This window comes from Artemia franciscana, chromosome 13 (genome assembly GCF_032884065.1).
Source record: "Artemia franciscana chromosome 13, ASM3288406v1, whole genome shotgun sequence".
In the NCBI taxonomy this organism is placed as follows: Eukaryota; Metazoa; Arthropoda; class Branchiopoda; order Anostraca; family Artemiidae; genus Artemia; species Artemia franciscana.
The window spans coordinates 35139012-35397138 of record NC_088875.1 but is presented as its reverse complement, the minus strand read 5'-3'; the positions used below and the strand labels follow the sequence as shown (position 1 = coordinate 35397138).

At 35.5% G+C, this 258127-nt stretch overlaps 6 protein-coding genes across 13 annotated transcripts in view; 3 read left to right on the top strand and 3 right to left on the bottom strand.

Annotated features, from left to right (window-relative positions):
• Positions 1–24150: 24150 nt before the first annotated feature.
• LOC136034859 (calpain-A-like) lies at positions 24151–96977 on the bottom strand. Of its 2 annotated transcripts, none has more exons than XM_065716331.1 (8): positions 94130–94169; positions 75507–75714; positions 71760–71944; positions 64959–65093; positions 33645–33813; positions 31134–31315; positions 27587–27677; positions 24151–24422 (listed from the first exon to the last, which is right to left on the bottom strand). In XM_065716331.1, exons 1-8 carry the CDS (start codon positions 94144–94146, stop codon positions 24201–24203), a joined length of 1209 nt encoding a protein of 402 aa, XP_065572403.1. In that variant the 5' UTR covers positions 94147–94169; the 3' UTR covers positions 24151–24200. The 2 variants fall into 2 exon arrangements, with proteins under 2 accessions (XP_065572403.1, XP_065572404.1); XM_065716332.1 differs by lacking the exon at positions 94130–94169 and adding an exon at positions 96759–96977 and having other exon boundaries at positions 24156–24422.
• A 233-nt stretch (positions 96978–97210) lies between these two features.
• On the top strand, positions 97211–151841 carry LOC136034858 (general transcription factor IIH subunit 4-like). Its single transcript, XM_065716329.1, has 10 exons — positions 97211–97288; positions 104781–104820; positions 112706–112826; positions 119228–119332; positions 124616–124747; positions 132957–133148; positions 139463–139640; positions 143782–143865; positions 149158–149342; positions 151412–151841. Exons 3-10 carry the CDS (start codon positions 112708–112710, stop codon positions 151794–151796), a joined length of 1380 nt encoding a protein of 459 aa, XP_065572401.1. The 5' UTR covers positions 97211–97288; positions 104781–104820; positions 112706–112707; the 3' UTR covers positions 151797–151841.
• Positions 151842–168195: 16354 nt separating this feature from the next.
• Positions 168196–168840, bottom strand: LOC136034307 (uncharacterized). Its single transcript, XM_065715443.1, has one exon. The coding sequence runs from the start codon at positions 168838–168840 to the stop codon at positions 168196–168198; it is 645 nt and encodes a 214-aa protein (XP_065571515.1).
• A 19799-nt stretch (positions 168841–188639) lies between these two features.
• LOC136035104 (uncharacterized) lies at positions 188640–191292 on the bottom strand. The gene is made up of 2 exons (XM_065716685.1): positions 191164–191292; positions 188640–189407 (listed from the first exon to the last, which is right to left on the bottom strand). Exon 2 carries the CDS (start codon positions 189274–189276, stop codon positions 188716–188718), a length of 561 nt encoding a protein of 186 aa, XP_065572757.1. The 5' UTR covers positions 189277–189407; positions 191164–191292; the 3' UTR covers positions 188640–188715.
• Positions 191293–194753: 3461 nt separating this feature from the next.
• On the top strand, positions 194754–228258 carry LOC136034856 (purine nucleoside phosphorylase-like). 4 transcript variants are annotated; one of them, XM_065716325.1, is made up of 6 exons: positions 194754–194878; positions 205994–206202; positions 208453–208631; positions 215509–215684; positions 219086–219276; positions 223859–228258. In XM_065716325.1, the coding sequence occupies exons 1-6, from the start codon at positions 194856–194858 to the stop codon at positions 224143–224145; spliced, it is 1065 nt and encodes a 354-aa protein (XP_065572397.1). In that variant the 5' UTR covers positions 194754–194855; the 3' UTR covers positions 224146–228258. The 4 variants fall into 4 exon arrangements, with proteins under 4 accessions (XP_065572397.1, XP_065572398.1, XP_065572399.1 ...); XM_065716326.1 differs by lacking the exon at positions 194754–194878 and adding an exon at positions 199303–199427; XM_065716327.1 differs by lacking the exon at positions 194754–194878 and adding an exon at positions 200369–200514.
• Positions 228259–234145: 5887 nt separating this feature from the next.
• LOC136034855 (purine nucleoside phosphorylase-like) overlaps positions 234146–258127 on the top strand; it is a 72500-nt gene continuing 48518 nt past the window's right edge. Inside the window, exons 1-2 of one of the 4 annotated variants that reach the window (XM_065716323.1) lie at positions 234146–234197; positions 249709–249792. In XM_065716323.1, the coding sequence (XP_065572395.1) occupies positions 234184–234197; positions 249709–249792 (98 nt within the window). In that variant the 5' untranslated portion in view covers positions 234146–234183. Of the gene's footprint in view, positions 234198–237480; positions 237673–249708; positions 249793–253848; positions 253878–253913; positions 254072–258127 lie in introns of those variants that run through there. The other 3 variants (XM_065716321.1, XM_065716324.1, XM_065716322.1) reach the window with 3 other exon arrangements.

Sequence of the window (258127 nt, the reverse complement as noted above, 5' to 3'; positions counted from 1 at the left end):
GGTAACAAAGATACTCTTTTTATATATTAATTCCAATTTTTGTATTAAATATATTTCACTAATGCATTTAATATTTCTCCTGTCTTGTAACTTTTTTATATCTATTATATCCACCTTTGCTACAAAACATAATTGTACCTTTAACTTGACTTTGCTCAATGATATTACGTATCCTCCAAACATCTTGTCCCATTCCAGGGTTAGCTGACAATTCATTGTTATTTTTACTGCTACGTTAGATACATTAAATTTTTTTTCGCCATTGCTAAGGCCTTCAATATCCAATAATCTAAAGGCTTCCACCGCTATGGAAAATACCAAGAATAATATCCTCAATGTTAACACACAGAACTCTTTTTTCAATACTGAGCTGAGTGAAACATATAATCTTAAAATTCACATGTTGTTGGCCTTCCAAATCAGATTTTGCTGGATTATAAGGATCTACTGGAACCATAACAAGTCACGCGAGATTACGTCATCCTCACTTACAACAGGGGCTTCCCTACTTGACTGGTGAACTTTAATGATTTCTTAAAGATTTAATTATCAAAAAACTATTACTTAACGCTTAACTTTACATGATAGTTATAAAATCTTGAAGGTTCCTCACTGACAGGGCCATGAAGATTTTTCCCTCCACGTTCCAAGGTTTCTTAAACAATCAAAATACAAACATTCCCTATTAAGTAATAAATACCTGCATCATAATGAAAATCAATAATACCCTTTGGCTTCAGAAATCGCCGTTAAACTTCTTCGTAATCTTAAACTATTATGGAGGAAAAGAGTACCGGCTATGGATGTTGTTAAACCCGTATTGGCCTAACTAGTTATACAAACTATTAGGATTGCGGTCTGTATTCTCAACATAATTGTTTGGATTTATTATTACTGTTGATTTTTTCCAAACTGCACACTAGCGTTTTGATTTCTCCTTTGTACTTTTAATTTGCCAACTAATTTTAACTTGTCAATGTTAACAATTCAACACAAAAATACTTTGTAGTTTTGCTTATTTTAGCTTTTATTACCTTCGGCTTTCAAATGATTCATCTGAGACTTCTGTTATAATGAATCATATAGTTTTATTATACATTCAATTTACAAATATATTTTGAATCTCCCTGTATTTCTGTATATTGACAGACAGTTGGAATATTCTTTATAAGACTCCGTCTGTGGCCCGAGACGCATTGACGTTTTTACCAAGTTCTTGTTTTACCGAGCGTTTTTTCTTTCTTTTACATAGGTTTTGCTGGTTCGAGTGTTTATTTGCCGTTGCTATCCAAGAGCGTACACACTAGGCGGTAACCATTCTGTCGTCGGAATATTTTACCCTCGCATCTTCTTCAACTGGTGCAATTTCCGTGGTAAGTTTTTTCGAAGCAGTTGCCTGATCGGCAGGTGCTAGTTTCAAACTAATCATTCTGTATTTGATCAGTGAACAAAGCCTTTTTAAAAATTGAAATAATGGAAAAATTACAAATTTGCCCCTTTCACATTGAAAAATAATATGTATGCCCAGCCCCCCCCCCCCCCCCGCTATATAGGTAGGAGTTTATTACACGTAAAGACATTTTAGGGGTAGTTGAACTAGAAAATATTCTGAAAACCAGTAGGTTGAACGTTTCTTAATGTAAACAAATCCGAACTTTGTTAAAATAGCGTCTAGTTCAGGGCACATAAATTAGATTAATATTCTTTTTTTATGTATGAAAAATAGGCTTTAATTTTACTAGGGTTTAAGGCAGGGGTAAATTTGAGCTGAACCCCTGACACTTCAAACTTGCTTGATTTCTTGGCACTTCCCAATCAAACTATCTATCTTCGTTTAACAATCGCCCTCTCTTCCCAAAGTTTTTTTTTTTTTTTACTTCCAATTTATTTATTTTTTAAGATGTAATCTCCAAACACACTCTCTCGTCAACAATCGTCAGCGGTAAAAAACGCTGAGACGCCGAGTCTGTACGCTTCGATTTAGTTCCATAGGCTACAGTCTCGGCGTAGGCCTTAGATTGAACGACCAGTCATTTTGCTTTTCGCTTATTATAGTAACAATGGAAGGCTGCATTGCTTCCGTCAAAGTTTGTTTTACCGAACGTTTTTTTTTTTCAACGCCCAATATATGCCTCACAATACTAAAGAAACGCTCGGTTAAAAAACGCCAAGTGTCTCAGGCCTTTGGTACACAGGCATTTACTCTTTGAGATCTAAAACCGGGGTAGCAGTTTGCTGGATTTGTAAAAGATAGTCGGTGTAACATATTGTTAATTCCAATATATAAAAATGGGAAATCAAAACATTTTAATTTGTTTCTGAAAGATGGTATTTTTGCGAAATTTTCTCTCAGTTAAAGCATAAGAGTGTCAATTCACAAAAACTCATAGGGGGACGAAAGAAGTGTATTTTTTAAAATCCAGAGTGGCATTTTATTGTTTATTTGATTTTCTCCAATAAAATGCCCCCCAAAACCAAATTTTTCAAAAGGAGTGCCAAAAATTTATGTTTTTTAATTTAGTGCCCCTCCTTCAATTGATGCCTCTATTTGGGCAGCCATGAAAACTTCCAGCAAACAAGCATTTTTGTGCCAATTGGTATCTACCAAGTGACATATAGTGATCGCAAATTCTGTTGTCGGGTATATCAGGAACAAAACCAGATTAAATTAGAAATTGTCATTTCCCTGATTTGTCCATCTGGGGTGAGGGGGGGGGACGGTTAAATCGGAAAAAAAAATTAGAAAAAATGAGGCATTTTAAACTTACGAACGGGTGATCGGATCTTAATAAAATTTAACCTTTGGAAGGATATCATGTCTCAGAGCTCTTATTTTAAATTCCAGCTGGATCCGGTGATATTGCAGGGATTTTGAGGGGGAAACCGGAAATCTTGGAAAACACTTAGAGTGAAGGGATTGGGATGAAACTTGGTGTTAAAAATAATCACAAGTCCTATTTAGAAAAAATGAGGTATATTTAACTTACGAATGAGTGATCGGATCTTAATGAAATTTGATTTTTGGAAGGATATCGTGTTTCAGAGCTCTTATTTTAAATCCCGACTGGATCTGGTGACATTGCGGGGAGTTGGGGGTGGACCTAAAATCTTGGAAAACGCTTAGAGTGGAGGGATCGGGATGAAACTTGGTAGTAAAAATAAGCACAAATCCTAGATACATGATTGATGTAACCGAAACGGATCCGCTCTCTTTGGGGGAGTTGAGGGGGGGGGAGGTTAATTCTAAAAATTAGAAAAACTGAGTTATTTTTAACTTACGAAGGAGTGATAGGATCTTAATGAAATTTGATGTTTGGAAGGGTTATCGTGTTTCAGAGCTCTCATTTTAAATCCCGACTGGATCTGGTGACACAGCGGGGTGTTGGAGACTTAAAATCTTGGAAAACGCATAGAGTGGAGGGATCGTGATGAAACTTGGTGGTATAAATACCCACAAGTCCTAGATATCTGATTGACATAACCGGAACAGATCCACTCTCTTTGAGGGAGTTGGGAGGGGGAAGGTTAATTCTAAAAAAATTAGAAAAAATGAGGTATTTTTAACTTACGAAGGAGTGATCGGATATTACTGAAAGTTCATATTTAGAAGGACCTCATAACTCAAATCTCTTACACTAAATCTCGACCAGATCCATTGTCATTCGGTGGAAATCTTGGAAAACGCTTAAAGCGGAGAGATCAGGATGAAACTGGGTGGGGAGAATAAGCGCAAGTCCAAGACATGTGACGGAAATAACCGGACCAGATATGCTCTCTTCGGTAGAGTTGGGGGGGATTAATTCGGAAAATTAGAAAAAATGGGGTATTAGGAACTTACGAACGAGTGATCAGATCTTAATGAAATCTGATCTTTAGAAGGATCTTGTGCCTTAGAACTCTCATTGTAAATCCCAACCAGATCTGGTGACATTGGGGGAAGCTGGAGGGGAAAACTGGAAATCTTTTTAGGGGAGCTTGGGGTTGTTAATTTGGAACAATTGGAAAAATTGAGGCATTTTAACTTATGAACAGGTGACCGGATCTTAAAGAAAAATTGGATATTTAGAAGGAACTCATGTCTCAGAGCTTTTATTTCAAATCCTCACCAGATCTTATGACATTTGAGGGAGTTGGAGGGGGAAACCGGAAATCTTGGATAACGCTTAGAATCTGAGGGATTGGGATGAAACTTGGTGTTAAAAATAATCACAAGTTCTAGATACGTGATTGACATAACCGGAACGAATCCGGTCTCTTTGGAGTAGTTGGGAGGGGATTAATTCTAGAAAGTTAGAAAAAATAAGGTGCTTTTAACTTACGAAAGAGTGATCGGATCTGAATGAAATTTGATGTTTGGAAGGATATCGTGTTTCAGAGCTCTCATTTTAAATCCTGACTGGATCTGGTGACATTGCGGGGAGTTGGGGGTGGACCTAAAATCTTGGAAAACTCTTAGAGTGGAGGGATCGGGATGAAACATGGTGGTAAAAATAAGCACAAGTCCTAGATACGTGATTGATATAACCAGAACGAATTCGCTCTCTTTGGGGGAGTTGAGGAGGGGGGGGGGGCTAGTTAAAAAAATTGGAAAAAATTAGGTATTTTTAACTTACGAAGGAGTGATCAAATCTTAATGAAATTTGATGTCTGGAAGGATATCCTGTTTCAGAGCTTTTATTTTAAATCCCGACTGGATCTGGTGACATTGCTGGGAGTTTGGGGCTAAAATCTTAGAAAATGCTTACAGTGGATCGGGATGAATCATGGTGTGAAAAATGAGCACAAGTCCTAGATACGTGATTGACGTAACCGGAACGGATCTGCTCTCTTTGAAGGAGCTGGGGGGAAGGTTAATTCTAAGAATTAGAAAAAATGAGGCATTTTTAAATTACGAAGGAGTGATCGGATCTTAATAAAATTTCATATTTAGAAGGACCTCGTAACTCAGATCTCTTGTTTTAAATCTCAACCAGATCCAGCGTCATTGGGGGGGGGGATCTTGGAAAACGCTTAAAGCGGAGAGATCAGGATGAAACTTGGTGGGAAGAATAAGCACAAGTCCAAGACATGTGACGGAAATAACCGATCCAGATCCGCTCTCTTTGGTAGAGTTGGGGGGGGGAATAATGCGGGAAATTAGAAAAAATGAGGTTTTAGTAACTTACGGACGGGTGGTCAGATCATAATGAAATTTGATAGAAGGATCTTGTGCCTTAGAACTCTCATTTTAAATCCCGACCAGATCTGGTGACACTGGGGGGAACTGGAGGGGAAACCGGAAATCTTGGAAAACACTTAGAGTGGAGAGATCGGGATGAAACCTAATGGGAAGTATAAGCACAAGCTATAGATATTTGATTGACATAACTGGAACGGATCCTTATTCTTTAGGGGAGCTGGGAGTTGTTAATTTGGAACAATTAGAAAAATTGAGGTATTTTAACTTAAGGACAGGTGACCGGATCTTAATGAAATTTGATATTTAGAAGGAACTTATGTCTCAGACCTCTTATGTCAAACCCCGATCTGATCTGTTGACATTGCAGTGAGTTGGAGGGGGAAACCGGAAATCTTGGAAAACGCTTATAAATGTCGTAGATACGTGATTGAAGTAACCAGACTGGATCTGCTATCTTTGGGGGAGCTAGGGGGTGGGTTCAGTGCTTTGGTGCTTCTGAAGGTAACATGACTTTATACTCTTACTAGAAGGAACATTTTTGGAAATGTAACAATAGCTTTATCAAAAGCTATATATCTGGACATTAGGGGGTGGGGGTGGGTGCATTACATTTTAATCATATATTTGGTAATTGTTCATTATTCAATTGATTCAATTCAGAACCTAATTCCACTTATTGAGTGTGTTCTGAATAATACACAAGTACCAAAAAAAAATCTGTAGTATTTAATCGAATTACAATCCAAATTATTTTAAAAATTATAGGCTATTTCCTAGCTGTATTTTACGACGCTTTTTCTTTCTTCGGATCTTTTCCGCTGTACCTATACAACTATTTATTCGTGGACTAAGTTGCTTCAAATAACGGGTATTAAATTGAAACAAAAGAGTGACGTATAACGAAATACATGGCAAGTATGTAATTTGGGCTATATGATTCCGAATTAGGGAGGTTGAGGGAAAAGTAAAGTGAAGCGATTTAGGAACGATAGACAATTAGTTATGCCATTCCTAAAAGCACTTCATTTTAACCCCCCCCCCCCTCTAATATAAAAAAAAATTAGCCCAATTAAACATTATCCATGTAATTTGCCATAAATCACTCTTTTGTTTCAATTTATATCGGTAAACGACAAAAAAAATACATTTTAAATAGTGGTTTAAAAAAAAGATCCATTTCTTCTTTAAACGAGAAAAAATCAAGAATTTGTTGAATAGTTTATAGTCTAGCACATGGTATAAAAAATGGCTCTTGACCATAATTCAAATTGAAATTAACCTTAATTTAAGTACAAAAATTACCAAAAATAAAAATAAATAGATACCAACAGATTTTGCCACAAAAATAGCTTTGCATATAACATATATGATTATAATTTCAGTGTGGCCAATACTTATGCATGATATTTTGGTTTATAAACATCATAACATGATTATTATAGATATGATTAATATTATTCATTTGCTTAACCTTGGATTATTTTCACTAGTATGTTGTCATAGCTTATGGATTAAAAGCGCAAATTATTGATCACTTATTTATCAATTTTACGTGCAAATTATCGATACATACGTGAAACCTATTATATAATGTACTTTTAGTCCGGCCTAGATTGATGTTCAAAATTGCATACCTGTCTATTGCAATACAAGTCATCGTAAGGGTTGAAACATAAGCTGATGTGACTTGTACATGCGGGACAAGCTGACACATAAAGACGCCAAAAGGCCAGTTGTCTGATAACAGTCTGATCAAGTTAAATGGTATATTTAAGACAGTCATAAGTAAATCACTAATTGCCAAATTGGTAATAAATAAATTGGTAACAGTTTGTAACTTTTTGTGACGAAATATGACATAGCACACTAAAGTATTCCCAAAAATTGACACTATAACTATAATTGAGTATGCTAACATTACACCTTTATATTTTTTGTAGTAATTGTCGTCACCAATTGAGGTGCTATTAATAGTAAAATTTACTAATTTTGTCATAAAGTCCCAATACGTTTCCTCGTTTTCATCAAAATAATCATCGTTATTTATGTTCATTTCATTCACAGATGACTGTAGTATTTACTTAACAGTATTTCAAACGTAACTACAGTGCGTTTTATCTTGACTCCCGAGAAAGTATTAGCATATTTTTGACATGAAAACTTTTCTTGAGACCACCCCTTTTTGGAAAACCTGAAAAGGGATTGGTTAAAGATTTCTTTCTGGTAAATTTAGCATTAAAATTGAAGAGCCTGAGACAAATAGCTTTTTTCAGGAAGCAACTTCAGCAACTCAGTGGGCTAACGATAGTTGTTTAAAAACAATGCCCTTTTTACGGGATTTTCAAATCCAAACATCATGGATACCAATAAACAACTGCAGATTATCTATAGCATGATTGATTTTTAACATATTAGTTAGTTCTTTCGTTATTATTACCAACTTCTTTTATTATCAAAATTTTTGTTTAAAATTTCTATAGTTTGAATTTTTGCTTCATTAAAAATATTTTAACGAAATTCTAAATTCTTACATGGTACTTGTGTACCCCTATATCTCAAGAAGGGAAGTTAGGGTAATCCTAATAAAATATACTTTAGTATGAAAAAAATATACGCTTTGGAAAAAAATTGGGCTACATATTTCAGCATTATGGAGGTAGGGGTAAAGTATAGCCGGGCTGCATACATAATGTGTTAGCAGCAATGGCTCTGATATTATGAAGTCAATCAATCAATCAATTAAGTTAAATTAGTTTTTGACTTCAAACTGTCCAAATATTTTACCCCCACCTCCCTAATGTGCAAATACATAGCCGAAATTACACATTTCCCAGGTATTCTGTCGATTCTCTTTTTCTTTTCTTGCACCAGTTAAAGTAACTAGCGAAAGAAACCGATTTACAGTACGTCAATGCATTAGCAGCCTGATATTGCAGGGGGTATATCATACAAGTACCTCTATCATTACTAAATTATTAATGATTTTTTAAATCGTTTGTAATCGTTCGCCAAAAAAAAAAGAAATCAAGCTGAAATCAACGCTGTTTTCTATGCAAATCAGCGCCAAAAAAGCTGCATGTGTCCGGCCCTTGAAGGAATATCAATCTTAAAACCAAAGAATATTGGAAGCCAAGGTTACCGCTACTTTGTTTTTCTGGATGGGGATTTCAGCCCTGAGCTTGGGATCTTGGGAAATACCTTTAATAGTTTCTCTATTTTGGGGTTTTAAAATCATACATTACATAAGATTTTTGTCCCTGGAAAAGTACAGGTTTGCAGCAAGTCTTCGGCTGTAGTCTGCACCAAAAGGACAAGAAACTTGACAAATGAAAAAAAAATCGCAGAAAAACAACGATATTAACAGAAGAATACAGAAGAAAAGACGAATACTGTGTAAATATTTCTGTTGAGAAATCCGCTCGACCGTCCTTGAAGCTATGAATAAGAAATGCAGGTAAAAGTTTACAAGACACTAGAAAAATAAAAAACCTAAAATAAAAGTGGTCCTTGCCATCTCTTGAAAAAGGAATCATGCGGTGTATAGTTGGTTTATTCTTATTTTTTTCTTTGGTATTACTTTTATCTCATTATCAAATAGTTCGTGGTAAAGAACTGCATTAAGGAGCGACCCGGCTCAATAGTAATCGAAACTCTAAAAAACGGAATTTTCATAACAATAGCTACATCAAAAAGATTGAACTTTAATGCTGATTTTAAATATATAAGTTTCATCAAGTCTAGACTTACCCATTAAAAGTTACGAGCCTGAGAAAATTTGCGTTATTTTAGAAAATAGGGGGAAACAACCCTTACAAGTCATAGAATCTTAACGAAAATCGTACCATCAGACTAAGCATATCAGAGCACCCTACATTAAAAGTTCACGGATGCGATCACGGATCACGTGATCCGTGATGAAGACAGATCACGGATGCGTGTTTATTTGGTTTTTTTTCTGTTTTGTTTTTTTTCCCAGGGGTGATAGCATCAACCCAGTGGTTCTAGAATGTCGCGAGAGGGTTCATTATAACAAAAATTAAGAGTTCTAGTGCCCTTTTGAAGTAACCAAAAATATTGGGGGGCATTTAGGCCCCCTCCCACGCTCATTTTTTTCCAAAGTCACCGGATCAAAGTTCTGAGATAGCCATTTTATTCAACATATTCAAAAAACGCAATAACTATTTCTTTGGTGATGACTTACTCCCCCACAGTCTCCGTGGGAGGTGCTGCAAGATACAAACTTTTACCAGTGTTTACATATTGTAATGGTTATTGGGAAGTGTACAGACGCTTTCCGGTTTTTTTCGGTTGAGGAGAGGGGGGAGGGTATGGATTTATGCAGGGGAACTTTCCTTGAGAAATTTGTCATGGAAGAAAATTTTCATGAAGGGGGCACAGAATTTTTTAGCATTTAAAAAAAAAACAATGAAAAAACAAATATGAAAAAGTTTCTTCAACTGAAAGTAAGGAGCAGCATTAAAACTAAAAAAGGAACAGAAATTATTACGCACATGAGGGGTTGGCCTCCTCCTAATACCTTGCTCTTTACCCAACCTCAAAGCCCTACCCTTTACGCTAAAGTTTGACTCTTTGTCACAGTTCAACTTTTTAAAACAATAAAAAGCTTTAGCGTGAAGAGCAGGACGTTGAGGTGGGGACGTCCCCTATCATATACGGAATAATTTGGCTTTTTCTCTAAAATATACTTTTTAAAACAGTAAAAACCTTTAGTGTAAAGGGCGGGGCGTTGAGGAGGGGACAGCCCCTTTCAAATACGGAGTAATTTCTTTTTGTTTTGAGTTTTAATTTCCCTCCTTACTTTCAGTTAAATAACTTGTTTCTTTATTTAATTCTATTAATAACTATATTTCCTGTGAAACATATGACTTAACGACAGCCTACAGCTATAGACCCAACTCTCACTTGAATAACGAGATACCTGTGGTATTAAATTTATTAGCTTCTGATCTATATCCAATGGACGAGCAAGAATTACTAATTCGCTACTCTTCATTTAAAAAATCATCTAAACTTGCCTTAAAAATTGGAAAATTGTCTTTTTCCACGCGTTTCTGTAACCTTTTCAAGTTTTTTTTTTTTTTTTTTTTTTTTTTTTTTTAACCATAAGCTATGATTTCCAACGTGGAGTACAGGCATGTTGGATCATAGGCTGGACGTATACCCTTTGGCTCTATGGTTTTAATGTTTCAACGCACGACGACAATAAGCAAAAAAAAAAAAAAAAAAAAACGTTCTTCATGTGAATGGGAATCAACATTCATATGCATTTAAAGGCTAAAAAGGGAGCATGATAGGATTGCAATGACGTCATACATTGTATAAAAGGCGCTGTCCTAAAAGAGATAACATGACCCTATAAAAGATAACAAGAGACGACCCCTGAAAAGATAACAAGCTAGTTGCCTTTTAAGGTTCCTTTAGGTAGATTCACACACAATTTTGAATAGCTAAATGTAAATATTACGAGGGGGTATCAAGATTTTAGAGCTGCCTAAGCATGGCATGCCCCGAAATTGGTTGGGAAAAATTAATCTAAAATAAAGTGGAGAACAAGTTTTAAAAATTTGACCAAATAGATGGATAGTGCTGAATCTCAGCTACCAAATGGTTGCTTATTGTCGTCGTGCGTTGAACCATTAAAACCATAGAACTGCAAAAAAAGAGAAAAAACTCAGAAAGTTACACAGGGAATACATTGGCGTAGGTAGTGGGACAAAGGGGCAGCTTTATTACTTGTATTTTTTCTTTAATTATATTGCAATAGTGATAGGGGTGAAGGTGAGGTGAAAACGTATCTTCGGGCACTGATAACCCTAGCTACACATCTGAGGGAACTTAGAATAAATTACACTTTTTCCTGTTGATTGTTCCACAAAGTCGGGGGAGGGGGAGAGTGGTTTTCACAAAGTGGTTTTAACACACTGTTGCGAGTTAAGGTTCCCAGAGTTTTACATTGGTATGTGCTTGCCAGCCATTTGTATTCTTTATAAATCACGCAGTTAGTTTGTTATTTTGCTATTTAGAAGTACTTCTAAATAATATAAGTTCCTATGTTACTCAGAGTATTAAAAGACCAAGAAAGTTCATGATTCAGAAAGTAACTGATACTAAGAGCAAATTGTAAGATAGTGGTGTCTCGGGAAAAATTAATTACAGCCCATCCCTCCCGACTCAAATATAAGCAAAAAAGCCGAATCAAAGTGAAAATTTTGATCAAAGTTTGTAAACCCCCTGTTGTTATTCCATCAGAGCCACAGCACCCGGAGCAGCTGCCTTGGTTGTTCCCTTCTTTCAATAGATCTGCTGACACTTCCTAAACCAGATTGCTGCCTAACAAACAGTAACAATTTTATAATGGCAGTTTAAATTGAGTTAAATCGGTTATATTAGTCAATTAATTAGTTATATATATTAATTCTCCTTTTCTACGTGGAAGACACAAAGCTCTATCGTGTCATATCGTCATGTGAAGACATTCACCACCTGCAGGCGGATCTCCAACGAATCGATGACTGGATGAAGAAGTGGATCATGGAAATCAATACCCAGAAAAGTCATATCCTCACTCTGGGTCCACAAAACTTTTCGTCCTCATACTCTCTTGGTTCTGCTGCACTCACTCTTAGTAAAGAAGAAAGAGACCTAGGCATCTTAGTGGATTCTGAACTGAACTTCAGTAGCCACTATGAAGCTGTCGTCAAGAAGGCCTCCAAAGTTGCTGGTATGATCAGAAGAAACTTCTCGTGCGAGGACAACAAAATGCTTGCTACGCTCTATACGTCCCTTGTCCGCCCGATGAGTATGGACATTGTTCTATAAGACCATATTACAACAAGGACATAGATACTCTCAAAAATGTTCAGAGGAGGATAACTCAATTCTCTCCCTGGTTACGCTTCCTTCCCTACGAAGAGCGGCTTAGAAAGCTTGAAATCCCAACCCTCGCCTATAGATTCCATCGTGGTGATCTTATTGAAATGTATAAGCTCTGCAATGGAGCCTATGATAACGTACCAGCCCAGAAAATCGTGCAGATCAATAAAAATCATCTCCGAGGACATCAGTACAAAGTGAGTACGGAACGCTTTTACAAGGACATGGGCCGATGGACTTGCGGCAACCGAGTGGTTCAGCATTGGAACAACTTACCAGAAAGAGTAATCTGCTCCACAAACCTACTGACATTCAAGAAGGAAGTTGATGAATATTATTCAAGTGACGTTTTCTCCTTGTGCAAATTTAGAAGAAATGCAAATTAAGGTTTTTGTTTTGTAGAGGCTTAACGGCCTACCATCAAATTTGCGAATATATTTATTTATTTATTTAACTTCCAAAAGGGTGATAAGATCTTAAGGAAATTTGATGTTTAGAAGGATATCGTTTCTTAGAGCTCTTATTTTAAACCCCGACCGGACCTGGTGACATCGGGTGGAGTTGAAGGGGGAAACCTAAAATACTTGGAGTGGAGGGATCGGGATGAAACTTGGTGGGAAAAATAGGCACAAGTTAATTCTGAAAAATTAGAAAAATGAGGTATTTTTATCTTACGAAGGAGTGATTGGATCTTAATGAAATTTGATATTTAGTAGGACCTTGTAACTAAGATCTCTTATTTTAAATACCGACCCGATCCAGTGTCATTGGGGGGGAGGGGGGCTGGAAATCTCGGAAAAAGGCTTAGAGTGGAGAGATCAGGATGAAAATTGGTGGGAAGAATAGGTTGAAAAGCAAAATATTCACTTCTTTTTACTTTCAAAAATTTGTTTTATATTTCATATAAATGCAGATTTTGTATAAGATTCGGATGGGGTTTATGTGATTAAAAATTCTAAACTATAATGCATTGCTTAAGAGTCAAAAGTGACTCAAGGGAAAACAGTCTCCCCCCATGCCCATCATTTCTCAAAACAAACATCCAATCAAAATTTAGAGAGATATGCATTTTATCTAGTATTTTTTTAGTAGTAGTATTAATTTATTAACCAAAGGAAATAACACAGACAAAATCAATCGGTAGCACACCAAAAGTGTGCTTGCGAGGGTGTGTTACTAACAAAAAAGAACAAAAAATAGACGAGAAAAAAAACAAAAAACAATGAGCAGAAAGGTGAAACCGTGTAGCGAGAAAAAACATACATAAATAATTCCTACACAGTCAAACAACATAATATCATGATCCCGAAGCAAAAAAATAAAAACAAAAAAAAACAAAAACAATAAACAATTATTTCCAATATTAAATCAATCAATCTCAATCTATTTCGAAGGTATACCTACCAAGCAACCCCACACGCAGCACGGTTTTAAATTGATTCATGGGCAATTCTTTGGTACTTGGAACAAGCTTATAACACAGCTTAGCCCCTCTATAAATAACTGAGAAAGCAGTCCTACTTGAAACTAGGCGAGGAATCTCAATATCTCCACTTGTTCAAGTTCTGTGACCATGAATATTAGATCTATCCCGAAAAATTCCTGTAAAATATTCTAGAACGCTCCCATAATGGTACTTATACATAAAAACCAGTGTATAAAAATCGCACAATCCGGCTGCAGGCATTATATTTATCACACTGTACATTGACCTGACCGAATCCCGGTTCCCTATTCCACAAAGTGATCTAATGGCATTATTCTGCAGCACGTGGATTGGGCAAAGTATTGAGGGGAATGTCCTAAGCCATACAGACGAGCAATACAAAATATATGGATGAATCAGAGAAAAACATAATAGCCGTATAACATTTGAAAGAAATAAATGTTTTAATTTACGGAAAATCCCTAAATTCCGCGATAATATTCTATTTATAGCTTTTACATGGCACTTAAGGTCAATCTCCGAGGTTTGAAGCCAATGCTATTTTCCTATAGCAGTGAAATACGTATTAACAGCAGACACGAGCAGATTCTTTCATGAACAAATTACTGTGGCTTCATTGAAAGCTTTAACATGAATAGGCCGAGCAAATTTGTATTTTTATTCTTTAGAACTTCATAAAAAATAAATTAGTGGGGACACCTCTAATTTTTAAAAGTAGTAATAAAATTACTTTTAGAAGATGTAGAGAGTGTAAAGTAGCCTCTCGATTTGCCACAAGATTTCAAAACTTTTGGCCGTGAATTTTTTTTTTATTATCATCAGTTTCCTTTAAAATTTGCCATTAAGATATTCTTCCTTTACTATTTAAAAGAGTTGTACTAATCATACAGCCTTGATTTTTGTGTCAATTTGTAGATCTTATACTGATTAACAATCCAATAGATTCTTAAGTTTGTAGTTATAAGAGATGATTTTTAGCAATAATTCTTAATATTCAAGATTTTCTCCTTTCTTATTGGCTTAAGCACTCCTTAAGGGGTTTGCCAGAATATCATTAAGAATGTTGACATCTCCTTAGCATTACGACCAGATTTAAAAGGAAGTTGAAAACATGTATAATTGGCAACAACACCTTGAGGCAATATCATTTTTAACACCTCATACGAATGGGAATTTGTTAGGTTACAAAGCTGTTACAAAGCAGATAACATTATTGGCCTAAGTAAAGAAACATAGTAAAGAAACTAGTAAAGAAACAGTAAAGAAACGTAAAAGAAAATAGAAAACATAAAAGAAAGTAAAGAAACTAAGTAAAGAAACACCGATTGTAGGCCTATAAAATGTATGAGTATTATTTTTAAAAAGAACATTATTCTTAAAAACACATCATTTTAAACATTATTGGCCTTTAAAAGTAAAGAAACACCGATTGTAGACCTATAAAATGTATGAACATGATTTTTAAAAAGAATATTATTCTTAAAAACACATCATTTTAAACATTATTGGCCTTTAAAAGTAAAGAAAGACCGATTGTAGACCTATAAAATGTATGAACGTTATTTTTAAAAAGAACATTATTCTTAAAAAGAAGATTATTCTTAAAAACACATCATTTTAAACATTATTGACCTTTAAAAGTAAAGAAAGACCGATTGTAGACCTATAAAATGTATGAACGTTATTTTTAAAAAGAACATTATTCTTAAAAAGAAGATTATTCTTAAAAACACATCATTTTAAACGTTATTGGCCTTTAAAAGTAAAGAAAGACCGATTGTACACCTATAAAATGTATGAACGTTATTTTTAAAAAGAACAATATTCTTAAAGACACATTATTTTAAACATTATTGGCCTTTAAAAATAAAGAAACAGTGATTGTAGGCCTTTAAAATGTATGAACATTATTTTTAAAAAGAAAATTATTCTTAAAAAGAACATTATTCTTAAAAACACATTATTTTAAACATTATTGGCCTTTAAAGGTAAAGAAATAGCGATTGTAGGCCTATGAAATGTATGAACATTATTTTTAAAAAATAACGTTATTCTTTAAAACACATTATTTTAAACATTATTGACTCTTAAAAGTAAAGAAACGCCGATTGTAGGCCTATAAAATATACGAACATTATTTTTTTTATCTAAATTTGTAGGATATTCGTCCATTTTAGTTCCACGGGATCTCATTTTATTCCCAAAAGTGCCGTATCTTAGAATATTTTGGTTTTTCCCCAACATCTCATATAGTTGTCGATTTATAGGCTCGTTCATAAATGACTGATTACCCCGGTTTGGAACCGCGGTATTCATATACTTTGCTTTACGGAGTAATACATATACTCCTGATGAGCCCTTGTGTTGGGTTGTTGCTTCTGAATTATTTGTCTTTATTGTTTTTTCTATTGTTTGGTAAATGACGACTTATACTTATTGACGACATGACTGCCTGTCCATGGATTATTCTATATGGTTGATTGTGTATGGCAATGCTGTTTGACCTATGTGATTGTATGGATGAGTAGGGTTAAGGCCTCATTCAAGTGCTGGTCTATATTAATCACTAATTTAGGAAAACAGTCTTCCTTTTCTCCTTCTATCTCCTTTTTTTTTTTTTTTTTTTTTTTTTTTTTTTTTTTTTTTTTTTTTTTTTTTTTTTTGTGTTTGTGCTGTTGCATTGGTGACATGATACTATTAAATTAATGTCATTTAAAGTCATATGTTCCTGAAGGTACATAATAAACATTGAGCAATCTTGCCTTGGGGTCATAAATACAGGTAAGGGAGGAAGGAAACCCCTTAGGGGTATTTAATAAATTTTTGAATCTACTTATATTTATATACTATTCGTCAAAAACAAGAGCTAAGAGCTCATATGGCACTTGTGACGAGCTCAAGAGGAGCCAAGAGCTCATGTGATATGAGCTCTAGCAAAATTCTAAGAATCAATAGCTTGCTTTAAGGGGAAAATCAAAGGCTTAATGCCGGTCGGGATTTAAAACAAGAGCTCTGAGACACGAGGTCCTTCTAAATATCAAAATTCGTTAAGATCCGATCGCCCACTTGTAAGTTAAAAATACCTCAATTTTTCAAATTTTTCCTCTCCCTTCAGCCCCCAAGATGGTCAAATCGGGGAAAAACAACTGTAAAGAGTCAATTAGTGCAGCTCCCTGACATGCCTACCAATTGTCATCGTCCTAGCACGTCAGGAAGCACTAAAATCACCAAAGCACTGAACCACACCACCTAAGTCCCCCAAAGAAAGCGGATCCAGTCCGATTACGTTAATTACGTATCTACGGCGTTTATAAGCGTTTTCCAAGATTTCCGGTTTCCCCCTCCAACTTCCCCCCCCTAATGTCAACAGATGTGGTCGGGATTTGAAAGAAGAGCTTTGAGATATGAGTTTTTTCTAATTATCAGATTTTATTAAGATCCGGTCACCCATTTTTAAGTTAAAAACACTTCAATTTTTCTAATTTTTCCAAATTAACAACTTCCAGCTCCCCCAAAGAGAACTGATCCATACCAATAATGTCAATCTGGTATCTAAAGCTTGTGCTCATTCTTCCATAAAGTTTCATCCCGATCTCTCCACTCTAAGCGTTTTCCAAGATTTCCGGTTTCCAAGGTTTCTGTTTTTCCCTCCAACCCTCTATATCCTTGGATCCAATTCGAATTGAAAATGGATTATCTGAGACATAAGATTCTTCTATATATTAAGTTTCATTAAGATCCGATCACCCATTTGTAAGATACCTCGATTTTCACGTTTTCAAAGAATTCCTGTTTCCCCCTCCAGCTCCCTTCAATGTCATCGGATCTGGTCGGAATTTTAAATAAGAGTTTTAAAGCACAAGATCCTTCTAGATATCAAATTTCATTAAGATCTGAACACCCGTTCGCAAGTTACCAATACTTAATTTTTTATAATTTTACCGAATTACCCCCCCCCCCCCCAACTCCACCAAAGAGAACAGATCGAGCCGGTTATGTCAGTCACCTATCTTGGACGCGTGCTTATTCTTTCCACCAAGTTTCATCCTGATCTCTCCGCTTTAAGCGTTTTCCAATATTCCCCCCCCCCCCTAATGACACTGGACCTGGTAGGGATTTATAATGGGAGATCTGGGTTTCGAGGTCCTTCTAAATATGAAATTTCATTAAGGTACGATCGCTCTTTCATAAGTTAAAACACCTAATTTTGTGTATTTTTTTAGAATTAACCCTCCCCCCCCAACTCCCCTAAAGAGAGCAGATCCATTCTGGCTATGTCAATCCCGTTTCTAGGACTTGTACTTATTTTTACCATCAAGTTTCATCACGACCCCTATACTCTAAGCATTTTCCAAGATTTTAGGTCTCCCCCAAATTCCTCTTCACCGGATCCGGTAGGGATTTAAAATAAGAGCTCTGAGACATGATATCCTTGAAAATATCAAATTTCAATAAGGTACAATCTCTCCTTCGTAAGTTGAAAATACCTTATTTTTTAATTTTTCAGAATTAACCCTCCTCCTCCCAACTCTCCCGAAGAGAGCAGATCCGTTCCAGTTACGTCAATATCATATCTAGGACTTACGATTGTTTTTACCACCAAGTTTCATTCCGATCCCCCCACTCTAAGCGTTTTCCATAATTTGTGGTTGCTCCTTCTAGTTTCCCCCCAATATCACCGGGTCCGGTTTTAATTTAAAATAAGAGCTATGAGACACGATATCGTTCCAAACATCAAATTTCATTGATATCTGATGACTCTTTCCTAAGTTAAAAATACCTCATTTTTTTCTAATTTGTCAGAATTAACCCTTCCCCCCAACTCCCCCAAAGAGAGTGGATCCGTCCAGTTACGTCAATCACGTATCTACGATATTTTCTTATTCTACCCACCAAGTTTCATCCCAATATCTTCACTCTAATCATTTTCCAAGATTTTCGGTTTCCCCTCCGCCTCTGGCTAATGTCACCGGATCTTGTCAGGGTTTGTAACAAGAGTGCTGAAGCACAAGATTCTTCTAAATATAAAGTTTCATTAAGATCTGATCACCCGTCCATAAATTACAAATAAATCATTTTTCTAATTTTTCCGAGTTATCCCCCCCCCCAACTCTCCCAAAGAGTGCGGATCTGGTCCAGTTACGTCGGTCACGTATCTTGGATGTGTGCTTATTCTTCCCACCAAATTTCATCCTGACCTCTTCACTCTGAGCGTTTTCCAAGATTTCTGGTCCCCCCCCAACTCCCCCCAATGAAACTGGATTAAGCCAGATCTAAAATAAAAGATTTGAGTTGCAAGATCCTTCTAAATATGAGATTTCATTAAGATTCGATCACTCCTTCGTAACTTAAAAATACCTCATTTTTTCGAATTAACCGTCCCTCCACTCCCCCCTACAGACGGTCGAGTCGGATAAATGACTATTTCTAATTTAACCTGGTCTGGTACAGATTTTTCTCATTTTTCACAATTAACCCTCCTCCCTACTTCTCCAAAGAGAGCAGACCCGTTCCGAATATGTCAATCACGTATCTAGGATTTGTGCTCATTTTTCCACCAAGTTTCAAACCGGTCTTTTTTTCTGAATTAACCGTCTCCCTACTCCCCACAGATGATCGAATTGGGGAAACGACTATTTCTAATTTAATCTAGTCTGGTTCCTGATACGCCTGCCAAATTTCATCATCCTAGCTTATATAGAAGTGCCTAAACTAGCAAAACAGGGAAAGGCAGACAGACAGACTGACAGAATTTACGATCACTATATGTCACTTTGTAAATACAAAGTGCCACAAAAACTTGCTAATACCACAGAAATTTACGAAACTTTTTCTAAGACCTTTTAAGCCCTGAAAGCAAGAGATAAATTAGGGTCTAACTCGGTGTCTTCAAGTATCGCCCTGATTTACGAACAATTAGCTACAACTGAAGCCCAGCTGGAGAAAATAAAAAGTCATCTGCTGGAAAATATAACCAATCAAACAGTTCGTGGTAACGAACTGTAGTAAGGAGCGACCCGGCTCAATAGTAACCGAAACTCTAAAAAATGGAATTTTGATACCAATAGTTACATCAAAAGAATCACATTTTAATGCTGATTTTAAATATATAAGTTTCATCAAGACCAGTTATACCTATCGAAAGTTAAGAGCCTGAGAAAATTTGCCTCATTTTAGAAAATAGGGGGAAACACCCCCTAAAAGTCATACAATCTTAACACCATCAGATTCAGCGTATCAGAGAACCATAGTGTAGAAGTTTCAAGCTCCTATCTACAAAAATGTGAAATTTCGCATTTTTTGCCAGAAGACAGATCACGGATGCGTGTTTATTTGTTTGTTTTTTGTTTGTTTGTTTTTCCTTTTTTTTTCCAGGGGTGATCGTATCGACTGAGTGGTCCTAGAATGTCGCGAGAAGGCTAATTCTTATGGAAATTAAAAGTTCTACTGCCCTTTTTAAGTGACCAAAAAATTGGAGGGCACCTACTCCCCCTCCCACACATTTTCTTCCCAAAAGTCACCGGATCAAAATTCTGCGATAGCCATTTTATTCACCATTGTCGAAAAACCTAATAACTATGTCTTTAGGGACGTCTCACTCCCCTGCAGTCCCCATGGAAGGGGCTGCAAGTTACAAACTTTGATTTGTGTTTACATATAGTAATGGTTACTGGGAAGTGTACAGACGTTTTCAGGGGGATTTTTTTTTGGTTTAGGGGGGAGATTTGAGGGGGGAGGGTTACATGGGAGGATATTTCCATGGAGAAACCTCTCATGGGGGAAGAGAATTTCAATTAAGGTGGCGCAGGATTTTCTAGCATTATTTGAAAAAACAATGAAAAAATAAATATGAAAAGTTTGTTTCTACTGAAAGTAAGGAGCAGCATTAAAACTTAAAACGAACAAAAATTGTTACGCATATCAGGGGTTTACCTTCTCGTTATACCTCACTCTTTACGCTAAAGTATTTTTAGTAATTTCAACTATTTATTCTACGGTCTTTGTGATTCAGAGGCCATTCTTAAGGAATTGGGACAAAATCTAAGCTTTAATGTTAAGAGCGAGGTATCGACGAAGGTTGAACCCCCTCATATACGCAATAAAAACATACGGATATAGAAGTTCGTAAGTTAATTCGTAAGTTACGTATATTTTTTACCAATGAAAACGTTTGTAAAAAATTAAAAGTTCTAGTTGCTTTTTTAAGTGATCAAAAACTTGGAGGGCAACTAGGCCTCCTTCCTCGCTCCTTTTTTCTCAAAATATTCCGATTAATTGCAATTAATTCATATGCAAATTTCGCTTTAATTATTATGTGCGGAGAGCCAAGATCAAAACATGCATTAATTCAAAAATGTCCAGAAATTAAATAAAAAAAACAGGCTTTTTTAAATGAAAGTAAGGAGCAACATTAAAACTTAAAATGAACAGAAATTACTCCGTATATGAATTTTTTAATTTATATTTATTTTATATATTAACTGATAGTATATTCATTATTATTATTATTTTATTTAATTAATTTTATTGAATTATCTTTATTTTTTTATTTATCTATATTTTATTAACTAATTGACTAATAATTTAATAATTACTTTCATTTATTAACTGTGCCTCTAATTTGTTTTAGTAATAATAAAGTTTGAAAAATTGTAAACCATTAGGTTGTTTATTTTAAGTTTTGCACCCCTAAAATTTCTGCACCCAGGGAAAGTACCCCTTTTGACCCCCCCCCCCCTAAGGCTGCCTCTAGCTAAAGGCCCACAAATGTTGTCAAAAGTAAAAAAAAGAATATTTGTTTACTTTTCCCTCTTTTCGTTAATATAAACTAAAAAAAGTGTCATCGTAAGTAATATGCATCTTGACATTGGGAAAAAACAATACGGCTAATGTAAAATCAATAAATTGAGTGAATTTCAAATATGCAACTGAAAATATGAGACTGAAGAGAAGCGATTTATTTGACTTTTGCACGACAAATATCTTTTTCTGCAAAGGGCGTGCGTCTTTTTTTCATTGGCTCCTGGGAAAAAAATAAAATCGCCAACTCTTAGCACATTATTAACTAATTCTTAGGTAATTAAACATACAATATTTAAATATTTCTAATAATAATTTTATATTTAATTTAATATATGAAGCAGAAAATACGAAGTGAAGAAGATACAAAAGTGCACAGAATTACCTTTAGGCACTTTAGCAAAGCTTTTATTGAAATTAAAAAAAGTATAAGTTCGAAATAAAACCAAAAAATTAAAATACTTATTATATTTCGAATGTGTCGAAATATATTTCGAAATATAATATTTCGAAATGTTTCGAATAATATTTCGTGCTTATTTACTATAATAGCTTGAGGCTAAAAATAACAATGGCTATATTAAAAAAACGCCAGAAAAACAGAAGTATTATTCAATCCTAGATAAGTTTTGACCAAGGAACTTTATGTTCACATACTTAATCTATAAGTAAACAATAGAAACAAGACCTTCACCATCCCCCAAGACATATTTACAGGACTACTTTATAAGTTCAATCTACCCTTAATTTAATTTCCATTTTTGGGGCTCTTTGGTCACCAGATTGTGAGCTTTTATCTCCAGTCAGAAAGAGAAGATGTCACATACTGATGCATGAAAAGTTGCCTTTTTATCTCCTTTGGGAACAAGTTCTTCGGCGAGTCTTTCTACTGAGCCATCGACGGCGGTCTTCGCCTTAGATGGCTTCGGCTGCATTCCATTCGTTGATTATGTGTTAGCCCTATAAGTTTTTGCAGTTTTGTTCGGTCGAGGATGATGTGTTTAAGCCTGAAGCTTTGGAGAAGCTAAGTATCGGAGATTCTATTTCAGTAATCTAGCTACTAAAAGATAATATTTCTTGTTCGTTTTTTCTCAGTATCAATTGGCTTTAGCAGGTTACTTGGGTTCTTGTCCGAAGCCTCTTGTTACAGTCCATAAATAAAGGATATTTGCCGTCCAAATAAAATTCCAAACTCCTTTATTTCGATTCAATATAGTTATTTCTGTGAGTCAACTAACAACAACGACTATAGCATAATCTTTCAAAAATATAAGTAAGTATTACTAGGTGACGCTGGTAGTAAATTCTTAAAATTCATAGTTACTAATAGGTGTGATCAGTTCGCATTCCAGGCCTGGGATCACGTACTATCTACGTTAAAATAAGTAATTTTCTCAATGACAAATCTCTTTCTAAGTGACTCCCTACCAGAACTATCGCAAATTACAACTGGCATTCGTTCCATGACTTTATCAATGGTTCTTCTCAAACAAAAAATGTCCTGGGCTAACAAAGAGAATCATAGTATTTTCTTATATAGATAATAAGTACTAAGACGGATGGAAGTGATGAGCTTTTCTAAGACTTGTCATTCAAAAAGACTGACAACCGAACTTTCTTTAGTCCCTTACTACCGACAAAGAAAACAATAAAAAACTTGAAATACTGAACGAAGGTTTAAGATGGAATCAGCACATTGACTATCTGACTAAAAAGGTGTCTCACTTTTAAATTCTTTTCCAACCTAAACTGATTTGATATACCAACTGACGTTTTAAAGTCTGTATGCTGCAGTATGTTAAACCTTCTCTTGAATACGCATGCTCAGCTTGGCATCTGGCACTGACGAAGGACCAATCAGGCAGACTGGAGATGGTACAAAAAAACGTGTGAAAATTATACTTAGACATAGGTACTCAGCATACAAACATGGATTGAAACAGCTCAACTTGAATTCCCTTGATAGTTATAGACGTGAAATGGCATACCGATCTGGACTAAAATTTTCGAAATATCCAACTCACTGTGCTTTATTAATTGACCTTAAGAACCGTTCTACTAAGGGATAACAATGAAGTCCAACAAATCGAAAAGAATTACTCACAGTTACATATGTACCTAAATTCTAGTACCGAGAGAAAGCTTAAATCGTTCGTGCCTTATTTACACGGTATTTTTATGATAGCGCTTTAGGAAGTACTGGATATACGTAGTTTATGCCATAGATTGCATGTAAGTGTTAAATTATCGATTTCAGTGTATACACGACGTATCTATGCTGGTGTTAAAGCATGTCATCTTATATCTTCCATGTCATCCATCAGTAAAGTAAAAGATATCAGTGCAAGATGGAATATCAGTAACATAAAAATAATATTTGTTTTTTAATATAAGCTAGATTTTAATTATTATTGTCCAATTAAGATTAAGACTTTTGAAATTTAGCAATTTAAAGATTTTGACTTATAATAGGGAATTTTCAATACAGCCATAATTATTTCGTTTTAATGTATAGTTGGTTTTGTTCTGTAGAGATAAACATCTCTGAACATATTACAATATTCATGAGATAATAGTTGACAAAAAAACTTTATCCATTTTTAGCTATTCATCAATGTTCTTATTCATTTGTTAATAAATAGCGAAGTTATTTATAACGAACGTTTTGTTAAATAACGAATTTTTTTTTTATATTTACCTACATGACCATTTTAATCCAACCTACCTAATTCATTTGAATAAATGGGTAATCACATTAAGTAGAGGGACATAGATTATAAGCCATATATATAGGGAAATAAAGAGTCCAGCACTAAAGTGAACAAAGTCCTTTCTGTTCATTGTTAAAGCACCGAAGTCAGCATAAGGTTGAAGCTTGATTCACTCTATTATCGAAATTTCATCTGTCCATAAAAGGGAAATTAAAATAACCATCTTACGCAAATTGTTGCGGCAACCACCAGCAGTTGCTCCGCGAACCCAAGCTCCTTCAAAGCTGTTTAGCTCCCACTTTTTCTTGCACTCCTCATCTTCCACTACCTCGTCGTATATTTCGGGACTTAAGTGGACTATCTCCATCCGGGAGAAATATTTTTTGTAGTCCTGAAAAAAAAATTAGAATAGCCTATATATTTTATCAAGTGCCTTTAAACTGTCATGTTTACATCAACCGTCATTCCATTCTAATTGTTCATGTACCGTGAGCCGAATTTGAGCCTGTGTTAGCTCAGAAATAATAAAAAACCGTTTTTTTTAAGTGAAAGTAAGGAGCGATATTAAAGCTTAAAACCAACAGAAATTGCTCCGTACATTATACAAAATGAAACAGGATTTACTGACTAGGCATTTTTGTTGGTAAAACAACCTGAGCTTGTGAAAAAGCCTAGACAGTCATATCCAAGACACAAGCACAGACATTCCGTTTTTTGTTAGTCCATCTGTTTTAGCTTATAATTGGGTTCACTTGCATAGCATTCGAGGCAGACAGGAGGGTTTTGATAGCTTTAGACGTTTATTCCCCTCGTAATTTCAGTCAACTTGTTGTTCAACTAACATTAAATTAACTTTGTTATTAGTGCAAATGTCTAAGTTTTATAAATTGAATCAATTGCCTTGCCTGACACTCATTGCAGAATGGCCCCGTCCCATTTTGACTCTAAGACTCGATTTTGACTCCCTTGACTCCATTTTGACACTCCTCTGATTCTAGGCAAATTAATGGCCTCATGTTTCAATTCTAAATTCTTGGTTCAACCTGCTAAAGACCATAGGTTAGGTGTCCCTTGTTTACCTCTCATTCCAGGCAATCTAATAGTCCTATGTCAGTGTTAAATTCTTGGTCAACCTGCCTGACACTAGACAGGCGTTACTTGATAAAAAAAAAGAATAACAAACAAATACTGATCCAATAAGATAGGCACACCTACTCCCACCATTTGCCCGTGCCAAATTAACCAAACACTTGGAAAAACATAGATTCTATCACTATCTTAGTTTATGACTACCTACTTTTGTTCTACTGCCCTAGGAATGAAGCATGGACGGATAGTAGATAGACAAATGAACTAAAATCATTTTTATACAATCCTAGTACAGAGGGGAATTAATGCCAGGTTTACTTCTCACTCAACTGGACTATGTGTCTTGGCTTTTTCTACGATTAGCCATGATTTGATGACCACAACTATTTCCATTTTAATTCAAGAAATTGAAAATTAAACAGGATTCGTACGTAAATTTGAACATGTATTTCATACATTTTCCGTTTCTTTTTTCTCTGCTCCGATAAAGTACGAAATACACCGTGATGTACTTATCGGTTAGTTGAGGATAGCAGCAGCTCTCCACTCCCACTCAGCCCCCCAATATCTGGTGTTTATGAACACCTCCTATACCACCTACCCATTGTGTGGAAACTTTTGCTCGTCTTAATTTTTAGTCACTTTTTACTACCATATGTAAAAAAGGCTGGTCTGAAAAAAATTTCAGGCAAAGGCGGTAGAGTGAAAATGGCTTTTCATTCGCCTGGTTTAGCTTTTCGTGAAAAAAGCCACTTCAAATGCTCTTCATTTGCCCTTTGTAAAAAGCCTCAATTGACACCAAAGCCATCGGAAAAAGTAAAAAAGCCCAGAAAACTCCTTTTACAAAGCTATAATGATGACACAGCTTGGAAGAGTGAGAATGGAGTGAATCTTGGAGTGAAATAAAAAAAAAAGACTGTGGATTGTCAGTTTAATTGACATATATTGATATACAAGTTTTGATAATTTTTTTATTTACGAAAGTAAAAAAAGTGAAAACTTTTCAAACTGATTCAACTTTTCGTGAAAAAAGCCACTTCAAATGCTCTTCATTTGCCCTTTCTAAAAAGCCTCAATTGACACCAAAGCCATCGGGAAAAGTAAAAAACCCAGATAACCCCTTTTACGAAGCTATAATGACACAGCTTGGAAGAGTGAAAATGAAGTGAATCTTGGAGTGAAATCAAAAAAAAAAAAAAAAAGACTGTGGATTGTCAGTTTAATTGACATAAACTGATATTTATTCCTTACAAGTTTTGATAATTTTTTATTTTAGAAAGTAAGAAAAGTGAAAACTCTTCAAACTGATTCAACTTTTTGTGAAAAAAGCCACTTCAAATGCTCTTCATTTGCCCTTTCTAAAAAGTCCCAATTGACACCGAAGCTGTCAGAAAAAGTAAAAAAGCCCAGAAAACTCCTCATGCAAAGCTATATGATGACAAAGTTTCATTCAATGACAGATTGAACATTATAGGAAATCAAAAATTAAGAAGGATTCGAATATAAATTTCTGAATCTAGTACATTCTCCGTTTCTTTTTTTTTCTGCTCCAATAAAGTACGAAACACATCATGCTGGACTTAGCGGTCAGCGAAGGATAGCAGCAGCTCCCCAACCCCCTCTCAGCCCCAATATCAGGTACTTATGACCACTTCCAATGCCACCACACCCAATAAGAGAAAATTATTACTCGTTTTAATTTTAGTCACTTTTTACTTCATCAGTAAAAAGAACTTGTCACCCAGATGTCTGTCTGCATAAAGGTTTCAATCAAGGGAAAATGTATTTGTAACATTTTTCAGATTTCAAGCAGCGGGATTGTGCATTTTTATGGTTAAAGTTAATACAAGTATAAATAATAAAACTGGAGTTCTTTGGAGTAAGAAAAAAATGATGTAGATGGAAATTTCATTTAATATATAAAAAAATTCATCAAAAGCAAGGCTTTTCTGGATTTTTTAAAATATATAAACAATAAATGGCAAACCTACAACTATAAAATTCTTTATATAATAAATACACACATTAATATAGGCTAGATGCTAATATAGGGGCAAGAGTTTTTAGGAGTCTTGGGCTAAATGGCATAGTTGTGAACTAATTAGTAACAAATATGTAATAAATTGGTATACAAATTATTAGTATACAATAATCATTAGTATAATTAGTAACAAATTAGTAACAAATATGGTGACTTGCCCCTTATAAGCACGCCCCTTTATTCAATGCATCCTTAGGTCACTGTTTATAAAACAATGTGCTCACATTATAATGTGATATGTAGGTATTATACGCGACACCATGTAATTACAGGATAATGTATAATAATGTGCACACATTATAAAAATAATGTGCACAGACTAGCACAAATGCACTATCCCTGAAAACCCTTTGAAGGGTTTTTGAAGGTTTGAGTCTAGAAAGTTCCAAGTCTTTTGTCATTTCTTCCTGGCGATTTGCACATACCTTAAAGCTCATGAAAAACTCCCCGTCAGTGTTGAAGGTCAGGCCGATGCTTTCTTTTTCTTCGTCTGGTATATATTGCCATTCTGGTGATCTACGGACATTCAAATAATAAGGAAAAGATAATTGACAACTAAATGATATTAACTGTCTCTCTTTTTAGCACAACTTTGAAGTGAAAAAATAACACATCAGATAGTAGGCGTATATATAACAAAAGAGGGGCCTGAGTGATTATCCTGGAATAACTAATAAAGGAAAAACTTTTCTTGAGGCTAGGTATCCCTTGTTTCCCCATTCTTTTTATTTTAAAAACAGAGAGGGGAGGAAATGTAAGATTAAATAAAAAAGATTGCAATTTTTCCGACGTAAAAGGAAGCCAATAATACTGACTTTTAAAAACATATTTGGTTCCTGTAAGTTATCCCAATAGAAAGAACAAAAATTAAATTCAAGCTAATTGGCTCAAGTATGTGAAATTTTAAGCCAATAAAAACAACGAAACAAAGGTTGTGTTAACTAATTTCTACAAATAAGTTAATCTGTAATAAGTTAATCTGTAATAAAAATAGTTAATCTGTAAAAGCCTGAAGTTTCAAAATTTTATGAAAAACAAATATTTCAACATTGTCAACATTGTCAACAGTGTCAGAAAGTTGAGCTTTCTGACACTGACTCAAATCGTATATGCCTTATCAAATTTGGAATTGACTATTAACAAAATTTTATAAAAGAATGATTTGCAAGGACTCATCTTTTTCATTAATTTCATCTTTTACTTTATTTCTAGCTTATTTCTATTCCATTATTTATTTCTATTTTTATTAGTATATTTTTCTTCTATAGTTTGTTCTTAGTCTAACAGATTATTTTAGTCGTAAGAGTAATACATTAAGACTCAATAAAGAAACTCATAAAGAAAATTACCCCCCCCCCACACTGTTAAACAAAATGACAAAAATAACAAAATTCATAATTTGTTGTCTACTAAATATAATTCATTTTTTTTTTTTGATCTTAAGAAATGAAAGTAAAACAAGACAATTTATTCCACAGTGAAGCTATAGGCCCATTTTTGATGAGCCATCGATGGTTTGGGCTATATAAATGAGCTAAGTTTTACATTTCAATTCCTTTGTGGGTTTGAAAATGTTTACAATATATAAAAGCGAACCATTCTTTTTTTTTTTTTTTTTTTTTTTTTACAAAAGACGTAATTTTTTCTTAGTAATCTGTAAGTAATTGATGTATTCAGTACGAGTTGCTTCTTTTTTCTTTTTTTTTACAGAAAGAAGGTTTTCCTTATAAAAAAAAAAGAAAAAAAAAGGAAAATATACCAAGTTTGGATTCTATAGGCCAAGCAGACAAATTGTCAAGTGCTCACATCAAAATTATGAATTTTCATCAGCACGTTTTTTTCTTAAATTTTGATTATTTTTAGTAGTTTTTTCATATATTTTCCTTGAGGGGGGGTTAAGCAGGCGGGAACGTAGGCAAAGTAAAAAAAAAGAAAGGTAGACTAAGTTCAAAGATTTTCCAAATTTCTAGCAAATAAATTCTGCATTATTTATCCCATGGAGATACGTGGAAAGAAAGATTGATTTTCAGCTTGAGATTAACAAATTGTCGTAGTCCCTACAAAATAAAGAAAAAAGATGAAAAAGAGTAACAATTTCTGATGAGAGTACATGGCAAAACAACACAAAATTCACGCAAAAATAAGCAACCAAGAATAGAATACCGATATCGACATTGCAGGACATTGACTTTCCATTTACGTGATATCGACGATCTTTACCGTGATTTACCGTAAAAAATATCTATCGATCTTTACCGTAAAATCGATATATCTATAAAAAATCGATCGATATATCTATCGATCTTTACCGTAAAAAATATGAACAAAGTAAAGTCCAAAAGAACTCAAATGAATGCAACTAAAATTCGTTTCAAACTCGAGAAAAAAAGAGAAAACATGTTATTTTAGTAGCCGAAATTCATTAAGCAGTCTATATAAACAAGTGACTCATTATAAGACAATTCTTCTGACTTGACAGCCTTGGCCAAGATATTAATAGCTCGTACTATTAAATTTTTAGAATAAAAATAGATAAAGTATAATCCAAGACAAAGTAGATAAAAAAATTATAATTTAACTAGTTAAAATACTGATTCATTTTTTTTAAAGTGTAATTAAATAAAATGCAAATTAAAATTAGATGAAAATAATAAAATACAATAAGAAAAAATAATTAGACAAATATATCTAATAGATAATTAGAAATAGATCTTAGTGTTCGTTAAAATCCAGAAATAATGAACCATTATTTTTCCTTTAAAAGTTCAGCTATTTCTGTCTATTACGGACAATTTCAAACTTTGATGCGACCCCATGAAGGAGTTAGTCTATTGTTCTTGCATTACCAAGAAACATTGACTTCGAATTTGTCAACAAAATCATCATGAATTATCTTTGACATAAAACCTACTTAACAATTTAATTCAAACTGAAAATAAAGCCTCTCATTGGACTCACTTTGCATCATTTAAAGACCCTACAATTCTTTATTTTTCTAATTTATAGAAAAAAAAAACGAAAGCAAAAATATCCTAAAGCGAATAGCATATTAAGTGCCTTACGTTTCTAATGTACAAAAATCCTGTGCTATTATATGTTTTCAGTAAAAGCTAAGTTTTTATAATCCTACAAACTAAAGAGAATGCCAGCAGAGCCATTCCTAGGGTTGGTGGTGCCCGGAGCAAATCTAATTACAGCGCCTCTCTTCGGACCCAAATATAAGCGAAAAAAGACGAATCAAAGAGAAAAAAGTTGATCATAATAGGCAGCCCACAGACGCCACCCCCCCCGCACACATGGCATGTTTGGCATATTCCCTTATTGTCCCCTTCCCATTTGAACAGCTCTGAATATTATCGCTCTTTGCTTCCACCAGAAGGACTTTTTTCTTCTTTTTCTTTTGCAAACTAGGCATGGATTATTGTAGTTAATGAAGATTTATATCATTTTTAACGGAAACTTGACTTTATACATACTAGGATAGTGCTTAAATACATTGCAGTTTAACTAGTGTTAATAGTAACGTCTGCTCACTCTTTAATTATTATAGCAACTAGCAAAAGACAACATATACAAAAAAAACTGTAAATTTACCCTTTTGTGAAGATCTGATAAAAAGTACTCTTCCTTCCGTCAAACACAAACCAAAAGTCCCTTCAGTCCTTCGAAAAAAAATTCCCTGGAAGTTTCAACTAATTTCCCCCACCTTGCAACAAAACAGTTTACACCCTTGTAAGGATTAGAAAACAGCAGAATCGTGATTGCAAAAATATCCTACGGTGATGATGGCTTCAGCAAACCATTGTTTAACCACACGCTATTGGCTAGGTGTACAGATACTTACCAATTATGAAAAAATAACAATACAATATAATCAAATATAAAAACACTACAAATATGTATTGAACACCTTTTTGAGCGACAACCTGAAAAAAGGGTTAAAAGGGTATAAAGGGTTAAAAGGAGACTCACTTGTCACTCCAAGCTCCATTCCACTCAGCCTCGTTGCCCCATGGATTTCTTATTCGTACCATGGGGATCTTACCACTCACACGAGGAGTTTGAATACTGATTAGCCTGACGTCAGTAATACTGTAGGCGTGACCTTTGATCAATCCAACTGCTGTTTCTGCTTCGACAACGTTTGGGTCTGGCTACAATTTCAAAATATTGTTTTTTTTTGTTACGGCTTGTTTCAAGTGAAATCACCACATAAGGAAAAAAAAAACCTTCCTAAGGCCTAAAGAGCCAAATAGACGGTCCTCACAGAGTAAGCAATTGAATTCCCGATTATTAGACTCTCTTACTCCCCTCCCCTCCCAAAAAACATCAAATTTCTAACAACTATTTCTACTAAGCTTCAAACTTCACACACAGGGAAGATAAATGACGACCGGGACACAGGGACACAACTACAACGGGGACTCCGGGGGGGGGGGGACAAAATATACTGAAATATTTGTGTAATCACTAGTTTTTTACATTTTAAGCAATTTAATAAAATTTAAAAAGAGCCTCAATTTTTTGAGCTAGTGTAACGGTAATAACGGTCATGTAACGGACACTACATTCATATATATATATATAGATATATAAAATCCTAAAGGAATCCCAAATATAATAAATTCTAAAGAATCTCCAAACCCATCGCTACACATCAAGAAATACTTCTTCTTATTTTTAAAAGAAGTTCCACTCTCTGCCATCCAGGTGCTTTCAGAAAGACTATTCGAAACCACAACACGCACATGCCTAAATAGAACTAGACCTAGCAGTATGTCGCAAAACAAAGTATACAAAAACACGAGTACGAGAATATAAAAATAATACAGAAAAAAACACGAAAATACCTAACAAAAAACAGCCACTTTCTGCCCAAACAACTAAATATTGCTCCAAATGGGACCCATCAACCGTCAGATAGAAATGGATTGTATTTTACTTTAGATTTATCAGACTATAAAAATACATTCCCGCATCTTTGGGAGCATATAATGTAGCACTTGCGACCTTCTTTCTTCACGATCCTAACAAAATTTTCAATTTAGCAATCTTTTTAGTTTTCAGTAAGGCAGAAACGGAACTCCAAATTAGGGGAAATGAGGTGAGTTAATATCACGTTAAGTCAGGCTAATTTCTTTTTCCTTCAAATTTGAATGTTCGTGTTCATAATAATTTCTGTTCGTCTTGCGTTTAATTTGTTTATTCAAAGCAATCTCTGCTTATTTTAGAATTAACATCTTACATTAGCTAATTTGTGTCCGTTTTAAGCATCCAGTTCGTTCTTATTTTTTTATAACCAATCTCTGTTTTTCAAAATTCAAAATTAGATAATACAGAGCAACAGAATTATGAAAACAGATTACTGAAGTCTGTCACCATTTTTCAATTTAACCAACGTCAAACTTAAAGCTAGGCTTTTCTTAGTGCTAAATTAGATTTACCTCCATTTACCAGAATTTACCTTAAAGCTAAACCAAAGCTAAATTTACCAGCCATTAGTCTTATTACTTAATTTTGTCTGATCGATTCTGTTGAAACGGGTTTCATGATTACATTAATTTACCACGAATGTAAATCTACCATTACTTACGAACATTTACCTTAAAGCTAAATTTACCAGTCACTAGTCTTATTCTTTAATTTTTTTGTGTCCGCTTTAGTTCCCCTCTTGACGGTTTTCATAGCTACATTAATTTACGTCAATTTTGCCTAAATTACCGTCAATTTAAATTTACCTTAATTTACCAAGATTTACCTTAGAGCTAAATTAAGCTAAATTTACCAGCCACTAGTCTCATTATTTAATTTTATGTGTCCGCTTAGGTTCCCCTCCTTGCAGATTTCCTAGTTACATTAATTTACCTCTACTTTACCTAATTTACCATGAACTTAAAATTACCTTAACTTAGAAAATTTATCTTAAAGCTAAATTTTCCAGCCACTAGTATCATTATTTAATTTTGTGTGTCCGTTTAGGTTCTCCTGCTTACGAATTTCCTAGTTACATTCGTTTACCTTAATTTTCCCTAGTTTACCAGAAACTTAGAATTACCTAAACGTACGAAAATTTACCTTAGAGCTAAATTAAACCTAAATTTACCAGTCCCTAGTTTCATTTTTTTTTAATTTGGTGTGTCTGTTTTAGCTCTCGTCCTAGCAAATTTTATAGTATATAAAATCTAAGATTTTATAGTACATTTTAAAGTATATTTTATATTATAGTTACAATTGCAAAATCTTTCTTCTTTTTTCTTTTTGTTGCCCAAAATATTCCAGAAGAAATTTGTCCCATATCGAATTATATTCTACCAATAGAAGTGCAATATAGACCTATTGTCATTTGTTTCAAGCCATTCTCAGGGTATCTCCAGAAAACTTTCATTGCGAGTAACCTTAAGGAGGAAAAATCTGTAAAAAAAAAATAATAATAATATAATAAATATAAATATAAAATAATAATAATAATATAAGCAGGCTTACCTCAATGGCACAACTCATAAGAGATGATCTTTCAAAAGATTTGACCATTATTTTGAAAAGGCTCATATCCGCATTGTTTAGTTCATACATTTCTGCCACTCCCCCAGTAAAGTCCTCCATGGCTTCGGAGGTGGTGCCACCTTTAAGGGCTTCATAGCTACCATGTAATCTAAATAAGAAAATAATTGGTTACATTTTGATTGATAAACCAGTTTTAGTGTTTATTCTTGCGTAAATTAATTTGTGACTTGTGAGTCTCATATGAAGAAGATTTCATCCACAATGGATTTTAAATTAAAAAAAAAAGTTCAAAAAAAAATCAAGAACGATATTGGAAACTGTTTTAAGATAAACAAAAAATTAAATTTTTGAAAAAAAATTACTTGTTGTGATGAAATGTCAAGACCACTTGGATAGAACTTTACCGGTTAACAAAGGAGCAAGGCCAGGTGTCATTACCTCACCTTGTTATTTCAATAATTACGTTCTCGAAAAGTGTTCCCATTATAAAACTCACTTGTGAACATTCTCATTTTCGATCATATAACCGGGTGATATGTTTTTATGGACTTGGTCAAATTGGTCTTTCAGATATTCAAAATTAGTTTGACTAAATATCAAATAAACTAAATGTTTTAAAAGGCATTGTGAATCAGATCCACTCCAAAATGCACTTAAAAATATTCTCTATTTTTAAGTACATAACTACACAACTAAAAATTTTCACGATTTTTGAAATTAAAACCAGTAGGCTAAGTTAAAACAAGCGAGACTGGCTGAAAATCGAACCATTAAAGAAAAATAAAAAAATACGATGAAAAATAAATTACTTATTGTGATGAAATGTCAAGGCCAATGGATAAAACTTTACCATATAAGAAAGGAGCAAGGCAAGGTATTTTTGCCTCACCTTTTTATTTTAGTAATTACGTCCTTGAAAAGTGTTTCCATTATAAAATTCAAATTTGTCTTTCAACTATTCAAAACTTTTTTTTACTAGATATCAAATAAACTAATATTTTAGAAGCAATGTGAATCAGGTCCACTCCAAAATGGACTTAAAAATATTCTCTATTTTTAAGTACATAACTACACAACTAAAAATTTTCACGATTTTTGAAATTAAAACCAGTAGACTAAGTTAAAACAAGCGAGACTGGCTGAAAACCGAACCATTAAATAAATGAATAAACTACTTATGAAAAATAGATTACTTATTGTGATGAAATATCAAGGCCAATGGATATAAATCTACCATATAAGAAAGGAGCAAGGCAAGGTATTTTTGCCTCACCTTGTTATTTCAGCAATTACGTCCTTGAAAAGTGTTTCCATTATAAAATTCAAATTTGTCTTTCAACTATTCAAAACTTTTTTGACTAGATATCAAATAAACTAAATGTTTTAGAAGGCAATGTGAATCAGGTCCACTCCAAAATGCACTTAAAAATATTCTCTATTTTTAAGTAAATAACTACACAACTTAAAATTTTCACGATTTTTGAAATTAAAACCTGTAGACTAAGTTAAAACAAGCGAGACTGGCTAAAAACCGAACCATTAAAGTTTGTGCAGTAAAATTCAAACAAGGAAATCTTTTTCTCTATGTATGCTTTTATGGACTTGTTTAAATTGGCTCTTCAATGATTCAATTTTTTGACTAGAAATCAAACAGAAAATCTCTTCTAGAATACAATTTAGATCAGGACCATTTCAAAATGCACTGGAACACATTCTTCACTTTTAAGTACAAAACTAGATAGCGAAAAAGTATAGACAATTTGTCTTGACATTCTGAGAATTAGAAAATATTACTTGCTAGTTTAATTATGCTTTAAAATTTAAACCAAAGAATATTTTCATTTTTGTAATCGTTTCCATTGGTTGTCTTGTGGATTTGGTCGCATTGGAGGTTAAATGATTCATTTCTTTAAAACATTTTTATATTTGAAATGTGCATCAAAATGTCATATTTAACGAGAAAGAAACATTCGACGATATTCAATAAGATAGAAAATTTCGAAAGGAGTACATTCTAAAAGCAAAACTAGATCTACGTTGCATGGGCAACGTGAGGTATTGCGGCAACCTTTGTTTGGCTTCGCCGAGTTAAGTGTTACGAGAGCAACACTTTGGTTTTGTTTCCTCGCTTCGATTAAACGCTGAACTTGTTAATCTGAAAGATTCTTAAAATAAATACTAGGTACACCAACTCGCAAAAGTTGCAAACCCCTCATTGCAACTAGCAAAAGTTTCGAAAGCCTCATCGGTGAAGAACAGTTGATTATTACTTACAAGTCCCCTGCATGTCTTACCACTGGAACCAAATTGGTCTTACCATCAAGATATACCGGAAACAAAAAATGGGTACACTAACTAGCAAAAGTTGCGAACCCCTTATTGCCGAAGATGATTATGATCTAACACTCTTTTTTACAACTCTACGTTTTAGAACAATAAAAAAATAGCGTAAAGAGCAATGTGTTGAGGAGGGGATAACCTCTTTAATATACGGAATAATTTATATTCGTTTTAAGTTTTAATGTCGCTCCTTATTTGCAGTTTAAAAAAAAACTTGTTTTTTTAATTTAATTTTGGTAAAAACTTGATGATAAACTTATGATCTTGGTTCTAAAATACACTACTGTCAATAAATTGTTATTTCAAATGCTTGTTATTTCCTATGATCTTGGTTGTAAAATACACAGCTGTCAATAAATTCTTGTTTCAAATGACATCAGCTGTTATAATTGATTACACAAATCACTATTTGAATAAATCCTAGAGTCATGTACCTCGTGATAGTACAGTGGATACGTTTCTGCCGTTCGATTGAGAGCGTTCAGGTTCGTTCCCTGCTGTCGCGAGGAAATCCTATCACTTTCAGTTTATTGATAAATTTTTGGTTTTATTTTTGCAACAAATTTTCTTAAACTTAGAAAAAGCCATTTAAAGTAACAATCATAAAATATTGTTAGGAACGTACTCGTGCAAGAATTGAGTGATTTCTTCTTTGAAAATTTCTAAAATTGCAGCCAAACATTCCCCCCGCCATACGATAAGAATAGATAACTTCGAAGACCACACTGCCTTTCCATGACGAAAGTAAAAAAGTTCAAAATAGGGATGAAACCTTTTTATTAGGTATAAATTTTGTTTATTTTTATTCATGTCTTTTAGTTTTACTGCTGATGATGAACACTGTATATGTGTTCAAAATATCCAGTTAACAAATTTTATATCTATTCACTGTCAATAAAAAGGTTTCATCCCTATTTTGAACCTTTTTACATACGATAAGAAATAACCGAAAACCTCACAAGTGACCGTAACTAAAAGAAACAGTCTTATTAACAACGAACATATCAAAGAATCAAATATTGATGATTATTTAGAATATACATATCTCATCAAGTTTAATGTGACCCATCAAAAACTACCCGCCTGAGAAAAATTTCCATGATTTTCGAAAGGGGGTGATGTACTGTCCGTCTGTATATAAGGCTTTGTATATGACGTCATTATAAGTATATAAGGGGGCAATTCAAAGAGAAATTTCAGTATAAATCCTACAATGGCAGAAGAAACAGCCGAGGAAGCGGCACAAAGAGTTAATGCCAAAAGGCTTGCGGCTAAAAGAGAAAGTAAGAAAAGAAAGCGTGCCGAGGAACCACAAGAACAACGCGAAAACAGGCTTGCGTCTTAAAGAGAAATAGAACAGTTCGTGGTAACGAACCGTAGTAAGGCTCAATAGTAACCAAAACTCTAAACAATGGAATTTTGGTACCAATAGCTACATCAAAAGAATCGAATTTTAATGCTGATTTTAAATATATAAGTTTCATCAAGTTTAGTCTAACCCATCAAAAGTTAAGAGCCTGAGAAAATTTGCGTTAATTTAGAAAATAGAGGGAAACACCCCCTAAAAGTCGTAGCATCTTAACGAAAATCACACCGTCAGATTCAGCGTATCAGAGCGCTCTACTTTAGAGGTTTCAAGTTCCTATCTACGAAAATGTGAAATTTTGTATTTTTTGCCAGAAGGCAGATCACGGATGCGTGTTAATTTGTTTGTTTTTTTTTTTTTTTTCCAAAGGTGATCGTATCGATCCAGTTGTCCTATAATGTTGCGAGAGGGCTCATTCTAACGGAAATGAAAAGTTCTAGTGCCCTTTTTGAGCGACCAAAATAATTGGAGGGCACTTAGGCCCCTTCCCACGCTAGTTATTTTCCCAAAGTCAACGGATAAAAATTCTGAGATAGTCATGTTATTCAGCGTAGTCGAAAAACCTTATAACTATGTCTTTGGGGACGACTTACTCCCCCACAGTCCCCGTGGGAGGGGCTACAAGTTACAAACTTTGACCAGTGCTTACATAAAGTAATGGTTATTGGGAAGTGTACAGGCGTTTTCAGGAGGATTTTTTGGTTGGGGGCAGGGGTTGAGAAGAGGGGGATATGCTGGGGGAACTTTCCATCGAGGAATTTGTCATGGGGGAAGAAAATTTCCATGAAGGGAACGCAGGATTTACTAGCATTACTTAAATAAAACAATGAAAAAATAAATATATAAAACGTTTTTTTTTCAGCTGGAAGTAAGGAGCAGCATTAAAACTTAAAAAGAACAGAAATTATTACCCATATGAGGGGCTCATCTCCTCATAATACCTTGCTCTTTACGCTAAAGTATTTTTAGTAATTTCAACTATTTATTCTACGGCTTTTGTGATTCAGGGGTCATTCTCAATGAATTGGGACACAATTTAAGCTTTAGTGTAAAGAGCGAGGTACTGACAAGGGGGCGAACCCATTCATATATGTAATAAAAACATGAGAATAAAAAAGTTCTTTACGTAAGCTAATTTATAAGTTACGTATATCTTTTACTAATAAAAAGATTCGTAAAAAATTAAAAGTTCTAGTTGCCTTTTTAATTAACCGAAAATCGGAGGGCAACTAGGCTTCCTCTCCCGCTCTCTTTTTCTCAAAATCATTCGATCAAAATTATGAGAAAGCCTTGTAGCCAAAAAAATAAATATGCAAATTTCGTTTTAATTATTCCTCTGCGGAGAGTCAAAATCAAAACATGCATTGATTCAAAAACGTTCAGAAATTAAATTTAAAAAAACGAGCTTTTTTAAGTGAAAGTAAGGAGCGACATTAAAACTTAAAACAAACAGAAATTACTTCGTATATGAAAGGGGCTACTTCCTCATCAACGCCCCGCTCTTTACGCTAAAGTTTTTTACTGTTTTAAGAAGAGTTGAGAGAAATAGTCAAACTTTAGCGTAAAGAGCGGGGCGTTGATGAGGAAGCAGCCCCTTCAATGTACGAAGTAATTTCTGTTCGTTTTAAGTTTTAATGTCGCTCCTTACTGTCAGTTAAAAAAACTTTTTTTTAAAATTTAATTACCAAAAAAATCGTACCGAGGCATAACAAGAACAACGTGAAAACAGGCTCGCGGTTATAATACCAAAAGAAAGCGTGCCGAGGAATCACAAGAACAACTTGAAAACAGACTTGCAGCTCAAAGAGATAATGCCAAAAGAAAGCGTGCCGAGGAATCACAAGAACAACATGAAAACAGACTTGCGGCTCAAAGAGATAATGCCAAAAGAAAACGTGCCGAGGAATCACAAAAGCAACGTCAAAATCATCACCTGGCATTCAGGTACAGCCCAGTCAATGATTGTAGCTTGAGTAGATGTGTTCAAATCGGGACTATGTCTAAAATTTGTCCCTATTGCAAGGCCTTAAAATTTAATGGAGAAACAATGGGAATGTGTTGCGTGCCAAAAGAAAGCGTGACGAGGAATCCCAAGAACAACGTGAAAATAGACTTGCGGCTCAAAGAGATAATGCCAAAAGAAAGCGTGCCGAAGAATCACAAGAGCAACGTCAAAATTATCGCCTGGCATTCAGGTACAGCCCAGTCGAAGATTATAGCTTGAGTAGATGTGTTAAATCGGGACTATGTCTAAAATTTGTCCCTATTGCAAGTCCTTGAAATTTAATGGAAAAACAATGGGAATGTGTTGCGCCTCAGGAAAAGTTAAACTTCCTCAACTGGCTGCACCACCAGAGCCACTGAAGACTTTATAACGTTACAGAATGGGACACCGGGACACAGATGACCACCGGGACACCGGGACATAAGGAATATAAATGATGACCGGGACACTCAAAGAGAAATTACAGACTGGGACACCGGGACACAAATGGCGACCAGGACAAAAGGAATATAAATCACGACCGGGACACAACTACAACGGGGACGCCGGAAGGGCACAGAGGGGATATATAAAACACGATGGGGCACAGGGAATATTCGATTAGCAATCACCATCAACAAAGCTCAAGGGCAATCATTAGAAAAATACCGTATAGATCTGAATACAGATTGTTTTTTCATGGACAATTATATGTTGCATGTTCAGGAGTCGGTAAACCTGACAATCTATTTATATGTAGAGACAATGGGACAGCGAAGAATGTGGTATATTCGCAAGTTTTAAGTAGTTAAAAACATATATATATCTACCTATATTCACAGGTGGGACACAGTGACACAACTACAATGGCGCGTAGCGACTTGCGGGCGCGGAGGGGTCGGGGGCACGAAGCACCCCAACCAACTAGTTGTTGGTGTGGCGCGAAGCGCCACACCAGCAGCTATTATATATATATAAGAAAGCTTTCATTTTAATACATGAAAATAAAAAGAAAAAAAGAAAAACTAAAAAAAAGAAAAAACTAAGAAAGCAAAAAAAATAAAAAATAAAATAACTAATAAAAAGAAAAAACTAAAAAAATAAAAAAATAAAAAAAAAACAAAAAAAAAGAAAAAACTAAAAAAGAGAAGAACTCAAAAAGCAAAACTAAAAAAGAAAATAACTAAAAATGAAAACAAAAAAATACATATAAAAAACTAAAAAAAAAACTAAAAAAGAAAAAAACTAAAAAAAAGAAAAACTAAAAAACTATCTACCTATCTATATAAATAAAAATGTACTGTCTGTCTGTCCGTTCCGCTATCTTCTATAAAAAAAGGGAAAAAACTTAAAAATAAAGAAGAAAAAGAAAGTTTTTTTTAGAAAACTAAAAATAGAAGAAAAAACTACAAAAACTAAAAAGATTAAAATTAAAAAACTAGAGAATAAAAAAAACAAAAAAAAGAAAAAAAACGAAAAAAAAAGAAAAACGAAAAAACTAAAAAAGAAAAAAATTGAAAAAAGAAAAGAATAAATGGGTTTCCACCACATGTGCTACAACAAAAAATAAGCGTAACAACAATCATATCGCGAAATATTAACACATCAAAGCTTTGCAACGGCGCACGAATTGCCGTAAAAAAAAAACGAAAAACCTAACGGAGGCAACAATCTAGACAGGGCCTTCCGAGGGTGACTAAACAACTAAAAATTTTCACGTTTTTTGAAATTAAAACCAGTAGGCTAAGTTAAAACAAGCGAGACTGGCTGAAAGCCGAACCATTTAAGAAAAAAAAGACTTATGAAAAATAAATTAAAAGTTAAAATGAAATGTTAAGGCCAAAGGATAGAACTTTACCATACAAGAAAGGAGCAAGGCAAGGTATTTTTGCCTCACCTTTTTATTTTAGTAATTACGTCCTTGAAAAGTGTTCCCATTATAAACTTCATGGACTTGGTCAAATTAGGACTTGGTCAAACTCAGTAGACTAAGTTAAAACAAGCGAAACTGGCTAAGAACCGAACCATTAAAGTTTGTGCAGTAAAATTCAAACAAGGAAATCTTTTTCTCTATGTATGCTTTTATGGACTTGTTTAAATTGGCTCTTCAATGATTCAATTTTTTTGACTAGAAATCAAACAGAAAATCTCTTCTAGAATACAATTTAGATGGTCAAACTCAGTAGACTAAGTTAAAACAAGCGAAACTGGCTAAGAACCGAACCATTAAAGTTTGTGCAGTAAAATTCAAACAAGGAAATCTTTTTCTCTATGTATGCTTTTATGGACTTGTTTAAATTGATTCTTCAATGATTCAATTTTTTTGACTAGAAATCAAACAGAAAATCTCTTCTAGAATACAATTTAGATCAGGACCATTTCAAAATGCCCTGGAACACATTCTTCACTTTTAAGTACAAAACTAGGCATCGAAAAAGTATAGACAATTTGTCTTGACATTCTGAGAATTAGAAAATATTACTTGCTAGTTTAGTTATGCTTTAAAATTAAAACCAAAGAATATTTTCATTTTTGTAATCGTTTCCATTGGTTGTCTTGTGGATTTGGTCGCATTGGAGGTTAAATGATTCATTTCTTTAAAACATTTTTATATTTGAAATGTGCATCAAAATGTCATATTTAACGAGAAAGAAACATTCGACGATATTCAATAAGATAGAAAATTTCAAAAGGAGTACATTCTAAAAGCAAAACTAGATCTACGTTGCATGGGCAACGTGAGGTATTGCGGCAACCTTTGTTTGGCTTCGCCGAGTTAAGTGTTACGAGAGCAACACTTTGGTTTTGTTTCCTCGCTTTGATTAAACGCTGAACTTGTTAATCTGAAAGATTCTTAAAATAAATACTAGGTACACCAACTCGCAAAAGTTGCAAACCCCTCATTGCAACTAGCAAAAGTTTCGAAAGCCTCATCGGTGAAGAACAGTTGATTATTACTTACAAGTCCCCTGCATGTCTTACCACTGGAACCAAATTGGTCTTACCATCAAGATATACCGGAAACAAAAAATGGGTACACTAACTAGCAAAAGTTGCGAACCCCTTATTGCCGAAGATGATTATGATCTAACACTCTTTTTTACAACTCTACGTTTTAGAACAATAAAAAAAAATAGCGTAAAGAGCAATGTGTTGAGGAGGGGATAACCTCTTTAATATACGGAATAATTTATGTTCGTTTTAAGTTTTAATGTCGCTCCTTATTTGCAGTTTAAAAAAAACTTGTTTTTTTAATTTAATTTTGGTAAAAACTTGATGATTAACTTATGATCTTGGTTCTAAAATACACTACTGTCAATAAATTGTTATTTCAAATGCTTGTTATTTCCTATGATCTTGGTTGTAAAATACACAGCTGTCAATAAATTCTTGTTTCAAATGACATCAGCTGTTATAATTGATTACACAAATCACTATTTGAATAAATCCTAGACTCATGTACCTCGTGATAGTACAGTGGATACGTTTCTGCCGTTCGATTGAGAGCGTTCAGGTTCGTTCCCTGCTGTCGCGAGGAATTCCTATCAGCTTCAGTTTATTGATAAATTTTTGGTATTATTTTTGCAACAAATTTTATTAAACTTAGAAAAAGCCATTTAAAGTAACAATCATAAAATATTGTTAGGAACGTACTCGTGCAAGAATTGAGTGATTTCTTCTTTGAAAATTTCTAAAATTGCAGCCAAACATTCCCCCCCCCCCCATACGATAAGAATAGATAACTTCGAAGACCACACTGCCTTTCCATGACGAAAGTAAAAAAGTTCAAAATAGGGATGAAACCTTTTTATTAGGTATAAATTTTGTTTATTTGTATTCATGTCTTTTAGTTTTACTGCTGATGATGAACACTGTATATGTGTTCAAAATATCCAGTTAACAAATTTTATATCTATTCACTGTCAATAAAAAGGTTTCATCCCTATTTTGAACCTTTTTACATACGATAAGAAATAACCGAAAACCTCACAAGTGACCGTAACTAAAAGAAACAGTCTTATTAACTTCGAATATATCAAAGAATCAAATATTGATGATTATTTAGAATATACATATCTCATCAAGTTTAATGTGACCCATCAAAAACTACCCGCCTGAGAAAAATTTCCATGATTTTCGAAAGGGGGTGATGTACTGTCCGTCTGTATATAAGGCTTTGTATATGACGTCATTATAAGAATATAAGGGGGCAATTCAAAGAGAAATTTCAGTATAAATCCTACAATGGCAGAAGAAACAGCCGAGGAAGCGGCACAAAGAGTTAATGCCAAAAGGCTTGCGGCTAAAAGAGAAAGTAAGAAAAGAAAGCGTGCCGAGGAACCACAAGAACAACGCGAAAACAGGCTTGCGTCTTAAAGAGAAATAGAACAGTTCGTGGTAACGAACCGTAGTAAGGCTCAATAGTAACCAAAACTCTAAACAATGGAATTTTGGTACCAATAGCTACATCAAAAGAATCGAATTTTAATGCTGATTTTAAATATATAAGTTTCATCAAGTTTAGTCTAACCCATCAAAAGTTACGAGCCTGAGAAAATTTGTGTTAATTTAGAAAATAGAGGGAAACACCCCCTAAAAGTCGTAGCATCTTAACGAAAATCACACCATCAGATTCAGCGTATCAGAGCGCTCTACTTTAGAGGTTTCAAGTTCCTATCTACGAAAATGTGAAATTTTGTATTTTTTGCCAGAAGGCAGATCACGGATGCGTGTTAATTTGTTTGTTTTTTTTTTCCAAAGGTGATCGTATCGATCCAGTTGTCCTATAATGTTGCGAGAGGGCTCATTCTAACGAAAATGAAAAGTTCTAGTGCCCTTTTTGAGCGACCAAAATAATTGGAGGGCACTTAGGCCCCTTCCCACGCTAGTTATTTTCCCAAAGTCAACGGATCAAAATTCTGAGATAGTCATTTTATTCAGCGTAGTCGAAAAACCTAATAACTATGTCTTTGGGGACGACTTACTCCCCCACAGTCCCCGTGGGAGGGGCTACAAGTTACAAACTTTGACCAGTGCTTACATAAAGTAATGGTTAAAACTTAAAACTTAAAACGAACAGAAATTATTACCCATATGAGGGGCTCACCTCCTCATAATACCTTGCTCTTCACGCTAAAGTATTTTTGGTAATTTCAACTATTTATTCTACGGCTTTTGTGATTCAGGGGTCATTCTCAATGAATTGGGACACAATTTAAGCTTTAGTGTAAAGAGCGAGGTACTGACAAGGGGGCGAACCCATTCATATATGTAATAAAAACATGAGAATAAAAAAGTTCTTTACGTAAGCTAATTTATAAGTTACGTATATCTTTTACTAATAAAAAGATTCGTAAAAAATTAAAAGTTCTAGTTGCCTTTTTAATTAACCGAAAATCGGGGGGCAACTAGGCTTCCTCTCCCGCTCTTTTTTTTTCTCAAAATCATTCGATCAAAATTATGAGAAAGCCCTGTAGCCAAAAAAATAAATATGCAAATTTCGTTTTAATTATTCCTCTGCGGAGAACCAAAATCAAAACATGCATTGATTCAAAATTGTTCAAAAATTAAATTTAAAAAAACGAGCTTTTTTAAGTGAAAGTAAGGAGCGACATTAAAACTTAAAACGAACAGAAATTACTTCGTATATGAAAGGGGCTACTTCCTCATCAACGCCCCGCTCTTTACGCTAAAGTTTTTTACTGTTTTAAGAAGAGTTGAGAGAAATAGTCAAACTTTAGCGTAAAGAGCGGGGTGTTGATGAGGAAGCAGCCCCTTTAATGTACGAAGTAATTTCTGTTCGTTTTAAGTTTTAATGTCGCTCCTTACTGTCAGTTAAAAAAACTTTTTTTTAAAATTTAATTACCAAAAAAATCGTACCGAGGCATCACAAGAACAACGTGAAAACAGGCTCGCGGTTATAATACCAAAAGAAAGCGTGCCGAGGAATCACAAGAACAACTTGAAAACAGACTTGAGGCTCAAAGAGAAATTACCGAAAAAAAACATCATGACGAGGAATCACAAGAACAACGTGAAAACAGGCTTGCAGCTCAAAGAGATAATGCCAAAAGAAAGCGTGCCGAGGAATCACAAGAAAAACATGAAAACAGGCTTGCGGCTCAAAGAGATAATGCCAAAAGAAAGTGTGCCGAGGAATCACAAAAGTAACGTCAAAATCATCACCTGGCATTCAGGTACAGCCCAGTCAATGATTGTAGCTTGAGTAGATGTGTTCAAATCGGGACTATGTCTAAAATTTGTCCCTATTGCAAGGCCTTAAAATTTAATGGAGAAACAATGGGAATGTGTTGCGTGCCAAAAGAAAGCGTGACGAGGAATCCCAAGAACAACGTGAAAATAGACTTGCGGCTCAAAGAGATAATGCCAAAAGAAAGCGTGCCGAAGAATCACAAGAGCAACGTCAAAATTATCGCCTGGCATTCAGGTACAGCCCAGTCGAAGATTATAGCTTGAGTAGATGTGTTAAATCGGGACTATGTCTAAAATTTGTCCCTATTGCAAGTCCTTGAAATTTAATGGAAAAACAATGGGAATGTGTTGCGCCTCAGGAAAAGTTAAACTTCCTCAACTGGCTGCACCACCAGAGCCACTGAAGACTTTATAACGTTACAGACTGGGACACCGGGACACAGATGACCACCGGAACACCGGGACATAAGGAATATAAATGATGACCGGGACACTCAAAGAGAAATTACAGACTGGGACACCGGGACACAAATGGCGACCGGGACAAAAGGAATATAAATCACGACCGGGACACAACTACAACGGGGACGCCGGAAGGGCACAGAGGGGATATATAAATGACGACGGGGACACAGGGAATATTCGATTAGCAATCGCCATCAACAAAGCTCAAGGGCAATCATTAGAAAATTGCGGTATAGATCTGAATACAGATTGTTTTCCCATGGACAATTATATGTTGCATGTTCAAGAGTCGGTATACCTGACAATCTATTTATATGTAGAGACAATGGGACAGCGAAGAATGTGGTATATTCGCAAGTTTTAAGTAGTTAAAAACATATATATATCTACCTATATTCACAGGTGGGACACAGTGACACAACTACAATGGCGCGTAGCGACTTGCGGGCTAAAAACTTGATGATAAACTTATGATCTTGGTTCTAAAATACACTACTGTCAATAAATTGTTATTTCAAATGCTTGTTATTTCCTATGATCTTGGTTGTAAAATACACAGCTGTCAATAAATTCTTGTTTCAAATGACATCAGCTGTAAATTTTTGGTTTTATTTTTGCAACAAATTTTCTTAAACTTAGAAAAAGCCATTTAAAGTAACAATCATAAAATATTGTTAGGAACGTACTCGTGCAAGAATTGGGTGATTTCTTCTTTGAAAATTTCTAAAATTGCAGCAAAACATTCCCCCCCCCCATACGATAAGAAGAGATAACTTCGAAGACCACACTACCTTTCCATGACGAAAGTAAAAAAGTTCAAAATAGGGATGAAACCTTTTTATTAGGTATAAATTTTGTTTATTTTTATTCATGTCTTTTAGTTTTACTGCTGATGATGAATACTGTATATGTGTTCAAAATATTCAGTTAAAAATTTTTATATCTATTCACTGTCAATAAAAAGGTTTCATCCCTATTTTGAACTGTTTTACATACGATAAGAAATAACCGAAAACCTCACAAGTGACCGTAACTAAAAAAAACAGTCTTATTAACAACGAACATATCAAAGAATCAAATATTGATGATTATTTAGAACTAGCTGTTGGGGTGGCGCTTCGCGCCACCCCAACACCTAGTTGGTGGGGCGCTTCGCGCCCCCCCCGCGCGCGTAAGTCGTTACGCGCCATATTAGTTACGCGCCATTGTAGTTGTGTCCCTGTGTCCCACCTGTGAATATAGATAGATTTATATATGTGTTTCAAACTACGTAAAAATTGCGAATATACAACATTCTTGGCTTTCCCATTGTCTGTGCATATACAAAGCCGTATGTACAAATAATGACGTCATATGCAAACGCTCTTTCTACAAACAAACAAAAGTGCATACACACAACTCGTTTTTATATAGATGGATAGATAGATAGATACAATACAAATTAACTGCGTAAAACTTGCGAATATACAACATTCTTCGCTGTCCAATTGTCGCTGCATATAAATAGATTGTCAGGTTTACCGACCCTCGAACATGCAACGTACAATTGTCCATGGAAAAACAATCAGTATTAAGATCTATACCACATTTTTCTAATGATTGACCTTGAGCTTTGTTAATGGTGATTGCAAATGCTAATCGAATTGGGAATTGCAATCTTTTAAATTGAAAAGGCAGATCCGTTGAAATCATGGGAATGCGAGGAATAAGAACAGCCTCACCCTCAAAAGGCCCTGTCAAGATTGTGGCCTCTATTAGGTTTTCCATTGTTTTTTTTTACGGCAAGTCGCGTGCCATTGCAAAGCTTTGGTGGGTTGATATTTCTTAAAAGTATTATTGGTACGCCTATTTTCAGTTGTAGCACGCGTGGTGGAAACCCTGAAGGATCTATGGAATTTAAAAATTCAGATGGATAATTAACCGCTTCATTTGGTTCCAAAACTGTGTCGACTGACTTGTAAAGGACTGCCTGGTCTCGAATCTTGGTCAAAACAATATTGTTGATTTCGTGGACGTCTATATTTTTGGGTGCGAGAGTCGCTCTTTCACTTAGCCATTTATTATTTTTATAATTTTTTAGAATATTCAAAAATACTTTTTCAATCAGTTCATTTTTGGACGTCACTAAATTACAGAAATCAGCAGGTAGTTGTATACGTCCTGAAATTGAGTCTACTGGGAGCTTTCCGTTTCCAATTGCCAGCAATTGATCTGAAAATGTTTGACCAGAGTCATCGTTTTGCAATCGGACACGCATATTTGTAGTTAATTTTAATATTTTTACGTGTGCCCATAAATTAGAATTTTTCAGGCTAGCATTCATTTCGTCTACAGGAGTTAAACTACGTAAAAATTGCGAATATACAACATTCTTGGCTTTCTCATTGTCTGTGCATATACAAAGCCGTATGTACTAATAATGACGTCATATACAAACGCTCTTTTTACAAACAAACAAACATGCATACACACAACTCGTTTTTATATAGATAGATAGATAGATACAATACAAATTAACTGCGTAAAACTTGCGAATATACAACATTCTTCGCTGTCCAATTGTCGCTGCATTTATATGCAGATTATATAGATTGTCAGGTTTACCGACCCTCGAACATGCAACGTACAATTGTCCATGGGAAAAACAATCAGTATTAAGATCTATACCACATTTTTCTAATGATTGACCTTGAGCTTTGTTAATGGTGATTGCAAATGCTAATCGAATTGGGAATTGCAATCTTTTAAATTGAAAAGGCAGATCCGTTGGAATCATGGGAATGCGAGGAATAAGAACAGCCTCACCCTCAAAAGGCCCTGTCAAGATTGTGGCCTCTATTAGGTTTTTTATTGTTTTTTTTTTACGGCAAGTCGCGTACCATTGCAAAGCTTTGGTGGGTTGATATTTCTTAAAAGTATTATTGGTACGCCTATTTTTAGTTGTAGCACGTGTGGTGGAAACCCTGAAAGATCTATGGAATTTAAAAATTCAGATGGATAATTAACCGCTTCATTTGGTTCCAAAACTGTGTCGACTGACTTGTAAAGGACTGCCTGGTCTCGAATCTTGGTCAAAACAATATTGTTGATTTCGTGGACGTCTATATTTTTGGGTGCGAGAATCGCTCTTTCACTTGGCCATTTATTATTTTTATAATTTTTTAGAATATTCGGAAATACTTTTTCAATCAATTCATTTTTGGACGTCACTAAATTACAGAAATCAGCAGGTAGCTGTATACGTCCTGAAATTGAGTCTACTGGGAGCTTTCCGTTTCCAATTGCCAGCAATTGATCTGAAAATGTTTGACCAGAGTCATCGTTTTGCAATCGGACACGCATATTTGTAGTTAATTTTAATATTTTTACGTGTGCCCATAAATTAGAATTTTTCAGGCAAGCATTCATTTCGTCTGCAGGAGTTGATCTAGGTATTATAGGTAATGTTTGCCTGAAATCTCCCGCAAGCAATATTAATGTGCTGCCAAAGGGTTTCGACTTCCCTCTCAAATCTTTCAAGCATTGATCCAGAGCCTCGAGCGATTTTTTGTGTGCCATTGTGCACTCATCCCAAATAATAAGTTTGCATTGCTGCAATACTTTACCCATCCCAGATGATTTGGAAATATTGCACGTGGGAGTTTCTGTAGAATGCAAATTCAGAGGCAATTTCAAAGCGGAATGAGCAGTTCTTCCACAAGGCAGCAATGTTGCGGCTATTCCGGACGACGCAATTGCCAACGCTATATCATTTTTTGATCGAATTGATGTCAGAATCAGTTTTATCACAAACGTTTTACCAGTACCTCCTGGCGCATCCAAAAAGAAAATTTCTCCAACGTTGCTATCGACACAATGCATTATCGTATCATAAATGTCTTTTTGTTCCGACGTTAACTTGGAAATGTTATTTTGGACATACGACAATAGATCACTTTTACTGTAACTTTGTTCACGATCCAATTCTACACATGTCGAAACAGCAGCGATACGGTTAGGTGAAGGCATTCCCAAATCCTGAAGAGGTTTGTTTGCCATACGTACGCACAAATCTTCTATAATAACTAAAGTGTAGTTATAAATTTCTGATGTAAAATCAAAAGTCATATCTGACGTCTCTAACTGTTTTCGATGGAGTATATCTTTGGACATTTTTGACTTATATTTTTCCAATAGCTCTGTAGGAGCTGATGGAGAGCAAGTTGTTAAAATGATACCAAACAATGCACGAATTTGACTTGGGGTTGACGTTTCGCACGCGTCACTGATGCAGTTATCCCAGTGTTGGTCATTCTCCAATAAATTCAGAGCTTGGCATGCTCTACGGTAAGTGTCTTCAATGGCGTAATGTCATGCCTGTGAACCGCCGATTGTCCTTGAAGTAAAAGCTGCTGTATCTCGTCCCAAGATTGATTACATGTAAATGTAATAAATAAATCTGGACGACCATAGAGACGAACATACGCAATAGCATCTTGAGCATATTCATGCATATGACGGGGACTGCCAGCATATGACGAAGGTAAAATTGTTAATCTTCCAACGTTTGTGGTATTACCGTCATTTATAACTGCATCTCGCAAATGAATGTATTGTTCAGAGCGGAGCTTGGTCTGATTCAGGCGGATATATAGCAAACGTTCTGATTCAATTTTAGCATACATATCAACGACAAATTGGTGAAACAATTCACGGCATTTTAAAATATAATTTTCTTCATCCTGCCGAATCATTAGTCTATAGGAATAATAATGCATTGCACTGCATTTCTTATTCATTTCTTTGTTAGTGGCTGGATTCATCAATTTAATATTAAACTGATAGCCGTCGGCTCCATCCCAAAAAATGATAGGATATTGTAGGGTATCGTAGCATCGATGAGTTTCAGAAATTCTTAACAACTGAGCGTTTCCCTTATGAAGAATAATATCTCGAGGTAAAAACTGATCACCGACCATAACGATTGCCACTTCGTCGATAGTTGGAGCATTGTATCTACGCACATGTTGGCCAGGAGGCGTTTTGTCAGCGGAAATAACAATTTTATGCGTATCAGTAGGCATCAAATCGATGGCTGTTTTGAACAGACGCACTAAATTATTATTTTCGTGGAAAAGATGTTGCAATTGGGAAACGATTGTCCTTTCAACGTTGGGAGAAATTTCGCAACGTGCATTCAATTCAGAATTTCTATCACTGATGAAATACAATTGTAAAAATTTATGATTCTCGCCTGAGAATGGTAGAAGGGACCCTGTTCTATGATGAATTTGCCCTTTTACTTTGAAAGTAGACATAAATTGATCTGGATTTTCGATTTGGGCTCCAAACGACGTCATTTGGAAACATGAGTTGTATTTTCTGATTTTTGACAAAAAACGCTTAGATTCTGATGTAGTTCCACTAAGGAAAGTCTTCAATGGCTCTGGTGGTGCAGCCAATAGAGGATGTTTAACTTTTCCTGAGGCGCAACACATTCCCATTGTTTCACCATTGAATTTCAAGGCCTTGCAATAGGGACAAATTTTAGACATTGTCCCGATTTGAACACATCTACTCAAGCTATAATCATCGACTGGGCTGTACCTGAATGCCAGGCGATAACTTTCAGGTTGCTCTGATTCCTCGGCACGCTTTCTTTTCTTACTTTCTCTATCAGCAGCAAGCCTGATTTCTTGCTGTTCTTGTGATTCCTCGGCACGCTTTCTTTTCTTACTTTCTCTATCAGCAGCAAGCCTGATTTCTTGCTGTTCTTGTGATTCCTCGGCACACTTTCTTTTTTCACTTTCTCTTTTAGCAGCAAGTCTGCTTTCGCGTTGCTCTGGTAGTTCCTCGGCACGCTTTCTGTTCTTTCTATCTCTATCAGCCTCAAGCCTGTTTCCTTGCTGTTCTTTTGATTCCTCGGCACGGTTTCTGTTCTTTCTTTCTCTATCAGCCTCAAGCCTGTTTCCTTGCTGTTCTTTTGATTCCTCGGCACGCTTTCTTTTCTGACTTTCTCTATCAGCAGCAAGTTTTTTGGCATAGACTCTTTGAGCATCTTCATCGGCTTTTGCCATTGTAAGTTCATCAGTCATTTTAAACTTAAACATTAATAGATTTCTTCGTGAACATATATGTCTTAAATATCTTTAATGACGTCACCGTCATAGCAAAAATGACGACAACTAACTTCATGACGTCAGTCGACACAGAAACATGACGTCACCTTACAGACAGACACACAGACAGACAACTTATTTTTATATATATAGATAGATATACATATCTCATCAAGTTTAATGTGACCCATCAAAAACTACCCGCCTGAGAAAAATTTCCCTGATTTTCGAAAGGGGGTGATGTACTGTCCATCTGTATATAAGGCTTTGTATATGACGTCATTATAAGTATATAAGGGGGTAATTCAAAGAGAAATTTCAGTATAAATCCTATTATGGCAGAAGAAACAGCCGAGGAAGCTGCTCAAAGAGTTAATTCAAAGAGAAATTTTAGTATAAATCCTACAATAGCAGAAGAAACAGCCGAGGAAGCGGCTCAAAGAGTTAATGCCAAAAGGCTTGCGGCTAAAAGAGAAAGTAAGAAAAGAAAGCGTGTCGAGGAATCACAAAAAGACCGTGAAAACAGGCTTGCGTCTCAAAAAGAAATTACCAAAAAAAACGTACCGAGGCATCACAAGAACAGCGTGAAAACAGGCTCGCGGTTCAAAGTGATAATACCAAAAGAAAGCTTGCCGTGGAATCACAAGAACAACGTGAAAACAGGCTTGAGGCTCAAAGAGAAATTACCGAATAAAATCATATCGAGGCATCACAAGAACAACGTGAAAACAGGCTTGCGGCTCAAAGAGATAATCCCAAAAGAAAGCGTGCCGAGCAACGTCAAAATTATCGCCTGGCATTCAGGTACAGCCCAGTCGAAGATTATAGCTTGAGTAGATGTGTTAAAATCGGGACTATGTCTAAAATTTGTCCTATTGCAAGGCCTTGAAATTATATATATAAAATATATATATTTTTTTTTTTTTTATGTGTTTGTGCTGTTGCATTGGTGATTTCTCTTTTCATGATATATATATATATATATATATATATATATATATATATATATATATATATATATATATATATATATATATATATATATAAGAAAGCTTTCATTTTAACACATGGAAATAAAAAGAAAAAAGAAAAAACTAATAAAAAGAAAAAAACTAAGAAAGGAAAAAAAAACTAAAAAAGAAACAACAAGAGCTAAGAGCTCATATGACACTTGTGACGAGGCGAGAAGAGCTAAGAGCCAAGAGATCATATAGTATGAGCTCTAACAAAATTCTATGAATCAATAAATTGATTTAAAAAGGAAAATAAGAGGCTTAATGCCGGTCAGGATTTAAAATAAGAGCTCTGAGTCATGATGTCCTTCTAAATATCAAAATTCATTAAGGTCCGATCACCCACTCGTAAGTTATAAATACCTAATTTTTTCTAATTTTTCCTCTCCCTTTAGCCCCCCAGATGGTCGAATCTGGGAAAACGACTTTATCAAGTCAAATTGTGCAGCTCCCTGACACCCCTATCAATTTTCATCGTCCTAGCACGTCCAGAGGCACCAAACTCGCCAAATCACTGAACCCCTCCCCCAAATCCCCCAAAGAGAGCGAATCCAGTACGATTCTGTGAATCACGTATCAAGGACATTTGTTTATTCTATCCACCAAGCTTCATCCCGATTCCTACACTCCAAGTGTTTTTCCAAGATTTCCCCCTCCAACTCCCCCCAATGTCAAACGATCTGGTCATGATTTGAAATAAGAGCTCTGAGACATGAATTCTTTCTAAAAATCAAATTTCATTAAGATCCGATCATCTATTCGTAAGATAAAAATACCCCAATTTTCACGTTTTCCAAGAATTCCGGTTTCCCCCTCCAACTCCCCCCAACGTCACAGGATCTGGTTGGAATTTAAAATAAGAACTTTCAAGCACAAGATCCTTCTAAATATCAAATTTCATTAAGATCTGGTCACCCTTTCGTAAGTTACAAATACCTCAATTTTCAAAATTACCCACCCCTCCTCCAATTCCGCCAAAGAGAGCAGATCCGGTCCGGTTATGTTAGTCACGTATCTTAGACAGGTTTTTATTCTTCCCATCCAGTTTCATCCTGATCTCACCGCTTTAAGTATTTTCTAAGATTTCCGGTCCCCCCCCAACTGCCCCCCCCCCAATTACGCTTGATCCTGTTGAGATTTAAAATAAGATATCTGAGTTACGAGGTGCTTCTAAATATGAAGTTTCATGAAGATCCGATCACTCCTTCGTAAGTTAAAAATACGTCATTTTTTCTTTTTTTTCAGAATTAACCCCCCCCCCCCAATAGATCAGATCCGTTCCAATTATGTAAATCACGTATGTAAGGCTTCTGCTGATTTTTCCCACCAAGTTTCATCCCGATCCCTCCAATCTAAGCGTTTTCCATGATTTTAGGTTCCCCCACCCCAAACTTCCCCCAACGTCACCAGATCCAGTCAGGATTTAAAATAACAGCTTTGAGACACGATATCCTTCTAAATATCAAATTTCATTGAGATCCGACAACCAGTTCGTAAGTTAAAAATACCTCATTTTTTCTAATTTTTCAGAATTAACCCCTCCCCCAACTACCCCAAAGAGAGCGGATCCGTTCCGGTTATGTCAATCATGTATCTAGGACTCGTGATTATTTTTTCCACCAAGTTTCATCCCGATCCCTCCACTCTAAGTGTTTTTCAAGTTTTAGGTTTCCCCTCCCAACTCCCCCCCTCCAATGTCACCAGATCTGGTCGGGTTTAAAATAAGAGCTCTGAGCCACGATATCCTTCTAAATATCAATTTTCATTGAGATCCGATCACCTGTTCGTAAGTTAAAAATACCTCATTTTTTCTAATTTTTCAGAAATACCCCACCCCCAACTATCCCAAAGAGAGCAGATCCGTTCCGTTTATGTCAATTATGTATCTAGCACTTGTGTTTTTGTTTTTCCCACCAAGTTTCATCCCGATCCCTTCACTCTAAGTGTTTTCCAAGTTTTAGGTTTCCCCCTCCCAACTCCCACCCCCAATGTCACCAGATCCGGTCGGGATTTAAAATAAGAGCTCTAAGACACGATATCCTTCTAAACATCAAATTTCATTGAAATCCGATCACCCGTTCGTAAGTTAAAAATACCTCATTTTTTCTAATTTTTCAGAATCTAAGTGTTTTCCAAGATTTTAGGTTTCCCCCCTCCAACTCCCAACAATGTCATCAGATCCGGTTGAGATTTAAAATAAGAGCTCTGAGACACAATATCATTCCAAACATCAAATTTCATTAAGATCCCATCACCCATTCATAAGTTAAAAATACTTCATTTTTTCTATTTTTTCCGAATTAACCGGCCCTCCACTCCCCCCCAGATGGTCAAATTGGGAAAATGACTATTTCTAATTTAAGCTGGTCCCGTTCCTGATACGCCTGCCAAATTTCATCGTCCTAGCTTACCTGGAAGTGCCTAAAGTAGCAAAACCGGAACCGACAGACTGACAGACCGACAGAATTGGCGATTGCTATATGTCACTTGGTTAATACCAAGTGCCATAAAAATAGCCAGTCTCTGTGATTTATCGTGGCAAATGCCTCTTGAATGCTAGCCAACTGTAACTCAAATTGTCTTTTTCGTAGTTAGAACCTTATGTTTACCTACCGACAATTTGCACAGTTCCTTTATGACTATAGCATAAAGTACCACTGACAAAAAACTAAAAAAAAGAAAAAACTAAGAAAGAAAAAAAAAACTAAAAAAGAAACAAAAATAACCAGTCTCTGTGATTTATCGTGGCAAATGCATCTTGAATGCTAGCCAACTGTAACTCAAATTGTCTTTTTCGTAGTTAGAACCTTATGTTTACCTACCGACAATTTGCACAGTTCCTTTATGACTATAGCATAAAGTACCACTGACAAAAAACTAAAAAAAAGAAAAAACTAAGAAAGAAAAAAAAACTAAAAAAGAAACAAAAATAACCAGTCTCTGTGATTTATCGTGGCAAATGCATCTTGAATGCAAGCCAACTGTAACTCAAATTGTCTTTTTCGTAGTTAGAACCATATGTTTACCTACCGACAATTTGCACAGTTCCTTTATGACTATAGCATAAAGTACCACTGACAAAAAACTAAAAAAAAGAAAAAACTAAGAAAGAAAAAAAAACTAAAAAAGAAACAAAAATAACCAGTCTCTGTGATTTATCGTGGCAAATGCATCTTGAACGCTAGCCAACTGTAACTCAAATTGTCTTTTTTTCGTAGTTAGAACCATATGTTTACCTACCGACAATTTGCACAGTTCCTTTATGACTATAGCACAAAGTACCACTGACAAAAAACAACTCAGAAAATTTCTTCTACTTAATTCTGTGTCAACTCGTCACGTCAGAAACCCAACTAAGTCTACCACAGTTTTTTTTCGATTCTTCCCTTGCCAAATACAGTTTTTTGTTTGGCACCTGCTGAATTTCCAAAAAAAACTCAATTTTTGGAAACCTATTGCCTTTCAACCGTGAAACGTCATATAACTATATTAATTTTTATTTAGTTGCAGGCCTAGACAGCGGGATTGAACCAAATTGTTTTACAAATTATTGTTTGGTATAAAGTTTCACTTCAGACTTGAAATCTTGTGGTTAGGGGTTTGAGTCCAGGTATCGCTGGTTATTTGGTATGGAACTGGGGGTCAATGGTGTGACTCTGTAACATGGCTTATGACATGTAACATGTCAAAAAAACCAGTTAACAGTAATAAATTGAAAATAATTATATCAGGAAACAGTGCTCATACGTCTAACTGCATTCGTTATTTGGAATTTCAAGGATCTTGAATATATATATATATATATATATATATATATATATATATATATATTTAACTACGTAAAACTTGCGAATATACAATATTCTTCGCTGTCCCATTGTCTGTGCATATAAACAGATTGTCAGGTTTACCGACTCTTGAACATGCAACATATAATTGTCCATGGGAAAAACAATCTGTATTCATATCTATACCACATTTTTCTAATGATTGCCCTTGAGCTTTGTTGATGGTGATTGCTAATCGAACATTCCCTCTGTCCCCGTCGTCATTTATATATCCCCCCTGTGCCCCCCGGCGTCCTCGTTGTAGTTGTTTCCCTGTGTCTCGGTCGTCATTTATATTCCCTGTGTCCCAGTCGTGGGGGGCACAGGGGGATATATAAATGATGACGGCGACACAGGGAATGGTCGATTAGCAATCACCATCAACAAAGCTCAAGGGCAATCATTAGAATCATGAGGTATAGATCTGACTACGGATTGTTTTCCCATAGACCACTATATGTTGCATGTTCAAGAGTCGGTAAGCCTGACAATCTATTTATATGCACAGACAATGGGACAGCAAAGAATGTTGTATATTCGCAAGTTTTACGTAGTTAAAAACATATATATATATATATATATATATATATATATATATATATATATATATATATATATATATATATATATATATATATATATATATATATATATCTATATATATAAAAATAAGTTGTCTGTCTGTGGATGTGTGGATGGGTCAGGTGACGTCACCTGAAAAAACTGGATCAGGTGACGTCAAAACTGAAAAAACTAAAAAAAGGCAAAAACTACAAAAAAAACTAAAAACTAATAAAAAAAATAAAAAAGCTAAAAAACTAAAAAAACTATAAAGGTAAAAACCAATAAAAAACTAAAAAAAAAACTGAAAAAACTAAAAAAAGGCAAAAACTACAAAAAAAACTAAAAACTAATAAAAAAAGTAAAAAAGCTAAAAAACTAAAAAAACTAAAAAAACTAAAAAAAGGTAAAAAACTAAAAAAAATAAAAAATAAAAAAAAAATAAAAAAAAGGAAAAAACTGAAAAATAAGCTAAAATAAAGGTAAAAACCAATAAAAAACTAAAAAGAAAAAAAGGAAAAAACTAATAAATGACGACACTCAAAGAGAAAGCGACCAGGACAAAAGGAATGTTCGATTAGCAATCAACAAAGCACCGGGACACAGGGAGTATAAATGACGACCAGGACATAAGTAAAAAAAAAAAACTATCTATATATATAAAAATAAGTTGTCAAACTAAAAAAAGGCAAAAACTACAAAAAAAACTAAAAACTAATAAAAAAGCTAAAAAACTAAAAAAACTAAAAAAAAGGCAAAAACTACAAAAAAAAACTAAAAACTAATAAAAAAATAAAAAAGCTAAAAAACTAAAAAAACTAAAAAAACTAAAAAAAGGTAAAAAACTAAAAAAACTAAAAACTAAAAAAAACTAAAAAAAAGGAAAAAACTGAAAAATAAGCTAAAATAAAGGTAAAAACCAATAAAAAACTAAAAAAAAAACTGAAAAAACTAAAAAAAGGCAAAAACTACAAAAAAACTAAAAACTAATAAAAAAAGTAAAAAAGCTAAAAAACTAAAAAAACTAAAAAAACTAAAAAAACTAAAAAAAGGTAAAAAACTAAAAAAAATAAAAAATAAAAAAAAACTAAAAAAAAAGGAAAAAACTGAAAAATAAGCTAACATAAAGGTAAAAACCAATAAAAAACTAAAAAGAAAAAAAGGAAAAAACTAAAAAAAATTTTCATCTAAAAAACTAAAAAAAACTAAAAAAAACTAAAAAAGGTAAAAACTAAAAGAACTAAAAAAGAAAAAAATAAATGACGACACTCAAAGAGAAAGCGACCAGGACAAAAGGAATGTTCGATTAGCAATCAACAAAGCACCGGGACATAGGGAGTATAAATGACGACCAGGACATAAGTAAAAAAAAAATTAACAAAACTAAAAAGAAGGTAAAAACTACAAAAAAACTAAAAAGAAAAAAAAACTAAAAACTAATAAAAAAACTAAAAAATATAAAAATCTAAATAAACTAAAAAAGAAAAAAAAAAGGAAAAAAATAAAGGAGAAAAACAAAACTAAAAAACGAATGTATATACAGACCGGTACACCGGGATACAAATGACGACCGGGACACAGGGAATATAAATGACGACCGGGACACAGGGACACAACTACAACGGGGACACCGGGGGAAACAGGGGGATATAAATGACGACCGGGACAAAAAAACTAAAAAGAAAAAAAAAACTAAAAACTAATAAAAAAACTAAAAAATCTAAAAATCTAAATAAGCTAAAAAAGAAAAAAAAAGGAAAAAAATAAAGGAGAAAAACAAAACTAAAAAACGAATGTATATACAGACCGGGACACCGGGATACAAATGACGACCGGGACACAAGGAATATAAATGACGACCGGGACACAGGGACACAACTACAACGGGGACACCGGAGGAAACAGGGGGATGTAAATGACGACCGGGACACCGGGACAGGGAATGGTCGATTAGCAATCACCATCAACAAAGCTCAAGGGCAATCATTAGAATCATGAGGTATAGATCTGAATACAGATTGTTTTCCCATGGACCATTATATGTTGCATGTTCAAGAGTCGGTAAACCTGACAATCTATTTATATGCAAAGACAATGGGACAGCAAAGAATGTTGTATATTCGCAAGTTTTACGTAGTTGGGGGGGGGCGCGAAGCGCCCCCACCAACTAGGTGTTGGGGTGGCGCGAAGCGCCACCCCAACAGCTAGTATATATATATATATATATATATATATATCTATCTATATTCACAGGTGGGACATAGGGACACAACTATAATGGCGCGTAACTAATATGGCGCGTAACGACTTACGCGCGCGGGGGGGCTTGGGGGGGCGAAGAGCCCCCACCAACTAGGTGTTGGGGTGGCGCGAAGCGCCACCCCAACAGCTAGTAAGTATATAATATACATTATATTAGGACTTGGTTTCCTAGAGAACTGAAAACTGTCGTTTTTTATAACATGTCAAGGCAGGGGCGCTTAGAAAATTACAACAAGTGAACTTAGCAGGCATAGGCGATGGGAGGGGGGTCTATCCCGTGATTACTCCTAAAAATCTAGACCTTTTACAAATATGCCTGTAATTCTGAATTTTAAGTAGTTCGTCTATAACTTTAGTATATAGAGCAGAAGGCAATATTTCCCTCATATTTAGAATAAACTTGGATATAGAATTAAAAATAAAAATCGAATAAATGCAATTTTTGTTAATGAAAACAATAGATGACACTAAAACTTAAAACGAGCAGAAATTATCCTGTATAAGACCTCCCCTTCCCAGCCTCCCTCTACCACCATTGTTGATGCTAAAGTTTGACCTTATCCTCCTGAAAAAATAACAAGAACGGATACTCTAACGCAAGGGCATTTGGAATTAGGTGAATATTTTTTTCTCACAATACCTCAAAAATGGAAGGGCAACAATGGCACGTTTGTATTAAACAATAATATCTTAAGTTATACTTTTTGAAATGCTATCAGTAAATAAAATGTGTTTCTTTGGGGGAGGGAAGAGTTCTCCCATATACAGGAAAATTTTTATGTTTGTTTTATGATTTGCGCATTTAAATTGCAAGCATATGCATATATTGCATTTATGATTTACGTATATACTCCATACTGTATACACATGGAGGGGAGGTGGAAAATTGAATTCGTTATCAATTAAGTTTTACATAAAGAATATCACTGGAATTTTTTTAGGGAGAGCATAGACCCAAGTCATTTTGCATGCTTGTCAATGGGCCCTTATTGTTGAATCAGAACATTATGAAAATCACCAAGAAAAGTTACATTTTATTTAAAAATTTTAACTGTACACTGTGAATTCCATTTAGAGTGATCATTCCCATCCATGAAAGAGTTAAAAAATTAAAATTATTTAAAATTAATATAAATTATTTAAAGTTAAAAAAAAAAACATCGTCAGTTTAGCGTCAAAGTGTCTTATCATATTACTGGGTATTTTCTAGGAGGCATTTTCAACAAAGAAGCCGGTTTATCTTTTCCGGATAAAATTTGGCAACAAATTTTGCAATATTTTTCCTCAGAGAAATGAGTTGTACCTACAGCTATTTTACTATGATTTACAGATTTCTAAATTTTTTTTCCTCAAGCACTGATAGCTATTCAAAATTTATTAGAACAGATTTTATCGGCGAGATTTGCACAAAGCCAATTTGACAACATTCTTTCTCTTTTTTTCCTCATATGATTTGTAAATAAGATTTTTGCGATTTTTTCGCCAAAAAAAGATTTTTCATGGTCCTTTCGGTTTGAATTTGAGATTTTAAAAATTGTTTACGTGAAGATAATGAGGACTGTTAAAATTTATTTGAATATATATTATCTGAAAGGTTCCTACAGCATGGGGGTAAAGGACGCTCAATTGCAGTACTGAATGTTGTAATAAATACTTTGAGCCAATTGGACCAAAACTTGGTTCATTTGACCCTGTCTGTCAGGAGGAGACCAATACAGGGGAACAGAGGTAAAAGTTGAGTTAGCAGATCCCTTTTTTTTTACATTGCTTATAGCACATCTTACCCTCTCTAGCAGGAGAATGTCAAAAGGAGAGCGAAGGGGTTAGGGCTGTTGGAAGGAGGTGGGAGAGGGGATCAGAATTTGATTTCACTTAATTATATGATATTTGTCGAATCCCACTTTCTAAGGCTATAATGAGAGAAAGGTTGAGATGGCTAGGGCACGGCCTGCGGATGAAGGATGACATATTGCCAAAGATTGTCCTTTTCGGCCAACCGTCTAGGGTTAAACATCCGCGGTTGGGGTGGGAGGATGTCATCAAGAAAGATTTAAGGGAAACAGGAACTTCCTGGGAGGGTGTAACGAGAGATATTTTGAATTGATTGGGACGGAGGAGGAGCGTGCGTAGCTATGTTGTCCTCAGGCAGCTTTCGTGATGCGGTAAGCTTTTAGTAGTAGTAGTAGTAGTACTTATATGTGATTTGGCATGTGATTATCCTTAGCTGTCTCGAGATTTTTTTGTGTGCAGGGAAAGGCCAAGACAGGGGTGAGGTTTTGCTGAAGGGAGACAAATAACAGCATTCTTGCTTTTGAATACTAATTTATTTGGAACTGAAATATCTACACAAAAGGTTCTGAGATTTTTCTGACTTTAGATTTTTTATTTTTTTTTTAGCTATTACCAATGTAGCAAGAAACGGATGGACCAATTGGGTTGAAACTATATGCATGCGACTATATGACCCTCTCGAACAGAGGAAGATCAAAACATACCTATGAGATCACCGAAGTAATATAACTCAGATCGTATCAAGTGCATACACCCCATGTGACCCTATCTGGAAGAAGAACGACAAGATTAAGGGAAAATTCAAGAGAAGATGGGGTGGTCGGTGGTAGAGGGATATTACAAAATAAAAAAAAAATCGAATTGGTACAAAATGCCAATAATAAACCATTGAAAAGATTCCCGGACAACGCCGGGTAGTTTCAGCAAATTTGCAATTAATTTTTGTAATTCTTTTCTCCGGAAATTAAGTTTATTTTATAGTTTTATTATGTATTTGAGGTCTTTGATTTTACTTTTCTGGGCGAGGGGAGGGGGACTTAGAAGCACATATGGCTAATCAAAATACATTTGAACAAGTTTTATCACAAAGGTTCCAACTATACGTCATCAAAATGAGTCCCAAGGCTTCAGCTAGGGTGTATTATGCACTTTCTAAGGCATGCTTGATATAAATAAAAGCCCATTAATTACTTCCCTATATAATTTGGCAAAAGGCCACTTAATGTGTAGCCCTAATCCAAGATTTGTTGGCATAATCCCGTTTAAATTAATATCTCGCAACAAATTGTGTTTATACAGTACTGTTGGAGAAAGTCTAAAAAAAGAGGGCGTACTTCTGCCAATTTCTTGGACAAAGAAAATATACTGAATGTCAGTCCATCCGTAAGATATAATTGGACAAGGTTTAACAAGAAAAAATACGCCAAGGATTAAAGAAACCATTTCCATTCGAAAGTAAGATAAACTTGAAAGTTTCTAAACCATTTAGAGAAAATCTGCCATAAGTACTATCAGAGAAACTACAGGTAGAGAAGCATTACCTGGAATGTTGTTTTTACCAGGATTTGAATTGGAGTATTTCTTATTTTATTACTTTAATACATTTTTTAAAGTTACTTATTGCTTCTCATTTGGGTAGAGGTATCTCCCCTTGTGGTGCCCACACTAACTTTCTTTCCAAACACAAATTTTTTCCAAAATAAACAATAGGTCAGTCCTTGTTACCGACATTTGATCATTTTCAGATAAAGCAACAAAAATTAAAGGCTCGATGACATTTTAATGGGGAAGCATTAATATTAGCACGGATACACAATTTAAAAAAAAGAAAACATCGTGCCCTGTCAAATAACAACAAAAATGAAAATAGAAACATTAGTGTATTCAAAAATTCAAACTAAATGGGGCCTACCTTTTGATAGCCAAGATTCAAGAATTTATATAATTGAACTTAAAGAAAATAAAGAATCTAGGAAAATTCTGTTGAGGAAAAATATTTAAAATCTAATGGTAAGCCATATTAGTGCCTTTATTTTTAATTTTCTAATGAAGACAAACAAAAATCGAAATCACGGCTTTTTTTTTAATGAGTATATCAGAAAAAGTATTTTTCTGATTCTATGAGGCCATAGATGGATAGCCAAAAGCACACTCTGATAATCCGTCATCCTTTTTCCGTAACACGTGGTCTAGGCGTTTTAACCTTCCGTCATCTTAGCCCCCGAAAAGAGATAGAACCACCTCTTTGTAGAGCTTATTGTGCGATATAGGGTGAGTTAAACGAGTATCCAAGGCTATCCTTAGGCAATTCTCTTAGAAATTATATACCAAATCTTCTTCTGTCTTTTAAAGCAATAAAGTTTCAGAACCAATCAGAACCAAGCAACCAATTCAGAACCAAGCAACCAATTCAGAACCAAGCAACCACGTTTCAGAACCAATCAGAGCCAAACAACCAATTCAGAACCAAGCAACCACGTTTCAGAACCAATCAGAGCCAAACAACCAATTAAGAACCAAGCAACCAAGTTTCAGAACCAATCAGAGCCAAATAACCAATTCAGAACCAAGCAACCAAGTTTCAGAATTGACCACCGTCATAACTATAGCTTCCAATATTCTTATCTAGGCTCACAGACTTATCTTCTTATTCTTCCAAGCTTTTTTCAACTACGGAAAAATATTCTGGACATTGGCTATTCTACCTTTTACATCTTCATTGCACCATGTTTTCACATCTGCACCATCTTTACTAATGATACTACCCAGGTAAGTGAATCTAATATTAACTCTTCGTCCTCATTTATTTCTGATCTGAGCTACTTAGTCTTCTCAGCATAAATTTTCAAAAACATTCTCTTGAGCCTTGAAGTCTCGGAACCTCCAAAAATTTATTCTTGTCAATAGCATTTTTATCTGGGATATACAAATCGTTTTCACAATCTATGAATAAAGAATCCATCAAAACGATAAAATCCATCAAAACGATCCATATAAAGGGGAATAGAACACAACCCTGGTTAACTCCTGATTTAATACAAAACAAGCTGCTAACCTCATATCCTACCTTAACCACAGCAGTGTTGTTCTCGTACATACCACTAATCACTTTCATGTTTCTGTCTGGTATACCGTACAAGGAAAAGACCTTTGCTTAAGCTCTTCTATCAACAGGATCGAACGTTTGCTCATAATCTATAAAACTGAGGACCAAAGGTGTTTGATAACTCAGGCACTTCTCAGATATTAACCTAAGATAGTAAAAACCCCTAAAAGTAGGAAAATAAGAAATTTTCCCATTTAAATACTCCTTAAAAAGCTTCTGGAACCACTTACCCCCTCCCCCTCCATGGGATAGAACTAAAGTACATACTTGGCATAAGCTTTCTCCAACAATGCACTCCAAAATTCATTTTTCTCTTGGGATTGAAGGTAGACTAACTTGCCGTTATAAGTTGGTAATTTGTCATCTATGACAACATCCACCCATTGGCCATACTGCCAAAACCTGAAATAGATCATGTAAACTTTGAGAGCTGTTTAATTTATTTACAATAATCATCAGAAAGAACACAGTTCCTCTATTCACATGCCTGGTCTAGACTAAGAAAGTGGCCTATTCACCCAATGAAAAAGTTTCTTTCATTTGTCAAAAAGTTAAATGTCAATAGGGTGAATGGGGTGAAAATTTAGATTTGATTACATAGAATATAGAAATCGGTGGAAGCTTAGAAGTGACAGAGTGGGCTTAGAGACGCTTTAAAATCTCAGATTCTTCTTTAAAATCCTAAAACACAACCTTTCAACCAAAAACTATTTTTTCTTCGATGATACTCAACAAAAATTGGATCTGTAGGGCAATTATAAAAATCTTATTCATCCCCCCCCAAAAAAAATAAAATTTTTAGTTCATTTTGTTTTCTTCGCAGGGCGGACGGGGGTTCTAATATAATCTCTGCTCAACTCGAGTTTCTATTAGTAGTAAAAACTCCAGTTCGGATATCTGCGATTAGTAATTTAACAGTCGTGTTATGAAAGATTAATGCCAAGGTAACCCCTATCTATAGCCATGTTCTGCCAATCCCTCTCTATCTCTTTTCTTATCATTGATTGTGGCCCCATTCCTATCTTAAACTGGGACATGTCTAGATTGACTATTCCCTCTCAATTTATTAACATGCCAGTCCGGCCGAAGTCTGGCTATGCCTTCTGGCTTAGGTTATGGCAGAAAAACGGAGATATTGAAATCTTTGATCGTTGGAAAGCCAGACGTACTTGGGTGAAGTATGTTTTTCGGAGAGGCGTAGACAGTGGCACCAATTTTCCTCGCCATAGATAATGAATAGTTGGCAATTTCAAGCTTTGTCTAAAACACAGAAGATAAAATACAATATCAATATTAATAGAATACTAAATAAAAATGTAATATTCTTCTAAGCATTTATTTCCAAGTTCACTATCATAAAATTTAGTTTTATCAAACCAAAAATTTCAAGGTGGTGAGGGGCAATGCTTGAAGGGGAATCAATGACATAGAAAGTTAGCAACATAGGAAATATTTAAGTGTGAAATAATATACTGGAATTATTCTTTTAGAAATTGAGTAGAATAGAAAATAAAATCAAATTTAGAACAGATATATTGCCTTCGAAAAGCCTTCGCTCAACCTGGATGTCCCAAGGACTTTTCATTTTAGGAAAAAATTGTAAGAAACTCAGCTAGGAATACTAGTGAACATGCTTTATGTTCAGTAGAACTGAGGGGTTTTTACAAGAATAATTCGAGAGACAGATCATAGAAAAATATGAGAAACATAAGTAAGTTGTCTTTGCTTCATTCACGTATTGTGACCTTAGTATGGCCCACCCACCTTATAAGTTGGGCCTGAAAGATCATTTTAGGTTTCTTTGTTATAAATCTGATCTAGAAATTGGGCTCAAGAAATTCGAAGCAAGCACATCGCAGGTATTAATTTTTCTAAATTAATACCTGCGTTTTTCCCAGCACGAAAGTGCTGTTTAATCTATTTATTCATTTGTATATGTGAAATAATAAAACTCAAACTTTAAAACAGTGGACAAATTTTCACCGGCTCGTAACTCGCAACTTATAATGTTTATCATTGAACCTAATAAGCTTTATATATTCCAAATCAACATAAATATTTGATTCTTTCGGTGTAGCTTTTGTTATCAAATCTTTGTTTTTTAGCGTTTCGGTTCCTATTGAGCCGTGTCACTCGGTACTTCATAAAAGGGAAAGAGTATGCAAGGGGGGGGGGGGGATAAGAGAGCATAAAGTGAGAACTCTCCTTTGGAAACCGAAGGAGCGCAGGTCTACGAGACAATTGCTCTGAAGTTTTTCAATTAAACAACAGGTGTCGATGAACAGGTGTGAGCAGATGTCTTGCCATCTGTCGAAGATTTAAATGGTCAGCTTCTGAAAAAAAAAAAAAAATAGCCGCATGCTTGAGACAATACCTGGCTGGTGTTCTCAACCAACCTATTTACAGGACGGAATCCCACATGAACTACTTAAAAATGGTAGAAAAGCTATCAGAAAACTATTTTTTAAACTGTCAAAGAAGATATGGAGTGTTGAAACTAATTCATTGGAATGAAATAAAAAATGTATTTTCGTCAAACTTACCAAGGTAGGAAAGAAATAGGAAAAAAAGTACTAACTGTAAAGTGACAACACTCCAGACGATTGAAAAGAAGTTTTTCTGCGACTAATTTTAAATAGGGTTAGGAAAAAGCTGATTCATTGGTAAGGGATGAACATTTTTTTTTTGACAAAATTAAAAGTGTTGCCACTTCATCTTTACTCTTCAGGTACTGCTTGAAAAAACGAATAAATGCCAGGTATAGGCCATTTTTGTCTTGGTTGACTTTCTTAATGCTTTTAATTCAGTCCATCGTGGAGCAATGTGGAAAATTCTTTAGTTTTATGGAATATCAGAAAAGTTAGAAAGATAATCAAGGAACAGTTATTTACCGTACAATCTGAGAAGGGTATGGTTTATTGCTTAATCTACTTTGGGGCACGGATACCCCCTATTCTGAACTTTATTTGTCATATTAATCGACTTTGTTTTGGGAACTTGCCAATTCTGTGGTGGGGTTTGCTTTGGAACAATGAAGAGTAAGCTAGCTTCAAAAGCATGTGAATTCTTTCCGATCACCCGTTCGTAAGTTAAAAATACCTCATTTTTTCTAATTTTTAAGAATTACCCCCCCCCCCCCCAACTACCCCAAAAAGAGCAGATCCGTTCCGATTATATCAATCATGTATCTGGGACTTGTGCTTATTTTTCCCATCAAGTTTCATCCCGATCCCTCCACTCTAAGTGTTTTCCAAGATTTTAGGTTTCCCCCCTCCAACTTCCCCCAATGTCATCAGATTCGGTCAGGATTTGAAATAAGAGCTCTGAGACACAATATCATTCCAAACATTAAATTTCATCAAGATCCAATCACCCGCTCATAAGTTAAAAATACTTAATTTTTCTATTTTTTTCCGAATTAACCGGCCCCCCACTCCCCCCTCCCAGATGGTCAAATCGGGAAAACAACTATTTCTAATTTAATCTGGTCCGGTCCCTGATACGCTTGCCAAATTTCATCGTCCTAGCTTACCTGGAAGTGCCTAAAGTAGCAAAACCGAGACCAACAGACAGACCGACAGAATTGGCGATTGCTATATGTCACTTGGTTAATACCAAGTGCCATAAAAAGCAACGATACAAAAGCATATGATTCCAAAAGAAGATGAAAAGGACCTAACCGCAGGCAAGATTCTTATTTTAGCTTGGTATCCAACTTATTATAACATGATAAAATATCAGTAGCACTCAACATTTGAATAATTTCTCGTTCCCTTTACCATTGAGAGAGGTTAATTTTTTTTTTTATAGCAATGGAAAAACATTTTTCTAATGCCCTACACATCAGTTCGTTATTAGGGGCATAATCCTCTACGAGAGTCATCTTTGCAACAGTGGTAACAAATCTTAGTCGCAAGACATAGTCAGTAATAGGTTTTCAATATGAACCTACCCTGCTACCTTACTCAAGTAGTTATCCGCTATTTCCTAGCTAATAACAAATGAAAATTTTCGAAGTTAGTAGTCCCAAATTCAAGACTGCAGACCTCTGATAGGGCAACAATATCGATGCGGTAGTTTTCAAGGGTCTTTATGACAGTATTACTGGATCAAAGCCCTTGCACACACTTTGAGATCTAAGGTATTGTTGACGTGTATGATTATATGACTGAGAAAGTGGTTCAAGGTTTACTAAAGTATCGGCTTCTCTTTTGAGAAAACCAAAATATGATTCATTTGACAAGAGCTTATCCATATGAAATTAATCTAGTTTGGTTAAATAAAATAATATACTCTGGATGGTCAAAGACGTGTTCTTCTAAGGCAGAGTCAAAGTTTTTTTTTTCCCACTTCTTAAGGGTGTTATTAATTGAGGTAGAGCGCTGAGTTGATCTATTCGTAAGCCGCTGAACAGTTTTTCCGATATACCAAAGACCACACGAGCATGGAATTCTATAAAAACACCAGAGTTTTCAACCTTTGGGATAGGGTCTATACCTTGATAAGTTTGAGGACTAATAGTTTTATAGGGTCTATAATAAGTGTAAATGTTATTTTTTCCTTAGATTTTTGGAAATGTTTTCTAAAACCCCTTTTACGTAGAAGAGACCAAGATAAACAGAATTTTCCCTTTGATCTGTGTATGCTGTATTATTATCTAATAACTTTTTATTGCGTTTTTGAATCAAAAAATTTAATAAGCTTATTAGATAACCCAAGATCACAAATAAAAGATTCCAAAGGTGGTCCGGCTCTGAATCCAGGAGATTGGTTAACAAACCTGCAATGTTCTATCAACTAGAAAAGAGACTACCTCTCTTTTAACCACAGGAGAATGATTAGAGGCATAATATAAGTAACTGTCACTATATGTAGGCTATATATAGACCCCAAACCCGAAACATGCGTCATTATGATGCATCACAACATCTAAGAAAGGAAGATTTTTTATATATTATTTTGCTTCTCGCTAAAGAAAAGAAGTCGATGTGCTCTCGAAATGTTCACTTTGTGTGTTTTTTCAGTATTCTCGTTTGGCCTTAAAAACCCGCATTATTGATCGTTTTCTTTCTTTCAGTGCTGCCACAGGTTTTGCGGCACGAAAATAGGGACTTTTTGGAACCGAAAAAGGGACTTTTAGGGACCTACGGCCGTTATTACCAAACCTATAATACAGATGTACCATATGCCCTTTGATAACTAGGATCAGAGGCCAAAGATGCTAAAAAAAAATAGATCGCCTGGAATTTCATCACATCCCAGAAGGGTTATAGAGCAGATTTGTCTTTCCACAACACCTTTCAATCTTTAATTAAATTTTTAATTTTGATTCTGTATCTTTATTTCAGTTATATATGTAAAAAAATGTTATATATGTAAATTATATATGTAATGTCAGTTATATATGTAAAAAAAAAACTGGATAAAACGCATTTCTCACTTTTCTGACTGTTTCAAAAGACTAGTTATGAGAAGCTGCTTCTCCTTCTGGACTGGCCTCTGCGTGCTTTCAAGATCTGCATATTTAATTTTGTTCATCAGGGTGTGCTAATGACCCGTCTAACATTGCCTGAGCAAGCTAGATTTCTACCTTATTGTTCTTCTGAATTCCTTTCTCCAGTCGACTTCTCGCTTATTGAAGCATCTGATCAATTGCTTTTTCCTTAGTCCCGAATACTTCTTTTTTCCCTTTCAAAGTCTTCTCAAGAGTCTTTATAATTTCTTTGTTCGACGACACTCAGAGATTGCTGCTGCTGTTCTTCTTTTTTCCACTTGTGCCGTTCTTTTTCGCCTTTTTTTCCAATTTTTTCTCCCGTTCCAGATATTTTTTATAACTCTTCCGCGCTGACATGGTAAGCTTCATAAAATCTTCAGCAACACAACCCTTTTAAGCAATTCCACAAACTCGACGCAACCCCTCAGCAACAAAAAGCTTAAAATTCAATGTTTGGTCATTCATGGATGCACTCTGCTCACTGAGGATCCTTCCAGACAGTGAGCACTGGCCGAACAATGAGAAATAATCAACGTGTTCATCACGACAGCCAAATTTGGATACTTCCCATCTTCATTGAGTCTATTCCATCGTTTATCTATTTTTGCCAGCACAAATGGGAACTCACTCATCTGAACTAGCTTAAACTCATCTAGCAGCAAATCAGTTTTTACTGGGATGGGCAGTTTTCGAACTACATACAACAAATCATGAATAGAATTTGATTTCGAAAACTGGCTTGGGTACAAGAAAGACAAGCTTCAGGAACAACAAAGATTCTCCGTTCAAAGCTTGCTTTAAAATGTACTTTGTATCAGGCACGCAGTGCTTCGGCACACAGCGAAAAGGCACATTTTGAAAGCTCGTCAGTAGCTCTGAGACTGAACTTCGCCTCTTAGAGTGGCACCGACTTCCAACAGAGGAAGTATATCTTTGTCATCTTCTATCGGCCCTGGACTCAAGTCTTCTAACAATTTCTGAGCTGCTTCGGCTTTTAAGATACGCTCTCCTCAAAGCTAGGAAAAAAAATGTATCTAGCATAATACTGACAAAACAATCAGCCCCTTAGAATTCAAGGCTGGCTTGACCCATGTATCTAGCTTAACATTGACAAAATAATTAAATCTCCTGAAAGCTAGGATATAAAAAAATCCTAAGATGACTACAGAGGCAAAGGATGTCAATCCTTTTCGCTACTTTATAGTCTCTTTCATTCAGAGAGTAACGCTGTAGCCGTGAAACAGGATTATGGTTAGAAGAACACATGCTGAAAATGACTTACGTCAAACCAAAACGGAAATACCATACCTTAGATAGTGGTCTCCATTACTTAGAGATAAGATATTCAACTAATATGGAAGAATGTTGCTGAGGAAAAACATCTTAAGGGACCTGAGCACTGATTTAGGGACCAATAGGGACCAAAAGGGACACAGGCCAGATATAGGGGCTTGTAGGGAATTAGTGGCAGCCAAAAACAGTCAATATGACTAGCAATTTTTAATTATTCTTAAAGTCGAAGCTAAAAGAATAAGGCCATTCTTCAATCGACTGTTCAATTTTCTTTGTATTACCATGCACTCCCGGCCTGTTTCAGATGATGGTTGATCCAGTCTTGCAATATCGCTTCAGGTGAAAATTTTTTCTCAGTAAATCGTTTGAACAATGCTTTTGTCCCAATTTGTTTTTCATTTTCATGCACAAGCAGGCAAAGCAATCCAGGATAACGATCTAAAGTGATTCGATTCAGAAGTCCATTCTAAAAATAGATCAAACTAAGTTTCTTTATTTCTGACCTCAAATAGAAACAAAACTAAAAAACTTTGAAAAAAAAAATAATAACAGAGCACGCAACTGCACTAAGCATCTAAATAAATAACTGTCATATTTTAAATTGCTTTTTATGTTAAAGGTTGATGTGGCAACACTAAAATACAAAAAAAAACAAGAGCTAAGAGCCCATATGGCACTTGTGACGGAAGAGCCGGATGAGCCAAGAGCTGTAGCAGAATTCTAAGAATCTGTAGATTTAATTAAAAGGAAAAATTAGAGGCTTAATGCCAGGCGGGATTTAAAATAAGAGCTCTGAGACACGAGCTCTTTCTAAATATAAAAATTCATTATGATCCGATCACCCACTCATAAGTTAAAAATACCCTTTTTTTCTAATTTTTCCTCTCCCTTCAGCCCCCCACACGGTCAAATCGGGGAAAACGATTTTATCCAGTCAATTTGTGCAGGTTCCTGACACGCTTACCAATTTTCATCGTCCTAACAAGTCCAGAAGCACAAAACTTGCCAAAGCACTGGACCCTAACTCCCCCAGAGGAACGGATCCAGTCCAGTTACATCAATTACGTATCTATAATATTTGCTTATTCTGCCCACCAAGTTTCATCCCACTCTCCACTCTAAGCGTTTTCCAAGATTTCGGGTTTCCCCCCAACAAATCCCCAAATGTCACCAGATCTGGTCGAGATTTAAAATAAGAGCTATGAGACATGAGTTCCTTCTAATATCAAATTTCATTAAGATCAGGTCACCTGTTCATAAAATAAAAACACCTTAATTTTTCTAATGTTTCCAAATTAACAGCAACCCACCCAACCACCCCCCAGCTCCCCCAGAGAGCAGATCCATTCCAGTTATGTCAATCACGTATGTAGAACTTGTGCTTATTCTTCCCATCAAGTTTTCATCCCGATCTCTCCACTCTATGCATTTTCCAAGATTTCTGTTTCCCCCCTCTAACGCCTATATCCCCGGATCCGATTCGAATTGGAAATAGAGCATCTGAGACACAAAAACTTTCTATATATCAAGTTTCATTAAGATCCGATCATCCATTCGTAAGATAATACCCCAATTTTGACGTTTTCCAAGATTCCCGGTTTCTCCCTCCAACTCCCCCCAATGTCACCAGATCTGATCGGGATTTAGAATAAGCGCTCTGAAGCACAAGATCTTTCCAAATATCAAATTATATCAAGATCTGATCACCCGTCCGTAAATTAATAATACCTAATATTGCCGAATTACCCCCCCCCCTAAACTCACCCAAAGAGAGCGTATCTGGTCTGATTATTTTTAGCTACGTATCTAGGACTTGTGCTTATTCTTTACACCAAGTTTTATCCTTATCTCTCACTCTAAGCCTTTTCCAAAATTTCCGATTCACTCCCACTCCAGCTCCTCCAATGACACTGGTTCCGGGCAAAATCTGAAAAAGAGATCTCAGTTACGAGGTCCTTCTAAATACGAAATTTCATTAAGATCTGATCACCCGTTCGTAAGTTGAAAATACATCATTTTTTCTAATTTTTCCGAATTACCCACACACACACCCCACTCCCCCCTACCCCTCCGGATGGTCGAATCGGGACAACAACTATTTTTAATTTAATCTGATCTGGTCACTGATACACCTGCCAAATTTTATCGTCCTAGCTTATCTGGAAGTAACTAAACTAGCAGAACCAGGACAGACAGACATACTGACAGAATTTGTGATCGGTGTATATCACTTGGATAATAGCAAGTGCCATAAAAAAAAATGGTTTCGTAGCACTAGTTTTCACCCTCTAACTTCTAGTACCAAATACTAATTTTGCTTTTTTATTTATTAGTAACAAAACCACGCAAGTGAAGCTTTTGGTGAGCTACCGATTGATTTAGTTTGAGTACTTGATCAGTTCAGTTCAGTTTAGTTCATTCGGATTTATTAAAAAAAAATTATAACAGTCATAACATACATAATCTCTCATCTCTATGCAAAAACTGCATGCTGAGTCCCATATCACCTCAGAAATAAATACGCACTATGGCTCTCCCTCCACTTCTCGATACAACCATGGCCCCTACCAAAAACCATCCTTACAAGTCCCCACCTCTTCATCCAGGAGCAAACCACTCCAACCCCCACAAAAAAAACTCAATAATAACTAAAATCACTATTCTAATTAGATTCTTTATTCAAATTAAACTAATTTAAAACAAGATAATTTTTTATTCTCTTTTTGAAAGAACCAAGGGAGCTCCTACCTCTCAGTTCAAGCGGTAGAGTATTGTAAGCCTTAGAACGGACGATGCCAGGCGAAAAATCCGACCTCACTGTTGGCGTATGTCGAATATGTATATGTACAGATAGTCTTGTAATTGGAAGACGCTGTTCGGATACCAAACCGAATAGATTCCTAAAAGGCGGTGGAGAATCCAATATTATTACTACTACTATCTTACCAACAATATTCTTCATAAACAAATGACTATAAATCAATGGTTACCATCAAACTTTGGGCCATTAGTAATACTAAAATTCTGATATAAAAAATTTAGGATAGGAAATATAACATAGTTTATATAAATATAATATAGTTTAAAATAAAGTATAATTTTTATATAATATAATAAAAAATATAGGAAATAAAAACTAACTGTTTTTAAAACTTTACGCGTTTTAATTATTTTCGTTTCGGTTTAACTATGCTTTAGACATTGAATTCAAATTACTGCTTTGAGATATGTTTTCATTAGTTTCAGAACACAAAATGCACATAAGACCAAATTAAGATAAGGGGAAACTGGTATGCCCCCTCCAAAAAAATTGTTTAAACCATAATTTTGTCTTTAAAATTGCAATTTAGTATCTCCACTCTTTGAGAAAAATATTAACAATAATAAGTAAAGTAGTGCTTAAACACTATCATACTAGTGCGACAGTGGACGGTAAACAGGATGGGAAAACTAGTAAGGTAGTTCGGACCCAAGTCTTACATGGGACATTTAGTTAATTTCCATGAGAAGATATTGATGCTTAATGCATATTACAAAGTGATCTTTTTTTTCGGTTTACCGAGCCTCAGAAAGGTGGAAATGTTAACCCTTATGTAAATCAGTATCACGGGGAGTTCCACCTGCATTTTGTAGAGAAAACAGAATAGTAGCCCCTTCTAATGATTTTTTCTAACTGTATAAAAAGAGACTTTCATACTAATATAACCGAGCACTCAAAATTACTTTATTTAAGCTTCTGGAGTAAGTTGTGCCCTTAACATGGACAGTGTGTAGTAGACTTGAGCTCTACACAGGATAATTTTTCTAATAGTTGGCTGTTGTCGGTTGTGATAAACAATAGTTATGACGATTCAAAAGAATTCTACATCAGTCTAGCGTGAAGAGTGTTGTTTTAAATGGAAAAATCTATACCTAACATAACGTAACTTAGCGGCAAAATTTGCGTACATAGTTAGAAAGTTGGCCTGCGCAGTTGAGCGCACAAACACCCATTTCACACTCCATAAAATACTTAATTTCAAACTTACACGAACGATCTGCCATATGAGCTGTAGAGCTGAATCTCGTCTCCCATTCACCAAACCGTCCACTTCGATATTTCTTATGTTACACCCAACCGACTTAGCAGAATACAACGCTAAGGTCATATTTTCATAAATCTGATCCAACGTCAGACTTCCTTTATTTATAGATGCCTCGTGTATCATGTCTGGGGATAAGTGATTGATGGTCTTGCTAAAAAGAACACAACACTAAACAATAGACAATATAGCAATGTTCAAAATTGACTAACGAACATATTCCACATTAAACTTAATCAAGTTTACACCGTTGTTTTTAAAAAAACAAATAAGTTTGCCAATGTCAAGCAAATTTCTTCAGATTAAACTTTCATGTAGGATGCTTCAATCATCAGTATAATTTAAGTACAGAAAAGTATATCCTCCCTATTTGATTCCGTGTTCGTCCATTGCCTTTCTTGTGCTCCTTAAGACACATCCGTCAAAATTATCCGCTTCAAGAACAATCGAACACAACACTGCTTAACTCTTGGTTTAATACGAAACCAGCTGCTAACCTCATTTCCTTCCTTAAATGTAGAAGTGTTATTCTCGTATACAGCTCTAATCCTTTAATGTATTTGTCTGGTATACCATACAAGGATAAGACCTTTGCTAAAGCTCTCCTATCAACAGAATCGAGCGCTTGCTCATAATCTATAAAACTGAGGACCAAAGGTTTTTGATAACTCAGGCCTTTTTAAAACCACGCTATTCTTCTGTCATCATTTTGTCTACAGCGTCTCTCGGCTTAAAAGGCATCATTTCACGAACAAATTTGCAACCGACAGATACCAGGCTAATGCCTCAAAAAATAAGCCCACTCACTCTTATCATTCTTCTTACAAATTGTTTTAATTAGGATTCTTTAAAATCACTAGGTATTACCCCTTTAAGAAATATACTCATAATCTTATTTCTAACCTCAGAGCCACCATATTTCAGAAGCTTTGCAATGACACCAATGTGTCAAACATGTGTGGAACAATAATAAAAAACGCTAATAGATGGATCTCACATTCCGTCTCTGCTCTATTATAAACTTTATAAAAATCTATCATTGTTTCAGGTGATGAAGCCCACTTGGAAATAGCAAGCTGTTTTAAAAAAGTCACTTTCTGGATTATATTACTCCTGAATGATTTGATGTGATCCTGCCTTCTTAATTTGAAAAAAAAACTCATGAGTAAGGAGTAATATTCAAAGCAATATTTGGTATGGATGCATGTTTTTGCCTGGTATATAGCGTCGCTTTGGTTTTGAAAGTGGAGATAGATAAACGTAATGCTTCTGAACAGCAAGATATTATGTTAATATCTCGTAGATCTTTGACTAATTCAAGGACATTTCTTTCTGCCTTCCATATTACTAGGCCGTCTGCATAAAGCCCAAACGACGCATATTGTAGTTGAAGCTCAGATATGAATAATAAATATAGATGAAACAGAGGAGGACGAAAATTGATCCTTGGGTTAGGTCTTCTTTAATAGGGTGTTTGACTAATTCAAGGACATTTCTTTCTGCCTTCCATGTTACTAGGCCGTCTGCATAAAGCCCAAACGACGCATATTGTAGTTGAAGCTCAGATATGAATAATAAATATAGATGAAACAGAGGTGGACGAAAATTGATCCTTGGGTTAGGTCTTCTTTAATAGGGTGTTCCAGGCTCCTGCAATTTGTGAATGACACTACCTTATGCATTAACCCGATCAAAAAGTATGGCAATGGTTGCATTTCCATGATTAAAGGAGTTGGATATATCATGCTCTATGCAAGCAATATTGTCCTGTGAGCAGTGTCCCTTTCTGAATCATGTTTGTTCAAAGAGATAGAGATTGTTTATTTCCACACACAATTCAACCCTAGTTAAAGTATGTTGCTCCAGAATTTCACCTAGGGTTGTTGCCACTGAAATTGGTTTCTAGGATTGAATATTATTTGCAAGCTGGTAAGGCTTAAGGATGGGGTTAACAATGGCTATTTTCAATGATCTAGGATTTTATGATGGATTTAAATATGATAATAAATGTGCAGAAGTGGAAAATTAAATATCTCTGGAGCTTGTGTAATCTACTTTTGTGTTTGGGAGATAAAGATGACTGAAGTCAAGTACTGAATTAGCTTGGACAATGAAATAAGCATAGGCAAATATTTCGGCAATGAGCATTACGTGCGGCGAAGGGAAAACGTCCATTCCTTGAGCTTGGAATTACATACTAGTTTTGTTGCTTACTCCTCAAGGGGTGAAAGTTACATAGACGAGAAGTGATTTAGAGTCAGTCAATGGAGATACCATACTGCTTATCGAAGATCTTCGTTGCGTTGCACTAATTGTACTAGGGGCCCATTTCCTTTGTGGAGTCTCAGTGTTTTTCTTTAAAGTGGTAATATTTTCCCCGAGAGAAGGGCTGTATGCTTTTACAACTATGCCAAAAGGTAGGTTTTATTTTTGGGCAATTTTCAAAACTTACTGTCTTTCCAGGTACTTGGGACATGCTTTTTTGTCTAATGAATTATGATCTCTTTGGAATAAGCCCAATCAGGCTCAGAGCTACAGGATGGGTGTTAGTGTCCTTCAAGACAGACATTACATTTCCATCAATAACGAGACAGGCAAAATATACAGGACACTTTTACTCAGTATAGTTCCAGCTTCGTTTGGCTTATCAAGTCGGTGGGCCTCTAGCATTGGTATTTGTTCACCTTTAACATCCATTCGGCCTTCTTCAAGGTCTGTTACAAGGATTTCAAGAGGGCATAGCAATCAACAGATTGTGTAAAATTTGTCTTAAAATTGTATCCTTAAAAAATTAAATTAAAGAAAAAGTTTCTTCAACTGAAAAAGAGAGGAAGTAGGGAGCATCATTAAAGCTTCGCACGACCAGAAATTATAACGTACATAAGAAGGGTTGCTTCTCCTCAACACTTTTGCTTTTTACTCCAAAGCTGTGTAGTACTTTTAAAAACTTCTTATCCTTCTAATTGAACGAACACATTTTTTCAGGAATCGTTCGAAAAAATTGGGACAGAATTCAAAATTTAGCGTTAAGAGCGAGGTGTTGAGGAGGAGCAACCCCCTTTATATATGTAATAATTTCTATTCGTTTTCAATTTTATTGTTGCTCCTTATATTATTATTAATAAAAAAAGTATTTTTTTTAAATTGTTTTTTTAAATAGCCAAATGTCAGGAAAACTGGCAATACATCCAAGGAAAAGTCCTCCTCCCCAAGGATTTATTCTCTTGACAATTCGATCGTGGTGAAAGTTTAGCCCAAACAATTACCCTTAACATCTCCACGCGTAAAATTGAGTCGGCAAAGAGAAGGCAAGACATAAGAAGACTTTCGTATAGGAATTGTGGCAAATTCCTCCAGTGTTACATTTCCCCCAAAAAATTAAACTCCTGGAAACTTCCCTCCACAGAGCAAATCATTCCCATGGAAAATCTCACTAGCAAAAAATTCGACCCCCCCCCAACTCGAAAAATGCATGCATACTTCCCAATAACAAATACTATACGTAAACAATAGGGAAGTTTTCTTACTTTAAGACCTTTTCCCATGGGCTGTGGGGGAGTGGGTCTTGATGTCTCCAAAGGCATAGTTATTCAGCCTTTAAGGCACTAAGGTTAATGAAGGTACTCAATATTGGGCTAGGGATGACGTTTTCCAGTGGCTTGAAGGTAGGATTGAAACTCTTTTCATCGAAATAAAAATGAAGGGGAAAAAATTTGATTTTGGGATTGATTTATTTACTAAAATCCGTGATGTGATAATGGTTTTTTTTTTATTATTATTATTATTCGCAAAATTCGAATCATCATTGCATAAAATTAATAAAGAAAATAAAACGAAATTTATGATGGAAATTTTTTAAATAGATTTACTAAAAAGAACAAATAGGTCAGGTTTAGTTAGCTCTATAGTGTCCAATGATAGTTTTCCTCTTGTAGCTATTCCATCTCGGATTTCGCATCTTTTGGCGTCCTTAATTGAAATATTTTTTTCGTGAATGATGGTTTATTTGAAAGATACCAAGGAAATTGGATTGTGTCCGACGGGTCGGATCACCTGGTTTAATAAGTAAAATAAAGCTCAATCAGTCAAAGGAAAACAAACGAAATGAAAGGGCTTCGTTTTATCGTCAAATGCAAAATTAAAACCTAAAGAGTTTTGCAAATAAGATGGATGAAACAATTTGTTGAGCGTTACCATATCCGTATATCTACGGATATGGCAGTTCTGAAATTGGTTGATTGGATTAATGATGCATTTGAAGCTGGTCTCATACCAGCAGCGGTGTTTTTGGATAAAAAATGCGTTCGATACGGTTGACCAATGAGAGGTAATTCAAGCTTGTAACTCGATTGGGGTGAAAAGTTCGAGCCTGGAGTGGTTTTCATTGTATCTTCACAAATAAGTTCTTTTCTTTAAGTTCAAGTTTTTATTTCAACATTCACAAATAAATAAATAAAATTCAACACTTTCGCGCTTGGGAAAACCTATGAGGGTTTATATTCGCGCGAAAGTCCACATATCTACTTACCTATAATAACAAATCAAATCTCCTTACTCATTAATACACAACTCTCCCTCCCCCTTTCATTCCTCACAACCCTAGCTTATCCTCCTGCCCTCTCTAGCCCACGCGTACTTCCCGAGCCCACCCTTACCTCCCTAGCCCCACCCTTACCTCCTGAACCCACCCTTCTTCACCTAATCACCCTAGATAATTCAAACTAATCATATAGTTCAGAATGGATCACTATTATCTTCAAAAAGAAAATAAAGTACATGGTCCCACAAGGATCAATCCTGGGACCACTCCTTTTCATCATTTCCATTTTTGAGTGAAGCATTACCTGTCAGAGGCTGGGGTCATCCTATTTACAGATGACACTCGGCTCCTTCTGACAGCACCTTCACTTTTTTTTGTATAATAAAATTCATAGTGCAGTTTGTCTTGGAAAACCTGTCGCAGAAAAGCCATTCAAGTACGATTTTACGATTCTGATGAGGTTCCTGCTCATGAGCATTTTAAAACAAAAAAGTTAATGGATGTATCCCAAATTCGAGATTAGCAAGTTGCGATTTTCTCATATAAATATTTGAATCCCCTGCTCAACCCTGCTTTTGAATTTTTGTTTTTACTTTTAACAGACACTTTCATGATTATAATACAAGAAGAGCTGATAACTTAACTCATGAGTTTAGGAGTACTACTAAGGCATTTTTTTTTTGATTCGCCATTATCGGTCCCCATGTTTGGAATATATTGCCTGATTGTGGGAAAAACGTGCCTAGTCTTCCAGCTTCCAAGTCACGGGCAAGGAAGTTTCTTCTATCTCGAGAGTGATTTTGATGCGAAGCCCGCTCCACGGTGTCATTCTATTCAAGGCATTTCCCTGATTTCCTTTGCTGTGAATTTTTTATTTTCTATCTTCTTCTCGTCTTTTCCTTTTTCTCTTTTTTCCTCTCTTCCTTTATCAGTTGAGTTTCTTGTGTATTGAGTAGCGCGGTATGAATGTAGTATTAATTAGTTGAGGGTGATAACCTCGCTTACCCTTCCTAGATTATTGATTATTGAGAAACTAGAAGCAGGTACAGCATCTGGCACACAACAGCCCCCACCCGATTTCGAAAAACTGGCAGAAGAAGTCGGACCCCCCTCTTGTGACCACACTGAATACCCCCTACTGGAAGAAGATTATCACCTTTGCCGGCAAATCCAGCGGGAAGAAGTAGAAGATGCCATAAAACAAACTAGAGGTGGGTCTGTGCCAGGACCAGATGGAATTCCAGCAAAGGCTTTGAATGTACTACAAGTAGTTTTATTACCTCTGCTTCTGGGGTTGTATAACTTGGGTATGAAAGAAAAAAAGTGGCCTGGTCCTTGGAAGATATCTGTAGTTATCCCCCTATTTAAGAAAGATGATGCAAGTTTGAGCGAGAATTACCGACCAATCAGCTTAGGAAACTGTCTTGAAAAAATTTTGGACAAAATCTTAAACAAAAGGCTGAAATTATGGCTGGATGAGAGGCAAATTCTGAGAGAAGAGCAAGCCAGTTTTCGTAAAGGATACTCACCATCTGATCGAATTTTTGTTCTAAATGCATTGATTAGTAAGTATTGCAAGGGAAACGGAAAGTTGTACATGACTTTTCTTGATTTAAGTAGAGCATTTGACAATGTTGACCGTATAATTCTGTTTAGAACGCTTTTAGGAACAGGAATTCCGTCACCCTTTTTAAGGGTTCTTCTCTCGATGTATTGTTTGACCAGAAATGTGGTAAAGATAGCAGGAAGCGGTATATCTAGAGTTTTTTTAATGTAAAAGGTGTAAAACAGGGTAGTACCCTATCACCGAAACTTTTTGCTATTTTTATAAATGATCTTGCCGAATACCTTGAAAAAAGGTGGGCACCAGTTGTACACCTTGGAAATAAAGCATTATCGTTACTATTATTTGCCGATGATATTGCCTTGTTCGCCAGATCCAATTCAGAGCTACAAACTCTGTTAGATTTAACACCTGAATATTTAGAGGAAAAGAAACTGGAAATTAACACAAAAAAGACAGAGGTGATGATTTTTTGCCGTAGACAATCAACATGAAATAAAGATGAAGAAAGTTTTAATTTGAATGGTGAAGCTATGAAGGTTGTGTCTCAGGCAATATATTTAGGATTCCATCTAACATCGAACGGAAGATGGAGCAAACATATTTCGAAGATGGCAAATCGAGGAAAAGCAGCAATGGCAACGCTGTTCAGGAACAGTAATTTGACGGGAATAGGTGACTTAAAGATGCACAAAAACGTGTTCAACTCAAAAATAAGGCCAATCCTCCACTATGGAGGGAAAGTATGGGGCCTAGAAGTGGCAAATTCATTAGAAACTCTACAGCTACAATATTATAAACGAATGCTAGGTCTGCACGCCACAACTCACACACTTTTCATCAAGGGAGATTTGGGACTTTTCTCCATGAGAAAACATAGATAGATCCAATTAATTAAGTTTTGGCTGAAAATACTGCAATGTCCTTCCTCAAGACTCATCAGAGCAGCGTATGATGAATTACTTACCCAGGGACAAAAATCGTCATGGCCCTTCCATGTCAAAAAACTAATGGACAGCACAGGTCTATCGTATGCATGGAATGGAGGAGAGGGTCCAATCTCAGATCAAAAAGCCTTTCTGTTAGAGATCCAAAGAAGGCTGGAAGACCAAGAAATTCAGAAATGGTGGAATTACCTTAACCAGTCGGAAAGCTTAAGTTCTTACTGTAAGGTGAAAGAAAATTATGGTGAAGAGCTTTATTTTAAATTAGGGATTCCAAAAGAATCCCTGAGGTCTTGTATGCAGGTGCGAGCAAACTGTCTCCTTCTTCACAGTATTTGGAAAAATAGGTGCCACCCGGAAATGCGGTATACTTGCCCAATTTGCGGTGATCTTGATGGGCCAGACCATTTTCTTTTCAGGTGTCAGGGGCTAAATAAGCTAAGAGGGAACTTTCTTGGGGTGGGTGGTCGTGAGCCCCTTCTTGGAACTTTGAAGTCAACGTCGAAAATAAATATAGTAGCAGTGGCAAATTTTGTCCGGAAGGGTCCTGTAATTCGAAAGTCGATTGTTACATAATTTAGTTTGTTTGCTGTTATATATGTATGTATACGGCCTGAAAAATGGCTTTAAATACAGTCATTCATTCATATTGCCTTTCTTGGCAGGCGAAAGGCGAAAAGTGTTTGTTTTATTTTTATAAATGTATATCTCTGGTATCCCAAGTATACGCTGGTACACCCTGATTTAAACAAAAAAAAACCTTTAACATTGTTTTTTTTTTCAAAGATACAAAGGGGATGGTAATTTTCAAACTCTGGGTGTCAATTTTCCCTAGCCGATTAGCACCCATGGCAAGTTTTAATTACTGTATGATTGCTACCATAATGCTGCCAAGATTTGTTTAAATTGTTTGGATATTTTTTATCAGAACAACGCTCAACAAATAAGTCTATTTTTTTTCAAATACTCTAAATTAAATGCACTGTCGCTTTTTCAAATGTAAGGAATATTTCCAGGGGGATTCTCTATAGTGAAAATTTTTGCAGGGTGAGGGAAATTTATCTGCCAAATTTTTTATTGAACACAACTCTGTTTTGTTATTTTTCTAAATGAAAAACAACCCAAAGTACACTTAATGGGTGTTATATGTTACCTTATAATTGCCGCATAAAGTCAAATCTATAAAGTGCAATAAAATATAAAAATTGATCTTTTATGAGTCCTTTAACAGCTTTCTTTGATGTTCAAACGCCTCAATAGTAACGAGAGAAAATTGGAGGACGTATCTCTGCCGTAAAAAGGGATTTATTATTGTTGTTAAATGAGGGGAATTGCAATGTATAAGGTTTCAACAATGATAATTTAAAGGGTGTACTTTTTGATTTGCTAATAAGTCATTTTGAAATCAAATACAAATCAAGGACGTAATGCATGGGGCTGTTGGAATAGTGTCCTGTCCAAAGCAAGATTTTGTGTCCTATGATGGGTGCCGAAACTGAAGGAAGTGGAATGGGGATATGCACTTCAATATTAATTAGCTGGTAAAGAGTCCGAATCTATTAAAATCACCATCAACCACCCTAAAGTGTTTATAGTATACTACTGCTATATACACCAATTCATTGCTGACCGCCTTGGTAAATGCTGAGTCCACTCTTAATTTATGCTTGGTTGATGCGTCTATTGTTGATTTATGTGTTCTGTAATGTTTTTTAATCTAACTGAGTAGCCTCAGCAATGTAAGATGGCAAAACTTTTGATTCCTTAACTAGTTCCCTAGAAACAAGCTTTGTCCAGATTTAAACTTTCACGTGTTTTATAACGATATTAAAAATATAATTTGTATCAATTTTATTTGGTTTTAGCAGGATAAAAAAAAGAAGAAAAAATAAGGACAGAGCTCCTTCCTTTCTTTCTTTGGTTCAAGAACAACCTTTCGAGTCCTCCTAATCCCTTTGTTTATAGATTTATAGATCTTCTTGGTGCAAGAAAACAGGGTTATAAACTTTACAAAGCATAACAACTGAATTATTCCAGCTAATAATTTGATAGCATCAAAGCTGAATTATTTCTTTCCATTTTTGAGAGCTCAAATATTAAATTTTATACTAGATAGTTTCAACAGGCGTACATTCTTTGCCATTTTCCCAGAAAAAAAAATGTAGAGCTTTTTTCCGTGTGTGTGCTATGTTTTGAACGGAAACTACATCTTCATCAAAAAGATGAAATAACAAGCGAACAATTTCATGTGTGACAGGTTTCAACCATATGCTACGTCATACCAAAATTCAAGAGAACAAATTGACGTTTAATATCAAGATGACGTCATGTGTCATGCTAAAAGTGATAATATAAATTGATGCCTAAGCCAGTTCATATCAATTTAATATAGAGTACAATGCCGATAACATCGACACACAAAAAAAAAAACGTTGCTTGGAAACAGCTTCTAATCTTATGCAAAGCAAACGATCACTTAGCAAAGATGACCAAGGCGACAATTTTTTACCTTCAAAGCGTAGAAAATTTTCAAGCTTTACATGTTTACAATGTGGGCAATTGCCTTATGATAAGCCTTTACATATGGCTGCCTTAAGAAACCAACTCAGCGAATTGAAATATCATTTAAACAATGGAGCAAACCCAAACACAACGAGTTGTTGCGGACATACCCCGTTGCATTATGCTCCTGCTCAAAACGGACCAGATGGGTGTTCGCAACTAATTTTATATGGTGCCAAAGTTGATGCTTTAATCTATGGGGATCATACGCCTTCTTTATACTATGCTTCCCAGAACAGAGACCTAGACCTAGATGTTTGTCAACTATTGATTTCAAAAGGTGCCAGTGTAGATATCCCAAACTATCACGGAAAAACACCTTTGCATTACGCTGCTGAGTCTGGTAACATAAAAATCTGCCATATGTTAATTTCAAACGGTGCTACTATTGATGCGATAGATTCAGAGGACCGAACGCCTTTGCTTATTGCTGCTCTTGGTGGAAATCTTGATATTTGTCGGCTACTTATTGAAAAGGGTGCAGCAATCGAGGCCATAAAGTTAAAAAATCCCGATGAAGATTCTGATGATCGTTTTTGTACTCACACGCCATTGCATATAGCTGTTGAGTCGGGAAACCAAGATATCTGCAATATATTAATTTCAAACGGTGCTGCAATTGATGCCATAGATATTTTGGGTCGGACACCTCTGCTTATAGCTGTTCTTGCTGGAGATCTAGATATTTGTCAGCTACTTCTTGCAAAAGGTGCTACCACCGACGCCATAAAGATAAAACCGGACGATTTTTATAATATTTGGACTGACATACCTTTGCATATAGCTGTTGAGTCTGGAAATCTAGATATTTGTGAGTTACTAATTTCAAAAGGTGCTACAATCGATGCCAGGAATTATTTTGGTACAACACCTTTACATTTAGCTGCTGCGACAGGAAATAAAGATATTTGTCAGTTACTAATTTCAAAAGGTGCGACAATAGATGCAATAGATTCCCGTGGAAAAACACCTTTACTTAAAGCAGTTGAGACTAAAAATCTAGACATTTGTCATCTACTAATTTCAAAGGGTGCTGCATTAGATATCACAACCTTTGAAGGTGAAATGCCTTTACATGTAGCAGTTCGTACAGAAAATCTAGAAATTTGTCAGCTACTGATTTTAAAGGGTGCTAGGATAGATGTGGTAGATGGAAATGAGGAAACACCTTTACATTACGCTGCTAGCCGTCAACTGCTCGAAATCTGTCAGCTACTGATTTCGAAGGGTGCTACAATCGATGCCAGGAGTTATTATGGTAAAACAGCTTTACATTTAGCTGCTGCGACAGGAAATAAAGATATTTGTCAGCTTCTAATTTCAAAGGGTGCTGCATTAGATATAAAAACCTTTGACGAAGGTGAAATGCCTTTACATATAGCAGTTCGTACAGAAAATCTAGAAATTTGTCAACTACTGATTTCGAAGGGTGCTACAATCGATGCCAGGAGTTATTATGGTAAAACAGCTTTACATTTAGCTGCTGCGACAGGAAATAAAGATATTTGTCAGCTTCTAATTTCAAAAGGTGCGACAATAGATGCAATAGATTCCCGTGGAAAAACACCTTTACTTAAAGCAGTTGAGACTAAAAATCTAGACATTTGTCATCTACAAATTTCAAAGGGTGCTGCATTAGATATCACAACCTTTAATGGTGAAATGCCTTTACATATAGCAGTTCGTACAGAAAATCTAGAAATTTGTCAGCTACTGATTTTAAAGGGTGCTAGCATAGATGGGGCAGATGGAAATGAGGAAACACCTTTACATTACGCTGCTAGCCGTCAACTGCTCGAAATCTGTCAGCTACTGATTTCGAAGGGTGCTACAATCGATGCCAGGAGTTATTATGGTACAACAGCTTTACATTTAGCTGCTGTGACAGGAAATAAAGATATTTGTCAGCTTCTAATTTCTAAGGGTGCTACAATCAATGTCCGGGATTCTTGTGGTACAACACCTTTATATGAAGCTTTACATACAGAAGGAGGATCACCTTTTATAATTGCTATTGAAACTGAAAATCTAGATATATCCCAGCTACTCATTAGAAAGGGTGCAACAATAGATGGTATACGTTCTTGCAATGAAAAACCTTTACATATAGCTGTTAAGACTGGAAATATAGATATTTGTCAGCTACTAATTACAAGTGGTGCTAAAATTGATACTTTAAAATCTTCGCATAAAACACCACTACATGTCGCTGCTGCACCTATCAATCGAGATTATCAGCTACTTATTACAGCAGGTGCAACGGTGCATTTCACCTTAAAATCAATTTGCAAGAATTTAATAGCTAAAAAGTATAAAGAACGGTTAGGTGTTAATTATTATTATTACGTTAGTATTTTAGACATTCCAAAAAAATTGAAACATTACCTATGCCCTCCATTTTCCCGAGGAAAGAGTAGTAAACAAAGGTAATTAATTTGAATATTACTGCTTGTATGGTAGATATGGAATATTATTGCCACAATTTCCAAATGAAATGGTTTGCCTTTTTCTTAGGACATCATTTGTTCTCTGAAGAGTTTCATAAGCGTACTTGAAACTTGAACTCGTGCTTTGCTCTAGCTTCTTTCGATGTATGCGATGATCGACCATAAATGGTCGCAATATATTTAGCTTTAAAGCGACTGGACAAATTTTTCACAAAATAATTTAGCAGCACATCCGTCATAAACTACTGAAGGTAAAATTGAGACACCTTAATATGACCAAATGCATTGAGTTATTAGAATTTGTTTTATACAATACTTATATAAGATTTGGTGGTGATTTGTACAAGCAAATTGTGGGAATTCCCATGGGGGGGGGGGGAATGCCAGCCCATTTATTGCTGACTTGTTTTTAAGTCAACTAGAATATAAATATATGATGGATAAGAATAATCCAAATAATTTAAAACATGTTTTGTCAAATAATAAAAGATATTTAGATGATATTTTGGTCTTAAATTGTAAGGATTTCATTGATATTTCTAAAAATATATATCCATCAGAGCTTACTCTAGAACCTAGTCATGGCGCTGATCATGAAGATCATTTCTTAGATTTAAATATTAATATTTGTGATAATAATAAATTAAGTTTTAAAATGTATAATAAAACGGATGATTTTGATTTTGAAGTGATTAGTTTCCCATTCCCTGAAAGTAATATACACTCAAATATCACGTATTCGGCGTTTTTCTCACAGTTACTTCGTTATGCAAGGATTTGTAGTAATTATATTGATTTTAAAAATAGATGTAAAATCTTAAGCCAAAAATTGATGTCAAGAGGTTTTTCTGCAAATAAATTAACTTGGCAATTTAAAAAATTTAGTTTTCATTATAACGAACTTTTAAATAAATATCAAAAGAATTATCTGGAAAAACTTAAAGAAATTTTCAACTAATTTCGGAGGTTCGACAAATGATCACGCAGCGCCATTTATTTTGAATTGTTTCTAATAGAGCGTTTTTTTTTTAAAAAATAGCCATATGGTAAAGATGAATTCTATAATTGTTTAGTTCATTCAATTTTTTTTTGCAATGTGTTAATATTTGTGATTTGGTAAAATTTATCATATTTAGTTTACCTATTGTTGCTAAAAAGAGGGATATATTAACAGGATAAGCTTGTTTTGGTGTTACTTGGTTGTTTTACATTTGGTTTTTTTTTCATAGGCATGTATTTTGGGGGTGATACCTGACACAGGGATGCCATGGATATTCTGTGGTAGCCACAACACTTGGCTGGGTAGAAAGTTTAAAGTGGCGAAACCCTATAGGCAAGTGTATTCTCCTGATGAGCCCTTGTGTTGGGTTGTTGCCTCTGAATTATTTGTCTTAATTATTTTTTCTATTGTTTGGTAAATGACGACTTATACTTATTGACGACATGACTGCCTGTCCAGGGATTATTCTTTATGGTTGATTATGTATGGCTATGCTGTTTGACCTATGTGATTGTATGGATGAGTAGGGTTAAGGCCTCATTCAAGTGCTGGTCTATAGTAATCACTAATTTAGGAAAACACTCTTTTCATGATATATTAAACTGTGAGATAAAACTGTTTTTCTTTATTTTTTGCATTATCCCTAATCTTGTGTTACCCTAAGTGTTAATTTAAGGGACCTTCCTCAGTGCTGTGATTGATATATTTATACTTTTGGGCCATTCATTTATTTTCAATTCTCCAGGGAATTGCACATCTTCCCGTTCTTCATTATTTACCTATACAGTATTGCCGGTCTATATTTGCGAAGTATCTGTTTTTTGATAAAGCCACAGATTACGTAAGCTGAATAGTTTATTTTCTACATTTGGGGAAACCTGTGCAGAAGAGAATGATAACAAACACGAAGAGCCGTATTGGTACCGGCGGGATATCCATCCTTAAACTGCTGGGGATAGGCAATTTGAGTATCCGCACTTCCCACAGGTCGAAATTCCCCCCCAAGTTCTGAAAACCCCGTGATAAATTGATATCTGTTGGCTGAAAGTTTTTTTCCCCGCATTAAAAAAAAGGCAGCGCTTTTTTTCTCATATCATGCCGCCACCAAGCAAAATTAAGGCCACATCAAGTAGAAGACCAAAAAGGACTCATATAAGTCCGAAAAAAGGATCCGACAATTGTCTTGCCTGCGATATTACATTAGAAAATGATTCTTATGCCATTCTTTGTGATGGGTGTGACAAGTGGATATGTACCCAGTGTCTAGACATACCTGAACCTGAATATCTGCTTATCACGAAAATCTCCCGACGTGTAGATATTTGTATCAAGTGCCCAGCATGTAAATACGGATCAACATCTGTTAATACTCAAAATCCAAGCGTTGAGAATATCGTAAAAGCTACAATAAATAGCATGAAAAATGAGATCATTGATAAAATCCCATCTCAAGCGGCCTTTCAAGAAATTGTCCATGCATCTTTAAAAGACTTGGAAACATCACTAAAAGCTGAAATCTCACAAACTGTCAGTGAGATAAAATCACAAGTGTCAGCACTGGAAACCCGGGTGTCCGAAAAATGCTCGCTCTCTGAAATGCGTTCCGAAGTCCAGACGGTAGTTCTTCTAGAGACAACAAGCATCAAAGCCAATCTTACCCAGCATCTTGATAGTGAGATCCAGCGCCACTTTTCTGAAGAAAGGGACAGACAACTTAGAGCCCTTAACATTGTTGCGTTTGGGATCCCTCCGCGACAAAATGACCAACTATTCATCAAGTCTTATATTGATCCAAAGTATAAGCTCAGAGACGTTCACATCAATAATGTGAGAAGACTTCCGATCCCTACTAACTCTCTGCCATTTTCACGCCCTCCTCCTGTCCTTTTTACTGTCCCAAGCCTGGACATCAAAAGGTCAATCATCAACCGCTCCCGCGAGCAGCACGAGGATATTCAATTTCGTGGTGAAGCATCCAAGACGGAGAGATACAGGAGAAAGGCTTTAGTTGAGGAATTGAAAAGAAGAATAAGCTCAGGTGAGCCCAACCTCATGATCTTCAAGGGCCAAATCGTTCCAAAAAACGAGGCTGCTCATCGCAGTTGGGAAGCGCCACCCCGGCTTCCTCCAAAGCAATCCACGATGGAAACCTAGTTATATTATCGCATCTTCATGTAAATAGTTTTGTTTCCCCAGTGCTTCGTTTTGATAAATCGTCAGTTGATATTTCTTGTGAAGCTTCATCCAATCCTTCTCCAAATGTTTCCCAAGTCGATTTAAGTGCTATTTCTGCTAATGTTAATTCAAATGTTATATCTAATAATTTGCTCGTGTCATGTCAGAATTCACCAGATTCAAGTTTTTCAAGTACTATATCTGATGTTACCTCTGAGTCTCAACAGCCAAATTTCCCGAGTCAGAAGCCCCTTTCTGGAAATACTTTCCGTGTTCTTTCAAGCAATGTTGACTGTCTGACAAATAAGTTTCTAGAATCCGGAGTGCTTCTTAGGGAAGAAGCAGCAGATATTGCGAGTTTTGTTGAATTGTTACCGAAGCATAGTTTTTTGGCGGTTACTGAAACATCCCTACAGATCTCGGGATATCAACTATTTAGCAACTTGGAGCACTCAAGTTGTCGAAGAGGAGTTGGTGTTTATGTAAGAGATAGTATCCAGGTTAGTGTTGTAAATCCTACTATGCTTGATATATCTTTGATAGAAAGTGTATGGCTTGATATCTCCATTGCTAATAAAAATTTGCGTCTTGGGTGCGTTTATCGAAGTCCAAGTGCTCCTTCCCTTGAAGATAGTGAATTGGCCCTCAAAACTATCATTGATGAAATGACATCTTCAATATCCCTTCCTAGCTCATTTGAGTTAATAATCACTGGAGACTTTAATTTTCCTGCAATTGAGTGGGTTGAAGGAACTGGACATATTACATCTAATAGTAGAGACTCACCTTTTTTATCTTGCCTATCAAATAATTTTCTTCATCAGACTATTGATAAGCCTACACACTATAGAGCTGATCAGAATCCCTCGCTGTTAGACCTCGTCATTTTGCGTGATACTGATTCCCTCATTCATAATGATTATTTACTGCCAATTGCTAGTAGTGACCACCTAGTTATTATGTCTGTGCTGTCCCTAAATAGTCGTCCTCAACCTAAATTTCGTCCTCAGACTTTCACCGACTACGAGGCAATACAGCAGGAACTTTCATCTGCAAGCTGGTCAATGATTATCATCAGTGACATCAATGAGTCGTGGTTAAATTTCAAAAAAACTCTTCTTGCTCTTGAAAATAAACATTCCAGGGCTATTTTTAGGAAACAGCCCAAAACACTTCCCTTCCTTACTAAGGAAGCTAAGAAGCTGATTAACCAGAAATCTAGAGCTTGGAAACGGTATATGAAGAAGAGGAACCAGGAGACCCTGCCATTTTATAATGCAGTACGGAATCGTGTAACAGATTCTGTAAAAAAAAACTGAAATCTGCCAACAAGGAAAAATTAGCTTCTGAGATCAAGTTAAACCCAAATCTTTTTGGAGACATGTCTCTTCTAAAAACCCAAATAATCATACTATTCCTGACCTTGTTGACCACAGTGTACTACACTCATCTCCAATAGACAAGGCTGACATTCTAAATGCACAATTTGCTTCTGCCTTTACCCAAAATTCAGGCACCTCCTCACCAGATCCTCCATCGTATGAAGTGCTTTTTCCTATGCCTGGTCTGTCAGTAAGTGAAGTAATGGTTTTCAATAGCCTTGAGAAGCTTGATGTAAATAAGTCAAAGGGACCAGACGGTGTTCATCCACGTCTTCTTAGGGAGTGTCGAAAAGCTCTCAGCTACCCCCTGTGCATGCTGTTCCGGTTATCTCTTCAAAATCGGGAACTACCGCATGATTGGAAAACATCTTATATAACCCCGATCCATAAAAAGGGACCAAGAGACTCACCAGAAAATTACTGTCCTATAAGCATCACCTCTGCAGTTGTTAAGGTGCTTGAGAGATTTGTTAAAAAAGCTCTAATTGAACATCTTGAGGTCAATAATATCCTTTCCACATCACAACATGGATTCAGATCTGATATATCTCTAGACACTAACCTTATCCAAACATATGAATTAGTGACTACACTGCTTGATGAGGGTTTTCCTGTCAAAATGATTCTTCTTGATCTGTCCAAAGCATTGGACAAAGTTTGTCATGAATTTCTCATAATAAAATTGAGGGCTGCAGGTGTCAACGAAGTTGTTGTACACTGGATTATGGGCTTCCTTTCTGAAAGATCACAGAGTTTCAGAGTTTTTGATTCGCAAGGAACTCCTCATTTCTCTTCTCCCACAACTGTATTAAGTGGCGTGCCCCAGGGCACTATTCTTGGACCAACACTTTTCAACTTCTATGTTAACGAACTACCCCCCCTTCTTTCAAATCTTATTACCCTTTACGCTGATGACTCAAAACTAGTTGGAAAAGCGGCTACTCCCTCTGACCAGCAACCAATTCAAACAGATCTTGATAGTCTAGAAAGATTGGCTAACATGTGGCTTCTGACTTTCAATGTTGACAAATGCCATGTAATCCATTTTGGCAAAAATAACAAGCATCATAAGTATTTCCTTCAAGACAACTTCCTTTCTGCTGTTTCCAATGAAAGATATCTTGGGGTTATTGTAGATCACCAATTAAAGTTTAGCAGCCATGCTAAGTCTGTTTCATCTTCTGCAAATAAAAACCTCAGTATCATAAAAAGAACCATCTCCAGCCGACACCCTAGAGTTCTTATGAAGTTATATAAGGCGCTTGTACGTCCACGCCTGGAGGTTGGAATGTCATTGGCAGCCCCTTTCTTCAAAAAGATAGGAAGTTGCTTGAGGATGTCCAGCGTCGTGCCACTAAGATGGTTACCAACATGAATAAATCTCCATACAAAGAAAGACTACGTCGTTTGAAGCTGCCAACGCTGACATACCAACAGAAAAGGGGTGACATTATTTTAACCAAAAAAATCCTCTCTAAAAATACCCTTCCCGGTCTCTTTGCACAGCCCTTGCATTCTAGTGCTAGAGGACATTCTTTGAAGCTCTCCATGCAGTGTTCCACGAGTAGACATAGAAGCCACTTCTTCAGCCAAAGAATCATCAATATGTGGAACCAGCTCTCTGAAGAAACAGTTTCTGCTACTTCAACTGACATGTTCAAGTCCCACCTTGATAGGGAATGGCTCTGCCAGGAGTTCCTTTACAATTGGGAAGCTGCAGAGTCCTCCACAAGAGTCTAATCTAACAGCCACAATCTACACAAACGAATTCTTTTTTCTCATGGAGCATCACAAGGATGGATAATCCTTATATCGCTCCAAGCTGCAATTTAAGGTAATTAAGCTAATATAGGCTACAGGGGTGGGGATAAAGTCCATTTGTAGGCTAACAGAAATGGATGGCATATTTGGATTCAGGATGAAATTATGATGCTAGCAGTAATTTTATTTCTTACCTATCTGAAAAATCCATTTAAAGATCTATTTGAAATAATATTTCCCTTCTTCCCCTGTGTTCTTTTAATTGTCTGATTACTTATCTGACTCTAGAAGGAAAAGAAATAGAGGTAGGTACTTCAAAATACCTTCCTGGGACATACTTTAGCCTGTAGACACATCCCTGAAAGTTTCATTTTCCTAGCCTAACCTCTTTCAAAGATAGCCAAAAGTAGCTAAAGTAAAATTTTACCCCTACTTTACCTTAAAAATCCAGTTTAAATAGCAATCTCAAAAAATATAGACTACTAGCTGTTGGGGTGGCGCTTCGCGCCACCCCAACACCTAGTTGGTGGGGGCGCTTCGCGCCCCCCCCAAGCCCCCCCGCGCGCGTAAGTCGTTACGCGCCATATTAGTTACGCGCCATTGTAGTTGTGTCCCTATGTCCCACCTGTGAATATATATATATATATATATATATATATATATATATATATATATATATATATATATATATATATATATATATATATATATATATATATATATATATATATATATATATATATATATATATATATATATATATATATATATATGTTTTTAACTACGTAAAACTTGCGAATATACAACATTCTTTGCTGTCCCATTGTCTGTGCATATAAATAGATTGTCAGGTTTACCGACTCTTGAACATGCAACATATAATGGTCCATGGGAAAACAATCCGTATTCAGATCTATACCTCATGATTCTAATGATTGCCCTTGGGCTTTGTTGATGGTGATTGCTAATCGACCATTCCCTGAGTCGCCATCGTCATTTATATATCCCCCTGTGCACCCCGGCGTCCCCTTTGTAGTTATGTCCCTGTGTCCCGGTCGTCATTTATATTCCCTGTGTCCCGGTCGTCATTTGTGTCCCGGTGTTCCAGTCTGTGATTTCTCTTTGAGTGTCCCGGGCGTCATTTATATTCCTTGTGTCCCGGTGTCCCGGTCGTCATTTATATCCCCCTGTGCCCCCCGGCGTCCCCATTGTAGTTGTGTCCCTGTGTCCCGGTCGTCATTTATATTCCCTGTGTCCCGGTCGTCATTTGTATCCCGGTGTCCCGGTCTGTATATACATTCGTTTTTTAGTTTTGTTTTTCTCCTTTATTTTTTTCCTTTTTTCTTTTTTTTCTTTTTTAGTTTATTTAGATTTTTAGATTTTTTAGTTTTTTTATTAGTTTTTAGTTTTTTTGTAGTTTTTACCATTTTTTTAGTATTTTTAGTTTTTTTTTTTTACTTATGTCCTGGTCGTCATTTATACTCCCTGTGTCCCGGTCGTCATTTGTGTCTCGGTGCTTTGTTGATTGCTAATTTATATTATATTTATATTTATATTTTTTATATTTATTAATATTTTTTTAGTTTTCTTTTTCTCTTATTTTTCAGTTTTTTCCTTTTTTTTAGTTTTTTCTTTTTTAGTTTTTAGTTTTTTTTTGTTTTTTACCTTTTTTTAGTTTTTTTAGTTTTTTTAGTTTTTTAGCTTTTTTAGTTTTTTTATTAGTTTTTAGTTTTTTTTTAGTTTTTGCCTTTTTTTGTTTTTTCAGTTTTTTTTTAGTTTTTAGTTTTTTACCTTTTTTTTAGTTTTTTTTAGTTTTTTAGCTTTTTTAGTTTTTTTCTTTTTAGTTTTTTTTGTAGTTTTTACCTTTTTTAGTTTTTTTTCTTCTTTTGTATTAGTGTGAAATAATTCAGACGTCATATGCGGACAAACACGACGTCACTCGACAGACAGACAGACAGACATAACCCACAAACAACTTATTTTGATATATATTTATTCATATTTTTTTAGTTTTCTTTTTCTCTTTTATTTTTCAGTTTTTTCCTTTTTTTTAGTTTTTTTCTTTTTTAGTTTTTAGTTTTTTTTAGTTTTTTACCTTTTTTTAGTTTTTTTTTAGTTTTTTTTAGTTTTTTAGCTTTTTTAGTTTTTTTATTAGTTTTTATTTTTTTTGTAGTTTTTGCCTTTTTTTATTTTTTTCAGTTTTTTTTTAGTTATTAGATTTTTACCTTTTTTTAGTTTTTTTTAGTTTTTTAGCTTTTTTAGTTTTTTTTTCTTTTTAGTTTTTTTTGTAGTTTTTACCTTTTTTAGTTTTTTTCTTCTTTTGTATTAGTGTGAAATAATTCAGACGTCATATGGGAACAAACATGACGTCACCTGATCCACAGATCCACACACAGACAACTTATTTTTATATATATAGATATAAAAGGCTATAGGTATTGGCCTAATCATTCTAAATTTTTTCAACTAAAAATTACAGGATGGTGTAGAAACTAGGCCTGTTTGATATGGTAATGTATGACTAACTCGCCAATGTGATAGCTGCCTTCCCAAGAACCAACCTTTTTTAATAACCAAAAAACTTTTGTTCTGACTCCCTATGAAGCTTAGCCTATGCAAGACGGGCCTAGAACACCAAAAACCCATATGTTGTAGTTGTAGTTCTCTACAACTAGTTGTAGTTCTCTACAACTACAACAACCAACCTTTTTTAATAACCAAAAAACTTTTGTTCTGACTCCCTATGAAGCTTAGCCTATGCAAGACGGGCCTAGAACACCAAAAACCCTTTAGACCCTAAGGAATATGCATAAGATTACTTACAGGTCACTGAAAAGCTAAGATTATTTCCACTATTTACAGTTTCCTTGTCTTTTCTCTAGACCTAACGATTTTCACAATTAACGATTTCAGTGAAGTGAAGTGAAGTGAATCGCCGAAAGACCCCCTCTGTGTTTTAACACCTTAGGGTCCATGCACTTCCACAATTGTATTTTTACAATTCGCTGCGAAAAGTTTACAACGTCCTTTTTCTATCAATCAATCTCAAAAATTCACAAACTAAATTTATACTTTCAACCGATTGACGATTTCCTCCTACACTTAACTACCCTTCAATTAACGATTTCAGACCTAACGATTATTTACATTTAAAAAAAATATGTAACACTGACGTCAATTATCCTCGATAATCTTTTTTTTAGGTTAGAAAGTGCAAGCCCACGGACAAGTAATCCTGAGCGTTCGAGGGGGTAATCCGAATAACCCCTGACGTCATGTGCCTCTCATAAAACCCTTGGATTATTCAGATAAATAATCGGACAAGAAGAACACAGGGGAAGAAGGGAAATATTGAGGGTGTTCCAGGTGAAAAATCAAATAACTTTAAAGTAACTAGAGAAGTTACTTGAATTTTACATTCAGCAGGAACGGCTTTTGAAGTAACTTAGGTCTTATTCAGATAGAAAAAAATATTACGACCAAGATTTTGTTAACATTTGTTTTAGACTCATTTAGTCTGAATTTAGAATAACTTCCTGTGCGTAAGTCCTTGTAAATATTGTAGCTGAGGCCATCGACCAGTAGAGGAAACTCTTAGAATATTTTGGAACAGATCTTGAAATCAACAAAATTAGATACACTCTAGGGGTGTATGAATAGGATATTCTAGGCTAGTTGCATGTTTGAACTTGTTTGTCTTGGGTATAGTTTAAATAACGTAACCTCTTGCCAAGATAGCAAAAAGTAGCTAAACTAGAATTTTACCACAAGCCTAGCCTATATCTTAAATTTAACCCACTGTATAAAATTGACCTACATTGTTCACAAAAAGAAAAGCAGAATGCTGCATAAATACTTTAATGCCAAATTCATTATGGAAAGGTATTAATTTTGCAATAAATCTGTGGGCATTAACCTAGATTTGGTTTAAATATCCTGTTTCTATATTAATTTCAGTGCATTAGTGTCTGAGATAGCATACAGTTGTGTTGATTATTGAAACTCCTTGGCTTAGGCCTATCACTTTCTTACATTCAGTTGAACTATTAAGGTTAGAATTTTAGACTAGGCTAGTTAAAATTTCCAAATGATGGCCTTTTCACTAGGCTATCTTGAAAAGTATTTGAGCTTACTAAATGATTTTTTAATGATGGATCTGCATCAAATGAGAGGGAGTTCCCCTAGATTTGGCAAAATACTTTGGGAATTTTCATTGAAATATATATATTTTGGTACATCCATCAAGGAACCCTTCTCCTCAGATTTTCAAAATACATTCCCTTCCCCCTCCCATTTACAGTTTTGTAAATTAGTGCCATTTGTGAATTAGCATAGCAGAAAGACTGGTTTTGTCCTGGATTTTGTTTTATTTTATACTTATGACATATATTTGAAATATTCAGTTCACCAAGTTTAACCTTTATAAAGCAGAGTAGTCACAACACAGTTTTCAGTTTACTGCATTTGCTTCTAATTAAATCTAGGCTTTCTTTGAGACCACAGTCCAAGATAAAAATGATTTATTCAAAGCCCAATATAGGAAAAAATTTTACAGCCTCCATCAAGTATTCCAAAATTCATGAAAAATATAGCATAGCAATGGGTGCATAAAAATTCAATGGCTGATTTAGGATTTTTCTGTGAAGAGAAATTTCTCTCTTCTGATGGCTGTTCAAAAACTGTTGTCTTTTGATAGGTAGAAAACAAAAATAACTGAACCTATAGACTTTGTATGCATTCCTTTTATCTCAAATACTTGTTACTCTTCAAAACACTCACTATCATTGAAACAGATATCTTACAAAATCCTAAAATATCAAATAACTTCAAAAATTCAATAGATTATCTCAGCTAGAAACAATTTTAGATTTTACAATTTTACAGCTTTTTTCAAATCTTCATACAATGAACTCTGCCAGTGGTACATCAGAAATGATGCAACATTATTTAGTTCTACAGTTGCTTATTGATGAAATAATGGATACTGATGTAGGATCAGATGAAAATGAAGAAAAATGGTGGTAAGTTGTAATATAATATTCAATTTAATCTTGCAAGTTATTATTTTTCTAGACACAATCTTGTATATTCAGGTATGGACAAAGTTCCAAAGCTGCCAATAGCACAATATAGTAGAATTCCAAAAGCTGCTGACACTTTAGCAACAACTGCCAAATAGCATTACTACTTAGCTACCCCATTTTCTCTATTGTGGGGTATATGTATAAATGAATGTTGGAGTGGAGACAAGTATTATATTGACTAATAATTTGTATTTTTTTTTTATTTCATAGAAACAGTTTTTTAGGACCAAGAAAAAAGGATTCTGATTTTATTTAAAAATACATTATTTTGTTTTGTTACAAAGTCATTTATTGTTGTAACCTGCAATTATGATGTTATTTATCATCTTGTATACAAAGATGTCATCTTGTATACAATCATTGTGAGTCTTTATTTTGATGTGCATATTTGAAGAAAAAGTTTACAATATGTATAGACCAACTAACCCAATAGGAACATTTTGACTAAATACCTGACAGCCTGTACAACCAACAAGTCTCTTTGCTTCCTGGCTTTTGATGGTCTCTTTTAAGTTTTCCATTTAGCTATTTTCTTTTTTCGCTGGTTAAATAGCGGAAGTATTCTTTATTTGATTATGTTTTTGACTTTGGGCTATTTTATGGTTTTCATTTAGTTATTTTCTTTTTTCCCAAGAAAGAATGTTGGTTAAATAGCAGAAATAATCATATAGGCTACATCACCTATCACTGTCTTTGTAGAATAAACTTCTAATTTCTTGGAATTAATTTTTTCAGGTTTGGCATTAATAAATTTACTCATAGATAACATTGGCCTCCAAAATTACAGTTTTGATTCTGTAAAGTATTTTGCCAAGTTTCATGCTATTTGATATTTTAGTTCCAAAAATGGTTCCCATCATTCCCATAATGTCAGGATTTTCTTGAAAAATACATATTATTTTAAACAAAACCCAATTTGGAAAAGAATGATGTTGCCCAATTTCTCGTGTACTATCTGGTAACATTAGTTTCACCCAAAGCCAATAATTTGTTATTTCTTTATATTACATAGAAACAGTTTTTTAGGACTTAAAAGTTTCTGATTTTATTTAAATGGCCCTTGTGTTTTGAGAATTAAAGAATTAAGACAAAAGGTCAAACTGTAGCATAAAGAGCAGAGTATTGTGGAGGGGAAATCAAATCACATAACTTTTCCTAGCTAGAATTTCCTCTTTGTGGAGAATTTTTCCTGCAGAAAATTCTCCCATCAAATATTTTTTCCCCTCAGAAATGCATTGATAAGCATCTTATCATTTTGGTTACGGATGCAGTTGTTGGCTTGTTGCAGAATTACAAATTTCTGATGCAATGTAAACATTAACTTGCTTTTCTGAATTTACAACAAATTAGTGCAAACATAAATGCTTAATTTGGTGGTGTCCATTGTAATTCTGAGTAACTTGCAATATCAAGGATAATAACATCTTTATTTTATTATACTTGACATCTAAAGTTTGTGTTTCCAAGATTTGTCAGGGGCTAGTAGCTACAGTAAATTCTTAAATGATTCATAAATGAGGGTAGCTTCCTCCTCCTTAATAACTCATTTTTCACCCTGAAGTTTTTAATATCTTATAAAAGTTTCTTAGGGTCCATTTTCATAAGGATTCAAGTTCAACTAAAATCCTCATGAAACTAACAAAAGATGGATAAAATTCATCTTTTGTTCAACTTAGAGATGGCTTCATAATCCAGTTAAAAATGCGGCAAAAAACAGAATCCATCTCAGTGATACCTTAACTCATATAGCAAATTTCAAGCAGAACTAACTTAGCCTACTAGCAGTTGTCTTTCATTTTGGAGAGGCCAGGCCACCCAAGCAAAGGGTGTGTTGTCATTACAAATGATTTTGCTGAAATGAGCTGGTGGAAAACTATTAGGAAATTTACTGTTTAGAGATTAGGATATCACAAAATTAAGCATTCAATATGCTTGTTTGTAAATCTTAAGTAAATACAAACCCTGTTGGAATTTTGTTGATATCCATCTCACAATTAGTGTGTCTAAAGAAATTTTCCAAAGAGCATTCAGTTTTCAGCATGCATTTTATCTTTATTGATGGTTAAAGAAAGCAATAGATATACCTGCTGTAGCTGATTAGTAATAAATAACTTGCTGCATTTCTGCATAAAAATGTGCATTTTTATGTATAATGTATAGCTTTTAAAGTCATTAATTCCTGAGAAGCCCCTTCTCCAGTTATGCCAGCTTTATGGGTAGTAAAGCCTTTTAAAAATAATCTGAAATAATTTTTTGGGGGTCCTTACCAGTGGCTTTCCTTTCTACTGCAATTAGTAATGGGTGAAATATATTGCAGTCACTAAAAATTTACAATCTTACCTATTTTACCACTATTAAGTTGCAAAAGGGGTGAACTAAATATTTACCATTGAATTTGTCACAAAAGAAATTTCTAGCTTCAAGAAATTCAATCATGCCTTTAGAACAAGGGATCCTAAGTTAGGTCAAAGTCTTGAAAATGTGCTTCTAGTATAAGTAATTTGTAAATAAAATTTTTTATCTTTCTAAAAATGAGACAGAAAAAATCCTGCAGAAAAGAAACAAGACAGATTAATAAAGGAAGAAATACCATGGATGCCCATGAAATGTAAGATAGAAATGAACAAAACTTCAATTATGCATCTGTTTTCTTTAAACAGACAGGAGGAATAAACCTCCAAGCTTTGACAAATTCAATCTCACTATTGGAACCAGGTATAAGACTAATTTCCAGGGAATGAAAACAGTAAATCCCTGGCTTTTCTATTGACACAGGCAGTGAAGGGAATAAAAACACATGTATTGTTCTGCCTATTTGTTCAACTTCTCTGTCTGTTCTACAAATTCTGTATTATATTTATTTGAAAAAAAAAGGCAAAATGTCATAGATAAGATTTATTTGCAAAAAAGCCTGCAGGCCATAGCAAACACATGCAACTTTATACAAGCACCTAATTCCAAACAACTTAGAAAAGCAAACAAACTTACAAACAACTTAAGCAAGCAAACAAACTTTCAAACACTTTATGAATTCAGAAACACCCATAAATAAACTCTTACCAAGCTAACTCCTCAAACATGATTCCCTATGCTTAATCCCTAAACAAAGATTAAACAAAAAAACTAGTTTTTTAAACTGAAAGTAAGGAGCAATATTAAAACTTAAAATGAACAGAAATTACTCCGTATATGAAATGGGTTGTCCCCTCTGCAATCCCTCACTCTTTACGCTAAAGTTTTTAATTGTTTTAAAAAGTAGAATTGTCACAAAGAATCAAACTTTAGCATAAAGAGCAAGGAATTGCAGAGGGGACAACCCATTTCATATACAGAGTAATTTCTGTTTGTTTTAAGTTTTAATATTGCTCCTTACTTTCAGTTTGAAAAACTATTTTTTTTAATTTGATTTCTGAACATTTTTGAATTAATGCATTTTTGATTTTGGCTCTCTGCACATAAATTATTAAAATGAAATTTGCATATTATTTTTTTTTTTTGGCTAAATGGCTTTCTCTTAGTTTTGATCAGATGATTTTGAGAAATAAGGGGTGGGGAAGGAGGCCTAGTTGCCCTCCAATTTTTTGGTTACTCAAAAAGGCAACTAGAACTTTTAATTTTTAACAAACGTTTTTATTAGTAAAAAATATACATAACTTAAGAATTAACTTACATAACAAACTTTTATACTCTTATATTTTTTTTATTATGTATATGAGGGGGTTTGTCTCCTTATTAATACCTCACCTTTTATACTAAATCTTAAGTTTTGTCCCAATTCTTTAAGAATGACCCCTGAATCAGAAAGGCTGTAGAATAAATAGTTGAAATTACCACCACTACTACTATATCATCTACAAATAATATACATGATAGCCTGAACCAATCCAAAGATACAAATGGGGCTCCATTATTTTTTCATAAAACTGTCTAAATCATTAACAAACAAGGAGAAAAGCTTTGGGGATAAAGTACATCCTTATTTCACACCCAAATGAGACATAACTAGTCTAGAAAATTTCCCCATCACCTTTACAACAAACTTCACCCTCCTATACATAGCTGCTATTATTGCTACAAAACAAGATGGCAAGCCTATTTCTAACAGGCTTTCAATTAACAACCTCCTGTTTACTGAATCAAAAGCACTTCTCAGGTATAAAAAGATACAAATAGCCAACCATTTTTCCATCTCAATATTTCCAAAGTAAAAATATGGTCAATAGTGCTGAATGTTAATCTGAATCCCACTTGTACTGGACTCAGTATTTCCTCTTTATCTAACAGATCTCTTAGCCTAAAATCCAAAACCTTATTCGCACATTAGGGGAAGGGGGGGGGGTGCATTATATCAAATACCTAACCTAACCACCTCTATATATAAATATTAATTTAAATGTAATTGCATCATAGTTTGTTTCACAAAAGAACCTAACTTTATTTATTGAGTGTGTTCTGAATAACACACAAGTACCTAACAACCATATTGATGCATAGCTTAGATTTTTTGTTATGCATTGATGTATACAATTCTTCTCAATTCCTATTTTGATAGCAATACATGAGGGTTTGAGTTTCACATTATTTTGCATAATTGCATAGCCTACTAGTTTTGACCCTATTTTCTAATGTAGCAAGAATTTAGGCCTACTTAAAAAAGAAAAAAAATTATATGCTGACCAATGGTCAGCATTGCACAGCAACTGATATCCTGATTCAATGTCTGTAGCTAGGAGTGTTACAAAACATTGATTCTTCATTTGAATTCATTTGAGTGCAAAAAACATTTGATTCTTCTTAAGTTTTTCCTCTAAATTTCTCCAGGTAGGCTAATCATTATAGCTAGGTGTAGTGTGGCTAAGCTTACAGAGTCACACCATTGACCCTTATCCCAACCAAAATAACAGCAACGCAAGGCCTTAAACTCCTAAGCTTAGGTTTTCGAGCCTGGAGTAGCCTACAAGAAACTTTGCTAGGAGGGCTCAAATGTATCTATAAATTAATATTAAAAAGTTGTTACAGGCTACCAATAAACTGCAAAGTTTTTTGAAGCACTTCAATGAATTACAGGATTCAATCTAGCCAAGGCTAGCTTAAGTAATTATCATTGAATGTTTTAAATCAGCTTCAAGAGTAACACAGTGCGTCTTTCTGTCAAGTGGGATTGAACTAAGCTTTCTTTGAACTATATACATTTTTTTTCTGGACAATTAGACCTATTACTCACTAGGCTATGCCACCTCTACAAAACAATTTACCACTGACTTTGGATAGGCTAGCAACTGTCCAAGGATTACAGGAATTTAATTAGAAGCTTCCTAAAGCAAGACCTGAAGACTTCACCCCAACAAACTATTCAACCAAGCTTCTCTAGATATGCCCAGATCACATTAATGCTTGAACTTTACCAATGAATTTTTTTGTAAAAATCATTTTAAGGTCAAAATAAGATTGTTTACCATCACTGGTTCTTTGAACAATTGCAGTTCCATTCTCTTCCCTGCATAAAGGCTCACGGTCTTCAAACTTTTGTGTTAGCCACTACAAGTTTTATATATTATTCTGGTGATGATAATGATGTTAAGTTACTTAACTAAAGATGCTCGTTAACTATCTTTAGTAAAAGTTACTGAAAAAGTTACTTTGAAGTAACTTTTCTGTCGTTCCAGCTGCTAAATAGCATCAGCTGGAACGGAAAAAGTTACTTTTAGTAACTTTTTCGTAACTTTTAGTTACTTTTTGTCGCAGCTGGAACACGCTCATTATTTCAAATATAAGTAAGAAACAAATAGATAAATAGATAGGTAAGAAACAAACTTATTGCTAGCATCATAATTTCACCATGAATCCAAATATGACATCCATTTCTGTTAGCCTACAAATGAACTCTATCCCCACCCCTGTAGCCTATATTGGTTCAGGATATATACCAATTCAGGGTAGCCTATAGGCTATTTTCCATATTAGGAGGCAGGGTAAGCTAATTTTGGATGTAAATGAAGGTTTCATTTCGATTCAGAATGCAATTTTTGACTTTAGAGGTATGTCACAGGTTTAATTCCTGGCATTAGCAGTTTATTTGGTTTGGGACATAGATCAGTGATGTGACTCTGTAAGTTCTGCCAGAATTGGCCCAAACTTAACAGGTCACCTAGAGAAATCTGGGGTCAGTAAGCAGGAAGGGCATGCAAAGGCATAGGATGACTGGCCCCTAGCTTCCTGTTGCACTTCCTGGCTAAAGGACAACCTGGTCCTTTACTGGGCTTCTGACTTGGCCATAGAATCTTTTTTTTAAACCCATTAAATATCTTTTAAACCCAGTACAAAGGAAGAAATGCCAGTAAGGTGGTCCTTCCTTTTCAATGAATTGTTGATGTACAGACTAGAGTGTAGGTCATAAGAGGTCCTGTGGTGGTGCAGTGGGTTTGACCTTAGCTTGGTAATATGGGACCCAGAGATTGAATCACGCTGAAGGAATGCACTGCAGGGCCAATGTAGGGACCTTAGTAGTCAAGAAGCATTGTTAATCCAATACAATACAGGTCAAAAGAGGTGGCTGGTGAATGTTTTGCAAGGTTTAAAAATTTAGGGCAATTGCTCAGGTTAGCAACTGAGCACAAAAGTAAAATTTTGTGAATAGTTTTCTTTGTGAATGTTGTATTTATGTAATGTCAAGTATTTTAAAGTCAATCTTCATTGTTTTGTTTTAATTGCCATGGCCCTAGGACTTTAGTGTATTAAAACCTTCTTATGTCCATCCATTTTCAGATTTGTGCTTCATCAATTAAAAATATGAGGTATTTTACCTCAATGGTTACCTAGGTTTTGTAATTTAAACTAAGAGTAGGAGTCTCCCTTATCCTAGTCTATGAGTCATGTGGGTAAAAATGTTTTCTCCAAAATTGATCTTGACTATTTTTGAAACTAGGCTATTTAAGGTTTCAGATTTCACAAGTGGCCTATGCCTGGGAGTGAGTTCTAGTAATCCACTGCTTAGACACTCCAAAAACTGGTAAAATTCTAGTTGAGCAACTTCTTGCTAGGCTATCTCAGAAAGGGGTTAGGTTAGGAAAATGAAACTTTCAAGGATGGGTCTACAGGCTAAAGTATATCCTAGGAAAATATTTAAAGTGCCCACCTCCACTCCTTCTCCCTCTAGAGAGCCCTGAAATTCACTAGCATAACAGGTCTATACCTATTGAAATTTTGACAAAACAAAATTTTACCTTAATTTTCAGTTACCAGTGGCTTTTTTTCTGCCTTTAGTTCTAAACATACAGTTCCTGTTATTTGAGTAGAATTCTGAGCCATACCAATGTCTTTTTTCCAAAATTTAGGAAATATATTTGCATATCTTTAAAACCTTATAAATTGGGATTAAGCAAAGTTGTGAAGCTGAAAACAGTTTTGTTGTACATCATTCAAGCAGAAGATCTATTTTGCAAGATTCCACTTTTATAACACACATATTTTTGAAGGTCATCAAAGGTCAGGGCCCTATAGAGGGAGAAGGAGAAGAGGTAGGTATTTCAAAATACCTCCCTGGGACATATTTTAGCCTTTAGACCCATCCCTGAAAGTTTCATTTTCCTAATCTAACCCCTGTCTGAGATAGCCAGAAGTCATTTTCTCTTAATAAACAGATTGATTGATTGATTGATCCTTCCATCACTCTGTTCTGACTCTTTATTCCATCTTCACCACATATCCTCTACAGGCTCCTCCTCACTTTCCACTTCATATCAGTGGATTTCCTCTCAACTATGGTCACTGCTGGGGTTCTACCAACAACCTGTATTTGGGCATGTTTAACTGATATGTCAGTGTCTTGAATTGATAATATTTTTTTGTCTCTTAGTGTGGTTCAGTCTGTTGTACTGAGTGATATTTCTGACCATTTTCCTGTATTTTCCACTTTTAACTTTAAAATAAGGTTGAGTAGGAATGCTCCCACGGCTTCTTTTAGGTTTGATCTGAATAATTTAATCTGCCTCAGATCCCATTTAGCTGAGAAGACATGGAATATTTTTAGTGAGGATAATGATTTTTGTTCAAAGTTTGATTCTTTTTATGGGTCAGTGAAAGTGTTGATTTTTTAGTATATGTTCTGAACCCCTCTAATTCAAGGTCAAAAAGATCCATTCCACTTAAACCATGGATGACACCTGGCCTTTAAAAGAGTTGGAGAAGAAAAAATAATATTTTGAAAGCTTTTAAGTCAGCAAAGCCATGTTTTGAATTCTGCACGTCTTCAGCAGTTCAAACTCTACAGGAATGTTTTTAACTCTTTGTGCCAGAAGGCCAAATTCCTTTATTATTCTCAGATTGTGGGAAGGATATTTGTAAGACTTGGCAAGTGATTAATTCCATTCTTAAAGGTTCTTCTCCATCTCCCTCTATCCCTCCAAGTCTTGTGGTTGGTGATGTGGTTGTTAAGGGTGCTCCAACTGTTCTGGAAGCATTTACATCATTTTTTGCTAATGTTGGGAAAACTGCAGCTTCTTCAGTCAGGTCTTTGCTGTCACAACCAGATTACAAATCTTATCTTGGTCTGCCCTGTCTCAAGTCAATGGTGTTGTATCCTACTTCTGAGGTTGTAGTAGCCAGGATTGTAAATAGCTTGAAAAGTTCTTTGGCATCTGGCCCTGACTGCATTCCAACTATGGTAGTTAAGTTCATTGTTCCTTCAATTATTTCTCCATTGATGAAGCTTCTAAATCTTTCTTTTGAAAATGGGATTTTCCCTAGTTCTCTTAAATGGGCTAAAGTAATTGTTTTATATAAAGGTGGACCTCAAAAATGATCCAGCCAATCATCAACCTATATCTTTGCTGTCTGTTTTTAGTAAAATTTTTGAAAAGACCATGCTTTCCTGACTACTAGCTTTTATTGAGGCTAAAAGTTTTTTTCTTGATTTTTAGTTTGGCTTCTGAGCTAAACATTCTACAGAACATGCATGTGTAACACTTTTAAATTTTTTCTGCACCACACTTGACTCTGGTTTGATCCATGTGGCTATATTCCTGGATGTCCATAAGGCTTTTGACTCCTTAACTCATGGGATTCTTCTTTATAAGCTATCACATATTGGTGTAGGAGGACAGGCTCATTCTTGGTTTGATTCCTATTTGTCTGTAAGAACTGTCTCTGTTGATTCTCTTTCCAGCTTTTTGTCTGAAGCTGAGTTTGGTGTCCCTCAAGGTTCTGTTCTTGGTCTGTTTCTGTTTTTGATTTATGTTAATGACCTTGTAGTTGCAGTTAAAAATCAGGAACTCTTAGTTTGCTGTCACCTATGTCATCCTGAAGCTTTCAATGCAAAAAAAAAAAAAAAAAATCCTTCACTTTTGCAGGATGAGGATGGTCTAGTTGCCTTTGCTGATGACAGTACTGTTTGTACTGCAGTTGGAACTGAGTCTGAGATGCTTCCTAAAGTAGTGAACCTCTTCAAGAGAGTTGTTCTCTGGTTTGATGCTAATTGCCTTGCTCTAAATGTTGCTAAGTTAAATTTTTTAATTTTTCCCCATATTTCTCTGGTGTGCCCTCAGTTAATTTGTGTAATTTGTACAGGCCAATTACCACTCCAAGTAAATTATTTGAGTATGTTCTACACCCATTGATGAATTTGTTAATTATGAGGCTAACCAGTTCAGCTTTCGGTCAGGTCTGAGCTGTCAACATGCTCATCATGTTTTAGTGCAGCTTATTAAGGAAGCCACTCGGAATAGTTATAGTCTTTATTTTTGCACCCTTGATATATCTAGAGCATTCGATATTGTTTGTCATGTCCAGGCTTGGTATGCTCTTAGTCAACTAGGTGTGAATAAATAAGTGATTCTGGTTTTGAAGTTTTGGTATTCAAATTCTTATTTAAGATTAAAACCAGGAAATGGTGATTTTTTTGGACATATACCAGTCAAGTGTGGAATGAGACAGGGAGGAGTTCTCTCTCTCTTCATATCTTTAATGCTTCTATTGAAAAAGTTTTGTCTGGTATACATAGTTCTTGTCACCACAGAGAAAGAGCTTGTGATTGTGGTGACATCAAACAAAACCCTCCTAAGGAGTCAGTTGCTCTGGAGTCCCATTCCACCATTTTACTCTAGTTGAAAAGATGAAAATTTTACTTATATAGGCACTAGTTCCTCAATCTTGAACCTTGATCATATTGTCTCTTCTTTTCCCTGGAACCAAGCCACAGTCTTGCATGAAGGCTTTTGTTATAATCACCTTCTGATCTGTGTATATACAGAGTGCATCAATGCTACCAAAATGTCTAACTTTAAAGCATGGTTCAATATCCAAGATTGGAGCTGCATTAATTGCCAGTTATGTATGTTAGAGTGTGACTTGCTACTTAATAAAATCAAGGTTCCATTCCATCTCCTTAGCCCCAACTGTAGTTCTTATCTTTGTGAGTATCAGATTGAAATTCCAATTACCAGTTATCTTACAGAAATGAATCACACACTTTGATGTGCAGAGCTTATTGCAGTTCTAACTAGACATGTTTGTAAAAAGCAGAAGTGGCTGATTGGTCAAAAAACTCAAATTTTGTTTCAGCATGTGAATCAGCTAAGCTATGGGTCCAAATTTGGAATGAATGTGATAGACTGCATTGTGGTATAGTAAACAATTTGCATTTAAGAACAAAAAGAAAATTTGCAAGAGCTCCTAAGAACCACAAAATCATGCTGAAACAAAAAAATGTAAATGATATGGCAAGTGATCCTTGTCTTTTGTGAAAAATTCTTAATGTTCCAAGCAGACCTCTACATGTAATATTTCTGAAATTAAGTGGATTGATTATTATAAAACTGAATTTTCTTCACCTGATCTGTCAACCGAAAGTAAATTTGAAAAAGAGCTTGGCAGTATCTTGGCTAAATTCCAGCAGTCTACCTTCTCAATTACTCCTTCTGATGTAAAGTGTGCTTTAAGAAAGACCAATAAAAAAAAACATCTGCTGGTGTTGACCTTGTTTCTGCTAAACATTTTGAAAATGCTAGTGATTTGCCTGTGCAGCACCTCTCACTGTTGTTTGGAAGATCAATTTCTTCAGGTGTGGTGCCACAACAGTTATGTATTGGCCAGATCACTCCTATTCCCTAAAAGGGAAAAAGAAATCTCGAAGATTGTCAATCATGCCACCCTATAACCATTTTGTGTACCTTGTTCAAAATTTTTGAGTCTATTATCTCAGTGAAATTTCTTGTAAGTGTTATGCTCCTCCACATCAGTTTGGTTTCCAGAAAGAATTAAGTCAGGAGCATGCTCTTTATGCCCTTTTTAATTTTCTAGCTGATGTGGAAGGATCTGGTGATTTCCTTGTTCTTTGGATGTTTGCCATAGCTAGAGCATTTGATTCATTTATATTTGCCCAGATTTTGACAGAAGCTATAAAAAGAGGGTTTGATCCTTCTGTTATTTATTGTCTCAGTTATATGTATAGTTATTTTAAAGCTAAAATAAAAGGGGGTTTGGAATTTTTTTAATTTATTTAAGGGTGTCAGACAGTGTGATTTAACTTCCCCTGCTCTTTTTAATAACACAGTTTCTGCTGCTCAATGCTCTGTTGAGTGCATGTGTATTTATGGTGGAATTGATGTTTCTTTATTTACCTATGCTGATGATATTTTGAATCTAAGTTGCACCTTTTTGGGAAGTAAGAGAACTTTTTCTAAATTACGGCGTCGATATCAGCAGATTAGTCTGAATTTTAATGTTGATAAAACTCTAAATCAATCACTGTCAATCTTAAGGGTAACTCTGACATGCAACTTGAACTGTCTGAAACATCTATTTTGCTATCTGATAGCCTTATTTATCTTAGTATGCCCATTGGAAGAAGTATTAAAGAAACCGTTAAGCTTGTATTTCAAAACCTTGCTAAAAAGATTTGAATTGGATATGCTTTGCTTGCATATAATATAACAAATCTTAGTCAGTTTCACCTATCCAAACTTGACAACACTCTTACTGTGCCCCAGCGTCTTGCAATGTACACCATTTGGAATTTTGTTCTGCTTAAAAAAAAAAATAATAATAACCAAATCTATTTTAAATGTGCCTAGTATCTGCTGCATTTGCCTCTTTGGATCAGTAATTCTTCTCTGGTACAAAAATTTAAATTGATTCTGCCTGCAAACATTATTGATAAAAGAGTAGAAGATTCATATGCTCTGCTAGAAAGCTCAACCTCCAGTGGTCTTCCCTATTCATATAGTATGTAGTTATGTTTGATTTTGTTGATTGTTTGTTTTCTCTTTTAATTTTTTTTTGTCTTACTCTGTCACTAGAGCTACAACACTTTCAGTTTTTAGTAAACATCACTTTCCAGTAAACTTTGTGAAGGATGCATAAGAAACAGGATACCAAACCAAGTATTGCAGAGCAATAAAATGAATCCCAACCAATATGAGTTCCTACCAAACAGAAGCTGTACAGCACAATTAAGTTCAACAATTGGACACACGCCCTGGAAGAGGGTCACAGCATCCTGGCAGTACTCTTTGACCTTAAAAAGGCTTTTGAGAGTGTATTGCATGCAAAGCTAATGGATGAACTCCAACAGTACTATTTGCCAAGACAAATACTATCCTGGATAGAATCCTTCCTCAGAAACCAAACCCAAACAGTTAGAGTGGGTGACAACATCTTCAATCCAGCAAAAGTGACCAGCAGGGAGATAAAAGGTAGTGTGATCAGACCTCTCCTCTTCATACTCTTTATCAACAGAAAAACCATCAGAACTACCAAAATCTATGCAGATGACACAAAACTTTATAGGAAAATCATCTCAAGAAGTAGCAACATTACAAAAAGACATTGATGCCTTAATTGAAAACCTCTAATGCCTAGGTTTCAACTTCAATGCATCAAAAACCAACATCCTGTGAATGGGAAAGAAAAACACTGCTTTGGTGCCCCAGCAAACAATAAACAACAAAACAGGCTGCAGAATACCACTGGCAGTTGCTGACTCTGAAAGAGATCTTAGCATTATTGTTAATCCACAGCTTAAATTTCATGAGCACATGCAGAAAGCTATTTCCAAAGCATCACATCTCATTGGGCTGATCAGACAAAGTTTCAAGCACTTGCACAACAATACTTTTGTAAAATTCTATATGAGATATTAGATGAAAATCTGCCTTTCAAGAAGCCATCTAGTTTTTAAATCCTGGTTAGTATGTCCTCCATAGGAGCTTCTGCAAATACATGGGATCTGATGGACTCCAATTTGATGTTCCACTCAAGTTGGATCTTTTCTAAAGTTCAGAAAACTACTTAAAGTATTGCTACTTTTTAAAGCTACTTTTGAACCATTCCTTTGTAAAATTCGTTTTGTTTTTCACTCAGCCCTGGAACCTATGGTAAAGCACAAACAAAATATCCCTCAACCCAGTGTTGTCTCTAAAACCTTCTTAGATATCTTACATTACCTTTTTTTTAGAATTTTATAGAGTAATGGTTTAAAGGTAGCTTTAAAGAGTAGTAATACTTTAAGTAGTTTTCTGAACTTTAGAAAAGATCCAACTTCAGTGGAACATCAAAGTGGCTTTAAAGAGTAGCTTTAATTAATGGCAATCCATTAATTAAACTGCGAAACAATAGTCTTTTTTTATTTTTTGAGATTCTAATACCAATCAGCCTTTGTCACTTTTATTAAAATTTGTATTTTCTTTTTAGATATGGAACAACGACGTGATATTTTTGCTTGCAAAACGCTATGCGACTACTTGAAGACCTTGCAAACTGTCACCTTGGAAAGATTGTATTCTTATCCTGCATGCTGCCTTGCTGTCTTCAGGTAGTAAAATACACATATTTTCTCATAATTTTGCCATGAGGCTATAGAAAATCCTTACAACAGATTGTGATTAATGCTGTAAATTTTTGTATTTTTGCAATCATAGCTTTCTTTGACATTTATTCCTGGAGCATTTTGTCCTAGTGCCAATTCATGACAGTAAGTTATTTACCTTTAGTTTAGGCAACACAAATATATTTGGAGACATTGGGATAATCATAAATTGAATTTAAGCCAAACTCACCAGCATCTTTATTCAGAGCCAGGTTTTTAAATAAAGATTTTAATTTCAAATGTTTCCCTTAAAACTTGTTTAAAGCCAGGTCCCTAGAAATCAAAGAGACATTTTCTAACATTATACAAAGGTCTAGGAAATTAAAAAGGTGTTCAGATGGAGTTGTTTCAAATTTTCAGGCTTGGATTTTTGCTCTCAATGGTTGACGTAATAGATTCTTGATGTTGTCGTAATCCAACTTTTAAATTCTGGTTAGTATGTCCTACATAAGAACTTCTGAAAATATATGGGATCTTATGGACTCCACTTTGATGTTCCACTGAAGTTGGATCTTTTCTAGGGTTCAGAAAACTACTTAAAGTATTACTACTCTTTAAAGCTACCTTTAAACCATTACTCTATTAAATTCTAAAAAAAGTAATGTAAGATATCTAAGGAAGTCTTAGAGATAACACAGGGTTGAGGGATATTTTTTTGTACTTTACCATAGGTTCCAGGGCTGAGTGAAAAACAAAACGAATTTTACAAACGAACGGTTCAAAGGTAGCTTTAAAAAGTAGTAATACTTTAAGTAGTTTTCTGAACTCTAGAAAAGATCCAACATGAGGGGAAAATCAAAGTGGAGTCCATCAGATCCCATGTATTTGCAGAAGCTCCTGTGAAGGACATACTAACCAGGATTTAAAATCTAGATGACTACAACAAGATTTTTTCCCGTCAATCCTAAAGCAATAATCCAAACCTGAAAATTTCACATCAGCTCCATCTAAACACATTTTTAATTTCCCAGGCCATTTTATAATGCTCAAAAATGTCTCTTTGATTCCAGGATCAATGCCCCTTAATTTCTGGGGACCAGGGCTTAAAACACGTTTTTGGGGAATTATTTAGTCTCATAGGAAACACTAAAACTTCAACACACACATATACAAATATACAAAGAAAATTTTGAGAAGTCAGTATCGGGCTAGTGATAAATCACAGGGGGTCTTGGCATGTCCCTTATATATATATATATATATATATATATATATATATATATATATATATATATATATATATATATATATATATATATATATATATAGGATGAAAATTCTCCAGAGCCATTGCTGGCGCATAGGGCGTCGAATCGACGTTTCAGTTGCTGGGTATTTTTACAAGAACAAGTAGCAAGCTTGTCGCCCAACATATATATATATATATATATATATATATATATATATATCTCTGAGTTTTAAAAATACCAAACGAGTGATTGCCACAGATTTCATCCGGGAGTGTGTTCCATGCCTTAGGACACGCGATGGAAGGATTAAAATCAGACCTGGCTGTTTTCGTTTGCGGAATTTGCATTTGGTTTCTATTTCGAAGCGTATACGAATTTGTATCTTGCACAAAATCTTGGAAAAAAGATTCAAAGCACCTAGGCAACTCACCATGGAGGAACTTAAAAATAAGGGTTGCACACGACATAGCATATTCTGTGTCTGTAGTTAGGAGGTCATGTTAAGGATGTAAATGTTTTTTTTTTTATAATTACAGCAGCTTTTTTGCTGGATTACTTTTATTTGGGGCAACAGAGAAGGAAATGTTGACATCCAAGTAGTGTTACAGCAAGTCAGATATGATCGAATCAGAAAAAAAATACAGTGTACATAAAATTGATCTTGTAAATGTGTGTTTGAATTTATGGATGATGCCCATATTTCTCAAAAGTTTTGCTGTGATCATCTCAATATGCTTCTTGAAAGGCAGATTTTCATTTAATATCTCACATGTCTTTCCTGGGGTCGACACAATGGTCCATTAGATGCCTGAAGTACAGTAAACAATGGATATATCTGTTTCGTCCTCGAAAATATTAGAAAGTATGATTTCAATACATTCAGAGCAAGCAAGTTGGAGTCAAACCACAAGCATGTTTTTTCCATAAGAATTTCAAGTTTGGCTCTCAATGCCTACTCTGCCTGCTCAGCGCAGGTGACGTTACTATCATCAGCAAAAGCCACTAAAATTTCATTATTATTAGTCTCACCAGCATTCGAGAGATGGAATTTGTTGCTGTAACACAGATTGCAACAAACGCTTGGAACATTATTAGAAATATAATGATAAAGATCATTTATATAGATTAAGAACAGTGGCGGCCAAAAGACGGAACCTTGTGGCACATCAAAATCAACATTAAAAGACGGTAGAATATCTGCATTAAACGAAAATTTTCTTTCATTAAGGTGAGATTCAAACCAAATTAAAGCTGATCCTCTTATACCTATGCGAGAAAGCTTACCCAGAAGAATACGATGAGTAAAACTGTCGTATGCCTATTTTACATCAAGAAAAAATAGCAGCGGCTAATTTACCAGATTCAAAGGCGCTATGAATAAAATATAATAAAACTGCACAAGCTTGTTCTGTTGTGTGCTTAGAGCGGAAACCAAATTGGTGCTTATGCAGAAATTTCCTTGCTTCCAGTAAGTTGGAAATTTCCAGTAAGTTAAGAAGTTGTTTCTGCATAGGTTTCTCAAATACCTTTGAGAAAACAGACAGTAGGGAAATCGGTCAATAATTAGATGGATCACTTTTATTACCAACCCTGAACAGTGCTATCACCCTAGCTGTTCTAAGGGATTTTGGAAAAGCACCTTGTTCAAACAACATACTTACAAGTTTAGTTAAAGGAGCAATTATTTCCGAAAGAACGTGCTTAATAGCTTTTGTTGGGATATAATCAAGTCCAGACAAAGAAGAGCCATGTAGTCCAAAAACTATTCTAGTAACTTCAATCTCCGTTACAGGCTCAAGGACAATGGACTTTAGGCAATACGACCCCACATATTTTAGATATTCATCTTCGCTAGCAGAAGGAGATCGTTTGAAGCTGTTCCTTCTACTGTATTCCCACCAACTGATGCAGAAAAAGAAGCGAGAGAATTTCTTACTAAAGTTGGACCTTCCACTGTATTTTCATTCAAAACCAGATTAGTAGGAAGATTGGGAATACGGGAAGCTGGTCTAATCACCGAATTAATAATTTCCCAAGTTTTCCTCATATCCTCCTGGTTTCGCTAAGCTTCGAAGCATAATACGTGGTTTTTGACTTTCTTATCAGTGACTTATAACCATTTTTATATTCTTAAAATTGTTGCAGTTTAGCAGGTGAAGGACAATTCTTATATTTCTTTCATAAGTAATCTTTCCGCTGTGAACATTTTAGAAGACCATTTGTCATCCATGGGTTTAGCTGTCGGTATTTTTTGGTGCCAGTTTATAAGGATCTCTAGAAAAAGTATCAATAGGGGCTTGTTTAACAATATCATAAAATTTATATCTAGTTCTGTACTTTCATCAATATATCCCAAGACTGCTGAAGCAGTTTAGCATTAAGCTGAGAAAGATTTTTTTTCAGACAATTTAAATGGTGAAACCATTGGAATCAGAGGCTTAGTTTCCTTATTTGGGATCAACAAATTGCAAATTATTGGAAAATGGTCTGAAAATTCATCAAAACAGTGCTTTCATGTGCAACCAGAGAAGAAACTATATTATCTAATAAAATAGCTGACTTATCAATAACTCTTGTTGGAATCATGATCGTGGGTAAGAGACAATGCGTCAGTATTGCCGAAAGAAAATCAGCTGGTACTGAGCCATTATTCTCTAGGCGGTTTATATTAAAATCGCCCATAATTATTATTTCACAAGTTTGCTGACGCATATGCTCAATTATTTCATTAGACGCTTGAAGAAAAGACAACGAAAAACCACTTGGTGGTCTATACACTTCCTCCACAATTATCACCTCCCGGGATGAAGTATATCCCTCTATAAGCAAAGACTCAAAAATACCTTCAACATTTTTTGACAGATCTTTGCGTACCCTATAATTCAAAGTATCTAATATATAAATTGCAAGACCACCTTTGCTCATAGTTATGTATGGTTGTTTTTCGCAAACATACCCTAGAATTTCAAGAATTACGTCAGATATGTTTGTGAGAACAGTTTCGCAGAGACCGATGATATCTGGAGAAGAACAATCCACACATAAAAGTTTTAATTGATCAAATGATGACGATAAACCTTGTGTATTAAGGTGCAGAATCCTGAGGCAATCACGACATCTGGAAGCTTTTTCAATAACCTTAAGTTTATGTATTAACCACATTATCAACCATAAAATTACTAACATTAGAGTTACTTGCACTGATCCATTTAAAATTTCAAGTAAATTTAGATAATTGGATGGAATGTCCTCTACCCAAGCACCGGAAGGAGAATCAAGATTGAAAATGAGTTGATAAAGGCAGTCATTGCCGATAGTTTTTTTTTGTAATTTACTCTTAAGTAATTTAATGAAAAATTGTTTAAAAAAATACTAAGTATTATAAAAAAAAAATTAAATATAGAAGAACTTTAGCTGATAAAGTTATGCATTTTGGTTTTGGTTTTACAGTAAAGCCATTCCTGCAGAAAACAGCATCCAAACTTCTTTTTTTTATATCCTGATTAAATCATAGTTTTGTATATGTCCCCATACCGCAGTTATGTTAAGTTAAGTTATGCATTATTGTACTTCAAGCAGTAATCGAGAAATTTGAAATTTCGGAAGATATAATGGGTACTGCCTTATGAAAAAAAAAAAAAAAAAAAAAAAAAAAAAAAAACGGAGATCCAAATAATAAGTCACTCTCAAATGTTAGCAGAAATGATCCGTTTGGTGTTGAATTTTAAACATCACAAACGTGACAACGTTTAGTTGTCACAAAAGTCCACAAATACGTAAATATAAGAAAACGTAGATGGGGTTGGCCTTCTTCATGAAGCAGAAGCAATTAACTATTTATATACTAGGAAAATCCCTTTATTTTCAATCTAATATTAATCAAACGTTTATGTAATGGAGACATATACACAATGAATTGAAACCCAAGATACATATTTTTTTATTTTAAAAACAAAAATTAACTGTGGTCAATTCTGAGAGTTGATAAATTTTTTCTTGATTTCAATGTCAATTCTAGTTAAATCTCGTGAATTCCGATTCTGATTAATGATCAGAGTCACTGAAAGAATGAATTCAAAATCTTTGGAGAGATCGTGGATGGTGGTCAAAGCACAGTCTCAAAGCAAGGGGAGAGGTGGATTAGGATTGTTGAACAGTTTGTCGTCTTTAAGAAACTTGACATTGGGATCTCGCACATAAGTTCTTTCCCACAAGAACATAAAGTTGTTTTCACAAAGAACATAATGTTCTTTCCATTTTCAAAAACGCTAAGGGCAAAATCAGAAATTTTTGCTTGTTAGAAACCCATGTTTTTTTCTTTTTCCTGATGTTTTATTCTATGGCTTAGTTGTAATGTTTCAACGCAGCCGTCGGATCATTATAGAGCATGAATTTGCTGTAAAAAAAAAGGCTGAAATAAACTTCTTCCAAGAAATAAACGTCAATATTGTATATCTGAGATTCTGTATGTTTCATGTGTATATATTCAACATGTCTATATATTTTATATATTCTAGTCGTTAAAGGTACACTTAATACATTCAAATGTTAAAACTTCTTAGGAGACGGAGGATACTAACTTCATCACTGTCACGAGGGAGGCCCAGGGTTACTAGGAGATATTTCCCAATTAGCGTTGAATTTAAGGGAATTCGATACCTTAAAACTATTTTGCGAGCCTTGGTGTCGGCTAATCGTCTCAAAGACGGTTAGCCGTCTTTCTAGACGGCTAAAACCATTTTTAATTAATTTTGTAATTTATTATTTATGCTCACTGAAATAATTTTATGTCATGGTTATACTATATAATTTTTTTTATTAAAATTGCGATTAGTTTTGGTAAGTATGCCATGCTTTGTCTCATGGCTGAGGGATCAAATTGAAACTTTCAGGGCAAGTTTTTTGGGGGGTGAGGAGGGGGAGAATAAGGAGATTTCGAATTTTATGCTGGGTGTAACTGATCATCACAGTTACCAGTGGTAACTGGTCACCATGGTAATGTCACAGTAGTAACTCGTCATCACAGTTTTATCTCTGGTGATCACAAGAGAGTAAACTCAATTGTTCTTGTATGTCTGTCTTCCAAATGGCTTTTCGCTCCTCCTATTATAAATTTATTTCTGCTATTTTTTACTGACACCATATTTTACATTTCAGGCAACTTCCTAATATTGCCCAGCTGATGATTATGAGGCTCGTGTTTGTAGATGTTGCTATACCCGAAGCTGTTGTCAGGCAGTGGCTGCAAGTTTCTTCTTCAAAGTACTTAAAGTTTGGGTTTTGTTAAATGGTAGAAAACACAGTCTTTGCGGGAGACAAAAAGAATCATGTAGCTGGAACAGCTTGTGGGCCATTAAAAAAGTACTTTACGCCTCCAAGACGTGAGAAACTGTTTTGGTTTCAAAATGTCCCTTTCCAAGTATTCGTGTAACAAGGAAAAGAAAGTGTAATATGATTTGGAAAACTTAAATTTACCGCTAAAACCTCTAGAAACTAGCGTAAAAATCAAACAAAATGCAGAAAAATCAATTGTAGAAAATGGAAAACTTAATTCATTGCTCTTTGTTACGGGCGGTGAGATAATGATCTCCACTTTACCAAAATGTGACAGCGCTAGCTATTACCATTACATTATCAATGTGACCTTTAAATAACGGGTCAAAAATACGGTCTCCACAACTCAAGAAAAGAAACCTATGTTGTTTTTTCGGGGGGGGGGGGGTTGAATACGGCCTAAATTCATTGGCTTAAGCTTCACAAAGAATCTCTTGAACTTCAAGTCCGAACTATTTGTATAATGCTATTTTTAAAATCAGCATAACTACTTAAGGCGACTTAAGGAAGCGATAAAGTTAGCAAAATGGGTTAATGTTATTTTAGAAATCTTTCTGCATTACCTTGACTTGCTATAGTGGTTTCTCTTGCTATTGCAGCTCCTATATAAGTTCTTATGAATTTTGTCTGAGCTTAGAATGCTTATCGGCACTCTTTCCGAATGCTTGCTCATGCGAGGTAATAATTGCCTTTAACTGCAAAAGGCTTCGTTTAAAGGAACTATTGCTTTCTAAATCACGTTTTCAAACAAATATCTAAAAATGAATAACGGGTTGTAGTTTATTGTGCTGCCAAAAAATTCTGCTGATCTGTACGGATAAGGAAAAAAAAGTCGGGGTTTCTCCTTTGCTAATAGGGCAAAGGATTTAAATTATTAATTTTAATAAATTAAAGTACTCAAGTGTATGTTTGTAGTTGCTGTAGCGAGGTTTGAATATTATTTTTGTAGCGCGTTTTTTAACATCTTTTAGTTGTACTGACATGTAAGAAACGTTGTGGAGGTTTCAAATGGGACAGTAATGCTTTAGGATAGGCGTGATGTGGGCTGTATACCCTATTGGGAGCTGACGATTCGAGAGCTCAAACTGCGCAGTAATTGGAATTATCTGCAAGAACATTTTTTTGTATTCAATTTTAAGTATCAGTTTTGAAAGTAATTTAAAAGTACAGTAATTAAGTGTCTGTGAGAAAGCTAGGTTATACACTGCCACAATATAAATATTTAAATTCATTTCTTAAAACTCTCGTTTTCAAATTTAGTATTATCTTTTTTTGCTTCTTGTATTTCCTGATATCGAAAATAGTAATCAAAGGAATTTTATCAGCTTGAATGTATCTTTGACTTAGTGAAAGGTTGGATATTCATTAATAAATTTGTATTTTCCGAGCCACAATTTTGTTCGTGTCTAAATGGTTATCTCAAACTTTCAGTGTTTTTACTTTTTCTTTTCGGAGGTGGGCTTAAACAGTATCCCCCCCTCTTACAGCCATCCTAAAAAAAAATATGAAATAGTCCACGTGTTTGCACAAGTAAAAAAAACAACTAAAAAAAGCAAACAATGTTATTTAGATCGCAAAAATGAAACAAAAACTTGTTTCTGAGATGTTTTAACAACAAGAATAATAATTATTTTAATAATAAAATGATTACCATTATTTTTATATAAATAGATTTTTTCTCTTTTATTGTTACTGACTTAAAAATTTACCCGTTTTTAATATATTTTTGTCTCAATCATAAAAGGAAAGGCAGCGTGGCAGCCTAAGAAATTATTTAAAACTGGACAATGGCTATTCTTTTGGAATTGCCCAAGAAAGAGTGTCGGCCTATTCCCCTTTTGTATTTTAAATTAAAGCAGCATTTTCCAGACTAGGAGGTGCGCCAGCCTTGGGAGGCATTGAGTAGTCTAAGAGGAGGCGCGAAAACTAGTCAGTATTGACAAAAAATCAACTTAAAATTAAAACTATGCAGTGACACAAAATAGCTTCACCCTTTCTAGATGCTTCTGAACACTCCTTTGAGGGGGATCAGTTAGACGATATTTGCGATTAATTAATTTCTCAGACATGGACTGCAAAATTTACATTACAAGTAGAAGAAACCGTACAAGTAGAAGAAGCTAAAGCCACATATTTAATTCAATATTTTCAATAGCTGAACAGACTAAGATAACTTAAGATGTATTTTTTTTTGCAAACTCATTCCTGGCAAAGCCATATCCGGCAAAATCCACATCACATACAGTGTTAAAAAAATGCGAGTTCCCTCATTTTTACGATTTTCCCATGATATCCTATATTTGTCTGATAATCGCCAATTTTCTCAGTTTCATTTTTTGGTACTTAAGTATTATGGGAAAAACACTCCAGACATCACCCGGTTTTCACCCCTGTTAGTTTGCAATGTTGCTGGAATATAGTGTCTGACCAAGGATAGCTATGTTTCAATTAAATATTGAGTTGGTATTTTGTTTAGGCTAGGTTAGAATAGGTTTGTTTAGGTTACTTATTTAATGTGCTATGCTTTACTGTATATTTCTTATATAGTCGAAGGTTTAAATTGTTCAATTGTATAGGAACTTACAGACGGTTCTATAAAAGTAACGAAAGTTATAAACTATATAAAAAACAGTTCAGTTTAAGTGTGATTATTTAAAAGGCTGTGTGACAATATGGGGACTATTTACACATCCCTTTTGTACAATTGTAAAGAATGCTGACTACAAAAGCAATGAAAACGAGGACGCAAAAAATGTTTAAGGATGGTAATTTAATTATTAAACTGACATGTTTGGTGAATATTTTAGGAAAATTGAGCTTTTTGAATAAATCGATGTAAGGGTCGAATATACATCTGTTGATTTAAAAGGATAATCTGAAAGTATTTATACAAAAGAGTAATGAAAGGCAAATTTAGAAAAAATAAGTTTGACATGCTTCCACTTTTAAACTCGTGCATCCAAGATAAAATAGAAGCAAACATAAATCCACTTGTCGAACACTTGGTTACTTTGTTAATTAATTTATGAAATTATTTTCATGGCCGATTTTACAAAATATGCGTGGACACAGGATCCATTTATTGACGAAGAAGATGACGAATTTAAATTAAAAAAATAATGAGAAAGAATACTTGATTTAATTAGCTTGTCAACATTGTTTAATATAAAATTTTTAATGTCTATCTCTAAATCAGCTTTGACTAGATATTAAAAATGAATACAATATTTTGTCAAATAAAGCTTTAAAAGCATTGATGACGTTTCGCGAAATTTCATTAATAGCAAATAGGATATTCAGGAGTAGCTGAAATGAAACCCATTTATTGTGTTTGTTTGGTTATAGAAAAGGAAATTCATGCAGTCATCTCATCATTGACAATAAGATTGCACAAACTTTGTGCTAATTATAGGCAAGCAGATCTATCTCTTGCTATATAAGATTGTTATTTGTTTTCCTTGTTTGTAAGAGTTTGTCTTAGTAAATTTTGTAGTACTAAAAATTTTCGTGTCTGAATTATTTTCTAAAATCGAAGTGAGGCACCATGCGATCAAATATTTTTAAGGGAGTCCTAGTAAGATGAAATTTTGGAATCCACCGAATTAAACAGTTACAGGAATTGGTTAATTTACTTTCTGTACCAACTGAAAACGAGCAACATTTTTTCCCTCTGTTTTTTTTCTGTAATCTCTAATATATCTCTAAATATCTTAGGTCTATGTACGATTCTTGGTTATGGTTCTTCTTCTTCTTATGTTTATGGTTCTTATGGTTATGGTTATGTTATGCTTCTTATGGTTCTTTTTTGCTCTTCTATGGATTTAAATTTTAATGAAAGACCACAATTTTGCGTTAATTTTTTTAAATTTGGTGCATACTTTGAAAATACTTGGAGCCTTAGATTAAAATTGTTGAAAAATGGACAATTTTCTTATTTTTTAGGTATTTTTTGGTTTTTCTACAAGAAAAAAAGTAATTAATATCAAATTTGTGACTCTGTGAATTAATAGGTCTGAGATCTTAATTGTGCAAGTAGCCATTGATGCGCATGTAAATTTTTGGATCAGTTTTAAGCTACCCTGCTGATTTCGTTATCACGAGGTTCCTCCTTTTTCCTCAAGTTTCTTTTGCCTATTGTTTTGAGCTCTGAAGATGGTAGGGTGAAAACCCTTTCTGAATCATCTGTTTCATTACGCTATTCACTGGTCAACATTTGTCTGTTTTGTCTTTTTGTTCCTTCAATCTTTTTCTCGATCTTAGGTTTTTCAAACACTGTTTTATCTAATTCAGGTTTATTTAGTAATTTAGATTTGGTAAACTCAGGCTAATAGTTAATGTGGTAGTTGACCTTTCCTGACTCTGGTATTATTTTAACCTTTGTGGAGTTGCAAGGCAGGCCCCTAAATCTGGTTCAACCACTTTTACTAGGAGGGCATGTTGTTTTCAGCTAAACTTGGTTGACAGTAAGATTAAGGCCCATATTCTTGCCTTTCAATGATTTGCACTGATATAACATGTGGGGGCGGGTGGGTATTGAGGTATTTAAAATATGCACATTAATCAGCCTAATTTCTTATAACAGCTTTATAGACGGGTTGGCTGACTTCATTAAAGAAAACCCGATTTGTAGTTACAGCCATCATAGTTATTGTCCATACTCGCTTGGACCTCTTTAACGAAAGAAATATTGTCTTGTCGTCCACATCCAGAAGAAGGACTTCCTGGAACCCAATTTAATACTATAGGGATTAGCAGCTAGAAATTTTGTTTTTCCTTTGCAGAGTTTGACTCCAATCTGACTGATTTTATCACTAATTGTTCCCACAACTGTTACCAATGGGCTACTGTTGCGGCATCGCTTCACAGAACCTTTGTATCCGAAACTAGTTCTTTTTAATTTATGCATTAAAAGACTTTTTGTAGATCTTGTTGGTCTAATTGAATATCTCACTGCTCCAAATGATCTGATCTTTTTTTTTCTCTCTTTTATCTATTCTCTGTATACTTCACGTTAAAAGCATAGAAAAAACTAAATTGTACTTGTTTAATTTAGTTATGTGACTAAGACTTTATTATTTTTTCGAAAATACTATGCATGTCTCTGGAATAATAAAGTCTAGATGAAAAAAAAAAACGCAAACACGTGCATTGTTGTAGAAATTAAAACATTGTGCATAAATTTATTTTTATCTAAAATGATTTTTTTTACAGACTATTTGATGAGATTTCACGAACTCTAACTGGCCTGAAAATTTGGACCAAAACGGTAGTATCCGGTGGTAACCCTGGTATCATACTAAATCAAATATTCAAGAAGCACTTGCGTGTTAGTTTAATTGGAGGGTAACTTTTTTTTTGCTATTCTTAACTTATACTTCACATATTTCCACCCATACTTATGCTTTACTTATACTTGTACATCTTCTTCACATATTCCATGAAGCTTTTGTTTTGTAGTTGAGTAAAACAAAGCAGAAAAAATAGCCAAAAGCAAAGTTGTATTTACGCTTTTAGAAGCCCATGTTTAAGTCAATGGAATCAAACTATTTTATCCCCTGGTTCTTGATAAAGTATAAGACCTCAACTTGTTTCCGCCTTCTTTTTAAGTGTTTCTCAGAGTTTGAAATTCAGCACATTAGTTCTTAGTAAAAGCAGTAATTCAGAACCTGGTGTTACCAAATTAAGTCCTGTTCCATATCTTTTGAGCCCTTTTTAACTTACAGCACCAAGGACAGTGAAAATGAAACCCGACTGTCTAAACTTGTTATTTGGAAATCAATCTATGCACATATTGAACACTGTAGACATTAACACTATATATAAATTAAAAATTAGGAAGAATTAGGAATTTAATTCTCAATGAAAAATACGTGCATGTATAGATGTTCAGTTTTAGACAGAAGTGGGCGCCAAATAAAAAAAGAAAATGGGTGAAAAAACGGTAAAAAAAGCATCTGGCCCTTCAGATGCTTTCATTTTTCACGTTAGATTTCATTTTTTACGTCATATTTTATTTTCACTCTCCTGGGGGCTTTAAGTAAAAATTGAGCTAAACAGATTTGGGAACAGAACTTAATTTTGGTAACACTGGTACTTTAAGGTAAAAAAAAGGGATGAAGGAGGGAGTAGTAGTCTCCTCCATACTTAAGAGAGCCAAGGTTATGGTAGCAAACTGCAAGTAAAGAGCAACCCTGTCAATAGAGGCCAAAATTTAGTTTCGAAATTTTGACTACAATTAATGCAACAACAAAATCTATAACTCAGAGTAGTTTTCACTGAACAATTCGCATGTCAGATACTATTAATGTGTGAGTTTTTGTTTATTTTTTCTCAATATTTTGGTTTTGTCTAGAAAGCTGGGCGAAAAAATAGCAAAAAAAGTATCTAGTGAAAGTATCTAGAAAAGTACGTGTGTATATAATATCTAATATTGATAGGGTTTTATTTTGGTGCTCTTGATACTAAAAGAAAATCTAAGTCATTTGCGATCGATCTTGGCTGTTTCGAATTGTTTTTTTTTTAAATAAATACAGCTGATCAGTTCAAAAATAACTTGCATTCCTACTGCAAATTATTTATGCTGAGTTCAGACACATAAATTCATTTTTCTAATGGTTACATATTTATTCCTATATATTTTAAGGTTATTACTTGGAAAGTAGGAAAAAAAATAATCATAATAATCACTTTTTCATAAATATAAAGAGTTAGAAATTTAGATTAAAACTTCGCTATATGGTGTGGTCTTTTTTCTTCCCTCATCGTTTTAAATTTGTATTTTTTTAAGACATAAATGATAGTGCTATTAACAATTGAGTATGCGCGCATACGTTCCTTTCAAACAGTGCCTTTCGGGCCCTCGCACTGGTGAGGGCACGGCCAGTCAGGTACGAGGACTGGCGGCACGTGTTGAGCAGTGCCATCCAAGCTCTTTTTTATCAATAAAGAACAGAAAAATTTAGATTGAAGACACATGTTTTTTTTTATAAATTTTCATGCCATGTTATTTATAATTTGAGTAGCTTGATCTTCTTATGCATCTTGCCTAAATTTCGAAATTTCCATAATTTTTGGATATATTTCTTTTTTTTATAGTCTTAGTTTTTTTGTGACATGGGAAAATTACGAGAAAAAATGATATTTTTTGCGGCAGTAGATAGCTGAGCCAAAAGATCCCTTGTCTCAGGCCCCCTCCCTCACCCCGACAGGATTCTGTGAAACAGGCTTTTCTTCTAATTTTAACTAATGCTACCATTAACAACTCACTGTAGCACCGAGCCGCCTGAGGCCAACACAGCTACGCCCTTCCTCCATCCCAATTTGTTCAAAACCTCCCTCTTTACACCCTCTCTGGAAATTCACATTTCATTTAAATCTTTCTTTGTGACATCCTCCCATCCCTACCGCGGATGCACGCTTTCTATTTAGTTCTAGACGATTGACCAGAAAGGACAATCTTCGGCAATCTGTTATCCTTCATCCGCAGAACGTGTCCTAATCATCGTAACCTTTCTCTCATTATAGCCCAAGAAAGTGGGATTGAACTACACTTTTCGTACAGCCTACTGTTTGAGATACAGTCAGTCAGCCTGGTACCCAGAACAGTCCGTAGACAATTATTCTGGAAAACCTATAGTAAATCTTCATCCGCTTTTCGGAGTGCCCATGCTTCAGAGCCATGTTTGACTACTGTCATCACTGTAGCTTCCAAAATTCTAATCTTGGTTTGCAGACTTATCTTCCTATTCTTCAAAGCTTTTTTTAACTGTGAAAAAATACCCTGAGCTCTGGCTATTCCATTTTTAACATCTTCACTGCTCTTACGTCCTTGCTAATAATAATACCAAGATAAGTGAAGCTCTCCACCTGAGCAATCTTTTCGTTACCCAACGTGAGCTTTTTATCTTCAGTTTTTCCTTGCCTTAGTTACTTATTCTTCCTAACATAATTTTTTTAAACCTATTCTAGTACCCTGAATTCGCAAAACCTTTAAAAGCTCATTAATTTTGCTCAAACTTTCATCTAGGATGCTTAAATCATCAGCATAATCTAAATCTGGGAGAGGTTTCCTCCCCGATTTCCTTCTGTGGTCTCCAATTTCCTTTGCTATGCTCCTTAATATCAAGTCTATCAAAATGATTCATATAAAAGGGAATAGAACACAAACGTGCTTAACTCCGGATTTAATACGAAACCAGCTCCTAACCTCATTTCCTTCCTTAACCGCAGCAGTGCTATTCTCGTACATAGTACTAATCACTTTGATGTATTTGCCTGGTATACTATACAAGGATAAAATCTTCGCTAAAGCTCTTCTGTCAACAGAATCGAACGCTTGCTTATAATCTATAAAACTAAGGTGTTCCACAGCTTAGACACTTCCCAATTATTAACCTAAGAGTAAAAATTTGGTCGACACATCACACCTCCTTAGTTCATATTGTAATACTTTCTCCAATTTATCCACTCTCTTTGCATTCCTTTTGTTTTCATATGATCTATCACTCAGATAATTCTCGTACAAGCCCCTTCTCCTGTCTAATAAACATAACATTTTTCCACTAATATTCCTAGCTGCGATCCTAACTTTCTTCCCCTAAGACACCATCAGCAACTTCACAAATATATTCTTCTCTGCTTTTATTAATTATTTTCTATATCGATGGATTATTTCCTATATATTTGATCAGGCCTAGTTGAGTGATTAGCGCTCCAGACTTGAAATCCTCAAGTCAGGCGTTCAAGCCCTGGTATTGCTGGTTACCTGGTTTGGAACGGGGATCAAAGATGTGACTATGTGAGCTCAGCCATAGTCGACCCAGTTCGAAATGGGTACCTGTAGAAATACAGAGGAAAATCAAGGAATTGTTGGATGATTTACGTCAACCACGGATTGCACTCCTGGCCGAAGACATCGAATTGATAAATTGGTACCTTCGCATTGCAGACCATTGGTCAGCATTAAAAAAAAAAAATATAATAATTTATTTCGAGGTTAGATGTTGGTTTTATATCTTTCTCAATTTTTATCACACAAAATTGGCAGATATTAATTCATTAAAGAAGCCAAATTTGGTTAAAGAACGCGCCTATTTCACTTTCTTATTTCTAATAAGTACTCTTCCAATTAATCGTTTTTATGGCACTTGATATTAACCAAGTGGTATATAGCAATCGCAAATTCTGTCGGTCTATCGGTCTGTCTGTCTGTCTGTCGGTCCCGGTTTTGCTACTTTAGGCACTTCCTGGTAAGCTAGGACGATGCAATTTGGCAGGCGTATCAGGGACCAGACCAGATTAAATTATAAATAGTCCTTTTCCCGATTTGACCATCTGGGGGGGGGAGGGGGGCCCGTTAATTCGAAAAAAATTAAAAAAATAGAAGTGTTTTTAACTTACGAACGGTTGATCAGATCTTAATGAAATTTGATGTTTGGAAGGATATCGTGTCTCAGAGCTGTTATTTTAAATCCCGACCGGACCTGGTGACATGGGGGGGATTTGGGAGGGGGAAACCTAAAATCTTGGAAAACACTTGGAGTGGAGGGATCGGGATGAAACTTGGTGGGAAAAATAAACACAAGTCCTAGATACCTGATTGACATAACCAGAACGAATCCGCTCTCTTTGGGGTAGTTGTGGGGGGGGGAGTTAATTCTGAAAAATTAGAAAAATTAGAGGTATTTTTTACGTACGAACGGGTGATCGAATCCCAATTTAATTTGATATTTAGAAGGATATCGTGTCTAAGAGCTCTTATTTTAAATCCCGACCGGATCTGGTGACATTGGGGGGAGTTGGGAGGGGGAAACCTAAAATCTTGGAAAACACTTAGAGTGGAGGGATCTGGGTGAAACTTGGTGGGAAAAATAAGCACAAGTCCTAGATACATGATTGACATAACCGGAACGGATCCGCTCTCTTTGGGTAGTTGAGGAGGGGGGAATAATTCTGAAAAATTAGAAAAAATGAGGTATTTTTAACTTACGAACAGGTGATTGGATCTCAATGAAATTTTATATTTAGAAGGATATCGTGTCTCAGAGCTCTTATTTTAAATCCCGACTGGATCTGGTGACATTGGGGGGGGAGTTGGGAGGGGGAAACCTAAAATCTTGGAAAACTCTTAGAGTGGAGGGATTGGGATGAAACTTGGTGGGAAAAATAAGCACAAGTCTTAGATACATGATTGACATAACTGGAACGGATTCGTTCTCTGTGGGGTAGTTGGGGGGGGGGGGGGTTAATTCTGAAAAATTAGAAAAAATGAGGTACTTTTAACTTACGGGTGATCGGATCTCAATGAAATCTGATATTTAGAAGGATATCGTGTTTATTATTTAGAAAGATATCGATATAGAAGGATACATAATTGGAACGGATCCGCTCTATTGCGGGGGTGGGGGGGGGGGGGGGGGGGTAATTCTGAAAAATTAGAAAAAATGACGTATTTTTAACTTACGAAGGAGTCATCGGATCTTCATGAAACTTCATATTTAGAAGGACCTCGTAACTCAGATCTCTTATTTTAAATCTCAACCGGATCTAGCGTCATTGAAAGGGGCAGTTGAGGGGGACAAGAAATCTTAGAAAATACTTAAAGCGGAGAGATCAGGATGAAACTGGATGGGAAGAATAAAAACCTGTCTAAGATACGTGACTGACATAACCGGACCGGATCTGCTCTCTTTGGTGGAGTTGGGGGGGGGGAGTAATTTTGAAAATTGAGGTATTTGTAACTTACGAAAGGGTGACCAGATCTTAATGAAATTTCATATTTAGAAGGATACTGTGCTTTAAAGCTCTAATTTTAAATTCCGACCAGATACTGTGACATTGGGGGGAGTTGGAGGGGGAAACCGGAATTCTTGGAAAACGTGAAAATTGGGGTATTTTTATCTTACGAATAGGTGATCGGATCTTAATGAAATTTGATATTTAGAATGAATTCATGTCTCAGAGCTCTTAGTTCAAATCCCGACCAGATCTTCTGACATTGGAAGGAGTTGGAGGGGGAAATCTTGGAAAAGACTTGGAGTGGAGGAATCGGGATGAAGCTTGGTGGAAAGAATAAGCAAATGTCCTTGATATGTGATTGACGTAACTGTACTGGATTCGCTCTCTTTGGAGGAGTTGGGGGGAGGGGTTCAGTGATTTTTGCCAGTTTGGTGCTTCTGGACGTGCTAGGACGTTGAAAATTGGTAGGCGTGTCAGGGAGCTGCACAAATTAACTTGATAAAGTCGTTTTCCCAGATTTGACCATCTGGGGGGCTTAAGGGAGAGAAATAATTAGGTATTTATAACTTACGATTGGGTGATCGGGTCTTAATGAATTTTGATATTTAGAAAGACATCGTGACTCAGAGCTCTTATTTTAAATCCTGACCGGCATTAAGCCTCTGATTTCCCTTTTAAATAAATCTATTGATTCTTAGAATTTTGTTAGAGCTCATACCATATGAGCTCTTGGCTCTTAGCTCTTCCTGCCTCGTCACAAGTGCCATTTCAGAGGTGAAAGTTGGGTTATTATGTCGCATTTAGAGGTATTCGCAAAACAATGTTTGGTTCGCTGGTTCCCATTTGAATTTCCGGATAGCTATGCCTCAGAACGTTGGAGAACACCCGGGTAAACAGCGGGAGTAACTATGACTCTCTTGTCCCGCATGCTTGAGAGGAGTGGCTACTCATTACCGCTGGATTGAGACCTAAGCTTGACACTCTCTTTGGGAGGCGTCTGCTATGATGGTTCTCCATAGGTGGAAGTAGGGACCTCGCACCTGCAAGTATGGCAACACTCGGTAGCTTCCCTTAGCTTGGCGTCTACCGAGCGATTGTTATGGGATAGAGGATATAGTCGTTCCTTTCCAGGGCATCACAGGGGTGATGCACTGAAAGGAGCAGGTGGAGCCATTCCCGGTCTGGCGACTTATGGGCTTAGGCTCTTAGGTCAAAGGATTATTATCAAGGGAAAAGGTACCACCTACGATGCCCGGCCCCAGCTCGCTGGGGTGCATGGTCCTCCCGGACACCCGGAACTGTGGCAAATCCCAGTCTCTGTCTTCCACGTAGGGTTGTTGCGGAAGTCCCAACCTCTATATCTTCTGTGGAAGGTCGGTCACCTGATTTTAGAGGGAGGGTTAAATGTTATCAGTCAAAGATAGCGACTACCAAAGGCATATCGTTGGTCTGGCATATCTTTAAACTGTCCGGTTATAACAGGTAAAATTGTTTCACCCTTTAGAATCACCTGTCGGAAACAAATAGTTCAAATTATGATATGTTAGTAGTATATGTATTAGCAGTACTTGAAGAGTATTTTTTTTCGGGTGACGGCTAATCTTTCGTAACAAGAAAATGCAGGTAGTTTGCTTAAACATTATCCAAGGCTATGAGTGAAAAGTAAAAACTTCACACTGATTCGTCGTTGCTCTTATGCCATGGCTGCTTGTCTATTTTCAGGAGGCTGTGGGCTCGAGTCTTACCGTTGTCAGATTTTTTTTACAGAAAATTGCCATTAGTTATGCTCTCAAACGAAATATAAAACGGTTGATCTGAAGTGCTCATGTCCTTTAAAATATTTTAATTGAACACGACCATACATTTTTATTGCGAGTATCTTGATCTGTACTGTAGGATGACGGCTCAGTAGGATGCTATAAATGAAGTTTCCACTAAATAATTTTGAATAGTCAGGCACTGCTAGATAGATTCTAACAACAGCAGTTGCTTTGCCCAATCAACGGCTCAACTGATTAATTTTGCCAAGTGTTGTTAAATGCATTTTTATCATTTGATGAGCATTAGTCTGATATCCGTTTGCAGGTATTATATTATATTATCAGTATTATCATGCTGTTCCATTACAAATATTTCTTGGTCATTGTAAGGCTATTTGGGTTACAAAGGTAACTAGCAACCTCGTAAGAGACGATTACGTCCCATAGTAAAAACTACAATAACCCACAACTCCTAAAAATAGAGTCAGATCAAAACAAGAAGTACATTATTATAACTGCCTTGTCCGGAACTTTTATATAGGAACCTTACTGTCTCTTGGCTTGAACAACAAGGAAAATATATTGGCTTGAAAAACAAGAAAAGTGGCTGCAACCACGATATTTTGCATATACGCCATCTTTTTTTTATTTTCTTCTTCAGATAGCGGGGCAGTGGAACATCGTAGAGACCGATTTAATGACTCATTAATAAGGAAATTGTTGGAGTTAAAAACCATTTGTAATTATATTCTTAAGATACGAGAACGCTTACTAAAAGAAATGCAGTTTGAGACAATAAATAATAGAGAGCGAATAGACCGCTTCCCTCAGACACCCCTTCTCTCTCATTACCTCAACACAAATCTAAAAAAAAGGCATCTCTTCTAATTATAAGCGTTCCGTTCATTAACTTTTACCCATTTTGAAAGTGAATCCTCTCGGAACTCCTTGAAATGGGTAGAATACTTATAAAATACCCCTCAACCTAAAGGTAGTCAGCTAATAGGCCTATTCTTGTTATAAGTGCTCTTTCAATTGATAGTTTTTTATTTCAGGGGTGAAAGTTGGTTTATTATCTCACACCCAGAAGTAGACACAAAACCACGTGATATTCCGTATCTGGATAGCTATGCCACGGAACGTTGGAATGCAGTACTGCAGTATATAGTGTCAATTGAAAAGAGCAAAGAGTGTGGGACATCAACAGATGCCGCCAAAATTCTGCATCATGCTGGACTCATGAATAGGTAGAGTTTGTTTGTTCTTTTCCAAGGGCATATTTATAATTGAAGCTAAAAAATTTATGTAAGAAAAGAGGTTCCGAATGGATTATGTGTTATCTTTCGGAACATGAAATGAAATATTAAGAATAGGAATGAAGAAACTTCAATTTGAGACCCAATTTGTCCAAATTTCCCTGAAGTTCTTCAGACTAATATTGAAATAGGGTTGGGTTCAAGCCTAACCTGATTTTATTTAGAAGAATACATTTGTTTTAAGTGGGCAGTATAGGGGCTAAGGAGTGATAGTTTTTCTACATTTCAGAAATATTCGAGGTGAAAAAAAAATATTTATGTTCATATACTAATCTAGAAAGGTGGGGACATTCCCTAGAGACCTTACGACACTGCTAAAATGTGCATTGAAATGTCATGCGTTGATGTAATCTCAAAAAAAGGAAATATAAGGAAAATCCCCCCTCCCCATTCGTAAAACCCTCCTTCCGCTGAAAACCCCTATGTGAAAATTTCACTTCCGCTGAAAACTCCCCCGGTGGAAAATCTCCCTCCCCCGAAAATACCCCTTCGTACTAATAACGATCATAATTTTAAATTATAAGCATTTGAAAAATTACCGACTGAGAATTCCCACAACCCCTCAATTCCAAAACATGCTGCCTTATACTTTTTATATCTATTATTATGCTTATTGTTGAATGAATCCTCTATCTATCTAATTAAGGTTAAGCTTACTTCAATCCAACCTAAATTTTTCTGAAAATGGACAAATTGCATTGTATCTTTAATTAACTAATTTATATCTTTAGTGCAGAGATTTGTGTGAAGACTCCACCCTATTGGACGATTTCTTAGAAAATTACCTGGTAATCTATTTTATATGTTCACATCCCCAACCCCCTTAATACTTTATAACATTAATGTAAGTATGGAAAGGAGGGTATAAATGGGGACCCCTATCATATTTAAGGTAATCCGATTGGAATAGGTTGATTGTATGTGCCTTAACGCTCTTCACATTCTCTAGGCATTGCTGTTGAAAATAGAAACAATAGTTCAAGATAAGATGTATTCAAAAAAAAATCGGAGTGCAAATACAAGCTATTGATCCACAGAAAGGGACTACGACCAGTTAAGGAGGGAGTAGATAAACTGTTTAAACACTAACTCATAAAGTTTAATCATAACAATAATTAAGTATAACAATAATAAACAAAAATCTAACAATAATTAAAAGAGAAAGAAAGATTGAGGAAATTTGAAAAATTTACAAGAATATGTTCTTATCGCTCGCCAAAAATTACATCGGCCTCAATGAATGCTAAATATTTGTAATCGTATTAGAAAAAAATTGTAATAATAATTTTCAAAAATCATGCAGAAGCTAAAAATTTATATATAGGAGGCTTGAGAAAACTGGCATTCAGATATAGAGCTTAGATTATTGTTTTGCTCAAAATTTTAGTTCCGTTCAATGGGCGTGTGCCTTTGCAGTTTCTACATTATTTTTGCACCAGTAGCCGCAACCTAGTAAAGAGTGAATCCCAGTCCATAGTAGCCATAAATTAAAAATAGGTTTTTAAACAAATTTTCAAATTTAAAAGAACCGCCATTTGAAATTGATTCGGGAATGGACCTTGTGATGGTAAAGTGGATCAGACCTTGTGCTAAATGCATAGGTATTCAGGTTCAAATCTTACCGTTGCAAGCAACTTTACATTTATACTTCCTATAAATGTAAACCTCCTAGCCATTACATTATAAATATTATGAATAAATTTGTCCTGAGGTGACGCAGTGGGTTTGACCTTAGCTTGGTAATACGGGACCCAGAGATCGAATCATGCTGCAGCAATGCACTGCAGGACCGACGCAAGGACCTTAGTAGTCAAGAAGCGTCGTTAATCTGATACAATGCAATACAATACAATTCGGGAATGGTAACTGTTATTTATAGTAAGCATCACTGTAAAAGCAGAAACGAAAAAAAAATTACGGGATTTTCGAAAAAAAATATTTTTTTAAAAATAGTAAGACAAAAATGAAAAAAAAAACTCGTGTTGGAATAAGCTGTGTTTTTGTAAAACTCGAATCGCCATGATTTAAAACCCTGAACTAGAGGTTTTCTAGGCATGCATTTTAGCAATTGAGGGAAATCACATTTTTGTTTAAGTAGCAGTAATGTTTCATTACCGTTTCTTTTTTTTCCTTCCTGGTGCTAGTGGGGTAGTGGAGCCTCTTAATAATAATAAAGTGATTACATTTGGGTCTTTGTGTTCTAAAAATTTGTATTCGAATTAGCAGTGTTTTTGCAAAACGATATCGGAAGCATAAGAATTCAAAAAAGAAAAATTGAAAAGTCGAATGATGATGGCGTCATGAATCTTGTGCTCGAATTTTAAGTTTGTTCTGTAGCCTTTGCAATTTAACGCGATAATAACAAAGTGATTGCGCGGGTGTGTATCTGCGTGTACTGAAAAACTCGTATTGGAATAAGAAATTCTGCAGACTTTAAAAATCTCAAAAATTGCCTTTCAAAAAAAGAAAAGTTGAAGAGTCGAATTGTGAATGCGTCATGACAAACTGAAAAACTCGTATTGGAATAAGCAGTGTTTTGCAAAACGATATCGGAATCATAAGAATTTTCGCACACTTTAGAAATCACAAAAATTGTCCTTCAAAAAAAGGAAAGTCTTATTGTGACGGCGTCATGACTCTTGTGTTCGAAATTTCTGTCTCGTTCTGTTGCCTTTGTAAATTAGTGCGATAATAATAAAGTGATTGCGGGGGTGTGTATTTTTGCGTGTACTGAAAAATTTGTATTGGAATAAGCAGCGTTTTTGCAAAAATTTCTTAGAAGCAAAAGAATTGTTGTAGCAACTGGAAATCTTGGAAATTATCCTTTAAGAACGAAAAGTCGAATTCGATGGCCTCATCACCTGTATACTCAAAATTGAATACCCGTTCAATTATTCTTTGCTTCTGTGATTTTAATACATGAATAATAACGGAATTCTGTGTGTCTGTATATGTTTGTGTCTACTCAAATTTTTTCTTAGATCACTTTTACAAAATAATCTTGGAAGCATGTGAGTTGCCATAGACTCTAGAATTTACGAACAGTATCAGGGAAAAAATCGAAAAGTCGTGCTGAGGTGAGGTAAACGGCCTATACAGGATTTACGCATCAAATTGAACAAATCAAAATTTGTTAATACTCATTTTTGTTACTTTTTTACAGTTTGTACACAAATATCAGGAGAGGAATTATTCCAACCAGAACCCCCCTCCCCCCTGCCTTGAATATGGCCTTGGACGCCGTTATTGTTTGCAAATTAGGATTTCCTTCATTTAGATTTTACCTATTTAATCTCCAATATAGTAATAATGAAGCAATTATATGTTCATATGCGCTGAGCACTGGATCCTGTTGTTCTGAGTGGTGATTTGATTGTTCTGTAATTTGCGGGAGCCTTTTTTTTTTTTTTTTTTTTTTTTTTTTTTTTTTTTTTTTTTTTTTTTTTTTTTTTTTTTTTTTTTTTTTTTTTTTTTTTTTAGTGGGCATTACATTAACAAGGAGCTGGCAAAGCAGGATATTTGGCTAGCAGTTGTATTCAGTCAGGTTTTCGCTTGAACTGAATATGTAGCGATTTTTTTTTTAATTCTTGAGTTGTAATTTTTATAAAACGATAGAATTGCGTACAACAAGTAAACAACGCAACTATCCATTGGTTTCACTCTGGAATTAGTAAAAATCGATGTATTTCTAATGGCAAAGCTTTGCCAAAAGATGTACGGGACACAAGGGTCCTTAAATTGGATGTGTAAAGCACCGAGCACCATCATTATCTCAGCACCGTAATACCTAGTTTATTATAACTGCTAGTTATTAGATTTGTCAGGTCCGAAGACACATCACCGTGTCGAAAATAAAAGGGTGTACCTGATGCCGTTTGCAAAATGATTATGCATGCACCATCATTATGTACAGCACCGTAATACCTAGTTTATTATAACTGCTAGTTATTAGATTTGTCAATTCCGAAGACACATCACCTTGTTGAAAATAAAAAGGTGTATCTGATACCGTTTGCAAAATGAGTATTGTTTTATCTTTACTTTATCATGGTCAAGGCGTTGGATGCACCCTTGTTAAAAAAAAGAACTCTACTCCATTTTGACCGAAAATTAAAAATTTGTTTTTGACAAATAGAACACTGTCAAGTTAGGAAAAATCGCACTTCGAAGCTGATTCAGAAATGGTTACTATTATTTTCTATTAATTTTGATAGCAAAAGTTAAGTACAGAAAAACTTATGGGAAATGTGACAAATAGCCTGAATCAATGTTGAATTGACATAATAGTTTTATCATTTGAGTCGCAATAGCCGAAAACCTTATATAGGAGAATTACAGTTTTCATTAGTTCCCTTGAGCAACAAATGAAAGTCGCTTTGTCACGTGGGAAGCCTCGTTTTCTGTCCGCCGCTTCTGGGGTACTGAATCATCATAGAGAGAGGTTTAAGGGCTCATTTAAAAGCTAATTTTTATATCTATGTTCGTTTTGAAAATAATAAAAGATAATGTTAAAACGCAATTTAACGCAGGTTTTTTTTGAAAAGTTGTTTATTTGGGGTATATTAAAGCCACATAATCAAGCCACAATCTAAAGTTTTTACAAACTATGTCCGGCTGAATTCCTGGAAAAGAAACCTATTCTCCTAAAAAGGTTAAGAACTTTTAATTTGTTGGGGACGAAGATATCATCCTTTCCAAAGTACCAAAGTGAATATTGTTTTTTCGTAACAGACTGTTGTACAGTTAAGGGGCTACTAGGGAGTCTCTGTCTGATGGTGACGTTTTCAGACGTATGTACACTTCATAGGTGGTTGGAGAGACTAGCCATAATATGAATAAACCTGTTACGGTTTCTTTAGTTCAACTTTTCTCCTCTCTGAAATACTGTGCAGAGAGTATGGGTAACCTCCAAGAGGGAGCACTGGTGCTGATGCGACAAAAGCCACCGAGGCCATCTAGCGTTTGTCGATTCTTGAAGTTTTCCCAACCTTCGTAATTATGTCAGATACTTAAATTACCATGTTTTGCAAATTTCAATAATTTTGTCTTATTATACACTAACAAAGCAACAAGAGTCGCCAAACGCTAGATAGCCTTGGTGACCTTTTTTTTTACAATATCGCCAGTTTCCTCTCTTTTAAGTTATCTGCACTCTTTGCTGCTGTTAAATTTCACAATGATTCAAACATAAGTCAGTTACCTTACAGCCTTCTTAAGTAATTTCTAGATGGTATACTATACTAAAGTATACTATACTAGTAGTAATTTCTTCTTTATTAATAGGACCTAATTCTCGTTAATTGTCTTTTGTTATATGCTTATTCATTTCTTCAATATTCTTATTGTTATGGTTCTTTCTGTCCTTTTTTTTTATTATTGTTGCGTTTGCTCTACACTTGACTAAATTCTATTAATTTTTAAACCAAATATTCTTTAATTCGTAGGTGATTTTTTACTGACCTTTATCCCTTGTCTATGGGATAGCATCGCCCCTAGAATTTAAAGTGAATTCACTAACAGATACAATATACCATAGGGTCTAAGTTTGCAGTTTTCACTGCCTTTGAAATAGAAGTATTTGATAGGCCTATGCCAATTTCCTCATTCTTTTTAGGTATATAAACGTGCGTTGCAACAAGTAAAATTGAGCCATACTTCAGTTTCCTATCCTCTCCCCCCTCCCCACACACACACACAAGTATAAAAACGATTATAGTGAATAGCTCAAAAACCTCATATTCGATCCTTTTAAAACCATGAAAAATGGCAGATATATCCTTCACTTTCAGGTATTATTTATGCATATAATCCGTTTACAAGAACTAAGATAGAAAAAACGGGTTTAGCCTACTTAAAATCAAGCAGTGGAACAAAACACAAGATAAAAAAGTTTAAATAATAAAAAAAAATCCGAATATTTCACTCCATGCCGGGAAAAAGGCGCCTGGGCGTGGACTTGAAATTATCGGATTTTTGTTATTTTAGGTTGTTTTTTTAATCGTTTATTTGTTCTGCTGCTTTATTTAAATTAAACCCATTCTTTCTCTTTTAATTTTTTAAATGGAAAAGCAGTGTGATAGAAATTATCTATGCCTATAATCAGTTCTAACCGCGGGCAGGATTGAACTGCAGCGCCCAGGAGTGCAAGGAGGGACGTATCATCTCCGCTATCACAAGACGTTAGTAAAACCCCATTGTAAAAAGAATAGGAATGTGTATTTGATGTTAATATTTTTCTTCCCTAGGAATGATAAGGGTGAGCTGGAAGTGACCAGAGATGGTTTTCAGTTTCTGCTTATGGACACGAACTCTCAAGTGTGGTATTTTATCCTTCAATATTTGGAGTCCTTGGAAGAACGTAAACAGGATTTGGTGGAGTGTCTCAGTTTCCTCTTCCAGCTTAGTTTTACGACTTTAGGAAAAGTTAGTATTAGTTTGATGTAAATAAGCTTTCAAAGTGTTTTTTTTTTTTTTTTTTTTTTTTTTTTTTTTTTTTTTTTTTTTTTTTTTTTTTTTTTTTTTTTGCTAAACACAGTATCTGGAAACGTAGCTTTTCAGCGGTGGCCTGGTGCTAGCGTTGGTTTATGGTGCTATCTTTGTGCAGTCCAGTTTTTGTTGTTGTCTGTTTTCCAACTTATATTTCTTTTGTACAAAATTTTGAATTTTTTTGTAGCTTTTACAATCTTCAATATGACGTAAAATTGACAACATGGTGTAACTTTTTTTTAACTTTTTTTTAATTATTTATTCTACTTTTTTTGGTTCTAATGCGTCATAGCTTATACAGATTTTCATGGTGGATGGTATGAGAAAATATGCTCATGACGAGTACAAAAGTCAAGCAAAGTGCAAAAGTCTAGCAAAGTGGTGGCTAGAGTCCGTCAGGCAACGTGGGGCAGACTGTATGGTCAAGTGTATCCCCAAAAACGTTCAACTGGACGTCAATGAGAGCTCTAAATTTATTTATAAGTAATAGATTTGTCCATGAAATAATTTTTCTAAGACTTACCATAATCAAATAACATTCAATACAATCTTAATAAGTCTAATCAATTTTGCAAATATTTTCAACAAAGTACTATTGATAATACGATGTATTGGCATGAGGCTAACATGTGCTTCCTCCCTATGACGGAATAAGATTTTGCTTGACTTTTAATCCATAAGAAAAGTGAGATATAAATACAAGACAAAGTAGAAAGAAAATTTGAGATATAAAGAAATGATGTTTTTGATGCCTCTATGGAAGATCCAATTTCACCAAAATCCAAGTTCACAGGTTGGATGTGTAAAGAGGATGAGGCTAGGGTTCTCTCTCACCATTTTTGATAAAAAAAATTTTTGCTCAATTTGTTCAAAATAGATCACAGCTGATTCCTCCCCCCCCCAAAAAAAAAAAAATTATGTTCTTGCTTAACCAGCTCTTTTCTCTCTTGTTCTTGATTTAACTTTGAATAACTTACCTGGTTTGTTTATTTCCCTTGCGCAAATTATCTTTCTGTTTTTGGAACCCAGCAAAATAATGCTACAAAGCAAAAAAAAATAGGGCATATAAAAAGATCGAACCACCCAAAGCTTTCTAAGATCAGTGAATAGAAATGCAAGTTTAAATGCTTCAGTGTTTAATTGAGTTAATATTTTCGGAAAGCTAAAAAAACATGAATCAACTATAATTTTAGATAAATATAATCTCAAATATTGTCAGAATTTATAGCATGGATCGTTGATGAATTACATTTAGTCATTTGGACCGATTGAGTTATGCCATATTGAAGCTTCGCACTGCTTTGGTAGCAATAAATTGAAGTGTTTTTGTTAAGTTTACATTTAAAAAGGCTATGAATTTAATAGCAAAAGCTACTGGAACACTAGATATTTCATGTTAGATATATAATCTAAAATTCTGCTTCTTCTTCTTGTTTGAACTACTTTGGAGATGCTTTCGCATAATCTTGTCACCAGAATAAGTTCTGACCCTTGCGGTTGGTTGCTTTAGCTGAAATTGCACTTCTGGTTCCCTATATTATCAAGCAGAGAGCGAAACCACTGCGCCCCCGCAGGACAACTTAAAAAGAAATGTATATCAGCATTCTACTCACTTTAGTTAATAGAACAACTTTAAACAAATAACATAACAGCTGACAATAAAATAACGAATAAATAAATGCAATCTAACGTTTGAAAAAGCTCAAGAGTTAGTAGCAAAATGACGGGAAAAATGCAATTTTCCTATCATTTAGTGGATAGTTTAAAAAAGAAAACAAAAAGATTACTATTTGATCCATACTTTGGAAGGATTGCTCATCGACGAAGGAAACAATGAAAACTGAAATGGGTATTTGATTTGTTGGAATATAAGTTTCCGCTCCCTTATTTAAAAATTACGTTCTGTGAGATAGGGGGTTCGAGTCCTGGTGTTGCCGATTTTTTATTTTTTAACAAAGGTCACTGACGTGATGTTGTAAGCTCAGTCAACCCATCTCTAAATGGGTACCCGGAGAAATACGGGGAATTTAAATAGAAAGGGGATGTGAAAGCCCAGGATGGCTGGCCCCCCTCCATTGCACTTTGTGGCTGAGCAGCCAAGATCAGCATCGTCACTAGGGACTGTGAAGTCCAGTGCTGTATCCATTACGTTACTTACAATTTGAAAGTTTATGCCTATTTTTCAAATAGTTTTGGCCTTAATGCAAACGCATTAAGAAATATTTGTGGACCCAGTGTCTTTTGAATAGCCATCGAAAACTAAATAATCATGTGCTTAAACGTATTCAGCTTGTTCAGCTCTTATTTAACGTATTCAGCTTATTCAGACTTATCAACTCTGAATAAGTCTTAGTGTTATTCAGTTTATCAGCCACAAAATTTTTATTTTCTGGTTTCAAAAAGTATTCAAAAACTTATTTTAGTGTAGGAAATTCCGTTTCGAAACAAATTCCTAAATTTGTTTCGATGCTAGAAAAAAAGAAGAAGAAAAAGCCGAAAAGTTAAAATAGAAAGCAATGTTGCTCGAACTGTGGAAAAGCGGAAAATAGAAAATCGTCAGTTTCAACAGATAATTTTCAGTCAGTTTTAAGGGAAACAGTAGAAGGCCACCTTTTTATTGTGAATAGCATAAACATCATCAATATGAAAAGAAAAATGGGTAATATCACTTGATTTTCCAGATTGGAAATATGTTTTGTATACTTCTCATGTCTTTTTTTTTACACAGCCTGATAAAAGGATAAAGATCCACTAGATCAACTAATGACGCAAAAGGTGTCGAACAGATGTTTCAGTTGCTGGGTCCATCTTACAGGGACAGGTGGGCCAACAAGCTGGTCCGTGATAGGGGTAGCAGGCCTGTCACCCATCCTTGCGGATGAGGGAATTGAGTCCCGGGCCTCGTACAGATGATTAACTAGAAATCTTATCTTCTTTTTTTGGGATCCTTGGGACCAAATTTCGGAATTATTAGATTTGCTATAGCAATATTTACGACAGCAATCACAATTTGTGGTATTATACAGTAGATAATAGACTCGGATGTGATTCTAAATTTTTACTTTAATATTTTAGTATCTCGTGTAGACTAAAACCTTATTAAACTTCCTTGAAACGTATCCTAGAGATTCAAAGCCTGTAATGTACTTTCAGTGTACCTATGAAGGGAGGTTCTTTCTCCTCTTTAACTTTTTTTTTGCTGAATAGAAGGTTTTTGGCCAATATGATGCATTTTGAGGATATGTTAATTTTTCTGAACCTTGATTTTCTTAAATTGCAGTAGTAATAATAAGGTTTTAACCTTTTCTTCTATACGTGCAGGATTATATCACGTAGATCTAATTATCTAACCGGAGGTCGTATCTTGGGGGGGGGGGATTTTTGTCCGGATGTGAAAAAAAGTAGGAAAACTGTATATAAAAAAATCTGATTTGTTTTGTAAATTTTACTGTAGACCCCCTCACTCCCAAAAAATAGGCTGGATACGCCTTTGATCCTACCCTACCATAGGAATTTTTTTATTTAGCTGCTTTGTAATTTAAAGTACATATGCGTATGTAACTCCAGACATTGCCACACTGACAAAGACGCAGCTATTGGTTGTAGGATGGCCTGTACCATAGTTTAGTCGAATCATTAGAATGTCCCTAGCATGGTTCTTCATTCCAATTTTTAAGGCTTGAAGAATAAACGTGCAATAGATGCCCCTCCCCCTTGAGGTTTTTTTCAAAAGACCCGCACTCGTAATATAATTGAATAATCGACTATAATTTCCATTTTCGTGGTCTTAGCCCCCCCCCCCCTCCTAGACAAAATCCTAATTTATTTAACTACTTTTGAGACTGTTGCACTAAAAATACGAACAAAAGGCTAGTGGATTTTTTTCAAAATTTACGAATATTTGGAAAAGTAATTTAAATAAATAAATAAAAAAAAACTACGCATAAACTTAACTTTTGCCGCCACATACGAGGATTTCTATCAGTTATGGTGTCTTTATTTGAAAATCGACGGTAATTAGGCTAATTTCTTTACTAATGTTTGCTAATTACTTTAACAAATTTTTACTTACTTCCAGGATTATTGCACAAGAAATATGAACGACAAAATAGCTGAGTTTATTCAACATCTGCGAGAGTTTGGCCTGCTGTTTCAGCGGAAGGTATTTAAGAAGTGTTTGCTCAACGTAAATAAAACAAAAAGAAACAAAACAAGAAGCAATGAATTATATGAGCCCAACTTTCTCTTGGAGGACGCGAATAATTGGAATTCTGAATATTCTGGTTGTACCCTTGACCATAACAACTCCAATAGAATTATCAAATGGATATTTTAAGGAGCTTTTTCCACCGTTTGAACGGGGCACTTTAACTGCTCCTTTTTGGATCCGTTGTTTGTTTTTGAAGATTTTAACTTTTCTTTTTATAAGATAACTCACCCCACTTTGTCTTGGACAATATTTTTGCTGCCACCGCATTCTAGAATGTTGCATCATTTCCAGACTCAATTCTGGATAAATTTGTTTGCCCATAAAGTCTGTTAGACAGTCTTTGGTTACTGCGCCGTTTCCGGCGTGTGCTGCACTTTCTGATAGCGAATCTCTTGGCAAAGAATTTGAATTTATAGCGGCATGACCGACCCTCAGTTGTTGACTGTGGGGTGTGCAGTGGTTTCTTAAGCTTACAAATATACAAAAAAAGCTGCCACCGTATCCCCGTTTCATTTGTTGAGTGTCTCACGCGCACGAAACTGTTTGTTCCAATAAATACGTTTTACTCAATAGAATTAAATAAAATATGGTTAATGGCCCTAATATCTTATTGCCAACATGAACAGAAAAATAAATATGAAAAATGTAAGGCAGTAGATGCTACTTCAAGGCCAATAAAATCAGTTTGAAATTGAGGTAAAAAACAAAACAAAATCACTTGTGATTGCGAAGTAAGGTGTTAAGGAAGTGATTGTCAATATATTATAAAAAGAAATAAAGAAAATAAAAAAAAAGAAATGAAAAAAACTTAAAAGAAAAACTTTGGCATCCTTCCCTGATGTGGCTTTATACTTATCTATTAGGTAATCTGATAATTAACCCTTGCCGTTACAAAGATAATATAATTTCTGGGGATAAAGTCAGTTTTTATTTGAGGAAAAGGTTTTGGGATATCATAAATGATATAAAAAAAAAACAATGGTAATATGATGAAAAAAGCGAAGCCTTGAAATTTCAGAGAAGACGAATAGATCTTGCAGCCAAAAAATTGAACCCAGAGTCTCACTCCTGCAAACCAAAGATTCCTTAAACTGGAGAAAGAGATCCACTGGAATAGGAGGGTCTATTATATCGATTTTAGAAATTTCTAATATCTGATTGGCAAAGCAGCCGAGGGGAAATTTATAGGTCGTTCCCAACCAGAGTCAAATCTAATTGGCTCTTCTAAACTAGCTTAAATCTGATTGGTTGAAGTTTAATATCTTCTTGTGTACACATCAGTTCTTACGTTTCTCTTGGAGTTTTATTGGAATTCTTGGACAGAAAAAAAATGCTTCGCTTTGTTTAGCAAGGAGGGGAGGATGCTTTTGGAGATCAAAAGATCATGCAATTGAAAGATCGGATATAATCTTTGCTGTTTAAATACTCTAATTAACTGAGATTCTCAGATTAACGAATTTTGATGGAAAAAAAGATTTTTAGACCACTTACTTTCCACTCCTTTCAGAAGCGGGCGGGTCCTTGGACCCTTCTCAAGGGAATAAAATGTATTATATTGTGTTTTCAAAAAAAAACTTGACAGAACTCGCATTTTTTTATATTTTATAGTAGAGGAATAAATAATATTTTTTAGACATCCGTGAGAGCCTTTTTCCTCTTTGGATTTAAATAAAAGAAAAATAGAATTATAAAAGATAATAAAATGAAGAATAAAATTAATAATTAAAAGATTAGTGGTTACTTTCAAACTTATGAGAAAACGAAATTGAAGAAAATCTGTTAAAGATATAGCTAGAAAGCATCTGCAAACATAAGTGCTTATTCTGATCTGTTCACTAACGTCGATAGGAAACTTACCAATTTGGCCAATCGTAGCTTTATCCCTCGAAAAGCTATGGATCTTTAATCTATATTAGTATATGTTTTGACACCATATTATCGTCTTTGGTAGAACCCAAACATTTTAATAACTAGGTAGGGATAAGTGGAAATCTAGCTAAGCCTGAAAAAGATGCGGCTATAAAAGAACATACCTGATTTACAAAAGTCCAAATCTGCAACAGCTTTGATCTACAACAAAGAAAAAAAAATTGGCATGAAAATAAAATGAAAGTAAATGAAATAAAAGCAAGTAGGTTAAAAATAAGAAAAATAAACTTTATGACTACTGAGGGTGTACACGAGCTACTATTTTAATAGTATTTATGTTTACTAATGTTTATATGTGTATTTAAAACTAATATTTATGTTAACTTATGACAAGAATTTTTTTTATATACAATTAAAGAGCTTTGTGACTTCAAATTTTGTTAGACGGAGTATGTTATAAAACACCTTTTTGAAGTGTTTTGCTTTGGATGTCTTTACTCCAGTATTAGCCTCAGGCCTGTAATCCTCAAGCTCAAAAATCCTTATACATTAAATTTGATGAAAATCAAGCATCATCTGTAAATATATGGTTGTGATTTATTTGTCTATGAGAGTTATACAGTAATCTTACGGATTTTAATGATTACTATTTAATTAGTAAAGACAATTTGCTAATACCCCTAATCGAGAGTCCAAAAAAGCATCAGTGGGTATGGTATGACATTATTTTTACTATTAAAATAAATTATTATTCGTTTTAGTTTTTCTTTAGTTGATTACATATCTCCGTTTTAACAGGAAAAACAGCTAAACTATCCTTTTTCATTTTTCATCTCTTGTTGACATACTTTCTTTTGTAATACTATGGATAGGGACACTGATATCTGAATGATGAAGAATTTGCAGCATCAAAGACATTACTGTTTTGGTGTTACCCCTCCCCCCCCCTCACCACCACCCCCATGCCTTCGGCCATTCAGTATAAAGAAAGATTGTAAAAGCCCCCATTTTTTACACATATTTTTTTCTCAATGGAGAAAAATCCTTATCGGATGAAAGCCTTAAATCTATATATTTTACCACAACACAATTATAATTTTTAGACATCTATTTATGGATAATTTTTTATGATAGTTGAAGGCTGTTCAATAGATAAGTATTTGAGTCTCACAGCCAACCTTCTTTGATGTAATTGTTTATGTTTTTGTATGTTGCAGTGTTTAAGCTCCACCAAATTGGACAAGCTAAAATGAAAAAAAAAACTTTTTTTCTTTTTTTTTTAAGGAAAGAAAGGGTTTGTTAATCAGCAATAGACATAATAAAACCTGAAGCAAACCTTTTTAGGTGAATAGTAACCCAGTTTAGCCTAAATATAAATCAACTTATGAAAGGTGAAGACAATCAACCATCAAAAACAAAACAATAAACGAGAAAAAATCAAATGAAAGACCATTCGGCAGAACCTATCATCAATCCCTCAAACCAAAAAATTCAACAGTTTGGTGACTTTAATAAATAAAAAATCAGAGAACGTTATGGTTGAAGTCTATTATATGTAGTAAAAGCTTCTATTGCAATCATTACATTTCAATATGTTTCAGTGCGAAACAAAGAATTTAATTGTGAAAAGTCCTGTGGCTAAAATAATGCTTTTTTTTATTACTTAAAATTTCCTTTTAAAAAGGACCAATAATGCTTAGCTTTCTTTTTATTTGCTCAAAATTTAATTTAGAAACAGTAGGTAAATGCAGTAACAGGTAAAAAGGCAGGGCTGTTTGGCTTCTTTTTCTAAGATACATTCAAGGAACAATGTGGCTGGATAAATATATTATGACGATTGACCAAAAAAATTTTAATGAATGGGACTTTCATACTTTTTAACACGGAAGTATGAGATAGTGGAATGTGACGATTAGTTTCAAATAAATAAAACTAAAGCATACTTTTTAACACGGAAGTTTGAGGCGGTAAATTTCTTAGAAAAATTATATTCATCTAAAAAAGTGAGTAAAGAAATATCTTATACTGAAAAAAAATTCTCTCACCAAAGCCTGAATTTTAACAAAACGAGTAATTCCCGACAAAATACTAAGTTTCTCTTTTTCGTAATTAATTTTCTTGCAAGAAGATGCAAGAATACTAGCTTTCGATTTAATGTTTGTCATGACAAAGAGTACTCATAGGGGGAGGTAAAGGGTGCCTGCGAATTCCCCCTCCCCCGTAAGACCAAATTATTAATCTTTCCAGGTATTAAAAATACTTTTCCCAACAAAAAAAAAATATTCATGGCCGATCAGAGTTAAAATTGGTCCACAGTGGGTGACTTAAGTGGAGCTTAAGCATGACCATATTGAGAAAGGGGGTGCCCTGTTTGACCACCCTCCCACGAATTTTCGTCTGACTCGTAAAAGAGTAACAAAATAGATGCAATTATTTTTGTTGCGGCTTGCAGTGTTTTGTAAACCCCCCCCCCCCCCCCCTGAACAGAAATCTTTGATACGACCTTGGGCTCAGGCTTACGTCTTTTTTTTCTTGGAAGTAGATGAGTTTGTTTACTTGGTCAGAGCTATAATTAAGTATAGTAGTTTCAAGTAGAATGGTAGAGACAGAGTGAGCTAGTATGTAAAAAAAAATGGTACAAAACATAGAATATTAAAAAAAATCATAGAGGAAAAAAAGTGAAATAACATAAACGGAATGCAGTAGGATATGAAACATGTGAAAAACACAGGCAAGTTCAGGATATGGAATAGTAGCTTAAAAATTTGGGATAGCAGTGGCAAAAAAGTGGAATTGTAAAAACGGCGTATGTTAATATGTAACCCAGGTGGAAAGATAGGTCATTTAAAAATGTGGAATTATAGTTGAAAATATAGAATAATAGTGGAAAAAAGTGGGACAATATAAACGGAGTGTGCTAGTATATGAAACATGTGCAAAACACAGGCAAGTTCAAAATATGGAATAGTAGCTGAAACTTTTCGAAGGTAAAAAGTCGTGGAGGGAAAAATGGAATAGTAGAAGCAGAGTCTGCTAGTATGTGAAACAGGTATACACCATAGGCTATAAAGCATCAAAGAATTGTGGAACAGTAGATGAAAAAAGTGGAATAGTAGAAAGGGGGTGTGCTAATATGTAAAACAGGTGCAAAGGATTGGCTGATTAAATTGTATATATTTGGACAGATATAGGCTATTTGTTATGCCCTTTTGGTATAAATGTTTTTTTTTTCTTCAATGTAATTTTCAGCAAAGTTAAAAAAAATAAAGCCCATTATTTATTATTTTGTTATTTTAATTAACTACGATTTTCTGGATAACGCTAGGTGGCGTTTTTGAAAAACAATACTAGTTTTTAATACATATCTCTTTGCAGCGCAAGGATGGTCGATTCTATCCTACCAGATTGGCTTTGAGTGTCATACCTGGAGCGTCTTCGCATCGACTTGAAATGGAAAATCAGAGCTATATGATAGTAGAAAGCAATTATCGACTTACAGCCTACACAGACTCTGAACTGCAAATAGCTTTGATCTCCCTATTTGCTGAACCGATGTATAGGTACTGCCAATCTATTGTTATGATGTTTTAATATCAGTCAGGAGGGGGGCTATTGAATCTAAATATTTTCTACTATTCTGTTATTGGCCGGCCTAAAATGTTTGTTGGGCAAATGGGGCTATTTTTCGATTTACGTAGTTGTCTCCAGTAGGTGTACACACTTCATTTGTCGGGAGGGGGGAGGGAGTATCAAATCAGCAAAGAACTCTATGGTTTAAAGGGAGATAATCGATAGTATCGAAACAATCACTAAGTTTAAGCTGAGATGAGTCATAAACCCTCGTTCGGGTGGGCAAGAGTCGTCCTCAATCCTTTTGTCCTCCAGTGAAACCACATTGTTTAAATTAAGACATGCGGGAAAGCACTCTCATGAAGTATATAAGGGGAGGGGTGGTTCCAATGCTTCTCTTGACTCCGATATGGGAAAATAAATTTTTCAATTTCGATATGGGAAATTAATTTTTCAATAAAAATACCAGAAAAAAGATACGCTATTATTCAAATTTTCTTTTTTGGGGGGGGGGGGCAAATTTCAGCCTTGCTCAACCACCCCGCCCCGAATTTGCACTACTCCTGAAAAGCTGAGATAAATTCTATCAGTTCCTCAAGGCTTGAATGCTTGTAACCTAACGACAAGTACTTGAGGTATTCATGTTTTTTTTTTCACTACAAGCATCTCTGATAGTAGCGTTCTCTTACATTTTGTGTTGTTTTTAACTTTGCTTATTTATGTGATTCTTTTCTCTGCTTATTTCTCTTTTCATAATCTTTTTGATGTTTTTACAATACTATTAATCCTTCTTCTTCTAAGGGTTTCTACTTGAAGCTCTATTAATCTTAGCGTTTATTATCTTTCTAATTGCTTTTAAATCTCCTTATTTTGGCGAAGTCATATTTACTCATTCTTGTGTTGTTTTTTTGTTCGTTCTATTTTCGTTGTTCTTTTTCTTCTTCTAATCTTTTTCTTTATGCTTATAGAAAACTCTGATAACTTGAAACATAGTAAGTGGATTATTCCTTGTGAAAGGTTTGATAAGTTCTACAAATATTAATCATCTTTAGAGATCACTCTATAAAGGAAAAAACGAAGAGTTTCTAGTTTCCAATACGTAGGCCTAATATCCCAAATAATATCTCTTGGGTATCCACTTTTCCTTTGAAACAACGATAAAAACTGAATCTATACTTTAAAAAATCCATTAATTAACTTATTCATTAGTTGGGTCACAAAAACTTCAAAAGCGCACCAAAAAACAAATTTTATGCAATTTTTGTTTAGTTTTTACGAGTCGAAAGAAAATTTTGCCTATTGCCTCCCCTGGGTACGGCCTTGTCTGTAGGATTTATTAAATGATTGGAGTATATGAAGACAGGCAGGTAGGTCATAGGATTAAATTTGAGTTCTTCATCTAACACAATTATTAAAAAAGGGTGTGCCTAATTACGTTTTTTTATCTGGCAGTGTTCTCTCTAATAAGAAGAGATAGTGTTCGTGATGCAGTCATTGTAATCCCTTGATGTTAATCAAGAATTCTACAAAATTTAAGGGAGAAAAATTTATATAAAACAGTGGAACAAAAAAAATTAAATGATAAAAATTCGAATATTTCGACTCCACGTCCAATGGAACTTAAACTTTTTTTCGTTGATGAAGGCTCCCGGATGTGGAGTATTGATATTGGGTTTTTTATTATTGAAAGTTTCTTCTTCTTTTTTCCACTGTTTTCTTTAAATTATGCTCGTTTTTTCTCTCTTAAACTCTGTAAGTTGAAAAGTAGTGTGGACTAAAAAATTATTTAATCAAGAAATAGAGTGAAAGAGCTACAAATTATCAATTGGCCAATAAGTATAGCTAATTCAGTAAGCTAACAACGAACATAAACTGTCTCTTGTATATGGGGTACAGCCCCCCCCCTCCCTTACACCTAGTTTGTTTACTAAAATTGAATCCTTTTTTCGCTGCTCTGTCATAAGTGGAGTGCAATAAAAAATTATTTTTCCTGTACTTTGAAAATGAAGACCATTGTATTAGTTGCATTTTTTGTATCTGATTACGTTTTTTTTTGTAGGTTACCTGGCACATTGTTCTCTGTGATTACAAGAGACAGTGTTCGTGAGGCACTAAAACACGGAATTACCGCTGCCCAAATCATTGCCTTTATTAAAAGCCACGCCTACCGTGATAAGATGAGAGACGATCCAGCGATTAATCCAGTTGTTGCGGATCAGATTAGACTTTGGGAGTTGGAAAGAGAGAGGCTTACCTCCCAAGAGGGAGTTTTGTATAATCAGTTTTTGTCAGCACCTGATTTTGAGCTGCTCCGAAATTATGCAAAACAGATTAATGTTTTAGTGTGGGAGAGTGAACCGCGCCGAACAATTATAGTTACTAAGGAAGGTCATGATGAGGTGAAAAAGTTTTGGAAAAGGATAAATATTAAAAAGGATAGATAATTTTTTTTTTTTATATATATGATAATAATAAATGATTTTGATAAAGCTTTTGACTTTCAGCAGAATATTAATTAGCACATCTGCAAATTTAAGTGGATAGTATGGCTCAAAAAGCAGTAATTTAGCAGACGCAGTAATCAACTTCAGTCTCTGGATAGCCTGTTTACCCTGTTACGGTATACCCTTTTCGAGGGTATGGTAAAGTGATTGAACGGTCAAACAGGCCAAAGGTGGCCAAAGGTGTCACCAACTGGGTCATCCCTAATATCTCTAGCTATCTCTTTGGAGGGTAAACGGGCCCTGTCGATATACTGACGACGGTATTTCTCGCGAACTCTTTTCCTACCCTGTTTGGGTTCCTGGAAAAATAATCTACACGGTTGTAGAAAATAACTCAAAAAGATCACTTTAGCATATATCTATAAACTTTGAAGACAGACTTCCTAAACGGGGTCTCAATGAAGACTAAAAACAAAAACACCACTTGTGTACCAAGCACTTTCTAGGGATGGACCCTAGAAGTGCCCTGCCAATCCACTAAATTAAAATTCAAATCCCTGGCTTCTTTTCAATAATATCATCTTTCAATGGCCCAGATCAGGAATGCAAAAATAGAATTTAGCTTGAACTAAAGCTTAGCAACGAAACTGTAACTTGTCATTGAAAATTATACTATATGCAAATCTAAGCAAATGTGATTACGGAAACGTAAACAGGACATTTATCTGAAAAAGAGAAGAAACAGAGGTGAAGCTGTTGTTGGTTTGATATAGGGTCTTAAAGTTGGTTTACTGAAGGGTTTAGGGGACAGAACGACTATTTTCTTACGTTGTATTTTCCTACTATTCAATTTTGCTCTATTCTATTTTCTTACGTTGTATTTTCCTACTATTCAATTTTGCTCTATTCTATTTTCTTACGTCTTTTTCTTACGTTGTATTTTCCTACTATTCAATTTTGCTACTATTCTATGTTTTATTTGACAATATTTTCAGAGCCTGAAACTGAGGTTTCTCCAAACGGTGACTACTATATCGATGGATGGAGTCTAATTTGCAGCAGTGAAAAAGACTGCAGCTACATTCGATACTTAGAAAGTGACTCTCGTTTTTGTGTTGATGAGAAGATATGTGACGCTCTAGGAGGAAGCCACCCTTCATTCCACTCTGAAGACAAGAATAAGTTTGTCTACGTATTTCAACATCACTTAAGGCCTGGTGCTTGGATTGGGCTTAAGAGAAAAAAATTCTTCGCTCCAACGGGCAGATCATGCTGATAACTGCGTTCATTTTGTTGGGCACGAAGATGAAGGGTTTGCACCACATTTTAAATGGCGAGACAGTGCGTGTTCTGAAATACGTTCAATATTGTCCGAGATGCCTATATCAACTCCAACAGAACTGAAATCAACACCGAACCCAAAAACTACTGTTGGATTTGCAACAGAAATTACAAATACAGATAAAATTTATACTGTGGAAACTATTTATTTAACTATTGTACCTTAAGGTAAAATACTTTTATAGCAATTTACCCTTATGTTGCATAATTTACATTCAGGATTAGGATTCATTGCATATATTTGCCAAAGATTTAAAATCTTTCAAAATGTCAACACAAACAGAAAATTAATGTAAACTAAAATATAAGCCAAGCTAATTTTCCTAATACAATTGAACGGAAAAATGCAAGGCACTACCTTTCATTATAAACTCAAATAGAAAAAAAACTACGCGGAAAAACACAAGAAGGTAAGTTTCAACTTAATTCCTAAGGTACTGTTAATATATTCTTTTGAGAACCTTCGTTCAAATGGTGTTTTTTGGTTCATTTTTATTTTATTTAAGAATTAACGACGCTTCTTGACTACTATGGTCCCTGCGTCGGCCCTGCAGTGCATTTCTGCGTCGGCCCTGCAGTGCATTTCTGCAGTGTGATTCGATCTCTGGGTCCCGTATTACCAAGCTATTTTGGTTCATTTCATTTTTCCCCTCAACATCCTTGAAATTTTTGCCCTAATATGTTTAGGCTTTTGCTTAGGGTCCCATAGTCATAAAATGTGTTTTAAAAAAGGCCAAAAACGTTAACCGGTTAAGAATCACCATTTGAAGTTGAGTGAGAATTGTAACTGTTATTTCAGCTAACCTTAATAGTAAAACATGTCGCAAAACACAATGAAAGGCATCCCATTTGAATTACTATGGTCACTAGACCATTTCTGAGAATTACAATAATCCATCATGAACAACAAAGAAGAACAGTTTTCCGTATTGGAAGGAGTGACATGTCCCTTTTTTTTTCCTGGGGCTGATCGTAGTGGACCAGCTGTTGAGATTCGCGGAAGAAGGCTCATTTGAGAGGAAATTGCCATATCTAATACCCCTTTTAAGTAGCGAAAGAAAATGAAAAAATTGTAAGTTTTTACAAAAAACTGCATCTTCAAGTACAAGATTTTATAACACTCTAATATGACATCATACCTCAGTGCAACTTTTCAAAAGATACTTTTTATATCATCTTATACGCGAAGATATGTTTTTTGGCAAAAATTGCATTTTGTTCTAGTATTTTATTCTATTTTTTCTTTAAAAAGTACTAAGTATGGTGATTTTGTTTTAACAAAGCTATCTTTCAAGATTTTACAATAACTGATTCTGTTCGGTATTTTCAGCCCTGGAAAAAAAAATGATAAGAACAAAAGACACATGAATGGTTCTTTTTAGAAAAAAAATTCTCTGATGTCCAAAAACGGGGAATACTCCTCTATGACTTTCTCAAACATGATGGTTTTCAGGGTGCATTTTTTATTTGAATCCAAAACCATTTCTGAGGGGTTTCTGGCTGTTTTTCAAAGGTCCGTAAACTTGTTTTTGCAAAATAAATTACTATTAAGAATAGCCGATTAGTTAAATTTATTGCAAAAAGCCAGCGGGTCAGAGCAATACAAAATACAGCCTACAAACGAAGCTTGAAGAACAGATCACAACTTTAAATAATAGTAACCAAGAAGAAAAGACAGAGCAAGGTCAACATTTCTAACTGACAAACGATAACCTTAATAAAATTCAGCTCTTAACAACCTGTAAAAACTATCTCCTGAAACATAATTCCTTTTGTTTAATACCTATACGAGGAAACTTACATAACTGTTAAATAGCACATACGTTCTTCTCAGACATCCACTCAATTAACTAACGGTCACTCCCAAATACTCATCCAAAACAATCATATCGCAAACTCAGACAGCTCTTCACACCATATATATATATATATATATATATATATATATATATATATATATATATATATATATCTATCTATATATATAAAAATAAGTTGTCTGTCTGTGGATGGATGGATGGATGGGTCAGGTGACGTCACCTGAAAAAACTGGATCAGGTGACGTCAAAACTGAAAAAACTAAAAAAAGGCAAAAACTACAAAAAAAAACTAAAAACTAATAAAAAAAAATAAAAAAGCTAAAAAACTAAAAAAACTATAAAGGTAAAAACCAATAAAAAACTAAAAAAAAAACTGAAAAAACTAAAAAAAGGCAAAAACTACAAAAAAAAACTAAAAACTAATAAAAAAAGTAAAAAAGCTAAAAAACTAAAAAAACTAAAAAAACTAAAAAAAGGTAAAAAACTAAAAAAAATAAAAAATAAAAAAAAAACTAAAAAAAAGGAAAAAACTGAAAAATAAGCTAAAATAAAGGTAAAAACCAATAAAAAACTAAAAAGAAAAAAAGGAAAAAACTAATAAATGACGACACTCAAAGAGAAAGCGACCAGGACAAAAGGAATGTTCGATTAGCAATCAACAAAGCACCGGGACACAGGGAGTATAAATGACGACCAGGACATAAGTAAAAAAAAAACTATCTATATATATAAAAATAAGTTGTCAAACTAAAAAAAGGCAAAAACTACAAAAAAAACTAAAAACTAATAAAAAAGCTAAAAAACTAAAAAAACTAAAAAAAAGGCAAAAACTACAAAAAAACTAAAAACTAATAAAAAAAATAAAAAAGCTAAAAAACTAAAAAAACTAAAAAAACTAAAAAAAGGTAAAAAACTAAAAAAACTAAAAACTAAAAAAAACTAAAAAAGGAAAAAACTGAAAAATAAGCTAAAATAAAGGTAAAAACCAATAAAAAACTAAAAAAAAAACTGAAAAAACTAAAAAAAGGCAAAAACTACAAAAAAACTAAAAACTAATAAAAAAAGTAAAAAAGCTAAAAAACTAAAAAAACTAAAAAAACTAAAAAAACTAAAAAAAGGTAAAAAACTAAAAAAAATAAAAAATAAAAAAAAACTAAAAAAAAAGGAAAAAACTGAAAAATAAGCTAACATAAAGGTAAAAACCAATAAAAACTAAAAAGAAAAAAACTAAAAGAACTAAAAAAGAAAAAAATAAATGACGACACTCAAAGAGAAAGCGACCAGGACAAAAGGAATGTTCGATTAGCAATCAACAAAGCACCGGGACATAGGGAGTATAAATGACGACCAGGACATAAGTAAAAAAAAAATTAACAAAACTAAAAAGAAGGTAAAAACTACAAAAAAACTAAAAAGAAAAAAAAACTAAAAACTAATAAAAAAACTAAAAAATCTAAAAATCTAAATAAACTAAAAAAGAAAAAAAAGGAAAAAAATAAAGGAGAAAAACAAAACTAAAAAACGAATGTATATACAGACCGGTACACCGGGATACAAATGACGACCGGGACACAGGGAATATAAATGACGACCGGGACACAGGGACACAACTACACCGGGGGAAACAGGGGGATATACATGACGACCGGGACAAAAAAACTAAAAAGAAAAAAAAACTAAAAACTAATAAAAAAACTAAAAAATCTAAAAATCTAAATAAGCTAAAAAAGAAAAAAAAAGGAAAAAAATAAAGGAGAAAAACAAAACTAAAAAACGAATGTATATACAGACCGGGACACCGGGATACAAATGACGACCGGGACACAGGGAATATAAATGACGACCGGGACACAGGGACACAACTACAACGGGGACACCGGAGGAAACAGGGGGATGTAAATGACGACCGGGACAGGGAATGGTCGATTAGCAATCACCATCAACAAAGCTCAAGGGCAATCATTAGAATCATGAGGTATAGATCTGAATACAGATTGTTTTCCCATGGACCATTATATGTTGCATGTTCAAGAGTCGGTAAACCTGACAATCTATTTATATGCAAAGACAATGGGACAGCAAAGAATGTTGTATATTCGCAAGTTTTACGTAGTTAAAACCATATATATATATATCTATCTATATTCACAGGTGGGACATAGGGACACAACTACAATGGCGCGTAACTATTATGGCGCGTAACGACTTACGCGCGCGGGGGGGCTTGGGGGGGGGCGCGAAGCGCCCCCACCAACTAGGTGTTGGGGTGGCGCGAAGCGCCACCCCAACAGCTAGTATATATATATATATATATATATATATATATATATATATATATATATATATATATATATATATATATATATATATATATATATATATATATATATATATATATATATATACTAGTTGGTGGGACGCTTCGCGCCCCCCAAGCCCCCCCGCGCGCTTAAGTCGTTACGCGCCATATTAGTTACGCGCCATTGTAGTTGTGTCCCTGTGTCCCACCTGTGAATATAAATAGATTTATATATGTGTTTCAAACTACGTAAAACTTGCGAATATACAACATTCTTGGCTTTCCCATTGTCTGTGCATGTATGTACTAATAATGTAAGCCTTATGTACTAATAATGACGTCATATGCAAACGCTCTTTTTACAAACAAACAAACATGCATACACACAACTCGTTTTTCTATAGATAGATAGATAGATAGATACAATACAAATTAACTGCGTAAAACTTGCGAATATACAACATTTTTCGCTGTCAAATTGTCGCTGCATATAAATAGATTGCCAAGTTTACCGACCCTCGAACATGCAACGTACAATTATCCATAGGAAAAACAATCAGTATTAAGATCAATACCACATTTTTCTAATGATTGACCTTGAGCTTTGTTGATGGTGATTGCAAATGCTAATCGAATTGGGAATTGCAATCTTTTAAATTGAAAAGGCAGATCCGTTGGAATCATGGGAATGCGAGGAATAAGAACAGCCTCACCCTCAAAAGGCCCTGTCAAGATTGTGGCCTCTATTAGGTTTTCCATTGTTTTTTTTACGGCAAGTCGCGTGCCATTGCAAAGCTTTGGTGGGTTGATATTTCTTAAAAGTATTATTGGTACGCCTATTTTTAGTTGTAGCACGTGTGGTGGAAACCCTGAAAGATCCACGGAATTTAAAAATTCAGATGGATAATTAACCGCTTCATTTGGTTCCAAAACTGTGTCGACTGACTTGTAAAGGACTGCCTGGTCTCGAATCTTGGTCAAAACAATATTGTTGATTTCGTGGACGTCTATATTTTTGGGTGCAAGAATCGCTCTTTCACTTAGCCATTTATTATTTTTATAATTGTTTAGAATATTCGGAAATACTTTTTCAATCAATTCATTTTTGGACGTCACTAAATTACAGAAATCAGCAGGTAGTTGCATATGTCCTGAAATTGAGTCTACTGGGAGCTTTCCGTTTCCAATTGCCAGCAATTGATCTGAAAATGTTTGACCAGAGTCATCGTTTTGCAATCGGACACGCATATTTGTAGTTAATTTTAATGTTTTTACGCGTGCCCATAAATTAGAATTTTTCAGGCAAGCATTCATTTCGTCTGCAGGGGTTGATCTCGGCATTATAGGTAATGTTTGCCTGAAATCTCCCGCAAGCAATATTAATGTGCTGCCAAAGGGTTTCGACTTCCCTCGCAAATCTTTCAAGCATTGATCCAGAGCCTCGAGCGATTTTTTGTGTGCCATTGTGCACTCATCCCAAATAATAAGTTTGCATTGCTGCAATACTTTACCCATCCCAGATGATTTGGAAATATTGCACGTGGGAGTTTCTGTAGAATGCAAATTCAGAGGCAATTTCAAAGCGGAATGAGCAGTTCTTCCACCAGGCAGCAATGTTGCGGCTATTCCGGACGACGCAATTGCCAACGCTATATCATTTTTTGATCGAATTGATGCCAGAATCAGTTTTATCACAAACGTTTTACCTGTACCTCCTGGCGCATCCAAAAAGAAAATTTCTCCAACGTTGTTATCGATACAATGCATTATCGTATCATAAATGTCTTTTTGTTCCGACGTTAACTTGGAAATGTTATTTTGTACATACGACAATAGATCACTCGTACTGTAACTTTGTTCACGATCCAATTCTACACATGTCGAAACAGCAGCGATACGGTTAGGTGAAGGCATTCCCAAATCCTGAAGAGGTTTGTTTGCCATACGTACGCACAAATCTTCTATAATAACTAAAGTGTAGTTATAAATTTCTGATGTAAAATCAAAAGTCATATCTGACGTCTCTAACTGTTTTCGATGGAGTATATCTTCGGACAGTTTTGACTTATATTTTTCCCTTAACTTTTTAGGAGCTGATGGAGAGCAAGTTGTTAAAATGATGCCAAACAATGCGCGATTTTGACTTGGAGTTGACGTTTCGCATGCGTCATTGATGCAGTTATCCCAGTGTTGGTCATTCTCCAATAAATTCAGAGCTTGGCATGCACTACGGTAAGTGTCATGTATAGTACCGTTTACAGTTCTCAAATCCTCAAAGGATGTCGGACCGGGTACATTCACCAAAAGCAGGGGTAGAAAGAAGCATTCATGTTGATTGGGGTGAACGGTGTAGAGTCTTCCTATCGTGGTATCTTTGAAGATGGTAGGTTGGCCGTCGACTGACTTACCCTGTTTTCGACGTTCAAATACTTTATTTTTAGTATTCCACGTGTAATGCGAAGGCACTTCAGTATACAGCAGTTTTTTTTGCAAAAGAATCATTTTTGCAAAGCGAAAAGAAAGCGGTTAACTTTGTATCCGGTGGATTGAGGGCTCTTTGTTGCACGTTGGTTTCCGAGAAATAAACACGTTGACCATTCTGTTAATGTACCGCTAAGTGAACAACAGCTGGACTACGTTCATATATCGGAAATGAAAGAATTCGCCAAACAGCTTCATTACTGCTTATGTATCTTCCAGCCTGATATTGTATGATTTCATCGATATCTTTGATTTCGGGCTGCAAGCCAAAAACTGCCATGTCACTGCCTTTGTTGACGTATTTACATATGTATTTGATTGCCTTTACGGAGTTACAGTATTCAACGTTTATGTGTGCATTAAATGTTTTTGATAATAACGGGGAATATGGAACAACCCACTGGTTATCTGCTTCGATGGTGGTACCGTTACGCTTCTTTATTATTGCTGTTTTACCGCCATCTTCAGTAGATCTTCTTCTATATTGTGGGTAGCCATCATTGCCAGTAATTGTGTTTGATATTAAAAGTCGAGGATATTGCTTTGTGCACCTTCCTTTGGCCATGCATGGTGAATTTTCGTTCAGTGCACCGCAAGGTCCATGTATCAAATTTTTTACAATAATATCATGTAACCCCTCATCGACATTTTCATCAGGTATTTCAGCGGAAATCACATCATCAATTTCGTTCGAAGTAATTTTTTTATGTAGCCAGATTAGTATATGTGCGTGTGGCAAACCTCGTTTTTGCCATTCCACTGAGTACATCCAGCATCGCACTGACCCAAACACTTCAAGTTTTACTATGTAGTTTATCAGTGATTTCAACTTTTGCCGGAAGACACGGGCCGTAATGTCATGTCTATGAACCGCCGATTGTCCTTGAAGTAAAAGCTGCTGTATCTTGTCCCAAGATTGATTACATGTAAATGTAATAAATAAATCTGGACGACCATAGAGACGAACATATGCAATAGCATCTTGAGCATATTCATGCATATGACGGGGACTGCCAGCATATGACGAAGGTAAAATTGTTAATCTTCCCACGTTTGTGGTATTACCGTCATTTACAACTGCATCTCGCAAATGAATGTATTGTTCAGAGTGGAGCTTGGTCTGATCAGGCGGATATATAGCAAACGTTCTGATTCAAGTTTAGCATACATATCAACGACGTATTGGTGAAACAATTCACGGCATTTTAAATATAATTTTCTTCATCCTGCCGAATCATTAGTCTATAGGAATAATAATGCATTGCACTGCATTTCTTATTCATTTCTTTGTTAGTGGCTGGTTTCATCAATTTAATATTAAAGTGATAGCCGTCGGCTCCATCCCAAAAAATGATAGGATATTGTAGGGCATCGTAGCATCGATGAGTTTCAGCAATTCTTAACAACTGAGCGTTTCGCTTATGAAGAATAATATCTCGAGGTAAAAACTGATCACCGACCATAACGATTGCCACTTCGTCGATAGTTGGAGCATTGTATCTACGCACATGTTGGCCAGGAGGCGTTTTGTCAGCGGAAATAACAATTTTATGCGTATCAGTAGGCATCAAATTGATGGCTGTTTTGAACAGACGCACTAAATTATTATTTTCGTGAAAAAGATGTTGCAATTGGGAAACGATTGTCCTTTCAACTTTGGGAGAAATTTTGCAACGTGCATTCATTTCAGAATTTCTATCAATGATGAAGTACAATTGTAAAAATTTATGATTCTCGCCTGAGAATGGTAGAAGGGACCCTGCTCTATGATAAATTTGCCCTTTTACTTTGAAATTAGACATAAATTGATCTGTCCACGATCTTCTTACAATTAAAAATTTGTCTTTGAACGATTTTCTTAAATACTTTTAATGACGTCATCGTCATAACAAACATGACGACAACTAACTTCATGACAACATGACGACATGATGACATGACGTCACTCGACAGACAGACACATCCACAGACAACTTACATTTATATAGATATATATATATATATATATATATATATATATATATATACTAGCTGTTGGGGTGGCGCTTCGCGCCACCCCAACACCTAGTTGGTGGGGTGCTTCGCATACCCCCCCAAGCCCCCCCGCGCGCTTAAGTCGTTACGCGCCATATTAGTTACGCGCCATTGTAGTTGTGTCCCTGTGTCCCACCTGTGAATAGAGATAGATATATATATATATATGTTTTTAACTACGTAAAACACGCGAATATACAACATTCTTCGCTGTCCCATTGTCTGTGCATATAAATAGATTGTCAGGTTTACTGGCTCTTGAACATGCAACATATAATTGTCCATGGGTAAAACAATCCGTATTCAGATCTGCACCTCATTATTCTAATGATGTGTCCCTGTGTCCCGATCGTCATTTATATTCCCTGTGTCCCGGTCGTCATTTGTGTCCCGGTATCCCAGTTTGTAATTTCTCTTTGAGTGTCCCGGTCGTCATTTATATTCCCTGTGTCCCGTCGTCCCGGTTGTCATTTGTGTCCCGGTCTGTAATTTCTATTCGAACAATCCCTGTGTCCCGGTCGTCATTTATATATCCCGCCTGTGCCCCCGGCGTCCCCGTTGTAGTTATGTCCCTTTGTCCCGGTCGTCATTTATATTCCCTGTGTCCCGGTCGTGATTTGTGTCCGGGTGTCCCAGTCTGTAATTTCTCTTTGAGGTTCCCGGTCGTCATTTATATTCCCTGTGTCCCGGTCGTCATTTGTGTCCCGGTATGTAATTTCATCAGTCGACAAACATGACGTCAGTCGACACACAAACATGACGTCACTCGACACACACACACACAGACAACTTATTTTTATATATATAAGATACTAGCTGTTGGGGTGGCGCTTCGCGCCACCCTAACACCTAGTTGGAGGGGGGCTTCGCGCCCCCCCCAAGCCCCCCCGCGTGCGCAAGTCGTTACGCGCCATATTAGTTACGCGCCATTGTAGTTGTGTTCCTGTGTCCCACCTGTGAATAGAGATAGATATATATATATATGTTTTTAACTACGTAAAACACGCGAATATACAACATTCTTCGCTGTCCCATTGTCTGTGCATATAAATAGATTGTCAGGTTTACTGGCTCTTGAACATGCAACATATAATTGTCCATGGGTAAAACAATCCGTATTCAGATCTATACCTCATTATTCTAATGATGTTTCCCTGTGTCCCGATCGTCATTTATATTCCCTGTGTCCCGGTCGTCATTTGTGTCCCGGTATCCCAGTTTGTAATTTCTCTTTGAGTGTCCCGGTCGTCATTTATATTCCCTGTGTCTCGGTGTCCCGGTCGTCATTTGTGTCCCGGTCTGTAATTTCTATTCGAAAAATCCCTGTGTCCCGGTCGTCATTTATATATCCCGCCTGTGCCCCCGGCGTCCCCGTTGTAGTTGTGTCCCTGTGTCCCGATTTGTGTCCGGGTGTCCCAGTCTGTAATTTCTCTTTGAGGTTCCCGGTCGTCACTTATATTCCCTGTCTCGGTCGTCATTTGTGTCCCGGTCTGTAATTTCTCTTTGAGTGTTTTTTCTTTTTAGTTTTTTTTTTAGTTTTTTACCTTTTTTCTTTTTTCAGTTTTCTTTTTCTTCTTTATTTTTCAGCGTCACTATGAAGTACATATCGACGAACCTTTGTTTTTTAACTTAAATCTGGTAGGCATTGATGACCTTATCCAAGTCAAAATCCCAAACCCAATCATCATCGCTATCATTTTCAGTTTTGATATGTTTTGACTCTCGCTGTCCAGGTGGATTTTCATCTAACTGCGCGGTTTTGCGTTCTTTAGCCGCAAGCCTGTTTTCTTGCTGTTCTTGTGATTCCCCGGCACGCTTTCTTTTCTTACTTTCTCTATCAGCTGCAAGCCTGTTTTCTTGCTGTTCTTGTGATTCCTCGGAACGCTTTCTTTTCTTACTTTCTCTATCAGCAGCAGGTTTTTTGGCATAAACTCTTTGAGCAGCTTCCTCGGCTGTTGCCATTGTAGGTTCTTCAGTCATTTTACAATTAAACATTTTTCCATGAACAAATGTCTTAAATACCGTTAATGACGTCACCGTCATAGCTAAAATGACGACAACTAACTTTATGACGTCAGTCGACACAGAAACATGACGTCACCTGACAGACAGACAGACACACAGACAGACAACTTATTTTTATATATATAGATACTAGCTGTTGGGGTGGCGCTTCGTGCCACACCAACACCTAGTTGGTGGGGGCGCTTCGCGCCGCCCCCAAGCCCCCCCACGCGCGTAAGTCGTTACGCACCATATTAGTTACGCGCCATTGTAGTTGTGTCCCTGTGTACCACCTATGAATATAGATACATTTATATATGTGTTTTGAACTACGTAAAACTTGCAAATATACAACATTCTTGGCTTTCCCATTGTCTGTGCATATACAAAGCCTTATGTACTAATAACGACGTCATATGCACACGCTGTTATTACAAACAAACACACATGCATACACACAACTCGTTTTTATATAGATAGATAGATAGATAGATACAATACAAATTAACTGCGTAAAACGTGCAAATATACAACGTTCTTCGCTGTCCAATTGTCGCTGCATATAAATAGATTGTCAGGTTTACCGACCCTCGAACATGCAACGTACAATTGTCCATGGGAAAAACAATCAGTATTAAGATCAATACCACATTTTTCTAATGATTGACCTTGAGCTTTGTTGATGGTGATTGCAAATGCTAATCGAATTGGGAATTGCAATCTTTTAAATTGAAAAGGCAGATCCGTTGGAATCATGGGAATGCGAGGAATAAGAACAGCCTCACGCTCAAAAGGTCCTGTCAAGATTGTGGCCTCTATTACGTTTTCCGTTTTTTTTTTTACGGCAAGTCGCGTGCCATTGCAAAGCTTTGGTGGGTTGATATTTCTTAACAGTATTTTTGGTACGCCTATTTTTAGTTGTAGCACGTGTGGTGGAAACCCTGAAAGATCCACGGAATTTCAAAATTCAGATGGATAATTAACCGCTTCATTTGGTTCCAAAACTGTGTCGACTGACTTGTAAAGGACTGCCTGGTCTCGAATCTTGGTCAAAATAATATTGTTGATTTCGTGGACGTCTATATTTTTGGGTGCAGGAATCGCTCTTTCATTTAGCCATTTATTATTTTTATAATTGTTTAGAATATTCGGAAATACTTTTTCAATCAATTCATTTTTGGACGTCACTAAATTACAGAATTCAGCAGGTAGTTGTACACGTCCTGAAATTGAGTCTAGTGGGAGCTTTCCGTTTCCAATTGACAGCAATTGATCTGAAAATGTTTGACCAGAGTCATCGTTTTGCAATCGGACACGCATATTTGTAGTTAATTTTAATGTTTTTACGTGTGCCCATAAATCAGAATTTTTCAGGCAAGCATTCATTTCGTCTGCAGGGGTTGATCTAGGTATTATAGGTAATGTTTGCCTGAAATCTCCCGCAAGCAATATTAATGTGCTGCCAAAGGATTTCGAATTCCCTCACAAATCTTTCAAACATTGATCCAGAGTCTCGAGCGATTTTTTGTGTGCCATTGTGCACTCGTCCCAAATAATAAGTTTCATTGCTGCAATACTTTACCCATCCCAGATGATTTGGAAATATTGCACATGGGAGTTTCTGTAGAATGCAAATTCAGAGGCAATTTCAAAGCGGAATGAGCAGTTCTTCCACCAAGCAGCAACGTTGCGGCTATTCCGGACGACGCAATTGCCAACGCTATATCATTTTTTGATCGAATTGATGCCAGAATCAGTTTTATCACAAACGTTTTAGCAGTACCTCCTGGCGCATCCAAAAAGAAAATTTCTCCAACGTTGTTATCGACACAATGCATTATTGTATCATAAATGTCTTTTTGTTCCGACTTTAACTTGGAAATGTTATTTTGTACATACGACAATAGATCACTCGTACTGTAACTTGGTTCACGATCCAATTCTACACATGTCGAAACAGAAGCGGTACGATTAGGTGAAGGCATTTCCAAATCCTGAAGAGGTTTGTTTGCCATACATACGCACAAATCTTCTATAATAACTAAAGTGTAGTTATAAATTTCTGATGTAAGATCAAAAGTCATATCTGACCAGGGCTTCCACTCTCGAATCTCGAAATTCGGGGATAAGTTTAAGAAATTTGGGGAGTTTTCGGGGACAAGTCTTCAAGATTCGGTGAATTTTCGGGGGCATGTTCAAATAGAATTTTGTTACAAAATTTGGGAGCCAGAATTGGTTATAGCTTCGTTTTCAGCCTCAAGTAGGGCTTGGATCCGCGTACTAAATCAAGTTTTTAACAGAATAGGTTCTAGAGCTAGGGTACAGGATTGGAACCCATAGCCAAAAACGATTTTTGCTGGTATTGCAGACAAAATCTCAGAACTATTTTTAAATAAATTAAAAAAAATAGGCTAAATGACACTGCAATTTTGTTGCTTTAGGCCCGAAAACGAAATTCTTATGTCATTTATTTTCAGAAAGACGACGAAAATAAAGTAGCCTATAGAAAGGCAATAATCTCGTACAAAGCAATAACATGTGCAATGATTTCTCGAAATTAATGAATATTCTTCGGCAAGCAAACATGAACTTACACCAGAAATTTAATTTTAAAAAATCACCTGAAAGCAAGGAACAGAATCAAAAATTAAAACGAATAGAAACGATAACATAGTGAGAGGACTGTACCCTTCTAAACGCCCAACTATTCCTGCTGAAGTTTTTTAGTACTTAAGCTTCTCATTTTTCAATCGTTTTGGAAGTTGTTCTTACAGAATCGGGACTAAATCTGAACTTAAGCATAAAGAAAAAGGGGGCTATCCCCTTCATATATATAATATTTTGTTTTGTTCATTTTAATGTTGCTACTTGCGCGTACTTTCAGACGGAAAAAAATCTTTTATTTTATTTCAAACAGTTTTTTAAAAATGCCAGGAAATCCAGCTCTATCTCCACAGAAAAATTATTCCTCTCCCAGGAAAAATCGTCTAGACAATTCAATACCGTTAAAGATTTATCCCGGACAAATACCATAAAGGTCCCCACGCGTAAGATTCGGTTTAAAAAGATAAACTTAAAATAAATAAAAAGAATTTTTGTTTAGGATACCTGGCCAATCCGTTTTTTCTCTGATTGGTTGAAATATATACAGGTTTTATTTTCTTGACTGGTGTTTCAAAAGCCTTTTCTGTCCGGCGGTTCTACCTAGCTTCAAACACTTAGGCCTGCTTAAATCCTAGAGTGGAAATCAGCTTTTTCAATTTCTTCTGGACCAAAAAGGGAGTATTTTGGGATGGGGGAGCCAAAAGAATTTTTCGAATGATCAAATATGTATTTGCAACAAACCTTGTTCGTACTATTCTGTGCAGGGAAAAATAAAGCCTTCAAGTTTCAATTATATTCAATTATACAAAAAAAAAAATATGTCATTGAAAATTGCCACAGAGAGGCTCAATTTCAGTTAAACTAAGCACACTACCTACGACCTAGGGAGCCACAAAACCAGAAATAAGCGTAGCTGCTTCTTCAGCAGTTGCAGAAGCCTTAACATTTGACAGAAGCTTCGTCATTTCACGGTCAAGGACAAGAGAAGAGGAACTGAGATTGAGTCTCTTCATTCCCACTTTGGTCTGAAGACTACACGCAACCGATATTGTCGCCAAACAGTTTCGTTTATCTGTTTTCAAATCTTTGAGGGCACTGAACAAGCGTTCTGCTGTAACGTTAGAAAATGGCAGTGCACACATGTAATTATTATTATTATTAATTTATTACCCGTCAAAAACGGAAAAGACGGAGTATATAAAAGAAAAAGAAAGAAAAGCACAAAAATTTAAATACACTTCCACTACAAATATTATAAAATGACACTAGTCCAGGGGTGGTTGGCTCTTAAAACATTGGTACTGAATGTGGAGATTCTTCTCTCTATGGCCATGGAAGGGTTGGTGACCTTATATTTCCTGGAGATGTCGCCATTGCTTTGCCACAAAGGGAGACGCAGGAGAAATTTATCATATCTGTAAAATGCGCTGCAAATGGCTTTCTTTTCGGTAGCTTTGAATATTTTCCAGAAGGGAACCAGATCAAGCAGATGAGGGTTAGTAAAAGCATTGTATAGCCGGGCAAGGAGAGGACGATTGAAACGATACTTATTGGCAACAAGTAATCCGTAAGACGTTCATAGACGGGAACAGAGGTGGTTTGTCAGTGCTGAGCATGTGTCCTTCAATGTAGAAGAAATAGGAAGGCCAAGACACATAAGGGACTCACAAGGCTTAATCAGAGTGTCGCCAATTTTAACGGAGAGGTTAATTGAAAGCTCCTTTTTTGAACCATTGAAGAAAAGAAGTTCTGTTTTAGATTCGTTGAAGGAAAGTCCGATCTACTTGTATGCCGCTGCATGTGAGTCGTAATTTTGTTAAAATAAAGATGTCGAACAAGAAACATGAAGAATGTCATCAGCAAAGTTCTTTAGCGAAGGATTAATCCCACGGAAAAAGCACGACGGCTTTATTACTTGCTGTGCTTCGATAATAGCGTTATTAAACAGTGATGGAGAAGTTTTGCCACCTCGACGTACGCCTTTGTTGACACTCAGCATTTCTTTAGAAGGAAAACTGCCAGACGGAGAGGGGATCAGGATAACAGCCGAGAGCTTATTGTACATACTGTAAACAGGGGAAAGGATGCAAGAGGAAACACCTCGCTGAAGGGCTTTGAGCAGGATATGGCCATGGATGCCAGAATCGAAGGCTCTACTAACATCAAGTGCTCCAAAGACGAGAAGATCACCATTTTTATCTGCATCAATAAGAAGATTTGCAAGAACGCTGTGAACGTGTTCCCGTCCTGAGTGCTTTTTGAAACCGAAGTGGTTGTCCGGAGTAGTGCATCGAAGTGCAATTTCATCAAAAATAAGGGATTCAAATAGCTTACAGAAAGTAGTTGAAACAAAGATCGGACGACATGAAGCGCACTGGTCGGCTGGTTTACCTTTTTTGAGAAAAGGATGGACCAATCCAACACCAAAGCTGTCTGGAACGATGCCAGTAACGAAAATCATTTGGAATTGAAGAGAAAGGTGCTCTAGGAAAAGATTGCTGGCAAAGCTTAAATGGGTACCAGATTTACCATCGATGCCCTTAGATTTCTTCTTTTTTTACCTTATCAATTTTGGAACGCATCAAGGACGGAGTGACCAGGACACCAATATCCTTAACTGCAAACTGAAGCTCCTTATCGAGGGCTTGGCAAAAGGTGTTATCTAGGTAGGATTTAGGGGCTGAAGATTGGTCTCTGAAGTAGTCCCACCAGTCTATTTCTGGCATGCAGGGCTGGCCATTGGAAGATTTGTTCTTAGATCGAAGATGCCATAAAGCAAGTGGCGAATTATCGACAATCTCGCCGGTATGGGCAATTTCGTTAGCCTTATGCTGTGCGATGGCTTTGGAAAATTTACGTTTCGTGTAAATACGAACAGCGTTGACTACTCCAGAGCGCGGCTTCCCACAGTCTGCCCATAAATGTAGCCAGAATTTTGCTGAATCACTTGCGGCCAGGAGATTAGGATTATTCTGCCAGTTAAGCACTTCCGTGCCGTGGCGAATTTTTTGGACCGGAACTGCAGTTTTCTCAGCTGTATGGATAGCATGCGTTATCTCAGAACAGTAGATATTTAGTAGGACGGTTTTTTCTGAGTCTACTGTCATATTCGGACAACAGAGAAGTGCGAAAGGAATTCGGATCTTCGACAGTATGTAGTCACATGAAGTCTGGTAGGAATCGATGTTAGCTGCTTCCCAGTTGAGGCTGAACAACCATTTAGGTGGGGAATTTGTGGGTGAAGTTTGCGGCAAGGGCTTTATTTGAAAAGAATTACAGATCGGCATGTGGTCGGATATGGAGTAATCAAGAAGAACCGTAGTATTAGAGGTGGGTTTAATCATAGAAGAACAATAAAAATAGTCCAACTGAGACACGGAACCAGATTGATGGATGAACGTAAAATCACGATCATTTCCAACATAGGTGAGACTTGGACAAGCATGGAGCAAGATCTGAGATCTATTGTTTTCAGGGTCAGACAGTTCACAGTTAAAGTCACCAAACAGGAGACAACTTAGGCATTCATCTTCATATTTTGATAGTAGCTTGGCAATAGATGTACATGTGAGAGAGAAATTTCTCTCAGACATATTCGCACTAGCTTCTCCACAAACATGCTCTAGATAAGCTTTACGGGACTCAGGCTTTTTAAGGTCTAAGGGGGGCTTCTTGCGAATAACTGCATAGGAAGGCTTGGCCGGTGGAGTGACTAATTGATTCATGGATGTAGCAAGTTTCTCAGCTGCATGGGTTTTTTCTCACTTTCAATTAAGTCCTTTAAATTATTGGAGATTTTTGTCACTTTTTGAGTAACAATAGCACTCAATTCATCAGGCGTAGTTGGGACCTCCGTAGGATCAAATATTACGAATTTCGGAAATTTGATCCGGTTAGTCTCACATAACTGGATCAGTTTCAGCATATGTAACACATTATCGGCAATCTTTTGGCGAGCAGCGTTGCGACTCGAAGCATTCGAATAGTGCCAAAGTGTATCCTTAGCTTTTATAATCGTATCCTTGTCATAAAATCCCACTGCCTTTTCGCAAATTTCATCAGTCTTATTTGCTTGGATATATTTGCGATATATTCGCTTATTTGCGATAAATAATTTAGCAAAGCATTATGCACAAGTCTTTCTTTCTCATTCGACATTATGCTAATTTAGAAGTCCGGACACATTCAATAGGAAAAAATAACTGGTTACTTTTTGCACGCGACAAGAGCTCATTAGTAATCTAGTAGTATAGTCAGTAATCTAGTAATCAGTACTAAAATCAGTAATCTAAAACCTTTCTTAGGTTTTCAAACCTTGGCTTTCCACATGGGTATGTCTGCTTACAGATAAACTTCCAATACTCCTCTACGGACATCGTACATATGTCTAAACCCGCCAAAGAAACAGTGCTCTGTTCACGCCATTCCCTGTCAATTATTGCCTTGTTCCACGAAGGCAACCCACGACTTCTTAAAAAATTTGCTAGGCTAGGTGGGTTCAAGTTTCGAGAATTGACAGGATCAAGTAGACTTGTGAACTCATAAACGTCACATTCAAACGTAAAGCGTCTCTGTATCTGGATAATGGCCTCCTTGTAAAAGTCTCTTCCTGTTATGTAGACCTTCCTCACCTCTAACTGTGAGATATCTGGACTAGACGAGACCAAGGATGCCAACTCCTCTTCCGCAGTATACCCGAGATAGACCTTCTGAGCGTCAGCATAATGGCTCTCGTCTGTTATGTCAAGAGCCAAAAGATCAGTACAGTTTCTGACGTAAGTTCCATCCATGTAGTTTATAGCCAAGGTTGCAATAAGCTTAAGTATTTCCGTCTTCAGCTTATAGAAAATTGGTGACTTCGATTGAAACAATACATTAAAGTCGTTCAAAAGGCCTAGAGCGCAGTCAACAAACATCATTAGAACCTTCATAAAAGCATTTTTAAGAGCACCAAGGGCAAGTTTATTGCAATGAGTGGGGTCATCAAAATTGGCACTAGTGACATAGAGGGACAATGCGCTCCACTGTTCAAGGACTCTTCACACACATGCATGGGTTTGTCCTTCACACACACAGCCACCAGGTTTGTCCAGGAGCTTGAATTTTTTGATCTGGTGTAGCCGAAAAATCTTGAAATTATTTAAGTACTGCAACTCGCTTAGCGCTCATAGAGAAATGACTATAAACCTGGCTACAAAAGTCTTCCAGAGTTTTGGTAAGCTTCTTGCAGGCATACGAAGCACACAGATGAATGGAGTGGCAACCACACTTGACAACTACCACCCACGGATAATTGTCACTGATCAGCTTTGCTACCGAATTATGACATCCCATCATTGAGTTTGTTTTGTCGGCACAGAAACCAGTCCAATTTCGCAGAGGCACTTGGTTTTCTATTGTTTTCAATGGGCACTGGTCTGATTGGTGTTTCTCTTAGAACCTCAAACAGACTGACTGACTCTTTAGCTCTGCATTCTTTTTTAGTGTGTTCATATTCCTGGGACTTATAACACTGAAGGACTCTGCAATAGTACCGATATACAATATACCTCCCTTTTTCTTCCAAAGCACCAAATATTTCGTGCTTGCGTATATATTGTTGCACTTTGTCCTTTAGGGAGGATTCCAAATAGAGGTTGAGAGTAGGGGGGGGGGGGGGTGGAAATTTTGGGTGGGACCAGGTAGACCTTGGTTAGGTAACTGAAGCATTCAGCTGCAATCACAATTGTCTAAAGTGTAAGTATGGTAAAACAATCAAGGAAATACGAAGAATAACCAATACTCACAAGATAATTATAACTTGAAGCAGAAGATATTATATCCAACCGGTTAATTTTGAACTTTCCAATGCTTAGAAGATTTGAATTTCCAAACTATTAGCTCAATTCCGTTTTATATTTTCAATATCATACGTTCGCCAGCGTACCATAGTATAAAGTTGCAAAACAATATTAAAATTGTGGAACGAACAGTGAGCCTTCCACTAACTCTATTTCGGGCAGATCATGGGAAAAGAAATATTTTCGGGGAGTTTTCGGAGATTCGGAGAACGACATTTTTTTTCGGGGATTTTTCTCAATTTTCGGGGAAATCCCCGAAAATTCGGGGACAATGGAAGCACTGTATCTGACGTCTCTAACCGTTTTCGATGGAGTATATCTTCGGAGATTTTTGATTTATATTTTTCCCATAACTCTGTAGGAGCTGATGGAGAGCAAGTTGTTAGTATGATGCCAAACAATGCACGAATTTGACTTGGAGTTGACGTTTCGCACGCGTCATTGATGCAGTTATCCCAGTGTTGGTCATTCTCCAATAAATTCAGAGCTTGGCATGCACTACGGTAAATGTCATGTATAGTACCGTTTACAGTTCTCAAATACTCAAAGGGCGTCGGACCGGGTAAATTCACCAAAAGCAGGTGTAGAAAGAAGCATTCATGTTGATTGGGGTGAACGGTGTAGAGTCTTCCTATCGTGGTATCTTTGAAGATGGTAGGTTGGCCGTCGACTGACTTACCCTGTTTTTGACGTTCAAATACTTTATTTTTAGTATTCCACGTGTAATACGAAGGCACTTCAGTATACAGCAGTTTTTTTTGCAAAAGAATCATTTTTGCATAGCGAAAAGAAAGCAGTTAACTTTGTATCCGGTGGATTCAGGGCTCTTTGTTGCACGTTTGTTTCCGAGAAATAAACACGTTGACCATTCTGTAAATATACCGCTAAGTGAACAACAGCTGAACTACGTTCATGTATCGGAAATGAAAGAATTCGCCAAACAGATTCATTACTGCTTATGTATCTTCCAGCCTGATATTGTACGATTTCGTCCATATCTTTGATTTCGGACTGCAAGCCAAAAACCGCCATGTTGACACGTTTGTTGACGTATTTACATATGTATTTGATTATATCTATACATATGTATGTTGACGCCTTTGTTGACGTATTTACATATGTATTTGATTGCCTTTACGGAGTTAGAGTATTCAACGTTTATGTGTGCATTACATGTTTTTGATAATAATGGGGAATATGGAACAACCCACTGGTTATCTACTTCGATGGTGGTACCGTTACGCTTCTTTATTATTGCTGTTTTACCGACATCTTCAGTAGATCTTCTTCTATACTGTGGGTAACCATCATTGCCAGTAATTGTGTTGGATACTAAAAGTCGAGGATATTACTTTGTGCACCTTCCTTTGGCCATGCATGTTGAATTTTCGTTCAATGCACCACAATGTCCATGTATCATATTTTTTACAGCAATATCATATAACCCCTTATCGACATTTTCATCAGGTATTTCAGCGGAAATCACATCATCAATTTCGTTAGAAGTAATTTTATTATGTAGCAAGATTAGTATATGTGCGTGTGGCAAACCTCGTTTTTGCCATTCCACTGAGTACATCCAGCATCGCACTGACCCAAACACTTCAAGTTTTACTATGTAGTTTATCAGTGATTTCAACTTTTGCCGGAAGACACGGGCCGTAATATCATGTCTATGAACCGCCGATTGTCCTTGAAGTAAAAGCTGCTGTATCTTGTTCCAAGATTGATTACATGTAAATGTAATAAATAAATCTGGACGACCACAGAGACGAACATACGCAATAGCATCTTGAGCATATTCATGCATATGACGGGGACTGCCAGCATATGACGAAGGTAAAATCGTTAATCTTCCAACGTTTGTGGTATTACCGTCATTTACAACTGCATCTTGCAAATGAATATATTGTTCAGAGCGGAGCTTGGTCTGATTCAGGCGGATATATAGCAAACGTTCTGTTTCAATTTTTGCATACATATCAACGACATATTGGTGAAACAATTGACGGCATTTTAAAATATAATTGTCTTCATCCTGCCGAATCATTAGTCTATAGGAATAGTAATTGCACTGCATTTCTTATTCATTTCTTTGTTAGTGGCTGGATTCATCAATTTAATATTAAAGTGATAGCCGTCGGCTCCATTCCAAAAAATGATAGGATATTGTAGGGCATCGTAGCATCGATGAGTTTCAGCAATTCTTACCAACTGAGTGTTTCGCTTATGAAAAATAATATCTCGAGGTAAAAACTGATCACCGACCATAACGATTGCCACTTCGTCGATAGTTTGAGCATTGTATCTACGCACATGTTGGCCAGGAGGCGTTTTGTCAGCGGAAATAACAATTTTATGCGTATCAGTAGGCATCAAATCGAGGGCTGTTTTGAACAGACGCACTAAATTATTATTTTCGTGGAAAAGATGTTGCGATTGGGAAACGATTGTCCTTTCAACGTTGGGAGAAATTTCGCAACGTGCATTCAATTCAGAATTTCTATCACTGATGAAGTACAATTGTAAAAATTTATGATTCTCGCCTGAGAATGGTAGAAGGGACCCTGCTTTATGATAAATTTGCCCTTTTACTTTGAAATTAGGCATAAATTGATCTGGATTTTCGATTTGGGCACCAAACGACGTCATTTGGAAACATGAGTTATATTTTCTGATCTGTGATAAAAAAAAACGCTTAGATTCTGACTTAGTTCCAGTAAGCAAAGTCTTCAATGGCTCTGGTGGTGCAGCCAATAGAGGAAGTTTAACTTTTCCTGAGGCGCAACACATTCCCATTGTTTCACCATTGAATTTCAAGGCCTTGCAATAGGGACAAATTTTAGACATAGTCCTGATTTGAACACATCTACTATAATCATCGACTGGGCTGTACCTGAATGCCAGGCGATAATTTTCAGGTTGCTCTTGTGATTCCTCGGCACGCTTTCTTTTCTTACTTTCTCAATCAGCTGCAAGCCTGTTTTCTTGCTGTTCTTGTGATTCCTCGGCACGCCTTCTTTTTTTACTTTCTCTTTCAGCAGCAAGTCTGGTTTCGCGTTGCTCTGGTAGTTCCTCGACACGCCTTCGTTGACGTAAATTGCACATTCCTAATCTGGCATTATCTCTCAAAGCCGCAAGCCTGTTTTCACGTTGCTCTTGTGATTCCTCGACACGCCTTCTTTTTTTACTTTCTCTTTCAGCAGCAAGTCTGGTTTCGCGTTGCTCTGGTAGTTCCTCGACACGCCTTCGTTGACGTAAATTGCACATTCCTAATCTGGCCCTTTCTCTTTGAACCGCAAGCTTGGTTTTGCTTTTGGTAACATTCTATCTTTTTCAATGTTTTTCAATTTGTCAGTGTTCATTCTAACATTGACAGTTAGAAAATTTTTTCGTGCCAAGCATGCTAAAACTCAACAATTTATAAATCTATTGTCAAAATATATTGAAATATTTATGCAATTCCCAGTTTTTACAATTTTAGTTTCAGTTTGCTTTTTCTTCTTTATTTTTCAGACGTCATATGCTCAACACAAAAATACATACAACTTATTTTTATATATAGATAAGATATAATCTGGCGTAACAGACTTAACAAACAGACAACTTATTTTTATTTATAACTGTCAATGTTATAGAATGTTACCAAAAAGCAAAACCAGGCTTGCGGTTCAAAGAGAAAGGGCCAGATTAGGAATGTGCAATTTACGTCAACGAAGGCGTGTCGACGAACTACCAGAGCAACGTGAAACCAGACTTGCTGCTGAAAGAGAAAGTAAAAAAAGAAGGCGTGTCGAGGAATCACAAGAGCAATGTGAAAACAGGCTTGCGGCTTCAAGAGATATGCTAGATTAGGAATGTGCAATTTATGTTAACGAAGGCGTGTCGAGGAACTACCAGAACAACGCGAAACCAGACTTGCTGCTAAAAGAGAAAGTGAAAAAAGAAGGCGTGCCGAGGAATCACAAGAACATCAAGAAAACAGGCTTGCGGCTGATAGAAAAAGTAAGAAAATAAAGCGTGCCGAGGAATCACAAGAGAAACCTGAAAATTATCGCCTGGCATTCAGGTAAAGCCCAGTCGATGATTATAGTAGATGTGTTCAAATCGGGACTATGTCTAAAATTTGTCCCTATTGCAAGGCCTTGAAATTCAATGGTGAAACAATGGGAATGTGTTGCGCCTCAGAAAAAGTTAAACTTCCTCTATTGGCTGGACCACCAGAGCCATTGAAGACTTTGCTTAGTGGAATTATGTCAGAATCTAAGCGTTTTTTTTTTATCACAGATCAGAAAATAATCTCATGTTCCCAAATGACGTCGTTTGGTGCCCAAATCAAAAATCCAGATCAATTTATGCCTACTTTCAAACTAAAAGGGCAAATTTATCATAGAGCAGGGTCCCTTCTACCATTCTCAGGTGAGAATCATAAATTTTTACAATTGTACTTCATCAGTGATGGAAATTCTGAATTGAATACACGTTGCGAAATTTCTCCCAACGTTGAAAGAACAATCGTTTCCCAATTGCAACATCTTTTCCACGAAAATAATAATTTAGTGCGTGTGTTCAAAACAGCCATCGATTTGATGCCTACTGATACACATAAATTATTATTTCCGCTAACAAAACGCCTCCTTGCCAACATTTGCGTAGATACAATGGTCCAACTATCGACGAAGTGGCAATTGTTATGGTCGGTGATCAGTTTTTACCTCGAGATATTATTCTTCATAAGCGAAACGCTCAGTTGGTAAGAATTGCTGAAACTCATCGATGCTACGATGCCCTACAATATCCTATCATTTTTTGGGATGGAGCCGACGGTTATCACTTTAATATTAAATTGATGAATCCAGCCACTAACAAAGAAATGAATGAGAAATGCAGTGCAATGCATTATTATTCCTATAGACTAATGATTCGGCAGGATGAAGACAATTATATTTTAAAATGCCGTCAATTGTTTCACCAATACGTCGTTGATATGTATGCAAAAATTGAATCAGAACGTTTGCTATTCATCCGTCTGAATCAGACCAAGCTCCGCTCTGGACAATACATTCATTTGCGAGATGCAGTTGTAAATGACAGTAATACCACAAACGTTGGAAGATTAACGATTTTACCTTCGTCATATGCTGGCAGTCCCTGTCATATGCATAAATATGTCAAGATGCTATTGCGTATGTTCGTCTCTATGGTCGTCCAGATTTATTTATTACATTTACATGTAATCAATCTTGGGATGAGATACAGCAGCTTTTACTTCAAGGACAATCGGCGGTTCATAGACATAACATTACGGCCCGTGTCTTCCGGCAAAAGTTGAAATCACTGATAAACTACATAGTAAAACTTGAAGTGTTTGGGTCAGTGCGCTGCTGGATGAACTCAGTGGAATGGCAAAAACGAGGTTTGCCACACGCACATATACTAATCTGGCTACATAATAAAATTACTTCTTACGAAATTGATGATGTGATTTCCGCTGAAATACCTGATGAAAATGTCGATAAGGGGTTATATGATATTGTTGTAAAAAAAAATGATACATGGACCTTGCGGTGCACTGAACGAAAATTCACTATGCATGGCCAATGGAAGGTGCACGAAGCAATATCCTCGACTTTTAGTATCCAACACAATTACTGGCAATGATGGTTACCCACAATATAGAAGAAGATCTACTGAAGCTGGCGGTAAAACAGCAATAATAAAGAAGCGTAACGGTACCACCATCGAAGTAGATAACCATTGGGTTATTCCATATTCCCTATTATTATCAAAAACATTTAATGCACACATAAACGTTGAATACTGTAACTCCAAATAGGCAATCAAATACATATGTAAATACGTCAACAAAGGCAGTGACATGGCAGTTTTTGGCTTGCAGTCCAAAATCAAAGATATCGACGAAATCGTACAATATCAGGCTGGAAGATACATAAGCAGTAATGAAGCTGTTTGGCGAATTCTTTCATTTCCGATACATGAACGTAGTCCAGCTGTTGTTCACTTAGCGGTACATTTACAGAATGGTTAACGTGTTTATTTTTCGGAATCCAACGTGCAACAAAGAGCCCTGAATCCATCGGATACAAAGTTAACTGCTTTCTTTTCGCTATGCAAAAATGATTCTTTTGCAAAAAAATTGCTGTATACTGAAGTGCCTTCGTATTACACGTGGAATACTAAAAATAAAGTATTTGAACATCGAAAACAGGGTAAGTCAGTCGACGGCCAACCTACCATCTTCAAAGATACCACGATAGGAAGACTCTACACCGTTCACCCAAATCAACATGAATGCTTCTTTCTACGCCTGCTTTTGGTGAATGTACCCGGTCCGACGTCCTTTGAGTATTTGAGAACTGTAAACGGTACTATACATGACACTTACCGTTGTGCATGCCAAGCTCTGAATTTATTGGAGAATGACCAACACTGAGATAACTGCATCACTGACGCATGCGAAACGTCAACTCCAAGTCAAATTCGTGCATTGTTTGGCATCATACTAACAACTTGCTCTCTATCAGCTTCTACAGAGTTATGGGAAAAATATTAATCAAAAACGTCCAAAGATATACTCCATTGAAAACGGTTAGAGACGTCAGATGTGACTTTTGATTTTACATCAGAAATTTATAACTACACTTTAGTTATTATAGAAGATTTGTGCGTATGTATGGCAAACAAACCTCTTCAGGATTTGGGAATGCCTTCACCTAATCGTACCGCTGCTGTTTCGACGTGTGTAGAATTGGATCGTGAACAAAGTTACAGTACGAGTGATCTATTGTCGTAATTACAAAATAACATTTCCAAGTTAAGGTTGGAATAAAGACATTTATGATACGATAATGCATTGTGTCGATAACAACGTCGGAGAAATTTTCTTTTTGGATGCGCCAGGAGGTACTGGTAAAACGCTTGTGATAAAACTGATTCTGGCATCAATTCGATCAAAAAATGATATAGCGCTGGCAATTACGTCGTCCGGAATTGCCGCAACGTTGCTGCCTGGTGGAAGAACTGCTCATTCCGCTTTGAAATTGCCTCTGAATTTGCATTCTACAGAAACTCCCACGTGCAATATTTCCAAATCATCTGGGATGTGTAAAGTATTGCAGCAATGCAAACTTACTATTTGGGACGAGTGCACAATGGCACACAAAAAATCGCTCGAGGCTCTGGATCAATGTTTGAAATATTTGCGAGGGAATTCGAAACTCTTTGGCAGCACATTAATATTGCTTGCGGGAGATTTCAGGCAAACATTACCCATAATACCTAGATCAACCCCTGCAGACGAAATGAATGCTTGCCTGAAAAATTCTAATTTATGGGCACACGTAAAAACATTAAAATTAACTACAAATATGCGTGTCCGATTGCAAAACGATGACTCTGGTCAAACATTTTCAGATCAATTGCTGGAAATTGGAAACGGAAAGCTCCCAGTAGACTCAATTTCAGGACGTATGCAACTACCTGCTGAATTCTGTAATTTAGTGACGTCCAAAAATTCAGGGTTTCCACCAAACGTGCTACAACTAAAAATAGGCGTACCAATAATACTGTTAAGAAATATCAACCCACCAAAGCTTTGCAATGGTACGCGACTTGCCGTAAAAAAACAATGGAAAACGTAATAGAGGCCACAATCTTGACAGGGCCTTTTGAGGGTGAGGCTGTTCTTATTCCTCGCATTCCCATGATTCCAATGGATCTGCCTTTTCAATTCAAAAGATTGTAATTCCCAATTCGATTAGCATTTGCAATCACCATCAACAAAGCTCAAGGTCAATCATTAGAAAAATGTGGTATAGATCTTAATACTGATTGTTTTTCCCATGGACAATTGTACGTTGCATGTTCGAGGGTCGGTAAACCTGACAATCTATTTATATGCAGCAACAATTGGACAGCGAAGAATGTTGTATATTCGCAAGTTTTACGCAGTTAATTTGTATTGTATCTATCTATCTATCTATCTATATAAAAACGAGTTGTGTGTATGCATGTTTGTTTGTTTGTAAAAAGAGCGTTTGCATATGACGTCATTATTAGTACATAAGGCTTTGTATGTGCACAGACAATGGGAAAGCCAAGAATGTTGTATATTCGCAAGTTTTACGTAGTTCAAAACACATATATAAATCTATCTATATTCATAGGTGGTACACAGGGACACAACTACAATGGCGCGTAACTAATATGGCGCGTAACGACTTACGCGAGCGGGGGGGCTTGGGGGGCGCGAAGCGCCCCTATTAACTAGGTATTCTGGTGGCGCGAAGCGCCACCCCAACAGCTAGTATATAAATAAGTTGTTTGTCTGTTACACTATTTTCTATATATATATATAAAAATAAGTTGTATGTATTTTTGTGTTGAGGGTTTGCATATGACGTCTGAAAAATAAAGAAGAAAAAGAAAACTGAAAAAAGAAAAAAACTAAAAAAAAACTAAAAATGCTAAAAAACAAAAAAAAGGAAAAACTAAAGAACAAAAAAAAACTAAAAAAGAAAAAACTAAAAAGAATAAAAAGCTAAAAAAACTGAAAAACCTACAAAACTAAAAAAAGAAAAAAGTAAAAAAGAAAAAAAATTATAACATGTCTGTTTTTTTTTGTGTTTGAGGGTTTGCTTATGCCGTCTGAAAAATAAAGAAGAAAATGAAAGAAAAAAATAAAAAATAAAAAACCAAAAAAAGAAAACTAAACAAGAGAAAAAATAAAAAATATAAAATAAAAAAAAATAAAAAACAAAAAAAGAAAAAAAATAAAAAAAAATAAAAAAGGTAAAAAACTAAAAAGAAAAAAAACTAAAAAAGCTACAAAGAAAAAATATATATATATACATATATATATGTAATAACTACAAATAAAGCAGATGACCTAGAACAGAACACTGCATAACACCACTTTTTATAAAATACTTACCAGAAATAAAATAACTTAATATAACTCTAACAGGTTTTCCAGTTAAAAAACTTTCAAACCACTTCCGATGTAAAAATCTGACGCCAAACATTCTAATCTACGTAAGAAAATATTTAAAATCTACTGTATCAAATGCCTTTCGAAAATCCACAAATACTGTAAGAGCAAGTTCACCTATTTCAAGATGAGCATTCACTAAATCCAACAGGTTTTGCGCAGCGTGGGACGTCGAGTGATTCTTTCTGAATCAGTTCTGTATGTTCGACACTACACCTCCTTTATGAAAACTTTCCAACAAATAATGCATAGTATGGGACTTAGAGTGATTCTTCCTCAATCCAAATTATGTTTCGGAAAGAAGTCCTTTTTTGTCAAAAAATCATACAAACGATTGCACCATTTTCTCTATTATCTTAGAGTACAATGGATGGATTGAATTAGGTCTTCAGTTGTGTATCTTGGATACCATGCCTCATTTATGCAGTGAGATCACTTTTGCTTCTTTTAAGGCGTCCAGATATGAAAACTTTTAAGGCATTCGGTAAAAAAAACTGCTCAGTTTCTGCACAGTATACGCCTGTAATCTTGTTTAATCGAAAAAGGTTTATTAAAAAAGGTTTTTTGTAGAAAATTGAAGAGTGATATTTAACTCTAACATGAAAGGAAACTATTGAAGTAACAAGTTAGTTTTAAAATGAAAATAAATGAAACATAAGAAAAACAGCAACTAAAATGAGTAATAGAATTAAGCTTAAGACGGTAGGTCCTTTATAGCCGAGAAGGGCTGTTAAGTGCCATCTGAAAAAGAAAGAATGAACAAAGGGAATGCTCTTCCTTTCTTTATGATTAAGTTTAATGATAACTTACTAGAAACCTAATTTGTCTTAAAAATATTGAAAATAAAATAGAAAATATTGCAAAAATATTTCATGATGTTTTTCATAATAATTCAACAAGATTATGAATTATGCTTTGTATTTATATTTGTAAGTTACTATCAAAATGAACACGTCATTCTTGTAAAAACAAATAAATTCTTTGAAGATCTTTCAACGCGTTTTGTTGTCTAATATGTATCAAAATTGACATCAATGAAGAAGATTTGGTCAAAAAATTCTAGCAATAATCATTTTGTTGATATAACTGAATTCAATGAACCACTTCAGGGTGTGACGGAGGAGTTAAAAGCCGAACAAATTCAAAGTAAGATTTCGGAAGAAAAAACAGTAATAAGTATGGACGTAAAAAAGAACAAGTCAAAAACAAAAGGTAAAGCTAGAACTGATAATTATGGAAAGAAAAAAGATTATACAGAAACAGATAAAGCCAATTTAAAAAAGAAAAAGACGCATTGGTACCATAAACTGAATCCTTTCTGTAAAAATAAAAAAAAAGTATTAGCGAAGGATAAGAATATTCAAACAGATGGGGTGCCTGTGTGGCTTGGGGATTTCTATCAAATAAATGACAAAATCCATTTTTCACCTGCAATATCACAAAGCAAAGATATTAAACAAAGCGACACTTCAAAGAAAAATATAAAAACCACTCAGTCAAATGATGATGTCATCTCCTCAAGGGAAAAAACTCAGAAGCAGAGAGCTGTTAGTAAATTAGCTCATGGAGATCTTCGAATAAAACCTTCTCAAATACCTGAGGAAAAGACAGAATTACTCCGTTCCAGGGAAAATAAAAGGAATGTATTTGATAATGTTCCGAAGGGACATAGTCCTTCGCAACATCCAAAGGCAGCTGTAATGAAAATAACTGACGATGTTTCACCCCTAAAAAAAGAAATAGCAAACCACAGTGAGCATACTTTAGAAGGAAACAAACAACAGGGGAATGAGGAAATGATTTTAAGACCAAACAATAATACTGAATCTAATCATAAAATAATTAGAACTGACACTAAGGATGATGACAGACAGAAACCCCAGGACACAGGAAAAAATAAGGCTCCACAAAAACCCCCACAAAAAGAAATAGCTAAGCCTAGTGTGTATACTTCTAAAGGAGATAACCAACAGGGGAATGAGGAAATGATTTTAAAATTAAACAATAAGGCTGAAACCCATCATGAAATAACAGGAACTCAGACCACGCATGGTGACAAGCAGAAGCCCCACGCCATAGGAATAACTGGGGCTCCACCATCACCACCAGCAATGGTAGAAATCAAAACTGAGGTGATAGTGATGCAAAAGGAAAACGCTAAGCTTAGGGTTAATCCCACAGAAATAGATGATACCAATGATAGTGCAACCCTAGCTCCAGAAGTACCTATGCAAGAAATCAGAGATCCCACAACGCCACATACAGCTAACTTGTCGCTACCGATAACAACGAGTAACAACGACCATGTCCCAGACGGTGAAAAAAGAGAACGCAAAAACTCAGTGACAGAAACAAAAAATATAAGAGATCGTATAAAATACTGGGAGAAAGTACGGGTCTGAAGATCCCAAAGGGCGTAGAACTACATTTTGAGCGTCCCACTTTCAGGGGCAGCAATACCATGCGGTGGCGTATTTGTTATTAAAGAAGCATGGAATAGACGATTAATATAGATACTTATTTTAAGTTCATTAAACCAAGTTAATTCATCTGTGGTTTGATAAAATTATGCCCTGTGGTGAATAACTGCACATCTACCATGATAGAGGAGGGCTGGTGGATGTTTGAGTATGTCTAAATTTCGTAAGCCTCCATGACCATCTAATAAGTAAAAAATTATTAGGGTGCTAAGGTGATATTTTAAGGAGAGTTTTAATAGGAGTGTCAAAATCATACAAAACACACTATGTGCATGCTGATTGTCAATGAAGTGTATCAGCATTGTCTAAGTAAAGTTTAAGGGTATTAAGTTCAAACTCTCAGGGTAAGTTAAGGGATTGTTGAAGAGTGATTGGAGGACAAGCCAGTCAGTTTTTCCATTTTTGGATTGCCTCCACCCTACAAAATCGATCTTGTTCAAATTAAATAAAAAACAAAAGTTTTTTCAACTGAAAGTAAGGAGCGACATTAAAACTTAAAACGAACATAAATTACTTCGTATACGAAAGCGGCTGCTTCCTCATCAACGCCCCGCTCTTTACGCTAAAGTTTGACTCTTTCTCTCAACTCTTCTTTTTAAAACAGTAAAAAACTTTAGCGTAAAGAGCGGGGCGTTGATGAAGAAGCAGCCCCTTTCGTATACGAAGTAATGTCTGTTCGTTTTAAGTTTTAATGTCGCTCCTTACTTTCAGTTGAAAAAACTTGTGTTTTTTATTTAATTTCTGAACGTTTTTGAATCAATACATGTTTTGATTTTGGCTTTCCGCGGAGGAATTTGCATATTTTTTTTTTTTTTTTGGCTAAATGGCTTTCTCATAATTTTGATCAAATTATTTTGAGAAAAAAAGAGCGGGGAGGAAGCCTAGTTGCCCTCCAATTTTCTGGTTAATTAAAAAGGCAACTAGAACTTTTAATTTTTTACGAATCTTTTTATTAGTAAAAGATATACGTAACTTATAAATTAGCTTACGTAAAGAATTTTTTATTCTCATGTTTTTATTACACATATGAGAGGGTTCGGCCCCTCGTCAGTACCTCTCTCTTTACACCAAATCTTGAATTTTGTCCCAATTCATTAAGAATGACCCCTGAATCACAAAAGCAGTAGAATAAATAGTTGACATTACTAAAAAATACTTTAGCGTAAAGAGCGAGGTATTAGGAGGAAGTGAGCCCCTCATATAGGTAATAATTTCTGTTCGTTTTAAGTTTTAATGCTGCTCCTTACTTCCAGCTGAAAAAACTTTTTCATATTTATTTTTTCATTGTTTTTCTTTTAATAATGCTAGTAAATCCTGCGCTCCCTTCATGGAAATTTTCTTCCCCCATGACAAATTCCTCGATGGAAAGTTCCCCCAGTATATCCCCCTCTTCTCAACCCCTCTCCCCAACCAAAAAATCCTCCCGAAAACGCCTGTACACTTCCCAATAACCATTACTATATGTAAGCACTGGTCAAAGTTTGTAACTTGTAGCCCCTCCCACGGGGACTGTGGAGGAGTAAGTCGTCTCCAAAGACATAGTCATAAGGTTTTTCGACTACGCTGAATAAAATGGCTATCTCAGAATTTTGATCCGTTGACTTTGGGAAAATAATTAGCGTGGGAGGGGGCCTAGGTGCCCTCCAATTTTTTTGGTCACTTAAAAAGGGCACTAGAACTTTTCATTTCCGTTAGAATGAGCCCTCTCGCAACATTCTAGGACAACTGGGTCGATACGATCACCCCTGGGGAAAAGAAAAAAAAACAAAACAAAAAAACAAACAAATAAACACGCATCCGTGATCTGCCTTCTCGCAAAAAATACAAAATTCCACATTTTTGTAGATAGGAGCTTGAAACGTCTACAGTAGGGTTCTCTGATACGCTGAATCTGATGGTGTAATTTTCGTTAAGATTCTATGACTTTTAGGGGGTGTTTCCCCCTATTTTCTAAAATAGCGCAAATTTTCTCAGGCTCGTAACTTTTGATGCGTAAGACTAAACTTGATGAAACTTATATATTTAAAATCAGCATTAAAATCTGATTCTTTTGATGTAGCTATTGGTATCAAAATTCCATTTTTTAGAGTTTTGGTTTCTATTGAGCCGGGTCGCTCCTTACTACAGTTCGTTACCACGAACTGTTTGATAGTCAAATGTTCTAATAAGTATGCCTCTGGTGATACCATCACACCATCTGGGCAAGAATTGTGAATTATGAATTTCTTCCCATTATTTATGTACATGATTTGTCGCTAGGAAAGGAAAGAATGTTTATTCTGGGCGTGTCTGAAAAGATCAAGAGCATTAAGGTTCCTTCACATTGAAAACGTAAGACCTTACGTTCCGGTTAATGCTACGGTTGTTACGTTTCATATTACGGGTCTTACGTTTATGTTCTTTCACATCAAAATTCTTCCCTTCACACCGAACCGTTTATTTGTAATAAAGTTATACACCATTATCGCAGAAAATCGATCACAATCATCATCTGCTAAAGTTTGAATTTGCAAAACATGGAATCAACAAGTTGGAATTGGAACACTGGAACAAGTAGTGACAGTGAAGAGGATATGATAATCGCCGCTGTGGCTATCCTAGCAGAATCTAAACAGTTAAAAAGGTATGTTGTCCTATTTATTCCAATTTTCTTTACAGAAAGCTTGCGTGTTTTTCCAAACAAAATTTGTAATAAATGCTTTAATGGTCATGTGATTTTTTTCCAATAAATTGTACTCTTTGTTTAAAGAAGCAATAGCAGCTAGAAATCAGTCTGCATCTAGGTGACCTAACTGATAACTCTGAAAATATCAACGAAGACCACACTGCTTTTCCATAACAAACAAACACAAAGTAGAAACAATAGGGAAAATCTTTTCAAGACAGTGGATATTTTGGCCCTATGTCCAAGGCTCTCTTCAGCACAATACAAGAAAGAATATATATATATATATATATATATATATATATATGAATAAACTTGCATTAAAATTTGAGAATTAATTAGAAAAAGTGTTTTTAAAAACAGCCCTACCATCCTTACTTCCACAAAGTTCAACCAGGGCTACATTGATGTCCATTGTCTTGAAAAGATTTTCCCTATTGTTTCCACTTTGTGTTTGTTTGATAACTTTGAAATTATTAACTGAATAAATAAGCTTTTTAAATTCTTACTATTTTTGGTAATAATATTCCAAAATTGAAGCAAAATACAAACTGGTTCCTATTGTGCTCATTAATTATTACTAGATGACAGCAATTGTTATTAAGGTTGGGAAAGGGACATTGCTTAAGAATTCTTACCAGACGGTAGGCTATATTATAATGGCTTTAGATTCAATTGAATCAATTCCTGGTTCTAAACCATAGTTCCAGTAGCATATTCACCTCTGTTTGGCAACAGGAATAATACTAACCTCCATTAAAATCCTGGTTTTTTTTAGAAAGAAGAGAAGAATATGGGTCCGTCCAATCTTCAGTCAAAAGGAAAGAGAGGAGAAGGGCCAGATTGCCTTGGTACAACACATGTTGCTTGTTGATGATGAGGAGAAGTTTTTTAACTATACACGGTTTACAAGACATGAGTATTTTCAAATATTTGACAAAGTAAAGAACAAGCTGACAAAGAAGCATACCAACTTTCGGAAGCCAATCTCACCAGAAATAAAGTTAGCATTAATATTTAGGTACATTGCCACAGGAATGTCAATGACCTCTTTGCGATATGATTTTAGAGTTGGCCTTTCAACAGTATCTGGCATAATAAAAGATGCAATGAATGCTATTTATGAAGCTCTCAAGGATGAATATTTAAAACTTCCTGATACCTGTGATCTAGAAGAAATAAGCCAAACATTCAAGGCAAAATCATCACTTCCAAACTGTGTGGGAGCCATGGATGGAAAACACATTAGAATACAGTGTCCATATAATTCAGGCTCCCAATTTTACAACTATAAAAATTACCATAGTATAGTTCTGCTAGCAACATGCAATGCAAATTGCCAATTTAAATTTGTTGATGCTGGTGCATATGGAAGTGAGAGTGATGGGGTTGTCTTTTCAAGATCAGAGTTTGGACAGAAAATTGAAAGTGGTGCAATTAAATTCCCAGATCCAAGCCCATTGCCTGGAACTCATGATAAATTCCCTTTTTTCTTTGTTGCTGATGAAGCATTCCCTCTAAAAGACTACATAATGCGCCCATACCCTGGAAACAGGCTTTCAGAGGAACAAAAAATCTATAACTACAGAATATCAAGTGCCCACCGATCAATTGAGAATGCGTTTGGTATTTTTGCCCAACGATTTAGAATATTTCGGAGTGAGATTATTCTCCAGCCAGAAAATGCAAAATTACTAGTTTTAGCATGTTTATGTTTGCATAATTTTCTCATCCAGACTCATGGAGCTCAGAGTGATCAAAATGAAACATCAACTAGCTTTGTCTTATCTGAACACAGACGGTTTGGAAGCAACAATGCATCACGAAACTCCCAATGTCTCAGAGACAGTCTGGCTAGGTATTTAGTTTCACCTACTGGAAGTGTACCTTGGCAAAGGGAAAGAGCATTACGTGGCAGTTTCTAAATTGTTACTACTTTCACATTAATTATAGGGATATGACAGCCATGTCTTTTGACATATTTTAATTTACTGTATATTAAAATTGTCTCCTCTTTACTTTGTTTTTCTCCATCTCCCTAAGAAATAGGAGTCTAAACTAAAGCTATTATAAGAAATTTTGTTTAAAAAAATATTTATAGCCAGCAACTCTATTTCAAACACAGCCATAAAATGTTGCAACTATTTTCTCAAATTACATTTTATTTTTGTACTAGAATAATTATTCTTCATTATTTATATTGATGGCCTATTTATAATTTTTTTGACCTACTAACCATTTTTTTAACATAGTACAATGCTTAAATTAAATCGAAAACTAAAAAGCTTTATTTTATTTGTCTATAAAACTGATTAAATATACGTCAAAATACACTATCTGATTAAATATACTTCTTAATTGTTTGTAAAATATCTAGTTGACAATCCAACATCAAATCATCTGGTACTTTTTTTAAATGAGGCAAGAGTGACTGTAAAAAATATTTGTCTGGATCATGCTGATCCAAGTTGCTATCTGTATTATTTTTTTTGCAACCTCTTTGCTTGAAATAATCTGTCAGAATTTTATTCAAGTCACTTGAATCTGCAGACACAGTCCTTTTTCTTTTTGAAGTTCCTGGTAGTGGGGTTGTGGCATTCTGATGAAAAGATGAAGCACTTGATTCATTTGCCATAAAAGTCTCTTTCCTTGGTGTAATAAAATCAAACACTCCATCAATATTCACTACTCCATCACTATTTTGAAGGCTGGTTTCTGCAGACTGTGAAAATTCTGACTCTTGATTATCTGCAGACTGTAAAAATGTTGAATCATGACTATCAGCAAAAATGGTGGTGGTGTAGTCCAGTGGATTCTCACTAGTAATACCATTTTCATGCTGAACAGTATTTCCTGTAGTTTTTCTGCTTCTCTCCACAATATGGCTATGAAGGAAGTTCATTTTTTCAACAAGTTTTCGCTCTTCTGGCTTTAAGCTTGAATCAGCACTAGAGCCACTGGGAGCTTTTCCTTTTTTCTTCAGACGGACATAGCAATCCCTCAAATTACCCCATTTTTTCACAAGCTCAGTAACTGGAAAAACAACAATAATTACTATGTTTAGCAATTTTAGACATGCTCTTTTTACAGCAAATTCAACTGGGACCTACATAGCTATTCCCTATAAACAATATTTTGTAGATAGAAAGGGTAAATGAAATGTGAAAGAAAGATCCTTTAAACCAACTTAAGCTTGTTGTCACTTCAACAACATTAAAAATTTGTAACTTTCTTATATCAATACTATTCATTGATTCTGAGTTAAAGTACTTGTAGCAAGAAAATTATTGTCTTTGATGCACTCAACTCATATATTTCTGTTTTTATTTCTTAGCACTATGTTTAGTAATAGATTTGTAAAGTATAGTTATTCTGTTTTTTTTTTGTTTTTTTTATAAAGTTTTCAGCTAAAAATGGTGTAACTGTTCAGTCTTCAAATGTTCAAAGTTACTTTGTTTTGAAACTGAAGGAACACAATTGCTGAAAATTAGTTTCAATAGAGTATAAAATCTGAGTGAGTAAAATAGTATGTGGGATAATGACTTAAGTTGACTTGTAATATATTATTTGAGTTTCTTTACAAAAAAGACAAAAAGCAGATATGAAATCATTCACATCCCTTAAAGGCTCTTTGCCATAAAGTTACACATCTCTATATGCCCTATATGTTTTACCAAATCCTCATTTATAAACTTCTTCACAGTATAAATACAAAACAAGATGCCAACAGTACATGGAACAACATAAGAAAAAGACATTGCTCAACATATATGCAAATAGGGAGACTAATAGGGGAATTAATCATCACAGTTTTGAAATTATAAGCAATGACCTCCTTTGATTTGAAAGCTTTGTTAATAATAAAGATAATCTAACAGTGTCATTCAATCTCTTTTGCTACATGGTTTACTAATGACAATGTAAAATATATAGCCAATGGCATGGACTATATATGAAACTTTAGTGATTGTTTTGACTTGCATTGTTTATTGTAGGCTACTTATTTCCAACAGTATTGCCATTTTCAGAAAAAAATCAACAGACTTTCATGTACAGCCTGGCTATTTTGATAGGCTATATTATAGCTAGATAGCTCAAATTGAAGAATATCAGGTGAAAGGAGACTAGGCTAGGATGCAAGGTAGGCTACTATTCTAGATCCAGAGTTCCATAGGAGGAAACAGTCTATAAGCCTAATACTGAAAGCAGTAGGCTACCACTAGATTCCTTATTTTATGTTCTCTTTATGTATCACATTTGTGTTTTTGACAACGCACCTTACCCTCCTCTTAAATATGGGCTACCAGATTTAGCCCTCAGTAGCCAACCTAAAAAAATACCAAATTACTGAATAATGATTAGGTTCTTAAATATAAAACATATCATGTATTTTATCAATCAGATTATGATGTTTCTAGCATTATTAACCGCATTTTAACCATTTTAGCCTAGCCTATCTTAAATTCTTTATTTTTTATGATCTTAAATTCTTTCCACATTAAAGAATAATTTCAACAATGGGTCTAATTATGAACAGGCCTAGAAAAAGATTACTTCCAAAAGAGTTTCAATTATTATAACAGATACAGTTGGCTAGGGTAAAATACCAGTAGGCTAGGCTAATTTTGTTTCAAATATTTGAAAAAAACAACAACAGAAAAATCAATTCTAATATATAATGCATTGCTAATTTTTTCAGCATTACTTACAGACTACTAGTAAGTGAAATAACAATATTTAGCAAAACATACCCTAGCCTACAAATCAAAAAAATGCCAAGAATACTCACCACTAATGTCTTTACCAACTGAAGCAAAGCTTTGGCTCAGACTTTCCCACGAATTCTGCTTCAATTGCCTATCCTTGAAACCAGGGTCCTTTGAGCTATATAAATATTTCCTAGCTTCTACAAATTCAATAATTTGGAACTTCTTCCGTTAAAGCTCTCGTATACGGTTACGGTTACGGTTACGTTAACGTAAGATCTTAGGAAGGATTATTGAGCCTTACGGATTCCAGTGTGAAGGGGATAACGGAACGCCAAAACTCAATGTGAAGGAACCTTTAAGGTGAAACTTTGGGGAATGCTAAACAAAATTGAAAGACGGTTTGTGCATCCAGTTTATCCTAAAGGTGTATCTGCAATAAATTACAAATGGCTGAAGGTATTTAGTTAAAACTTTGAAGACATGTTGTCGAGGGGGTTGTTGACATAAATGAAAAGAATCTAATTGATACTAATAAATTCAATCGGATATTTTAATTACTTAATCGAAGATGCGAAAAACAGGAGAAACATTTATATCTTTATCAGTAACAATACTTTAGCAATCCAAACTGGAAAAAAAAATAAAAATTTCTTAAAGAAGAAGTTTTTCAAAAGAAAGAGCCATCTTAAACTTAAGACGGGAGGGAAAAAGTACTGTGATAAATCAAACTCATAATTTCGGGAGGGCAACCGCTTCCCTTCTTCAGCGCTAGGAGGAAGACTCAAGAAAACTTGTTCACATTTTCAAAGACAATTCCTCAGGAACATTCTCTACATATGTAAAATTATGCATCCAAAGAGAAAGAAAGACAAATGCAAATAATTCGGTTTTGTGAATCCAAAACAATTCCCAACGAAAACCTTCCAACGCAGAAAACTTCCCTGCAAAAAATGTCCGTATGTTTCCAAATAACAAATACTATGTATAAACAATGGACAAATGACATAACTTACGCCCTTTGCTTAGAGGCTATGGGGGTTCTTGTCACCCGTAAAGGCATATCTATTGAACCTTTGATTTATGCTAAACCAAATGACTATCACAAAGTTCAATCGGGTGTCTTTGGGGGGAAAAGGTCGTTGGAAGAGGGTTAGTTGTCCTCTAATCTATTTGGTCACTAAAACTTTCAATTCCCGTTCGAATGGGCGCTCTCCCAGTCGTTCAGAATTCTTGGTTCGATGCGATCATCCCTGAAGGAACAGCAAATAACAATAAACAAAACGCATCCATGATCTTCCTTTGGCGAAAAAAATTCAAAATATTGTAGATAAGAGCTTCAAACCTCTCCAGTAGGTTTTTCTAATCATTTTGTAGTTGGGGAGGCGGGTAGACGCCCCTAAAGGTGCCTTTTAATGTCAAAACATCTTATCTCTCATTGAATCTTCAGATAAATACAGACTTAGATCTAAGGAAGGACTGGAGGAATAGAAATTGATATGTAATCCCTCCGGATTTCCAAGAATATTCTGGTCTACGCTGTTATCAAACAGTTCGTTGTAACGAACTGCAATAAGGAGTGACCCGGCTCAATAGTAACCGAAACTCTAAGAAATGATACATCAAAAGAATTGCAATTTTATGCTGATTTTAAATATATAAGTTTCATCAAGTTTAGTCTTACTCATCAAAAGTTACGAGCCTGAGAAAATTTGACTTATTTTAGAAAATAGGGGAGAAACTCCCTAAAAGTCAAAGAATCTTAACGAAAATTACACAATTAGATTCAGCGTATCAGTAAACACTACTGCAGAAGTTTCAAACTCCTACCGACAATAATATGGAATTTTGTATTTTTTCCCAGAAGACAGATCACGGATGCGTGTTTATTTGTTTTTTGTTTCTTTTTTCTTCTTATTTTTCCCAGGGGTGATCATATCGACCCAGTGGTCGACACAGTGGTCGAATGTCGCAAGAGGGCTCATTCTAACGGAAACTAAAAGTTCTAGTGCCCTTTTTAAGTGACTAAAAAATGAATAAAAATTTTGAGATAGCCATTTTGTTCAGAATAGTCGAAAAACCTAATAATTATGTCTTTCGGGACGACTTAATCCCCCACAGTCCCTGGGGGAGGGGCTGCAATTTACAAACTTTGATCATTGTTTACATATAGTAATGGTTATTGGGACGAGTACAGACGTTTTCAGGGGGACTTTTCCAAGTTAAGTGGGGAGGGAGGGGGGAGGGGTTATCCGGGATGATCTTTCCATGAAGGGATTTATCATGAGGAGAGAAAATTCCCACGAAGGAACCGCAGGATTTTCTAGCATTAAAAAAACAATGAGAAAATAAATAAAAAAAAGTTTTTTCAGGTGGAAGTGAGGAGCAGCATTAGAACCTAAAAAAAAAACAGAAATTATTACGTTTATAAGGGGGTTCGTCTCCTCCACAATACCTCACTCTTTACGCCAAAGTATTTTTAGTAATGTCGACTATCTATTCTACGGCCTCTGCGATTCAGGGGTCATTCTTAAAGAATTGGGACCAAATTGAAGCTTCGTAAAAAAAATTTAAAAAGGTCTAGTTGTCTTTTTAAGTAACCAAAGATTGGAGTGGGCCTCCACAACTAGGCCTCCTCCCCAACGCCTTTTTTTTATCAAAACCGTCCGATAAAAACTATGAGAAAGCCATTTAGCCAACAAAAATTAATATGCAAATCTTGTTTTAATTATTCATGTGCGGTGAGCCAAAATTAAAACATGCATTAATTAAAAAACATTCAGAAATTAAATAAAAAAACAAGTTTTTTAACTGCAAGTAAGAAGCGACATTAAAACTTAAAGCGGACAGAAATCATTCCGTATACGAAAGGGATTGTTCCCTCCTCAACTCCTCGCTCTTTACGCTAAAGTTTCTTATTGTTTTAAAAATAGAGTTGTGAGAAAGAGTCAAACTTTAGCGTAAAGAGCGAGGTGTTGAGGAGGGGACAACCCCTTTCATATACGGAATAATCTCTGTTCGTTTTAAGTTTTAATGTTGCTCCTTATTGCAGTTAAAAGACGTGTTTTTTTTTATTTACTTATAAAATTAAAGAGTAACATTAAAACACGAAATATGAAGAATTTATTACGTGTAGGAGGGAGGATTGCCCTCTCTTCGTCCCCCTCTTTGTCGTCGTAAAAACTTCGGCGGATACTCATTTGATCGGAATTTAGAGTCTTTACCCTTTCTATAAAAGTCGAAAGTGATTGGAGACAGCCCCTGTACTGGAACCTGTTTTTTTTTATATCTAGTCCTTTTGTTACCATTTAGGACATATGATCGACATTTTGAAATACCTATATAGTACTTTCCCTCTGGTAGCTCTGTTTTGCTTGTGGGGCAATTTTTTTCAGGGGGGGGTTATCCGTAGGGAATCTTCTGCGGGGTGAAATTTTACTGGGGAAATTTTTCTGCGATGGGGGATTGTTTGGGGAGGGAATTTCCCAGGGAGATTTTATTTACGGGGAAATACACCCGCGTAAGTGCTCCCGCTTTTTGGTTCCTAAGGTTTATCACTTTTTCTAACAATTTTGCATGGCTTTAGACTTTTAAAACGTATAGTCGAGTACCACATGGTAACGATCTCAAGATAGAAATCTTAACAGGCAAACAAGACAAGTTTTTTACGACTATATGTGCCCAAAACCTGTAAAAATGCATAGCCAAAAGGCACATTAGTTGAATTTTAGAATGCATTTGTAGCTTACTAGTAGTTTTGATTGAACTCTTTAGGATGAAAACCGTCGGATCTCAGTAGTAAGTGTTACTCATTTTTCACTTTACTTAGTAATTTTATGCTTAGTCATTAGTAATCAGTCATTTAGTCATATTACTTAGTCATTTAGTCGTTAATATTCGTTCATTTCACTATACTTTGTCGGTTTTAGTCAATATTGCTCAGTCAAATGTCACATTACTTTTTCATTTAGTCATTAAACAAATAATGTAGCAACGGCAAACAATCTATCAATGGCATTTTGGTAAAAAGGTATTTTTGAATAGGCTACCATTTTTCAACAAAGTTCAAATTTTTTCATTCCCCTTCCTCGATCAAAAAACTTTTAGGTTTTTTGTCTTCAGATTTCTCAAAAAGAGCACAGCTTTCATATCGGGAAAATTGTGACCTGAAATATACTTTCTGATATTTAAACAGAAATTATTTATAATGTAACTAAACTTCGACTAGGTCAATCGAGAGTATATGCATAGTTTCTGACGGTGCGTAAAATTGGAATTGCAAAATTGCGGTCAAAACAGTCAAAATTGGTCAAAATGAAGAATTGCGAATTTGGAAATTGCGAAAAAAAACCCACATATTCGGACTTAACCTCAGATGTAATAAGTTACCGGTCTATTTTTTTTTACCTTGCACCGTAATGACATAGCCAAAATAAACACATCATTTGTTTTGCTATTTAGCCTTATAATCACAACAATAAAACAAATAACAATAATGATAATAACAATAATAATAACGATGATAATAACAATTTATCCCTAACCTACATCAAACAACACTATGTGAAAGTCGTAGAGTAATTGAAAAAAAAGAAAAAAATGCACCAGAAACAAAACTAAAGATCAAGAAGATGAACATCAACTAATAAAACACCAGCAACAATTATAAAAAAAAATTAATTAAAAAGTAATTGAAAAAAATGCACCAGAAGCAAAACTAAAGATCAAGAAAATGAACATCAAATAATAAAACACCAGCAACAGTTATCTAAAAAAAAGGCTGTTAAAAAAGCGATGAGACTTAAGCGAAGCAGCCTTTACAAACTTTGTAAGTAACCTGAATAAAACGCATATCGTTTGTTTGTTTATCTTTTTACACAGAAAAAGCAAAAACAATAGTGTGGAATACAGAAGATAACAAAACGGAAAAAGAAACAACAGAAAACATAAATAACTGTAAACAAAAAAAAATCGATTAACCCTTCAAATAAATCAATTGAATTAAATTTAATAAATCAAATTTTTGTTTCTTTTGTGCGATTTAACCTAACACTATTAACGTATTAATTCAATTTCTCATAGGAATTTCTGACGGGAAGTTCTTTGGACGGTGTAAAGAGGGAGGCCTTGCTATGAATTTTGAGTAGCCAAATGAGTATTAAAAAGAATTTAACAGTTTATTTTTGGATTTTTAAAAGGAGGATTAAAATGGAGTGTGTAAAGATATTGTAAGGGTTTTGAGGGAATACTGGGAGGGTGGAGGATGATGTACAGTTGATTGAGAACAAGGTTTCAAAAAAAAAATATGTGTTTGTATTACTTAAGTATTTCCACTTGGAAAGGGGTACGCTTTGGCGGAAGGGAACCCTGCAAAACCGGGAATAGTATTTTTGTTGTTTGATAATTTATAGTAGCATACCTTGTTTTCATCAATTATCTTTGGCTACACAAAATAAAAAAAAAAAAAAATCAAAGAAATTTTAAGATCAGTGTAGATTACATTAAAGGTTGAAATTTTAGGTGAAAAAGATTACTATTTCACCGAGAGGAGAGGAAGTGGCACTTTTAAAAAAGAGTGACGCTTTGAGTAGATTGGGATAGAGGAGGAGAGTGAGTAGCTGTGTTGGCCTCAGGTTAATTGGTGCTGTAGGATATTGTCGGTAGTAGTAATAGTAATGATTATTCTATTTTTTGGTACTTGTGAAACATCCCGACCAGACTCAAGAGAAAACTGTTTTTCTCTCTCTAATCGGAGATAATTAGCTCTGGCTCAGTGAGATAAACTACTATGTAGGTAGAATTAAATATTTAATATATAGAACTGGCATTTTGGTTAGGTTAGGTATTTAATATAATTTGTTCTGGGAGGCATGCTTTGCATAATTCTATGTTTTAGTTTCCATAATTATGTTGCTAAAGTATTGTATTTTCATCATATTTTAGTAATATTTCATTATGATTAACCTAACTTTAATTCTTGAGTCTGGTCAGGATATTTAACAAGTGGCTATCTCTGACAAAGTATAGCAAAATAAACCAGCAAATCGAATTTTATGTTTCTTTTCAAGATATTTCGCTATAATGATCCTTTAAATTTTCACCGGCGCTTTTTAAACTCTAGGGCATCATAACCTCGTGAATTTTTATTTCCACCTTTTCGACAAACTATATTGACTCTCATAAACTCTGCCTGATGAATCGATTGCTCAATTCTACTTTCCCATGACTTATTCGATTATCAGTATGAATAAAATTTTTGGCCTTTCCGGACTTGTGCTAACCCACTTGGGGTAGCTGTTGAAAACCACCGCCTGTCAGGGCTATTCCTTACAAATTATCTTTTACAGCATCTTGGATGTCATAAAGAAATTCTTCCTGAAACTATTAATCATTAATAATTGACAAAGAAACCGAAATACACTTTCGTTTTCCCGTTCTCCTGCACAAACTTGAAATTAATGATTTTGTGATTATCATCGATTTATAATACGCCAAGAGAATCCAGTCTGTTTAAGTGCCATTATACAAGTAGGATTGTTTGACCATTTCAAGGGTTCAATAGATGGACGAAAAACCTGCAGGGTTTCACCTGAGGAGAAATAGGAAATATTCAACGGATAAAACCAGCAGCTAACATATCTAAATATGTAATACAATTTCTGTAATGGTCGTACATTTTTGTCGTGAACTAGTAAAGTAAACACTTGTGGTTATTCATTTCGGGACGCAAAATTAAAAAAAAAATTGATCCAACGATTATGATAATTCTGTGTTTTTTGAAATTTTATTTTATTAAATAACGGGGTTTTTTATCTTTACATATGCTTAATAAAGTGAATCTTTTTTCTCAAGTTATGTATTTATATTTTGTTAATAGATGAAAAGTTTTGGGAGACAGAGGAGTTCTAATGAAGATTTTGCCCTGGACGTAAGGGAGGCCAGAACCGCCATTGGGATATATCCAGACATTTAAAGTAGGATAAGGAGCGACTATAATAGCAATGAATATTATATTTCGATAGAGTGTCGGACGGGGGATAAAGTATACTCTTTTGTTGCTATTATAGTTAGTTCCAAAAACGAATCTTGGACTAAGATTATCCCAGTTTGTTTTTCAACTCTAAGTTTCTTCCTTCTCCCACTAAATTCTCCTTGAAGAGAATTTAATGTTAACTAAATTTAATGTTAATAATTTAATTGAAGAGAATCTCCCCTTTTCTTTTTTAGCTTTGAAAAAGAATTCTGCACCAACATTATTTTCTTATACTTTAAATTTCTTCTTCCTCCCCCCGAGTGCTCCCCCTTTTTTCTACTATAGCTAGTTTTGAAAAAGAATTCTGCACCAAGATTATTTTTTTACTTTAAATTTCTTCCTCCTCCTCCCAAGTGCTCTCCCTATTTTTTATAATGGCTAGTTGTGAAAAAAAAATCTTGCACCAAGATTACCCCAGATTTCTGGCAGTCCAAATTTCTTCCTCCTCCCCCCGAGTGCTCCCCCTTTTTTCTACTATAGCTAGTTTTGAAAAAGAATTCTGCACCAAGATTATTTTTTTACTTTAAATTTCTTCCTCCTCCTCCCAAGTGCTCTCCCTATTTTTTTATAATGGCTAGTTGTGAAAAAAAATCTTGCACAAAGATTACCCCAGATTTCTGGCAATCCAAATTTCTTCCTCCTCCCCCCGAGTGCTCCCCCTTTTTTCTACTATAGCTAGTTTTGAAAAAGAATTCTGCACCAAGATTTTTTATTTACTTTAAATTTCTTCCTCCTCCTCCCAAGTGCTCTCCCTATTTTTTATAATGGCTAGTTGTGAAAAAAAAATCTTGCACCAAGATTACCCCAGATTTCTGGCAATCCAAATTTCTTCCTCCTCCCCCGAGTGCTCCCCCTTAGTTCTACTATAGCTAGTTTTGAAAAAGAATTCTGCACCAAGATTATTTTTTTACTTTAAATTTCTTCCTCCTCCTCCCAAGTGCTCTCCCTATTTTTTATAATGGCTAGTTGTGAAAAAAAAATCTTGCACCAAGATCACCCCAGATTTCTGGCAATCCAAATTTCTTCCTCCTCCCCTAAGTTCATCTTCCCTAGTCTGCTTACTAATGTTACATCATGTCTCCTAATAATTTCGCATTGATCCTGTCTCGTAGAATGTGTCTTTGGATAACACATAATAACGGTATCAAGATAGGAACCTTAACAAGTAGACAAGACAAGTTTTTTACGGCCACATGTCCACAAAACCTGTAAAAATATAAAACCAAAAGTACATTAGTAGAATTTATATTACATTTGTAGTTTACTAGTAGTTTAGATTGAACTCTTTAGGATGAAAACTGACGAATTTCAATAGTAAGTATGAACTTTGGTAATTTTTTGCTCGCATAAGTAACCTAATAATTGATAGAATCACATCAAACATTATATAAATTATAGATTGTTTGATAACAATCTGTAAACAATCTAACAATTAATCAATATATAGATGTTTACCCCCCCTCCGGTGTTTACCCCTTGAAAAATACCAGTTCTAGGTGTCCCCCCCCCACTTAGAGTTTATACCCCCCCCCCCCCACGGAAAATACCCCTCGGTAAATATCCTCCCGGAACCCTTTCAAGTACGTAATAATTTCAGTTCGTTTTAAGTTTTGATGTTTATTTTTCGAAGTTTTGATGCATAAATTTCGAAATTAACTTTTCTATTTTTTCGTTTTCCTGTATAGTTTTAAATTTGATGTTTTTATAATTATTATCTTAGGCCAATAAAATCCAGTCGGTCAGGTCTTAAAGGCTATAAAACGTTGAAGAAAATGGGAATATGCAACACAGCTTCATTTGACAAGAACTAGGAATTTGTAAACAAACAGCATACATATATGAATATATAAGTCAATTTGATTGATTGATGAAAAAATTTGCTGTCTTCAATGGGTTGTTCACTTGAACCAGTCCACTACGACCATTGTTAGACATTAAATAAAAAAATAACTGAAAGTAAGGAGCAAAATTAAAACTTAAAACGAACAGAAAACATTACATATATGAGGGGGTTTAACAAAATTCAAACTTTAGCGTAAAGAGCGAGGTGTTGAGGAGGGGGCAATCCCCTCATATATATAGTAATTTCTGTTCGTTTTAGGTTTTAATGTTGTCCCTAACCTTTAGTTGAAAAACTTTTTTTTTTCATTTATTTTCTGATCGTTTGATCATTTCAAGGCTATAATACTGAAAAAATAAACACAGATATATTATACAATTTCAGTTGCAAGAAAAATATGGCAATAGTCAATCGATCACACAAGCAACTGACGCAACTAAGTATATAATACAATTTCAGTGATGGTCGAAACATTTTTGTCTTGAACTGGTAAAGTTAATTCATTGTACTAGTTGACTGTGAGCATTGTTAGAGGAAGTTTGTTTGCACATTGTTGAAATTGTAATTATAATTTTACTATATTCAATTTTTGTTATTTTGCTATTCCAAGTTTTATTATTTATTCCCTTTTCTACGTTTTTTCCTCTAGACTATTCTAAATCTGGCTCCTTCAATTTATTTTTTCTTATAAATATTTGTGTTTCTCAATATTCAACTATTCGTTATTTACGATTGAAGAAACAGCGAAAAATAAACTAACTTGATGCAACTGTTCTTTTCACCTAAGCCTGCTGAAACCAAAATTGATCGAGGGTCAAATTAGACTAAAAAAATTAGACTACTTTCCACAAAAAGAGAATTCTTCAAATAGTAAATATTAAAGATGAATCGTGAAATCTTATTCTATTAGAAAAAAACGAAATAAAAATTTAAAATAGTAGCAGCTAGAATTTCGTTTTCATTATTTACGTTCCGAAAATCGTCTCGAGTCAGATAGAAAAGTATATACAAAGATATTTCTTACAGGAAATAAAAATTATGGTGATAAATTCTATTAAGTTATTTCCTTGCCACGCGGAGGATCGTACCGGGGATCCTCTTTCCGTGAGACTCGGCCTCATCTACTGCATTCTCACAAGATATGTTCTAATTTGATTTTTATGGGATATTCCATTGACAAACTTTTGAAGATAAATTACAATGGCTGATTTGATTCTTTTTAGAAAGGGGGAGGAGGAGGAGATTTTGAGGGCTGCAGGGCAATGGAAACATTGGTAATTATTTCATTTGAAAAAGGTATTACATTAAATATGTAAAAATGTATTTGAATATTTCATTTTAGGATAAAATACAATATCTATTTCAGCATATTATTTCATAATTAAATATTATGTTGCCTTTCATTGCATTAAATTCCAATCTTTATTTTTCTGTTGCCCTATTAATCATTTGTATCTCTTTTGCATGTGATATTTTTGTGACACAGTTAATTTTTATTCTTCAAAGTCCCATTCTTGCTGATATTGTATATCAGTTATATAAGACACTGCACTTATTTTCTTATTATTTGCGATCCGGTTCGGTGTGATCTACCATACAGATATACTATCAATAGTACGAAGATACTACTTTTAGTACTTTCTTATTGAAATAGCACCTTTTGAATACCTTCTGTGAAAGTAATATTGTTTAATACTGTTTCGTTAAAGTAGTACTTTTTTGTGCTAAAATTATATTTAAATAACTTTGTAAGTCAACTACTTCATTTTGCATCCACTCTTAATCACACATTTATAATCGCATTATAATCACAATATAATCACATTATGATCACGCATTATAATCACATTTATAATCGGGGACATTTATAATCGCACAGTCTATTTAACAACCTCAGACCTGGCAGGAATTTTGAATGTATTTCTTAATGTGATATAATCAACTAGTTAAAAAATTTCAAAAAAAATGAGTGCAATAATAAACTTTGTAGAGTGTGTGCCAACTACTGTGCAACCCAGATCAAACAAAGTCAGACATCTTACCTCATACTTGATTATTAACTCATCATTAAGTTAATTTAGCATAAAGTTAGTCATGTTTCATTTTATTTAAATCAAAGCTCAATCTACATCATTTATGGGCAAAATGGACCCCTGGCCCCTCCTTTCAACACTCCTATTCACCCCATATCAACTTTTTATCAGCATTATATATTGTACATTAATTGAAGTGGAACATACACGAATTTTCAATATGTATGATTGGATGCATAAGCTGGGTCTAGGGCCCTTACAAACCATCCCTACCCGACACCAATATTTCAGCGGGAAACTTTAAATATTTAACCACCGATTGGTTTAAAATCTAGGAGGCAAGCATGTTGGATAAATGGGACATAAAAATGGGGATTTCATTACATCAGAGGTGATGTCTCTGACTATAGTACAAAAGGGCTCAAATCTTTTTAAAACTTATTGAGACAAGTAATTTGTTCTAAAAAAAACTTAATCAATGGATTTTTATCTACCGTCCGTTGCAAATCAGTTCCTAAATTCCTTTGAAATTGGTTAGGCAAGAAAAACCGCAGAAACAAAAAGGAAAAGTACTATACACACACACACACACACACACACACATATATATATATATATATATATATATATATATATATATATATATATATATATAAATTATATATATATACTAGCTATTGGGGTGGCGCTTCGCGCCACCCCAACACCTAGTTGGTGGGGCGCTTCGCGCCCCCCCAAGCCCCCCCGCGCGCGTAAGTCGTTACGCGCCATATTAGTTACGCGCCATTGTAGCTGTGTCCCTGTGTCCCACCTGTGAATAGAGATAGATATAAATATATTTTTTTAACTACGTAAAACATGCGAATATACAACATTCTTCGCTGTCCCATTGTCTGTGCATATAAATAGCATTTATATTCCCTGTGTCCCGGTCGTCATTTGTGTCCTGGTGTCCCAGTTTGTATTTTCTCTTTGAGTGTCCCGGTCGTCATTTATATTCCCTGTGTCCCAGTGTCCCGGTCGTCATTTGTGTCCCGGTGTCCCGGTCTGTAATTTCTATTCAAACAATCCCTGTGTCTCAGTCGTCAATTATATATCCCGCCTGTGCCCCCGGCGTCCCCGTTGTAGTTGTGTCCCTGCGTCCCGGTCGTCATTTATGTTCCCGGTCGTGATTTGTGTCCGGGTGTCCCAGTCTGTAATTTTTCTTTGAGGTTCCTGGTCGTCATTTATATTCCCTCTGTGTCGGTCTTTGATATGTTTTGACTCTCGCTTTCCAGGCGGATTTTCATCTAACTGCGCGGTTTTGCGTTCTTTAGCCGCAAGCCTGTTTTCTTGCTGTTCTTGTGATTCCTCGGCACGCTTTCTTTTCTTACTTTCTCTATCAGCTGCAAGCCTGTTTTCTTGCTGTTCTTGTGATTCCTCGTTACGCTTTCTTTTCTTACTTTCTCTATCAGCAGCAAGTTTTTTGGCATAGACTCTTTGAGCAGCTTCCTCGGCTGTTGCCATTGTAGGTTCTTCAGTCATTTTACAATTAAACACTTTTCCGTGAACGCATGTCTTAAATACCATTAATGACGTCACCGTCATAGCAAAAATGACGACAACTAATTTCATGACGTCAGTCAACACAGACCACCCCAACACCTAGTTGGTGGGGGCGCTTCGCGCCCCCCCAAGCCCCCCCGCGCGCGTAAGTCGTTACGCGCCATATTAGTTACGCGCCATTGTAGTTGTGTCCCTATGTCCCACCTGTGAATATAGATAGATATATATATATATATATATGTTTTTAACTACGTAAAACTTGCGAATATACAACATTCTTTGCTGTCCCATTGTCTGTGCATATAAATAGATTGTCAGGTTTACCGACTCTTGAACATGCAACATATAATGGTCCATGGGAAAACAATCCGTATTCAGATCTATACCTCATGATTCTAATGATTGCCCTTGAGTTTTGTTGATGGTGATTGCTAATCGACGATTCCCTGTGTCGCCGTCGTCATTTATATATCCCCGTGTGCCCCCCGGTGTCCCGGTCGTCATTTATATTCCATGTGTTCCGGTCGTCATTTATGTCCCGGTGTCCCAGTCTGTGAATTCTCTTTGAGGGTCCCAGGCGTCATTGATATTCCTTGTGTCCCGGTGTCCCGGTCGTCATTCGTGTCCCGGTGTCCCAGTCTGTATATACATTCGTTTTTGAATTGGTCTTTTTTTTTAGGTTTTAGTTTTCTGCCTTTTTTTTAGTTTTTTTTAGTTATACCTCATGATTCTAATGATTGCCCTTGAGCTTTGTTGATGGTTATTGCTAATCGAACATTCTCTGTGTCCCCATCGTCATTTATATATCCCCCTGTGCCCCCCGGCGTCCCCGTTGTAGTTACGTCCCTGTGTCCCGGTCGTCATTTATATTCCCTGTGTCCCGGTCGTCATTTGTATTCCGGTGTCCCATTCTTTTTTCTTTTTAGTTTTTTTTTCTTTTTAGTTTTTTAGTTTTGTTTTTCTCCTTTATTTTTCTTTTTGTTTCCTTTTTTTAGTTTTTTTATTTTTTAGTTTTTTTAGTTTTTTAGCTTTTTTAGTTTTTTATTAGTTTTTAGTTTGTTTTTTTCTTTTTAGTTTTTTAGTAGTTTTTACCTTTTTTTTAGTTTTTTTTTTTACTTATGTCCTGGTCGTCATTTATACTCCCTGTGTCCCGGTCGTCATTTGTGATGGTTTGTTGACGGTGTTTTGTTGATGGTGATTGCTAATTGAACATTCCTTGTGTCCCGGTCGCTTTCTCTTTGAGTGTCCCGGTCGTCATTTATATTCCCTATGTGCCGGTGTCCTGGTCGTCATTTGTGTCCCAATGTAATTTCGTAATTTCGTCAGTCGAAAACATGACGTCAGTCAACACAGAAACATGACGTCACCTGATCCACAGACAGACAGACAGACAACTTATTTATATATATATATATATATATATATATATATATATATATATATATATATATATATATATATATATATATATATATATATATATATATATATATATATATATATATATATATATATAGTTGTCTTTGATTTTCACAAATTTGACGACTTATCATTTTAAATAATGATTACAGAATTGACTTTCATTCTATCAATTATATTTTGTATTCGTTTGTTAGTTTTTAAGTTTATCGTTGGTTTTTAGTATTTTCTCGTGTTTTTGTTTATTGACCCAAAATCCGAATCTGTTCCTGTTAATTTCCGGTCCTGTCCCGCTTCATGATAGTGATTTTCGAAATAAATATCTTATCTTATTCGGGGGGGGGGGCTTGGATTTATTACATTTTTGGTTTGCTTCTAAATTTGCAGCATAACCTAGGATAATTCTCCATAATCAATTGCAATTCCTTTATATTTCCTTCAATCCTGATCATTAATTAGCATTTAACTCCTCAGTTAAAATATTCTTTGTTTTGTTTTAACGTTTTTAGCTGAATTACAGAAGAAGAAGTTAATTAGGCCATGTCTCAGTTGCAGACAATCATTGTGATTAATGATTGGTGTACATCATATTATTGTCTGTAATGTGTATCATTTTAATTATGGGGTTGATGAATGGCAAATAAAATAGAAAACTTAGATGGTACATTAAACGCTGAGTTTTAATTTTTAAGAGAGATGATTACATGAATCTGCTCAAATAATTTTTTCCAAAATTAATTTTAACGAAACAAGTTTTTTCACCTTTGCCTTGTACGCTATAACTGGTAAAACTTAATAGAAATGACTATAAGCATAACAATGACTAATAACAAGGATTTAGACACAACTTGAAATTTTCCTACACCATCTCAAATTAACCAAGAACATTTATGTTGTATTTGGCAACTTTAATTGGCAAATAAACCTAAGCCTCAATTGAACTCATTTTGCCGTTTTTTGTTCTTTTGTTGTTGTTGTTTTTTATTGTTTTTTTTTCCGTATTCTGTCGATCACAAACTGTTCATTTAACCTCATTTTTCCAGTGAGAATAGCTGTATGAGTAATCACGCACTAGAAAATGGAGTTGCAAACATCAAGAAGGAAGAGGAGCTTTCTGATATGAGACATGGTGAAAAATTCAGCTTTTTATCTTCTGGATATTCATTTGAAATTATTGAGCAGATGAGCAATTATATCCGTGAGAAGTCACAACTAAGACCGAGAATAGCAGTCATTTGTGGCTCAGGGCTAGGTATAAATTTTTTTTATGAAAATAAACAGTCCAAGTTCCCTTGAAATATAAATTTTGAAAATAGAATCTTCTGTTTGCTTAAGCGGGATAAATACCACATAATAATTTGGCTACCACCAGTGGTCGTATTGGCCACCTACAATACCAGAGCCCTTACAGATCAATCGTATTGAAAGTTGAACCAAAACAAAAAATAATTTGCGGCTTGGAAGGAAAATCTGTTTCTAAATAGAAATAGGGTTTCAGTTAATTTATTTCTAAGTATTGAAAAGAAAATCTTTGCGTTTGTTAATCATATTATTCAGCAAGAAATGGCAAGAAATCACCTTTAGCCGTAAGAAAAACGTACACTTTCTTGTGATGATCGGAAACCCACTAACTGTGATTATAAATGAATTAGCGTGGATGCCTGGAAATTACGGACACTTACCATGCACACAAAGTCAGATTTAATGTTCAAATATTATCTATGCAATATCTTTGTCAACCCAACACGTATTTACGATATTATTTTTCGTTAGCTGTTAAACATTATTACGCTACACTTTTTCTTTTTTTTAATGTGCAAAGAATAAAAATTAGTTACACTTAGGTTATTTTTTACCCCCCGTCTCCCCCTTTTTGGCGTGCTATCTAATCTAATGATGTTTTAATAGATTTAGAGTAAATAAGAATCTACTTAGAAGGCTTCTATATAGAAAAATAGAATTTAAAAGAATTTTACAGAAATTACTCTTCTATGAAGCATACATTTTATAAAAATGGTCCCATCCTCCAATAAGTGATAACATCGATTTTTTTTAGAGGTTAATTGTGAAACACTTCCATTTTTCAAGAAATTTCACCGTCATACTTTATTGATTTTTTTTATCTTTGTAGCCAGAGGTTTAAACAAATTGAAAATTATATTAAAGAGTATAGGAAACTTATGAAATTAAAAACTGGAGCTAGTGTTGAAAAGAAAAGTTTTCAACGCCATCTAACGTTCGGTGCATTTCATTAATCCAAAACTCCTGTATGATTTTCTTTCTAGGTAAATTTTAAGTGCAGGGGGAGGTAGCGCAGAATCTTGCCAACAGTAGATGTACCGAATTAATGTCAACTATCCCTCCTAAACTTCCAAGAATTATCTAAGCTAGCCTAGGAATACTTTGTGCAGACTGAATTGTGACCTAACATAATTCTTGAAAATTAAATACAGAATTAACTATTACTTGCAGAGAAGTTTCAGCTTCAATTCAATTAGATTGTAGATATTCATATCAAATATCCAGTATTTTTCAAACACTTACCTTTTGTAGTGAAGTCACCAGGGCGACTGGGGACAATGTCAATTTTACCCTAGACAACGTCACCTCCACATCACTACCCTAATATAATTGAGCACAAACAGACAAAACATGTTCCCTCGTTGCACCCAGGGACAGCACCCTAGCTGTAGGGTTTCAACCGACTGTCAACAATATTTTATCAATATTGGGAACACAATCGAAGCCACATATCTTTGTTATAGTAACAAATCATTGCGTTCTCCTTAGTTCTTTTTAGTTCAGTGCTTTTCAGTATTCCACATAAATCCAGTCATATTCCTAAGTGACAGGCATTGTCGCTAAAACACAAAGCCGTTGTCACAACCGCTGTAGATTTGAATCCTTCCAATGACCATCTTTGTTTTTCAAAACCTAGTAGTTATAACTAATAAGAAACAATACCCAAGGTTTTTTATGGAGTAAAATGCCTTGTTATGTTGTATATATAAAATTACTTCCCAAAAAGATAGATTTTTGCAGCTCCACTTACTAAATTAGCAGAAATCCGGCTTTAAAGAGACCTCTTGAAATCGAGCAGCAGAGATTTCAGGAGTGGCAAACACCGTAGCAAAAATTAGAGCATAACAGTCTTGGCTGGTAGGAGACTTTGAGAGGGAGCATAACCTATCACTCCTTTATTTTTATTTTTCTTTATGAAGTTTAATCTTCTAGCAAGCGCAACCATTCCCCTTTGAATTTTATCTCAAGCATTTGGTCACTCGAGAACCGCTTTACTTTTTAAGAAGAGAAGCGTTTTCTATAATTTTGAGCAGACCTAAAGCCTCATCCCTTTCACCTACATGCCTGGCTTCACCATTTTCATCTGATTTAATGATTCCAAGTTGCAATCTAATCATCAATCTATACAAATTTCTCTTGTCCAATTCTGAATACCCTTCTTCTGTATGACCTAAAAGAAGAAATAAAACTTTTTTTCAAGGAAGCCTGGCAGATATTATATTAGATAGCACTGTGATATCATATGAAGAAATACCTCACTTCCCCCCATCAACTGTGCCTGGTCATGCAGGGGAACTAGTCATTGGCTTATTAGATGGCATACCAGTCATTGCAATGAAGGGACGACTCCACCTATATGAAGGATATCCCTTATGGCTGGTAATTTGCGTTTACTTTCCGGCAGCATTTGGGGCTAGATTTGGGAATAGTTTCGAAACATTTTCATTAGATATTGAGCTAAATAACCAAAAAAAAATTTAATTAGTATGGTGCATAAGCCTCCTAGCGCTTACTTGGATGAGTTTACTGATGGATTTAATGAGCTCCCTGATAGAGTCCCGAATGGTGTTACTCACGTAGTGATGGGAGATTTTAATTTTAATTTATTGGATTTATCTAGTTAAAATGGTGATTTCTTAAATTTGATGATAGCAAATAATTTATATCCACATGTGAATATTCGAACGAGAATTACGAGTCAATTTGCAACGATTATTGACAATGTATTTGTTCTTTCAATCAATTTGAATCGATGTTTTTCCGATTTGATTCCCTGAGCCTGAAAACACTAAAAATTACGGCTGACAAAAAAGAAAATCTTCTTAAGTTTTCAGAGGAAGTGAGAGTAATAGACTGGAGTCAATTATTTGAAGAGAAATTATGCCCTACTAAAGCCCTGGATTGTCTGATAGAAGTCATTAGCCCTATTTATTAAGGGATGTGTCCAGTAAAAGTTTTTAAATCAAAGAAGCTTGTTCCCCGTAAACCATGCATAACAGAGGATATAACTGACCAAATAGAATTGAGAAACCGGATTTATTAATCATATGTGGATTCAAAAAGTGATGAGTTCTTCATTTTATTTACAAAGCAAAGATATCTTTTGAATAAACTGAGGAGAAAAGCAATACCTGATTATTATGGGAATAAGTTGGAGGAAAGTAAAGGTAATATTGAAGAAATGTGGAATATTTAAAATAATATCATGGGTAGTAAGGGAAAACAAACCACGGCAGACATTAATTTGGAAGGATGTAATCGTGGTGATTCAACTCAGATTGTAAATAAGTTTACTAAATTCTTGTCGAGTATTGGCTCCAAGATGCAACGTAGTGTTAGCAATAAATATAATGAAATGAACTGCAATACTATTAATGACATCCTTGGCAAAACATTAAATATAGAACGTCAGCCGCACACGAAAGAAGACGTGCGTAAAGTTGTGCAGTCACTAAATCTGATTTTGCCGGTGTTGATGGTTTTTCCCTTGGAGCTCTTAAAGTGATTTTAGGATATATTCTTCCCTGTATCTGTCTAGAAAAGGGAAGTTTCCGGTGCAATTTAAGGTCGTGAAGCCCATTCCCCTTTGTAAAGATGGTCGCAAGGCAGACATAGAAAACTGGAGACCCAGAAAAACAGGTTTTAACCCGTGTCAAAAGAGTTTGACACGGTTGACTACCAAGTATCACTTCATTGAATGATAAATCTTACAATAAATGAAGTTTGTCTAAGATGGTCTGAGATCTATCTTTACGGTAGGCTCTCATGCCTTTTTGGCGCATACAGAGCTGACTTCACGTGCATCTGGATATCCGACTAGCCACCGGAGAACTAAATGCACCTAGGAACGGTTGGGCTAGCAACCCTCCTCCTGAAATTCATTGCTAAGAATGGAACTAGAAGCACAGCCTCGGACACCCCACCTCCTTTACCAAATTAACCCTGGCCTGCCCAAGAATGTACCCCTTTGAAAATCGCTGACCAGCCTGGTTCTAAGCTTCTTTTAGCAAAAGAACTAAAAATATATAAAGTGATGATCGCAGGAATAACAGAAATGCACCTTAAGAGAAGCGGTGAAGAAGATGTTGGAGAAAGATGGACACTGCTTTGGTCTGGCAAAACCCAAAGAAAAGGGGGAGTCGTCCTTGTTCTCAACAGCTTCGCCCGGAGAGCCCTACTATCATTTACATCTATTTCATCACGTCTACTGAGAGCGAGAATTAACGCCAAGCACAGGAAGATGTCGGTTCTTACCTGTTATGCACCGACAAATGAGGCCGAAAATGAAGATAAGGACGACTTCTATGCAGTGCTGACCTCCGAGCTCTCCTAGGCCACACGTCTACCTCATAGTAATAGGAGATTTTAACGCTGGTGTCTCTAACAGCTCTGGCCTGTATGATGCGTCTGTTGGACCTGTGACGGTTGGCTCTCCGATTGATAATAGTGAGCGGCTGCTAGATTGCTGCATCACCCACGCCCTATCAGTCACAAATACTTTGTTCGTGAGAAGAGGCATTTTGAAGCACACATGGCACAGCGATGACGGCAAGACAAAAAAGATGCTTGACTACACCATTGTACGACGACACTGGCTTTCGTCTGTCCAGAACTACCGCTCTTACGGAGGTGTTGAGTTCAGCAATACCGACCATCGTCTTGTTTCTGTAAGTATCAAACTCCGGCTCAGGGTCAAAAAGAGTAAATTCTCTTCCTCCAAGAAGATAGACACCTCTCGAATGAAGCAAGATCCCTCGGTTCGTGAGCGGTATGTGGTTGGGACCTCTAACCGCTTGGAGGCCCTCCAGCCGTGTTCAGAAAGCCAGTCAGCGTGGGACACAGTCAAGGTTAATGTCATCGCTGCAGCTACAGGAGTTGTGGGCTTGAAGCAGTGAAAAAAGAAAGAGTGAATTAGCAGCCAGACGTTCGAATTAACTGAGCAGAGACGGCGAGCGAGACTACGAGGAGAAATGAAACTCTACAGACAGCTCAAAAAATAGCACAACTCCATGCTTCACAAGGACAAGAAATACTTCATTGGAGGCAAAGCCACTGAGCTCGAGCAAGCTGCCCAAAAGAAAGACATAGGAGCACTATTCAGGATCTTGCGTGAGCTGAATGGATAACACACCATGGCGTCCACAAGCCTGAAAGCAGTGAATGGAGAAACCATATACGATCAGTCTCAATGTCGTGGTCTATGGAAGAAACACTTCGACATGCTGTTCAACTCAGATCCACCCGATTGTATTGAACCAGGGCTTGTTGCTGCTGCTGCAGAATCTATCGCTGTCCCCACTGGCAAACAATTTTCTCCTGAGGAGGTCAGATGGACTGTACAGAAACTTAAGAACAATAAAGCAGCCGGCACTTGTGGAATCGCTTCTGAACTACTCACAACAGGATGCCCTGCAATAACATTCTGGCTACAGATGGTGTTCAGCATAATTCGGCGCACTGAAGATATACCATCAGACTGGAAGAAAGGAAACCTTGTGCCAGTGTTTAAGTGCAAGGGCATTAACTGCAAACTGCAACTACAGCGGTGTCACCCTACTGTCTGTTCCTGGAAAGCTGTTTACGGTGCTGCTGCTGAAACGTGCAACAGGTTTCCTACATGCTATGCGCCGCCCCCAACAAGCTGGATTTATGCCAAGAAGATTGACAACTGAAGAGATTCACATGGTTAGTCAGATCGTTGAGAAGACAGTGGAATTTAACAAAAAAAAAACCTACATAGCTTTCATTGACTTTCCTTCTGCCTTTGACACTGTTGACAGGCTGTCCCTTTGGCTAATCCTAAAAGTTATGGGCCTACCCAAAAAGATAGTCAGACTCTTCAAAGAACTCTACAGCAACACAGAATGCATCGTCCTGGTTAACGGGAAGCTTTCCTCTTCCTTCCCCATACAAAATGGAGTACTGCAAGGGTGCGCTGTGTCACCTGAGCTGTTTAATTGTGTCGTCGACCGCATTATTTTCGAGACGCACCATGCCCACCCTTTCAGCATCATTTATACTGGGAGAACTCTGTCCGATGTTAACTTCACGGATGATATAGCTGTCCTTAGTGAAAATCCCAACCAACTTAGTTTTGCACTCGAAATGCTCTCCTCCACAGCCTCTAGAGTTGGGCTGCAAATTAACTGGAAGAAAACGAAGATCATGCCCATGGAAAAGACCTTATCAACATCACTCTCAACTGTTGAGACTAACGGCCAAGCTGTCGATGTGGTGCTGTCGATGTGGTAAGGCAGTTCACATATCTTGGATCAATTATATCCTCAAGTGGCACACTTGACGCAGATTTCTCAGCCAGATCAGCCAAGGAAAGCTTTATTTTCGGACGACTCCTGAGAGTAGTCTTCCAAAAACCACAAATTAACCGTCATACCAAAGCCTAAATTTTCATCGCCACAGTCTCAAGCATCATGCTGTAATTATCTGAGACATGGCCGATAACCCAGACACAGCTAAGAAAGGTCGATGCCATTCAGGCTGGACACCTGCGTCGATTCGAAGGCTTCGAATGATATGACAAGATCCATAATACTGATATCTTGAATACCCTCAAGCTGGCGAACCTCTCTACCCGAGTAGGGTGGCCATACCACCCTAAGGTGGTACGGCCGCCTATTCCACCTCCTGCCAAGTAACCCCGCAACGATCATCTCGGACTTCGATCCCTCGGAAAATGGCTGGAAACACTCTCGAGGAAGGCCACACACTAGATAGGCTGATGTAATAAGCCAACGCATGCTCAGCCGCAACATCAACCCAAATGACGCCCCAACCTTAGCCCTGGAAAGGGCTACTTGGAGAAGACTGACGGCGTTGTCAACCAGTTCTCTTTACACTGGCAACCCTGCTGAGCAAGAGCGTTAATTCAAGTCGAATAGGTCAAGTTTATAGTAGGTCCCCTAAAGTCGTTTTAAATGACGTAGCATTTTTTATGTTAATTACAAGCGTGTACAAATTCTATAAAATAAAGCATCAAAAATAATTGCGAGATATATAAAAAATGTGAAAGACACCAGTGCATGTTTTAAGTTTCTAAGGCTATTCAATTTTGGACAGATAAGGGACTATCAACTTGTGATGTCTGTGTTTAATTGTGTGCATAATCTAGTCCTGGAAACTTTTAGCGAGTTTTACCGTTTTAGAAGTTTTATTCATGAGCATGATACAAAAAGATGTTATAACTTGGTTGTGGATATTGAAAATAGTTTGAGATCTCGTTTTATTTTGAACTATCCTAGCTCTCCTGTATGGAATTCGCTTCCTGTGAGTGTTAGGGCGGCTGAGCACCTCCCACAGTTTAAAAAAAGATTAAAAGAGTATTTTTTGGGAATTAGTGTTCTTTAGCTTTTTTTGGGATTTGAGTGGGCTATTGGGCTGGAAGAAGGAGCAATTTGAAGGAGGAGGGGTGGATGGAGTTGTATTTGGATGGTGGTTGTTACCCTGGGGGTGTTTGAGAGAATGTGATTGTCTTTTTTGTCTTTTTTTTCCCTTTCATATTATTATTTTATTTAGTCTAGGATGATTTTAGGAATATCTATGTAAGTTCTTTTTATTATTATTAATTTAGGATGCCTTTAGGAATGTTTGTGAAGTTAATTGCTAAGCGTTAACAAAATTTAAATTTTCCCCTAGCGTAGTGATTTATATTTATAATAGTTTATATTTTTGTTTATTATGTAAATAAAAGTCAACAAAAGTCAATTAACCTTTATCTTTTAATAATTTTCTTGTATTTAAGAAAATTCCCTGTCTACTTGGAATAGTTTGCATATCTAGATTTTACATGTACACTTTCAGAAGCGATCAAAATTACATATGCCATTCTTTCAAAATACCACAGATTAGTTTCAACGTTGTAACAAGAACAGTCAAATGAAGACGTAATTTGTGACGTATGGGGTTTAGCGAGGCGGTGCCCACTTTCAGAAATCTCACACACCAGGTACCGGGTGGCAAGCGTAGCGAAAGTGTACCAAGCGTTGTGAAACTGTGGCAAGCTTTGCCGAACGTTTGGTACACTTCGAGGTGTAAACAAAGTAGTGAAAAGCGGATTCCCCGTGCGGTTTGGATTTGTTTTTACTAGTTTAGTGATTTACGGAGAGTTTTATCAAATAATTATTCCTTTGGGCCATCAGCAATCTGTCTTCTAGTGTTCTGCCTAACATTTTTTGACAGGGGGAATTTTTTCCAATTGACCATTCCATGTCTTTTCGTTTACCTGATGTACCATAGATCGTTCACATTCATATTCTTAAATCCACTGCTAATGCGCCAAAATAAAACTTAAGCATACCAAATAAAAAATTACAAAATATTGATTTCTAGGAGCAAGAACAAAAATAGACCAAAAGAAAGAAAGCGGGTAATGAAAAAAGGAGACAAAAAGGGAGAAAAAAAGCATTCCTGAGTGTATAAGCAAGTTTTATTGACTTATAATCGGAAACTGTTCTTATTTCATTTTATTACTTAAGTATTTGACCTATCAACATCATTCTGCATTCTGATTTAGATTCCATACTTTTACATGGTGAAAATAAATGTAAAGTTCAAAGGAGTAAATGTTGCCAACCAGTGTTTGGTCTATTCGACTTGCCAAAGTCAATAAGCAAAATTGTTCTATTTAAGGAAGATAGTTAATGTGTCTAGGCCTAGTTTTTCGAGCTTGTCTCCCCATGGGCCTATGTCATTTATATATACATGTATGTGCGATTAATAAATAAATGAACTTGAACTTGAACTTGAATATAATTTTCAAACATAGGGGAGAGATGCTTATTAACCCTCTCCCCAGGCTCACTGAAATATTCCTATTATTTCTTGTGATTTTTGAATGATTTACATATAGTTGGGTGTTTTTTTCGAAGTTTATTTTTATACCAACCATATTTTATAACCACAGTTAATTTATGAACGTAACTTTAGTTTGACATCCAGCCGAATGGACTTTGATGAATTTTGTCCTTTGGAACACAGCAAAGGCTAAGGGAGAGGGAAAAATCAGTTATTTTTAGCAAAATGACTGATTTTTCGGAGGGTCAGAGATTTCAGGATGTAAGAACAGATTTGAAAATTTGCGCTAAGAAGAATAAGTCACTTAGACTAGGAATAAATGATTGTGAAGAAGTGATGGTGGGTAAGAAGAAGATGGATCAAGTGGATAGCTTCACTTACCTGTGCAGTATTATTAGTAAAGATTTTGGCTGTTGTGCATTTTACTCTTGTGTTCTATTTGCAGTGCTCTATGCCAGTTCGAGTGATGAAGCTCCTAGGTGTTAGGCAAATAGTAATCACTTGTGCAGCCGGGGGACTAAACCCTTCGTACAAAACTGGTGACATAATGATAATCAAAGATCATGTAAACCTCCAAGGTTTAATAGGAAATTCCCCTCTTGTAGGGAAACATGATGAAAGGTTAGTTTTAATGTTGGTCTAACTTGATTTTAGACTTTTTGGTACAAGTAACTATTCTTCAGTTTTCAAAATGGGTCTTCTTGAAAAGCTTTTTTCCTTCTTAAGTGTTAAGGACATAAGAAAATGTTCAACATTTTTCAACTTATAAAAACATTTAAAAATGTCTCAAAAGTCTTAAGGGCATCTGAATAAAATATTAAAATAAGCGTAAGGTTGGACCAATCTTGCGTCTATTCATATCTGAAAACCGCAATAATTTACGTTTTTTTACTTTTAGTTGGTTAAAAGTTACTTGGGCTATATCATATTTTCGCTAGTGTTGCCATGTTCAGCAATGAAAACTAATAAGAAAAAATAATTAATTAAATATGGCAACGTTTTTTTCCCATGATAATTCTAATACTAACAATATATTTATTCCCAAAGATTGTTATACCTTCAAAGGAAAGCTACATCCTCTTGTGTTGTAAGATGCCATTTTGTTTTACTTTATATTGATATTTTACCCATGTTTATTTCGGTTTTTTTTAGCTTTCTAAGTCCTACTACCTAAAACTGCAAAACTGCATAAAGAAATATTTGTTTCTCATTATAAATTCAATTCCCATTTTTTCCTAATTCTTAAGATATATACGATTGTGTAGCTTTCCACTTAACCAACTCCTGCGACCTGATTTTATTTTCACTGTCCTTGGTTCCTCAAAATTCTCAGCACTAAGACTTAGCGGGTAATTTGGAAAGAAAATATAGAACTGGAGATTCTTTATAGATTTTGCTTTTTAAATACGAATTTATAGGAATTTTTCCTCAGTATTTGAGGGATTTTTTGAAAGTATCAGTTTTTAGCACGGACACAGAGGTTTTGGGAATGAGATCCCTCTTAGCATAGCGCTGAACACTGCAGTCTTATATAAGAACAGATTATTGGGCAGTAAATACCAGTACTTCTGGTTATTTCTAAATATTTCAAAGTTTAATCTCCAGGTAAAGCTTCACTCATGGATACTGCCAGAAGGTCATGGGGCAATGTCCCCTTCCCATGAAACAAGCAGACAATAAACAAATATAGAAAATTGGAAAATGAATATATTCCCATTAAAACTTTAGGGAAAAAACATATAGTTGCACCCACCCCTCCCCTTCTAAAAAGATTTTGGCAGCGCTAATGCCCCATTGTTAAGATAATCAAAGACTTGGTAAATCTGCAATTGTTAATAGACATTTTCCCTCTTGCTGGAAAACATGAGAAAAGGTTAGCTTTTATACTCATCTTCGAGAATCTAATTCATTTAAGAAATATCACTAGGATTTACTGACATTGCGTTAGTCTTGATAATTCAATCATTGCCATTTCAGGGGAAGGGGGAACTATACAAAAAACAAGTCTTCCATAATATTGATTCATAAGATAAAGAATGATTCATAGCTTTATACACAAATTTGTGTATTTGTTCTAGAGTCCACACAAAACAAAGTCACTTTAATTTTAATGAAGATATTAGTATGCATTAGCAGATTTAAAGTACTTTAATTTATTGCCATTACACCTATTCATTGCCATAAAAATTTCATTGATAACAGCCAGAATTTTTCATTTCTTAAGGTTCATGTTCCCCGTAAAAAATGTGATTTCGCGACAAGCCTACAGCTGTAACCTGCACCAAAACTCCAAAACAGTTATGACAATAAATTTGTTGTAATCAGATACATATACTTAGTGAGTCAGAGCAGTGATATTGTATAAGCCTTTTATTAAAGATTGCTATAAAACTCCTCAAAACAATAAGATTCTTTTTCCTTTTTCAACAATTTTCATCCGATTTTTAGTTGTTTTTTACATTCATAAATTGATAAAGCAAATTTCATAAATGTAATTTGGTAGACGAATAAAGCTGAATGTTAGGTATCGAATGGTAAAAAAAAGTATCGTATTAACATTCAAATGTTAAAACAGTTAGACTGTAGGGAACTTGTATACCAGCAACAAAATAGGGAACTTAAACCTTAATCGCAATCAAACGTTTTCTATCGTCCTTTTGATCAAAATAAAGCAACATGACCAGCGGAGAACGGTGGTCAAGGATGTGTTTTTTGCTTGTTTGTGTTTTCTTGCTGTTTTGTTTTTAGGGGTAATCGTATTAAGCCAGTGACACTATAATAACAGAAATGGATTGACTGAAATGGAAACTGAAAGTTTCCATTTCCAGGAAGTGACCACGCAGCAGCAAAGTATGTCTTTCTCCCATTTTGTGGTGGAGTTCTGATTCATTTGAGACTTCTGGAATTTATGCACATGTTGTTTATAGTTCTCTGCTGGCTATCAGGGAGGAGACACTGAGGATTCTTCTTTGGGACGGGGGGTGATCGGTCCTCATTTGTAGCTGATCAGATTCCTTGTAGCAAAATGGAGCTAGTCACAAAGTTATAAGAAAAGCACAAAGAAAAACAAGGAACAAAAGAACCAAACAACAAACCAGACACTTACAAAAAACATCATTTCTGCAACACACCCACACCAAAGCCCCTTACCACCCTACCTCCCTTCCTCACTCCTGCCGAACCACCCTCCACCTCTACAACCACAATTCCTCACTGCTCTTCCTCCCTAATACCCTCAATATAACAAACTATCCAAATCAACAATGGACTTGAAAATTAATGTTAAGAAGATTAAGTTGCTTAGACTAGGAAGAAATGAAAGTGAATAGCTGATATTAGATATAAAGAGGAGATTGATCAAGTGGATAGCTTCACTTACCTGGATAGTATTATTCAATTACCTGGATAGCATTATTCGTAAATAAATTGTAAAAAAAAACACCCCAGGGGTGCAATTGAAAAAAGTTGGAAAGAATATGAGGGCCAGTCTGAGAACCAAGAATAGAATATTGGAAACTACAGTGATGAAAGTGGTTAGGTATGATTCTGCATCATAGACCCTTCGGAAGACGAAGGAAGACCTGTTGGATTTTTTTCAGAGGAATTATCTACGGACCATTGGGTACCTTTTCTTACTGGGTTCATTTCAAACAGTAAGCTTTACAAAAAATGTGGTTCTATCTCACTTTCTTGGGCTATTATCAGAGGGAGGTTGAAAGGGCTAGGACACTTTTTGTGAATGAAAGATTAGAGATTGCCAACGATTGTCCTTTATGGCTACCCATCTAGTGCCAAACAAAAAGCAGGTGGTCCCCGAATGGGATGGACAGGGGTTTTAAGAAAGAATTTAAAGAAAATATGAACTTTTTGGATTGTGCAAGGAAAGAAGCATTAAATAGATTGGAATGGAGGAGGAGTGTGCATAGCTGTGTTGGCCTCAGGTAGCTTTGTGCTAGAGTGAGTTGTTAGTAGTAGTGGCAGCTGTAGATTAAAAAACCACGTTAACACTATCTCATTTTTAGATTTGGGCCTCGATTTTTCCCAATGAATAAGACGTATGACTCCCATTACCGAGAAATAGCCAAGCGAATAGCAACTGACATGGGTATTTCTGATAGTGTAAGGGAAGGTGTTCATGTTATGGTTGGAGGACCCAACTATGAAACAATTGCTGAGCTCCAATTCCTTAGACTCATGGGAATTGATTCTGTTGGTAACATACTTTTCTATTTTTTATTATTTTTTTTTCATTTGACCTTCAGATAGTTTTATCAAAGGCGTAAAGAATTTTGTAGATGCTTCGTTAGCTGGTTTATTTTTCTAAAATTTCTCATCCTGGAAAAAAATACATTCCCTCCATTTTCATGACCTATTCTTATCCACCAACGGGGCCGTCCCACGCCCGTCGCTCAGGGACTTCTTAGGCCTTGGTGCCCTAGCTAGTCAAAGCACTAATGACGGCTAGAACAATGTTAAAACCAAATTTTAGTGTAAATAGAGCTTTTTATATTGGAAGATTTAGTTCTCAAGCGAGAACTAAAACACAAAATAGAATTTTAAGAGTATGCATAGGATATAAATGTCAGAGCTTTCTTAGAGAGAATTTAAAATTTTTTAAGCATATTGATGGAAAATATTACGCTTTTATCGTGATTTAGAATAATAATAATAATAATAATAATAATAATAATAATAATAATAATAATAATAATAATAATAATAATAATAATAATAATAATAATAATAATAATAATAATAATAATAATAATAATAATAATAATGTCTTTTCGTCAAAAGTAAAGAGAAAACTTAAAAGATGATAATTGAGGCAAGGTAAGAAACCAAACTTAATTAGAAATCAAATAGTTCGTGCGAACGAACTGTAAGTAAGAGTGACACAGCCCAATAGGACCCGAAATGTAATTTTGGTATCAATAAATAAATCAAAAGAATCGGCTTATTATGCTGATTCCTAGACATATTACATTTATTAAGCTTAGTGTTACCCATAAAGGCTACGAACCTGAGAGTTTGCCTGATTTTTAAAAGAGGAAGGGAAACACCATTCGAAACTCAAAAAATCTTCATGAAAATCACACCATCGATTCAGCGTGTCAGAGAACCCTACTGTAGATCTGTCAAGCTCCTATCTGCAGAAATGTCTATCTTCAGAAATTTCCTCCTATCTGCAGGGATTTGGTAGAATTTCTATACGTAATTATTTTTATTTGTCTAACTTTCTCTTTACCTGCTAAGTTTTGCATGTGGAGATGTTCCGGGGGAATTGTCCGGTGGTAATTTTCACTATTTGGATTTCTGGAAAATAATAGCCACGAAAGGGAGATTTCTTCAGTAATCGGAAGAACAATTAGAACTTAAAAGTACGCTAAAGGGAATTTATTAGGTTAAATCTTATGTAAGAAATTTTGCGTGAATTTACTTAAGAAAAACTTTCCACGGAGAAGTTTCTCGTGAGGAGAGGGAATTTACCAGATTTACTGGAACTATTTGAAAAATGATCAGAAATTAATCATAAAAATGATCATAACACTCAAAACAGACAAAAAACCACACAGTATAGTTGAAAAGTTCCAAAACTATGCCTTTAGAGATGACATGCCTCCCCCGAACCCCTGGGGATAGGTTCTTAGAATATAAAGTTGCCCTTTGCTTACGCGTAGTATTTGTTATTGGAAAGTATATACAAATTTTCGGGGGAGGGGTATATTGTCCTTAGAGTGAGTTACCAGAGGGATCCTTCGTGGAGGGAAATTTCCGGGGGTGTACTTCCCAGGGGATATTTTACACTGGAGGGATCTGGCAGAATTTCTATACAAAATTATTTTTAATTACTTTAGTTTCTCTTTGGCTACTCAGCTTTGTATGTGGAGATGTTCCAGGAGAATTGTCCGGGGGAAATTTTTACTGTTTGGACTTCCAGGAAATATTAGCCACGACAGGGGAGATTTCTGCAGTGATCGGAAAAACGATTAGAGCTTAAAGTCTTTTTCAAATAAAAGTATACTTAAGGGGATTCTTTACGCTGAATCTTCTGCAAGGAATTTTGCAGAGGGGGGGGGAATAGATAATTTTCATTGAGGATAGAATTGCTTGGAATGAATTTTACGAGGATGGGCTGAAATTACGTAGGAGAAACTTTCCACGGAGAAGCTTCCCATGAAGGAAGGGAAATTTTCATGGAGGGTGAGCCAGATTTACCGGAATTATTTGAAAAACGATCAGAAATTAAATTAAAAAAAATTCAACTGATAGTAAGGAGTAATATTAAAACTCAAAACTAACAAAAATTATTTCGTATATAAAGGGGTTACCCCCTCCCCAATGTCTTTCTTTTGACGCTAAATTTTGACTGTTTGTCCCAATTTTTCAAAAACGACTCCTGAAACAAAAGGGCTGTTTAATTAGAATAGGAAACTTTTAAAAATTGCTACCAATTTTAAGGTATTGAGGAGGGGGCAACCCCTTTATATACGGGATAATTTTCGTTCGTTTTGAGTCTTAATGTTGCTCCTTACTTTCGGTTGAAAACCTGTATTTTTTTACCTAATTCACTAAGGAAGAAATTAACATAAAATGAATCCAAATTACCATGAACAATGAAGTAGAGCTTAATACATTAATTACAACAAACAGTTGTGGCTGTGGCTTACATCCATTAAATCCACACAAGGCTAGAGTGTCATTTGCGCTATACTAAAAACTAAATGGATTACTAGACTGATGTTTTTTGTTTCGCCAATACTTATAAAAAGAATGGACTGTAACGATTTTCTTTATAAATGATGAAGCTAATTTAAATGTTGTGTTTCTAGATCGGTAAATTTAATTGTCCAAAAACTTTATAGTTACTACACTTAATACTGTTTCTATTACAGCTTAAATGACGATGTAGCTGTGAGGGGGCTTTAACTGGGTGGTAACGCATACCTTATTCGTGGTAAAATTTGCTATTTTAACTTTGAAAACAGCAACTGTCTGATTACTTATTGCTTAGCATTAAATTGCTTCAAGTATTACCAATCAATGTTTCTTAGAGTTTTATTAAACTGATAGATTTTAGTCCCCTCTTGTTGCAATTGCAGTCGTTATATGAGCATTTAGTAACAAACACTTTTATGAAAATCAAGGACCGTTTAAGATTTATATGCTTAGTTTGTTTTGATTTTAGATTCCTATATTTTATTGCTCACCTTGCAATAAAGAAGCTTGTAAGTCCTTTGATGCTAATTGTAGTAGGAATTAGGAATTATTGGAGCAAATGAAGGCTACATACAGTGTTTTGTTTATACTGTTGGTTTTTACTTTTGCATTAGGATACTTATATTGTAATTTGAGTTCTGTATTTGTAATGTGGGACACCAAAACTCAACGAATCGTTTTCAATGGGTATGAACCTCTCAATAGTTTCATTGAGGCCCAGAATTTAAATGATCAAACAAGAAATTCTAGTAAATTTATTCATTTTGAGAAAAGATTTGTGAAATATTATATTCAAATTGTGATTTTCGGTATATTATGTTTCTTGAAAGTCAAATAGTTTTGTTTTTTATGTATTCATTTTTTTTCATTGTTTTTATGTATTCACTTTTTTTCCCGTGACTTTTCCTTCTCTTCCTTTTTAAGCTATTTCCCGTCAGCGTTATCCACCCAATTCACAGGCATTGCTTCAGTAGATTTTTTTTATCCTGTATCATCGATTTTAATGAAGGATTTGACATCATTTTGAAATTGGTACTTGTGCTTTGACTCAAGGCACTTGTTTGTTCACTCAAGATTGTTCTGACATCCTCGAGCAACCACGCGTCAAGTGAGACAAACTGTATCCATATGTACGAAGGTGAGGTTTCAGTCCTCAGGGCCACACATTCGGCCCTCAAATTATACTAATGATTATTGAATGAACATAAATTACAAAGGACTCTAGCTCTTTACTTCTGAAGTTTGAATAGAGGTGAATGGGGCTTTGTAGGCTCTCCATTTACACAGATTCAAGTGTGCTTCGGTCATCGAGAAGTTTTGTTTAAATTTGTTATTGATTTTGTTCTCTAGCGATAAGCTGTCAAACCGATTTTGGCAAAAAGCCAAGAATTGGCTAGACAAGGAAAGGAAATCCGAGCCGCTATAGAAAGTCATATCTGCCTAGTGTTTTTTGTTTTTTTTTAGTGCCAAACTCAAATTACTGTGCTCTGTAATTGGTGCTATTGGTAGTAATTTCAGTATCCTTCATTTTGTAAATCAATAGCTTCAAGAAGCAAAAATAATTGTAGAATGGGTTGCAAGAGACCATAAGAAAGAATCTAAAGGAAGATGGGACTCCTTAGTAGGGGGGCTGAAGCTTCAAGTATATTGGGCTGGAGGAGGAGCATGTGTGTTGCTTTGTGGGCTTCAGGTGGTTTGGTGCTATATTTAAATGCTAGTAGAAGCCAGGGGCTTCGATTCTGCCGGGGAGGGGGAAGGGGGCAGTTGCCCTCCACCCCAAAAAAATTGGAGAAAAAGTTATCTTATAATCTATGCCCCTTGACTATCCGAATATGGACCCTTCTTACCCCCCAATAGAAATGCTAGAGATTCACCCCTGGTAGAAGTGGTAGTAATCAATTAGAACAGTGGAAGCATGGTTAATATTCAAATAACTTGCTTTTCCAGTCTATATTCACACAATTTTCAATAGTTGGTCGTATCGGCCATTTACATTTTTTATTTTATATTCGTCACTGGTACTTTTTTGTTATTAACCCTTAGCTTGTTGAGAATAACCCTCTTGTTTTTTTCAGGAATGTCAACAGTGCACGAGGTCCTTGTCGCTAGACAATGCAGCATGCGAGTTTTTGCTTTCTGTCTTATCACAAATGAATGTGTGACGGAATATGATTGTAATTTAGAAGCCAACCACGAAGAAGTGCTACAGACAGCAGAACAACGTCAGGAAACACTAAAATTGTTTGTCACAAAAATTGTGGCTGAGATGGCTAAGCCAGAGAATTCTATCGTGCAACCTATTCCTGGAAGTAGTGCAATTCCAGAACATGGCTACGTATATGAAGAATCTCATATTGCATAATTTTTCAAACCTTTTTGATTTGTTATTATTAAACATAAAAAGAAAAGCAACCGGAAGACTAGACGGTATAGTCAATACATTCTCATCCAAAAACTATCAAACAGTTTTTGGAACAAAACTGTAAGTAAAGGGTGACACATACAAAATTGTAACTGAACTTAATAAAATGAGATTTTAGCACAGCACGTACTAAGTTATTACTGTAAAAATATTTGCATGGTCTTAGAAAAATGGAAAGACACTCCTCAAAAGTAGTTTATGGTGATAAAAACTATACCGTCAAATTTAACACATTTAAAAAGTCTAGAACAAAGCTTGCAAGCCCTTTTTTTACAAAAATAGGAAATTTTTATTTTTCCCGAAAAGGTGGGTCACGCTTGCGGGTATTCTCTTTTTACCATAAGGTTGAGAACCTTAAACCCCTAAAAACCTAAAAAAATTAAAGTAAAATTCCCTTTTACACATTTTGGACCCTTTTCTTTTTCCCCATAAGTAATTTTAGGAGGGCAATTCTTCAGGAATTTGTATCATTCTTAAAGCATTGTTATAAAAAAAAACTATAGCTTGATTGCAAACAGCAGAGGTAGAGCGAGTGAGAGGGAGTAAAACTCAATATGCAAAAGAAAGTGTTTCAAATAAAAGTAAAAGGCCCCCTCCATACCCCGCCCCCTCCATCCTTCTCTTTAATTCCACCCATCCATTCTTAACACTAAATTTGGACTAATTCTTCACTGTGAGCTTTTAAAAAATGCAACAAATTTGGCAGTCATTAATTATTTACATTTTAATTGCCGTTTCCCTCAAAAACATTTAGACTAAAAATATAATTATTTAAAGCAAATAAAAACCTCTTTTCTCAAATTATTTAGATTAAAAAGAAATTAGAATTCTTTATACATAGTTTTTATGTTAGAATACAAATTTTTGAAGTATTGAAATAAAATGACAAACTTTAGTGTTAAAAGAGAGAAATTAAAAAAAACCTCAATATACACAGGGTGATTTCTATTCGCTTTAAGTTGTAATTTCACTCTTTTTTCATTTGAAGTTTTGTTTTTTCCCTTTTTATTTAAGCCAATATCAATAAAAGATGTAAAATCGCAATACAATTTTTGTAATTCAGTATAGATGACACTTTTGTCGCTTACTTTCATATTTTCACTTGTTTTCCTGAAGTCGCTGAGTACTACGCTAGTGTTCTGCTTGTCATACCCTTCATGGAATGATCTGCGAATCAGCTGATTTTTCTTATATACATATATTTCCTGGCTCTACTGAAGTATTGGACTAGGAATGGTGTAGAAGAAAAAGTAGAATTTATATTTTTAAACGATTTGTTCAATTTTACGTATATATATATATATATATATATATATATATATATATATATATATATATATATATATATATATATATATATATATATATATATATATATATATATATATATATATCAACAAAAGTGGTAAGGGCCCTGGCTTGAAAAGAAAAATGATTATCATTAGAATTTTGAAACGGGAATGAACAAAAAGATGGCACAAAAATCAAACACAGTTTTATTATTATGACATTATTTTATATTTTCATAAAGCAAAAACAAAAAAAAATATCACAAGGCTAATCAAGGTCTACACAAAAGAGCCATCGTAAATAGAATTAAAGCTACCACTCGAAACGCCAAAAAAGAAAATGAAAACAATTTATATTGTAGTACAGAAAAAAATAATTTCTTAAAAAAGCATCATTTGTGTCTTTCACTTTTGTTTTACTTTTTAAAAAGGACTATTTAAAACACTCTCCTTATATGTGCAATTTCGCTACACAATAGCTTATTGGATTAAGAATACTATCTAGTATCCTTACCGTAAGAAAAATGCTTAAGAGTAATGTTTGGGATGGAACAAAATACTTTAAATAAAATCCAAGTGTGGGCACAAAATATGAACAGCTCCAGAAAAGAGCAAAGTAGTAGATTTTACAATAAATAGAGCAAATTACAATTTCCTTTCGCTCTAATGCTATTATGGCCACCCAATTTCCCTGAAAATATAGACGAAATACAATGAGCGGTTATATTAAAGTGTCAGTTAAACTGGAAAGGTCACTTTAAAGAGAAACTTAAGAAAACTACAGTTTTCCCAAACCACTGCAAACAAATAATGGGAAGGGACTACACCTTAGCACAAAATAAGACAAAGTACCTATATAAGACCGTAATTTGCCCAATTCTGATATATGAAGTGGTGCCGTGGCTCAATTTAACTCGAATAAAAAGATACGTTACCCCTTTAATAAGGTGTTGCCCAATAATACTTTCAGTATACTTTTGAATAAATACGGAATTCATGAAGCCAAATTTAAGAATTTAGACCATTGAAAATTTCTAGAAGAAGAACAAGAAGTAAACAGTGCTTTCAGACTAAAGCCTAGTTGTCAACGGAATCAGAGGTAGCAGAAACGAAATGTAAAAATTAAAGGCCATGTTCAGATCAACAGTTCAATGATTATTAATTGCAAAGAGTTACAGATGCCTACCAATAATTCACTTTTAGAGAGTCGGCAGTTCCCTTCCAGAAAATCCCCATCATGGAAAATCCCCCCCCCCCCGTGGAAGACTCCCCTTGGGAAATTGTCACACACCCGAAATTAAACAGCCACATAATAATTACAAAATACGTACCTCAAAATATTGATTGGATATCCTAAGTGGTAACAAAAGGTCCAGATATCAAGGACAATTTAAAACAGGGGCGGTTTGGTTTCCTATCACTTTCAGCTTATAATAAAAAAGACTAGAGGTCTCAATTTCCGATTAAAAGCTTATCCTCTGAAGTTTCTACGACCATGAGGGGGAACATAAGGAAGGGGCAGTCCCCCTCCTATTTAGAATAAATTCTACTCATTTTGTGGTTTAGTGTAACTTTTTACTTACATAATAGCAACGTAGACCAGAAATGTTCTCAGAAATCGAGAAGGATCATACATCAATTTCAACTTCTACCCCTGACCCACCCCTTCCTTAGAACTAATTCTTTATTTACCTGAAGACTTATTGGGAGTTGGGATGTATTAGCATTAAAATGCAAACTTTGAGGCATTTGCCTCCCAACCTAAATACAAAATAATAAGAGAACCCTAGGTCAGAGGCTTAAACCTCTCATCTACAAATGTTTGGAATTATTTATTTTTACCAAAGAAAGACCATGGATGTGTGAACACTTTTTAGATATAAAAAAGACACAATATCAAAAGCGGTTCTAGGGCACGGGTTGTTTGGTCTCCAATCACTTTTGACTTTACAAAAAGGACTAGAGCTATCAATTTTCGATCAAAAGAACATCCTCCAAAGTTTCTACAACCATGAGGAGGAGGTTGGAATGAGCAAGGGGCAGCTGCCTTCCTAAGCAGAATAAATTCTCTCATTTTGGGGTGTAATGTTACTCTTTACTTTCATAATCATAGTATTTATCAGGAATATTATCGGAAATCAATATCCCCCTACCTCAACCCATCCATCCCCCTCCCGACCCTTCCTTAGAACATTTTCTGTATTTAAATAAACACTCAATGCTTAAGTTTCACCTTAATACACTCAGCCGTTCCTTAGATATTGCTTATACACCCTTTTGATAACTAGCATGCACATTAAATGTTTTCAGTTATGCTATTCCCCGTGGTATAATTATTCGGCTTTTAGACTATTTTGAAAGAAATGGATAATTCTAAATTTTTTGTCAGGCATCTATTGGAGGATAGTGGTTAAAAAGAAGCATGGGAGGGGGCTGGCTGTCCTTTCACCTCTTTTGGGTCTTAAAGGGCACTGGAACTTTCAATTTCCAATCCGATGAACCCCTTTTGAAGCTTTTACGATTATCCCTTTCATATAAAATGGCTCTGGGAAAAAACCATAAATATATAATACATTGAAGATGTCATGAATCGCTTATGTAAATTCTACTTCTAGCTAAAATCCTTTTTCATGTCAAGTCTTGTTTGAGTGTGATTGCGTAAGTGAGTGCCGAGATACTGAACTCGAACTGTAATGAACTTTTATTTGATTTATTTTGTTAGTTGCGATTTGCCTGTTTAAGAATAAAGAAGGGATTTTTCGTAGACACTTAGTGTCTTTGTCCTGTGTCCTATACTGAATTGGGTAAGCGTTAGTCTTTTCAGGGTGGCTGAGGTTTCAAGTCCCGGCTCTAAAGGATACCATTCAGTTTGGTGAAGGCAGTGGATTTTGCAGCAATTTTATATTACTAACGCTTTGGCTGTATACCAAATTTTGCAGTAATTTTATAATGCTCACGCATTGGTTCTTTATCAAATTTTGGAGTAATTTTATATTACTCTTACATTGGCTCTATACCAAAGTTATGCAATAATTTTATAATAATCTCATATTGGTTCTATACCAATTTCATAGTAATTTTATATTACTCTCGCATTGGTTCTATACAAAATTTTCAGTAATTTTATATTACTCTCGCATTGGTTCTATAATTTTTTTTTTCAGTAATTTTATATTACTCTCAGACTGGTTTACAACTAGATATCAAGGCGACAGGAGCTTGCAATTGACAACAACCCCTACCACACACCCTAAAGGTCACTGGAAACCTAAAGTTGTTAACGGAGCCACCGAATCAGTGCTCAAAAACCTTCAGAAAGCTATTATCGACTAACTGTTGAGCCTGAGACCCGAGACGAATATGTCTTCCAGTTCTTCCGTTCCTTCCAATCTTAGCGGCTACGACGCCAGGTGGGAGACATCTGCCATGGTGGAACCGGAGTTGAAAGCTAGCGTACGTCTACCACTAGAAACCAAGTCAGGAAGTTCAGAGTAAGAAGGAGATAAAGGGATCAATCCGATTCAAGGATAATTCAGGCGATACCGTCGTTGGTATATATCAATGCTTTACTATAGATCAAGAGGCAATTGTAGCCCTGCTACAACAGACCGTCAGGTTGAGCATGGAAGCGACGAATGACCGTTTTGCTACTTTCGCCATGCGCTTTAGTCCCGCCGTTCACGCAGGCTAGGCTGCAATTCAGAATGCAACCGTAACAGCAGAGATGTTCCCCATTTCAACAGCAAAATTCATCAATGATGGGGACATTCATACATACCTCAACGCCTTCGAGTGTGTAGCTATGCAAAACCAGTGGGGCGAATCGATATAGGTAGTGAGGCTACGTGTTTTGTCGACAGGAAAAGCCACCGAAACTACTTTAATGCTCCGACCAAACCAAATTTGGCGACTATGATGAGGTGAAATGGGCAGTTATTCGTAGTTTTGGAGTCACACCAGAAGCATATCGATTTTTTTCCACTCCGAACAGAAGGAGGCAGATCAGTCTTTCGTCGACTAGGGGAGGAGGCTGAAGCAACTATCTATCAAATGATTTCAGCGTCAGAATTAAAAAACAGAAACAAATCCTGAGATCCTCAGACAGAAAATAAATGATATTTTTCGACTGATTGTGGCTGAGTAATTTATACGATCTATAAAAAATGATCAAAACGCATGCGTCTTAAGGAACTCGACCAGCCGCTTTTGGAGGAATTATGCAGATTAGCAGAAGAGACGAAGATCTAGTTTCAAAGAAATTGCCATGGAAAGAACAGAGACCTCGAGAAACTCAAAATCACAAGGACAAGCATAAGACATAGAAAAAATATGCACGAAATACAGTAGCTTGTAGCTCCCCGTCACAGAAGAACTATCAAAACTGTTATAACTGCGGGAAGAAAGAGCATAGGGCTAAGAAATGTCGACAGCCAAAGAAACGAACTCTTTTAGCTCTAAGTCCTAGCCCATTGGAAGATGCACGGGAACGTCTCTATTTCGAAGGTGAAATAGAGGGGCTCCAAGCATCTTTCTTGGTCGACAGTGGTGCCACCCTATGTATCATGCATAAGAAGTAAATTCCAAACAATAGCTTCCCTTCAAAGAAGACAGAAGTTTGCTGCGTCCATGGGGACTGCAAATCTTATCCTGTTAAAGACGTTCATATCCATGTAGGAAGGAAAGGGGAAGGTTATAGTGACTGCGTAACCTTTAGTGTCTCAGCAGCAAATTACCTTTGGATATGATTCCGAGACATCATTTCCTCGTTTCAATGAATTTTTCAGTCAACACTTTGGAAAGAAAAAGCCTAATAGTAGAGTCCTTGTCAGCACAAGGAGAAAGAATTCCTGATTCACCAACTCGAAAGGATGGGAGAGTCGATCTTCTAGAAAACGGTATTTGCACACCAGAGATGGATCCTGGAAATACTGGGATACCAGAGAGATAGAAAAAGAGTCGAAAGGAGAAGCGCATAGAGCATGATTTGTACAAGCCTCTTTCGTTTGGTACAGCTCAGAAGATAAGTGTGGATCAGATGACTGGAGATGAACTCAAACGACTACAGGAGGCTGAAAAAAACTCGATAAGTTGTTTCAAGCAAGCTCCGCTAAGTGAAAGCCATGAGATCCTTAATTGGGTGCTCTATAGGAAGAGCACTTTGTTAGTGGGCGACAAAGTATTGCAACTTGTTGTGCCACAGTCTTGCAGATCCCTGATCATAAAGTTGGTCCACGACTCGCCATTAAATGGACATATTGGTAACAAAGTGGACTTGTGATCGGATTTTGTACCGTTTCTTCTGGTCAGGAGTAGGACGAGGTGTCCAGAAATAAAATAAAACGTGTAGGCTGTGTCAGCTCACTGCTAGGCTGAAAGCGAAGGAGAAAGATCCCAAACATTGTTGGGCCGTTAACAATATCATGGAATATTCATCGGCTTCGGCTTGTAATTTCAGATTATGCCACCAGATATCCAGAAGTTTGTTCTCTACTGAAGAACAATGAAAGAAAGATTTCGGAGGTTCTCGAACAATTCTTTTGCCGAGTTGGAGTCGGCAAAATGAAACTTTCCAAAGATGAAACTTTCTGTCCATAAGTTCAAAGTAAGTTTGTAAAATTCTTGGTATAAATGCATATAAGATTTCTCCGCATCACTCTAAGACCGAGGATGCTTGCTGGTAGCCTCAATGGAACCTTAGTCCACCTGCTTAAGAAATATGTTATGGGAAATCCAAAAGAATAAGACAGGTACATTCCTTATATTCTGTTCGCGCATCGCAAAACAGTTTAGTCTTCATTGGGGTTCAGCCCCTTCAAACTCCTGTATGGTAGGTAACCAAAAGGACCACTGAACACCCTCAGAGAACAATAGGAGGCGATACCGACGGCTCTAAGACAAAATTGATCAACTTCTAAATTGTTGCAAGTACGCCCTCGCATTGAAAAACTGATGAAGGAAGCTCAACAAAGCTGGATAATAGCAGTGAGCCAATAAAAGAAGCTATACAACCGTCGTACAAAGCCTCGTGAACTTCAGGTGGGAGATGAAGTCCTAGTGCTTCTGCCAGCAGGTGGCCTCAAGCTGGAAGTGTGGTGGCAAGGCTCTTTAAAGTCTTGCAGAAAATCGACCGAGTCAATTACGAAATTGAGATGCCAGAAGCGAAAAAGAAATAAAGAGTACTTCACATCACCTTCTACGGCAATTCGAGAGGAGACTGTCAGAAATTTTGATGACAGCGTGCCGTTGACAGAAATCTGAACGTATGAACAGTGGTGACAGTGAAGTTTGTTCAGGTCGGTGTAAATCATTAACTTAACTTGGCAAAAAGGGAAAAGAAGAGCTGTTGAGTGTACTCTAAGATTTCCGAAAAATGTTTTCAGGGACACCGGGAAGAACAAACATCGTGAAACATCAGATTAATGCAGGTGAGTTACGAGCTCTGAGGAAGGGCCGTATCGCATCCACAAAGCCGACAGTTGCTACTGAGCAGGAAGTCAACAACATGCTCGACCTGGGCATCATCGAACCATCTTCCGGTTAGTGGTGCTCTCCAGTCGTCATAGTCGAAAAATCGGACGGATCACTTCGCTTCTGTCTTGATTTTCGTGGGCTTAATAATATATCTTGCCTTTATGTGTATCCTTTTCCTCGTGTATTCGAGCTCCTAGAGAAGGTTGGCAGCGAGAAAATATTTAGTGTCCTAGACTCGGCCAAAGGGCACTGACACATCGAACTGGAGAAAGGTAGCTGGGGAAAGACGGCGTTACAGACGTGTTCCAGGCTCTATAAGTTTCTAGTCATGCCATTCGGCTTGTATGGTGCTCCCACGACCTTCCAGCATCTTATGGATAGGATTTTAGAGTCCTGTAAGGCATTTACTCGTGCCTATTTGGATGATATTGTCATCTTATTAACTCTTAGGAGGAGCAACTAGTACATGTTAAAAGAACGCTAGAGAGCATACAAGAAGCAGGGTTGATGATCCATCCTAGAAAGATTAAATTGGATCACAAAAAGGTTTGTTACCTGGGTCACCGCATTGGAAATGGGGAAATTGCCCCATTGAAAATCAAGTTCCAGGCAGTTCAAGATTTTTCCCTACCTGTGTCCAAGAAGAAAGTCCATGCTATTATTGTGATGGCAGCATATTATCACGTTTTATCAAGATTTGTGCTGAAATTGCTGAGCCGCCCACTTCGCTTCTGAAGAAAAGTTCTCGAAACGAATTGAAGCTTAGTGAGATACAGGCTGGTGCATTTGAGAACCTGAAACAAGCACTCATCGAAGCCCCTGTTTTGGCAACAGTTGATCTCAATAGGGACAGACGCCTCTGACATAGGCGTCGGAGTGGTCTTGCCCAAAGGGATGACGAAGAGTATCCATCTGCATTCCTTAGTAGGAAACTGGTCCCGGCTGAAAAACGTTACTCGACTGTGGAAAAAGAAGCTCTGGCTCTCAGATGGTGCTCAAAAGCTTCGAGTACTACCTGAAGGGAAGCCAATTCTTCTGAAGTGAAGACTTTTGTTGCACTTAGTGGGTTACGAAAAATTCTACTTTATCCAAAACGCCTTTTTCGGATTTTCTACAATAAACTTCTGACGGTTAACAGATTAAGAAAGGAGCTAGTGGAAATATTGATTTCAATCTTCACTCAATTCCTGCTGAAGAAACATAAGGACCACCTCCTAGGCCCCTAGGTTGTCACCCATCGGTAACCGCCCCTGTTGTTTTATAAAGTTTTATTTCAACATACTAATTTTTTTCTTATTATGCAGTCTCCCCTTAATATGAATATTAAGGGAAAGGGGTAGGGAAAACGAATTTCCCAAAGCAGCCATTTTAGATCATATTTCTGGCCGGAAAATGTTAGTGTTCCAATTTTCAGAAAACTTTATCGAGCGGTTTCCAAAAAAATTGTATATACATACATACATATTTACACAATTACTGCTCATGTAAAATATTAGATATACACAGACAGGCACATAACTGCACCTCTATATATATATATATATATATATATATATATATATATATATATATATATATATATATATATATATATATATATATATATATATATATATATATATATATATATATATGTGTGTGTGTGTGTATATTCATTCTTTCTTCTTGTCCTTTTTCCGAGCCATAGAACCTACAAGGGCGAATGTCTTAATTGTTTTTTTTTTTTTTGTATATATACTGGAAATAAACGAAATATATACATGTACGTCTCTATCTTTTCTCTCGATCTCTTTCTCCTCTTTCTCTCTATCTGTCTCTGTCATTCCTTCCCTCTCTCTCTCTCTATCTCTTACTATCTGTGTATTCATTAAACAATAAAAATAAAACAGTAAAATACGACCAACTTAACTAATTATGCAAAAACATAAAAAAAGATTAGTAATGAATAGGATACAAAATGTAGGACGAGTAAAGAAAAATCTGTAGTTTTACACTACAGGTGAAGAATTTTTTTTTTAACCCGATCTAAAACTCGGGGGATTTCCCCCGTGCCCAAGTCTAGTCAACCTTTTCCAAGGATCACACGGTAAATATGTTTACATTTTTGAAGATAATAATAACTCTTTAATATACAACATGATAAGAAATCAGAAACTGATAAATATAACTGAGAAGTCTAACAACTAAGTATTATAGTCAGTTACATCTTGCTATCTTAATGCTTTTATATCTGTGAGTCTTTCTCAAATAAGAATATTTTGTTTTTAGTTATTCCTCTGTAAAAGTCACGTTTTTATTACCCTCGATTTTCGGTTTGGTGAAAATTAGATTATTTAGACCTCTAATGGCCCATTCATGTGATATTAGAAAATTTTACAATCTTTTGTGCATTTTGATTTAAAGAATATTGAGAGTCATCTTGAATTATTGCTGATATTCAGTCCCAAGCCGTATGGCTTCTATTTAACAATTTACCACTACTACAACTAATTACACCAGGTCGCAGCCAATCCACCCTTGGGTAACTCAATTCAATATGCTTCTTTTCCACCCCAAACTGTTCAGAGCGTCACTCTTTTGTCCCTCCTTTACAGTTCCTATTTTATCTAAATCTTTTTTATGTCATATTCCCTTCTTCACTTCGGGAAAGTCCTACTTTTACTGGTCCAAGATAAATTGGAAAATTCTGCTTTTACCTGTCCAAGATTAATTATCAAACAATGTTGACTTTGGCAACCAATCATCCTCAAAACGCGACCTATTAGCCTTAATCTTTTTTTTTTCATTATAACCGTAATAAGGCAGATACGACCAATTCTTCAAACAACCTGTTATTTAATTAAATCCATTCAAGGAATATTCAAAACTAATCTTAGATCATCCTTCTGGAAAATATCTAACCTATCTTCCTCAACTTTTCAAAACCCCAACGCTTCAGAACCCTACTTGACCAATGTCATTAACGTAACATATAGCAACGTAATTTTGCTCAAAGACCTATATTTCCATTCTCCCAACTCTTTTCTAACCCCCCTAAAAGCACCCTTTGTCTACGCTTACAATTCTTTATTTAAATCTTTTCTGCATCCACAATCCTTACTGAAAATACTACCAAGGTAAGTGAAGCTATCCACTACTAGTATAAGCGACTTAGTTTCCTAAAACTTAAAAACATTCTTTAATTTTGCTAAGATGTGTGCATTCAAGTTATCTATACAATCAAAGTTTAAGAAAGCTTCACCTTCCTCTTTAATTTCATGTTCGCCAGTATTATTCTTGTTTACAGTACTCATAAATTTTAACGAACTTATATTGCACACAGCGCAAGAATATGGCCGTTGCTTAAATTGAATAATTAAAAAACCTTTTTCTATAAAATAGGTTTTTCAAAGAAAAGTAAAATTCCATTAAATCGAAAATGAGCAAAAATAGAAGTGAATAATCTACCAAGCAAAACTACCACAAATCAGCATCAATAAATAAATGAAACCCAAGACAAACAGAAATTACAACAAATAACTGAGTTAAACTCAAAACGAGCAGAAATTAACGTGAGTAGGGCTCAAAACCCCTATGCACCCCCAAGGCCAGAACATGATTCGCACTTTACGGAAAAAATACAAATGAATGTCTATTGTCAGTTTATTAAACATTTGCTTATATTTATTCCTTTAAATGTTAATAACATTTGATTTATTAAAGTTATAAAAGTGAAAACATTTAAAATTAAATTATATTTAAAAACACTTAAAACACCAAATGAGCCTCTTCTGAAGTTAAACAACCATCCTTTCCATAAGAACCTTGAATGCCCCCGGCGGCATAACTTGCAACCCTTTCCCTGAGGGCTGTGGGTGGGGGGATTGTTCATTGTAGAAAGACATAATTTCCGGACCTTTCAACAGCGTTGAACCAAATGGCTATATCAAAATTTGGGTCAAAAGTGTTTGGGGAAATGATGGGCGTGGAGTGGCACTTGCCCTCCGATCACGCTCAGCTATTAAAAAGGGCACTAGTCCTCTTAATTTCCACTCGAATAAGTCCTTTTTGAAGTTTCAACGACGCTTTCTTAAAAAAAAAAAAAAAACATTATATGATCTCACGGCATAACTTAAAACCCTTATACTTAGAGCTGTGGGGGCTGTGACCCTCAAAGACATAATTTCCAGATCTTTCAACTACGTTGAACAAAATGGCCATCTAAAAATTTTGATTGGATGTAATTGGGGAAAAGGTTGGCATGGGATTGGAGTGAGTTGCCCTCCAATCCCCTTTGACTGTTAAAAAGAGCACTACTCCTTTCAATTTCCAATCGAATGAGCCCTTTCCGAAGTTTCTACGACAACTCCTTTTGTACCAAGTGCCCTGGTCTAAGAAAAATAAACAGAAACACACAGAAACAGAAATATGCATATAATTGATCAATATATTCAGGGCTAAAGAGACCTGATACTTAAGACGCTTTTCATGTATTAATATAAGCGAGAAGATCTAGTCAACACATTTTCTCCTCTTCTTAAATCCACTCCTTTTCCAGAGCCTTAAGTAAATTAATTTTTTTTACCAAAGTTTTTCCCAGGGAAGTAAAGAGCGAAGTTGAAACTTGAAACAAACAAAAGTTTGAAACTTGAAACAAAACAAGGTGTACTTTTTGTTTTGTTCCCAGGTAATATTCAAGGGTTTTCAGACTACGTTCTTAGCGCCCTCTTCCACTCCTTCTTACTAAGTAAATCTTCTATGACTTCCAAATTATTTGGAATTTTCTCTTTGATTTTGAATTGCTTAACACACTCTCAAAAGGTTAGGTCTATTTCTCCCAGCATAATTTTCGTTTCTGAACTTCTCGTCAGGAGTAGAATGTCTAAAGAGAACCTTATAGAACAAATAGGCTTTGGGACATTGCTCCCTTAAAAACCTTAGAACTTTTACTAGTCTTACCCTCCTCCTATCCATACAATTGTCACATGCCTGCTCACAAACATGCTCACGAATATGCTCTTGGCACAATTGTCACATGCTCATGCGCATGCATGTCTTCATTGATTTGATATTCCATGTTGATTGCTGATAAGCATTGTTGCGCGTTTGATAATCGAAAAGTGTAAACAATGCAACCTTTTCAAGCTAATCGTTTTGGAGTTGGCAAAGGAATTACAAGCTGGGGGCTCATTTTATGATGCACTTATTTTATCCCGTTTCTAAATTTCTACACATTTCTTTTAGTTACCAACAATTTTTCCGCAACAATTTGTTTGGGGTGGGGGGTTCGGGAGAGTGTTTTCTACAAAGGGCCGTCAACAGCAACTTCTTATTTGATAACGGAAAAGCCGCATAAAATCTTCAGTTCTTTTATTTTCTGAGCTTTTTGCAACTTGTTTTCTTAGAAATAAAACCTAGATTATTATTCATAATCTCTTAAGCAGTAAACATTTATTGCTATAAAACAGTCATTTCATGTAAATTTTACTATCTCGCTATCTTAAAAAAGTGTCATATAATACCAGCGAAGAAAGAAAAGCGAGTGTCAGTTTTGTTTTGCTTAGCGATATAATTAGTTAGTATCAATGAATATGGAAACTATCGAAAGATTGACATCTGAACTCCAAATTGAAAAAGGAGAAACAGCGGAATTTGATGGAAAACAAAAGAAGCCGAATAATGGAGCAATGTCAAGAAAAAAAAATATAAGGAAGGCGTCAATTGTAGAGTATGTTGTATTTTTGTTGCTTTACACATTTTTCATAAAGTGCGCGAGTACATTTTGGAAGATATAACAGGCAAAATATTCAAAATTAATTGGTATGCGTTAGAGCTTCCACTCTTAGGGAGATTACCTATTTTAGGGAGAAATCACTTCTTTTAGGGATACTTATTTTGAACCTAGGGATAAAGGGAAATCTGGGGTAAAATAAGGATTTTCAGGGAAATCTGGGGTAGAGTAGGGATTTTAAGAACGCCAACCAAAATTCTGTTGCAAAGTGGCTTCTGTTACCAATGTTGAAAAATGGATAGAGATAAAGAGTGTCAAACAAGTCAAAGAAAAATACTCAAAGAAAAAAGACACTGAATTACACTGTTTTATGTGTTCTTGGTAGCGTAAAAGATGTTATATATATAATTATCTGAAGCAAAAATAACAATTTGATGCTGCGCTATGTCTTTTTTCGTGTAGATTGTATAGAAATTTAAGGCAAAATATCCCGTTTTCTAGGGAGAGAAATCCGGCCAAAAGACAGGGAATTTTAGGGGAAATTGATATAAAAATCGGGAAAATTGAAATCAAAAAGGGGAAGCAATGGTAAGAATTGTGTAGTTCCTCTTTATTGACATGATTCGCGTCCATTGGCACGAAACAACAAACAGTGGTGATGAGTCCTAATCCATGCAACAGCCGTGCTTTCGTAGGATATGATGGCTTTATTTTTTTTTATAAAACTTTATTCTATTATTAAAAGAGCATATGTTACATTACCTTGATGATCCAGTACGATAAATAAGATCGGAAGACGAGAAACGCAAGTTAGGGGAGGTCGGGGTTGACCCAGACGCGATTTTTTGAAACGGTATATCTTCTAAGCCATTATTTTTCTTTAGTTCTAACTTCACCATAAAAGGAGTATCAGTTATAGCTACCTTTGAAATTTTCTCAATTTTTTTACGAATTAGGGAAAAGTTTATGTTTATTTTTATGATTTTTTTAAATCGGCGGAAGCAACCCGCTATTTCTGAGTCTTCCATTTTTCGTGGGTGAGGAAATTTCTAAGCCATATTGTTAGTACTAATGTCTGGCTTATTTGGAATGTCTGGAAACACGAGTTTCAATCCACTCTTTCTCACGGAAATCACATTGATGGATATTTTATATTTGAGCACAACAAAAAATCTCTGCTCAACACTTGCTAAGCACAAATTTCATAGGAATAAAGTCGTTCGACGCGACTGAGTCGGGATCCAAGGGCTTAATATTTTCCACATCTCCACCATGAATTAAGCCATCATTCGAAACATCGTTGAGATTAGGCGATTCATTGTCCCTGCTTTCAATATTTTTTGGTGCACACCATGCTTCTTTTTCGTGGTCTTCTTTTCTTTTGTTTTCTCGTTTGCTCTATTGCATCTTTTTCAGGTAGGTGATATTTATTTTGGTGTGTTGACGATTGTATGAAACATTTCAGGAAGTGACTTAAAGTTTTCCTTCGGTCTGAGTGGCCTCGGATGATGTCAAGGATCTTAGGTTTCAGGCACCATAAAAATACTGGTCTGTCTGTTACTAAAGAAAGCAAAAACCTTGATCCGAGAAAATATCCCTGTAGAATATAGAAATTCATGTTGCACAGAAAGCAGATATAATGATCGCCCTTGTTAAATTTTCCAGAAAATCCTGTGAACTAAGCTCTGCCCCTTCATAGGCTGAAATTTTGTTTCGGAATTGCGGTTACCCAGATGTAGAAGAACAATGCATGATTCGCCTGGTTTTGTATGTTTCACAAATTGCTTGACGCATTCAATAAAAGTGTTACTGTTGGCCCATCGACTTTGGTTACTTAGACCTAGCACTCCTGGTGACCCATCGCATAATATACGAGCTTAGTAGTTGACTGGTGGGAAGATATACGGCGGATCGCATAGTGGCACCAGACCCAATGCAAAAGCAAAATATCGTCACGATTTGACCACGGTGAGTGGAGGTCGTGCATGAAATCTTTAACACCATCAGATATGAAATTTGAGATTAAGACACGATGGCTGGGACCCCTGTCTCATCAACATTTTATTTTCTATCAGGTCATCCAGTCAGGATACGGAATGTATTTTCTTTTTAGTGAGTAGAAAATATTTACTGTAAAGGATTTATCTGCGTGAATCAAACAATACCAACCTCTTAAATTTTTGGATTGAATTGAACTTTAGTAAAAAAGACAATGCACCATGAAGACAATGAAGAATTATTTAAACAGGCAGCCGTCTAAGAACAAACAAGGATGGACGACTACAGTAACCAATATCCATAAATTCAACTAGATAACTAACGTATATATATATATATATATATATATATATATATATATATATATATATATATATATATATATATATATATTTATATACTAGCTGTTGGGGTGGCGCTTCGTGCCACTCCAACACCTAGTTGGTGGGGGTGCTCCCCCCCCCAAAGCCCCCGAGCGCGTAAGTTGTTACGCGCCATATTAGTTACGCGACATTGTAGTTGTGTCCCTGTGTCCCACCTGTGAATATAGATATATATATGTTTTTAACTACGTAAAACTTGCGAATATACAACATTCTTCGCTGTCCCATTGTCTGTGCATATAAATAGATTGTCGGGTTTACCGACTCTTGAACATGCAATATATAATTGTCCATGGGAAAAATAATCCGTATTCAGATCTATACCTCATTATTCTAATGATTGCCCTTGAGCTTTGTTGATGGTGATTGCTAATCGAACATTCCCTGTGTCCCCGTTGTCATTTATATATCCCCCTGTGCCCCCCGGCGTCCACGTTATAGTTGTGCCCCTGTGTCCCGGTCGTCATTAATATTCACTGTGTCCCGGTCGTCATTTGTGTCCCGGTGTTTTATTCTTTTTAGTTTTTTATCTTTTTTATTTTTTCCTTTCTTTAAGTTTTTTTCTTTTTAGGTATTTTCTTTTTTTAGCTTTTTACGCGCCATATTAGTTACGTGCCATTGTAGTTGTGTCCCTGTGTCCCACTGCAACATATAATTGTCCATGGGAAAAACAATCCGTATTCAGATCTCTACCTCATTATTATAATGATTGCCCTTGAGCTTTGTTGATGGTGATTGCTAATCGAACATTCCCTGTGTCCCCCTCGTCATTTATATATCCCCCTGTGCCCCCCGGCGTCCCCGTTGTAGTTGTGTCCCTGTGTCCCGGTCGTCATTTATATTCCCTGTGTCCTGGTCGTTATTTGTGTCCCGGTGTCCCAGTCTGTAATTTCTCTTTGAGTGTCCCGGTCGTCATTTGTGTCCCGGCTTCCCGGTCTGTAATTTCGTCAGTCGACAAACATGACGTCAGTCAACAAACAACTTCATGACGACATACAGCTCAATCCTAATAATGACGTCAGTCGACACACAAACATGACGCCAGTCAACAGACAAACAACTTATATATATATATATATACTAGCTGTTGGGGTGGCGCTTCGCGCCACCCCAACACCTAGTTGGTGGGGGCACTTCGCAACCCCCCCCCCAAGCCCCCCCCCTGCGCGCGTAAGTCGTTACGCGCCATATTAGTTACGCGCCATTGTAGTTGTGTCCCTATGTCCCACCTGTGAATATAGATAGATATATATATATATATGTTTTTAACTACGTAAAACTTGCGAATATACAACATTCTTTGCTGTCCCATTGTCTGTGCATATAAATAGATTGTCAGGTTTACCGACTCTTGAACATGCAACATATAATGGTCCATGGGAAAACAATCCGTATTCAGATCTATACCTCATGATTCTAATGATTGCCCTTGAGCTTTGTTGATGGTGATATATCCCCGTGTGCCCCCCGGTGTCCCGGTCGTCATTTATATTCCATGTGTTCCGGTCGTCATTTATGTCCCGGTGTCCCAGTCTGTGAATTCTCTTTGAGGGTCCCGGGCGTCATTGATATTCCTTGTGTCCCGGTGTCCCAGTCGTCATTCGTGTCACGGTGTCCCAGTCTGTATATACATTCGTTTTTGAATTGGTCTTTTTTTTAGGTTTTAGTTTTCTGCCTTTTTTTTAGTTTTTTTTAGTTATACCTCATGATTCTAATGATTGCCCTTGAGCTTTGTTGATGGTGATTGCTAATCGAACATTCTCTGTGTCCCCATCGTCATTTATATATCCCCCTGTGCCCCCCCGGCGTCCCCGTTGTAGTTGTGTCCCTGTGTCCCGGTCGTCATTTATATTCCCTGTGTCCCGGTCGTCATTTGTATTCCGGTGTCCAAGTCTGTATATACATTCGTTTTTGAAATGGTAAATGATGAAATAAATTTTTGTATTTTTCCCCTTTTTTTCTTTTTAGTTTTTTTTTGGTTTTTACATTTTTTAGTTTTTTTAGTTTTTTTTCTTTTTTCTTTTTAGTTTTTTTTTATTTTTATTTTTTTAGTTTTGTTTTTCTCCTTTATTTTTCTTTTTGTTTCCTTTTTTTAGTTTTTTTTTTTATTTTTTAGTTTTTTTAGTTTTTTAGCTTTTTTAGTTTTTTTATTTTTTAGTTTGTTTTTTTCTTTTTAGTTTTTTTGTAGTTTTTACCTTTTTTTTAGTTTTTTTTTACTTATGTCCTGGTCGTCATTTATACTCCCTGTGTCCCGGTCGTCATTTGTGATGGTTTGTTGACGGTGTTTTGTTGATGGTGATTGCTAATTGAACATTCCTTGTGTCCCAGTCGCTTTCTCTTTGAGTGTCCAGGTCGTCATTTATATTCCCTATGTGCCGGTGTCCTGGTCGTCATTTGTGTCCCAATGTAATTTCGTAATTTCGTCAGTCGAAACATGACGTCAGCCGACACAAAAACATGACGTCACCTGATCCACAGACAGACAGACCAGACAGACCAAGCCTCCCCGCGCGCGTAAGTCGTTACGCGCCATAATAGTTACGCGCCATTGTAGTTGTGTCCCTATGTCCCACCTGTGAATATAGATAGATATATATATATGGTTTTAACTACGTAAAACTTGCGAATATACAACATTCTTTGCTGTCCCATTGTCTTTGCATATAAATAGATTGTCAGGTTTACCGACTCTTGAACATGCAACATATAATGGTCCATGGGAAAACAATCTGTATTCAGATCTATACCTCATGATTCTAATGATTGCCCTTGAGCTTTGTTGATGGTGATTGCTAATCGACCATTCCCTGTCCCGGTGTCCCGGTCGTCATTTACATCCCCCTGTTTCCCCCGGTGTCCCCGTTGTAGTTGTGTCCCTGTGTCCCGGTCGTCATTTATATTCCCTGTGTCCCGGGTCCCGGTCGTCATTTGTATCCCGGTGTCCCGGTCTGTATATACATTCGTTTTTTAGTTTTGTTTTTCTCCTTTATTTTTTTCCTTTTTTTTTCTTTTTTAGCTTATTTAGATTTTTAGATTTTTTAGTTTTTTTATTAGTTTTTAGTTTTTTTTTCTTTTTAGTTTTTTTGTCCCGGTCGTCATTTATATCCCCCTGTTTCCCCCGGTGTCCCCGTTGTAGTTGTGTCCCTGTGTCCCGGTCGTCATTTATATTCCCTGTGTCCCGGTCGTCATTTGTATCCCGGTGTACCGGAGTTGTGTCCCTGTGTCCCGGTCGTCATTTATATTCCCTGTGTCCCGGGTCCCGGTCGTCATTTGTATCCCGGTGTCCCGGTCTGTATATACATTCGTTTTTTAGTTTTGTTTTTCTCCTTTATTTTTTTCCTTTTTTTTTCTTTTTTAGCTTATTTAGATTTTTAGATTTTTTAGTTTTTTTATTAGTTTTTAGTTTTTTTTTCTTTTTAGTTTTTTTGTCCCGGTCGTCATTTATATCCCCCTGTTTCCCCCGGGTCGTCATTTATACTCCCTGTGTCCCGGTGCTTTGTTGATTGCTAATCGAACATTCCTTTTGTCCTGGTCGCTTTCTCTTTGAGTGTCGTCATTTATTTTTTTCTTTTTTAGTTCTTTTAGTTTTTACCTTTTTTAGTTTTTTTTAGTTTTTAGTTTTTTTAGTTTTTTACCTTTTTTTAGTTTTTTTAGTTTTTTTTAGTTTTTTAGCTTTTTTATTTTTTTTATTAGTTTTTAGTTTTTTTGTAGTTTTTGCCTTTTTTTAGTTTTTTTAGTTTTTTAGCTTTTTTATTAGTTTTTAGTTTTTTTTGTAGTTTTTGCCTTTTTTTAGTTTTTTTAGTTTTTTAGCTTTTTTATTTTTTTTATTAGTTTTTAGTTTTTTTTGTAGTTTTTGCCTTTTTTTTCTCTTTGAGTGTCGTCATTTATTAGTTTTTTCCTTTTTTTTTTTAGTTTTTTATTGGTTTTTACCTTTATTTTAGCTTATTTTTCAGTTTTTTCCTTTTTTTTAGTTTTTTTTATTTTTTATTTTTTTTAGTTTTTTACCTTTTTTTAGTTTTTTTAGTTTTTTAGCTTTTTTACTTTTTTTATTAGTTTTTAGTTTTTTTGTAGTTTTTGCCTTTTTTTAGTTTTTTCAGTTTTTTTTTTAGTTTTTTATTGGTTTTTACCTTTATAGTTTTTTTAGTTTTTTAGCTTTTTTATTTTTTTTATTAGTTTTTAGTTTTTTTTGTAGTTTTTGCCTTTTTTTAGTTTTTTCAGTTTTGACGTCACCTGATCCAGTTTTTTCAGGTGACGTCACCTGACACATCCATCCATCCATCCACAGACAACTTATTTTTATATATAGAAAGATATTTTTTTATTAGTTTTTAGTTTTTTTTGTAGTTTTTGCCTTTTTTTTCTCTTTGAGTGTCGTCATTTATTAGTTTTTTCCTTTTTTTTTTAGTTTTTTATTGGTTTTTACCTTTATTTTAGCTTATTTTTCAGTTTTTTCCTTTTTTTTAGTTTTTTTTATTTTTTATTTTTTTTAGTTTTTTACCTTTTTTTAGTTTTTTTAGTTTTTTAGCTTTTTTACTTTTTTTATTAGTTTTTAGTTTTTTTTGTAGTTTTTGCCTTTTTTTAGTTTTTTCAGTTTTTTTTTTTAGTTTTTTATTGGTTTTTACCTTTATAGTTTTTTTAGTTTTTTAGCTTTTTTATTTTTTTTATTAGTTTTTAGTTTTTTTTGTAGTTTTTGCCTTTTTTTAGTTTTTTCAGTTTTGACGTCACCTGATCCAGTTTTTTCAGGTGACGTCACCTGACACATCCATCCATCCATCCACAGACAACTTATTTTTATATATATAGATATATATATATATATATATATATATATATATATATATATATATATATATATATATATACTAATGAATGAAATAAATATCAAAAATTAATCTATCTCGCTAAAAAAAAATAGACTAATAAAAAAAACACTTAAATTACGGTTGTAATGTAAGCAATTATTACTTATATAAAAATGATACAAAATATCAGGGGATATATCATTCCAACATTTGTATATAAAAATTGCAGCCTGATAATCCCTGAGATGGCCAACATTAATAACTATTCACTTTCTGTACCATGTCTCTGTAACATTTAAATGTTTCACATTTTCTCCAATTATTTTCACCGCTCTATTTTGTAAAATTCGGAACCGTTTATAATTAAAGTCGAAATTACTAGCCCATAAAACAGAACGATATAAAATATAAGGATTAACTATTGCATGATATAAGAATAAGAGCTAAGAGCTCACGTGGCACTTGTGACGAGGTCGGAAGAGCCAAGGGCCAAGAGCTCATATGGTATGAGCTCTAGTAAAGTTCTAAGAATCAATAGATTGATTTAAAAGGAAAATCAGAGGCTTAATTTGCTCAGAATTTAAAATAAGAGTTCTAAGTCATGAGATGGTCCTTCTAAATGTCAAAATTCATTAAGATCTAATCATCCACTCGTAAGTTAAAAATACCTCAATTCTTATAATTTTTCCTCTCCCTTCAGCCACCAGATGGTCGAATCGGAGAAAACGACTTTATCAAGTCAATTTGTGCAGCTCTCAGACACGCCTACCATTTTTCATCGTTCTAGCACGTCAAAAAGCACCAAACTCGACAAAGCACTGAGCCCCACCCCCTAACTCCCCAAAGAGAGCGGATCCAGTCCGGTAACGTCAATCACGTGTCTACGACATTTATAAGCGTTTTCCAAGATTTCCAGTTTCCCCCTCCAACTCCCCCCAATGTTAACAAATCTGGTCGGGATTTGAAAAAAGAACTCTGAGACATGAGTTCCTTTTAAATATCAAATTTCATTTAGATCTGGTCACCCATTCTTAAGTTAAAAATGCCTACAATTTTTCTAATTTTCCAAATTAACAACCCCCAGCTTCACGCAAAGAGAACGGATCCGTTCCAATTATGGTAATCACGCATTTATAACTTGTACTTATTCTTCCCATCTGACACTTTCCATCAAGTTCCATCCTGATCTCTCCACTCTAAGCTTTTTCCAAGATTTCTGGTTTCCCCTCCAATGTCACCGGATCTGGCCGGGATTTTAAAATGAGAGTTCTAAAGCACAAGATCTTTCTAAGAATCAAATTTCATTAAGATCTAATCACCCGTTCGTAATTTACAAATACCTCACTTATGTCAGTCACGTATCTTGGACTTGTGCTTATTCTTCCCACCAAGTTTCATCCTGATCTTTCCGCTTTAAACATTTTCCAGGATTTCCGCTCCCCCACCCCAAATAACACTGGATCCGATCGGGATTTAAAATAAAAGATTTGAGTTACGAGTTCCTTCTAAATATGAAATTTCATTAATATCCGATCAATCCTTCGCAAGTTAAAAATACCTCATTTTTTTCTAGTTTTTTAGAATTAGCCCTTCCCCCCTAATTCCCCCAAAGAGAGCAGATCCATTCCGGTTATGTCAATCACGTATCTAAGACTTTTGCCTAATTTTTCAGAATTTTTCAGAATTAAACCTCACCCCCAACTTCCCCAAAGAGAGTGGATCCGTTCCGGTTACGTCAATCACGTATCTAGGACTTGTGCTGATTTTTACTGCCAAGTTTCATCCTCCACTCTAAGTGTTTTCCAAGATTTTAGGTTCCCGCTCCTTGACTTCCCCCAATGTCACTGGATCCGGTTGGAATTTAAAATAAGAGCTCTGAGACACAATATCTTTTCAAACTTCAAATTTCATGAAGATCCGATCACCTGTTCGTAAGTTAAAAATACCAAATTTTTTCTAATTTTTCCGATTTAACCGTACCTCAACTCCCCCCTCCCCAGATGGTCGAATCGGGGATACGACCATTTTTAATTAAATCTGGTCTGGTTTTGGATACGGCTGTCAAATTTCATCGTCCTAGCTTACCTGGAAGTGCCTAAAGTAGCAAAACCGGGACAGATAGACAGACAGACCGACCAACCGAGCGACAGAATTTGCGATCGCTATATGTCACTTGGTAGGTACCGAGTGCCATAAAAACCAAACCTTATTCGGAAGATAATGTTTACGAATAATACGAATAATTTGTAAGAATACGAATAGTTTCAACTCCTCTCGCCCCTGTAGAAGCAACTAAATCGCTGTGACGTTTCAAAGATAAATTACGATCAACATAGAAACCGAGATATGGGACACAATTTCTCTGATTCAATGGCTCTCCTCTCAATTAAAAATAATCCCCCAAGACAGGATTAGTTCTGACGGACACAAAAGTGTCCGAACAAATCCCCAATCATCATGTCTGGTCCAACCCCATGAGTCCTCTTGTTATATTAAAGTAATTGAAAAGCAATTTCAATAAATGAGGCCCAATCACTTCCACTAAAATCATCGTGTGTGAGCTGCTTTTTTCCTAAAAAAAAATCCTATTGCAAATCTAACACCCAGGGTCATTGTATTAAGTTCCTAAAAATGGCTTTTAAAAAATTTACGGTACAAAGCACTTTTTAAACAGGGAACAAACAGTTGGGCGCATTTAGATTCAAACTAGCACCTATCTTGAATTTTTACTAAGCCACTAGGGTCTTATACTTGACTGCCCGGATCAACCTCGTTTCCAGGCCAATCCGAACAAAACCTTTTGCAAATCCTGAGCATTAGTTTGGAAGAAGAGGAGGATATGTCTTTTAAATAAGATTATTAGGATTTTAGCAGCTATGGTATAGGATACAGTGAAACGTGAATGCTGGATGGATGGGTTGATGGATGGGATGAAACGTGAATAAGGATAGGTTGAATGAGAACCAAACAGGTATAACGAGTAAAACAACAGAGCTTTATTCTGAACTGTAGTTGAAACTAAAGCTACACGAAATTTGCCACTTAAAGGCTTAGCCAACTTTAAATCTTTTTTAATTGATTAAATCGGCTGACTGTCGATGTTCAGGTCAATATTCAGTTGATATTTGTGATAAAAAAAAATCTGTTTCAAAATACACCATTTTCTTCGCTTGGAAAACTGACTTTGTAGAAAAAGTTACCCAGAGTCTACTTTCTTTCCGAGTACAATAGAGTACTTTATAGAAGTGAGAGGAAAAACTGTATTAACTAAAAGAGTTGATTTTATCAAATACTAGCTGTGCACCCCAACACCTAGTTGATGGGGGCGCTTTGCGCCCCCCCCAAGCCCCTCCGCGCGCGTAAGTCATTACGTGCCATATTAGCTACGCGCCATTGTAGTTGTGTCCCTGTGTCCCACCTGTGAATATAGATATATATATATATATATATATATATATATATATATATATATATATATATATATATATATATATATATATATATATATATATATATATATATATATATGTTTATATATATATATGTTTATATATATATGTTTTTATATATATATGTTTATATATATGTTTATATATATATATATATATATATATATATATATATATATATATATATATATATATATATATATATATATATATATATATATATATATATATATATATATATATATATATGTTTTTAACTACGTAAAACTTGTGAATATACAACATTCTTCGCTGTCCCATTGTCTGTGCATATAAATAGATTGTCAGGTTTACCGACTCTTGAATATGCAACATATAATTGTCCATGGGAAAACAATCCGTATTCAGATCTATACCTCATGATTCTAATGATTGCCCTTGATTGATGGTGATTGCTAATCGACCATTCCCTGTGTCGCCGTAAAACTTCAAAGAACTTCCCAGAATACAGAGTTTTTTTCGAAAAAGATTAAAATTACTTACCGCTAATTTTCATTAAGATTATATAGGGCTAATAGGATTTATTGAAGTATATTTTGTCCTGTAGTCAGGACTTAAAACTGTTGCTTCAAAGCAAAGACAGTATACCTGGAAACCCAATTTTATTAATAACGGGACAGTGGCCTACAAGCCTTAGAATTATGAAGCATGCGCAACCTACATTGATCTACCATAGAGTATGCATTACCTAAATTCAATATTACGAGGTCTAGTATGTTCTTCACGCTCATTTTTTGTAGGGTACACTTGCGACGCTGGTGTACCAAGTTTGAGGGAATTAAAGAATTCTGAAGCAACACAGCATTTGAGCCAAAATATACGGTGGTATACATACGGCGCCCTGTGAATGACTCTGGAACCTTGACTGCACATAGGTAGAGACCAAATTGGAGGCGGCATATTGAGATATGGACCTTAAGTTGAACCCAATAGTTTATTGTCATTGTCATATCTAAAAGTTTTATCTGAGACTTTCATATTCATATTCCTATTTTCATATTCAAATTTTTCCTCTTTGTTTTGTTCACCAAAAAATAGCACCCTAATAATTTTTTAGGTGAATAGTCATAGAAAATTTTAAAAATCCGTAATTTTTGTGTATTAGCTTGGGAGTACATCACCCATGTATATACACCCAACTGTATGCGTACATAATGAGATATACATTTCAGTTTTAAACTTTTTGGTATGAGGAACAAGTAAAATACGACTGCTTTTTTTGATGAATACAGTCTTTTGTTCATAAATATTTGGACTCCTGACATCTGATAAAATATGATTGCCCTTTTTTCCATCAGTGATTGAAGCTGTCAGAGAAAGAGACTTTCTAAAGTTTTAAATTCTTTTTGTGATTTATTTCAGACAACCAGCTGCACCAGTTACTGCAAATGCTAGTGGTGGAGGACGAGAAGTGCTTGAGTTCGTTTTTCCTGGTGATCCCACACCGTAAGTGTCTGATTAATTTTAAAACTGGAGTAGAGCACCACTTTAGGCTATGTTTTGATGTTGCTTACACAAAATTTAAACAACATTTCTGTCACTCACTTCACATATACGTAGCTTATTGGCTATGTTAGTTTTAGTGATGATGGATGACAAAATTAAGCAGAGCATCTTGCTTAATAGAACACAGAGAATTGTGAATTCGTGCGAGTCACTGGGCTAATTAAAAAGCCAGATGTTTGTGAATACAGCGTGAAGAGGTCAAAAGGGAAGATTGGGTCAAAAGAGGTCAGAAAGAAAAGGAAGCAGACGCTTCGAGAAGGGAATAAAAGGGCAAAACAGGGTGGAAGAGGGAGGATTAAAGAGCAGAATGAGGTGAAAAAAGAGTGTGTATAGCTGACCCTCAATCTGTTTGATACTGGCAGGAATTGCCAGATGCTGCAGCAACAGGAGATACCGCACGTAAACACTCTTAAAAATGAAATAAACAACAAAGAGAGATAAAACTCTACAAAAAAAACCTCAAACGAGACGGCGGCTAGTAGAGAGGAAGGACTAAAATAACGCGGATATTTCGCCTGTATCCAAACAAGGCGTCCAAACAGGTGAAATATCAGCGTTGTTTTAGTCTTTCCTTTCTACTGGCCGTCGTCTCGTTTGAGTTTTTTTTTTGTAGAGTTTTATCTCTCTTCGTTGTTTATTGTCATGTCTGGCCAGTTCGGCTTAAGAACTTTCGTAAAAATGAAATGATTTCAATTTCCTTGTGTATTGAAAGTGCATGGCTCTGAAAGTGATTGAAAACACTTAAGTTACATGAGCTCATTTTTACGAGCTCAAATTTTTTTACAAAATCATCAGTGAACTTGGGGTTCTTTATACTGGCTCAAAATGTAATATAAAAAAAGGTAAAAGGTAAAGGATACGGCACTAGACTTTACAGTCCGTACCGGCGGTGCTGATCTCCGTTTCTTGGCCCTTCAGCCAGGAAGTGCAATGGGGGATTGGAGGTCAGCCATGTAACATAACGTAACATAACATAACGTAACGTAACATAACATAACATAAATGTAACATAATGGGAAATGAACCAACAAGTTGTTACATGGAGTTATATGGCTTCTCTTTCGAACGTAAAATTAACGAGTAATGTAAATTGTTCACCGACATATGTCAAAAATATAAACCAAAGGAACTAAAGTACACTTTTTTACAATCCCCATTCACATGCTCGATAATTGTGTTGTGGTCCTAAAACTTTTGTACTGTCTTTTTTCTTTCCCATTCCTACCAGATTCTGTTTGTTATGAGATAAATAATACAAAAACTAGTTTTATTTTTTTTACTGTAAGTATGAAGGGACATTAAAACTTAAAACGACCAGAAATTAGACCGAGTATAAAAGGGGCTGTTCTCTTCTCAACGCCCCGCTCTTTACGCTAAAGTTTGACATTTTCTCTCAATTCTACTTTATGAAGCAGTAAAAAACTTTAGCGTGAAAATCTTTACGCTACCTTTTATAAGCTTTAAAATGCTGTCGATCCTAACAGTAAGCAGCAAAAGTAGTAGTAGCCTAGTTGTGAAAGTTTATGCAGTATTAGTAAATATTTAAATACTTTAAAAAACCAAATGAAAACAAATTCCACGTTGTATTTAAAGCACAAAACTTTGAAAGTACTTGACCGTGCTTTCAGAAGATTTTTTATTTTAGAATAGAGATGGTATATTCCAGTGTATTCCAGTAGTCAAGTATATTCAAGTACCCATAATAATGGTATATTTAGTGTTTTTCTAAATATCTAGGCACTTTTGATCTACTCAATGCCTCTTTTGACTTGCGTTTAAATATTGTAGAAAAATAACAAAGCTTTATTTTTGATTCTAGAATCGAAGGGCTCATTTACGTGCCATTGTTCTGCATTATGATATAGGACTATTTTAAATTTAAATGGAGTAGTTACTCATAGCCCCTCAGTCTTTCCTTTAAAGCTCAACTTTTTATTATTACAATTTTTTATACCATCATGTTCTACTAAAAACTACCGTTCTGCCATAACAGCGATTATCTCACTCCCCCTCAGAATCCATATTGCAGAGATAGTCCAAATAAATACTACATCAAACAGTTCGTGGTAACGAACTGTAGTACGGAGCGACCCGGCTCAATAGTAACCAAAAATCTAAAAACGCAATTTTTATAACAATAGTTACATCAAAAGAATCGCATTTCAATGCTGATTGTAAATATATAAGTTTCATAAAGTATAGAATTACCCATCAAAAGCTACGAGCTTTATCTCGTATTATTTAACGTATCAAAAGTTACGTTATTTTAGAAAATAGCACCCCTCAAAAGTCATAGAATCTTAACGAAAATCACACCATCAAATTCAGCGTATCAGAGAACACTGTAGTAGAAGTTTCAAGCTCCTATCTACAAAAATATGGAATTGCATTTTTTGCCACAAGACAGATGCGTGTTTATTTCTTTGTTGTTTTTTTTCCCAGGGGTGATCGTATTGACCCAGGTGTCCTAGAATGTCGATATAGGGCTCTTTCTAATGAAAATTAAAAGTTCTACTGCTCTTTCTAAGTGACCAAAAAAATTGGAGGGCACCTAGGCCCCCTCCTACGCTTATTTTTTCCCAAAGTCACCGGATCAAAATTCTGAGATAGCCATTTTATTCACCATAGGTGAAATACCTAATAACTATGTCTTTGGGCACGACTTACTCCCCCAAACTACCTGTGGGAGGAGGGGTTGAGGGGAAGGAGTTATGCGGGTGAAACTTTCCATGTATAAATTTGTAATGGGGGAAGAAAATTTCCGTGAAGGGGGTGCAGGCTTTTTTAGCATTCTTCTCAAAGAACAATATACGTAAAAAAACATACGAATTTAGAATTTCATCACCTAAGTTAATTCATTAGTTACGTATATTTTTACTAATAAAAACATTCATAAGAAATTAAAAGTTCCATTTGCCTTTTCAAAAAACCAAAAAAATTGGAGGGTAACTAGGCCTAATCCCCCGCTCCTTTTTTCTCGAAATAGTCCGACCAAAACTATGAAAAAGCCGCCATGAAAATAAATTAATATGCAAATTTGGTTTCAGTTATTCATGTGCGGAGAGCCAAAATCAAAACATGTATTAATTCAAAAACGTTCAGAAACTAAAAAACAAACAAGTTTTTTTTAACTGAAAGTAAGGAGCGATATTAAAACTTAAAGCGAACATAAATTACTCCGTATATGAAAGGGGCTGTTCCCCCCTCAACGCACAGCTCTTTAAGGTAAAGTTTTTTATTATTTTAAAAAGTAGAGTTGAGAGAAAGAGTCAAACTTTAGCGTAAAGAGCGGGGCGTTGAAGGGGGAACAGCCCCTTTCATATACGGAGTAATTTATGTTCGTTTTAAGTTTTAATACAGCTCCTTACTTTCAGTTAAAAAAAAGTTGTTTTTTTTTATATTTAATTTGATAAAGGGAGAAAACCCCTAATCTATGCCATATGTACCACTTCGTAATAAAGGGCATCTCGAAAAAGAAAAGAAAAAAACTCTTCTATATATAGTCAATTCTAGCGTTGATTATATTTGCAAGTTTTCATTAATATTATGCAAATGTATTTTATCTTATTTCCGTATTTTTGTCGATTTAAACATCTTGTTTTGCAGAGAAGAAGCTATATTTTCCTCTTTTCTCTAGCTCAGAATACAACCCTATCTCACAAAATATTTTCTTTGCTAAAATTCCTCAGAAAACTAAAGGAAATAAAAGTGATATCGTGCCAACTTGCTGCGATGAGAACAGCAAAAACCCATAGAATAAAAATAAGAAGGTTTGTTTTTTTAGAATAACATTTCCATTGCCAAAAACCTTGCAGTCTATTTGAAAAATTCTTGGAACGGATTTTATAGTGGTAATGCAACATATTGAAACACTCCCTGTATTTAGAAGAATAAGTGAAAAAGGCTACACGAGTAGAGTTATTTTTCTTCTGGAATAGCTTTTTCAATGTTAATAACCTTTTCAACGACCTTAGTAAACTTTGGAAGAGCTTCTGTGGTGGCAATAGAAATATGCTGAAATACAGGTTTACAAACTTAATTTTAGATTTCGTAGTGACTTCTCTTCAGTCATAAAAATTATGGCACCTGACGCAAAGCTATATATACTTTCAATAATTGTGTTTATTCAAAGCTTTATACTTTCTGCGCTCTCCTTACTGTTTTGGGATAAGTGCCTGCATAGATGGTTCAAGAAACTTTTTCTATCAATATTTTCAAAGTAAGATTTTTTTTTATTGCTCTTAAAGATTCTTAAAGCTGTGTTGTTTTATGGCTACTACAATAAAAACTAGCAGCTTATTGCAGCACAAAACTGTCTAATGGCAAAACAACGTAAAGCTGGGTCAGTTTTTCTGCTTCTGTAATAAAAACTTGCAGCTTATCGCAAAAAGAAGCTACCTAGAGGCAAAACTCATGGAAGCAAAAGCCACATAAGTGCAACAAAACGTAAGGCTATGCCAGCTATTTGGCTTCACTCACCATAGGGATAATCACCCCTTCAGGGAGAAGGCCTTACGTAAGGTCAGTTTGAACCACATCTCTAATATCCCTTGGCACGGCTATGTCTGCTATGCTGTTAGAGCACTTGATTAAGGTTAAATTGGAAGTAAATATATTCAGAGCTAGGCTAAATCCATGTGGCGTGTAAGAGTAGTATAGTTTTGGGATTTTATGGGATCATTATTTCCCAACCTAGGTTTGAGGCTCACTAAAAATGGATGATTTAAGGTCCATTCACAGTGACATTTCACAAAAACCAAGATTTAGTCAGCGCTAATTTGAGCCAATCAGATGGGCAAACAATTTTATGGAAAGTTTTCATTGACTCTAATCGGCACTATCCAAATCTGAATCTCAATAAAATCTCATTGTGAAATGACATTCAGGTAGAGCATTTTATGCGAATGTCTTCCATCAACTCTGAAAGTATTGCTTGGATAATAGTTGAATTAAGTGACGATATAAGAATCTGACTGAAAATCCGTGTCTGAGATGCGGGACTTCCTATTGGAACTTAATAGCTCGAACATTAAGGGCTAAAGCTATTTTGAGACTAAAAGCAAATTTTTTTCTGATTACAAGACATCATCGCTCTAAATAAGAGATCTAATTTGACTTGCTCTTAATTTAATTTCTTAAATTTCTTTTTGTTCTATCCTCCGGATCTGGTAGATATCAAGCTCATACACAGCGCTTAGGGGACTTTTGGAACTTGGAATCACCTATGACTGAGAAGCTTGTTGGATGTATTCTACAAGGGTGAACACCATCCACTAATCCAGTAAAGATAAGGACTTTTAACACTTTTAACACTGCTGTTTCAAGATAAGGAACAGCACATTTAACACTGTTGATGATATTTTTATACATTCATTTTCATAGCACTAGCTTTACGTCAGGAGAATGATGTTTGAATAATAGGCCTCAGACATTTTTACTGGGCTCAGACTTTTGCTTAGGCCTCAGACTTTTGTCAAAAGTTAGGAAAACCGTCAGTTCTTTCAGTTCTTCGATACCCGAGTCAGGTCTTTTCTCACATAAAATCGGAGGAACAACTTGCTAATTTTGGTACCCCAAAAACTTGGACGTATCTAAAATCGGGGATTGAGATTGCTAATTTCAGTGCTTAGGAAAAACTAATAAAAAAATATTAAATAACATGACAGATCAACCACATAAGTAAGTAAGTAAATAATACAGCACTAGACCCTTAAGGTCCAAACCAGCGGTGCCAATCTCCGTTTCATGGCCCTTCAATCAGGGAGTGCAATAGAGGGCTGGGACCAACCATCCTATGCTTTCACACACCCTTCCTGCTTACCCTAACCAGATTTCTCCAGGTATCCATTTAGAGCTGGGTCGACTCTGGTTGAGCTTACAGACTCACGCCACTGACCCTCGTCACCAACTAAATAACTTGTCACAATTGGGATTGAACCCGTGGCCCTTGGACAAAGAATTCCTACACCAGCACGCCAACCACTCAGCCTGGACAGCTATCAGCCACAGTTCAACCACATAGAAAGACTACCGAAGAGATAATTGCTTTTAAAACGGTTATGCAAGGACAACTATTAATATATATTGAAGCAAACAGGGGACAAATCTTCGCTGATGTATTGCCTCCACCCTCTTTCCCCCGAGAACCAAAAGTTTAAAGTCATAGAGCTCAAAAAATTATTCTTTTTGATTAATTCTTCGTAAATTTATAACTAAAAAAAACTAATAAAAAACAAGGAAAAAGTTTACCAGAGGACCTCCCCGTTGCAGCCAAATTAAAACTTAGGAATAGCTAGAAAATACTTGAAATAATAGTTTCTAAGGAGCATGCGCAACGCCGTAGCTTCTTGCATTCAGGAAGATAATACCGTGCCTGTTTTGTTTATTGAGTTTCGTGTGGTGCCGGAGAAAGCTACTGCCCGTATTTAGATGTCTTTTGGTCTTGATATCAGCAAAGATTGACGCTAATTTTAGATTCAAAAGAGCACCAGCCCAGGTATCAAACACACGATTTTAGTGAAAACCTAGTTTTGGGAAACAAACTGATAAATCGACAACAAAAGAAGTTGTTATTCAACCTCTAATGACGTACAAGGCTCTTCCAATGGGTCACTTGGTATGATAAAAAATTAACATAATAATAACACAGTTTTTATGATCAAATAACCAAACACACGATTTTAGTGAAAACCAAGTTTTGGGAAACAAACTGACATATCGACTACAAAAAAAGTTGTTATTCAACCCCTAATGACGTACAGGGTTCTTCCAATGGGTCACTTGGTATGATAAAGAATTAATATCATAATAACACAGTGCATATTCTTTTTTTAAGCACATCAACTAGTCCCTAATTTGCATCTTGCAAAACATCAACTTTTCTAGGAAGTTGCTTGTACAAGATCTTCCTATTTGTTGCATATTTGCCATGTACGCCTTTTTTTGTCTGACATCATGTTAAACAACTCGCACTTGTTCAACAACATCACAGGTTAAACAACTTCAGCATATCTCGAATCAATATATTATTTCATGCCTTGACCAATACCAATAGCCTCTAAATGGATTAAATGTACGTTTCTGGAACAGATTGCCATTTCTTTGTTCTTCATTTAGAGGAACACACAGATGGATTAGATAACAACCTTAAGGAGGAGGTTCCAGATCGATTTGTAGCACCAAAGAAATCTTCTGAAGAACAACTTTAGAAGCTATCCCGTCATTCCTCGCTCCTATCTGCAAATCTACCAAAGTTTCACTCTAAACCCTCTACTATAATGTTTAAATCTGCTTTAAGACCTTTTTTATGACCTTTACCAACTCCTTTCGAGGACAATATGCTCTTTGCTAGGCTCCTAAAGGATGGCCAAGAAAATGAATTATCAAGTTAACCCACTTAAAATTACATCTTAGTGAATCAACGTCTGTATGTATTTTCTTAGCCGTTTCCTTTGAAAAATATGTGTTTAATCTCCTTTCGCTTGAAGGAATCAACAAATGAACTTCATGGGTTAATATTATAAGGGGGTCAGGTTTAGTTAGAGATGCAGTGCAGAGTACGTTTTCTGCAGCGAAATGTTCACAACCATGTCAGTCATTTCTTATTTTTGTTTCAAGACTTCATGAGTTTGAGATTCTGCATGAGGTCCAATAGGAAATTTTCTTCTGAATGTTCTCCACATAAAGAGGCTATTCTCCCTATTGGATCAGCCAAATGAAGCTACTTGATAGAATATAAAGCAATAGAGATTTTTTCTGAAAAACCAGTTATCAGTAGGACTTTAATCTACAACCAATTACGCTGGGCATATTATTCAAGTTCCCTGTAACTAGGCAGAATGTTCAAGCACAGGAAAGATGACATCTTGCAAAGCAATTTAGAATAAACCAGCAAAGGCTACTCATCAAGGGCATAATTTGCTATCAGACAGGGGGCAGCTTCCCCTCCCAGATCTGAGTCCCCCTCGAGACCCCAGTTTGCCCTCCAGCTGATTCCTGAAAACTTTATCAAAACCATGATAAGCCTGCATTATCCAAGCATCCACCGAAACGCGCTAGTTTTCTTTAGCATATCTTTAAGTTTTTTGTTACTATAGGCTCATTTTTCACTTTCATTTTGACTTGATTTGGGAAATTTGGCCAAACTTTGTTCCCTTCCCCCAGGATTTCGACGAAATTACGCCACTGTAACCCCTAAGAAATTTGAAAGGTAAAGAAAACTGGGTTGGTGCATGTTAGGTGTCTTGAGACTTCATGATTATTGAAATGCTGCTCG

What these genes read in the sequence shown, in the direction of transcription:
- LOC136034859 (XM_065716331.1), bottom strand. An exon ending in TTGGAGAAAGCTTATGCCAA is followed by an intron (nt 33,814 to 64,958) that starts GTATGTACTTTA and finishes TTTCTTATTTAG; the next exon opens with ATTACATGGTAGCTATGAAG. An exon ending in AATGGAGCTTGGAGTGACAA is followed by an intron (nt 27,678 to 31,133) that starts GTGAGTCTCCTT and finishes GAATGTCCGTAG; the next exon opens with ATCACCAGAATGGCAATATA.
- LOC136034858 (XM_065716329.1), top strand. Translation starts at nt 112,708, where the DNA reads ATGGAACAACGACGTGATATTTTTGCTTGCAAAACGCTATGCGACTAC. An exon ending in TGCTGCCTTGCTGTCTTCAG is followed by an intron (nt 112,827 to 119,227) that starts GTAGTAAAATAC and finishes TTTACATTTCAG; the next exon opens with GCAACTTCCTAATATTGCCC. An exon ending in CATGCTGGACTCATGAATAG is followed by an intron (nt 133,149 to 139,462) that starts GTAGAGTTTGTT and finishes TTTCTTCCCTAG; the next exon opens with GAATGATAAGGGTGAGCTGG.
- LOC136034307 (XM_065715443.1), bottom strand. Translation starts at nt 168,840, where the DNA reads ATGATTTTCGTTACTGGCATCGTTCCAGACAGCTTTGGTGTTGGATTG.
- LOC136035104 (XM_065716685.1), bottom strand. Translation starts at nt 189,276, where the DNA reads ATGAACTTCCTTCATAGCCATATTGTGGAGAGAAGCAGAAAAACTACA.
- LOC136034856 (XM_065716325.1), top strand. Translation starts at nt 194,856, where the DNA reads ATGAAAACCGTCGGATCTCAGTA. An exon ending in AAAACCGTCGGATCTCAGTA is followed by an intron (nt 194,879 to 205,993) that starts GTAAGTGTTACT and finishes TCATTTTTCCAG; the next exon opens with TGAGAATAGCTGTATGAGTA. An exon ending in GTAGGGAAACATGATGAAAG is followed by an intron (nt 215,685 to 219,085) that starts GTTAGTTTTAAT and finishes TCTCATTTTTAG; the next exon opens with ATTTGGGCCTCGATTTTTCC.